This window comes from Erithacus rubecula (assembly GCF_903797595.1).
Source record: "Erithacus rubecula genome assembly, chromosome: 29".
Classification (NCBI taxonomy): Eukaryota; Metazoa; Chordata; class Aves; order Passeriformes; family Muscicapidae; genus Erithacus; species Erithacus rubecula.
In genome coordinates this window covers 665,029-873,940 of record NC_136681.1, presented here as the reverse complement: position 1 = coordinate 873,940, position 208,912 = coordinate 665,029, and the positions used below count along the sequence as shown (strand labels likewise).

General features: G+C 50.8%; 6 protein-coding genes across 20 annotated transcripts; 4 read left to right on the top strand and 2 right to left on the bottom strand.

Moving 5' to 3' along the window:
- Positions 1 to 11,130: 11,130 nt before the first annotated feature.
- On the top strand, positions 11,131 to 35,152 carry LOC306813542 (hexokinase-2). The gene is made up of 18 exons (XM_079329014.1): positions 11,131 to 11,336; positions 18,967 to 19,129; positions 24,513 to 24,661; positions 24,801 to 24,920; positions 26,846 to 26,941; positions 27,058 to 27,157; positions 27,427 to 27,610; positions 28,950 to 29,105; positions 29,242 to 29,475; positions 29,663 to 29,967; positions 30,539 to 30,687; positions 31,403 to 31,522; positions 31,610 to 31,705; positions 32,496 to 32,595; positions 32,700 to 32,883; positions 33,139 to 33,294; positions 33,730 to 33,963; positions 34,799 to 35,152. The coding sequence occupies exons 1-18, from the start codon at positions 11,274 to 11,276 to the stop codon at positions 34,941 to 34,943; spliced, it is 2,754 nt and encodes a 917-aa protein (XP_079185140.1). The 5' UTR covers positions 11,131 to 11,273; the 3' UTR covers positions 34,944 to 35,152.
- Positions 35,153 to 39,568: 4,416 nt separating this feature from the next.
- GMCL1 (germ cell-less 1, spermatogenesis associated) lies at positions 39,569 to 149,999 on the bottom strand. Of its 5 annotated transcripts, XM_079329033.1 has the most exons (15): positions 149,990 to 149,999; positions 56,515 to 56,722; positions 55,658 to 55,781; positions 52,912 to 53,008; positions 52,479 to 52,576; positions 51,881 to 51,993; positions 51,369 to 51,434; positions 51,126 to 51,210; positions 50,876 to 50,966; positions 50,527 to 50,667; positions 46,118 to 46,187; positions 43,016 to 43,091; positions 42,177 to 42,322; positions 41,938 to 42,025; positions 39,569 to 40,849 (listed from the first exon to the last, which is right to left on the bottom strand). In XM_079329033.1, the coding sequence occupies exons 2-15, from the start codon at positions 56,688 to 56,690 to the stop codon at positions 40,721 to 40,723; spliced, it is 1,500 nt and encodes a 499-aa protein (XP_079185159.1). In that variant the 5' UTR covers positions 56,691 to 56,722; positions 149,990 to 149,999; the 3' UTR covers positions 39,569 to 40,720. The 5 variants fall into 5 exon arrangements, with proteins under 5 accessions (XP_079185159.1, XP_079185160.1, XP_079185158.1 ...); XM_079329034.1 differs by lacking the exon at positions 149,990 to 149,999 and having other exon boundaries at positions 42,177 to 42,341; positions 56,515 to 56,803; XM_079329032.1 differs by lacking the exon at positions 149,990 to 149,999 and having other exon boundaries at positions 56,515 to 56,800.
- Positions 58,041 to 68,661, bottom strand: ANXA4 (annexin A4). Its single transcript, XM_079329040.1, has 13 exons — positions 68,351 to 68,661; positions 64,977 to 65,032; positions 63,859 to 63,934; positions 63,403 to 63,497; positions 63,014 to 63,127; positions 62,755 to 62,845; positions 62,034 to 62,113; positions 61,591 to 61,647; positions 61,076 to 61,169; positions 60,506 to 60,601; positions 60,011 to 60,069; positions 59,617 to 59,739; positions 58,041 to 59,376 (listed from the first exon to the last, which is right to left on the bottom strand). The coding sequence occupies exons 2-13, from the start codon at positions 64,977 to 64,979 to the stop codon at positions 59,317 to 59,319; spliced, it is 948 nt and encodes a 315-aa protein (XP_079185166.1). The 5' UTR covers positions 64,980 to 65,032; positions 68,351 to 68,661; the 3' UTR covers positions 58,041 to 59,316.
- AAK1 (AP2 associated kinase 1) lies at positions 76,290 to 143,461 on the top strand. 3 transcript variants are annotated; one of them, XM_079329011.1, is made up of 22 exons: positions 76,290 to 76,683; positions 76,771 to 77,079; positions 97,570 to 97,688; positions 99,703 to 99,811; positions 101,966 to 102,108; positions 105,932 to 106,053; positions 107,440 to 107,521; positions 109,225 to 109,357; positions 110,432 to 110,535; positions 111,472 to 111,551; positions 112,284 to 112,438; positions 112,520 to 112,809; positions 112,999 to 113,211; positions 116,446 to 116,672; positions 117,541 to 117,698; positions 118,059 to 118,175; positions 119,838 to 119,933; positions 127,319 to 127,420; positions 128,414 to 128,515; positions 129,304 to 129,414; positions 132,612 to 132,716; positions 142,000 to 143,461. In XM_079329011.1, exons 2-22 carry the CDS (start codon positions 76,917 to 76,919, stop codon positions 143,097 to 143,099), a joined length of 3,831 nt encoding a protein of 1,276 aa, XP_079185137.1. In that variant the 5' UTR covers positions 76,290 to 76,683; positions 76,771 to 76,916; the 3' UTR covers positions 143,100 to 143,461. The 3 variants fall into 3 exon arrangements, with proteins under 3 accessions (XP_079185137.1, XP_079185139.1, XP_079185138.1); XM_079329013.1 differs by lacking the exons at positions 127,319 to 127,420; positions 128,414 to 128,515; positions 129,304 to 129,414; positions 132,612 to 132,716 and having other exon boundaries at positions 76,307 to 76,683; XM_079329012.1 differs by lacking the exons at positions 127,319 to 127,420; positions 128,414 to 128,515; positions 129,304 to 129,414; positions 132,612 to 132,716 and having other exon boundaries at positions 76,308 to 76,683; positions 116,440 to 116,672.
- On the top strand, positions 149,791 to 158,273 carry NFU1 (NFU1 iron-sulfur cluster scaffold). Of its 6 annotated transcripts, none has more exons than XM_079329044.1 (8): positions 149,791 to 149,879; positions 151,450 to 151,556; positions 151,888 to 152,023; positions 153,775 to 153,841; positions 154,329 to 154,443; positions 154,635 to 154,698; positions 156,738 to 156,912; positions 157,543 to 158,273. In XM_079329044.1, exons 1-8 carry the CDS (start codon positions 149,833 to 149,835, stop codon positions 157,588 to 157,590), a joined length of 759 nt encoding a protein of 252 aa, XP_079185170.1. In that variant the 5' UTR covers positions 149,791 to 149,832; the 3' UTR covers positions 157,591 to 158,273. The 6 variants fall into 6 exon arrangements, with proteins under 6 accessions (XP_079185170.1, XP_079185174.1, XP_079185173.1 ...); XM_079329047.1 differs by lacking the exon at positions 149,791 to 149,879 and adding an exon at positions 150,140 to 150,208; XM_079329045.1 differs by lacking the exon at positions 149,791 to 149,879 and adding an exon at positions 150,208 to 150,248.
- Positions 158,274 to 160,182: 1,909 nt separating this feature from the next.
- GFPT1 (glutamine--fructose-6-phosphate transaminase 1) lies at positions 160,183 to 198,031 on the top strand. 4 transcript variants are annotated; one of them, XM_079329018.1, is made up of 21 exons: positions 160,183 to 160,327; positions 166,370 to 166,477; positions 168,108 to 168,215; positions 169,530 to 169,655; positions 171,138 to 171,196; positions 172,125 to 172,259; positions 173,053 to 173,114; positions 173,766 to 173,845; positions 175,318 to 175,371; positions 177,391 to 177,496; positions 178,398 to 178,561; positions 180,444 to 180,539; positions 180,800 to 180,897; positions 181,926 to 182,046; positions 184,265 to 184,422; positions 186,961 to 187,075; positions 187,657 to 187,784; positions 188,585 to 188,752; positions 189,078 to 189,239; positions 189,756 to 190,635; positions 190,708 to 193,392. In XM_079329018.1, the coding sequence occupies exons 1-20, from the start codon at positions 160,321 to 160,323 to the stop codon at positions 189,798 to 189,800; spliced, it is 2,100 nt and encodes a 699-aa protein (XP_079185144.1). In that variant the 5' UTR covers positions 160,183 to 160,320; the 3' UTR covers positions 189,801 to 190,635; positions 190,708 to 193,392. The 4 variants fall into 4 exon arrangements, with proteins under 4 accessions (XP_079185144.1, XP_079185147.1, XP_079185146.1 ...); XM_079329021.1 differs by lacking the exons at positions 175,318 to 175,371; positions 189,756 to 190,635; positions 190,708 to 193,392 and adding exons at positions 197,175 to 197,416; positions 197,800 to 198,031; XM_079329020.1 differs by lacking the exons at positions 175,318 to 175,371; positions 189,756 to 190,635; positions 190,708 to 193,392 and adding exons at positions 197,175 to 197,450; positions 197,800 to 198,015.
- Positions 198,032 to 208,912: the final 10,881 nt, after the last annotated feature.

The following is a 208,912-nucleotide window of genomic DNA, read 5'->3' as shown; positions in this document are numbered from 1 at the left end:
AAGAGCCCAAAAGGCCCCCCCCACCTCAAACCACCCTGAGGGATATTTTGGGGGCATGGCACCGATGGACACCTGGATTCACTTCAGAGCAGGGCTGGTTTAAGAGACCTCGTGTGTTCCTAAAAACGTGGGAAGCGCTTTTGGGTGGAGAAAACAGAAATGTGAGGTTTAATGACGAGGCCTGGCTCGGTAGGTGGCAGTGTTAGTCCCTGACATGCTGCAAAACTCACGGAGGCTGGGGAAAAAATTGGTCAAACCTCCCTTTTTCCTCCAAAAAAAGTCAGGTCACCTCGAGTTATCCATCATGGGGGGAACCTCATCCCAGTCCCACCACCGGGATGGATTCCCCCTCCTCTCTGGTGTTTTCATGGGGAAAAGCCCTTCAAGGGGCTCATCCTGGTTTTCCCTGGGGATTTGGGGGCTCCAGTGGGGTCTCTGAGGTGTGTGTGGGGCATGGACATGCTCCCTGTGCAGGGTTGGGGCTGCTCTGCCTCAGTTTCCCCTAAACCTGGAAGCACCTGCAGGGGCTGGATGCCATCCCCAGCTGCCCCAAGATCCTGGAAGTTCCTTCTGTAAGAAGAGTGAGGGTGCAGAGCAAATTCTAAAGAAACCCTAAAATGAGAGGCACCTCGAAGTTAACTGAGGTTTTTCTAAGAACTTGGAAAAACCCAATTTTCTTCTCTTTAATGCTCTTTAATGAGCTTCTCTATCCCACAGCAGGCTCTGGATAATCTCATTATTCCTGCCCCGATCTGAGCATAATTCTGGTATCTGACAAATTAATCTGAGGGCAGGGAGGTGTAAAATCACCCCAAAAGTGGGTCCGTGCCCAGCTGCTCACCTGAGTTCACCACTGGGAATATCTGGGGGGGCTGAACCCCTCAGCTGGGGTTTGTTCCTTCTCTGTGTTGCGGAAAAAACAGGAAATGCTCCAAGTTCTACAGAGGGAGATTAAATATAGAAGGGAAAAATGAGGAGTGGGGTTATTTGTTGTCACATTCATTGGAGGTCAGGGTGTTTTGGGGTCACAGTTACGAGTGACCTCATTTTAGGGATCATGGTTATTAGGGTTTTGGGTTATTAGAGGACACACTTATTTGGGGTTATGGTTAATAGGGTTTGGGGTTATTAGGGACACATTTTTGGGGGTTACAATAATTAGCATTTGGGGTTACTAGGGATCATGGTTTTAAGGGGTCGCAGTTGTGAGGGCCCACATTTTTTAGGGGTCACTGTTATTAAGGACCTCATTTTTCAGTTTTGGTGGTTTTTTTGAGTGTGTTTTTAGGGTGACAGTCATGAGGGGACAAGGTGATGAGGGGTCCCAGTTAGGGATGGGAGCTTGGAAAAGGCTGAACTCCTGTGAAACCCCATCCCAGCAACCCAGGGGTGCTGTTTTGGGAACACCCATTTGGAACGCTGTTTTCCAACCCTCCAGGCTCAATTTTCCCTCTCACTTTCCCTCTCTGAGCACGGACAGAGCTGGAGGCAGATCCCAACCCTCAATCAGCATTTAGGATGCTCCCTAAATCCAGGTGTCTCCACCCCCCATCCCACCCACCCTAACGCCAATGATCCATCGAGGATTTGACATTTGATATGGAGGCTGGAAACACGACCCCAGGGTTTCCAGTTACCAGTCTGGGGAAGCCTGGGAAGGTCGGGGAAGGTCAGGGAAGGGGAATGGTGTCAGGGCTAATCTGGGCCCGGGGCAGCTGCTGGCAGACCCAGTGTTTCCTGGCACGGTCCCAGGTGTCTCGAGTGTCGGGTCCCTGCCGGAGCTGCCAGCCTCGTGCCAGCCTCGTGGTGCCCATAGGTGGGCAGAGTGGAAACAGAGTATTCCAAGGCCTGTGGCCACTTCCACCTCCCCATCCTCCTCGTACTGCCAAACACACCCCAAGACACCTGCTCTGCTGGCATGTGTCCTGGAATCTCTGGCATCATTCATGAGCTGTTCCCTGAGCTCTCCAAGGGGCGAGCCTGGCTCGGCACCAGGATGCCCATCCCGTTTCCAGCAGGTTCTGGGTGCCCAGGGATGGGCTTGCAGCTGCCAGGGCAGGGAAATGCAGGGGAGCAGGAATCCGTGTGGACAGGGAGGCTCCTGGAAAACTTTTGTTCTCTCATTAAAGTAGCAAAATCCTCTCTCCTGCTGCTGTCGGTGCTGCTGGACTGCATCTCCCAAGTGCCTTATCTTTGCCCAATATCCCGGGGTTCTGATGTGACACAGAGAGATCTTTCCTGCCTCAGTTTCCCCAGCTCACACAGAAGCCTGAAGGGATATTTGGGAGGGAATTCCAGAGGCTGCGTTTGCCCCTAAATCCAGCCCTGCGATTGATGCTGTAGGACTTGCAGCTGGGTTGGTTCCGTCCGGGGGTCCGAGGACATCCTGGGGGGCATCCCAGGGGGCATCGCCATCCTCAGCATCCCAGGCACTCGCTCCTCCACACCCTCCTTATCAAAGGGTTATTTGTCCCCCTTTTGTGATGAAGAGCAGGGGGTGGGGCGCTGGGGTGGGAATTGTCCCGGCCACCCAGCGAGGGTCCCGTGCTGGGAAGGGGCAGGTCTCACCCCCGCCGTGCCTGAATTATCCATGAGGCAGGAGACACAATGAAGGGATTTATTGGCACGGCCAGGATTCGGGCAGGGCCAGCCGGGCCGTGGGGCTCGGCATCGCTTGGATCCCCTCAACCCACCCATCATTCCAGCGGGAGGTGAAACAATCCTGACTTGCTTAAATCCAAATAATGACTAAAATTCTACCGGGATTGGTGGGAGGAAGTAAAGCGGGGACAAGTAGCGATGCCCCCAGCGCTCATGTCCCACCACCTGGTTTTCTCTGGTTTTCTCATGCCCGGAGATTCCCGGGCAGTGGATCCGGAGCCGCAGCGCTCGGGGCGGGATGGATGAACAAAGGTGGCTCTGTCCGTGCCGGGTGAAGGAGCCTTTGTGCGAGATGTGGGCGGCGGAGCGAGGATCCCAGCCTGGAGCAGCCGGAGTTTTCCCCGTCCGAGAGCAGAGGAATTTTTGGAGAGAAAATAAGTTTCCATCGGATGAAGGCGCTGCCAAAACCCCGTCATGAGGCAAGTGGATGCGGGGACAGCTCGGGGTGGGGGTCGGGCTGTCCCAGGGTCCGGATGAGTCCTGGGCTGTCACCGATGGCCAGGTGCCCGTGGGATGGGATGGGATGGGATGGGATGGGATGGGATGGGATGGGATGGGATGGGATGGGATGGGATGGGATGGGATGGGATGGGATGGCACGGCACGGCACGGGCTGGGGCAGGAAAGTGATGAGATGGGACAGGAACCAGTATGGTGTAAGGGATGGGGATAGGGGTGGGACAGGGGTGAGGCAGGGACAGGGATCAGGACAGAGATGGCAACAGGGATGGAGGTGAGAATGAGAATGGGGTTAGGGATGAGGACAGGGATGAGGGTGATGATGGAGATGGCACAGGACTGGGATGGGGACAGGGATGGTGTGAGGGATAGGGATGATAATGGGGACAGAATGGAGATGGAATGGGAGCAAGAACCAAGATGGGGTGGGGTTAGGAATGAGTAAGGGAATAAGACAGGGACTAGGACTGAGATGGGAAATAGTCACAGGGATGGAGAAAGGTTTGGGAATGAGATGGGGACCAGGATGTGGACAAGGATGGTGTTAGGGATGGGATGGGATGGGATGGGATGGGATGGGATGGGATGGGATGGGATGGGATGGGATGGGATGGGATGGGATGGGATGGGATGGGGATGGCATGGGATGGGATGGGGATGGCATGGGATGGGATGGGGACAGGAATCAGGATGGGGTTGAAGTGGGAGCAGGAACAGACAGAGATGGTGGCAGAGATGAGAACTGGGAGCATGTTTGAAATGGGGATGGGGATGAAGATGGAGATGGGGACAAGGCAAGGATGACGTTGGGCATGGGGTTGGGATAGGGACTGGGGGAGGAATGGGAGAAGGACAGGGATCAGGATGGGAACAGGGGCAGAGATGAGGACTGGGATGGGACCAAGGCTTGAGCTCAGCTCTGCCTTGCCCTGCCAGCTCACACAGCATCTGACCAAGGGCTGGGGCTGAGCTTAGCACCTGGATGAAGATTTAGGTCTGGTCTTAATGTACAGCCCATCCAGGTGGTGCCTAAATCCAGCCTGGAGCCTGCTGTTCCCAGATCTGTGCTTTGCCCATTCTGTCAAGCCTGTCACTCTCTGTCATGGGAAAACCTGGGGCTGCAGCTCCATCTTCCTCCTCCCAAAGAGCAATTCCTACCTTTCCCATCCCAGACAACCCTCCAGCACTGGCTGCTGCTGCTGCTGGGCCCTCAGAGCTGAATAATCTCCGTTAGAATTAATAAATGAATCAACCTTAACCCTCTTTGCCTGGCAGCTCCTCTCCAGCAGCAGGGAGAGGGGCTCTGCGTGCCCACTGTCACGTAGGGATGGACCCACGGAGCCACGGGCTGGGGGAGGAGCCAGGCAGCTCTTTCCCCCCTCTTTTATCCACCATCCGGGGTTTTGGAATTCTCCAGGACTCTCAAAGCTCCTTCTAAGCACAGGAGCCGCCGCTGCTGCCATGGCAGATGCTGCAGATCCCAATTAAGCCCTTTGCCGGGTCAGATCCATGTGGGAGGCCACGTGTCCCTGTCCCACGTGTGCCCTCACACGCAGCACACATTTGCACACGCATGATGTGTCTCCAGCAGGCTCGGGGCCGCCCGGCCTCATTCCGCCTCAGGGCTCCCAGCCCCTCCAAGCACATCCATTCCACCTCAGCGGGGGCTTTTCCATTTTATTTCCTCTCTCTGGAAGAAAGGAGAGAAGATTTCTCAGTAAAACTCTAGTCACTGGAATTTGGGCTGGGGGCAAGCAAGCAAGGTCATCAGGGACAGAGCAATGTGGGGCTGATCCATGATCTGGCTGCTCCTTATTGCTGTGCCAAGGGGTCTGGAGAGGAGGGGTCCGGAGCAGAGGGGTGCTCTGTGGAGCTGCCAGTGTTGGATAGGAGGAGCCCAAACCCTCCAGAGAGCATCTCTTCCCAGACAGCTCCATCACTGTCATCCCAAGGCTCCGGGATTACAGCGCTGCTGCTCAAATCCTGTCTTCATCCGCGCGGTGCCCAGCCAATGACCTCGGCGCTGGCACGCAGGGCCTTCCTCCGCGGGGATCAGAGATGATAAAGCCCTCCCAGACCCAGCTCAGCTCGCCCAGCTCTCACTCTCTGCCTCAGCAAACCATCGTGGATGCTCCAAGGATGGCGTCCACGGAGAACGGGATGGACAATGAAAGCTTCACCCAGGTAAGGGGATTGTCGCCCTGGATTCAGGATAGCGAGGAGTTTGTGCTGCTTGTGCCTGGATGGGGATCTGCAATGGATGCAGCACAAAGGGGTGGAAGGGGAGCAGCTGTGGGTGCCGAGGGATCACGGGATGAGTGCTGGGAGTAACTGATGGCAGGGTGGAGGGGAGTTGTTTCTCAACTCTCTGGACTCGATCGGGTGAGGTGATGTTGGAGCAAGGTGGGATGTAATACTTGGGGTGGTTTTCTGCCTGTCAGAGTGAATTGGTGGAAATACCTGTGGCTGGAGTCTTAGAGCTGTGATCATTCCATCAGGGAGTGAGGGAGATGCTGCCTGTGATGAGCAAGGATCGCAGGAGATCCCAGCTCCACTCCTGTATCCCAGAGAGAGCTCTGAGCTGGGCTTAGCAATCGTTCTGGACTTGGGGAACCTGGGGTTTCAATCCTTCTCTGGCCCCAGCAGTGCCTTGGCTTTCAGCTGAGATTTTGGAGGGGCAGGAGGCGGCTCCCAGCCCCTCGCCAGCTCTTCCCTGTGCCTCACCCAGACCCCGAGGATGGGCTGGCAGTCACATCCATCTGCACGTGGCTTTGCCATGCTGGTGTGGACATTGGTCCCTGCCAGGACACCACAGCACTGCAGAGTGGGATTCTGTCACAGCTGTGCACCCGTGCCTTCCTCAAATCTGAATTTTGGGTGATTTCCTTTCCAATTGGAAAGGATTTCATGGGGTTGGGGCAAGCTGGATGTAGCTGTGGTACAGGACCATTGGGGTGGTTACTCCACTGCCACAAAACCCCGGGATCCAGTTTGCCCACACCCACAGCCCTGGGAGAAAGGATGAGGGTCCTCTGGGCAGAGGTGAGGGAAAAGCCCCTGGCACTGAGTGTTCCCTGCCCAGTCCTGTGCTCCAGTTTGGTGGCATCAGGGACGTGGCATGTCCCACGCAGTGCCCACGGAAAGTGCCCCAGGGTTGCAGGAGAAACCTCCCCTTTCCGCTGGGATTGGGAAAGTGCCGCACGCAGGAGTTGCTCATGCCAGGGCAGAGTGACTCAGGGTCCTGTGTCCTGACCGGGACTTTTGACCTCGGAGCTGTGCCAGATCTTGTGGCACCTGGCACAGCCCATCTGGAACACGGGATGGTCCTTGGCTCTCTCTGCATTTGGCTGTGCTGGCTTTTGGGGACACCTTCCTTCCTGACACAGCTCCTACCAGCTCCAGCATCCAGGCTTTAGGTACTGGACTGGGACTTTTGGGACCTTCCTGGGATGTTGGGGACAGTGTGACTCCTGGGAATGGAAGAGGTCAGACATTTCCTTTCCCTGTGGCGTAATGGGGACGATTCTGTGAAGCATCCAATGCATCAGGAGATGTTTGATGGAGCTGGCGAGCTCCTGTACAGCTGGATGAGCTGGCACTGCCCTGAGGGAGGTCTGCTCAGGCCAATGTCATCTTCACGGTGTGATGATTCGGGAGGCAGCAACAGGACATGCAGGGCAGGAGCTGGGAGTGGAGGGGGGAAACGGGATGTGCCAGAATGGAGAGTCCCAATACAAAACCCCCTGGGCAGAGGGGGCTCCTTAGGGGTGGAGATGATCCAAGGTTGAGGGTCACCATCACCAGTGGAGAGTGGCCACCACACGGGGATGGTGGCCACAAATGAGGAATGGTGACCATCACTGGAGGTGGATGGTTGCCACTGATAGAGAGTGACTGTCACTAATGGAGGGTGGCCAGCACCACTCCAGGATGGCCATCACCAGTCAAGGATGGTCATGGCCAGTGGAAAGTGGCCATCACCCCCAGCTCTCTCCTGGCACAGGTTTAGTGACCCCCATGCCCACCCATCTCTGGGTGCCACTACCCAGCCAAACCCCCTTTGGGTCCTCCTGTCCTGGCTGGTGGCCTTGGTGGCTTTGAGGGTCATGCGGGGTTGGGGGAGCAATGGAAGAGCTGGAGCAGTGTGTCAGTGACATGTGAGGATGCTAAAATTAGGCGGCTCCAGCTAATCTAATTTAATCTCCCCTTTTCCGTCCGTTCTGTGGGGATTAGCCTGGTGAGTGGGGTGGGAAGCCAGGCTGTGGGGCAGCCCAGCCCAGGGACACCCACCCGACCCCTGGGGAATCCCTCTGGCTGTTTGGGGAGCGATGTCTGTCGGTGTGACCTTGGGGTGCAGCTGGGGTTTGGGATGGGCTGGAGATTGCCCATGAGATGTGTGGAGGAGCAGCAGCAGGATGGGTGGAAGGAAGGAAGGATGGATTCCCACCATCCCCAAGGGCAGGGCACAGTCCTCCCCTCCCTCGCCCCTCACGGAGCAGTTTGGGGTGGGTGAGCTGTTTCACCCAGCTCAGCCCAAGGTCACGCGCTCATCCTGTGGCTGCTGAAGAAAGAAAAGTTCTCCAACCGGTTTTCTATTCCCGGCCCTGTGCGAGGGCTGGGTCCAGCCAGGTTCCAGGTTTCCGGTGCTTTGGGTGACAGGGCAAAGTCAATAACTGGTCACTGGTGTCACGCTGATGCCGATGGGTTTGTGGGGATGTGTGTGCCTGTGTCCAATGAAACCTCCTTGGAAGCTATGTGGAGCAGTGCTGGAGCAATGAATCACGGGGCAAGTGATCCCAGATGAGTTCACGCCTCTCCTGGAGCAGCTCCAGCTCCAGGGTCATCCCAGCTGCTCCGTGCTTGGATGGTCTGGTTCTCAATTCCTCTATACCCAGCCGTGCCTCAGTTTCCCCAGTAGAAAAGTGGGTTATGACCCTCACCGGGTTCCCAGTGTTCTGCTGGGGGTCCCCAGGAGCAGCATTGCTCCATGGGGGGCTTTGCTCTGTGCTGTGGGTCAGAGTTCCAGGATGCACCGTCCCTGCTCTGGCCGCTGGGCACAGGTCTTCCTCCCGCTCTGACACTGTTATTACTGCATCACTCGTCCCCAAGGAATCACATTAGAGAAATTAGAGCTGGTTGTAGCTCCAATCCCTGCAATCAGCCGCTTCCTTTTCCTAAGGAACGCAGCATTAAATGCCAATAGATTATTACAAGCTCATGTGGAGTTTGGGAAGCCGCTGGGATGCCTTGAAAAGGTTTCCATTGGGAGCTTTATTCCAGGGAAGGAATTCCAAAACCAACTGAAAAACCTCAAATTAAAAAAATTACTTTATTTAGATGGACTGGTTGAGCAGAGCTCAGCTCCTCCTGTCTTTTCTTGACTAGGGCATTATCTGGCAAATCAATGGAATCTTGGGGAACATTTTCCCTGAATAAATGGATTTTATGGGACAGAAGGATGAGACAGGTCCCTCATTTTGCGCAGACAGTTGCTTCCTTCATGCAGCCAGGCCGTCAGCAGATGGGGAAGGTGGACAGATGTGTCCAGCTATTTTTAGGCTCAAATACTGCTTTAATTTCAACTTGACCACAGAGAATTTGGCTTTTTAGGATAAAAAAAAACCCTCCTCAAACCTGGATCAAATGGTGAATTGAAATGTAGGGGCAATGATTAATGGAATATCCTGAGTTGGAAGAGATCCACAAGGATCATTGAGTCCAAATCCTAAAATGCATCATGTCACGATCTGGGGATTTACCAGGAATGCCTGACAGATTCATGGTGGGTCTGGCAGGACTGGATCCTCCTGGAAAAGGTGTCTGGTAGCAGGATTGTCTTGCCTCTGGCTTTGGTTGTTTCTCCCTCTCTTTCCTTTGAAACTGAAAGAGGGGGACCTTTGATGAAAAACACCAAAATGATGTAAATGGCTGCGTAGAAAGAACTCTTGAGAGGGTGAAGGCAAGAAGAGCCAGAGCTGCTCCGGACTGGTTGGGAAAGCGGCGGGAGCGGGCAGACGGGTTGGGTAACTCTGCCCCAGGGCTGCTGGGACCGGCTCTGCTGGCAGCGGGGAGCGGAGCCGCTCCGGAGGGCCAGGACGTGCCGCGGCCCTCGTAGGGCTCTGGGCCACCAACGCCCGGCCGCGGCCCGCGGAGCCGGGATGGAGCCGGGATGGAGCCGGGATGGAGCCGGGATGGAGGCGAGGAGGAAAGCGGGGTGGTGGAGACAGACCCCAGCCCCAGCGATGCTCCCAAACGATGCCTCCCAAGATTTGCGGGGCGCAGCGGGCACCCCCGCCTTCCGTGGCTGCGCACGGGGAGCGGGACACGCGGGCGAAGGAGCGAGCGCCACGGGCCGCGGGGTGATGGATGCGACCTGACGGGTGCACAGGGCTGCGCACGTTCACACGCATGTGACAGCACCGGGCACACCGGGGCGGAGCGGCGGCTGCGTGCGGGGACGCGCACACGGGCTGCGGGCACGGCCATGGACTGCGGGCACGGCCACGGACTGCGGGCACGGCCACGGACTGCGGGCACGGACACGGACAAACACACGGGCTGCGGGCACGGACAAACACACGGGCTGCGGGCACAGCCACGGCCACGGCCAAACACATGGTCTGCGGGCACGGACACGCACACGAGCTGAGGCCACGGACACACACACCGGCTGCGGGCACCTCCACGGCCACGGTCACGGGCTGCGGGCACAGCCACGGACACACAGACGGACTGCGGGCACTGACATAGATACACACATGCGCTGCGTCACACGTGTGATGCAGCCCCAGAGCATCCCAAATACAGCCTCCCAGTAGACCCCACTGGACACCCTCACTGCACCCCTAATGCACTCCCCCAGTGCTCCCCCAACCCTCCTAATGCCCCCCTGGTGCACCCCCCAGTACACCCTCAACCTCCAGTACCTTCCAGTGCTACCCTCAGGGCACCCGCAGCTCCCGTAATGCACCCGCTGTGCACTTTCCCAGTACAAACCAATGCATGACCCCCAGTACACCCTAATTCACCTCCCGATGCAACCCCAGTACACCCCAATGCACTCCCCCAGCACACACCGCCGGCCTGCAGGCCCAATGCACCCCCCCCCCCCCGTACACTCCCAAGCACCCCCAGCCGCTTCAGTGCACCCCAATTCACCCCTCCAGTGCACCCCCAGCCCACCCGTGCGTTCCTCCGGTGCACCCCTGATACACCCAGTAACCCCCGCTGCATGCCCTGGATCCCTCGTGTAACCCAACCCCCCCCCCCGCCCCGTGTCCTCGCACTGCTCCCCCAATGCACCCCCCATGTCCCCGCAGTGTTTCCCCCAATGTCCCCCCACTGCCCCCGTCAGTGTCTCCCGGTGTCCCCCCAGTGCACGCCCCCAAATGTCCCCCCCGTGTTCCCCCGGTGCCCTACCAATGCACCAGTGTCCCCCAATGCTCCTTCGGTGTCTCCCCGGTGCCCACCCAATGCACCCTCAGTGTCTCCCCAGTGCACCCCCAAAATGTCCCCCCCGTTTCCCCCCCCAGTGCCCCCCCGTGTTCCCCCGGTGCCCTACCAATGAACCCCCAGTGTTTTCCCAGAATCACCCCAATGCACGCCCCCAGTGTGCCCCCCAGTGTCCCCCCCCGTGTTCCCCCGGTGCTCTACCAATGTCCTCCCCGTGTCCCCCTCCAATGCCCCCCGGTGTCCCCCCGATGCCCGCCCAATGCACCTCCAGTGTCCCCCCTGAATTACCCCAGTGTTCCCCCAATGTCCCCCTCAGTGTCCCCACAAAGTCCCTTCGGTGTCCCCCCGATGCCCACCCAATGCACCCCCAAATGTCCCCCTCGTGTCCTCCCGGTGCCCACCCAGTGCACCCCCAGTGCCCCCCAGAATCACTCCAGTGTCTCACCAATGTACCCCCCGTGTCCCCCCCGTGTCCCCCCGGTGCCCCCGGCCCCGCCCCCCCCTCGCGCCGGGCACACACCCTCGCGGCTCGGCCAATGGGGAGCGGCGGCGTGGCCACGTCACGGGCGCGGGGGAAGCTCCTCAATGAGCGCGGTTGGCGCGGGGAGCGCGCGGCGCTGCCGGGGCCGCTCCGCTCCCACCGAACTCAACCGAGCCGAACCGAGCCGAGCCGAGCCGCTCCGACCCGCTCCGCTCCCGCCATGATCGCTTCGCACCTCCTCGCTTACTTCTTCACCGAGCTCAACCATGACCAGACGCAGAAGGTGAGGGGGGCCGCGCGAGTGAAAGTGGGGAGCGGGAGGGAAACATGGAGAGGGAAGGAGAAAGGTGAGAAGGGAAAAGTGAAGAGGGAAAGGGGGAAAAAAAGAGGGCCAAGAAGAGAAAATGGGACAAGAGAAAATGGGAAGAAAAAGAAAAGGATGGGTAAAAATAAAAACAAAAAAAAAGGAGGGAAAAGGAGAAGGGGAGAGTGAAGAGGGAGAAAGAAGAGAAAAAGAAAAGGGAACTAAAAGGGAGAGAAAGAAGAATGAGGGGGGAAAAGTTGAAAAAAGAAAAGATATAAAAGAAAGGAGGAAAAAATAAAAAAAGACAGAAAAAGGGAAAAGGGAAAAAGGAGAGGAACGGAGTAAAGAAAGCAAAAGTGAGAGTGTGTAATGAAAAACAAAACAAAACAAAAAACGTAGATGGAAAAAAAAACGGAAAAAGAAGGCGGGGGGGGGAAAGCAAAAACTTTTTAAGAGGAAGCAGGAGGCAAAAGAAGCGGGGAGCGGAGGGGAGCCGGGCGGGCCGGGCGGCGGGCGGAGGCCCCAGCGCTGCCCGGCCGGGGCCGCGTGCGGTACGTGCCGCGGGACCCGCGTGGCCGGCGGGCGGCGGGGGAGGAGAGGAGGAGGAGGAGGAGGAAGAGCGGGATCTCCGTGGCTCTCCCCGCCGGGGCCGGGCCGGGGCCGGGGCCGGGACCCCCGCGCCGCCCCGCGCAGCACAGCACGTGTCGCCGCTTCCCGCCGGCGCGGAGCATCGTCCCCGCCAGCGGCTCCTCCGCTCCCCCTCCCGGGGCAGCGATCCCCGCGGGCAGCGGGCTCAGCCCGGGCCGCCTGTCCGGAGGTGGCACTTGCCCCTCGGGTCCCCTTCCTCACGCGGTGTCCCCCACCCCGAGCCCCGCGTGTCCCCCATCCCCGCGCTGACAGTGATGGAAAGCACACTCCTGTCTCCCGTTCCCTTAAATTTGCGGTTCTGAATCCTTGATTTCGGGGTCCTGAACTGCTCGAGCCTGTTCCCAGAGTGCAATCCCAAGCGACAGCGTCCCGTTGGGATGCGCCGAGTGGGTCACTCCTTATTCCTGAGCTCAGACACTGTAAAAGCTCGAGTGCTCCTGCTCTCCCATGGCTGCGGGAGCAGCCGGCCTTTGTCTGGCCAGGACAGCTTTGGCTGGGCTTAATAAATTATTCCTGGAATAAAAATGCTGGATGGGAGAGAGTGCGGAGGCTCAGGCTCCTCCTGTTGTGCTCGCTGGCATCTGGGAACAGGGCAGAGAGGATTTAATCTGTGATTCCTGGCTCTGGGAAGTGGTCAGGATTTGCTGATCTGGGTGTGAGGTGGTCGGGATTTGCAAATATCACCATTAAAAAAAAAAAAAAAAAAAAAAAAAAAAAAAAAAAAAAAAAAAAAAAAAAAAAAAAAAGGAAAATGCTTGGAGAGACCTGAGATAACCTTGGAGATAGCACCGGGGAAGTGAAACTTGCCACGTTGGCCCTACACCGGTGTTAAATAGGAAGGAAATCGAGGCAGAACATTAAAAAAAAAAAAAAAAGAGAGAGAGAAAAATCCCACCCCAACCAAACAAAGTGCAAAAACTTCCCAAGGCAGAGCGATCCGTAAGGAAATACGGGCTCGGCTTCTCCCTCCGCTCGCCGGTGGCCCCGGGGTTGTGCAACAGCCCGATCGGCGGGCAGGGTTGTGTAACCCTGGCAGAAATAGGCCAGCGGCACAGCCCGGCCCGGGCTCCGGGCTGCTCACGCCTTCCTTATCGGGAGCGGGAATACTGCACAGGGAAAGCTTGCATGGAGGAATTCGCCTTCCTTACCCACTGGCAGAAGGGTGTGCGAAGCCTCAGGAACCGGCTGTGTTTCCCTCCCGGCTCCAAAACCCAAATAAAAAAGTTTGTTCAGAAGTGAGAGCTAAAAAAAAAAAAAAAAATAAAATCCAGGCGCCGCCGGCCAGAGCTGGGGATACTGTGGGAGATGGCACTGCCCTCCTGGCCGCCTCCACAACTGGATTTCTCTGGGATATTTTTAAACAAATTCCTGTGAATCCTCCCAGTGAGGCAAAGCTGGGAGAGAGCGCGGAGCTCAGCTCGGCTCAGGGAGAGGGGGGAGAAGCCAGCTGTCTGACCTGGCTGCTTCCACCATGGGTGTAAAAATTGTTCCTGCTTTATAAATCTCCTCAGGCAAAGGGAAAAGCCAGGAGTCTCCAGCACACGGAGGTGTAGGGAGTGAAATTCTTGGAAAGCTGTGATTTGTTTGCTTGGGTCTTCCTATTAAACCCTGTATTTGGGGGAAAAAAATTGCAGGTGGTAGCCTGGGATATGTTTTCCCTTTGGGTCAGAAAAGGTGCTCAGCAGGGGTGAAAAAGTACCTTTTCCAATAGCTGAGGTTTGTGTCCACCTCAAGGCCTTGAAAAAACCTCAAAAGTGGGATTTTTCTTCCCATTCTTACCATGGAGCAGCTTTACCTGCTCTGCCACTCATCTGGGGGCATATTACCTTCCTCCCCAAGTCCTGCCCTTTTCCTGCCTGCAAAGTGGGTTGTCCAGACTTATCTAACCCCCAAGGGATTGTGCAAACTTTAATTAACCTCGGCAGCGTCCTTTGAGATCCCAGCTTGAAAGTTTGCCGCCGCTGCCCCGCGTTCCCTTGGGATGTGCCGGCTCACCCGGGGCTTCCTGCTCCCTCCGCCTCGTCATGCCATGGCAGTGGGGCTGAGCCTCTCTTCTTCCCCATCCCTCCTTCAAAAGGGAAAAACTGCGCATGGAATTGATTTTCCTGCATTTGTGGCTGTCCCCAGGCAGGGGCAGGTTTTCTTCGTTTTGTTTTGGGTTTTTATTTATTTATTTATTTTAATTTTTCCTTTGCCAAGGGATTAGTTTTACCCAGCTGATTCCTCTCTGGCTGCCTCTGTGGATATGGGAGGGGCACTTATGGCAAATGCCTGGAAAACCAACTTAACAGCATCCCTTGAGGCTGCTGAGGTCAATGGCAGGACAGCTTTTCCCACCTTTGGGAAGTCATCCTGTGTCCCCTTGCCCCTCTCCACCTCATCAGAGCTACCCAGCCTTAGTTTCCCCTCCACAGGGGGATGCTCCCACCATCTGAGGGAGTATTCTTGGGACCAGTGAGGTTTTGCCACCCAGCATCCCAGTGGGATCTCAGCCCCGAGACCTCCTGTGTTTAATGTAGGGAGAAGGATGCTGAGTGGCAGGGATGGGGCAGCTGGATGTCCCCAGTTCCAGAACTGGGAGGCAGAGCGATTTTCCTGGCTGGACTGGGTTTTAGTGGGGCCATGGGGCAGCGGGGTCACCTGAGGATGGGTCGGTGGATGCTCCGTGGTGTCACTTCCTCACCATCAATGCTCCTCCTCCAGCGTGGATCCAGCTGCTGTCCCGGGGCTGAGGATGGGGAGGAACCGGCCGAGCAGGAAACATCTGACTCACCCGGCTTTGGGATGATCCTGCCGTGTGTCATCCGAGCCAGGAGGGCACGTGGGCTTGGAGTCGGCGTGCAGGAGCTGGAGGACGTGGGTGCCACCAGGGCCAGGGCTGGGGAGGGTGGGTGCAGCCCAGCATCACCCCTGTGTCACCCACAGGAGGCTAGGGAAGGGGACGAGCCGGTTCCCTGCTCTGAGTCACCTGGGGTGGGAAACAGGGACAGGGGCTGAGGGTGAGGACCAGGCTCTGCTCAGACAGGGAATAAAACCTTCCCAGCGCTGGAGGCCTTCACCCTGGAGCCTCTGCTGCTCCCTCTGCCTCGCTTTCCCCAAATTCCTCACGTCCCACCACAGTGGGGTGGCAGTGTGGCTGGTGCTTGCACAGCATCCCTCTCCCAGAGGAGCAGGGAGAGAGCCAGCATTCCCTAAATCTTCAGGGATTCTTACAAAACAACATTCTTGAAGTTAAAAACTGGGATAGGGAGGGAAGTAATTTAAAGAAAATATAATTCCCAGCAAAAATTTCCCTGGAGAGAGGGGTGACAGCACATGCTGTGGGTTTTGGGGTGTTCCAGCCTTCCCCAAATGTGAGCACTGCTCCATCATCCTACAGTCAACAAATGTTTGACTTTGTTGCCAAAAAAGTGAGGAATCTATCCCAGAAAGCAGCCTCCCTCTCCCAGTGTCCTGCTTTTGCTCAAAAAGCTGCTGGAATTAGTCACATCCAGCTGAAAAATGCAGCAGGGCGATGCAGAGGGGCAGGGAACACGTGCTGCCGCTCCAGTTCCTGGCAGCCACGTGGCTCTGGAAAAGGATTCAGAGCAAAACAAAAACAAAAGGCAAACAGCTTCCCCCTCTTGGAAGCAGGGTCCTTAATGGGAAAGATGTACCTCAGGCCCTATTGCACAGAACGGAGCTACCCTTCCCCTTCCCCTTGGGCAGGAAGCGGCGCGGGGGTGGATGCGCTGTCACCCTCAGCAGCCCTGCCCGTGCCCCGAGATGGGGACAGCCCAGCATCCCTGCAGGGGCAGCCTGTGGGCCAGGGAATTTACAGCAGCCTGCAATGGGCTGTGTGGGAAGGGACTTCAATGCCCATCAGTGCCACCCCTGCCATGGCAGGGACACCTCCCCCTGTCCCAGCTGCTCCCAGCCCCAGTGTCCAGCCTGGCCTTGGGCACTGCCAGGGATCCAGGGGCAGCCACAGCTGCTCTGGGCACCCTGTGCCAGCCCTGCCCACCCTCCCAGGGAACAATTCCTGCCCAATATCCCATCCAGCCCTGCCCTCTGGCACTGGGAAGCCATTCTGTGTGTCCTGTCCCTCCAGGCCCTTGTCCAAATTCCCCCTCCAGCTCTCCTGGAGCTCCTTAAGGCTTCTCTTCTCCAGGTTGAACAGCCCCAACTCTTTCCTATTGTGAATGGCATTGACTTGGAATTGAGTTACTTGAAGATTAGTTAATTAATATTTCCACAGCACTGATCCCTTGGGTGCCTTAAGAGGAGTCTTGCTGCAGTGCTGTACAAGAGCCATGAGTTTGGAAATCCAAAGCTGTTTTTGGGTTGCTTTAAGCTCAGCTGAGGTCTCACAGCAGCAGCAATTGGGCAAGCTGAGGTTTCCCAGCGGTGGCCGTGCAGCCGGGACAGGCGACCCTGGGCACGTCTCCAGCATCCGGCATGGAAATGAGCTGAGCCTTGGAGACAGCCTTGAGCCAAGGGATGGGGATTTGCTGGGGTTTGGATCAAAAACGTGGCATTGAGCTCATTACACCCACAGCTACTGTGAGATCCGGAGCTTTGACACGGTGTCCTGGGCTGGGGCATGCCCAGCACTTCCAGCTTCCATCTCTTCCTTCTCCCTTCAGCTTGTTCACATTTCCTCGAGGAAACACCATTATTTAGGCTGGAAACTTTCCAGAAATTCAATTGCCCCTTTCAGGATTCTAACCTAGTGGCTTTATTTGTTTGGAATTGTAATCTGATCTAAACTATTGCACGCTCTTCAAAAATGTTAAAGCAACTGAGAAGGTGTTTTGTCTTGAAAGATGCTCAGACTGGCACTGCAGGCTGATTTCCCTGTTTTATCCCATCTTTGTAGCAATTTGAGGGGTGCCTAACCAGCCAGGCCACAGGGCTTGCAAGTTTTGGGAAGGACAGTGGCCATGGCTCTTCCTTGGTGGGGCCAGGCACAGCCAGGGTGGTTTCAGTGGGGAAGGAGCTGTCCTGCTGTATGCCCTGACCTGCTTTAGCTGCCAAGTGGGGTGAGATCCACGTTGGGAGAAGATGATCCAGGTTTTAAGGGCTTTGGAGATTAGAGGGAGGTCACCCTGTTCCTCAGCCTGAGGTTATTCTTGGTGTGCTGCAGCCTGGAGGACATGGGGGACGTGCTGAGTGGGGCCTGGCCTGGGGGAAGGGGGTGAAGCCTCAGGGGGCTTCCCTGGGATTTTAGGGTGGGAGGTCTTCATTGCTGAGGAGCTCCCAATGCTCCCAGCTTCTCTGGGATGAGGACTGTCTGCTCTGGGTTGATGGATCGACTTCTAACCCCCAGGACACCCCTTGGGATAACCCTTGGCACAGCTCAAGGGGAGGTTTCCTACTGGAATGGAGGTGAGCTCTAGCCCCAGAGCCACCTCTCAGCCAGTTAACTGGAGCTTACTGGTGCCAGTAACCAGAGCCTCAGCACAGGGAAGGGAATTTTCAACAGATGAAAGCAAACAGGAGAGGAGGGAGGAGAGTGTTTGACTTCCTGCTGCTGGGCTGGATAAGGATAGGCTGGTAAACAACTGATGCCAGGAAATCTCCAAGTTTCCTTCTTCTTGGCTTTTCCCTCATGTCTACCTGGTCTTCCAGCTCCTGATTTTGGGAAGGAGCTGAAAGCACCAGGAGAAAGGGGGAGGCATTTTTAACTCAGGGGTTGCTGCTCTGCAGGGGATGCAGCATCACTCCTGGAATGTGCTGGGCTGGTCTTTCCTCCATCCTCTGACCTCACCAAAGGGATTTCAGCTCCCAAATTTTCAACAGGACTCAGGGTGGGGAAAAAAGGATGTGCTGGAGTACCCTGAGCCTGAAACACAGGCAGCCAAAACCGCAGCAGGGCTGTTGTGTCCAGCCCAGGGTTGGATGGCACATCTGTGAGCGAGGTCACACTGGCCTGCTGCAATTACTCGCCCACAAAATGCCCATTTCCTCCAGCACAGCCCATAAAGCACAGCCTGGGCCCGGGTTCCAGTGACCCCGTGTTACGTGCCTGCAGACAGGTGAGTGCACGGGGTGGAGTTTTCCTCTTGACTTCTCAGGGCTTGCAGCTGCCCTTTAATTAATCCTAAGTGAAGCTAATTGAAACAGGGCATCGTTTGGGAGTGGGCAGTGCCCGCCTCTCCCGCTCCCTGCTCTGGGCATGCTGCACAGGCAGGCACAGTGCTCTTGGATGGCTGGGGAGGAGCTTTTCCATTCCCTTCTCAGGCAAGATGTTTTGATTTATAGAAGGGCTTCTCCATGTCGTCAGCTCAAGGGTATAACAATTTCCAGGAATAGGGGGGTGGGGTGGATTTCTTCCCTCTCTGGCCGTGGCACACGCTTTTGTCACTCCAGCACTCACCTGTGTCACTCCAGCTCCCACTTCTGTCACCTCAGCGTGGTTTGCTCGAGGGTGTTGAGTAGGCTCTCAGGGTGATCTCAGCAGTGGAGAAATGACAGGGCAGTGGATTCCTGCTGAGCACTCTTGGTGTAGGAAGAGGCCCTGGGGGTCAAGGTCAAGGTGCGTTGGTGCCGTGGAATGGGAAGAGTTTGCACCTGGAAAACCTCCGCTGCCGACCTCCTGACTCACTCCTGAGTTTGAATTCCTGCTTCTGTAGCAACCTGTTTGGGTGTCTGCAGGTGACTGAGCGGGAAGATGCTTTGGAGCATCAGGAGCAACTTGTGGTTCAGCATTCCCAGGTTGGCAGAGTCTGGGGAGGGGATGCAGGCTTTGGTGAGCACCTTGGAGAGAGGGGCAGGAGCAGTGGTGGCTGATGCCTGGGATGAGCAATTCCAGCAATGCTGCCATATCCTGCACTTTGGGATGGGTCAGAAGCTGCTCCTGCTCCTTGTGTCAACACCAGCAGCCTTGGCAGGGGCTGGACACTGTCCTGAGCGTGTTGTGGGGCCCATGCCCTGTCCCCAGCCCTCTGCCTGACCTTTGGGCTTTATGTCCCTCTTTCAGATCGACAAGTACCTGTACCACATGCGGCTCTCCGATGAGACCCTCCTGGAGGTGTCCCAGAGGTTTGAGAAGGAGATGGAGAAGGGACTGGGAGCTGATACCAACCCCACTGCCTCGGTGAAGATGCTGCCCACCTTTGTCAGGTCCACCCCAGATGGGACAGGTGAGACCAGAGGTGCTCCTGGGACAGCAGGGGGAGGATACCTGCCTTCCTGGCACTGCCAGAACAAGGATGGCACCACGGCCACCTTCACTGCTGGCCCCTGGGCTGAGGCTCAGGCTGAGAGTGGGGACAGGGCTCTGTGCTGGGGCTGGAGGGGCTCCCAGTTCCTGCTGGCAGCAGGGAGGGAGGGAGGGAGGGAGGGAGGGAGGGAAGCCGCCCTCGCGTGCCCTTGCTGGCAGGACAGAGACAGTCACGGGTCCGGCTCATCAGATTGCATTAGCAGTGAGGCGGCAGCGGTGCCAGCGCTGTCTGAGTGCCACAGGCAGGAGCTCTGCAGCCTCACAATGTGCCTTTTCTGCCTCTCCCTGGGCTGCCCAGGGCATGCTCCAGCCAGCCACATCCTCCTTCAGCCCAGAGAGCTGCTCCCTCAGACATCCACATGGGAAAGTTCCTTCTTCCCTCTGGTGTTTTGGGAGAAGCTTTTCTCCATCCCTGCAGCATCACCCTTTGCACTCAGGTGTGCCCAGGACCCACCAAGTGTTTGGAGCAGTCTTGGCTGCTGAAGGGAAGGAGGGATGGAGCTCTGAGCAGCTGAAGCTGCTCCAGTTCCACACCTGGGCTGGCAGCAGCCTTGGAAAGGGCCCCAGGGGTGGTTGGTTGTGTTGGATGCAGTTACTCAGAGCTGGGGTTGTCCTGGTGCTGGCACCTGCACAGGGATCTGTGCAAAACTTCAGTGGCAGAGGCTGCTGGTCACCAGCAGGAGAGGTGGACAAAGAGGGACAGAGCCCAAATCCCTCATGGCTGCTGGCTGTCTGCTGCCTGGGGGCAAGGACAGAAGTGGACAGAACCATGGAATCACAGAATCATGGAATTGTTTGGGCTGGAAAGGCCTCTACATTGGTCAAGTCCAACCACTCCCCAGCCCTGCCAAGGCCACCACTGCCCCATATCCCCAAGTGCCACATCCACACAGCTGCTAAATTCCCCCAGGGATGGGGACTCCAGCACTTCCTGGGCAGCCCTTTCCATGAAGGAATTTCCCCAGTGTCCAACCTAAACCTCTCCTGGCACAACTTGAGGCCATTTCCTCTTGTTCTGCCTCTGTTCCCTGGGAGCAGAGTCCAGCCCCACCTGGCTGCACCCTCCTGTCAGGGATCTGTAGGTGGTGACAGAAGGTCTTTGCACCACTGGACACTGTTGGGTGTTTGCTGGTGATGTCTCAGTGAGTCTTGGGATGGTGGTGGCATCTTCTGCATCCCTGGGGGGAAACAGACATCATGGAATGGTTTGGGAGGAAAGGGACCTTAAAGCCCATCCAGTACCACCCCCTGCCATGGGACACCTCCCACTATCCCAGGGTGCTAATAATATCCAAATTCAATCTCTGCTTTTTCAGTTTAAAACCTTTTCCCTGTCCTCTCACTACACCCTTTGCTAAAAGTCTGTCTGTCTCCACCTTCCCTAGGAGCCCCTTTAATCCTTGAAGCATTTCCTGATCTTGGCCCCCCAGCTGCACCTACACCTGAAAGCTGGACCTGGCTGCCTGGCCTGGGATCAAGATTTCAATCTATTTAAATGTTGGAGAATATTTTTAATTCCAGGGATAGCCAGGAGCTGCCCCTGGGCACGGGAACTGGTGCAGCCAAAGGTGCTGGGTGCAGGTGGAGCGTGTGTCAGCATTCCAGCACCCTGGCCTGCTGCTGGGAGAAGGAGCAATCTCTCCCCATGCCCTTACAAGAGAGATCCTTGGCTCCCTTCCCTGTATCCAGCTTCTCCAGTGTCCCAGCTGGCATTTCTCACCCGGGGGAGGGAGGAAAGAGGAACAGCAGCATGGAAAATGTCACATGAGAGGGATGCTGGGCCAGTCACGGTGCTGCAGCTGCCCGGGGGGGGGGACTAGAAAATGTGAGAGTTTTGAGCAAATCCCAGGGAACTAAGAGCTGGGATTCTCTGTCCAACTTGAACTGGATCCAGCCTCTGAGTGGCATCAGTGTCCCTTGAGTTTTGGGGAGGGGGCTGGAAGGTGGCATGTCAGGATTGGGGTCTTGGTGCCAGATCCTTGGCACAGATGGTGTGGCAGCAGTTTGGGAGGAGCTCACTGGCCAAGGCTGCATCCTCCCTTCTTCCCTCTTTTTAAAGCTTCTGGGCAAAGTCTGACCTGGGCTGGGTACCTGGGCCAGGTGCCAGCAGCTGCTCCCAGCCCAAGGACAGGATATTCCTCTGCTCCAGCCTTGCTCTGACCTGATGCTGGTGCCATAGGGCTCCCAACCAGCTACCTGTAGAATGTCTCTGTCCTTCCTCCCCTCCTCCTGCAGTTCCTGTGTCCATCCCTGTCCTCCCTCCCTCCCCCTGCAGCTACTGGGATGTCTCTGCTCTGGGATTAGACCTTGTTTAATGCCCAGCTCCCAGGATCCAGGGGGATGAGAGGTGCTTATGGAAATACAAGGTCACACCTGCAGGTTAAGCCAAAATACAGCCCTGGCTCCTGGCTCTTGGTGGCTTTGCTGTGCCAATGTGGTGTGATAAGAGGGGGCAATTCTGCTTTGAAAGCAGAAACTCTTCTAAAACCAACTCTGGCATCCACTGCAACACTGTCATGCCGTGCTGGCAGCGAGGTGATGAGGAAACAGATCCCAAATAAGCTTCTCCTTGGAGCCCAGTAGCTCTCCCAAGGGCTTTCCCTGCTCAGTGCAACCAACACCCTCCTCCTAGTGTATTTCTGGTTTTTCCAGGCTTTTCCAGGGTCCCCAGGTTTCCTTCTCCACAGTGGTGTTGACACAAGGATCTTGTGGTGCATCCTCTGTTAAGCCCCAGCAGCTGATAACCCCAGCCTGGTGCTTTCAGGAGGATGCTGCAGGACTTGGGGATCAAATCCCTGGAAATCCTAAGAGTGGCTCTTGGCAACACCTTTCCCTTGGCTGGTGGGGTCAGCTCCTGCCTATAACTGGCTGCCTCTGTAGGAAAACCAGTTCATATGGCACAAAGGCTTGAAAAGTTTGGAAAAAAGGCTGTTTCCATGCCCAGAGTCCTGTGGTTGGGGTTCTACCACATTCCCAGCAAGGTTTCCTAAGCCCCATGCCTGGAGATGTTCAAGGCCAGGTTGGATGGGCCACAGGGCCTGGTTCACTGAAAGGGCAGGGGAGTGGAACTGGGTGGTCCTTAGGGTCCCTTCCAGCCCCAACCATTCCATGGCACCATGAATTAGCTGGAAGGAGAGAGGGGCTGCCAGGGGGTGACAGTGGGAAATGCCAGGTTCTGCAATTCCACCTTTTCTCCTGGAGTCTGGGCATCCCAGCTTTTCTTCTTCCTCTTCCCTTTTATTAATCCAGTTTGCCAGAGGATTGCTAGGCAATGGAATTGCAGTTGGAAGTCTTGAGGTGGATCTCTGGGGTGACAACCACGATCCCACAAATGTTGCTGTTCCCAGGAGCACAGCAGGTTTTCCAGGCACTCAACTCTCACCCTTTGCCACGAGCAAACAGCCCCTGGAAGCAGGGCTGTGTTTGCCCTCGCTGTTTGGCTTGTGAGCTCAGCACCAGCACTGATATCTTATCACAGGCCTGGGAGCCCGGATCGGGGGGCAGAGCCAGACCCGGAGCCCATCACGCGCTCCCAACATGGCTGGGGATTTTCCAAGGAGAGTTGTTGCCTTTTTCATCCTGCAAAGCTGATCCAGCCAGGAATTGCCCCCCAGCTGCCTGTGCTGCTCCCGAGGTGCTGAGCAGGGTGAGGGGCTCTGGGCTGTGTTTGGGTGCTGCTGGGGCTCCATGGCCAGGGCACAGCTGGTCCCGCACGGCTCTGGGGCCATGAGCCCCCCCAGGCGTGTGAGGGCTGAACCCTCCGGGCTCCTCAGCCCTTTCTGGGGGATTCTCCTGGGTTGCAGTGCTTCCCTGCTTCCCCCAAGAGCACTGCTCTTGGCTGCAGTGCCCTTATCTCTGGCACATTTATCAGTCCCTGGGCGTTCTCCATGCTCTGCTGCGGAGCCCATGAGCCGAGCACAGCGTGACCCGAGGGGCAGGACACGGTGCCAGCGCTGCCAGGGCGCCACATCCAGCTCTGCCCTGCTGGGGCTGAGGCTGCTGCCCGTGCCAGCCTCACCAGGGCCACTCAGCAGCTCCCCTGAGCTTTTCCTGGCGTGTTTTCCACGTGAAGAGCTGCCGTGGCTGTGGCGTGCCCCGTGGCTGGCAGGCTGTGGGATGAGCTGCCAAACTGGTTTAAAGTTCATTGCTGCGAAGGGTCAAGGGGAAGAGGAGGAAGGAATATCCAGGGCCTGGCAGCTCAGTGCCCTGTAATGCCCTGGCTCTGTAATGCTCTGGCCCCTCTTTCGGTGATGTTCTGGCCCCCAGGTGCTGCCCTGACCCTGGGGTGCACTGCCCATTCTCCGTGCCCAGTCTGATCCCGCTCTTGGAGCGCTCTCATTCATCCCTCATCCCCTTGGAGCACAGCAGCCGCTTTCCACGGCGCTTTTCCCCCGCACAGAGCAGCCCCAGCCGGGGCCGAGCCCGTTCCCTCGGAGGGTGACCCAGGAACCCGCGGGGCGATGGATCCCGGAGCTGCCTTTTCAGCCGGAGTCACTGGAGATGTGCATACTAATGACCCGCGGGTTTTGTTCCCTTTGTGCCGCACAAAGCACGGCCGGGGGAGCCAGCACAGCACATTCGGTGCATTCAGGGCCCGCAGAGTGCTGATGGAGGGCTTTCCCCAGCTCTCCCCACCGAAACAGCCAGCTGGGCGCTTTTCCCGTGCCCGGCGCTGGGCTGCAAAACAAGCGGGAGGGACACTCGGGGCTCCCCTCGGAGAAGAGTCCCAGCTCTCCCTGGAGAAGGCAGCCAAGAGGCCCCGAAGCTCTTTGGAGCTTCTCCCTCCCTGTTTTCCTGCTGCCACCTCCCCGTGTAGCCGGCAGCCACATGCCAGGAGTTTGTGGGATTCCTGAGCGCTTGGCCTGGGCTGCGAAGGCTGAGCCTGAGCAGAAGGGGTTTGAGTTTAGCAAAAGCTTAGCCAAGTTCCGGTGTTCCCACAGCTGCCATCAGGGTTTAACCCCTTGGGATGGAGGTTTAGGAGCTTCCACAAGCATCAGTTAGGTCAGGAATGGCTCCACTGCCTTCTTCCAGAGGGAGCCTGAGGCTAGAGCTCATCTCCCCTGGGATCCCTGCTGGTTTGGGTTTGGGATTTTCTGGGTGGGGCTGGTGGGATTTATCCTCCTACCACACCCTCCCCAAGGCATCTGCATCTGGCTCAATGATGCTCAAATTATTGGTCCCGCATTGGCTGTGGGGGTGCCAGGGGGAAGAGGAGGGAATACAGCAACTGCTCCAATAAAATACCAAAAAATATAATAGTATATAATAATATATAACGGGCTGTCCTTGTCCTGGTGCCACAGAGGACGGGGATTTCCTGGCGCTGGACCTCGGCGGCACCAACTTCCGCGTGCTGCGGGTGAAGGTGTCGGACAACGGGCTGCGCAAGGTGGAGATGGAGAACCAGATCTACGCCATCCCCGAGGAGCTGATGCGTGGCAGTGGGGTGCAGGTGTGTCCTGGACAGCCCCTGGCCCAGGGCACGCTGCTGCCTCTCCTGCTGGGGGCTGTGAATTCCTGGCAGGGATGCAGGCACAGCGTCCCTCGGAGTGGCAGCCTGGGGAGGTTCTCACTCTTTACCTTCCTTCCAGCTTTTCGACCACATTGCTGAGTGTTTGGCCAACTTCCTGGACAAGCTGCAAATCAAAGACAAGAAACTCCCTCTTGGCTTCACCTTCTCCTTCCCGTGTCACCAGACCAAGCTGGATGAGGTGGGTGAGGGGCTGTGCTGGGACGGGCTGAACTCCTGCTGTGGGGTTCACACCTGTTTAAGATTAGGTTTTGAATTAGGCTCATTGATTTTGGGTCATGTGACCTTTCCTCATCAAGGGCCACATTTCTTGTTCCTGTAAAGCCATTTCACAAGCTCTGGGTGACAGGAGCTTAGGAACAGCACTATCCTTTTATTTTTATGAGTATTTTCTGTCGATGCAATGACTCAGTGGCTGCAGGGTCAGGGACAGAGAGGATGGAACATTCCTTCAGGGATTGCAGAGTTGGCATCACTTCCCAATAAACCTGTTGCTTGTCATCTCCAAACACACTCTCAACCCCCGTTTAAACAAGAATTAATGTTTGCTAAGGATATGTGCCAGACTGCCTTTTTTAAAGCTGTTTGATGACAATAAGTGGTGTTGGATCTCCTATTTTGCACACATCTGGCCAGGAGCCTGGAGTGCTTTAGATTGAAAGGGACCTTAAAAACCACTCAGAATTCCACTCCCCTGCCATGGGCAGGGTCACCTTCCACTACCCCAGGTTGCTCCAAGCTGTGTTCCATCTGGCATTGGACATTTCCAGGGATCCAGGGGCAGCTACTGCCACAGTGCCAAGGTCCCTCCCCACTCTGGATATCTGGATTTGCCCTAATTTATCTTGAGGGTTTTTCAGATACCACCCATGTGTGAACTTTGACAGGATCCTCATGGCCCAGGTCCCTGTGTGTGCCAGCAGAGCGTGGTGCTGCCCGAGCCAGGGATGTGTCCCAGGAGCTGCAGGGGTTTGGGGAGCCATGTTCCCTGTGATGTCTCCATGGAAAGCAGCTTTTCCCTGGCTGCACCAGAGCTGCAGCCCCAGACGTGCTGAGCATCACATCCCACTGCAGCTGGTGCAGGGAGGGCTCCCCTGTCCCTGGGCACCGATGGCTGTCACTGCTACTGTCACTGTCACTGCCACTGCTACTGTCACTGTCACTGTCACTGTCAGCTGTGACCTCGCTGGGAGACCAACATCTCTGAGTACAGCAAGGTGCCCCTGCTGCTCTCCCGGCACTGGATGGCTCTGCCCAAGGGGTGATGCTGCTGCTCACCCTCCTTGCCCTGATCTCACCAGCCCAAGGGGTGATGCTGCTGCTCACCCTCCTTGCCCTGCTCTCTCTGGTCTGAGGGGTGATGATGCTGCTCACCCTCCTTGCCCCGTCTCCCGCAGCCCGCTCTCCCTGCGGCTCCATGGGGCGCGGCAGCCCCTCCTCCCGCCCGGGGAGCGGCCCTGCCAGTGATTATCGCTTTCCTCCTGCAGGCACGGGGCTGTAAAGAACCGGAAAATACTGAGGCTGCAGGAGGGAGCAGCTGTGCCCCGTGAGCTCGCCCGGTGCCTCAGTTTCCCCAGCTCTAAGGCAGGGCGGGTGTCTGCCTCCCTAAGGGGGCTGTGGCCATAGGGTTGAAGATTTCAAATGTAATTGAGTCCTTTTCCTCCCCCCAGGACTCAGCTCAGCCCCCAGCCAGGTGCCTCTGGCCACAGGGGACTGTGAGCCCCCTCCCCACAGGGATGGCTCAGGGATCAGTCCATAGGTACAGTGAGCCCCCCACCCCACAGGGATAGGTCAAGGAGCATTCCATGGGCACAATGAGCCTCTCAGCCCCCAGGGCTGGGTCAAGGAGCACTCCTTAGGGTTGTGAACAGGTTTTGCTGCAGGGCTCAATCAAGCCCGGTCACGGGAACCAAGTTCCTCCTGCCAGGGGAGCAGTGAGCTGCTCACATGTTATTTTGTGGCCATAAATGTTATCTGACACGGAAGCTGTGGCTGATAGCTCAGCTGGGGAGCTGATAACGGGGGGCTCCCGCTGCAGGGCCACACGTCCCCTGTGCCAGCAGCCGGGTGTCACCTCTAAGCTTCCCTCTTGCTGTTCCCCTGCAGAGCATCCTGGTGACGTGGACCAAGGGGTTCAAGTGCAGCAGCGTAGAGGGGAGGGACGTGGTGTCACTGCTGCGCAAGTCCATCAAGAAAAGAGGGGTAAGAGGCTGGGATGGGGGAGCACAGCTCCCTGGCACAGGAGACCTTGGCTCCTTGGAGATATTTGGCCTGTTTTACCTCCACTTACTCACCCTCTCTCATTTCCACCATCTCAGGACTTTGACATTGACATTGTGGCCGTGGTGAATGACACTGTGGGAACCATGATGACCTGTGGCTACGATGACCACAACTGTGAAGTTGGCCTCATTGTTGGTGAGCTGCAGCAAGGAGCAAGAGCTGGGCTCCATCCCTCTAGGAAAGCCAGAGGGAGATCCTGCATCTTGCAGGCCCTGGGGTCTTTGGGGAAAAAAGAGAGTGGGATATCACTGTTAGAAAACCAGCATTGTCCAGTGTTTGTTTGCTTAGTTATTCACTTTCTTTGGTGCGCTGGGCTGTGGAAATTGGGAATCATGGCAATGTAAAATAATGGCAATGAGGGAAAGGCAGTGTCCTTGCTCACCCTGTCCCTGTGCTTGGCCCAGGTACTGGTACCAACGCCTGCTACATGGAGGAGATGAGGCACATTGACCTGGTGGAAGGGGATGAAGGTCGGATGTGCATCAACATGGAGTGGGGGGCCTTTGGTGACGATGGGGTGCTCAACGACATCCGCACCGAGTTCGACCGTGAGATCGACATGGGCTCGCTCAACCCTGGCAAACAATTGTGAGCAGATTCTTGGCTCAGGATCAAGCTTGGGCTTTGCTCAGCATTGTCTGTCCTCCCATAGCGCTGGCGTTACTGGGGCTGGGGAGGTCAGCCCAGCTAACTGGGTCACCACGTCCTCTGCCACCGGTGCAGAGAGGGGCTGTGTCCCAAATCAGGGCTGTGTCCCAGCCCAGGGCTGTGTCCCAGCACAGAGCTGTGTCCCAGCACAGAGCTGTGTCCCAAACTGGAGCTGTGTCCCAAATCAGGGCTGTGTCCCAGCCCAGAGCTGTGTCCCAACTCTCAGAGCTGTGTCCCAACCCAGAGCTGTGTCCCAGCCCAGGGCTGTGATCCAACTGGGGGCTATGTCCCTAACCAGAGCTGTGTCCCAAATCAGGGCTGTGTCCTAAACTGGAGCTGTGTTCCAAATGGGGGCTGTGTCCCAGCCTAGGGCTGTGTCCCAACCCAGAGCTGTGTCCCAGCCTAGGGCTGTGATCCAACTGGGGGCTATGTTCCTAACCAGAGCTGTGTCCCAAACTGGAGCTGTGTTCCAAATGGGGGCTGTGTCTCAACCCAGGGCAGTGTCCCAACCCAGGGCTGTGTCCCAACCCAGGGCTGTATCCCAACTCTCAGAGCTGTGTCCCAACCCAGAGCTGTGTCCCAAACCACAGGGCTGTTCACCCCACTTGCTGTCCTTGTGAGCCTGTCATGTGAATGTGCTGGTTCCTGTTCCCTTCCTGGATAGCAAAGTCACCCATCAGCCTGGACAGACACCCTCACCTAATGTCCACATCCCAATCCTACAGATTTCCCATTCCCTACAGGGCTGCTGTGGCGTGGGGATGATCTGGGGGTCCCTGCAAACTGACTGAGCTCCTTCAGGTGGCCACGAGTTCTCTTTGCAGAATGATGTCCATATACACATGGCTTCATATTCCCAGTGATGGGATAAACTGCTCTGGGAAGAGATTACCTAGATTTTATTTGGGATGGGAGGCTGCCAAGGGGTTTTCAGGTCAGCCTGTGGCCATCTTGTGGCACACACAGCCATACACACATGTTGTTTAGCCTGGAGAAAAGGAGGCTCAGGGGGAGCTTATGGAGAGATGGGAGAGGTTTAGGTTGGGTAAAAGGGAAGATTTCTGCTCTGAAAAGTTGGTCAGGTGTGGCATAGGCTGCCCAGGGCAGTGGTGGTATTACCAACTCTGGAGGGATTTAACAGCTCTGTGCATGTGGCACTTGGGGATGTGGGTTAGTGGTGGCCTTGGCAGTGCTGGGGAATGGCTGGACATGATAACCTTAGAGGGCTTTTCCAGCCCAAACCGTTCCCTGATTCTGTCTCATCCCTCCCCATGGGCAGGTTTGAGAAGATGATCAGCGGGATGTACATGGGGGAGCTGGTCAGGCTCATCCTGGTGAAGATGACCAAGGAAGGGCTGTTGTTTGGGGGAAGGCTCACGCCGGATCTGCTCACCACTGGCCACTTTGAGACCAGATTTGTCTCTGCCATTGAGAAGTAAGTAGGATCCAGGAGGTTTCCTGTCTCCCAGCCCATCTCCCAGCGTCCGTGGATGAACCATCACTGAGCAAACCTGGCCCACCACGCAGCAGGAATTGTGTTCCCAGGCACGAACCCCTTTTTGTCCTTCCAGGGAGAAGGAAGGGCTGCAGAAAGCCCATGAGATCCTGAGCAAGCTGGGGCTGGAGCCATCACACGAGGACTGCCTGGCCACGCTGCGCATCTGCCAGATCGTGTCGACGCGCTCGGCCAGCCTGTGCGGCGCCACGCTGGCCGCGGTGCTGCGCCGCATCAAGGACAACAAGGGCGTGGAGAGGCTGCGCTCCACCGTGGGCGTGGACGGCTCCGTCTACAAGAAACACCCGCAGTGAGTGCGGGACACTGACGGGGCGGGGGGTGCTGGGGACAGGGACACCCCCGGGGATCTGCTGCTGCCAGCGGCGTGTACAGCTCGGCACAGGAGGAGCACCCCAGATATCCCCTTGGGTGCCTCGTTCGGATGCCGGCGGTCCCCAGAGGGTCACACTCAGGTCCCCTTGTCTCCTCCTGCACAGCTTCGCCCGTCGCCTCCACAAGACCGTGCGGAAGCTGCTGCCGGACTGTGAGATCCGGTTCATCCGCTCCGAGGACGGCAGCGGCAAAGGGGCGGCCATGGTGACTGCAGTGGCCTACAGGCTGGCTGCACAGCACAAGGCCCGGCAGAAGATCCTGGAGCCCCTCAAGCTGAGCCACGAGCAGCTGCTGGAGGTGAAGGAAAGGATGAGGATAGAGATGGAGAAAGGGCTGGGCAAGGAGACGCATGCAGAGGCGACGGTGAAAATGCTGCCCACCTACGTGTGCTCCACTCCCGATGGAACAGGTGATGTGTCCTGTGTAAAACCTCTGTGTGTGAGCCCAGGGATGTCCTGCACCCTTGCAAGTAGCTGAATCCTTTGCTGTGGCCGATTCTTCTTTGTGGTGGGAGTGGCACAAACCTCCAGTTTGATCCTGGGCAGAGCACTGAGCCTCTGGTATGTTCTGCACCTGACTTAACACAAAGCCTGGCTCTGCATGGCCACAAATCCTGCCACAGGATTCTCTCCACCCTCATCCTGGCTTGTGCCTTTGGTTCTTCCTGTGGCTTGGGCAAGTGCCTGACCTCGGCTTGTGCAGGTTCTATGCAGGGCCAGGAGCTGGACTTCAGTGATCCTTGTGGGTCCCATCCAGCTCAGGTTTATGATTCAAAGCCTCATCATCACTCCAAATCTGGAGTAAACCTCTGCATCCTCTTCCTACCTGCACCCCCTGTTCTTACCTCCATCCCCAGCCTCCATCCCCAGCCATGTCTCCGTTTCCATCCCTCTCCCTGGAAGAGGTTCATGTTATCTCTGTGCCACATCCTGGATGCCCTGTGCTGGGATATCTCCTGATGATCCTCTCTTGGGTTGCAGAGAAGGGAGATTTCCTTGCCCTGGACCTGGGAGGAACCAACTTCCGCGTGCTGCTGGTGCGCGTCAGGAACGGGATGCGGCGCGGGGTGGAGATGCACAACAAGATCTACTCCATCCCTGTGGAGATCATGCAGGGGACAGGAGAGGAGGTCAGCATGGGACAATGGAGAGGAGAAAGGGGCATCTTCCCTGGGTGGCTGGAGCAGGGCTGACCCTGGAGCTGGTTTTGCCTTTCCAGGGAGCAAAGCAGGAGTGGGGAGGGCTGTGCTCTCCTGCCCTTAGAGCAGCGAGGGCTGCCCAAGGCTCTGGAGTTTGGGAAGCTGAGACTGGTTTTAGGCTAGAAACAATGTTATTCCCACACATGACTGAACCTCCCCGAATCCCACACACTCCACAAGGGCAGATAAGCATCATCCCCATTTCCCAGATAAGGAAACCACAACACAAGCAGTGAGACATGTCTCTGGAGACACATTTGGAAGTTTTGCAAACCACTCCAGGCAGTGCTTGGGGACTGGGAGTATACCCAGCAGGCTGGGCTGGAGGGCTGTGGGGATCCCTTGCAAAGGGACCAGATTCCTGTGTCACCTCCCTGCTGTCCCCTGCCCCTCCTGGGATCTGCAAGGTGGAGGCAATGCAGGATTTGGCCACGCTGTGGGTGGGGAAGAGGGTGAAATTGAGCTTTTTGGGGTTGCTCACCTCCCACAGTGCAGCTGAGCCTTGTCCTGCTCCATCAGAGTCTTGGGAATGATTTGAACATTCCAACAGGCCTGGAGTGGGTCGGAATCCCCAGCAGTGTGGGCAGGCTGGCTTCCAGCTGGGCTCTGGCTGTGGTAACTTTTCCCTTTGGCTTTGCTTGTCCAGCTCTTTGACCACATTGTCCACTGCATCTCTGACTTCTTGGAGTACATGGGGATGAAGGGCGTGTCGCTCCCCCTCGGATTCACCTTCTCCTTCCCTTGCCAGCAGAACAACCTGGATGAGGTAACCCCACCCCTCCTGGCAGCTTCCCTGGCTGTGCCTCCCAGCTGCTATTGAGGGGGACTCACTGGGGGCTTTTTCCCACAACAGGGAATTCTCCTCAAGTGGACAAAAGGTTTCAAGGCGACGGGCTGCGAGGGAGAGGACGTGGTGGGCCTGCTGAAGGAGGCCATTCACAGGAGAGAGGTGAGCAGCTACAGGGCTGGGAGAAGCCAGTGGCTGCTCCCACATCCTGGCTCTCTTTAGCATCATTAATTGGCCTGTAAAACAAATTACTGGGCTGAGCTCAGGGTAATGAGTGTCGGAATTTTCACAGCCGCCCTTACTCATCACTTGAGGTTGGATTTTCAGACCCTGGAGCTATGGGCTGGCTCCTGGCCAGGGCTGGAGCAGACTTGTTTGGCCCTGAGCTCAGGAGACACCAGCTCATTTCCTCGGCACAGACCACCCCGAGCTCCTGCCCAGGGGCTGCTCCTGGCAGGTCTGACCCACCCCTTGGCACCTGGAGGTGTCTGAGGTCTGAGCTCTACCTGCAGACAGGAGGGGCTCTGGGAATACCATGGGTGCCTCCATGTCTGTGGAGATGGATGGTCATAGAGAACAAGGGAGAAAAGTTTTAGACTAGAAGATGAGAGATTTACTTTGGATGTTAAGAATAAATTCCTCCCTGTGTGGGTGGTGAGATCCTGGCACAGGGTGCCCAGAGAAGCTGTGGCTGCCCCTGAATCCCTGGAAGTGCCTAAGGCCAGGCTGGACAGATCTTGGAGCAGCCTGGGACATTTGCAAGTGTCTCTGCCCATGGCAGGGGGTAGAATGGATGGGCTTTAAGGACCTTTCCAACCCAGACCATTCCATGATTCTGTGACTCTGACTGCCACACTCACCAGACAGACAGGTCCTTTCCCAGCCATGGGAGCAGACTTAGCAGGAATTCCAAGTCCTCCAGGAATAACTTGTGCAATCCACCCCTCTGCAGGAATTTGACCTGGACGTGGTGGCAGTGGTCAATGACACAGTTGGCACCATGATGACCTGTGGGTACGAGGATCCCTACTGTGAAGTTGGGCTGATTGTTGGTAAGAACTGAAAGTTCCTCTTGGAGCTCCTGCTCTGTGATCCCACACCTGCCCTGTGGGGCGTGGGAGATGTCCCTGGACTCTGATCCCACTGCTCTCCACAGGCACAGGCAGCAATGCCTGCTACATGGAGGAGATGAGGAACGTGGAGCTGGTGGAAGGGGACGAGGGCAGGATGTGTGTCAACATGGAGTGGGGGGCATTCGGGGACAGCGGGTGCCTGGATGACATTCGGACGGAGTTCGACGTGGCGGTGGATGAGCTGTCCCTCAACCCTGGGAAGCAGAGGTGGGTGGTGGCTTTGAGGGGCTGGAAGGGACACCAGTGAAGGTCCAGGAGCAGTTCTGCCCCACCAGCCCCTTGGTGGATGCAGGGGATGATGAGCAGGACACAGATGTGTCCCTCATCCCCTGCCCGTGGGTGGGGGCCGTGCTGCTGGGCTGCTGAAGGGATTGTGCTGAGGACACCTGGCAGAGCTGGAATCCTCACCAGTCCCAGCGTCCCTTCCTGTCCTGATGTCCAGCCTCATCCTCTCCTTCCCAGGTATGAGAAGATGATCAGTGGGATGTACCTGGGGGAAATCGTCCGCAACATCCTGATGGACTTCACCAAGAAAGGGCTGCTCTTCCGGGGACGGATCTCAGAGAGGCTGAAGACCAGAGGGATCTTTGAGACCAAGTTCCTGTCCCAGATAGAGAGGTGAGGTCCAACAGGGAGTGAGCACCAGCTGCCAATCAAAGCAAAGATGAAATTTGGGGGAAGTGCCCCCAGGGTTGGTTGGAGAAGTTCCACGTGCTTAGTCTGGAGCCAGGGTGATGCAGGATGGTGCCACACCGATAAATCAGCAGAGCCCACATGGTTCTGGCAGCACAGGTGGCTCTTTATCCTGCAGCCTGGGCAGAGAGGGGCTGTGGGTTACAGGGGTGTCACATTCCACTGGCTTTGTCCTGAAACAGCCTCCCTGATGAGGATGTGACACCAGGCCAGGTCCAGCTCTGAAAGCAGAGCTTGAAGGGTGGCTGTAAGGTGTCCCCAGGCTGTGAGTCCCTGGGCTCTGTAGGATGCAGCTCAGGCAGGAGAAGCCACAGCTCCAGCTGCTCCATCTCTAACCTGCCCGTGCCGTGTGCTCCCCAGCGACTGCCTGGCCCTGCTGCAGGTGCGCTCCATCCTGCAGCACCTGGGGCTGGAGTCCACGTGCGACGACAGCATCATTGTCAAGGAGGTGTGCACGGTGGTGGCGCGGCGCGCGGCCCAGCTCTGCGGCGCCGGCATGGCCGCCGTGGTGGACAAGATCCGCGAGAACCGCGGCCTGGACTTCCTCAAAATCACCGTCGGCGTGGACGGGACGCTCTACAAGCTGCACCCTCAGTGAGTGCTGCCCGTGCTCCAGGGGAGCTGCCCGGGGGCACCGGCCCACCTTGGGCAGGGGGTGCTCTGGGGGAAGGCTCAGGGGATAGTGGGGGAGGGTTTGAGGTGTTTCAGGGGCTCGAGGGCTGCCAGGAACTCACTGACACAAACCTGAAGCCCAGCAGAAGTCAGCTGCTCCCTTAAGGACAGGGGCACCACGACAGGTAACACAGCAGGGGCTCCTCCAGTTCCACTGGACCTCACCCAGACGTGGTGACCAGGCTGAGCCAGGGCTCCAAGTCATGGGGATGAGGCAGCTCTAACCAGCGATGAGCTGGGCCATGAAGGTTCATGGCTGCACAAAAACTTGCCCATGCCAGAGCTGGCCAGCTGGTTCTGCTGGACAGTGGAGATCAGACACAGACTGAGGCACTGGGATGAGCTTAAAAAGGGCTCAGGAACCCACACACAAAGGGAATCACTGAAGACTCTCCCCACATGGGGCTGGCCAGGGCTGTTGAGGCTCCTTAGTGCTTCCAGGACTTGTTGGGATTTGAGAAGGGGCTGGGTTTCGTCCTGATTCCTGAGCATGGTTGTGTCGAAGCCAAGGACTTGGGCTAAGTGTGCAGACTTGGGCTTTCTAAGCTTCATCCCTGGCAGCTCTGTCTCCATCCATCCATCCATCCATCCATCCATCCATCCATCCATCCATCCATCCATCCATCCATCATCCATCCTTCCCCTCGGGGTCTGATCTGCCCTTTGAAGCTCTGTACAAGGCAGATCAGGGGTTGGGACTGACACCTTCACCCCACAGCTGGCTAATTCAGAACTTTTCCCTGTCCTTGCCCTGCAGCTTCTCCAACATCTTACATGAGACAGTGAAGCAGCTGTCCCCCAAGTGTGAAGTGACCTTCCTGCAGTCGGAGGACGGCAGCGGCAAAGGCGCCGCGCTCATCACGGCCGTGGCCTGCCGCATCCGCGAGGCCGGGCAGCGGTAGAGGGAAGCAGGTTTGCCCAAGAGCTTGGTTTCAGCAAAACAGGACGTTTCCTCACCCAATCCCTCCCTCTCTGCACACACTCACACACCCATGCACCCCCTCCTCTCCAAGCAGACTCGTAGCTTTACTTGTTCTCTGAGGCACCACGGTGGGACTGGAGACGCCGTGGGCTCTGTACAAAGTCTTGTCGTAGGAGTTTCCCCGCATGCCATAAAACCAACCACCTGTCGAGTAAAGCTCACAGTGTCTTTTGGCTTCTCCCTGCATTTCCAGGTGGAGCTGGAGCTGTCCCACGTGCAGCCTCAGTCACACCCAGCTCTCCTCCCACCACTCCGAACCACTGGCCCTCCCCTAACAGCAGTAGGGATAACACTCGGATAATTAAGACACTGCATTGTCACTTTAACAGTACCTATTTATGTATGTCGGAGTCGTAGCTGTCTGTGCTGTAGAAGCAAACCTCTAAGATTGGGCTAAAGACCTCCACTAGTCTTTTACCCTGATCAAGGCTGTATTATTTCCATGAAAGTCATGGTAACTCTTAAAGCACAGGGTGCAGAATTCCACCGGCGTGGCCGCGGCTGCACTGGAGGTACCACGTATCTCCCTTGGTGAGCAATACTAGAGAAGCTGCTGGGGCTGCCCCTGGGCTGCTCCAGCAGAGCACGTGCCTGGAAATAATTGGGGACTCAGGGTCTAATCCCATTTCCTGACCTCTCACCCCACCCTGAGTAGCCTGTAGGAACGTGGCGTGTACGTAGGGTTGTGTTTCACCCCTGGACACACTCCCCCTCCCTGGTGCATGTGTGGGCACGAGGAGCTGCTGCCACGGGTCGCTGTCTCCCCTGCCAAACCCCAAACTCGTGGCCGTGTGTCTGCCCTTGGCGTGGAGAGTCTGGTTTGCTTTGTGTCTGTGAAATAGTTCTGCGGCTGCAGCCTTTAGGTGGCACCTGGATTTATACACTGTATATTTATGTTTTAAGAGATCTGATGTGTTTTTATGTACATAGTCTCGGGGGGTTGTATCACTTAGTTTTAACATCACCTTTTCATGAAGAACAGTACAGAGTAATTATTTTCTTTTTTTTGTTTTTTTTCTTCTGTCGTGTAATTTTTTTTTAATTTAAATTTTGCTTGGGGTAGACTGGAGAAAGAGACCCAAATACCTGAGGACTGTTGTACAAGAGGTTTGGGCATTCTGACTTTATCACCAGGACAAAAGGGAAAGCAGAAAGCCAGGGACACGGCGTGCAGGAGCAGCAGAGCCCTGTGTGATGCTGTTGGGTTCAGGCTGGGTTTAACCTTAGGAGAGGTTTTATTTTGTCCCCTGCCCTCCCCAGCTGTGCTCTGGAAGGTCACATCCATGGGTGGGTGACATAACCCAGGGCCCTGCAGGGCTCTCGACCTCACGTCACCGTCCTGGTCGAGCGCTGGCACCGGCTCCTCTCTCGGTGAGGTGGCAGCACTGGTGTCACTCCATCCCCATCTGTCACTCCATCCCCATCTGTCACTCCACCCCCATGTGGCATCCTCAGGGCTGCCTGGGAGTGTCCCCAGGGACCCCCGTGCCTGCAGCAGCACTTGTGTGCCATGGTCCAAACACAGGGATCCATTTTTGCCAACAGGAAACTCTGGGTGAACTAAAAGCTGCAGGTCTCTGCCTTAGTGAGCAAAGGCAGACGGGGGGAGGAGGGTTTCTGTAAATATTTAGAAGAAGTTTATGAAATTCCAGTGATGTACAAAAGAAAATAAGAACTAATAATCCCCACAAACAGCCCTTCAGATTGGAGGATAGAGTTTTTGTCTATTTTTATGTATATTTTTATACTGCTTGGGGTAACCTCATTACCAAAAGTCTCTCTTCTGTGTTGGGGGTCAAGTTCAGTAGCACAATTTTAAAGCAAAAATTACTCTTTTGGGCATTTTAAATGCTTATTTTTTTATAAGCCTCAAGACAATTATAACAAATAAAATCTATGTATAGAAATGATGTAAGAAACCAAGTTTAGTGGAAGTATTAGAAACTGTCAAATAAATCTTTGAAGGATGATACAGAAAACCTCTAATCTGGTACCAAGCAGTTTTGTGTGATTATTTTCCTCAGAAAACCAGCATTTTGCCTACTGAAAAATCAAAACAGGAATCTTTATAGCTGCTGCACTGTGCAGAGTTGCTTTAGTGGCTGTTTTTACTCTTAGCCAGCTGCACCCCTTCTGAAATCCATAGTGTTTCCATCAGTTAGTGAGTGAAATTTTCTACAACGGTAGTTTTGGGGGCAGAATGGGAAGGATTGGGGACCTGAACAGCCCTGCTTTTGATTCAGGCTCTGCTGGAGCAGGGGACTGACAGGGTGAGAGGGAAATTGGGGAGCTGAGGTACCTGGCTTGGAGCAGGGTCACCACAGTCCCCTCACCTGTCTGGGATGACAGAGGGGCTGAAACTCCACAGGGGTGAGGAAGGATCACCCTGAGCTTGCAGGGTGGTGGTGGATTTTTGGCTGGGATACCCACCTGGGTATCCAAGGCTCCTGTAATGCTGGAAAGCTTTTGCTTAGGCTCAGAATCAAGCAGGGTCTGGAATGCTCCCAGTTCAAAGCAGTACTTGAAGTGTTACAAGACACCTGTGTTACCTGTGGGTGCAGATCCACCCTCCTGGGGCTGCAGGGAGGCTTTGGGAGCACCTGGGGCAGGTTGTGCTCCCTGGGGTCCCCAGGGGGATGAGCACTGGAGGTGCTGGATGTACAGTCTGACTGATGCTGGGACTGGAACCTCACGCCAAAACGTCGCCATAGGATGTTCTGTGAATGTGTTTCAAATGAAGAAGGGAAGATTAAATCCTAATTATTGATATGAAGGGAAGATCAAATGAATATCTGTAGGGACAGAGAGACAGACTGCTCAGCTTGATTTGCCCAGTCTGTCTTCCCTGCAGCAAGAAGCGCTGCTCTGTGGATTTAGGATGGTTTTGTTTTGCTTGGTTGTTCCCATCTGGATGCATTTTCTTTGCACTCCCGGGGTGCTGGAATGTTCTCTGGCCACGCAGGCAGCAGGGAACAGAGTCTCTGCCCTTCCCTCCCTGGAAAATCTCGTTGGTACTTTGGACAGGATTTTATTGGGTTTTTAACATATATATAGGTATATATAAACACAATCAGCAAATTACTGAGCCTTGCAAGTCGAATTTTCCTTTCCTGGAGTCCAAGGCTGGGAGAGAGAAGCTCCTGCTCAGTGGCCCGAGGGGTATCAGTGGGGCACAGATCTCTGGCCTGGCAGCAGCTCGGGTGCAGTTTGACCCCAGAGATAACTCGAGATAACTCGGTGCCTGCTCTCCCTTATCAGGCAATCCAAACCCATCTGGCTGTCGGAGAGATAAGAGGGTGAAAGGTCCAAGTGCATGGGAGGGGAGAGGTGTAAAAAGGGGGCAAAATGCACTCTGCAGGGGTTGTGAGGTCCAAGGTAACAACAAAATAACCTGGAGGGGCCCTAGTGCCTGCTCGCCAGATAAGGAGAATGCCTGCTTTGGGCAGATCATTTGCATGATCTGGTAGAAAAATGGGCACTGAAGGCTAAAGGTAATTTGGAGAGAGGAAAATTCTTCCCCTTGTGACATCCCTGACCAGCCTGAAATCTTTCTGGCCTGAAGCAAAGAAAATGCATCTTGATGTGGGCGCTGGCTCCGTGCGGGCAGGGGAGTCACAAAGCCAAAGACTGTGCGGCTGCTGCAGAAACGAGCGCTGTAGATTCACCTGATGTTGTTCTTTCGTGTTTACAATATTTATTTTTAGCAATTGACTGCAATGATATTATATATAGGCTTCCTTATTTTTGTACTTTTCATACCGTTTTCCTGAGTGTGGTGTTGTACTGCCCAGCTCCCCTTGGCCACCACTGCTGCTCCTAGTCAGTGACAATAAATGAGAGAAAACAACCACCACCCATTTCTGGGGTCAGTGTCGTGTGTTCCAGCCTCTGTGCTCCCCTCTCTGCCTCAGCAATCCCTGAGGAAGGGCACCTGTGCCCACCCCATCCCAAATCCCTGATCCTGACCCCTGGGAAGAGGGGTGTTCCCTTGCACTGACAGTGTCCCCACAGCCAGGAGGGCACAGGGACACCCAGGACACCCAGGGATCAAGGGAAGGGGTTATTGCCTGGGAAAAAAAATACCAAGATGAGTTTCCTGCTCCACATCCCACATCCTGGTGACACTGGGGGGGTCCCAGCAGGGGGGGAGCCCTGGGATCCAGAGGGCAGAGCAGGATCAGACCCTTGCAGGGGAACAAAGCCCTGCACAGCTCAATCCACCCCCAGCTCAGACTTTGATGTGCTGCAAAAAACCACCTGGGTGTGAGGTACCTGTTCCCTCTGCCATTAGCCAGCAGCCCCTGCTGCTTTCCTAGGAATCAATTTTAAGGAGTGGGTACTTCTAATTAAAACCAGAGTAAAGTATCTAAATACAATTAATTCAATAAATAAATTCATTGCCAGAGCAGCTGAACTCCTGAAAATGCTTCTGCTCTCTGCTGCCAAAACTGACACAACACAAGATCACACTGAGGTGCTCAATCCACAGGGTGAATCCAACACAAAAAGCTATTCCCAGCAGGAAAGGAAAGACATGGCCAAGTATTCCACTTGAAATCATTTATTGACACATTGCCCAACACACTTTTATCCTTATTATAAAGTACAAATGTTTTTATATTTTTCTGACATTAAAAAAATAGGCTGACGAGGCAAAATTTCCAGTTTGAATCAAAAATCCTGCTGTTAAGAATTCAAAATTGTAGGAGACAAACATAAAACCCAACAAAGACTGAACAGAGTGTACCATGACACAACTCATCCATCAAACCAAGGGGAGAGGAATCTCTTGTTCCCAGCTCTGCCTTTGGATCCTGTGACCTTGCTGAACTGATGTGAAGTTGGTGTTACATTTACAACTTGAAAGGCACTCAAAAGTCACAAGTTCCTGAGCTAACATGGGATGTATTCCCAAGGTAACAGCTAAAACAGGCGACAGAAAATGTTTAAAAACTGGTATTTGGTTTGTGTGAGTAGAGCCAGCACTCAGCAGAGCTCCAGCTGAGAGTTGCTGCTGACACAACTCAAGTGATGGTGAGGACATTGGAGTATTTGCTGTACATGGAAAAATAATTAATTTATGAACATTCTTATTAGTAAATTAACCTGCTAAAAGACAGAGAATTATTGTCTGCAGTATTAGAACAAGACCAAGAATGAAATGTGTGTGTGTGAGCTGCAAAAAAGGCTTAAACCCAGCAGGTGGGAAAGACTGTGCAGTTAAATAACCAAAGTTGAGAGGCCACCTTTACACAGATTACTTGTCCCTAATGGAAAAGGACCACAAAGAAAAAGCAAAATATGGATCTGGTATTTACAGATCAGTTATTTAAAAACCCAACAAATAATACAACCAAAACCTACACTAACAAAGCCCACACAACCTACAATGTGTGCTCAGAGTCCAACAGGTAATTTCCTAAGTTGTGATCCACACAAATGCCCTATTTCCAATTTGGCTCAGTTTTCACCCAGAAAAGCCCAAGTGTAACACTTCTCAAACACAGAATGGCAACTGCCTGACGACACAGAACAGAAATAAAATTTTAAAAAAATTTAAAAGGCCTAACTGATTTTGGCCTACCTAATGTCTGATCTTTTCAGAGCTGCATAGGAGAGCACTAAGGCCAGGGCTAGGGGTGGTGCTACAGGGTAAGGGCTGCCTGTCCAAGCTTTGGAGCAGCATCCAGGAAGGTCTCAGGCTTCCAAATGATCCAGCTGGACCTCACTGTCTACCCTCTTCTCTGGGGATGTGTACAGGAAGTTGCAGCAGATGTAGAGGGGGAATGTCAGGAGTCTGCTGTCCAAATTCATCACAATCTGCTCCTGGAGCAAACACAGGACATTTGCATGGTGAGAAGGACCAGGAAGCACAGCACTGACACAACACTCACTCTGCACATCTTAATGACTACACATTCAAATCAGAATGTGAAAAATAAGACAGTTCACCTTCAGCTAAAGTTTGTAACACTGACACACTCTCAGCACGCCCACCACTCCAGCAGAGCTCCCAGCCCCCTGCAGCACAGGGAACAGCCACAGGAAATGCTGGAGCAAATTTCCCCTCCAACATGCTGGGGAGAAAGGGGCAGTTTTTAGTCTCAGGAGATGTCACCAACCAGGCATTCCACAGCAGTCTATACTTGAAAGCAAATTTCAAGTTTGTGGGTAGGAATTTCTTGGTTCCACTCTAGGAACTGGTTTTGGGGTAGCAAAATTTAAACTTCAACTTCGCGAGGATGCAAAACAACTGAAACTTATGTCACCTTCCAGTGAGGATGGCACTGACAAGGAAAGGTTTTCTGTGTTCTCCAGCTTTGTATCACTGCTGGCTGGGATTTGAGAAACTTGATTAACAAGTCCCACACATGCCTCACTAAATCCTGCTGTCAGCAATGGGTGGAAAAGGGCACTTGCTCTAAGAAAACTCCACTCCTCTCTGGGGCTTTCATCAATTTAACAGAGTAATAAATCCAACTCTTAAACAACAAGTAGACATTCTTTTAATTCCTGAGCTTATGAGAGTCTTCAAATTCTTTATTTGCCTCTAAATGAGGAGTCTGAAGGACAGATTATGCAGAGGGGTGATGTCAGCAGTGCTGGAAGGCTGGGAGAGCAGCTGAACATGACACTGGCAGCAGACAGCAGCACCACAGGCACTAATTTCACTAACATGGGAACTACTTTCACATCATCAACACTGATGAAACCCACACTACCCTACTCTAGATCCACTTCACAAATTAGCTTAATTACCCTCTACCTCTTAAGAGGAACGCCTGAGATTCCACATAAGCAATGACACCAAGAACAGCAACACCCCTTCAAAAGCACTCGCGACTTCTCGCATTTTTTTCATGCCTTGCACTCCACCTTTCAAGTCCAACAGCTCAGAAGTCCCACAGACACACCTGGTCCTTCTCCAGGGTCAGGATCTGATAGCCCGTTGTCCTGCTGCAAATCATCTTCCCGCTGCAATCGAACGAGGCCAGGCGCAACCTGGGGGCACAACAGCGAAAGCATGTAAGTCTCCCCTATTCTCTCAGCACAAGGAGCTTCTCCCCAGGACACAGGGTGACATTTTTCATGTCACTGGCTCGGTGACATCTGCCAGCAGGGCTGGCAGCAGCGAGGAGCCCCGGGCTGGCACCTGAAGGCGATGCTGCGGCGCGGCTGCAGGCTGACGGCGCCGCTGCACGGCTGGTTCAGCGTGTTGCGCTTGAAGATGATGTAGCGGTTGGTGTAGGTCACCAGCAGGTCCAGGCCAAAGTTGAAGCCAGTCCAGCGCCAGCAGTACTGCAGGACACAGGGGACACTGAGGGGACACTGAGGGGACACTGAGGGGACACAGCCTAAGGATGGGCAGCTCCGAGGGCTCCGTCCTGGCTCTGGGCTACATTGGGGGTTCAGGGATCCCTGCCAGCACTGTCTGGAATGCAGAAACTCGTGGGGACAACCTGGACACTGCAGAGGACTGTGTGAGAGCATCTGAGTGCCAGCTGCCTCCCAGACAGACAGGCACACACCACACCAGCACTGGTAACGGGGGTCATCTGTGAGCCCAGCCATGCCCAAAGCACTCCTCGGGGTCAACAGCCTTGGGTTATGAGACTTCAACGGGAAAAATTAATCTTCTCTGTTTATTTCACAAGACTTAAACACAGAGAGGAACTCTGGCTTTGAATGTTACACACTTTATCTAGAGAACTTCCTTTTCCAGCTAAAAAGAAAAAGACACAAGTGATCAGAGCTCTGTTTAACTGCCTGGACTAACAGTTTTCCCAGTCTCACAGCACAAGAGCACAATGAAGCAGCAGTTCCTTGCTCCTTGCAGAGATAACTGCTTCCAAACCTCTGGGGAGAAAAAAAAAGTAATTTTCTCCATGACATCTTTTGGATGCAGTTTGACAATGAGCATCTACATGGTTTGGAAATGCCTGACTTGTCTCAGCCATGCTAGCTCTGCAGTCAGCCACATGCCACACTTACATCACCATCCTTGGCCAGTTTGCGACCACACCTCATGCTGTTTCCTTCCAGTTCCTCTTTATTGATTTCTTGAGGCCTGAAAACAAAAATCAAACAAACCTGCATCTTTAAGGACACTTCAACAGCTTTGTATGATACCTAAATGTGGAGAAGATGAAAGGACTGGAGTAAACTTGTCTGACCACACAATCATGGAATACCCTCAGCTGGAAGGAAACCACAACTGACCCTTCTTTGAGAAGAGGCTGGATGAGTTCCCTGGGCCTCTTCCATCCCAAACTGTCCATAAACACCCACCTACACTACAAAACTGCAATACAAACTAGGTTGTGACACCTCAGTTAGGCAGGACTTCTACAAAAGAACTTTTCCAGGTAACAAAATAATAGCTGTTGGAGTGAAATACATTCTCCCAGCCTTGTAAAAACCAAAGTGTTTTTTTTAAACTCAGCAGGCTGACTTCTTAGGCACAGCCAGAAACAAGTGCTGGGGCACAGCTGCAGGGCTCTGCACTACAGCAGTGCTATGAAGCAGCAGCCACGAGACACTGGGAGAGGTTTCTCAAGGGGCTGGTTATGCAACTCAGCTAAAAAAAAACACTTCCCCTCAGTGCTCATGAAGTGCCAGAGCCTCTGAGAGCTGCTGAGATGCAAGAGCCCTTGGCTGTGTCATCCCACACCACCATCAGCTCCCTTAACCCAGCAGCTGCCCTGTGTCCAACACACAGACCAGCCTTGCAGAGCCAGCACCAGTGAGATCAGCCTGCATTTTCCAGAAGTGTGTTCCTCCCTTTGCTTCACACACCACGACATCATTAACCCAACACCCACTGTCACAAAGTGCTCAAGTTACACCAGGCTGAGGGCTGGTAGTGAACTTTATTAATCCCAGTGACATCAACAGGTTATGCATACAAGCTCATCACACTTGAACAAATTCACCCAGGTACTTCTCGTGTGCTTTTCCACATCTTCCAGTTGAACTGGTTTTGTGGCTGACCTAAATGCAGTAATGGTGATAAAGGATTTATTTCTGTTTAATTAGTGACAAATTTCACAAACATTAGTCCATAATGCTCAGACTCCATCCCTTGAGCAGCCTCAGACAATGCAGAACTTCAGCTTTAACCACTTCCACCAGCTGTCACACAGTGAACAGTGGAGTTATTCTGCTTCTTCCTTACACACTGCCAAAGAGACTGCTAAGAGCAGAAGTGATTCCAGTTCCAGACTTCAAAGACCTGTCTGGCTTCTGCCACAAAGCACATGTTTAATTTTAAAAAAAGTGATCCACTTTAACACATCATGCAAACTCTAAACACCTACAGTTCAAAGCCACAAACTCCACTGCTAACACTAAAAAATTCTCCAATTTTGAACAGTGATTAAGATGTTTAATCCTTTTAAATGCAAACTCAAAGTAGAAGGGAAACATTTTCTTCTCCTCCCCTCTATAAAGTTACCACGACCAACCACATCACACGTTTCCAAGCAGTGCCATTTCCATGCTGGCAGTGCTAGGATAATCAGGTGCAATTATGCCTGCACCAGGTGGGATATGGAAATAGAGCCTTACTTCAGCTCAGAGGAGTCAGATTCATGTCTTGCTCTGATTCCTAAGTCTGCTTCCTTACCCCTGAGGGAAAATATGTGTTTGATACTGACACTGGCAGTAGGTGTGAGAGGAAGAGCAGCAGAGCTGGATAACCATGGGCTTATAAAACCTGAATTCTTTTCCTGCAGCTACATGTTGGTCAAATGGCCAAAACATTTGCACTAACACAAAGGAACAGCTGCATGTGTGCCCTTCTAAGGCTAAGACTTTTGGTTTTCACTGTCTTAAAAGAAATAAACAACCCATATTGCAAAAGAGAAAACTAGACAAGAAAAATAGGGAAAAATACTCTGCCCATTTCAAGAGCCACTGAAATCCTCAGCTGTAGCTGAATATGAAAGCTGCTCTTTTCCAAGCTGGATGACCCTCATCATCCTCACTGCACCTCTGTGGGAACTCACTTTTCCAGAAGCATGTGTATCCAGCGGCTGACAATGCAAATACTCCCCTGCACTGAACTACCAAAACACATCAAAATTAGCAAATACAGTGTCTTATCTCGTATCAGAATTCTGATGATTCACTTCCCTATGAACTCTGCTTGCCCATGAGCCAGGAGGTGACATCTGTTTGCTCAGATACAGCCACAGCAGCATTGCAAAAGCCTTCCCAAGAGAGAAACCAACAGAAACATCAGAAACAAGCCATGGTCACCCAAAGTTCATCTGCAGGATGAAGTTCATCTGCTTTCCCTCCACCACTTCCTAAAGGACTGCTATCTAAGAGAATACCTTAAAGATCTTGGCTATTCTTCAGACCAGAGTTTGGGGCTTTTTTGAAGCTCCTGTTACAACCCAACATGTCCCTGCCCACAACGACACCCGCTGGGTGACATGGTTACAGGACAAAGGAGTAAGTCAGTCTGCTGGGTTTGGGGAGTAACAGGCATCCTGCAGCTGCCTGACTTGGCAGTTTTTATCCACAAAGTACTCTAGGAGCCAGGAGAGAATGCAAAGGCAGGACCAACTCCCCCACCTACATTTTGCCATAGTTTTGGTGTTAAATCAGGGACCTGGCTCACTGCAGCACGGCCAAGGCTGAGCAGAAGGAAGAGAAAGTTTGATGGCCAAAGTATCCTTAACATAGAAAGCTCAGAAATTACCCTTTCACAGCCTCAACACAGATTTCCAGGTGAAGTACTAGTGAGAAGCACTAACTGACATAAAGGAAAAGACAGAACTTGTTTCCCCCATCCAACATTTCCCTCTGATACCATTAGACCAGTTTTTCAGAGTTCTACTGGTTGAGGGATGGGAGAGCAGCCAGCCTAAGGAACAGAGCTCCACAGATATCAGCAGCATTTCAAAATACTGACTTACTTCAAAATACATACTTGAAAAGCACTGCAATATGCTTCTCTCCCCACAAAAAAAAGAAGTATGCTTCCCTCCCTCCTTTTAATGTAAACTCCAGAATTATTCATGTCAGAATTTCTATGAGAGGAAGGTTTCTAATATAAGAAAGAAATAAAGCCTGTAATATACCTACCCAATATCATTGTCTTGTTCTGCTCTGAGCATGGCAAACCACTGCTGTTTGTAAACAGAGGACAGCCATTCTAAAATGAAAAAAAAAAAAAAAAAAAAAAAAAAAAGAGCTTGGTGTTGTCTTTGGAACTGGGAATGGTCATACATATTTGAAAAAGAGAAATAAAATTACACTGAAATAATGAAGTTACACTTATGGACTGGACAGTATACACAACCCATCCCCTGATAACTCCCTGAGGTCTCCAGCTCCCAGCCTCAACCACAGGGGAAGGAATAAACATCCACAACTAACAGGCAGTCACTCCAGACTATGCTCATCTCCTCAAACACCCACTGCTGCCACAAGTGATGCAACTCCACACATTTTCTCAGCACACAAAGCTCTGTTCATCCAAGGAGCTTGTTAACAAGCTCTTGGGAGAAGGTGCTGCTCTCTCAATCCCCAGAGAAATTCTACCTAAGTCAAAGAAGAAGAAAACACAATCAAAGGATAAAAGAAAACAGTGACTTAACACAAATATGGTAAAACAAATGTGGTATCCTGCTAAGAATAAACATAAATCATGTCTTTCTTGGAGAACACACAAAGATTTTATTGGCTATGTTAATTTAATGTTGCAAGCAAGAGATAAAACAGAACAAAACTCAGTGGTTTGTCAGGCAGTTACACAAAAGGGATCCTGAAAGCACAGGGTGTAAGAAGTTCTTAGTCAAAATAACAAATGGGGCAAGAGTGCAAGGTCACATATGAGAACCAGCTCTGGGAAATGGGCTGGGTCAGAGAACAGGGAGAGCCAACATGACCAAAAACAAGGAAGCTGATGAATGTGACAGACAGAAGGGAGGAGAGGCAAGATCATGGATGGAAAACTTGAAACCAGCCTTTGTCCCAGTGACTAGAGTAAAAGAACAGCCTGTGACAGGAGCAAACTGGGAATCAACCAAAGTACAACAGAAAATAAAGAATGAATTAAGGAAATATATATACAGGTAAGAAACAGAGAATGGATGTGCTAGAAGGCAAGGAAAAAGTATCAGTGGGGAGAGCATCTTCTCTATTTGTGTATTGCATGTATCTATTTCCTACCTCACATTTCAGCTGTAGTTCATCTGCTGATTTATGAAGAGGGAAAGCACAGCTGAGGAAATGCTCATAAGCCACCAAGTAAAACAGAACAACAAGCACTGCTCACACAGACACATTATGTATTCCTCTTTCTTGCACCTTTTCTGCACAAAGATCAGACTGCTGCAAACTTCTAACACAGAATTTCAGTTTTCCCCTTCAGGACCTATACACACAGAGTATAAAAATAAATAAATAATCACAGTGCTACTTTCAACTACTCAGTGTGATTTGCTTCTCTACCTCCTTGAGAACAATTTCATCTGGAATGATCTAAAAGGCTTCCAGCAGAACACAACTACCCAGCAATGGCTATGTCTGCAGCCTCTCAGGTACAAAGTATCCCCTCAAATACTCAATGCTGGCAGCCAACAGCCTGCTCCAAAGTGCAGCCCAGGATTTATCTCAACCTCCTTGTGAATGAAGAGCAGAAGCTCTGATTTTAACACAGCTTGTGGCCACACCCTGGCATGAACTGATTACAAGGGCAGGTGAGAACCAAACTCTTCCTAACACACAGATCCTCCTCCTGCATGTGGCACATGGCACTGTCCCTGTTCCTGCACCACAGTGTCTTGTGTCCCCTGTCCCTGCACCACAGTGTCCTCTGTCCCTGTCCCTGCACCACAGTGCCCTGTGTCCCCTGTCCCTGCACCACAGTGTCCTCTGTCCCTGTACCAATGTCTTGTGTCCTGTGTCCCTGCACCAGAGAGCCCCGTGTCTCCTTCACATGCACCACAGTGCCCTGTGTCCCTGTACCAATGTCTTGTGTCCCCTGTCCCTGCACCACAGTGTCCTGTGTCCCTGTACCAGTGTCCTCTGTCCCTGTCCCTGCACCACAGTGCCCTGTGTCCCTGTCCCTGCACCACAGTGCCCTGTGTCTCCTTCACGTGCACCAGATTGCCCTGTGTCCCTGTACCAGTGTCCTGTGTCCCTGTCCCTGCACCACAGTGCCCTGTGTCCCTGTCCCTGCATCACAGTGCCATGTTCTTTTCACATGCACCAGAGTGCCCTGTGTCACCTTCACGTGCACCAGTGTCCTGTGTCCCTGTACCAGTGTCCTGTGTCCCTGCACCAGTGTCCCTGTCCCTGCACCACAGTGCCCCCTTTCTCTGCAGCAGCATCCTGTGTTCCCTTTCCCTGCACCACAGTGCCACCCAGCTGTCCTGTGTCTCCTTTCCCTGTGTTCCCTTTCCCTGCACCACAGTGCCACCCAGCTGCCCTGTGTCCCAATCTCTGCACCACAATGCCCTGTGTCCCCTTTCCCTGCACCACAGTGTCCTGTGCCCCCCTTTCACAGCACCACAGTGTCCTGTGTCCCCCTTTCACAGCACCACAGTGTCCTGTGTCCCCCTTTCACAGCACCACAATGCCCTGTGTCCCCTTTCCCTGCACCACAGTGTCCTGTGTCCCCTTTCCCTGCACCACAGTGTCCTGTGTCCCCCTTTCACAGCACCACAGTGTCCTGTGTCCCCCTTTCCCTGCACCACAGTGCCACCCAGCCACCACAGTGCTCATGGTGGCTCAGGGACTGCCTCCCTGCAGAGCCAGCACTTCTGAGCTATGCACAAATGTCACATTCTTTTTCAATGAGCACAAGGAAATCAGCCTCGAAGATGCAACAATTTCAGAACAATTCTTCCTTTGACAGCCACAGGTAAAGGCTTGGGGGTTTCAGAAGACACATTTACCCACCAAAGAGCACTATGAAAAGCCTGCCCATCACACTGTAAGTGGTAACAGCAGACATTAGTAGGAGAAAATCAAGAGCAGCTTCAGAAAATTTCTGGTTTGCAACATCTTATTGACATACTGACAAAGCAACTTCACAGGGATACAAATCCACTGTTCTCCTGTGTCACCATTAAAGATCTAAACAGTCATTCACCCCAAGTTATTTTTATAATAGCCTTTGCACTTTGCCTAGTCTGTACCAGTATCACCCTGAAGTGAGATGGATTATATTTACTTTATACATCACTTAAGCATGCAATATATCACATATCAAAGCTGAAACCTGTTCTTTTGGGATTTTTCTGCATAACAAAATGTTATCAGACAATAGCAGCAGGATGAGAAGGGGCTTTTCATTTTCCAGTGATACTGGGATGTAGCATCAGTATCTCTAATAATATGAAATGGCATTTCCCTCTCTGGGCTTCAAAAAGCACCAGGCCCTAGGAGGAAGATGTGTTTTATACAAGTCAAAATGCAGACAAATGAACAAGAGTGGATTACCTGAATATCTGCTCTGCTCCAAATCATGCTAAATCTCTATTAGTAAATAACATTTGTTTTGGAAGAGGGAAGAAGAGTTGATGGCATCTTGTGCTTTTTATTTTAATTTTAGGATTTTATTGCAAATACTATCAAAACCTATTCAGCTCTTTTTTAGGAATTAATGGCTAGAAAACAGTTGAGTCTCACCAAGTTTTACTCTCCCAAAAGATAAAGGGTTTTCTGTTTATCTGGGCCCCTGGGACCATTTAGACATTGATAAAGTACTGTGTATCTACTGTAGAGCATTTTGACAACTTGACTGATGAGCAGAATGCTTATCACATGGTGATGACACCTATATGAGTGCCTTTGCAGACTTTTGTGCCTGTAATTTTCATACTCAGCTTCTGCTGAATATTCAACCACAAACCCAGTGCTGGAGATAAACATGTGAGCAGCAAGAGAAGTAAACACACTGAGATCTTCCCAATTACTCTAGGGCAGGACAGGCTGGGGAAGGCACACAGAATGTGATCAGTCAACAAGAACCACAGAATGATTAGACCTGGGAAAGTCCTCTAAGGTCACTGAGCCCAACTGCTCCCCCTGCACTGCCAAGGTCACCACTGACCAACCCATGTCTCCACGTGCCACATCTACATCCTGCTGAAGCCCCTGAGGGATGAGGACTCCACCCCTGCCCTGGGTAGCTGTGCCAGAGCTGGACAACTCTTTCCATGACAGAATGAATTTTCCCAATATCCTGAATCTCCCTTGAGACTGTTCCTCCTTGTCCTGTTCCTGTTCCCTGAGAACAGAACCTGATCCCCTGGCTGCCCCCTCCTGTCAGGAGCTGTAGAGAGGGACAAGGTTTCCCCTGAGCCTCCTGTTCTGCAGCTCCCTCAGCTGCTCCTCATCAGACTTGTGCTCCAGACCCTTCCCCAGCTCTGTCCCTCTTGGGACATGCTCCAGCAGCTCCCAGTCTCTCCTGGAGTGAAGAAACTGAAGGCAGGAACCAAGGTGAGGCCTCAGCTGTGCCCAGCACTCACTCACTCACTCACCTGAGGGCAGCAGGGCATCTCTCTCCACGATTCTGGCTGAGGCCAGGTCACTGATGATGTACTGCAGCCTCAGGTGTGCAAACACAGGCAGGAAGGCGCTCCCCTGCGCCGACTCCAGGAAGGCAATGTCACCCCCAAACTCTGCAACACACAGCACCCACGTTATTCTGCCTCCCTAAGTATTTTCCAGACCTATTTATACTGGAGTTTTTCCTTACTGATTAGAGAAAGTTGTTACAGGCATTTAATGGCTTTTATTTTATTATGGTTATTTAATGACTTTTGCTGTTAAAATTAAGAAATGACTTGTGTTCAAACCCCAAACCAAGGCCTGGCCAATTCTTCCTACCTCTCCTGCGCTCAGCAAACCAGGCATCAGCTTCTGTTAACACCTGCTTGAAAGACCCATTCCAAGAAGGCACGAGCTGAAGGAACATCCACTGGGCAAAACAAATAAATTCTAGTGAGTCAGTTGAAGAAGATTTCAGGTAAGTTATCTGCATGTTAATAAGAGACATTACCACAGTGCATTCATTTCTATAAAAGTTCTTTCAGTCAATCCCACAAAGGTTCCACTGCATTGAACCCCAGGCAAGTACCTTTTTGAGAGCAGTGTACACATCCATTTCCACCTGCAGCACAAACAGGTTGGAGGAGCTGATCAGCTGCTTCATGAGGTTTATGCTGGAAAAAACCAATTGCAACAGGTCAGCGAGACAGAAAAGAAAAAAAGAATAAGGGGAGGTAGGGAACAAGCAACCAGCAAGAGCTCAGGAAGTGATCTGCAGTGAGCTCCAGAGTTGGGAAGGGACTGTCCTGCAAGGGAAGTGCTGCCCCAGTACCTGAGTTCCTTGAAGAGTCCAACACTCTGGTGAGTCATCAGATTGTTCAAGAGCCACTCAAGGCACCTGCATGGAAAGCAAGGAATTAGGACCTCTGTTTGTTTCTTCTCTACATCAATAGTAAGATTTGCAGACACCACTCAACTGGGTAGACTGTGAATCTGATGGAGGGCAGAAAGGTTCTGGACAGACTCAATCAATTCAGATTAGGTACTTTTTTTTTTTTTCTCATTTGAGTGGTCAGGCATTGGAACAGATTGCCCAGGAATGTGGTAGAATCACCTCCCCTGGAGGTGTCTGGATCTGGCTCTGGATTATGTGGTTTAGTGGTTTTAGTGGTAGTGCTGGGTGGATGCTTGGAATGAATGATCTTACAGGTCTCTTCCAGCCTTGATGATCTATGATTTTATTCTAAAAAAATACTAAAACAATTAACCTGCCATTATGGTACTGTGTGTAAATTCACTGTTAATTGGCAATGTCCAAAGCAGCTTGGAGACAGTAATTCTTACTTTTTCTTCACGGAGTCCAGCCCATACGTCCCTGCAGAATTGTAATAACCACACACAGTTTGGGCAGTGATGGTTTCCTTCATTGTTTCACCACATTGCTGGATTAAGCCATCCTGCAGGAAGGAAAAAACACACAAATGTTCTCAGTGTTCATTTCCCAACAGGAAGTGTCAAACACTGTGAACTGTGCTGTTCATCCAGATTTGCATGCCTGAGCCATCCCCAAAGGCCCACAGACTGCAGCGACTAATGCTACACTGTTCAAAACATTTAAATCATCATTCCTCAGAAACAAACACTTCTTAAGAATATTTCCCATGAAAGAAAAGGGTACTGAATGCCTTCAGGGTAGAGCAAGTGAGCTCCAAAATCTATTTAATCTACTTTTAGATATCATGCTCAAATCACTTAATCTCACACCTCAATCTTAGTCATAGCATTTTTCAATAAACCCACTGCACTGTGCTTGGCTTTTTCCCCAGTCAGCCTGAAAAGCTGATTCATTTCTCTGGATGTAAAAAGCCACATGGGTGAGGATGCTTTGAACTGCTGTGTTTCTTTTCAGGCAAAGACAGGAACAGTGGCATTTCTGACTTACAAGCTGCAGCATGCAGGCTGCTGCCAGCAGGGCGACCACACGGCTGGGGTTGATCAGCACATCATCTCTGTAGAGTGAGCCAAAAGCCACCTGCAGGGCTGCAAAGGGAACAGGAGTCAAACACAGACACAACCCTGGCCATGGGGCAGCAAAGAGTCCTTAAACACAACCAAACCCTTCACTGCACAGCTTCTCTGTGGGCTCAGTGCTGCCTCTTTATCTAGAGCACCTGAACTGATAGAAAACATGGTTCAGGAATCAATCCTTTACTAAGTTCCCACCATTTAAACAAACTCTTCAGCATCCCTGAGAGCTGAAAAACTGCACAAAAAAAAAAAAAAAAGCTGAACCTCATGAGCCTTCTCTGAGTATAATGAGGTTTAACTTAACCTGTCTCTTCAGGGTTTTGTTAAAATAAAAGGCTCCCACTTACCTTCTACATCAATATTTTGATCAGGAATCTCCAGCTCTATGACATTCATGCTGGATTCTTTCCAAGAGCCACTGAACATACTGGAAAAGTAGCCTGACTGTATGAGGGAAGAGAGAAAAAGAACTCAACTAAGACATTTCATCCCCCTTAAAATTGCTAAAACCAGCACATGGAATCAAACATGGTTAATAATTACCTTTATGCAGAACAAAATATATTAAGGGAACTTTCACAAGATAAAACATTCTGACAGACTTGAGGGGCTGATTGTAGTTGCTCTTTCTGACAATCAAAATGCCCACAGGAAAACTTGGGCTACATGTGTGTAATCAGAGTAAGGGAAGAATTAAAAAAGGCCAGAAAAGCTACACAACCTCTTTTCCCACAAACCACGTCACCAGTGGGGACAGAATTAGTCCAAGAACTAAGTCCTTAAGGTTAATGGCAAACAATAAATCCTGCAGGCACTAGGGAATGCCAGTTTGGAGAATGAGGGTGAAAAAAAAAAAAAAAAAAGCATGCAAGACATACAAATTATTGTACAAGGCTGTAGCCTCATACTAAGGACACAGACACACACACCATTTATGGCAATATACCTTTTATTATTAAGTGAAAAGCACATAAAACTAGAATTTGAGGTTTCCATCCAAAGGAAGGGAAAGATAATGCTCTACTAGGGATCCTGATTTTCCTTCCCAGCAGCAGATGTGCCCATTATGAGATGCTATCAATGAAGTTTACCTGAGAGATCAAAAAAATAAAGTCTATTTGTACAGCACCACATTCCCTGACCTCTTCCCTCAGCATTTCAGCTCAGGGCAACAAATAACACAAAACCAATTTTGATTTCATTTGATCAGGTCAGTATTTCTGTACCCTCAGCATATCCCTACCTCTGAAACATACAACATGTTCCTATCAAACCCAGGACCTCACTTATCTTTGTCCTCCACACAAGGCTGCCCCAGCTTTGCCATAGAGATCAGCTCCCCAGTTTCATAATGATTTATCACTTTTGTAGCAGCATCATGAAAAAGAAATCCCCCATTTTTCAGAGCTGCAGAGTCAGGCAGACCTGACTGTCCTTCACAAAACTTGAGGCAGTGTGTGGAGAGAGCAGGGGGGCAGAAACAGCCAGGCTGAGTCTGCCTGGGGGCACAGAGGAGTCAGAATGGCATTAAGAGTCATTCCTAACTCCAACACTACTTTACCTACAATACCATAACTGCAATGCAGAGTGTGCCCAGACACAGAACCTGCCTGAGGAGAAGGGTGAATTCATCCCCAAAGCTCCTGTTCCAAGAACACCACTCCTACAAGGCCTCTACAGACAATGTCACAACTTTCAAACCCCTCTGAACAGCTGCATCCACAGAAGGGATTCCACACCCAATTTCAGTCACCAACCCCATGCTAAACTCTCAGGAGCAGCTCCAGCAACTTGAGATACAGCAACCACAGAGACACATTGACAGGAAACAGCAGCAGCCTGAGGCCACAGCAGTGCTGTGCCTGCCCTGCACAACCCAGCCCTGGGGTGCAGAGTGGCAGTGGGAGCTGTGCCTGCCAGCTCTGCTCCTGCCACACACCCCATTGCCCTCAGTGCCACTGCTCCTGCTCTGCCTCACACAAAGGACCCTCCTGCCTTCAGATGAAAAGGCTTTTTCCTACAAGAAAGCAATGAAACACTTCCCTTGCTGGGACCATGCAAGTAACTGCTGAAGGTGCTCTGGAATTTGGGCACTGACATAGCAACAGCCACAAAAACCCCAGAATTTGCTCTTCCTGTCACTTGTTGCACCAGAGCAACTGCAGCCATGTGCAGAGCACCTCCCAGTGCCACCATGTCACACCCCTGCTCTGGCTCTCACTGCAGCTGACACACAGACACCCTCCTGTCCAGGTACAGCACCTGCAGGCTTCACACCAATCCCTGCCACAGCCAGAACCCCTGAAAGACAAGGGCACAAGTGAATTTGGTGTTTCAGGGCACAGTCACAGCCCCTCCCCACTTCTGCCACAGCAGCAGTGACACAGAACAGACAGTGAGGCCAACAGCACCTCTGCACTGCCAAAACACAGACACAAAGGACTCCACCTGAACACAAGCCCAACAGAAAATGTTTGTGGAAACAGTATTGTTTTTGGACATATGAACTAAGGTTTACTCCTTTTTAGAGTTCCTGAGAAAACGTTCCTCCTGCAGTAGCAGGGGAGCTGCAAGGAATCCTTCTGTGAAGGCTCCTAACAACCAGTAGCACCTACAGAGACCCAGCACCAGCCTGGTGGGTCCCTGGGCAGTAAAACTGAGCTGGGGCACCACAGACTTTACAAATCCCATCTGGAAGTGCCTCCTTTGCCCTGCAAGAATATTCACATCACAGGAGTTTCTCAGCCACTAGTTCAGCAAACAAGAACATCTTCTGAGGACATCAAAGACAACTGTCAGAACTGTTTCATAGAGGATGCTCCAAGATTTAAGAATAAAATAAATTAAACAAAATAAAAAAAAATTAAGCAGTAAGAGAGAGAAGCAAAGAAATTTTTCAAACATAAATACACAGCTCTGCTTCCCAATGTTGCTAACAGGAGTTGGTAAACTGTTTGCATCTACAAAAAGAGTGAAAGTCCTAAATAGGAAGAAAGAAAAAAAAGGAAAGATCTCCAGTCACACTTCACAGTTCTTGGACATCCTTTTATTGAAAACACAACTCCTGCTGGGAGTTAGAAAGGAGCCACCTACCTGACACAAATAAATCTTGTGCAAGTTCCATTCCTCTCCCAGAGCGCAAATTTTGATGTCACTGTTCTCCCCCTTCAAAAATAGCGTCTGATAAATATATTTCGACGTGCTTTTCAATTTTTTCCTAGTAAAAACAAAACAATAAACCAACAAACAGTGAGAAACACTCCATGAAATTCTGCCGTTACAGCGACAACAGTTGGTCTCAAGGTCTCGGGGGGGGGTTCGTCCTGCTCTGCCCAGCCCAGCGCGACTGCGGCGCCCCCCGTGCCGGGACCGCTCCCCCCCGTGCCGGGACCGCTCCCCCCCGTGCCGGCACCGCTCCCCCCCGTGCCGGCACCGCTCCCCCCCGTGCCGGCACCGCTCCCCCCGTGCCGGCACCGCTCCCCCCCGTGCCGGCACCGCTCCCCCCCCGTGCCGGCACCGCTCCCCCCCGTGCCGGCTCCGCTCCCCCCCGTGCCGGCTCCGCTCCCCCCCGTGCCGGGACCGCTCCCCCCCGTGCCGGGACCGCTTCCCCCCGTGCCGGGACCGCTTCCCCCCGTGCCGGGACCGCTTCCCCCCGTGCCGGCACCGCTCCCCCCCGTGCCGGCACCGCTTCCCCCCGTGCCGGCTCCGCTCCCCCCGTGCCGGCTCCGCTTCCCCCCGTGCCGGCTCCGCTTCCCCCCGTGCCGGCACCGCTTCCCCCAGTGCCAACCGCTGATGCCGGAGCCTTTCCCAAGCCACCTCCCGGCTCGGCGCCTCAGCCCAGCCCTGAATCCTCCCCCGGCCCGGCTCTGCATCCTCCCGGCCCCTCTGCCCGCCCCAGCGCTTCCCTGGCACCGGCGGCCCCACCGCCCGTCCCTCAGTGGCCCTCAGACCTGCGGCCCCGAAGGTGCAGCAGCCGCTCCTCCCGCTCGGCCTCGCCGTCGCTGTCGCTGTCGCCCGTTCCCTCGGCCCCGCTGCGCTTCCTCTTGCCGCCCTTGCCCGCGGCCGCCGCCTCGCCCCGCGGCAGCCCGGCCTTCCGCCGCAACACGCGGCTGCCCAGCGAGCCCATGGCCGCTCGGCCGCCTCATGGGGCCGGAGCGGGGCCGGAGCGGCGGCGGCGCCTCAGCCCGGCCGGCGGCGGCCGCGGCCCCGCAGCTCCGCGCCTGCGCGGGCGGGCCCGGCCCGGCCTGACGCGGGCGGGCGCCTTTCCTGCGCTGCCAGCGAGACAACCGCGTAACGATTTTAACGGTTTGAATTGACTTCTGCTGTGCTTTTCTTAATCATAACCAATATATATATACATAGTAAATAGTGCTTTGTTCTTAAGTTACTCTTCTGGTAATTGATAAAAGATTCGTTTTAATCGTAGAAGTATTGGGGTCTGAAGTGAAGCATGACATTAGAGAAAGGAAAATATATTACTAAATCATTGTTTTAAATCCCCCTGTTATGAATACTGTGTTTTCTAAATAAGTTATATCTTCTACCAGCTTGCAAAACCAGACTTTCCCATAGCCCGATAGATTTTGCAAGCTCAGGCTGCCTTTGTTCAATCAATTCTGTCTGTCCACAAAGACCAGACTTCCCAATTTTCACCGGTTTTATCTACCAAGAACAGATGTTTATCTCTGAGACCTGACAAATCACCCAGAGACTTCACAGATGTTTTTGGACCACCACTGCTTACCTGGCAGAAATGAGACAGCAAAACCCCAACAATTATTGATGATGAGGAGAAAACCAGACTGTGAAGAGAAGCTGCAAAGCGAAGTTTGAGGGAGCGTGGAGTGGGCGGTGACCTCTCACCTTCCCCAGAGCTGCTTCCTCCGTCTATATAAAATAAAGCAATCTAAATTCTGCTGAATAGCCAGACTTTTTGTTTCTCATTTATGACACTCTTAGCCAGCATTTAGCAAAGTTGCCATAAACTGCTTTTGTAGAAAGACAGCTTGGGAAAATTACTGAAACTGTGAGTTTTGACAAACAAACTCCGATGTGTGTCAGTGAACAAAGCCTGGGAGAAAAACTTATTGTTGAGGTTGGACATCTGGACTGTAGAATTCATGGACGACAAGGACAATTTCCAGAAACCAGAAGATAAAGAAGAGCCAAAGATTGAGTTTATGCGTTGAAAAGTCCTTACTGGGGGAAAAGGATTCTAAAAGGACTAAACCCGTGCACTAATTAGCATAAGAAGCAGCCCTGCAGCCGCTCCCCGTCGGAGTTCGGGACAGAACAAACTCTTCCTCTGTGTCTCCTCCCAGAACACACCATCGGGACAGGAAGTACAGAAACAAATTCTTTATTCATTTTTCAACACTGAGCAACCTGAGCCAAAGCAGTGAAACCCAACGTTAAACCCGTGCCCGAGCACCTGCACAGCTCCTGGGCAGAGCCCTCAGAAGAATGAAGCTCTGCCTCCTCTGCTGGCTAAAGTCAGGAATATGTCTCCAACGGCAGCCCACGAAACGAGAAAGAAAATTATTTTATTGGAGGCCACAGAGGCATCTCCTATTCCAGCCAGCAGCTGCCTGTTTTACAGGAAAATGAGTGATGGAATTGGGGTGTATCCACTGCAGTGTTTGAGCTTTGACAATGCAGCCTCAGTGTGGTCCTTCAGAACAGGATTATACACCAGCACTAAAAAATGAACTGCTGAGCCAAAGCAGAGTCCCATTTTTGGAGTGAGAACAGTGAGCAGGCAGGTGTATAGGGTCTGGGGGAGAAGTCTGTCCCAGGGGTTGATGCAGACATCCATGTGAGGCCCAGGCACAAACACAGGATCCCTCAGTGGTCCTGTGACACAGGACAGCTGTCAGTGAGCGTGGAGAGATGTGGGCAGCTGTGCCAGGCAGCTCTGGGAATTAGCTCAGGGGGATGTGGGGAGGTGCCTCAGCACTGTGCTGGTGAGGTGGAATTTTGGGGACAGGTCATTGATTAAAAGGCATCACTTAATGACATCACTTTATCCAGAGCAGGGTTTATAATATAACCCCAATTATTTATACTCCCATGATCCAGCAGAAAGATGAAAACCACAGGGCTGCTCTAACCAGGGCAGAAAAAGGTTTTTTTTCATGTCACCAGTGACAACTGCCCCATTTACAGACCTACAGGCAACATATACACACAGTGTTGCAAGGCTGTTAATGCTCCACACTAACAGAGGCAAATTAATATGTAAACGTGCTTATATTTCAGATATTTGGTTTCTTTGTGTCTTAATTCTACTGAAGAACGAAAGCAAAGCTGTATTCTGCAGTCTCCACGTACCAATGAGTTTGGCTTTTCCCTGTGCAGCCTCTCACACTGTGAATCCAGGTTTGCTTTAGCTGATGTGTTTTACTGGTGAACACAACAGCAAAGGAACAGCTGGTCAGGAAACAACTTTTATACCTTTGGTTACAGCATTCTGTGTAAGATGGGCTTCACCAGCCCAGTTAGTAGGCAAATGGGTGTTCCCAGCAATAAAAGTGTATCAAAAGGGTCAACCAGAATGGCCACTATCTAACCAGAGTATGAACTAACCTAAATCAATAATCAGAGTAATTAATAAGGCATTTGGGAAAAGAAAAAACAAAAAAGGAAATAAATCTTCATCGTGATTAGTCTTGGTGATCTTAAAGATCTTTTCCAGCCTACACAATTCTATAATCAGCTTCTTCCCATCACTCAGCATGTCCCCCAGGCCTCCTTTAATCCTCTCCACCACACAGCCTGAGCAGAACTTTCCTGTAGTCCCCTGAACAGTCTCCCTAGAGAGAGCAGAAAAAAAGGAACACCATTAATTTTGCAGCTCCATGGAAAGCAGGATTCCTTTCAGCATAAGTGAGTTACTGTAGTGTTTGTATCCTCTTTGACAATTTAATAACCGAGAACATTCAGGAAGGTTTTCAGTATATCAATGTAAAGCCTCCTTAATTCCACCTCCTCTAAAATACCCCCAGAGTTGCTGAGAGGGTGTCCTTGCAGCTGCTGAGTGGTGCAGGTGTTACCTTAATGAAGGAGTGGAGCGATTTGCCGTAGGTGGCCAGGAACTCCCTGCGGATGTAGAGCATGTCTACCTCGGAGCGGGACACCATCACCCGGATCAGCGTGCTGTCATCAGTGCCCAGGCCCTGAGGGGACACAGGCACAGCTGAGCCCACACCAGGGACAGGCACAGGCCTTTGCCTTTCTGGGCAATCTCTTCCTGATTAGACCATTTTTGCATTAAGGCAAGGATCCATTACCAGCTCTGAGCTTCCTGAAGGAAAAGAGGTCCACAGAAAACCTCAGACTTCTTTTTTTTCCTTCAATTAACACAGTTTCTTTTTCTCTAATTGCTGTCAGGCTGTTGATTTAAGCATGGAGAGACTGGAGGGGGGGGAAATAGCAAAATCTATTTACCTTCATGGATTTGTACAATCTTTCAGCAAAATAAGCAGGTTTATTCCTCATGCACTTCACTGTAAGGGAGACAAGAAAAAGACAAGTAAAACGAATAAACACTGAAGGAGAAGGTCTTCCAATCCCTTCCAGCACTTTCTCAGTGCAGACATTTATTCTGTAAAAATGCAACTCAACAAGCACAGTGCAGACATCCAGAGTCAGTGACCTGCTGTCAATTGATGTCTCCATGCCCAGTGCACAGCAATAAAATATTTTTAGGGCTTTAAAACTCCCACACAGCAAATGTCATCTGAAAAAGCATCCCTTGGCAGAGAAATATAAAGCACAGGGCCTTCTTAACAGGTCTTTGCATCTGCAAAGATTAAAAACTGTGGCTTGTAAAACAGTGAAAAAGAATCTGTCCCCTGAAGCTGTGCAAACACTCAGGGCAAGAGACAGTATCTTTAATTATTTAATTAGTTTGTAGACAAAGTTTAAAAGCAGGGAACTCACCCACAGCTAACAAAGCATCCTCAAGGTCTCCTGACATCTCGGATTTAATGCTGTCTGTGATGTCCTTATTAGCAATCACTCTGTACACATCAAACACTAGGAAGAAGAGTCAGATCAAAGAGCCAAGTGAACTGCCTCAGTGTGTAGATCACTTTGCAAGATCAAGCTCCTTATACCCTGTACAAACACTGCACCATTACCATGACATTGTAAGCTAAAACAGGGCTGCCCCTTAGAAATAATTAATTTTAATTATCAGCTGTTTTGCTAATGAGCCAACCACTGCTCCTAGGATTTTCCAGAACTGCTATTTAATGCAGACAGTTTCCATGCTTAGCTCTGTCCCATGGGAATCACAATCATTATCTCCAATTCACAGGCAAGAGGAAGTTGTATGGGTGTTTTTCTCAACTCCCATTTTGTCTCATGAGGGAATAAAATGGTCTAAAAGAATTGAATCAACTGGTCCTGAGAATATCTGTAGTCTCAGGAAGGGATCACAGTCAGTTGATGAATAAAGTTCCGACAGAAGTACTGTCCTCAAACAAGGGGACAGCAGAGAGGTCCTACCTCTGAGCAGGTGGCACCTGTTCCGTGTGCAGAGGATGGACATGAACTGCACCTCATCTGTTCCCCATTTCTTCTCCCCAGCTTCATACAGGCACTTGAAGACATGAACAGAGTGAGGATAAATGAGAACATCAGGTGTATTTAATGAGATTTTTACTTCATAGAACCATTTGGGTTGGAAAAGCCCTCTAAGGTCACTGAGTTCAACCCTTCCCCTGCACTGCCAAGGCCACCACTAACTCATGTCCCCAAGTGCCACATTCACATGGCTGTTGAACCCCTCAGGGATGGGGACTCCACCCTGCCCTGGACAGCCTGGGCCAGAGCTGGACAACTCTTTTGGGGGAAAATATCCTAATATCCAACCTAGTCTCCACCTGGGGCACTGCTGACAAGCACAGCTTCAGGCTTACTCATCTACCTTGAGAAAAACAGGTCTAGAAACAGCAGGGATTCACCACTCATCACACATGCAAAACCAGACAGTTTTTGCAAGGGAGCAAATTGCTACACACCTGAGCATCTTGTTGAGCAAGGGCCTCATCCACAAATGTTCCCTCATCCCTGTTACCCTGCAGAAATACAAGGATGAAAAACTCATTTCAACAGAGCAACTAATGGAATTAAGTCCTGCATATTCCCCATTCAAAATCTACTCAAGTTACTGGAGATGTATAATGTGATTATTAATATTGAGTAATGGATTACAAATACAGCAAAACATGATTCAGATGTGATTTGTTCTTTCTTTTGACACAAGTAGCCATCAACTTTAATTTAAAAAGAGTATTAAGGCATGGCAGAGTGAGGCTGCTCTCCCTGCAGAAGCTGGTGTGAAATGCTGGCAAGGTGAAATGTAAGAGAAGTGAACTAGCAGCCAGCCTGAAGCACCTCATGACTGTGTGAGAGGTGTCCAGCAGCACATTCAGCCCCATGATTTGCCCTGCCCTGGACTCACCGTGGCGAGGGACACGAGGACTCTGCGGAACATGGAGGATGTGTCAGAGACAATGTCATCCTCGAGAGTGGAGCCATACTCTGCCAGAGCACACACAGAGCATCTGTTACTGACAGCTCACAGAACCACAGCGCTTGCTGAGTGGGAAGGGACCCACAGGCATCACCAAGTCCAACTCCTGGGCCTGCACAAAACCATCCCCAAGAGTCCCACCATGTGCCCAAGAATATTGTCCAAACTCTCCTTGAGCTCCATCAGGATTGGTGCTGTGACCACTTTAGGGAGCCTGTTCCAGTAGCCAGCGACCCACTGGGTGAAGAACCTTTTCCTAACATCTATCCTAAGCTGTCCCCAAGATTCGAGTTGTCTCAGCAGTGCAGCACAGGGGGACAGGTGTGTCCTGCTGGCCACACTGTGACTGGGACAAGCCAGAATGCCCTTGTCCTTCTTGGCTTTCATCACAGCAATCAGGCCATCATATTGAGTGGTACAGGACAAAATTAAGAAGCACAGCCAGTATAAAATTGGCAAAGGATCCTCATGGATAGACCTCCAGCTGACAAACATAACCACCCCACCCCATTATATTTATACTGACTCAATTTCTGGGTGTAATTCTAGTCCTGGATGCTGAGACCCCCTTCTCCTGCCTCTCCACACACCCCTGCACACACACAAGTGGCTTCTGAGCCAGTATGAGATTGCATGAAGTGCTACACACGGAGCTTGTAGTTCTCATTGATGCGCTGAATCTCCGCGTTGGTGCGAGAAGCCAGGATTTCAATCAGGCAGCCTTCATCTGTCCCTGCTCCCTGGAGAGTGACAGAGGCAAGAGACAACATTGTGACAATTGCTTTGAAGGGCAACTTGACTTTTGTTTATTAGATATAGCTTAATAACAATTAATAATTAATATACAATTATGCCATTGCGTACTGAATTGACCATAAATCATGCAACACAGAAAAGGATTTCCAAACCTTTAGAGCCCTCCTCAGCTCATGCACGTCATACATGGTGGTAGGAGTCATCATAGCAATGATCACCCTTTCAAAATTCCCACTCAGCTCAGACTTCAAGTCATCAATCAAATCCTAGAATACAGATAGAGAAGAAAGGAGAAAAAGGCCTTTGAGAAGAGGAAGAACTTGTTCACCACATTTCTTCATGCTTCAGCCCTCCTTGGATGAACAGTTACTCTGAAGTGAAAAAGACCAAAAAAACTTGGCCAAGGAAAGCTTGTGCTCAATGCCAATCTTACTCTTGTGGAGACTGGCATATTCTTCACATTTCACCTGAGTGGTCCAACCCAGATAAGTCCACATCTCCCAGTCAGAGCCATGGGCACTGATTTGTGAAGAGCACCTACCCTGCCAATTGTGCTTTTATAGGTGATCAGAACTTGCTGACGCTGGGAAATGTTCAGTTTGGTCAAGCTCTCAATGATGGCATCTTCATCTGTGCCTGGAAGGAACCAATGAAAACCAGTCAAGCTGCTTGTACCAGGACCAGGGGCCTGCCCTGGCCTTGCCCAGGGTGTGCCTTTGGCATCCTTGCACAACCTGGGTGTCATCTATGCACGAGTGCTTCAGCCCAGCAGCACCACATCACAGGACAGAGAAAACAAGAGCCTGACTAAAGATGTTTTCATGGTCAAGACTTGGATTTCCAGTGGGGTTCAAGTCACCCAATTCCCTCCAGTGCCCTCTCATGGCAGTGAGGTGCTGCAAATGGCTGAACTTCTCCTCCAAAAAACCACCAGTAAAAACCTTCCCAACCCCAGAGCTAAAAAAAGAAGGTTTAACAGTGGAGGGAGATAACTTACCAAGTCCCTTCATGGCCTTCCTTAGTGCCTGTGCTTCTTGCTCAGCACTGAAAGATGAGACGCCCTTAACTGTTGCCTAAATCCATAGGACAGGAGTTATGAAAAGTAGTCATAAAGTGAGACATTCACAGAGTAGAGTTGAATTGAAAAAAAAAAAAAAAGGCAATTTAAAAGATGCTAACATCCTTTTTGGAAAGTGACAGCAAATGAAGTCCACCCTCCAGGTTCCATCCTGTCCTAAAAAGAAATTGCTTGTTCCAGAGGGACTTCCCAACCACATAAGAAATGAGCCACAGGGACTCAACTGAAAGGAGAAAATATCTTAATGTGGCCACCCATGGAGTATCTGCTTTCCAGTTAAATAGGGCACACAGCTTGACATCTCTGTTCAGTCCAGCTTCTTCCCAGCATTTTCCATCTAAATCATTGAAGAAGCTGTTCCCATCAAAGCCCTGTTCCTGACTTCTCTAAGATCAGTCAAAGACCATCACTCTGTTGAGCAATACACCAGGAAGTGTGTTACCCGAAATGGTGATTCACAAACAGGTTTCTCCTGCCTCTGGTCTAGTGCAATTTCTGGGGAAATACACTTTTCTTGAAAAGCTCTTCATGTTCCCGAGAAAATCACCAGCAAAATACCACTTAACATTCAATGGGCAGAAAAAAGTCCCTGGAAGTATTCTAGGCCTGGCTGGACAAGGCTTGGAGCAATCTGGTCTAGTGGAGGGTGTCCCTGCCCATGGCTGGAGGTGGAACTGGATGATGTTTAAGGTTTCTTTCAACCTAAACCATTCCAAGATTCTGTAATAACAACCATGCCTTTCAGGCTCAACCTCAAAAGAATAATATGACTAGGAAGTTTATCTGGAGAAATTAATGTTCTTTGAATTAATATCTGATCTGGTTTTCCATTAACTCCCCAAATGCAAAAGCCGGAATGTGTGGGTCATTCTCCCCTACAATGAGGAAGCAGAAAGAGGCAATAAATTGACTCCCTTGAAGGGACAGACAGTGACAGTGTTTTTCCTGCTGTGTTGTTATCTGAGCTCCACTCCCCACATTTATCAGATCAGAGCAAAGGCTTGGCACAGCCTGGCACAGCAAACACACTCACTCACCATCGTGCTTGGATCTGCTCAATCTGTTATTGTCTGCGTCCAGGGCACTCAGACAGCTGGAATAAAATAAAAACAGGGAGTGTTAGTTTTCTAGCAAATAATTAATAGAATGCACCTTCCCTTGAAGGTTAATGAGGCTGATTAAGTAACCATATAATTCTTTGAGGACTAAAAGCAAGATTGAGCAGCCCAAGTGAACGCCCAGGGCAGCTTCCTGAGTGTTCAGCCCCACTTTGCACTGAGCAAAGGCTGGATCACAGCAGCACAGGGCTGGCTGGAAGGGATGTGGTGAGCAGCAGGTAATTAGCAGTGGTAATTTAATTATTCTTCTCTATTGCCTCTGTGACAGCCTTGCTGAGGCTACAAGGAGAAGCAGACAGTGCTGCCCTAGAAGCAAAGAAAATAGACTTGATTCCCATGTCCTCCAAAATCCCCAAATCCTGCAAGCTTTGAGCTTGGCAGGTAAGAACCTGAGGGTGAGCAGGGTGAGGATGAAGCAGGGTGAGGATGAAGTAGGATGAGATTGCCCACACTGCCCTAACCCTTTGTGGATCCTGCCTGGGAGGCAGAGACATCTGTGCTGTAGGTGAGGCACAAAGGATAATCTCACTTGAGCACTGGGCAGGAAAATTGCTTTCCCTCTTAATACGTTAATAGAACATTTTTTAGTCAACATCCCCTCAGATTGGTGCACTTTGTCCTTCCTTGTAGTTTTAACTGACGAAACCCTTGAAAAACCCCAAAGCTTACTTGCCATCTTCTCAGGGTTATTACTTCTGTTCATAATTTTGTTTGCAATCAGAGAACCTTTACACGAACACACCCAAATTTTCCTGTGTCCCTGATCACTTGACAGGATGTCATGTACCAGGACAACATTCATTTCCCCATGTTCATCCCAGCATCCCATGTTTCCATGTTCATCCCAGCATCACAGGAGAGGAGTTAGGAAAGTCACACTCAAAGAGATACCTATATACAGTAGGGTTGAATTAAATAAAAGATAAATTCAAAAGATGCAAACACAGTGACAGCAAGTCAAGTCCCCCATCAAATGTGTGGTTTTATTCCAGGGCTGAGCAAGTTCTCTTATTAAAGCCCTGAAGCAGAAGCAGAGGTGCCAGCAGTGAATGACATCTCTCCCTAATTCTCCTCATGGTGTTTAATAGCTGCTACCCATAGCCCAGACAGGTGTGCAAGAGCAGGTGCTTGCTCCTGCTCCACATGACTCCTACAGACCTGGAATGCACAGGGCAAGCTGTTCAGTCCAGTTAACTCTGTGTGGCACTTGCCATGGATGTGTTATGCACAGGCACTCCTGGGTGCACCTCTACCTTGCTACACCCTGTGCAATCAGGCAACATGTGGCAATTATGAGTGTGGAGTTTGCTTTCTTTCATCTGATCATGAATTCCAACAATCACAGACCTCAGAAAAGTAATCTTTGCTCTTCTTGAATCTTTAACAGAAGTAAAAAGCCAATTTTATTTGCTTTAGTCAGACACTAAATGAAGGCTCCAAATTTCACTGCTGTTTTTATGATGCAGCTGTTTTGTACACAGAAGCAGGAATATCAGACAGGCTGGTTCAGCAAGTCAATTAGAGGGCAAAATAAAGGTCAGTGGCAAGGGAAAGGCAAGCAGAGAAATTCTGAGTTCAAATGAGCTGGCAGAAGGAAACCAAACCGTAAGGAGAGGCTGCATGTACTGCACTCAGGGCAAACACTCTCCCAACATCCATTAACAGCAGAAATACCACACTGAGTATTGAGTGCACAACTCTGATTTCTTCATCCTGGAAACACCACTAGGCATTGAAAGAGCAGAGCACTGAAAAGGCAACAGTGCAAACCCACTGCTCAATCTGCAAGTGCTGCTTTGTTCCTGGTGCATTTCTGTGTGAGAATGAGCCACTGAGGTTACAGGTGGAAGCGCTCAGCAGTTGTCCAGCAGTGGCCCCTGTAACCCTTTCACAGCTGAAGGGGTCTGCAGGAACTGCTCATGCTGGGGCTTTAGATGAATGAAACTCTCCTAAGCCACCCCTTGGCAAGCAGACAGAGAAGGGAATTGCTCAGCAGATTTGTCAGCATTCAACAGCTTAAAACAATTCCTGGCCTGCAGCTCAATCAATGGGGTAAAACAGCTTCAGGACAGGAACAATACTTCACTCTGTGTTTTGAAGAATTAAACTATTTATGAAAGAGTCAATAAACTTGACAGAACAAGTTCAGAACACTGTGCCCAGGTGACAGAGTGCAAATGTAGGAGGCATCCCTCCCTTTACTCGATTTTTTTTCCCATGGATGATCTTTTTCTGGCAGGCTAATCAGTCTGTTTTAAGTCCATATCAACATCCTCTAAAAGCTGAATCCAGAATAAACCTAATTTACCAGGAAAGTGCTGAGGCTATCAGGTGTGCTGGCCAGTTCAAGTTTAGGCTTGCACACAATCAGGTTTTCCTGACTGCTCAGACACACACACACAGAAACCACCAAGGAAAGCTTCCAACAGTTTAAAGAGGATATAAACACAGGGCTTTCCCCGCCCCAGATTGAGCCTGCAGCGTTGCCAGTCCCAAACCTCGGATCTGGCTGGAAACCCACCGCTCTGAGACCCTTTTCCTTGCGAGGCAAACACTGGACTTGTCCGACGAGTTCCTTCATTCGGTACTCGTTTACCCAAACACAACCCACACCCAGAGCTGGATCAGCTTTTCCACAGCTCCGTCGCTGCCAGCTGCTGCCGGTGTGCGGGACGCGGCCCTGGCTGCGCTCCCGGGGTGCCCGGGCTGGGGCTGGGGCTGGGGCTGGGGCTGGGGCTGGGGCTGGGGCTGGGGCTGGGGCTGGGCTGGGGCTCGCCTCAGGGCCACTGACTCAGTATTGCAGCTCAGGAAAGGATCTCCCGACTGCCACGAGCCAGCTGAAGTATCACAGCGCCTCCCACACAACGACCTTTAACTGGCCACTGCCCTCAGAAGAAATAAAAATATGATTCTTATAGCCTTGTGCGCCTCATTCAGCCTGTGCGCCCACCCCGAGCCGTGTCACGCCCCTGCCATGCCCTCGGCGCCCCAGCGGCCAGCGGGGAAGACGTGCCAGCCTGGCCACGGCACAAATAGGAACCAAAACGGGCACTCCCTGTACCCGGGAAAGGTCAGCCCTTCCTCCATCCCACAGCTGCCCCCCGTCCTTGCCCAGCCCGGCCGGAGCCCCTGGCTGCTCCAGTGCCGTGGCATCGCTGGCATCGCCCAGCCCGGGGCTGCCACTCCCGCAGTGCCGTCAGTGCGCGCTGCAAAGCGCGGGTGGCGCTTGGCACCTTCCCAGGCAGCTCCAGCCATGCCCCCGTCCCCACTGCCCCCGTTCGCTTGGCACTCACCTGCTGTCCCGCGCAGATGCAGGGTCCCTGGCACAGGTGGGGACAGCTTCGGTGGCTCTCCTGGGTGGCAAAGTCCCCGCCCTGGAGACACGCGGCAGTGACGTGAAGGAGCTCCAGCCCTGCCCTGCCCTGCCCATCCCTGAACAGTTGGTTGGGATCCAGAGCAGGGAGAAGTTCGCCGGGAAGCCTCCTGCACACCGCAAATTTGGGGTATAACCCCACACTGCACTTTTGGGATTACACGGAGGGCTGGCAGGTTAGGGCGCCTTCCACGCTCCCCGGCATTCCCTGTAGAAGTCCTTGGGAACACAGGGGCTCTGTCTGCAGGCTCTGGTCTCTCACTCCAGCCTGCAGCAGGGCACACCCGAGGGGGGAGCGAGGGGGACGACGGCGTGGAGCACCACAGGCAGCAACAACGCCGAGCAAGAAGTCCTGTTCCTCCCCCGGTTCTGCGTGTAGGGATTTCTTATCTGTGTCATGCCTTCTGTGCTCCCACAGCACCTCTCTGGGTCTTCATCATCCTTACCCCTTGTCTAAGAACTCTGCCCTGCAAACAGCCATGATTTCAGTCAGGATGATTTTTTGGGTAACGATTATTCCTTTTGCCCCAATAGACGGCAGTGCGCTCAAGCCAAAACCCTTCAGGCAAAGGGACTTCAGTTTTACCCCGATGTGACCCTGCCGAAGTGAGCCATGGACATAATCACGAGGCTGACAGAGGGAAATCAGCATTGCAATAGACGTATCTTGTCTTGAGTTGTTCATCCTCAGGATCTTTGGTCTCCTCTGATGCCAAAAGTTCTCTTATTATCATGAGTAAACCAACCCTCTCAGTTTTTGCCGGCTCATACGACAGCTCTGTCTCATCCCTGTGCTCTTTGCACATGCTCGTTTGCTGGAAGGAACCTAAATTTAGCAGCCTGGATGCAGGCAGGCTGTGCCTCAGTGAGCATGTCTGTGTGGGTTATTTATTACAGCTCCTGCTGCACCTCAGCCTCCCAAAACAGCCTCCCGAAACAGCTCCAGCACCTACTGCTGGTGCGAGGGGACATGGACCAGGGGAACAGAAAATCCAGGTGCAAGCCTTCTCCTTTTGCACTGCCTCTTTCTTTGCAAAATCTGGCACTTGACCCTGACCAGGAGTCAGTGTGGACCAGCACATATTATAAACTGTTGCTAAGGAGAAACTCTTTTCTTTCCTACATCTGTGAAAGTTTCCATTCTCATCTCTTCTTCTCAAGTCACCAGTCCTGGCTCTGGGCCCATTTTAATCCACCAGCAGAACTGCTATGTTTCTCCAATCTTATGTTGCCAGTGATTTTTTTAGCCCGTGTATTTTCATCCTTCTGTTTGCTTCCCAGTCTCTTCAGCCCCCAGGATTTGAAGGCTCTGTCACTGCAGTCACTGGTACACGCAATAGTAATTATTTAATACTGTGAGTTATTAATTTTCTTTACAAATTACTTAAATATTGCACCAATCCTGCCATTTATTATTTTCATAATTTAACCTTTTCTTTCCCCCTGGGAGAGGCACCAGGTAGGAGGAATACTTGAAGACACAAAGTATTTGTGTGGATGTTTTTTTGCCACCTGAATTAGTCATGTAAGTGTAGTCCATTCAGCAGCCAGATCCTGATGCATCACACAGCCAAGTTCCCTGTAATCTTGGCTGGTTATGGGTGATGGCTCCAGAGCCATCTGATTCAGTCATGGTTATTTGGACCAGAGAGAAAAGAAAGGCACAAAAGCTTCTGAGCATGCTGAGAGTTGGCTGGGCTTCTCTGGAAGGTGGATAGGATGATGGGGGTTTAAGGAACACTGTTGTACCTTGCTACAGGAGCTGCTCCCTTCAGGAAGGCAAAGGGCTGTTGCTGTATTTTCCAAGACAAGGTTCAGGTGACAAAGCTTTGTCTCTCCAGGAGTCCTTTGTGCAGGGTCTGCTCAGCTTTCAGCCTTGTCTTTATCTCTGAAAAGATGGAAAGGCTATGGTTATCCTTCAGTATCTCCAGCTGAAGGATATCAGTGGCTGGCATAGCTTTGCTGTTCCTTGCATCAAAAGAGAGACAGCAAAGGACAAGCCCACAGTCCCTCTCAGTGCAGTGACAGAACACGTCTGTTCACAGATTCTTCATTTGTCCTGTCAATTATTTTAACCACCCTTGTTATAAAGCTCTCATCCTCCCATACTTTACTCAGTTACACACCTGCTTTCTATTCTCATTCCATCCTGCTGTCCTCTCATCTACAAAAGACGTAATAAAAATTAAAGGTCACAGAAAAACAGGGAGGGCAGTGTGCAATAAGTAAATAACTTGGGCTCAAGCAGCAGCCCATTAGGAAGGGTGTATATATTCAAAGTCTCACGATGAGAACAGAGCTGAACCTCTAGAAAATGGCAGCATTTGTTTTTACCTGAAGGACCTGACCTTTTAAATTTGCACCTCAGAGCAAAGGAGCCTTGTGCTAGGAGGAGAGATTTTCAGTGTGTCCTTTCATTAGCAGGTGCCTGCTGTTAGCTCTAGAGGGACAGCCTCACTTCATTCACTGAGCTCCAAATTCTGACACTAGTGAAATCATTCACCAAGTGAGGGTCAGAATTTGGGCCTTTGGGTATTAAGCTGGTGTTTTTGGGAGGTTCACAAGGGAAGTGCTCATTTTCATACCTGAGCACTGGCAGTTTGCAAGCAGCAGTCCCTGAAAAAGGGGTTATTTAAGGGTTGCACAAGTGCTGTGGGAGTGTGTTGGATGCTGTAGCTCAGTCAGTGTTGTCTCCATAGCAGCAGTACCCGAAGGTAGGGTGGAGGCTGAAAACCAGCCCTTGCTTTTCTAAAGCACTGAGTTCTGTGTGCTTGTAATAGGGTAAGGAATTCTCTCATTGTGTGTATTAGTATCACAACAGTCCCAGAGTGAACTGCAGTTGTTAGGGCTCGCTCCAAACATCCAGGGCACTTCTGACCCTTAGAGCAAGGGTGTGTCCTTACCTGCTGTTCAGCACCGTATAAGGTGAAACAGCCACTTCCACAGGTCAGAGCTGTTTTGGGAAGAGGTGTTTTGGGGAAGACCTTAGGAAGAGGCAGCCTGGAGCTGTTGATCTTTGATTGGAGTAGAGCCCTTTTAATACAAAGAGAGGAAGGAAGATGGAACGCTCCCAGACCTCAGTGCTTATTTGAGGTGGGAAAATGGAAGTATTCCAATTTACATAAGAAATTGGAACGTTCTTAACTCTTCATAAACATTAGAAACACTGCTTCTGCACTCAGTATTATCAGGAGAATGTGCAGCACTCCCCCTTTTAGCAATCCAGGCAGGATTTAGAGCCCTGAGCACAGCATACCAGCACTGCTATGCAAGTCAAAGGCTCTCTGGGTAGATTACATAAACATAAATGTCACACAAGGCAAAGAAGGAACTGGGGAGCAGAACTGATTTAAGAAAATTCCTGTCACCCAAGATGCCTTTAAAACAAAAGACCACTTGGACACAGGAGCCCACATGCCTCAGACAATAAGCTGTAAGGGGAGATAGCAATGAGCACTGCAAGGAGAGACAGCCAGGAGTCGAATTCACAGTTTCAATCAGCAGGTTCTCAAGGTGGGGATGCTGGGGTGTTTTGCAGGCAGGCACACAGCAGGGGATCCCGGATGCTCTCAGTTCCTCATGATGACAGCTCTTGCAGCATCTTGGGTGTGGGGGGCTCTCCACACTGCTGTCCCCCAGCATATGCTGTGCTGACACTGCCTCAGAGATGCCCACCCACTCTGCCTTTCTCCCACAGAGAAACTGAAGGCTGCATTTGGCCACGGGCCCAGTCTGCTGTTTTCTTTTATTCCCTAAAGCTATAAACAGCAGGGAATGCAAACAGTCCAGGGCCATCAGTGGTCTGATGGCTTTGCTGGCTGCCTGTGTCCATGAATCTATCCAAAGGGGAACAGGAGTCACCAAATACCTCCAGAGTGGGAGGGGGCTTAATGACTTTTTACTTTAATTAGAATACATATCATTTTGAAGAGGAAATGAGTAGCTTTCACTTTTTTTCCTTAATTAATATCTGTCTCCATGTAGTTTAATCTTACTTAGCTGCTCTGTAATTTGGCCTTAACCCAGCTCTAGGGGTTGGAAACAGAGCTATGACTGCCCAGCTCAGGTTGACTTTTCTGACCATATATTTAAACAGAAGTGAGCAAAGGGTGTGGGCAGACCCGGGTGAGGTGGCTTGGGGCAGGAGGAGCCTCAACAGGATCCTGACACTTGAAACACAGCTGATAAATCCCCTCTCAGGGAGAACCCAACCCACAATTCTCCCTTAGTGTAACAGCAGCTGCTGTAAAGGACAGTGTGGAGCTGTGGTGCAAAGTCATGCTCCTTGAGAAACACAGCTCTTTGCCAGCCAGTGCTCCATCCCCTGGCTGTACACAGAGTCAATGCAGGCCATTGCATCCCATATGCATGAGCCTGAGAGCTCAATCAGTTCCATTATTTCTGGGTGTGCCTACCAGAGTGCCCTACTGTGGATGGAAGATTGGCTTCCAGCCACAGGAAGCAGGGCCATTGCTGGAGCCAGGGGGGATGTCCTGCAAGGGCAAACGAGCACTAAGCAGGTAGAAACTTCCAGTTTTTAAACACGTAAAATACAGACTTGAGTTCTGGAGTCTTTTTGTTCCTCTGCACAACTCTGAACCCAGTAAAGCCCAGCTCCATGATAGAGTACTTGAGAACAGACCTTTTTTGGGGGTGATGAAGATCAGTGATGGCTTCTGTGGTCATACAGTGTTTGGGGGCCACTACTATGCACTTGGAAAGAAATCCTTGAAATCCAGAAAAGCACAGGCAGAGAGATGGACAGAACAGCAGCTCTATTCTTTAGCTGGTAAGAAGCTTAACAGAATTTTTTGCAGTAAATGTATGTTTAAAAAGACATAGAATTGTGGAATGCATTGGGTTGAGAGGGACCTTAAATCTCATCTTGTTCCAGCCTCCATGGTCAGAGACACCTTCCACTGTCCCAGGCTGCTCCAGCCTGGCCTTGGACACTTCCAGGGACCCAGGGACAGCCACAGCTTTCCTGGGCACCCTATGCCAGGGCCTCATCCCCTTAACAGGGGAGAATTCCTTTCTTACATCTAATCTGAATATCTCCTCCCTTACTTTGAAACAGTTGCCCCTACCACTGTCTTCCTTCCTAAAAGTAGCTCTCCCAACATCCTTATCAAGATAAACGTAACTGTGTGATTAAGACTTAATTGTTACACAGTGAATTCAGGAAAATGGGCTCTGTTTCCTCTGGCCAGTTAAGTGACAGCAGGCACAGGAAGCTGTGCCAGCTCTGTTCTCTGCCGTTGCCACTCCTCGAGCTCTCCAGAAGGGGCCAGTGTGCCCTCGCCTTTAGGGGGCCGCAGGAAATCTGTCCAAGCCTGTGCTTTTATTTAGAAAATGCTGAGCTGACTGGAAAGTTTGATGGAGAGGGATGCAGCTGCGTTAATGTGCTTCTTCCTGGGTATTTGAATACATTTTCTGAGTAGTGCAGGAGGACCAGGGATCAGGGAGACAATGTGCAGGGGATTAGCTCTGCTGGCCACACTCAGATACTTTAAACCTTGCATCATGGGATTTTAGAAGCTTAAAATTTGGTGTTTAGGATTGAGTGTATCAGTCAGACTGAGGTTCCTCTCTGCAGCAGAGAGCCTGGGAGCATTTTGTAGTCACTCTGACATGGGAGAAGCAGCAGGCCACGTCTGTGCTGTGGCCACTGATCAGCTTTTCCCTTGCAGCTTTCAGGCTCAGTTCCCTCTGATCCCTGTGAAGGTCACTGGGATTGCAGCACAGCCAAGCCTTGTGCCTTCTGAAATAAAGAATATCCTCAGCATCTGCAGCCGGGGATGGCTCCTGCTGAGCTTCTGCTCCCCAAAATGGTCATGGGTGGGGTTTGTGTGCCCGTGGGCTGAGCATCAGATCTCCCAGCCCTGCGTGGGTCTGACACTCCCTGCATTGCACTGCAGGTACAGTTAAAAAAAGCCCTCTCAGAGCCAGGGAGGAGGCTCAGCAGTGCATCTGCAGCTCTCTGCATGCAGTGGCTTTTATCTTCTTCAGCTGGAAATGAGTCATTTCCCTGTACTCTACAGAGATGCCCAATTTCTTTGGAAATTGTTCAATTCTGCAGGGTCCCCAGAAATCCCCAGTGATGGGACCCAGTTTTTGCACTGGGTGTTTCACGTGTCTTCAGAGATTCTTGGGGATTTTCACAGGTTAGGGAAATTTAAAAAATAATTTAAAATAATGTAGAGAAGCAATTGAGACTTTAGTTACTTCATACTTACTCCAAAGGGCACGTGAACCTTCTGTATTGACCTCTGGCAGTTAATTCATCACAGAGCCCCAAAGCACAGCCAAGCATGCAAATGAAAAAAGACTGTTTCCACTCGTGTGTTGGCTGAAATGATTGCAGTTCCAGCTGGGCAGAGCTGGGCTGTACTTGGAAATGAGGTGACATCAGGAATCACCCTACAAATGATGGATGACTGAAGATGCTCAAAGGAGGAGTTTGGGGTCTGCAGGATGGGGCTGTGGGCTCACACCTTTCAGACCTGCTGGGTACAAGGATCATGGAAGAGGTGTAGCATTACCCACAGTGAGGAGGCACAGTGGCTCAGCAGAAAAACAACTGTAGTGACGTGCTGTCACATCTGTGTATCTGTGCTCAGTGTTACCACCAGCAATTTCACCTGCCTGTTCTGAGAGCTGTATGCATCTTAAAAGTCTTCAAACACTGTGAGGAAAAACCCAATTAGACCCATTCACAACTTGCTGATCCAATCTCACTGGCATTGCTGGAAGCCTGTGACCAAAGCAAGGCTGGATGAAGAAAGGGGCTGTGTGAAGGGTAAATATTTCTGTCATTCCCAAAGAAACCAGGCCTGGCCTGTCTGCTGGGGACAGGGGCTGCAGCAGGATGGCTGTAGTTATTACCATAATACAGGAAATAATAGTCATTGGGAAAATGGGACCATGCTTTGGTTTCTTCTTCCATCCCAGTCAGAGGGGAGGAAGGAGAGTGGTGTTGTCATGGAGGAATTCATTTGGCAGCCACGTGCTGCTTGGGTTTTGTATTCTGGGGCTTCATTCTGGAAAAAATATTTTTTTTTCCATTTTAACATTTTCCTCTGCTTTTTAAATCCCAGCTCTGGCCTTCAGTAGCGCATGAGGAGAGGAGTCAGTTGCTCTGGATGCCATAGGCTGGGAAAATCTCCTGATTTCTGAGGAGACAATGCTGAAAAGTGCATTTAAAGTAAGTTTCCCAAGATCAGAGCTAAACGAAACCTTTCCAATGCCCAACCAAATGGCTTTGGGCTCTGTAGGAGCTGCAGTGCCCCTGAGGAGCATCTTGCCAGTACTCGGGCAGGAAGGAGGAGGAAACTGTAATTTAGCAGCAAATCCAAGGCACAGGTTCTACAAAACCAGCTACCAGGTGTAAAGCACTAAAGACATTTGAAGGGCTTGGGATATCTCTGCTTTTAGGTTGTTTCTTAGGCTCTCAAAGCAGGCGCTAGCAGAGCCTGTGTGAAGATAAACCTTGTGCTTCAGGTTAATCCCAAGATGTCACAGCAGTGAGCTTTAATTATTATATCACAAAACCATGGAGTTTAGCGCATTATTTCAAAGACAAACGCAAATACCCGTGACCGTGCAAAACCCCAGTGCGGCCGTGGCTCCTCACGGGCCGGGTTTCTGCACTCGGCCGCTCCGAGGGGCGAGCCCGGCCACAAGCGCCTCACGGCCCCGCCGGCACAGCGCCCCCTGCCGGCCTCAGCCGCGCGGCATGCCGGGACTTGTAGTCCCCACCGCCCCAGGGCACTCCTCCGCTGACGACGGGGAACTACCGCCCCCAGCGTGCCGCGCGCGACGCCGCCACCCCGCCGAGCCCCCGCTCCCCCTCCCGCCGCACCGTGGGGCGCGGGGCGCTCCGAGGGCCGCGGGACGGGACATTCTGGGACGCGACATCCCGGGACAGGGTGGAGCGGAACGGGACAGCCCATCCCGCGACACCCCGGGCGGCGGGGCCGGGCCCTGCAGCTGGCGGAGGCGCGGGGGCGGTGCTCCCGACGGCAGCCGGGACTTCCTGTGACGGCCCATTTCCTGGTCGGATGGGGCCGGCGGGGGGCGGCGGCGGGGTCGGTCCGTGTCCCTGTCCCTGACGGGCTCGGTGGCCGCCGGTGACGCCGCCAGGCAGCGATGCGGGCCCCGGGCCCTGCCGGCAGCCGGCCCCCGCCGTGACCCGGTGGGGCTGCCCACGCCGGCCCCGCGGGGCGCATGGAGGCACCCGCTGCCCTCTGCGAGGTACCGGGCAGGGTCCCCGCGGCCGGCGCTCACGGAGGGGCCCGCAGGGGTAGCGCCGCAACCCCGTTATCCCCTGTGGTTTTGCAGGTGTGAGTCCCCGGGGGACAGCGCGGCTCGGCCCCGCCAGGCGAGCGGCCCCGGGCCCCCCTCAGCGGCCGCGGCAGGAGCCAGGAGGGGCTCGGGACCTGACACCGGCATCGCCCGCATCGCCGGCAGCTGCCGCCTCCTGAGACATGAAGAAGTTCTTCGACTCGCGCCGGGAGCAGGGCGGCTCCGGGCCCGGGTCGGGCACCAGCGGCGGCGGCGGCGGCAGCAGCGGCCCGGGCAGCGGCTACATCGGCCGGGTCTTCAGCATCGGCCGGCACCAGGTCACTGTGGACGAGGTGCTGGCGGAAGGTGAGATCCCGGTGCCTCTCGGAGCGCTGCTTGTCCGTCCCCTCCTCTCCCCAAGCTGAAAGGGAGGCCTTGAGTTGTCCCGGGCTCAAACCTCCTCCTTGACCCCCAGATTCCTGAATATTTTATTGTCCTTGACAGAATTGCAGTCCAGTGGCGTCTGTAAGCTGATGTATCTAGTCTTCCTATCTGTAAATGTATTGTGGGTTTGCTGGATTTGACTTTTTTTTTTTTTCTTTTTCCCCCTAATGCTTTAGAAAATGGGTGTTTTTCAGAAGTTAATTATTTCCCACTTCTCCTAGACTGGCAGTTAAAAAAAAAACCTGAAAGAAACACCCAAACCGAAATTGTCAAATATTTTAGTGCAGAAAGAGGTGCTGTAAATATAGAAAGCAGTGTCCTTTACTCTTAAACTTTCTTCAGCTGTTACCTCCTTAGGCAGAGAGGATTAAAACACTGGAGTAAATTCCTTGTAGCTATGTTATGCACATAGGTAGGCTGAGCAGGCCTGGATGTGACGTGGGATGAAGGATTTCTCCGTGTGTGGGTATTTCTGCAAGGGGGAGTGGTGATCCCAATTGCTTTTTTTTTTTTTTTTTTTTTTTTTTTTCTCTAAATAAAACAGGTAGAGATCTAAAAATGAATCCTAAGGGTTATAGAACCCTTAGGTGTGTGCAGGCCTTGCAGTGCAGCAAGCTGCTGGTGGCATTTGTTTAATTGTAACCAGCTCTGCTGCTTGAACTATCGTTTTACATTTCATTTGTTGGGGCTGTAAGGAACCTCCTGAATGGCTCTGGTTTGTAACCTTAGCCTTGACCTTCAGAGAGATGTTGGCCTCCTTAGACCTGCTCCTGGTCCCTCCTGCTCAGCATCCTGGGCAAATTTAGTCAAAACAATGTTTTGTTGTGCTGGCGAAGGAGAGGGGAGCTGCTGGGAGAGAGCTGAGTGGGAGGACCTGTGTTGGCTTTTACAGAAAGAGCCCTAAAATGGAAAAGGGACTCTGTGTACGCTGCCTGTGTTCAGATTTGTAAGAATTCACCACGGTGTACAAGAAAATAGGTCTGTGACTGTTTCTTAGCCTTGTTTTCTGATGTGTTCTGCTGAGAGAAGCACCGAAATCAGGCTCTTAACTAGCAACTATAGTGACTTTTTTTTTTTCCTTGAAATTTGCAAGATCGGTTTGCCTGGACTGATAATTCCGAGGCTCTTTTGGCCCTGGAAGCTTAGGATCTATATGAGCTAAACTTGAGAAGCTGTCAGAGTCTTTAATGCAGGATGGCCTCATCCTGGTAACATGGGAAGGCAGAGGCTTTTTTTGCTGATGAGTAATCTGCTGGCAGGTTCTGCCCCGTGCTGACAGCCCCGGGAAGCGACGCCGTGTGTCACCGAGCCGTGTGTCACCGGGCTCTCCTGCTCAGCAGGGCTGAGCTGCAGCAGAGGTGGAGGTGGGAGCACAGATTGCCTGGCAGGGAAGAGCCTCCCTTCCCTGCCTCTCTGTCCTGGGGGAGCTGCTGCTTCTGGGGGCTTTTCCCTGCAGCTCCTGGTTTCTTGGCTGGCCTGTGGGATGGAGCATGGCCTGCAGCTCTGGGCTCCTCACAGGCAGGCTGAGCACCCCTGTGAAACAGGTGCTGTGCTCTGTTCCTGTCAGGCAGAGGGAGTTCTTCTGGTGAAAGGTGCTGCCCAGGTATCTCCCTCACAGCAAGACTCTGCTGTGGGCAGTCTGGAATCCCTCTGCCTGCAGAGTGAAGCCTCCAAGGGGACAAGGTGACATGTTGGTTTGCAAGTTGTCACCTTTTGTTGGGAGCAGTGAAAGTGCTGTTTCCTCTGTAGGAGAGTTGGGCCAGCTGGGGAGCAGTGTGGGTCAGAAGTGCTGCAGCTCTGCATGCCTGTGGCTGAGTGTGCTGGTAAACAGCCTTTTCTCCCTGACTCAGCTGGAGACCTGGGGAGCTCGTGGGCAGCGCGGTCCCTGCGCTCCTGACGTCTGAAACCTCGGCTGGAAAACCTCTCTGTATCTGCAGTGGTGTTTCAGCAGTGCTGGAAAGGCATCTCGTGGCTATTTCTGCTAAAAGGAAAAGTCCCCTGGGACTTGGGAGGAGTACTGTGTCTGGGAAGGAAGGACCTCTTATCCCTATTTCTTTAGGAGGGAGTGGGAAGCCTTGTGTTTAGGTGCAGCATGTGAAACATGGAAAAAAAAAAAAGTAAAAGTGGCTTAAAAGAGAGAATTGATGAAGTGATGAAACAGAGGAGACTTGAGTTGAACCAGAACTTTTGGAATTGAAGTGTTGGGATTTGCCTCTGTCTGCCAGAGCTGTGCCTGGTCACCCTGAATTCTGCTGAGCAACCCTGCTGATAAGGAGTGTGCCCTGGCTGCAGTACTGCCTGTGCCAGGTGGCACATGGCTCCACGTGCCTCTTGTGCAGATCCCCCAAAATACCTGCTGTGGTTAGGTGTAACCCCCACCCCTGAAAAATAGTTCTGTCTGGATACTTGCCTTCCTGGGCAGGGAGGAACATCCTTTTGGAAGGAAGTCGATGGGGATAATATAGAAGGAATTTGAGGGTTGGTTGTGGTGTTAGAATACTGGTGAATCAGTGGTTTGTTTTTTTTACTAACAGGATGTTGCAATAGGTGATTCCTAGCTGGGTCTTTGTAGCTGTCCTGTTCTAATCCATATAGTAGCACAAATAATCTCTTGAAAAATTCCCCTCAAAGTTTGCACAAGGATTATTTTTGATGGGAGGGTTGTGCTGCTGGCCCTGGGGGTCTGCAGGGCCAGGTTTAAAGTCACAGTACCCCAGTATGGGCTGAGGGATGTTGTGGCTGGTTTTGGGGTGAGTGATATTTCACAGAGCTGAAGTGAATGCTCAGGAGCTCTTGCAGTATGGGACTGAGTCAAGCTACTGTCTTGCTGCTTTCTTTCTGAAAAGAAGCTGAAACAGTGCTAGTCCAAATCAGATACTGCTCTTTGTTTCTGCCTGTGTGTAGGGGAAAAACCAAAGAAAAAAACCCCCACCCCAGAGCTCGAGGGAGCTTGGTGTCCCTGTGATGGAGATCAAAGCAGCACAAACATTGAGAATGCTGTTGCCATAAGTGAGGAATTTGCTAGGGAGTTTGAGAGATGAGTGTGTGTGGCAAAGTACCACAATCATGGATACTCCTTCGAGCTAAAACAGGTTGGGGATTGCCCCAGTATCCCATTTTTGGAGGCCTCTGTGTTTTGTGTGACTCTGTACTCAGGATGTTGTGAGAGTGCTGAGCTGACCTGAGGTGTGTAAACATTGATGGGGCACGTGTTTGAGCAGGGCTTTATTTGTCTTGCTCTGCTTCTAGTAAAAGGCACAGGCTGCATTTCTGCAGGTCGACAAAAAGTTACTTTTAAAATTAGTTGTAGTTTTTTTAAGGTCTTTTCTTCTTAAAGTATGTAAGTAAGGGATTCAGGTTTAATAATTGTTGGATATCTCACTGAAGTTTTTCAGGTACGTGCTGTGTGTTGATTTGAAAGCATTTAATGGTTGGTATTACAAACCAGTGCAAAATCATCTGATGTTTGCCAGCCGTATTTTTTCCTCTGTTTTGAAAAGAGGGACATTATGGGATTCATCCTGACTTCCCTTAGCAGACCTGCAGGCCAGTGCATGTAGGAAGCAGCTGGGAGAGGCTGTAAATGCCCAGCCCATGCCTGGTGGGGTGGGGGCTCCCTGAGCTGCCCAGTGGTGAGGCTGGCCTGAGTGTGGGGGGTTTCTGCTGACCCGTGCCCTGCTCACCCTTGGCACCTCCTTTCCCTGCAGCACCATAACCTGAAGTCACTGAAAATACACATAAGCTTCTTCTGAAATAATTTCACTTGAAAGCAAATCCCATCTGAGGTACATTTTACAGATTTATATGAGTCTCAACCTGATTCCAGTGTGGTTGGGTTCAAGGCATTGCTTTGAAGTGCATTTTGTGAGTTACTGCTTTCCACTTCAGCCCAGGGCCAGCTACTAATCAGCTGACCAGTGACATTTGGATTAGGAATTAAACTGTTTCTCCTCTTGGAATGGGACATGTGATTTTTATTTTTTCTTTTTATTTTTTTTTCCCTGTTGCTTTTTCTGTGTTTCTTGTGAGGCAGAACATGTACTCTGCACTCTGTTCTGCCAGGTAGGATGTTTGATTCTGTGTGCTAGCAGTCTGTTTTTCTGAGAGTAGAAGCCAGGGGAACTTATGAAAAATCCCAAGGGAATTACCTGATAAATTTGAGGTATCCCAAGTGTTTTGGTGCTTTTAGCAGCACAGCTGTTGCTGGGACAGTGTGTGCTGTGTCCTGAGATGCAGTCAGGGAGGAAAAGCAGGTGTTAGCAGTGGATTTAAGTGTGTGAGGAGTTGTGTAGGCCAGAGACTGGCCTGGCTTGTAGGCTTTGTGCAGCTTGTCACAGAAGGGGTCTGGGTTGTGCCCAGGGGGGGCTGGTTCTTTATGGAACAGCTGTGTTTAAAGCACTTCAAAATGTAAGACCTGGTTTAAAGGCAGTGTTAGCCCAGTGCAGTCATCATCCCAGGAAGGAACCTTCTGTTAAACCAAAATAGTTTCTGTTTCAAGAAGTCCTGCTATGAAGTTGTCAGTTAGTATAAGAAAGCTTAGTTTTGGGATTCTGGCTGGGGTTTGTACATGATTTAACTCTCCAGCTGGGGTCTTGCAGAAGCATTCTAGTAGTTATAAAGGAACAGGTTGCTAACCTCTGGTTGCACATGCACTGCCATGTTTTTTTTGTGGTGTGGGCCTTCTCCCCTTTGTACAGAAGCTTGTCAGCAGCTTGAGGAGAGGAGGTGGGAAGTTATAAATGTGCTGAAGACAAGCTGGAATTCACTCTGGATTTAGCACTTCTTGCCTTCCAAGAAGGAACACCTGCATTAATCATGGCTAATGAGGGGTCAGGACTGGCTAGGTGCTGCACACTTGTGTTGGGACTGGCAGCTGCTCCCCTTGAAGGTGACTTTTTTAGGTGTAAATGTTCTGGGCAGGCTGAGGCTGTGCCTGTTGGGAAGGCAGTGTGCCAGCTGCAGGTCTGGTGCTGCTTCTCTGGAAAGTCACAACCAATTTGCCTTCACTTGTGCTAAGTGTTTACTTGTGTTCCACATGTGGAAGGAGACAGGAAGTCTCTGAGAACTTACATAAGCAAAGTTGGTTTATGGAGGAGTTATCTTCTGATAACAAGAGGTAACTAAGTTTCCCAAGAAGGGGTGCTGGCTGCCTTGGATGGGGAAGCACAGGATGTCCTTGTGGTGGTATCATGCTGGAAGCAAACCTCCTTGGATCAGATACTGGCTGCTCTGCTTCTTGAGAGTAGGAACAATACTGACAGTGATTTACAAGCACAAGGAAAAGATTTGGATAGGCTTAAGTGAGGCACTGCAAGGTAATTCTCATTTGGGCTTTTTGTCATTATGGAAACTCTCTCCTTTTGTAGAAGGTCCAGGAATTGCCACTAAATGAAATGAAGGTTATTCAGCAGAGTGAAACAGAGGGGAGCTGCTGCAGCTCCTCCAATGTGAGGAGCTCTCACCCCCCTGAGTATCTGAGCCCTGGCACAGTCTGTGAATGTGTCCTTTTAGGAGCTCAGATAGGGAGGTGAAGCAATGCAGAGCATTGTGGCCAAGTCAGGAATTGATCTCTGGCCTTCCAGATTGGGTGCTTTAATTGCAGTCTGTGTTTCCTGTCAAGTGCTGCCTCTCTGTGATTTCAGCAAACGTGCTCTTGGCACTCGTGTGGTTTGGGTGGAAATTCACACTTGCTCTGTGGCAGAAGCACTGCTGACACCAGCACCCTGGGCAGTGTGGTGCAGGATTGGATTAAAGACATTTTTGGAACAAGATGCTCAGAGCATCTGGTTTGCTTCATGATTCTGCAGAAACAAATTGCGTACCAGTGCCGGGTGATCTCATAGATTAAAAATAAAAAAAGCCATCAGCAGCTGAGTTCCCTGAGCAGGGATTTGCCTGTGCATCCCCTCACAGCTGAGCTGGAAGCTGGCTGGTGCTGTGATGAGGGCAGGTAGAGCTGATCTTCAGTCACTGTTAGTCACACATCAGTTTTCCTTCCTATTAGGTGATCATAGGCCTGTGTTAGGGGTCCCAAAATGTGCCTGTGTGAACTTAAGAAGCAATCTGACAAGCTGTTCTGAAGAGTGTGACAGCAAAATGCAAGATCTTCTGAGGCTCTCTAATTGCACAGCTGTTGTTCAGATATCATCTTAGCTTGTCTCTCCCTCTGCAAGCAAAGTGATGCTTGCAGGGCTGATGTGTACTTTTGCTGCACAAATGGCAGCAGTAAAATAAACCCAGGCTTGTCTCAAAGATGTGCAGAATGCTCCATGAGGACATGATGTGCCTGGTTCTTGTGGCTGTCACTGAACATCAGTCTCTCTTCAAGGCAGCAGAGCAAGCAGGAGGATCCCTTGGTTTGGTGTGTTATGCATGTTTTTGTGACTTCACTGCTATCCCAGGTTGTATAGGGGTGCTATTCAGATGTTTATGAGAGTGGTGCAAAATTTGTGTTTTCAAAGTGGTTTGAAATACTTAAAAGGAACACAAGAAATCAGTGCTGATGTGAGAAGTGCAGAAATTGAGACCTTTCCCTTCATGTGCCTTCTCTGCATGACCTGCCTGCTAATTCACTGTTACTTCAGTTACCTGTTGTGACCCTCTGAAGGATTAATGGCTTCTGACTTGGGAAGTGCTTCAGCCATAAAGACCTCTCTGGCACTGAGCTGCTGCTTGGGAGGAGGGAGCTGGATTGATGGGAAATCCTCACTTATGGCTGCTGTGTGGTCACATGAAGGTTATTTGTGGCTGCTGCTGGCCCAGGGCTTTGCTCTAATGACTCTTCATGACCTTTGGCAAGAGGTGTTTAATACCAGGGGTATGCAGATGGCTGGTGGCATGAACAATACCCTGAGATTGTTAAAGAAAACATTCTCTGGAGTTGGAAGGATCTGTGAAAGCACCTGTGTGTTTGCAGGGATTCAAATGCTGCCACACTTGCCTTTTCACCTCACTGATGAGATCCTGCTGGTTCTTATGTTTGTGGCTTTTATTGGCTGGGTTTGTAAGGAAATAAATACATCACAGAGCCCTGATGTGTGGGTTATGGGGTGGCAAAGGGTGGTGGAGGCACAGTGTGGCAGATAAAGGGGAGGGGGCAGTACAGGCAGGTCACAATGTCCTGTGATCCTTGGGCACATATTTCTGGGAAGAACAAATCTACTGAATGTCAGAGCCTTTCTTTCAGCCTTTACCTGTTGCTTTTGAGTCAGCAGATGTACTTGGATATTTGAATATGAGTTTCCCCTTCTGTTTCTGTGCTCCATTACCAGTTTTAGTGTGAACTGCTGAGCTGTCTCTGCTCTCTGGAGAGCACAAAGCTCTGTGTGTGAGGTGTCACACAACCTGTGGTTATGTGCCCATCCCTCTCTGCAGAGCAGACAAACAGATGCTGGCAGGGAGGCTTATCAAATTATTTTACAAATGAAGAGCTGAATCCCATGAAGATGAAGCCATTTGATAAGGGCTGTGTAGGAGAGTAGGGACAGTCATGTATTAAATGCAAATATAACTCCTTGCCTGGTGTTTTAATCACAGGGTCGTTAATATTCATGTCACCATAGTACCCAGGAACTTTCAGCATGGACCAGGGCCCTGTGTCACATAATGCAAATACAGAACAAAGGCTGTCCCTGCCCTTCCCTGTGCCTGCTGATTCCCAGCACCATGCTTGGTACCAGAGTACACTGGTGTGCTGCTGTTCAGAGAGAGGGTGTGAGGTACAAGCAGCTGTGATGGTACAGCTGATCATGGGCTGAGAGTTGACACCCAGGATCTTCTGGAGATCTGATACTATTCAGAGACCATGGGAAGCACACAAACTCAGCCTTGCTTGCCCAGCTTTCAGCAAAATGTGACAAGATTAAATGTATTGGATTTTTAAAAAAATTAAAATGATGCTGTTTTTGAAGGGGGACAGATAGTTTTCTCCCTTTTGCTTTTGTTTTAAACTTAACATAGAAGCCCTTACACTGTATCTTTGCAAGTTTTTCTGCAACTGATGCATTCAGCATGTATTTATTATTTCAGTTGGGATATAAATAAATAAAGCAATCATTTAAGTGCATTTGAGCTGATGAATTCAATCCCCAATGGTTACAGGCTTGGTGAGTAATAGTCACAAGACTGCAGGTTCTGGACCCCTGCAACTGTTTCCTGTTCCTAGGCATCTGACAAATGAACAGGCAAATAGTCCATACCTCTCCCTCTTCACCTGTGCATGTGTGGAAAACTCAAAGCCCTGTTTCATGCAGAGCTGATAGTTTTCCCCATTAAGTGCTGAATGAAGGATTCTTTGTGCTCCTGGCTGTACCTGGGGGTTTAAATTCCTTGAGACCTGCCTGATGGCATAGTGGATACCTCTCTCCATGCTTGGCATGTACTCAGCAGTTGAAAAGTTCATTGCTGTCTTCATGGGTGGATTAGCATCTGCCCTCCAGAGGAATGGGACTAAAATGTCTTTAAGTTTTCCTGTTACTCAGGGAGGTGGCACTTCAGTGGCCCAAGGGTTCCTGTAACCTGTAGTTATCTGGCATTCCTGGAAAGGTTGAGCTTTGGACTCCTGGGTTTAAGGAGAGGAAGTTGGTTGGAGAGAAGCCTCCATCCACTGCTGTGAGCTCAGGCTCTTCCTGGAATGTGTGTACTGGAGTTCTGCTTGTGGTTCTCCTGCTGCTGTGCTCAGGAGGCATGTCTGGGTGCTGCCCCAGGAATCAAAATTCCTAAATGCCTGACTTGTGTGTTGTCATGAGCTGTCCTGGATCCTTGCATAATTGCTTTCCAAATGGAGTGTGCTGTTACCATGACACCTCTCCATGGCCTCTCTGCCTGGCCCTTGCAAGCCAGGCCAGTTCAGGACCAGTTCCAGCCCTGGCCTTCATCTCTCCTTCTCCCTCCTCTACACCTCCAGCTACAACCTACTCTCTCCTCCACTAGTTTTGCTTTTTTTCTCTCCTCTCCTGATTTGTAGCTTCCTTGCCTTTCCAGGGAAGCTTTTCAGCTGCCTGCAGTTGCTGCAGCTTCTTGCTGGCTTTGCAGTTCCAGTCGTGTTCACTCAGAGCCCGTCATGCTCTGCAGCATGTTGATGCCAGTGCTAATTTCACTTGGAGATGAACAAGGGCTCAGATGCTATTAGCAGCTGCTGGGAATAATAGCAGCTGAAATGTGCTTTTTAAAGGGCTGACTGATAACTAAACAGATGATTCTTTTACATTTTTTTTAAGCTGTGAGTTATTCATGACCCATTAATTTTTATTTTTTTTCAGGCTTACAGTGGAAGTTCAAGGACTAAAATTGTTACAATAGAGAAGGACTGAGTCTGCCTTGCCAAGTAGTCTATTTGGAGGCAACGTGTCTTGCTGCATAGTAATAAAACACTGTTCTATCAGCTTTGATTTTCCAAGTCAGCCTGTCAAGGAGTAATGGAGTGGATGCACAGGGCTGTGCAGCAGAGCACATGCCCAGCAGATCTACCCACGTGAACACCTAAACTGCTTCCTGCTGTGACAGCCAGTGCACTCCATTGCCTCCAGTGAGCTGCTGTTTGTTATGAAATTGTGTCACAGATACTGCAAATATTGGGATACTTTAATACCCCTGAACTGGGGTGTCTGGGCTGTGCTCTGCCACTGTCTTGGAGTGCCAGCCTGCTGTTGCCCTTGGCCTGGAGCTTCTGACAAGAGTGTGGATTTAATGCACAGCCTGGATTTTACCCACTGATTATTTTAGGCTTCTAAAATGCTGTTGCATAGCAGAGATTAATTTCCTTCCTCTCCTTTTTCTGCTGTGTTGTGATTTACTGCTTCCTCTTTTGTCCTTCTCCATGGACCTGGCCTGGGAGTTGCAGGAGGATTGTGTGGGGAGTGAGGTGTCTCCTAGAGGTCTGTGATGAGATGGAGTCCTGAAACATACCAAGAAATAAAGCTGAATGGTTTTAAATCAGCTTTATTAAAATAAACCCCCAGAGATGTGACAAGGGGCAGTTATGCTTTTCCCATGTTGTCCATGTGGTAAAGATGCATACATAATTATTTTGTGTCTGTTTGCCATTGTCAGCATCATAGCTGATAGACTGAATGTTCACTCCCAAAACTGCCACAATCCCTAGACAACCAGCCTTACTCACCTAAAAACAGGGGAGGTCCAGGCTGTGCTGGTGTTGGGTGAGGTTTCTGACTGTTCAGGCACCCCTGGCTGGGGCTGCCACACCAACATTAATGATGGTGATGTCCTGCCTATTTAAAAGGAGGGGGTGGAGCTTGTAAATCTAAATCTGTCTTCTCGTGGCCTAGATAGTGCAGCAGTGGCACTAAGTAAGGGCCCTATAATTATGTTGGTAATATTGGATAATCACATTAGGATTCTCAGCTATGGTAAATCTGTGTAGGGCTGACTGTGGCCCTGCTTTCCCCTGGCTGAGAGCCTGACCCATGAACTCTGTGTAAGCTTAAGCCTTTGTTTTACCTGGGGAGAAGTCCTTTGCTTAGATGTGCTGGATGTTCTGTTAAAGTTTTCCTGGTGGTATTTAAAGCCTGAAGCTTGAGCAGTGCTGCAGCTGGAGCTGCTGCTCTCTGGAGCTGGGAGTGAGAAGGGTTTGTGATAAGCAGGGCTTTGCCTGTGCTGTTCTCTCTTGGAAGCAGACCTTTGCCCTGGTGATGGGTGTTGTCTGATGGACTCTGGAGACATCCTTGAAGCTGGTTGTTTGTTTTTTTCCCTTTTTCTTCCTGCCTCCCACTGGATCCAGCTGCATGTTGTGTGGGCACGGGCTGAGGCAGACGCCGGGCTTTCCGTGCCTGGGAGCTCTCCCAGCCTGGGGCTGCCTGAGCCTGGAGCCTGCTGGCCTTGCTGCTGCCATGTGCAAGCTGCTGCTTGCATGCAGATTGATTTTGTGCAGGTCAGATTCTTCCCAGCTCCAGTGTGAGCTGTGTGGAGAATTTCTAGCTACTTAAAATGGTGATTTTAGGAAGGACAGTGCCTGGCTTTGGGAGCTATGGAGGTGTAGGGATGTATCTCTGCTATGGACTGTGTGCAGCACTGAGTTGTTACCTGCCCTGCTGCTGGTGTAAGTATGAACTGGGTGAGCACAGAATCCACCTCATTCACCAATGCTGCTTTCCTCTGGCAGTAGGATGAAGCCTGGGATGCCCCAGTATTTGCTAGGAGGAAACAAGCTGTGTGCAGGCTCTGCAGGAAGGGAAGGGCATCTGGTGATTTGCCCAGCAAAGCCTGAATATCCTTCAAGAGTTTGTCCTATGCCAGGAGGATTCTGTCCTTGGCTGGCTTGACACACCACCTGTATGTGTGTCCCTTGTGTAGTTTCTTCAACTAAAGTGTCACTAGAAACACTCAGAAAATAGCTGCATTTCCTGTATGTTCACTTTTGCTCTGAGCTCTCCTGACTTTTTACAATTGTAGCTGTTACAGTGTTCACCATCAAATTCCTAATCTTGTTGAAAAAATACCTTTTTAGCTAATTTTCCACCTGGGAAGATGCAGGATTCAGCTGATTCTGCTGATACTGTGCATGTTTCAGGTTTCCTGTCATGAAATACTGGACATCTTCTATGCTTTACCTAGGTGCTGTCTATTTTTCCTGCAGTTCTGGAGCTCTGATTGCCTCCTACAGCCATTTAAAATAGTCAGAACAGGACTGAAATTTGTGTTACTGTGACCATGGCTCCTTATACAGGCTCTTTCAGCTGCATTTAGTGGTGTGCCCTTTCTTTTTTGCCTTCAAGGTAAAACTTAAATGTTCAGACTATTTAATTGATGGTTGATGTTTCAAGATCTGATTTGATACGTTTCCCAGAGCAGTTCTATTTCCACTCCAGGATAAAACCTTTTAAAATGTTGTTTAGGGGCAGTGGAAACAGCCCAAAGGAACAAATGAAGCCACAGCTGAAAGCTCAGTGAACTGCCCAGAATGTGCACTGATTTCTGTTTGATTTTAGTGAGTTAAACTCCCTGTACAGGTGAGTATAGCAAGGCCAGGCCTTGAGAGCTGGATCTCTCCTCTTGGAAATGAGCATGGGGAGCTTCCCAGGGCCTGTGATGTTCCTGGTATGCAGAGCTCCTTGGAATAGCTTGTTCCAAATCCTGCTTCTGGGAGATGCTGGGACAGGCCTTTAGATTGAAGCAGTCTCTTCAATTTGGCACTGTTATGCATTAGGTAAGTCAAGGGACTTAAAAAAAAGTACAGCAAAAACCAAGTAAAGCTTGTTATTTCCTTTGAGGTAGAAGATCTCAGCTGAGAGAGGCCCTGTTTAATTTAATGTTATCTGCTCTTCTCAGCTGGGAAGGCTGTTGGCTGGAGATGAGGGTTTGTTTTGTTCTTGTTCACAACTGGACTCTGGTTTATAACACACATGTACACAAACACATGCACTGTTTACAGACATTTGGGTGTAGTCAGACCAGGAGATCCACATTCAGCCCTCCTGGAGCAGAGCCTGCTGTTGTTGTGTGTGCAGTTTGTCCTGAATGTCACCTCTGTCCCCACTGCCCCCTTGAGACAGTTGTGCAGGTACCACTTTCATCTGTGGGTCTGTGTGTGAACCTGTGGCCAAGCACACCCTCTCAGTGCTTTTTGCTTCAGTGTGCTGACTCTTGACACAGTTTAGCCCAGGTACAGAAAATCCTGTTTTTTTAGCCTGAGTTATGGAGAGCAAACACCAGTTTGGTCCATGTGCTCCTGACAGGTGATGCCTTGAGACAGACTGTGTGTTTTCTGTGCCTGCAGCTTGAGGGTGAATAATCTTCACTTATATGGATATAAAATGGCATGTAAATAGCCTACTGTAACCAGAGGATTATGAAATTGGGGGGGAGAGTGAGTCACAGGTGCTAATTAAATCCCAAACCCCAAGTGTCGTGTCTCTCCAACATGTAGTACTAAAACAACAAAATGCAAACACAAAGGAGAACATTAGTACAACCACCACTACTTTGAATCCTTCTAGTCTTCTTGTGCTGCATCATCTGGAAAAGTCTGGATAGCATCCTCCAGTTACCCAGGAGGCTGTGGAGAAAAGATGGGTTGTAGCTACACTGGTGTGTAAGGGAAGAACTTGGGGTAGAAATCCAGTGTAGATTTTGATGAGATTTCTGGTGGTGACAGGGTGATATCACCCAGGAATAAATTGCTGCAGAGCATGTAGGGAGTAGAGTGGTGAAAGAACAGGTTAGAAGATGTGCTGGGATGGACTGTGGGCAGTGTGAGTCCTGCCAGAGAGAGGCTGAGTCAGGTGAAATCCTGTGTGGTACCTGGCAGTGCTGGGAAGCCTATAAAAGTGTTTCTTCAGTTGGTGACATGTTCTGCCATAGCCAAAGTGTCAGGAGAGGGTGAACCTTCAGTCCCCTCCTGTTGGATGACTTGTTGCTGTCTCTTAGTAGGAAATGCTGTGGTTTGAGGGCCCTGCTCTGGGCTGGGACCTCCTATCCTTTTTAACACCATGTCTGGAAGAACAGAGAAATTACTTGCAAATTGCTTGTGCTTCTGGCTGTCTCTGTGCAAAGGAAGGGTGAGCAGAGATGATGTTCCAGGTTGAACTCAGTTAATCATGGATTGTACCAGTGTTGTCTTTACTTCCTTTGGTATTTTCATGATCTTGGCTATTACAGCCCTAATGCAAAATCTGCCTTGTTACTGTGCCTTGTGAGTTCTGCCTCAAATGATTTTAAAAACAAAATGAGGGACTTGTGTTTTTCTGTGAAAATGTTAATGCTGACACACTCTGACTTTATTAATGCTGACACACTGTGACTTTAAAGGTGTTGCAGATGCTTCATAAAGCAGAAAAAGCAATGTGCAGTGATCCTGTTCATTCCAGCCCCTTGTTGTATATCACAGTAGAACACTTCACAATGCTGCCTCTGGTTTGTGGGCACTTTTGGTAATAACAAGGAATAATACTGGAACAGAAAGCTTAATTTGGAGTGAAATATCCTGTCCTGGAAACAAAGAGTCTGAAGTGATGCAGAAGTGGCATAAAAATGGGGAAAATGGGATTTGAAATGGTGTATTTCCAGCAGGTATGTGCAGCAATACCCTCCTGCTGGGCAGTGGAAGAGTAGAATAAAGGCAGCAGAAAGAATACATTGGTGCAGATTAATAGGCACAAAAATAGCACTGTAATCCTAATGCAAATCATGGGGAGCTATTATTGAAGTAAAAAGCCTGTATTAAAATATGCCAACAAATATTTACTTGTGTGGAGGGTCACAGCAGGTCGTGACACGAGGCAGGATCAGTAGGACTGTTTTCCTTGGCTCTCCTCCCTGTCACTGCTGGGTTTGTGGGACAGTGTGGTGCTTTTTACAGGAGCTGCTGGGGAGTCCCCTCGAGGCTCATGCTGGGGTCCCAGTGGCACTTCCAGCAGTCACAGGAGGCTGTTTTGGAGGTTTCTGCAGCCCCAGAGTGCTCAGAGGACAGGATCCCTCCTGTGCTACAGATGAGTAACTTGCCCATCTTCATCCTGGCTGTGCAGGGTGGGGAGCCAGGTTTAGGGCATCCCTTCAGCTTTGCTGGAAGCTGACATGGAGAGCTGTAGGGGAGCAGCACTGGCACATGGTGAGCTTCTCCCTGGTATGCTTGCAGAACTCTGCTAAGCTTGGCTGTTGTCTGAAATAATTACAGAGTGTTGTATTGTTTAACTTGGGCCAAACTGTTTTCCTTGGCCTTTTTTTTTGTGGTGACTCCACTTTATAAGTGACTGCAGAGTTGAGGTTTGCTATAGTCATCTCTGTCTCTGGAAAAATGCCCAAAAACATTGGTACTTTGAATAGTATAGAATAGTTTGGGTTGAAAGGAGTGGCTATTGTAAATACACAGGGGAAAACTTCTCTTTTTCTCTCTCTCTCTCTTTTTTTTTTTTTTTTTTCTGTTTTTTTTTTGGTTTTTTTGTATTGGAAAGACTGTATGTTGCTCCAGTTAGAGGAGCCAAAGGTGCAGGATGGCTTCCTCAGGACAAGAGCAGAGAGAAAATGGTTCTGGTGTTGCCAGGTGATGATGTCCAGTGATGGGTGATGTGCAATGTCTGTGTGACAGCTGCCTATGGCTGTGACTGGGGGAAAAACATATTCCTGTGTTTCAGAAAAGCTTTGGGAATGGTGAGCTGGAAACATTGTGGTCATTGTGGTTTTCCTGTAGCTGGATCACAGCATTCTCACTGTGGGGGGAGAAAAACCAAGGAAGTTCTTCTGGCTGGTGAGATAAGGCAAAATATGACATAACTCTTGATGGATAAGGATCAGTAAGTGTTGGAATTGTGCAAATGGAGTGGCTTTGTGCCTGGTTCAGCAGAGCACTTAATTTTAAGTGCCTGCTGGTGCAGCTGGAGCTGAAAATGCCTTACTGGCTGTCCCTGAAGGCTGAATGTTCCCAGGGCAGTTCTGGGGATATCTGAGCAGCACTTGGCCTCCCCTCAGCTGCAGTGCTGAAGCACAGTGGACTGTCTGCACATAGAGCATTGAAGGGGATGAGATGGAGCTCAAATCCAGCAAGGTGATAACAATTCAGTGGAAAACCATGTCTTGTTAGTCTGTCTGGGAAAAGAATTTCACCACTGAGGAATAAAAGTTTTTAGTGGCATCCACAGTGTTTATCAGGAGCTATGGTAATTCCAGGTATTGTTAATTTGTTTGTGGAAGGATGATGGAGAAAATCCAAAACGACACAGTGATTTTTTAATTTATTTTTGAGAGTGGAAATTGGTGAATTGGCAGTTTCAAGCCCAGTGATTTGAGTGCCTTAACTGAAAAGAGGAGCAATTCCTCCTCAAATCCAGCATAGCCTTAGAAAAAAATGAGGGATGTGATTGGAGGAAAACCTTGATAGTGTTTACAGCTGGGGGAGATCCATCCATTGAGGTGTTTTTGTAGCTGCTGTTGCAGAGCTCAGGTGTGCAGCTGGTAGGTTCTGGGGCTGTGTGTCTGCTCCTGGACAAGCAGAACTCGTGTCCCTGGGAGGGGCACTGGGCAGGATTTTAGGAGGAGGTTCTGTCTAATTGTGTTTGGATGAGACAGTTCCTGTTTTGTCAGTGTAGCTGCTGTCTCTGGCAGAGGCTGTTGGATCAGCCTGGCTGGGCAGCACAGAAATGCAGTGTTTTGGTTTTGGGAGCACTGGGGGCTCATGGATGTGGCTTTGGTCCTGCAGAGTCCATAAAATCCAACCTGCTGCTTTTCTGTGTGTGCACAGGGCAGAGTCCATCCCTGTTCCTGGACTATAATTAGCTCAGGTGAACTGGTCTGTTGAGCTGGGCCCTTAAACACTGTTTGGCTACAGCTGAACTTGCTTTATTTTGTCCTGGCATGGACAAAGTGTGGTGGGATTCTTGGACTGTCCTGTGCAGGGCTGGACTTGGGTGATCCTTGGGAGTGTCTCCACTTCAGGATATGCTGTGATCTGTGGAAACAGGCTTTTCCTGGGTGTTGTCTGGCAGGCACAGCACCTGCCTGTGGCTCTGCCTTGTTTCCCTCTCTGCTGTTCAGGTTACCTGTGAGGGAAAGGCCTGGAGCAGGGATGAGGAGGTGGTGCTGTGTGATGGTGCTGGTAGGAAGGAGGTTCTCAGGACAAGACATTTGGGGTGGTTTCCCTGCCACCCCCCTGCCCAGTGGTGCCATCCCAGAAGGAACAGGTGGGTCTGTGGGAGGTGAGGGGTGGTGTCCAGAGCTCACCTGGTTTGTGTCACCCAGTGAAAAGCAGCTCTGGAACTGCTCATCACCAGGGGGTGAGGGAAGGAGCCCATGTCACTGTGGTTCTTCCCCACCATGACATCTGTTGGTGCAAGTTGTGTGCAGCAGCAATGCTGTGCTTGTTGCAGGTTGGCATTGCTGCCTGCAAGAGGATTCCAGGCTTGCAATCCACATGAATCCCTTAAACTCAGCACAGTGCTCTCTCCTTACCTTGCAGGAGTTGAGAGTGATCACATGCAGCTCTGGGCAGCTGCTCTTACCTAGTTTAGAAGTGCTTTCCTGGCTGTGAGGAGTTCTGCATCCTGCTGAAATTACAGGAGGGCTGAAAACATAACTACCAGAGCTGGCAGCTGGCCAGTGCCCTGACACAAACCTGCATGGAAAATTGCTTTGGCATCTGTATTGAGGGGAGATAATTGGAGCTTCCCAGTATTTTTTCAGCTTATCCTAGAACCTTTTAGCAAGAACAACAGTCAGGCAGCAGTGTGCAGTATGATAACCATGTTTCCATGCTGTTGAGGCAGGCCTGAAGTGTCAAAGAAACACAGAAAAAGAAACCCCTGTAGCTGGTGGTGGCTGTAAGCTGATGCTGATCCCAGTGCTGGCTGTGTGCTGTGTGCCCAACAATATTAATATGTCTTCAGGATGAACACAGAAATAACTTCTCATGATTTAGAATGGGAGTAATATTTTAGCTTTTGCTGGCTAGTATGGGAAGAGAGTTGAATTTCCTTCAGAACCTTAAATTACAGGCACATGAGCAGGGGAGAATTGTCCTTTGAGATTACTCTCAGGCTTAGCTCTTTATTTTGTCCCTTCTAGCACTTACAAGTCTTTGGATTTCTTTATTCTGTTGCACTGGTCTCCTGCCTTTTGCTTTCCACACGTGCACTGGAAAAGAGGCTTTACCAGCAGAGCCATGGGGATGTTCCTGCTCCCTGGAATACTTTGCCTCTAAGCTGTGCCTGTGTGACCCACCCTCCCTGGCCACATTGTAGCACAGGCTCCTGAACTGACCTTGGCTGCTGGGAGCTGCTCAGATCGTGGGATGATCATCTTTATGGATGGAGCTGGCAGTGCCTGGCTGTTGTCTTGCTATTCTCTGAGAATAATAGTAAATGGTCTTGTAATGTGCATCTGGCTGGGCTTCATCATAATTGCTTATAAATTTGTCTTTGATCTGTTTCCTTTCAACCTTACCCAGATCTAGCCAAGTTGGGGGTTGGACTGGAATAATGAGGGAGAAATTGGTTGTAGTCTGGAGCTCTGGAAGCTGAAAGCCCTTGAAACTGAGGAGGTACTGGTGGTGGTGTAGATGTACAGTGGGCAAGGAGGAAGGGTTAACAGCTGTCAGCAGTTCAGAGATCAGGTAAGTGTATGATTTGCAGCATGGTGCTGCCTGTGAAGAGCAGAGTTCAGATGGGAGATGTGTGGGCAAAGCCTGGCTGGGGGAGGGCAGTGACCAGGCAGGGCTGCACCCACAGGAGACACCAACAGCCTCTGGGAATGGCCCCTCCTCTGCTGGAAGGGCTGGGTGAAGGGCAGCTCTGGAGTCCATCACAAGGTCTGGATGAGCAGTGCTGGCTGCAGCCCAGGTGCTGCAGAGCTCAGTCCCTGCTGGGCTGTTGTGGGCTGGCTGATGCTGCCAAGGGACACTCTTGGCCATCTGGTGGGTCCTGCTGTCCCTCTGCTCTCACACCTGAGCTGTGTTTGCTCTACAAACAGTGCTGCTTCTCAGGGGCCTGAATAGCACAGCTCCTTCTGAGCTGCTTTTTGGTGTGAATTTGATGGCCACAATTGCCAGGAAGAAGGGTTATAAGAGGGGGAAGAAGAATCAGTGCAGTGCTGTGTTACTCTTTTCCACAGCCACCCTTTGGGCTAAAGATTCACAGCAGGATGTGTGGATTTGTTCTCCAAAAACGAGACAAATGTGGCTGGGGAGAACAATAAGGCCACTGCTGTGGGTTCAGAAGCTCTTCAAAATGACTTGTAATTTGAGATCCTCAACTTGAAGCAGCTTCAGGGAGAGTCAGGGTTATTTTTGGGTCTGAATCGAGCACTGTGCACGGAGGCCCCTCCAGAGCTGTGAGGGGGTTCGAGCAGCTGTGATGTGCTGCATCTCAGGGCATGTCCCAGTTTTCTGAATTGGAGTGTCCATTTTGCAGCCTAAGTGTAGTTTTCAAGACCTTTAGTTGAAGTCTTAATGCTTATTTTTTGGTGGGGTTTTTTTGTAGGGAAGGAAGGGAGGAGGAGTGTTTTTTTTTTTTTTTGTTATGTGCCTTTCTCTTGTGTGTTCCTGCTGCATCTCTGAGGCTGCTTCTAAAAGTCAGTGGGGCTTCCTTGGAAACCCTGCTCTAGTTCCTGTGTAAAACTGGGGGATTTGCCTGCCAAGAGAGATTCCTGCTGAGCAGTTCATGTGCTGGCAGGTGTGATACCTGCATGTGTAATTCCTGTGTTGAGGTGGAAGAGGAGCTGTAGTGTCATAAAAGCCATTGAGAACAAATGGAGAGTTGTACATGAAACACAGCAGTGTTGTCTGGTTATTTGCTCTTTTTCATTCTCTTCTGATCAGTAAATTTTACCCAAGTGTGGCTTTGTTTGTCACCTGCCACATGACAGGGGCAACTCGTGCAAGTGCTGAGTGACTGTGAGGCACAGACATGTTCTGGAACTGTGTGTGGTGGGGGTCTCGTGGTTAATGGGATTCACCAAAGGGGTCAGACTTGGAAAAGGGGAATTTTGGGATGTCACTTGAGTTCTGTGGTGTGTAACTGCTGCTTCTCTTGTAGTGGGACTTCTGAAGACATGTCACTCACTTGTGAGCTGGGCTTTATGAGTCCTTGAACATAAAAGCAATAAGTGTGCAGTGTAAGGAGAGCAGATGAGGTGCTGTTGGGTCATGGCATCAGCAGTGTCATTGTGCCTCCCTTTTCACAGTGTGCAGCACTTCTGGCTGCATGGATCTGTGCCACTCTGCCCAAATTCATTCCCATCTCTGGAGCCAGGTGTGAAACTTTTGATGCCTCTACCTCTCCATCCTCCACCAGCTTCCTATTTCTGCCAGGACTGTGAATGTAAACCTGTGTATTTAGATGGAGAGCTGGCAAAGATGAAAGGCTTTCATTTGAAAAAATTCAATTTATCCTGGGAGTCCTGACTTTACTAATAGCAATGACCACAGAATGAATTGTGGGTTTTTCCCTTGTTCTTCTGTTCTGATTTAAAAGCATTAGCATCAAACCACATGTGGTAGATGTTTCTTCTGCTTCTTGCACAAATCAGCTTTGTCATGTAACTTAGATGCTTCAAAGTTGCAGAGCCTTTTAAGTTTAGGCCTTTGGTGGTTCAGTGGGTTATCTGTAGCTCTGATTTCTGTCCAAGGCAGCATTGCTGTCCTTTGGCTTTTCTCTGCATAATGGGAATTAATGGAACAATGAGGGGCTGTCTGGCAGGACTGGGAACTGGTGTAATTGCTTGTTTTTATGGAGATGTTAGGTGTTAACTTCATTGCCATTAATTGAAGATTACCCCCTTGGATCCCTTTTAGTTCCTAGAGATAAATGTCCAGGCAGAGCTGGAAGCTGTGGAGATAGGCACAGGAAGGATCATTCCCACTGTGGGGTGGTGCCCTCCCTCCTCCTGCTGTACTCCCCTGCAGGGACAGGGTTGGGAGCAAAGGCCAAGAGGTTTCTTGTTAATGAGCAGGTGATTTTGTGTCTTGCATAGGTGGCTTTGCAATCGTGTTCCTGGTGAGGACGAGCAATGGGGTGAAGTGTGCCCTGAAGAGGATGTATGTCAATAATGAGTATGACCTGCAGGTCTGCAAGAGAGAGATCCAGATCATGGTGAGTCCCTGGCTGTGCTGAGCCCCCAGGCTGCAGTGCAGGGGGGTGGGAGCCTGGTCACCTTCTGATTGTGAACTCTGTGGTATCAGTCACAAACTGCATTTTCCTTGCAAAAATGTGGAGAGACCTGAGCTCTGGAATTGTGTGAAAATCTAGTATGGAATTATTTCAAAAGTTCCTGTGTAGTGGACAAGGAAAACCTGGTACCTGAAAAAAACCAGGGAATTCCAGGGAAATGAGGGGTAACTACATGGCTTGATGGGAAAAGGAGGGCAGCCTGAAGATGTGAGCATGGCTGGGGGTGTTGGAATTCAGAGTCTCACAAACTTTGATTGAGATCTCAAGTCCTCAACCTTTTAAAGGAAGGGCTGATAATTCTGATATATCTCTGAACTGAAATCAGTGCATGAATGGCAGACCTCCATGCTGAGATAAATCTGTATCACATAATCTTCTAATCCTTTTGGTCAGGATCAAGGTTATCTCTGCATCAGGGAGGTTGGTAGCTTAAAACAGTATTTGTGGGGTAGCTGCTGCCAGGGCTTTTGAAATGTAAAGTATTTGTAATAAGCTCTGGGATGTTTCTGTAGATTATTGGACTCAAGGATTTAAATGATGGGATAGCTATTTTTAATAGCTGTTTTAAACTTAGCTTCTCTAAACAAAGACAAAATGGAGATGATCCAAGTAGATTTGCCTAATCTTGTTTGCAGCATGATAGACATGGGAAGTGCCACTTTTGAAGTTGTATACAAAGATACTGATGAGCATTTAGAGCAGCTGCCAGGTGGGGGAAGAAATATGAAATCCTCATTTTGTGAATTTACCACACGAGGTACAGGTTTGGGGTGGATGACTGTCATATCAGAAACTCCTACCTGTAGCAATTCTGTGTGTAATTTCTGAAGTGGCTTTTAATTAGGTTAATACCTTTTCAGTGAACTGCTGTAGTTTGTGATAGTGCAGGGCAGCTTTGGGCTTGGTTTCCCCGTGGCTACATGGGAAAAGGTGAGATTAGATCTCACATCAAAGGTTCAGTTGTGCTCACAAAGCTTGTTTACTTGGGTTTCACTTGCTGCTGCTTTCTCTTGTCTCCATGTCTTTGGTGCCTTTGGAATGGTGGCTCGTGCAAAGTGAGGGTGAGGAGGGTCCTTCTCACCTGGCAGGGCTGCTTGCTCCTGGGCTGGATCTTATCCCAGGCATTTGTATCCTGAAGAACCACTGCATCCCTAAAAGGAAATCTTTACTTATTTTCCAGCTTTTCTGCAATAAGGAGTTATTTTACACTTAACTGCAGTTTTTGCAGCCCTACAGTGTTACAGCAGAATGTGCCCAGCAGAATCTTGGTTTCCTTTACTGGTGAAGCTGAGCATCAAACTGGGCTGGCTGTCCTGCTGGGAGTTTGTGTGAAGCTTGCAATTCCAAAGAAAACATTTTCCCCTGCAGTTTAGCATGTGTCTCCATAACAAGGGCTTGGAACTTGATGATCTTTAAGGTCTCTTCCAACCCAAACCAGCCTGTGATTCTGTGATGAATTGGTGATATGAGAACTTTTGCTTTAATCTGTTAATTAAAATAAAGCACTTTTAAAAGCAAGGTTAAAATTTATTTTGTTATTTTGGGGGTTTTTTGAGCATGTGAAGGTTTGAGAAGTTTTGTCAGCAGAAGAGTTGGAAGGAGATGAGACGAGTAAGGCCAAAAGTCCTGCATGGCTGCTGCCACCCCCTGTAGAGGAGGAGCAGCTCCCAGGGCCTGGCCTGGGCTACTCAGGGAATATGCTTAAACCTGGACCAGGCCTGAACAAGTTAATTCATCAGGTTGGCTGTTTCTCTGCTGTTTGTCTCAGATCCTTCTGCAAGGGAAACCAGGTAGAGACAGACCTCTGGTTTGCTCCAGCCCTGAGTGAGGATTAATCCCTAGTGACAGAAGCTTGTGCAGTGTGGGGGGATCAGATGAAATGCTGCTTGCTGTATGTAGCTGGGCCTTGGTGTGAATTTGGCTGTCTGTCTTGCAGAGGGATCTGTCTGGCCACAAGAACATCGTGGGCTACATTGACTCCAGCATCGCCTCGGTCAGCAGCGGGGACGTGTGGGAGGTGCTGATCCTCATGGACTTCTGCCGGGGTGAGTGGCCCTGCCTTGTCCTTCTGTGCCACAGGCAGCTTGCACAGCATCTTCCTCTGCAAAAGGGCTGTCCCTAAGCTGCCAGCAAGCTGTGCTGAGCTGAGCAAAGGGCTGGAGAAGTGGCTGTCCCATGAGGCTGGGCTGACTCTGCTAATGGGATTGGTACCATCTTTGCTGCTGCCCAGGGTGGTCCTGAGTCCCCTCTGTTGTCAAGGAGAACCCTTAAATGCATCTTGCTGTTGTTTTTAGAATAGTCCACACAAAAAGTGGCTCCTCTTAAAGCTGCCAGGAAGGTAATTTTTCTTCACTTTAGTCTCATTGCAAGCTTTGTTCCATTCCACATCAGCCTGGCTTAGGATTGTTCTGGAAGAAGCATGAAATGGATAATGGGAAGCCAAAAATCATTCCTCTTACCTCTGACCTTTTTGCTTGGCTGTCTGTACCAGACAGGCTCTTCCAGCTGTCCCAAAGCTTTGATCTTTGTGGCTGGGATGTGGTGTTTGGAACATGATGCATGTACTGGACTCAAATGCTTCTCACAGGAAGAGTGTTTAGCAAAAATAATGTTTTGGCCAGGTGACTACAGGAGCCTGTGGCTGCTTTGGATGGTGGCAGCCAATGGAAATGGTGTTTTTGGGCCTGTCTGGCTTTGAACTCAGAAGCATTGTAGCAAGGACCTGTAGATTGTGTAAACATGCCCAGTGCAGGCTTCTGTTCTGCCACATCCTCTTTGCTGCTTTGTTTTGCTGCATGAGTCTTGACTGCCTTTCACTGGTTGTTTGGTGGTGAGATAAAGAACTTTGTGTGCAGTTTTTTCTGGAGGAATCTCTCTGTTATCTCTCTTAGAGCTTCAGCCTGAACATGCCAAGAGCTGCTGTAAACATGAGACCTGGCAGTGCTGGCAGCCCCATGGGCAGAGCTCACTGTGGAGGGAGGGACAAACCTGAGCTCTTCAGATGCACCCCCACATCCAACACCCACATTTTTGGCTGCTGAAGTGAAATCCATCTTTCTAAGGAGTTTCCTCCTGTCTGAAAGGAGAGTGCAGGGTGGCATTTTTTGAGTGTAAAATGTTCAAGCTGTAGTATTCATGAAACTGAGCTTTTCTTTCCTACCACGCAAGTTTTCCAGCACTTGTGATATGGAATGATACAGTATTCCTTTGCCAGAGCTTCAGGAAATAGTTTTACTCTGTCTGTCTAGGGTGTTTAGAGGAGGGAAAAAAACCTCTGGATTGTTTTGGAAAGGCCTTGACAGCAACCAAACCCCAAAGCTGAGATGAATTCAGGATTTGTTCATGAAAACTTGCTTGTTTGTCCAGAACTTCCCTTGTTACAGATGGATTTTTAATTTCTTTGCCAGTCAACAACTTCAGCCAAGCCACTAAATGTGTGGGTTTTCTGAGTGTCTCCCTTCTTCCCTCCTCTTGCTTACATGTGGCAGACTAATCTGTGTACTGTGGGTGCCCCAAATTCAGCCTTTTATTCCTCTAATCACACAAAAAAAATCCTACTTGGAAGAAAGAAAGGAAAATTATTATTACTGAATGCTGACACAGCCAGGGCAAGGTGGGTTGTAGGAGGTTGTGTGAAGGTTTGCTCAGAGCTCAGGTGATCAGTAACACCTGCCCACAGGTTGTGCAAACCCCTGGGATGGAGGGGAATGAAACAAGCTGAGTAAGGACATTGTAAAAAGCCTCCAAGGAACGTTTGTTGTGAATTTAGTTTGAACTTTCATGTGCTGACTGTGGAGCCCCAGTTTGAGGAGCAGCCCAGGACTAGGGATGCTGGGGGGACTGGGTTTGGGGTGGCCAGAGCTCATGGTGTGCCCCATGCTGTGACATGGGGAGGAGAGGTCACACTGTGTGCCTGCTGTGATTTAGGGTCCCACAGCTCCCAGTCCCTGCTGGTTTGGGGTTCCAGAGCTCCCTGTCCCTGTCCCAGCTGGTTTGGGGTCCCTGAGGTCACTGTCCCAGCTGGTTTGGGGTCCCAGAGCTCCCTGTCCCAGCTGGTTTGGGGTCCCTGAGGTCACTGTCCCAGCTGGTTTGGGGTCCCAGAGCTCCCTGTCCCTGCTGGTTTGGGGTCCCAGAGGTGACTGTCCCTGCTGGTTTGGGGTCCCTGAGGTGACTGTCCCTGCTGTGTTCTGTCCTGCCAGGGGGACAGGTGGTGAACCTGATGAACCAGCGCCTGCAGACCGGTTTCACTGAGAGTGAGGTGCTGCAGATCTTCTGTGACACCTGTGAGGCTGTGGCCAGGCTGCACCAGTGCAAGACTCCCATCATCCACAGGGATCTGAAGGTGAGCTGTGCTCCTGCTGGGCCCCTGTGTCTGCCAGCTGCCCACACTGTGCTTCTCTTGCTGGGAATGAGGGAAATTGGGCATAAACACACCTCTCTAGATAAAAAAAAGAAATGAGCCTCTCAGTGCTACTTCCCATATGTTTACCATCTATATATCTACTTAAACACAAGTGTTTTTGAATAATTCTGGTTTGTACACGTGCCAGAATGTACCTAATGAATTACTTACAGTGACCTGAAACACTGTTTATTTAAGGTAGCTCACAAAAAGTTTGCTGTGACTTTGTTTCCTGGACCCAGATTAAAAGGAGCACTCCAGAAGTGTTGGCCATGGGGCAGGAATCTTTAGGAGCTTTTGAAAGTGGCCTCTGGAGCTCTGACCATGAAAGTGGGTTGTAAAACTCTGTTCTTGGTTAGGAACAGAGCTGGACAAGCAGGGCCATCTTGGTCAAAATCCCAGGCCTGTAATCCTGCAAACAAAAAGATGTTCCCTTTGCTCTCAACGAGCTCCTAAAGTGCTGGATTGAAATACCCAGCCAAGAAGGAGACTGCTGTGGCATTTGAAATTCAGATGTGCTTTGTGGAGCAGGTGCTGTTTTCAGAGCCCTCCCAGATGTTTGTTTGTGCCACTGGCCTTGGTTTTACATGAGCCAGAGCCATGTGTACCAAGGAGAGCCAGGTGGAGCAGGGGAAAAGTTCCTCAGGGTTTGTTGTGCTCTGGCATGTTTGAAGTGACAGTAGGCTTGGATGTAGAAACAACTCCTGTGTCTCTTCCCAGAGGGAAACAAGTGAGTCCAATCTGAGTCCAGGCTTTAAAGCTGTAAAGTCTGTGGGCAGCTTGCAGGGGTTGGTATAGGGTCAGGAAAACAGGGTGAGAGGATGAGGAGCAGGAACCTCCCCAGCTGACATTAACCCCTGCCCATATCTTTTTAGTGAATCCCTGGGGGGTTTAATAAAGAACAAAACTCAGTGTGTTGCAGCAGAATAAATCTGGGACATCTGTGCTGGATTAGTAGTTGATCTGGAGTGTTACTTTCTGCCCTGAGTTGCAGTTGAAATGGGCTCTTGGGGCTGGAGTCCTGGCCACTGGTGCCTGTCTAGGTCAGGGGAGGTTTTGCAAGGCCTGACTCTTGGTAAGCTGTGCCCTGGGTCAGAGTTGGCTCCTCTCTGCTTGGAGACATGTTTTCTGCTTGAGTAGTGCATTGTTTCTGACATGGTGACCTCTGGAGATCTAAGTACTAACACAGAATTAATATTTATATATATTTTGACTTTATTTGTGTTAAAATGTAATACTATCAAATGGGAGTTATAAAGCCAAGAGAGATAAAGGGCCAGAGAAGTTTTGTACAGTTTCTGGGTGTAAGGAGGGACATCCATTGTGTAGATGCTTTCTTGGGGTGAATGTAACTCTGCTAAAGAGGGGGCAGATGTTGTCTTTGCAGGCAGCTGTCTGGGGGCTGGAGGCCTTTTTTGCCTTCCAGCTCTTTGATGCTGCCTGGTGTTGGAGGTTCCTGCCTGGAGAGCTCTGCCAGCAGAAGGGATGCTGTGAATGAGCTTTCAGCCCTTTCTGACAAGTGCAGCTGGAGAAGTTTCAGTGGTCCCTGGCTCTGATTTTGAATTAACCCAAAGGCTTTGCCTGAAGCAGAACAGGCTCCTGTTGGCACAGTCCTCAGCTGGTGGGAAGTGACCAACAGCTGGGGACAGCAGCACCCTTACCCAGCGTGTCCAGAGGCAAAAGGGGACATGGCACTGTGAGTCAGGACCTCAAAAAGATCCTGTGTCACCCCTGGGTGTGATCAGGGGTCTGTCCCCTCCTGGGCTGGTGGTTGATTCAGGTGCTGTGGCACTGCCTGCTCTGCAATACAGGCTGTGGTGCTTATTTCATGTGCTTTGGTGTGTTGATGCTGCTTTGTCCTAAGAATGAGGAAGTGCCATGTGTGCTGCAGAGCAGCCAGGAGGTGTGTCCTGGCCATGCATCCCTCTCAGATCACTACCTGAGCTCAGCAATAGTGGCCTTGAAGCTGTTGCTCTCAGAAGAAGGTCATGGGTGTTGAATCAATCAGCTAAAGAAAACCTGTCCTCATCCCTTCCCAGCATATCTGTGCAGTGGTTTTTATGACTCTGGTTCTGTTCTAGCAAAGAAGCATTTATTTTGGAAAGACTGAAGCTGACTACACTCCATAACCAGCAAAACTTAAGACAACTCATCTCCTTTAAAGGCTTTTGTTTAGGGTCTGAATCTGACTGTACTGGGTGTGTCAGAGGCTGTAGCCTGAGTCAGCAGTGCTGGAAGCTGGAGTGCAGCTTTCTGAGTGTTTGACCAGAAGAAGACACTTTCATACTTCTTTTAAAGACAATTTTCTCTGGCCTGGCAGTGGGTAGCAGCAATTTCTTTTGCTGTGTTTGTTTTTTCCTTCTCCTGGCATTTGCTGATCAAACCTGGTTGCTGGATAATCTCATGCTGATGTTTAACAAACCTTACAGGGTGTTGGAATGAAAAATCACCTCAGACTTCTGAGCCAGCTGAAGTAGGAGGACTCTTGGGGCAGTGTTGGAGGAGTATTTGCAGGGAGCAGGACTGAGGCTGCCAGGGTTGATCTGCTGAGAACATCTGTGTGCAGTGCTTTATTCAAAGCAGATGGATGGCAGAGGGGGAAGGGACGTGTTTAACCCTTGGTTTCAAGCCAATGTTCTCCCCCTCAGCTGCTCTAATTTGCCTGCATTTTCTGATGCTGAAAATGCTGACTCCTTTTTCTTTCCTTCTTGTAAAGATCATCCTTGATGGGGAGCTCTACTTCCAAAGGGTTTTGTTAGCAAATGCTTATGTGGTGATTTTTTAAATTTTGAACTGTATGAGCAGTTTGTTTTATCTCGTTGTTATATCTGAGCATTTGACACTGATTGAAGATAAAGACATGAAAAATTGTGTGTTCCCTTGAGAGAACATGCTGTTAGTGCTGCTGCACAGATGAGGACTTGGAACACAGGGGTGCTCTGCCAAAGCAAAGATCTGAATGCAGGGTTTCACACGTTTTAAGTCAGTGTTGAAACAGGCAATTTTCTTAGGTGGTTACAAGGTAGAGTTTTGTTAATGCACAGTTGTGAGTATTGAGGAGGTTTCTGCTCATTTTATTTGTTCCACATTTGTTTCTGTTGCCTGATTCAAGGTACAAAATAATATTTGGAAGAAAGGGAACTTCTCAGCAGTCTGGGGGAACCTCTGTTGCTATAGTCCCCTGTTTGGGGACTGTGGGGCACCCAGCAGACTCTGAGAACAAGCAAATAAATGCAAGCATGAGCTGAGGTTTGTTGTGAGCAAGACCCTCAGTAACAGGTAAAATGCAAGCAAAGACCTGGAGATGTGTTTTATTTTTTTAGAAGTTTGTGTGTTATTTGTTTGCCTCCCCTCTGCCCCATAGACAGTGAGGAGTTACAGTACAACCCTTTGTAAAACTGGGGCAGTTTGGATTTTCTGTCCCCAGTTCAGAGCAGGGACACAGGAGCTCAGGAACATTGAGCTCCACAGGCACTGGGACACTCAAGTCTTACAAGAGGCAAAGAAATGTACTTGCAGGAGGAGAAGGGAGAGGTGGAAGGCAGTGTTACAACTGTGCTTCCATGATTTGACTTCTATTTTAGGAGATGTGACAGAGTTTTGATGCCTGTTTCCTTTGCTGTCACATTAGGCTTTAGTGTTAGATATGTCTGATATGTCTTCAGGCACTTAAAACCTTGACTCATCTGAAAAAAAAAAAAAAAAAAAACAACTGAATATTTTTTTGTCTGAGTGTTTCTGTGTCTGTCTGTGATGCTTCCAGGTTGAAAACATCCTGCTGCATGACCGTGGCCACTATGTCCTGTGTGACTTTGGAAGTGCTACCAACAAATTCCAGAACCCTCAAACAGAAGGGGTGAATGCAGTCGAGGAGGAGATCAAGAAGTAAGTGTGCTTTGCCTTTTCAGCTTTAGTTTGTGTTTGAAGGGTCATTTTTTCTTGTGCTGGGATTAATTTTGCCCAGCCTGTTGTAGCAGATTTGCTGTGCTGCATGGCAGTGTCTGCTGCAGGTGAGTGAGTGCCCGGGGGAAGGTGAAACAATAAATTGAGCTTGATGTAATTACTTTGGACCTGGTAGACTGAGATTAATGCAGAGAAGCAGCTGCACCTCAGTGAGGCAGTCCTGTTCTGTGCTGTGCAGGGTCAGGCTGTCTCTGTCCTTCATCTGTTTTGGCTTCTCTGAGCTTCACATAGGGGTGGCACAATCCCACCTTTGCTGAGCTTCCCTCCCCAAGGACCTGGGCACTGACTGTGGCTGATCCTGCCCTGCATGGCAATGTCAGGTGCTGGAGGGGTTCAGTCCAGCTCCTCTTCCTGCCTCACACACTGCCAGCTGCCCTGGCAGCACCTCTGGTGCCCCTTGGTGCTTTTAAAAAGGGGGTTCACCTGCAGTTCAGGGGGTTGAGCCCTGGATCAGGGCTGGAGCACATTCCAGGTCCTTGGCCTTGCTTCAGTTCTGACAGTGTCACTGCTGCAGACTTGCCACTCCTGTTAGCATAGCTTTCTGGAATGGGTACAGATGTCTCTATTTTGTTGGGATTCAGCTGCCTGAATTCCTTAGATTTGTTTGACTGGAGTGTTCAGAGTGCTCCTAATCTCATGTTGCAGTCCCCTTGCAATGCCCTATTTGTACACTTAAGCCTACAAAACCTTTGCCTTTGGCAAAGCTTTCCTGTGATCAGGGTAAGCAGCAGGCAGAAATTACAGACCTGCTGGTAGGAAGTCTTATCAGAAGAGCCTCATAATCTGTGGAACAGTTTCCAGCTTTTCTGTTTGTTGTGATCTGTTATGATGAGGCAGATTCTTACTGTGGTTTGAGGTACACAGTGACCCATCCCTTGCTGCAGTGGCTCTGAGCAGAGCTCCTGGTGTGGAAATCTACTTTTTAGGAGCCACATATCCAGTTACAATCTCTGTAATACAGTTGGCCACAGCCTTGCAGTGAGGGCATTGCAGAGGACATTTGATTAGTGACCTTGTTAATGCTTTGAATCCTTGAATGTTTCTGTTCCTAAAATGACTGCATGGTTTTGTGGTGAATTCTGTGCTTTAGAGAGGACTGTGGTCACTATTTTGGCTTCCCTGGGCAGTTTGAGGGGTGTTTTATTGTTTGAGGTGTGTGTAGGTGATGCTGTTAGAAGATTTTTCCAATAGATATCTTTAGCATTCCTTTCCTTAAAATGAGATGGGAAAGAGTGAGTTTTGAATTACTTGTGAATGTGACCTACCTGATTTACCCCCTGTGACTCCCTGATCCACCTTCCCCTGCAGGTACACAACATTATCCTACAGAGCCCCAGAGATGGTGAACCTGTACAGTGGCAAGCTCATCACTACCAAAGCTGACATTTGGGTATGTATGGGAACCACTGGGCATTCTCCAGCCAGGCTGCTTTCATTTCAGGGAAACCAGGCTGGCCTGGACACTTTGTGAATGAAGAATTGCTCTGATGATGTGTCTGATGAGTTCCTGCTGAGCAGGGAGGCAGGTGGAGTGTGTACTCCTCCTGTGTGCTTTGAATTTAGAGATGGATGAAACTCCAGGGTTGAACAGGCAAATGGGATCATAGCTTAAGAGTTAAAGCAAAAAATTCAGGTATTGTGGCTCATTGTGCCCGAGCTGGGTTGTTAGTATGTGGAGTCAGAGCTCTGGTGAGAATTGAGCAGAAACCTGAGAAAGTGGCCCTGCCCCCAGCAGCAGCAATGTGCTGATCCTGTGTAACACAGGGCTGAGTAGTCAAACTGGCCAAAGGCCAAACTTCTGCACTGTTTCTGATGATCAGGGCAATCCTGCCATGTTCTTTTTTCATGGTGAGAACAAAATCCAGCTGTGGTGCAGTCCTTTCCTGGCTAACCTGGTCAGGGGGGAAGGCTCTTTTGGGTGAGACAGAGGTGAGAAGGAGTAGTTTGGAGTGGCAGTTCAGCACATATGTTTAAAGGTGTTTAAAATGCTAACTGGGAGCATGTTTTGTGTTATTTGGAGCCCTGAGCTAGGAAGTAACATGGTAGAAGCAGAAAAAGAGAGTTTTGATGTATGCTCAATAGTTCTGCATCTACAAGAGGGAGAATTGCTGGTGTGACATCTGCTGACAGTGCCCTCAGTGAGCTTGGGGATGCAGCAGCTCTTGAGGGAGCAGTTTAACCAGGGGTCTGTGGGGTCAGCCCTGCACTGGGCAGGGTCACTGGCCTGGAGTGAGTGGAGAGGAGAGGTCACAGCTGTGACAGCAGGAAAGGACAGGGCCTCAAAGGCAGCCAGAGGAGAGCCAGGATTTGCACTCCTTCCTGTGATAGTGTGGGAAGGGGGAGATCCAAAGGCTCTCCCTTTGGTGAGCACAGTGGGGCCTCAGCTTCCAGGCCTGTTCCAGTGCTTGTCCTGCTGGAAACCTCCCTTTCCCTTAAATCTTATCAAGGTTATTTTAAGCCAGAGTGCAATTTCATTGTGAAATCCTGACAAAAGAGATGAGCTGATGATGAGTTTCTTAGGATTAGGAAATGTTTCCTGCTCCCTCCTCTGAGATGGTGGGAGAGTTTCATAATTAGCCCTTTGTGCAAAAACTGTTTTCTTTTGCAATAGGTGGTGGCTGTTGCTGCCAAAAGCAGCGTGGCAGTAGAGGGAAGGGTGGTAGCCTGCAGAATGAGCTGTACTTCCCTGGCATTTATTTATAGCAGTTGGAAGGTTGTTTGAACTTAATCTTGGAAACAGTTTGGGTTTCTCTTTGTCAAAATGGGTGTATTAATAATGATGGTTGCCATTTATTTGTGCTGGTACTTTGCTCTTTCCTCCTGGTGTGTGGCAGAAAGGCTTTGCCTGTTCAATGACATGAAGGGTCATGCTCTGCAGAGCTGTGGGGAGCATGATGATGAACAGTCCCCCAGATCAGTGTCTAACAAGGGAGAACTCTGCTTGTGCTCATCTTCCCTGCAGCTCTGCCTGTCTCAGGTCCCTCACAGGGTGCTGGTGCAGCCCTGACATCAGTAGGACTCCCCTGCCTGCTGTCAGAGCTGTGCCCTGCTGGGCTCAGTTTGTTGAATCCTTGCCCTGTTTTCTCTCTGCAGGCCCTGGGCTGTTTGCTGTACAAGCTGTGCTACTTCACCTTGCCCTTTGGGGAGAGCCAGGTGGCCATTTGTGATGGCAACTTCACCATTCCAGACAACTCTCGGCACTCGCAGGACATGCACTGCCTCATCCGTGAGTGTCTGCCAGGGCTGCAGCCAGCACAGGCCTTTGCTCTCACAGCCCTGCCAGGTGGTTAAAGTCATCTTTTACTAGTTTAGGAGATCACTCTTGGAGAGACAGTCATGACAAAGAGGTTTCTGTTTGGCCAGGCTGGAGTGAGCTCTGTGGAAAGGCAGGAACACAGACACCGTTTGGTTTGAGTCCTGCAGAAACTGGCACAATGAGCCTATTGATGCAGAAACGTATTTCTGCAGTAATAAATCTGTTTGGATAAGGAACTGAAAAGACCACAGTGACTTAGGCTAGTGATAAGAATTCATCTTCTGTGAACTGGGAAACAGAACTGAAATGATTTATAAATATCCCACTGACTAGAGTGAATGTGTAATTATGTGTACAATGCACTACTCTTGGCAAAGCTGGGGCAGCTCTCTTGTTTCCAGCACAGCTTTTGATTTTTTTTCCTTTTCCTAGCCACAGTCTTGACTCACACAGAGTTGGATGTGTTTGCAGAGCAGGCTGGTCTTTTCTTTGCTGATGTGGGGTATCTGCAGTGGTGCCTGTGGCTGCCCTGTCTCCCTGCCCTGCTGGCACAGTGGGGCTGGATCAAGCCCTTTTCCTGTGGGTTCACTTGAAAGTGCCCAGTCCCACCCAGTGCTGTTCCTGGCCAGACAGCATTTCCCCTCCTTGCCCCAGAGGTTTTGGTAGCAGCTGCAGGTCCAAGCTCTGTTGGAAGATCTGTCCTGGTCCATCCTGACTGTCCTGCCTGTTCCCAGCTGAGCCCAAGGGCATCTCAGCCCTGCTGAGTCTGAGGGAGCTTTGAGGGAGGCAGGACATTCTGTTAGCACCTGGGTGTACCAAATGTGGAGTCATGGAATTGCTTGGGTTGGAGGGACCTTAAAGCCCATCCAGTGCCACCCCTGCCATGGCAGGGATACCTTCCACTGTCCCAGGCTGCCCCAAAACCCATCCAGCCTGGCCTGGGACACTGCCATCCTTTGTGTCAAGTCTGATGTGCTGCCACAGCTGGCTGCCCTGCATCTGCGTGTGCTGTTGCTCTGATCTCAGCATCTCTGTCTCTTCAAGGGTACATGCTTGAGCCAGACCCTGATAAGAGACCTGACATTTATCAGGTCTCCTACTTTGCATTCAAACTGGCCAAGAAGGACTGCCCAGTGCAGAATGTGCAGGTGAGCAGAGGGGTGGCCTGAGGGGGCTCTGGGGGTGGCTGGGGAGGCAGTTGCTGAATACTGAGCATTTGGCTCTGCCCAATTCTGTAATTAGCAGGGCCTTGTTCATTTGTAACAGCACAGTTTTGTTTGGATTTTTTGGGTCAGAAATCAGGGTTTTTCATGTTCCTTATTTCTGTTTGTCCCTGATTTGCCTCCTCACCCAGTCACCAGTGTGAGGCCAACCAAGAGATCTTGTGCATGTGAACATGGAAAATTAGGCCATGCTTGGGAAACCAATTTGATTTCCAGGCACAGTCACCACAGTGTGTGTAATTTGGGCTGCACTTGGGTTTGAACACAACACTGCTGGGTCTGTTGGCTGTTTGAACTGCATCAGACCTTACCCAACCATCTGCCCCTTCTTAGTATGTCTTTAGAGACTTCAGCTGAAACATGGAGTTTGCAATTATTTCCTTATGTTGTTATGAATACCTGTGACAGACATTTTATTTTGTTGTTTCTACATAAATAGAAACTTAGGGTTTTTTCCCCCCCTTGTTCCCCCTGCTTATTTATGGTCTTTATTAATAAGAGATAGTTTGGGTTCTATTATACCTGTGTCTTTGTAGCATCATTAATACATTTTGTCACTACTGTCCCATGGTTGTCTTTTAAAAGTTCCCAGGTTGTGCTGTGGAGCTTTGTTCTCATATTCCATGTTCATTGGTCAAAAAGCTGAGCCCTCTTTTCTTCCTTTGTGATGACTCTCCCAAACTCCTTCTCCCCATGACATGGAGCTTGTGGTGTTTGTTACATGTCCAGCATGAGAAATAAAGAAATAATTGCTTTGGGAATCCCCAGATCTCCCTGTTTTATTGTGATGTTTTTGCACATTATTTCTGACTCTGTTTTCTGCCCTCAAAATACCAAATTGGATGTTTTTGGCATCTGCAGAACTCTCCAATCCCTGCTAAACTACCAGACCCAGTTAAAGCAAGTGAAGCTGCTGCAAAGAAGAGTCAACCAAAGGCCAGGTAACCCCACCTGCTTTTTACTCCCTCTCTTGTTGCCTGTTGACTCTGCTGTTTATTAGCAAAGGTGTATTTAGCTGCTTCCTTGGGGACTTCAGTTGCCAGATGGTGACTGAGCACAGTTATTCTCCCATTAGTCAGCTCTCAGAAACAATCTCATATCAGGCTTGTTAGTTATTAAGAACAATTTGGTATCTACAAACCACAGAAGGCTGGAGGGATGGCTGCTCTTGTCTCTTGCTGTGCATTTTTGGAGCTCAGTAAACACTGAGCAGAGATCAGAGGAGTTCAATGACCTGATTCTGGGGTGGATGTACCAAAGTTAAAGTACATCTAAAGATGGCAATTTAGACAGCTCTGCCCAAAGGTACCAGCTGCTCATGAGCTGGTTTGTGTCCTTCATGTGCTCATTCGGAAGTCTGAGTGATTTCAAGCAATATGTTGTAGGAAATAGTTGGATATAAGTTGAGTGGTTTTGACAAGTCCCAGCTGTCCACCAGGAGAAGATGCCATGATTGGCAGAGAAGTCAGAACAACAGTGTTGCATTAATTGTTGTGAGTGCATCTGGGAGGTTTTACTGTGCTTGGCATGTCTGGGTGCCCATGAGTGTTTCACCTTTGTCACTCACACCCAGCTGAAGTGTGGGTGAGTGTTTAACCCTGCTGTGTGTTCTGTGCACCAGCTGCCCAGCTCACAGGCTGTGCTCACTGCTCTTCCTTCTCCTTCCTTGGCAGGCTCACAGACCCCATCCCTACAACAGAAACGTCCATAGCACCCCGCCAGAGACCTAAAGCAGGACAGACCCAGCCCAATCCTGGGATTCTGCCCATCCAGCCAGCCCTGACACCCAGGAAGAGAGCCACAGCCCAGGCAGCCATTCAGCCACAGGGTGAGTGAGGTGTCTGTGTGGTCCCTGCATCCCCGTGTGCCTCGGGCAGTGCCTAATGCTGGGTTTGGGTTCTTGTCCCAGTTGCAGGCCCGGCTGCCCTGGGCAATGCCCAGCCCTCGCTCCCTGCCAGCACCCCCCAGCCTAAAGCAGCCCCCCAGCAGCCTCCAGCCCAGCCCCAGGCCAAGCCAGCAGCAGCACCCCAGGCACAGCCCCAGGCCCCCTCGACACAGCCCCAGGCCACCCCTCAGCATCAGCAGCAGCTTTTCCTGAAGCAGCAGCTCCTGCAGCAGCAGCAGCAACAGCAGCAGCAACAGGCTGCCTACTTCCAGCAGCAGCAGCAGCAGCAGCAGCAGATGATGCAGGCACAGCAGGTGGGTGTGTGCACTGGGTTCATCACATCTGTCTGCAGGGCTGGAGCTTTGTGTTTATGACAAGTTTCCTGTTCTTTTGGGGGAAATGGGTGCAGCTTTTGGGCATGTTCTAGTGCATCCCCAGCCCTCTAGCAAGATTTGCTGTGGGTCCAGCACACCTCCAACCTCTGAACCAGCGTTGTTTCCCAGTTCCCAGCGATGCAGCAAGGAGCACCCGCGCAGCAGCAGCAGCTGATGCAGAACTACTACCAGCAGCAGCAGCTGCTGGCCCAGCAGGCAGCCATGCAGCAGAAGAGCACAGCAGCAGCAGCAGCAGCTCAGCAGAAGCAGCAGCCCCTGGCGCCGGCCCAGGCCGAGGCGCAGCCCAGCGCGGCAGCGCCGGCACCGCCGCAGGAGCAGGGGGTGAGACCTCGGGCAGCCACGGGCACTGCATGGGCTGCAGGTGCTGCTCTGCCAGCTCCTGGGTGCTGGGCACAGCTCAGCTGCCTTTTTACACCCACAGGGCCCACATCACAGGGCAGGGGAGGTGTGGGGTGGGTGTTAGGAAAGTTTCTTCGCCCAAAGGCTTGTCCTGCCCTGGCACAGCTCTCCAGGGCGGCAGTGGAGTCTCCATTCCTGGGGGATTTAACAGATACCTGTGTGGGGCTCTTGGGGATGTAGGATAGTGGTGGCCTTGGGAGATCTAGATAAACACTGGGACTTGATGACCTTAGAGGCCTTTTCTAACTCAAACACTTCCATGGTTCTGGGGCCTGATTAGTAATAACCCAGTTATTACTGGGTCACAGATGTCAGCGCTGACCTCGCTGCCTCAGGGATGTGCAGCTGTTTGGGTTTCTCATTCCAGGAGGATGCTGAACTCTGGAATTGTGCTCTGGGTCCTCAGAAAGGAGATGAGTAATTGATGAGTAGATAGCAAGGAGATGTAAGTAGCTGCTTAATGCAGCTTCTCTCCATCCCCTGTCACATTGCCACAGAAGATGTGAGAAACTGTCTGAAACATTATTTGTACTTAAGACACCAGGATGGGCACCAGGCACAAGAGCTACTTTGTTAATTCTTTTTTGGAAAACGTTTGCCTGATGCACAAACAGCTTCCTGGTTGTTCCCAGCATTGGGTTAACTTTTTAATAAATGTAGTGGGAGGGAGACTTTTCAAAGGAGACTTTTGAAAGCACCATATCTAAAAATAAATAAATCAATCACCCACTTTACTAATCATATGAGAGTGCACCTAAAATAAATGCTCTTTGCTCGATGGAAAATATGTCCAAGTGCAGAGGCACAGCTAGCTGCCCACAGGGAGGGGCAGGGAGCTGTGCCAGGGAGCCAAAGTGCTCCTCAGGGCTGTGGGAGGAAGCTGTGCCTCTTACTTCCATTGCTGGGCAGTCCATCTGCTCTTCCCTGGCTTTGGGAGCTCAGAGGGGTGTCCCTAACTCTGCTTGTGTGCCTGGGGTAATCCTGGGCACCAGACAGGAGCAGGCTGCCAGTGTTTGTGCTGTCCTTGCTGCAAGTGTGCACAGTGTCTGATGACAGCCCTGGAAGTGTTCAGGGCTGGGCTGTGTGGGGTGATGGGCATCCTTGCCTGTGGCACAGGGTAGAACTAGGTGCCCTTTAAGATCCCTTCCACCCCAGGCCATTCCATGATTCCATTGTTTCAGAGGTACAGCACTGTTTGAGTCCAGGCTAAGGGTCACTTTGTGCTGGCTTGTTGTGAGCTGCCAGTTAATTCCCCTCTCCTTGTTTCTTTGGAAGTGCCATCAGGAGTTCATTTGGCTAATAAACTTCATGAACTGAGCAGTGCTGGGACAGCTGTTTGCCCTGCTCTCTGAGGTGGCTCAGGGCTCTGCCATATCCCCTTTCCTGTTGTATTTCCAGCCCTGGTTTGGCTGGGAGCTGTTGTGTTCCTGATCTTGTTCCTGTTCTGGTGGATGACCTGGGGCAGGTCAGTTTGTTGAAGTTGGTGGGAGATTTTTCAGTATGTGCAGATAGGTTTTGAGTGATGCCCATTATTACCCTGTTCATTTTAGGGCAGAAATGCCTCAAATGGAGCATTGAATCAAGAGCTTTGCTGTGATTTGCTAGTACAAGAACAGTCTTAATTTTATGGAATTGGCTAGCTTGAAAATTAGCCTTATTTCCTCTGGTGGGCTGATCAGAATGGACACATCTGGACTCTTCCCTGCTCCTGCAGCAGTCAGGAGGGAAAACCAGTGGTTGGCTCATTTAAAAAATGGTGGTGTAGCCCAGTCTCTGCAGAGCAGAGTCTCTGGACAGAAGACACCTAGCCTGGGCCTGTCAGAACCTTTTCACTTTGGGAGATTCCTGCTTAATAAGCTCTGCCTTCATTCCTGTGGTGATTTCAGCATTGCCCTTTTGTCTCTCAGCACCAAATGTCCTGTTCTGCAGTGACCTACATTGCAGGTGGGTGCATGGGGAGCAGGCAGGGCACTCTGCCTCTCTGCAGTGAGTGGGTGTGCTGGGGTGCCATAGGAAAAGCAGGACAGCTCCCCATTGTTTGCTTTCTGCCACTGGGGTCCAGCACCACCCTGGGCACCTCTCTCCTATTGCTCTCTTAGGTCTTTCCAAGCCCTTCATCTTGGTTGGAAAAGGCCTGGGAACAGGGAGGCAGTGCCCAGGCAGGGGAGGTGACATGCACAGCTTGCTGTTCCTTGTATTCCAGTTTTCCTGTTTTAAATCCAGCAGTGATATCTGTCTGGCAGACAGATTGTGAAAAATCACACAATGACAAGTGGTGCTGTTGTTTATCACTACAAAACTGTATTTCAAGTATTTATAAGTTTGTGAGTGTAACACAAGACTAAGGCAATGGAAAAAGAAAATCAGTGTGAGGAAACCCTTTGCAGCTTCCAGAGGGTTTGTAACTGGGCTGTCTTGGCTCACACCTAAACCAAATGTGCCTGGTTTTCTCCTCCACATTTTAATGACAAATGTTGCTTCTGTGATCTTTGTTTTCTTCTTTTTTTTCCTTCCCCTAAGAGAAAGTTTTTTGCACAAGACCTCCACCCCTTTAGGCATTTGACCCAGTCACACGTGATGTGCTGAAGGCAGTGCTGCCTTTCAGCATATCCTTGACAAGACTCCTCTGCACTGTGGTCTGAGTTCTTTCCACCTCTGCTCTGAGTCTTGGCCTCTCTACCTTCAGCAGGTTTGAGCCCAGCCAGCCTTTGCCAAATCCTAATGGAGGTTTTACCTCCAGAGCTGCACCACAGAAAGGAGAGAGACTCTGCCTGTGCTGTAATCCTGAAATACTGCAGAGCAGCAAATTCCCCCCTGCCATGCTTCCTTTGTCTGGGTTTCCTCTCTAGACTGTTCTCAGTCCATGACTGGAGTGCTGGGTGCCCCAGCAGGAGCTGGTTTCTCCCCAGTCCATGTCTGCAGCAGTGGGTGCCCCAGCAGGAGCTGGTTTCTCCCCAGTCCATGTCTGCAGCAGTGGGTGCCCCAGCAGGAGCTGGTTTCTCCCCAGCCCATGACTGCAGCAGTGGGTGCCCCAGCAGGAGCTGGTTTCTCCCCAGCCCATGACTGCAGCAGTGGGTGCCCCAGCAGGAGCTGGTTTCTCTCTGTGGCCGCTGTTCTGAGCGAGTGCCCTGTGCTTTTGTGCCCTGGCAGGCTCAGGCTCAGGCTCAGGGGAGGCAGCAGCAGCAGCAGCAGCAGGGTCCAGCCCCAGCCCCGGCCCAGAAGCCGGGCTCGCTGACGCCGCCGTCCTCGCCCAAGGCGCAGCGCGCGGGGCACCGCCGCATCCTCAGCGACGTCACCCACAGCGCCGTGTTCGGCGTCCCCGCCAGCAAATCCACACAGCTGCTGCAGGCCGCCGCCGCCGAGGCCAGCCTCAACAAGTCCAAGTGAGTGCCAGGCCTGGGGGGAGGCCCAGCCTCAACAAGTCCAAGTGGTGCCCAAGACTTGGGGGATTCGGCTTCAATAAGTCCAAGAAGTGCCCAGGGCATGGGGGGCTCAATCTCAACAAATTGAAGTAGTGCCCAGAGCATGGGGTGAGGGGTCAACTTCAGCATGTCCAATTAGTGCCCAGAGCATGGGGGTGAGGGGTCAGCTTCAACTGTCCAACTACTGCCCAAGACTTGGGGGATTCAGCTTCCAAAAGTCCAAGAAGTGCCCAGGGTCCCTGTGTGGGGCATGGCGTGAGGGTTGGGTCACGCTCTGGGAGGTGTCCAATGCAAAGCTCTGAATGAGTCTTTGCCTTCAAACCTGTGTTTAGGGCTTGGCAGGAAGTGCTGGAAGATTTGCCCCAAAGTCCTCATGGGTTGTCTGAGCTCCCAAAAAGCTTTGAGGTGTTCACAAAAGGCAATGTCACACCAGCCACAGCTCTGGTGTGCACTTCGTTCTCACTGCTTGACACCAACACTTCCTGAAGATTTGGCTTGATGGTCTTGGAGATCTTAATGGAGCTCTGATTCCCTGGGAGTGAGCTAGGTCATTTTACAGTGTCTGCAGGCAAGAAGCCTTCCCGGTGTCACTGCTGTTCCTGATGGAATGCTTGGGATGCTGGTTTTAACCCTGAGGTGTGGGTGCTCAGCCTCAGGGGTGCCATGCTTCTGAGCATGGCACTGCAGTAACTTACACTGGATGTTTTAATTGGGAAGTCATTAGAGTGTAGTAGCTTGGACCAGCTGATAGTGCTGGCCAGAGGATTTCGCATGGAAAATTAACTCAGATGGGAGGTTAATGGCTCTTGTTTGGGATGATCACATCCAGATCTGCTTCCACCACACCCTCGGGCTCGCCACGGACCTCGCAGCAGAATGTCTACAACCCTCCTGACGTGTCCACGTGGAACCCCTTTGATGATGACAACTTCTCCAAGCTCACAGCTGAGGAGCTGCTGAACAAGGACTTTGCAAAGCTGGGGGAAGGTAGGTCTGTGGGGTGCTTTAACACCTGCCTGCTCTGGCAAGGGAGGTTGCCATGGACTGGGGATGCTTTTGGGCAGAGACTGCTTGGGTGCCCCATATAATTACAGTCCTCTGGCTAAATCCTTCCAGTTTGTTTCTGTCTGCAGTTCAGTGGTGCCTCAAAGGCAGAGGTACCAGCTGCCTTGACAGTGCCCCTGCTCAGGTGCCTGTGGACGCTGCAGTTTAAACTCTGCTTCATCTGCAAGTTGGGATTTGCAGGAAGAGACTTAAGTCACTTAGTGGAACAGTGTCCTAAAAGTACAGATAAGCAGCCTACTTTCAGAATAGAAGTTTTCCCCTAACTCTGGGTCTGCATTGCAGGGAAGGCTCCAGAGAAGGCAGGCAGTTCCACAGAGAACCTGATCCCAGGTTTCCAGCCGGCGGCGCCCGCAGCCCCGGCCGACGCCTTCGGTGGCTCTTCCTTCACTGCTGGGCCAGGTGGGTGTGAACATGGACAGCATGGCATGGCAGCTCTTGTCAGAACCTCTGAAAGGGAAGGGAAACTGAAACAGACTGGGCACTGAGAGCTGCAGGCAGTAGGGCTGGCCCTTCAGGAGAGGAGAGAAAGAACGGAGAATGCATTCCCTTGTCACAGTCAGGTGGCAGAGACAGGATACTGTGTGGAGGCAGAGTTGGGGCTTGTGTGGTGAGCCCCTTAGGTCCCCAAGGAAGCTTCTTAGTGTGTGCAAGTTCCATGGAGCTCATAACAAAGAGTAAAACCTGTCATGTGCTGTGAGGGGAGGTTGGAGGTGTTGGGCAGAGCTGCTGATCTGTTTGGAGGAGCAGGGATAACAATGTCTGTGCTGCAGAGTGAGGAGGACAGCAGGGATGAGTGAGCAGGGAAAGTCCTCAGAAGAGAGCACAGTCTCATAACTGACATGTTAAGTGATGAAAGCAGTAATTTCTGCACTGGCTGGGCTGTGTGGCTCCACAGCCCTTGGCTGGTCTGAGGAGTTTCTCTGCAGAAGCCTCTGCCTGTGGGACCTTGTCTGGTGTCTTGGTCCTTGTCTCCTTTGGTCCTTGTGTCCCAAGGTTTTGCTGTAAGCAGCTCCTTCTATGCCAAAACCCCTTGGTGAGTGCTGCTGCTCATTTCTAATCCTGCAGCATCAGTTCTCAGTGAGGACAGCTCAGACCTGCCAAGCACAGAGGTGGAGAGCTTCTTCCAGGAGCTCCAAATGCCAGGGATCTCCCCCGAGGTGAAATATGCACCTGGTTGATGCCTTCCCACAGGAGTGAAACAACTCTCAGAGGAGTCTGGAAAGGGGCTAAAGCATCCTTTGTGGGGCAAGGACTGACAAATCCATTTATGCTTATTTCTATTTATAAAAGAAGATTTAGGAGAGCTTATAACTGAGCTTGGTGTGTTGGTTCTTACTGGAGAATTAAGGAGTTGAAGTCTCAGACGCAGGAGTGCACCTGGGGAGCTGCTTTCTGAGTTTGTCAAACAGCTGTGAGCAGTTTATGATGTTCCATCAGCCTTTGTGGATAATGCTGAGCAGCAGCAGCTCCACATTGAGCTGTGAAGCACCCTCTGCAAAGCCTGAGGAGCATCTGTGTGCCTTGGGCTCTGTGGTTGCTGCACCATGGTCAGTCCTGGCAGTGTTTGTCTTTAAAAAGTGGCCCTTGACTTTCCAGTCCTGGGGTTTGGCATAGGAAGGTATCTTGGAATTCTTGGTGTTGAGCTGGGCACTTCCAGCCCTTCTCTTTCTTTCCTCAGAAACAGGAGCCTGTCCCAGCCTGGCTGGTGCAAGGTGGTGCAGCTTTTATTGCAGACAGAGGCCCCACACGGGCTGTGTGTCCTTTTGTCCTTTTGTTGTCCTTTTTTACCTTTCATGCTGCTGTGAAGGCAGGTAACAGTTCTTCCCTGCCAGGGAATGTTCTGAGATCTGTGGGTTAAGTTGTGTTGGAGAAGCACATGTAACAGTAGTTTTGTTTGGGTTTTTATTCTTTTGAGTAGTACACTTGGTCAGAGTGTGCCTGTGTGTGGTTGTGTCAGGCCAGAGCTGGGGCTGTACCTGTGTTGGGGTTTTGCTCTGTGCTTTCTCCTTTTCTTTTCTCTGTTCACTCTGCCTTTTCTTTTCCTTTCCTGTTCTCTGCCAGCTGAAAAAACGAAAGACATTCTGAGTTTGGACTCTAGCCCTCCTCTTCTGACTGTGCCTGATCCTTTCATTCCTCTCCCGTTATCTGACACCCCAGGTAACCAGAGCTGAGGGGATGGAGGGGGGGCAGAGTCTTGGGCTTTGTTTTGTCTCTTAATCTTCTGGTTAATCCTGGTCACTGCCAGGCTCTGCTGCTCTCACTGACAGTGGGGATGGTTTTCATGGCAGAGCCTGGGGTTATCTCATTGTTTCTAATGCCAGAAATGGTATCTTTAGAGGCTCAGCATTCAAAGCCAAAAGTGATTGGAGGGCTGGAGCACCTCTCCTAGGAGGGAGAGCTGAGAGAGTTGGAATTGTTCAATCTGGAGCAGAGGAGGGTCCAGGGAGACCTCAGAGCCCTTCCTGGGCCTAAAGGGGCTCCAGGAGATCTGGGGACAAGGGCCTGGAGGGACAGGACACAGGGAATGGCTTCCAATGCCAGAGGGCAGGGCTGGATGGGATATTGGGCAGGAATTGTTCCCTAGGAGGGTGGGCAGGGCTGGCACAGGGTGCCCAGAGCAGCTGTGGCTGCCCCTGGATCCCTGGCAGTGCCCAAGGCCAGGCTGGACACTGGGGCTGGGAGCAGCTGGGACAGGGGGAGGTGTCCCTGCCATGGCAGGGGGTGGAATGAGATAGGCTTTAAGGTCCCTTCCAACATAAACCATTCCAAGATTCTATGAGAAATAATCCCCAAGTAATTAATTACCTGTTCAGACTTAAGCTGTTTTCAAATTGTCTCCAACGTTAAAATTGTAGGTTTTATTATTGTTAATCTTTCTTTCCTGTAAGAGTCAGTGTTTCTTTGGCTTCCAAAGTCTATTGCAAATCTGAGCATCTTGTGAAGCACAAGTTACATGTGACCTTTTCTGATTTGGCAAGATTTTCCAGTGCAGTTGGTGCTATTTCATTTACTTTGCAGTGCTGCTTCTGAGCTTTCTCTGTGCACATTTCTGACTGCAGCAGCCAACACTTTTTAGCACAAGATTATGTAAGTGCTTAGGAGCTTATTTGCAAATCAGTGGGATTTGGAATATGGGAATGTTTTTATCTTGGAGCCTCTCTCAGCCTCTGGTGAATGTGTGTGGCAGGTCCATGTCAGTGAGTCCCAGAGCACAACTGCAGCTTGTCCTTGTCCTTTGCCCAGGCTCTGGGGCACTGCTGGTTTGGAGGACCCAAGCTTCAAAATGTACTGTGAAGGTGGCATCTCTCCATGGAGAGTTGAGCAGTTCAGGAAGAAAAGAAACCTTTTATCCATGACTCTGTGGAACTTGCTTCCTTCTGGTGTCTGTTCAAAGAGCTGAAGAAATGTGGTTTGGTCCAAAAGTGATTTTATCCATAAAAGCAGTTTGAGAGTAGAAGCAAAACTTGGAGTTTGTTCCCTGTGTGAGCACTGCCAGGAGCTCACCTGCCCAGCTCTACCTTGAAAACAACCCACAGAAGGCAGCTGACAGCATATTTTCCTTCTTCCTTACCCCTACTGCTACTGGAAATGTTAGTTGTCCTGACTGAAGTCACCCAGACCATTTATTTCCCCTCCAGCATCCTCAGCTCACAGCTGGACACCACCAGGGTGTTTTCCCTGCTGCATCTCCACAGCAGGACCCCCTGGAGCAGCAGTTGCAGCCTCAGCTGTGGGAGCTCTGGAATTCCTACCAGCAGAGACCCCCGTGGAGGCATTGCCAGCCCTGCCCTTGGGCAGTGTCTGCAGGCTCTGTGCTGCCAGCTTGCTGCTCCTGCAGATCTGAGCCTGCCTGCTTGTGGATCTCTGCAGGCAGGTGCTCACCCTGCTCTTGCTGCTCTCCTGCTGCCTGTGCCTCTGTTCAGTGCAGTGGATCCCCTGCTGGGGCTGGGGCTGGGTTCTGCCAGATAAAAGTTCTGAATAGAACAGAACTCCTGGCTGCTTCAAGGCAGAGGCAGCTCCAGAGTGCTCCAGTGCAAGGCAGGCCTAGGCTCAGGCTGTCAGCTTGACAGCAATGCTGCATTTCTCTTACAAACAAACTGTAGATCTGCTGGTAGACAAAGCTAGCACTAAGAGATAAAACAAACAATGGGATGGATTTCATTGATTGGTGAATGGAAGAAGAGATTTGCCTTTGCAAACAAACTGTAGGTTTGCTGGTAAATGAAATTGGATATTGGAAGATGAAAGAAGCAATGGGGGGAAAACTATGAATTGTGTAAGAATTAAAAATTAAAAGGGAGGGTTATACATTGGAGGGGAATGTCAGGTGTCAGGTGTTTGGGAAGTCTGTGCCTCTCGAGTACCTCAACCCAAGGGGAAAGAGAGAGGGAAATGCAGATGGGAAATTGGGATAAAAGGAAGCTGCATCCTCCAAAAATTGGAGAGACCCAGGGGAATGCCCCATGGCCTCTCCCTTTATTCCAATAAAGCAAAAAGGACTCCTCTGTCTCCTTTTTGGACACACACCTCTGGTGTTTATGGGTTCATTTTCCTAACAAGCTCTTCTGTGATTTCATTCTGCTTGCAGCTCTCCCTCAGCCATTGAGAGAAGCAGAGATCTGGGAGAGCTGCAAGAGATTCCACAGGCAGCTTCATTTCTACAAAGGGGCCTGACAGCAAATCCGAGTACATAAAATATCAAAGGGGATTTATAGGGTTCAGGGGGATAGAAAAGTGACCAATAAAGTTACAAGTTGAAAGCTATGCAATTGCTTTAAGGTTTTAGGTAAAGAAATTACCAATTATTTAGGAGAAAAAGGACCAATTAGGACACAAAGATAACAAGGGGTCTACAGGGAGGTGAACAGTTCTCTAGCATGTGTCATCCTAAGGAAGGATTTCTTATCTAAGGCATGAGTTTCCAAGGGTGCCCTAAAGGCACACCACGCCCTTCCATGTGGCCAGGACATGCAGGAGATCTGGCTTTGTTGGCCTTGAGGGTTCTCAAAAGACATTTCCATTTGTTTGCTCTTTTTAAAGTAAAACCTGAACCCAGGAGCTCAATCTTTTCAAGGACTAGGACTACAGACTAGCCCTTAGCCTTGAAACTAAGAGGGGTTGTCTGCTTGTAAATTCAGCAGAAAAGATGAAAGTTCAGGATTTGATCTCAGGTTTTCAGGCTGTGTGTGCCATCCAGCAGTGTGGTGTGTGCTCTTCTGTGTCAGTGTTAGCTGTGAGGAGCATCCCCAGCACCCAGGGCTGTGCTGCCTGGCAGCTCAGGTGTGTGCAGTGCTCAGAGCTGGGGCTGACTCCAGCCTCCAGCACAGCACCTTGCAGCTGCTTCAGTTCTGTGCAGAAGCAGCTGAATATTTGCTTTCTGTTTGGAATATTTTTGTGCCCAAGAAAGCTTTGATAGTGAATCTCCTTGTTTTGGAAACATTTTACCTCTGACTTTATCAGCTGTGAGGAGGCATGGCCCTCTCAGGAGTGGAAGTGTGAGCAGTGTTCAAGGAGGGTTTCAGTACAGGGTGAGGTTTTATTGGGTGTTTGTCCTGCAGGGCCAGTCCTGGGGGCTCTGCCCTCTCACCCTGCAGCAGCTGAGGGCCTGGCTAAAGCTCAGCTGCTTTTTCTGCTTAGCCACAAACCTCCCCTGGGCACCTGGAGGTGCAGGTGGCATCCCCTGGCTGCTGCTCAGACCTGGCCTGTCCCCCCTGCAGGACAGATGCAGTCAGTGTCTGTGGGATGTTCAGGGTGTCCCTCCTCCTCCCCTGTGGAATGGCTGCAGTTCTCAGTGGAATTGTAACTAGCAAGAGGAGCTGGCAAGAGGGAAGTAAAAATATGGCAAAACATCTGTTAAAGTAAGGGAGAATTAAATATTCATGCTGAAAACATATTTCCTTGTGTATGTGCAGGAAAATGAGCCAAGTTGTTCTTAATGAGCTTATTTCAGGCTTCACCAGTGACTAATCCTGGGGGTGTTGGTCAGGGGAACTCTGTCTCTGGGGTCACTCTGACTGATGCAGGAGGGTATTTTATTTTTTTGGGAACAAAATACTTGATGAGATGTTTTTAATTACCATAACTCTACTCCAGGCCATAAATTCTGAAAAGATAACTGGGTGCCCAGCTATGCATGGGTGTTTATAATAACTGTAATAAACAACTGTATTTCTGCTGAGAATTTATTTGTACCAAGATGACACATTGAGATAAAGTAATTGCACATGCACAATTAGGCATGCACAGCAACTGTGGGTGTGCACTAATGATCTGAGTTTACATCTTGAGTTGGGAAAATGCAAAAGGGCAACTGCCCCTGTAGGAGCTTGATGGATTTATTGCTGTATTTACTGAGAGGACAAGGTGGTGGTGTGATGATTTAAAGCAGCAAAGCCAGCAGACCATGAGAATCCCAACTAGATTAGTGTAAAGAGCATCCAGTGTTCTTCTATCTGGGCTTTGAGTTTGATCTCAGGGAGGAGAATTTATTATTTTACAAATACTTGAGATCTTGAATAGGAAACTAAAATTGCTTGATTTTGATCTCTTAAGGAGCCACTGTTAAATGTTGTGCTGTTACCCTCCATGGTGTTTGCAAAGCCCTGTGCATTTGAAGCATTCCATTCACCTTGATTCCCTTTCTTTTTCTGCTGTGCTGTGTAAGAACCAATCCCATGTCCCATCAAGAGGATGGGAGTGCAGTGCCTTCCCTGGGCTGTCCAAGGCCTCTGGATTGCTGGATACCATGCAGGGCCTCCTTTGAGCTGCCAGCACTTGATGAGTCAGGAGGCAGGAGCCCTCCCCAGTGACAAAGCTGTGCCCACACTGATCTCCCTCCTCTCTCTGCTGGCCTGGCAGGACTTTCACAGCTGTGTCTCTCTTTCCCAGCTGCCCCCCGAAGGAAAGGACTCTGCTGTGTGCTCTCTTGAGCTGTGTGCTGTCCCAGGGCAGCCCTGCAGTGAGTACCAGCCCTGTGTGCAGTGCTGCTGCCCCTCCTGCCTTGGCCATGTGCCTCAGTGTCCTCACCTTGGCACACAGCTCTGCCCTCTGCTCCCTTTTAACTTGCAAGTTTTCAGGAGTTCTTGTTGTTTCTAATAGCCTGCTCTAACCCAAAGCCCCTTTGCCTCCCTCATCTCTTGATTGATATTTTTTCCTAACTCTCTATTTGTGGCTGGAGGGGTGTGTGGCCAGCAATGAAAACAGTGTGGCAACAGTCTCTGGCTGCAGATGCAAAGTCTGAGCAAACTGACTGACTGTAAACTCCATCAGGTTAGTGCATGTGTTAGAAAAGGGATCTGAAGAGAAGGTCAGCACTTTCTCACTGGGTTGTCCAAAGCTGTGCTCCTCAGCCAGTGCATGGGGTTTGGCCTGTTTGCTTGTCCCAAGAGACAAATCCAGAGTTAATTCAATAGCTTAATCTCTTCCTTGTGTTGGTGCACATCAGAGGAGAGGCTCTTGCTTTTGTTCCTGGAGGAAGTGATTTGGTTTTCCATGCTCTGAAGCCACCAGCATCAGCCTCATGGGGATGCTCACAGACCCATCAGCTGCAGACTCTTGCTCTGCTTTTCCTGCAGCTGTTTTTCTTACTCTGATAGGAAACCCTCAGTAATTTCTTACTGTGAGGAATATTGACAGATGTTTCACATTCTTTCTTAAAGCCTGGAGTGTGTGGCTGGGCTCTACCTCAGGAGGGGACTGAGAGGGCACTTTTTAATCCCCCTCTGTGTGTTTTAAGCTTAGACACCTTCTAAAAGCTTGCCATGGTCTCCCTGGCTGCTGCACAGCCCCAGCAAACCTGCCCTGGCAGGGCTGAAATGGGGCAAAGCAGAAAACCCAGCAGAAAGTGGTTGGCAGTTGACCCAGTTCAGGATGAGTTACTTCCCTGGGGCTGGGAAGCATCTGGCAGGTTTTCCACAGGCTGGCTGATGAAGAGGAGGTCCCCAAGAGGCAGCAGCTCCAAGTGGGAGCACAGTGACTGGGTAAAACACACATTTCCCAGCTAGAATTGATGAAAGCCCACCCCAAGAGCCCTTCAGGAGCTCTAGGAGGTTAAATACCTCTGTAATGGGTTACCTTTTCTTCACCTTGTTTATCCTGGGGCTTGTTCATGTGTCTGCACAGGAATGATCTGGGTTTGTCTGCTGGATTTGGAGCACTTTATCTCCTTCCCCATTCATCCTGACACCTTCTTGTTTTTGTTGAACTCCTCAGCCTCACTGCAAGGGGATAAAAGTTCCTTTAAATCATGCACTGAGGGGTGCAGTTGGTGCCTGAAACAGCACTGGCAGATCAGCACCAGCACTGAAGGAGGCAGGAAAGGAGATCTTGTGAGACAAAAAACAAAATCAGGCAAAGAACCACTGACAGCCTAAAGCTTTGTATAAAACCTGCTGTGCCCTGGGGCAGGAGGAGAAATGAACACGTGGGGAGAATACCATGGTTGTTCTCAGAATCTGTGTGGTTAAAAACGTGGCTGAGCTCATGCCACTCTGGGGGCTGTCTGGGGTACTTCCACTGTGTCACAGGGAAAATCTGCACTGTTGGAACAGAAGAAAACTGTTGTGAAGGTAAGGGAAGAGGAGCAGGATGCCTGGAAGTGGGATGTGGCAGGAATGGTTGTTGGGTGTGTGGGTGTGAAGCTGCAGGGGGGTGCTGGGCACTGACAGGCCCTTGGGAAGAGTCTGCCTGGAATGGAGCATGTTCCCTGTCTCCTTGTCCCCACAGCTCTCCTGTGCTGTTTTCCCAGCACCCCATAACCAATTCTACCTCCTTAGCCCCTCTGACACCTCTTGGTGCTCCTGCTCCCAGTCTGTCCCCTCTGCCCCTCTCTGTGCCACACAAGCCAGGGATGGCACTGGATGCAAATCTAAAATGGATATTCTTACTTACTGGGAAGAGTTCCTGTATAATAGGGCTGCTGTTTCCATCACATTTTTCCTTTCAGTTGACCTTTTTCAGGCCTGTAGTGATATAACAGCTGCCTCTTGGGCTGATTTTTAGGTTTCCTTCCCCTCCTGGTTGCTTCAGTTGTTGGCTTTGTCATGGGGAGTAGAATTTGTCCTGCTTTGAATAAGCAGTTCCAAAGCCATCAGACTATTTTATTATTTATATTGGGCAATAGAAAAGGATGGATATCATTCCCACATATGTAGCAGTGTAACTTAAACTTTTCTTTGGTGTTCTCAGCATGGGAAGCCTTATACAGCAGGATTCCTGTGCTTTTGTGCAGCTGTGAGAGGGTTTCTTTGAACAGTAAATAATGACACCAGTCTGTAACTCCAAGTGTCCAAGGCCAGGTTGGATGGGGCTTGGAGCAAGCTGGGCTGGTGGGAGGTGTCCTGCCCCTGGAAGGAGTTGGATGAGCTTTGGAAGGTCCTTTGCAGCCCAGCCCCTGGGGGTTCTGTGCTGGGGCCATTTGCACAGCCCCTGCTGCAGATGCTCCTCTATAGCTCACACAATGAGCACCTCATTAATGTTGTCTTTTTCTTTCTTTTGCTTTTTCTCTCTGTTGCCTCCCTTCCTCCTCTTCCTGCTTGCCCCAGAAAAACTGATTGAGGGACTCAAATCTCCTGAGCCTGCTCTCCTGCTGCCCGAGCTGCTGCCTCTGGCTGATCCCTTCGGCAGCACGTCAGACACTGGCAATGGTAAAGCCCCAGCCCTGTCCCCTGCTGTCCCCTGCTGTCCCCTGCTGCCCTGCATGCCACCCTGTGCACCCTGGCTCCCAGAACAGCCCCTGCTGCTGGGCAGACAGCAGGGGGGAAGGAATGATCATGTTGAGACAGATCTGCCTTTTCTCTGTGAGGTGGGCACTGAGCAGTGAGGATTTGGTGTCTGCACTGTGTGTGACATGGCACAGTTGTGCCTTGGATGTTCTCTTGGTACAAGAAAAGTTAATTGCTGATTGAAGAAGATGGAAAAAATACCTTTATTTCTGTGAGATTTTGTGTTTAACCATGGCCCAGGCACTGAGCTGGTCTGTCTGTATGGACCCTCAGCAGGATGAGGAGGAAGGACAGCATTCCCTGGGCTTGGGGAGTGCTGGGAATGAACATGCTAGGCTGCTGTGAGCCTGGGTGCAGCAGGCTCCAGGCAGGATCAGGATGTTGGAGTGCTGCAGAATTGTGGTTCTGACAGTGATTGCAGGCTGCTCCCATCAGCTGCTGCTGTGGGTTGGGGTCTCAGCTGGGCTCCTGTGACCAGCTGGGGTGTGACCTCTGGCTCTGATAGAAAGCAAGGACATGACTCCCTGTAATACTGAAACTTCTTCTTCTTTGGCAGTTTCTGGCAGTTGTCTGAATTTTGATGATCAGATACTCTGAATGCAAGGGGACTCCAATGGTCACTGTTTCCCTTTTGCTGGACAAAGCTCTTGTGGATGTTTTCTTCCTGTTCAGCTGCAGGGCAGGTGTTAGTAACCTGCTGTTCCTCTCTCTGGGTGTTCAAATTGGGCTTGTACAAATTCAAATAAATAAAACCAAATAAAAGCTGAAGCCAGGGTTCAAAACCAAACAAACCCTTGAGCTGACGCATACTAAAGGGTCAGTAAAGGATTCAGACAACTCCTGCCTCAATTCCTCCTTCTTGCTTTCCTTGCAAACTAACCTCTGGCTTCTCCTGTGCTGTGGCCCTGTGGAAAGGAAAAGCTGCTGTGGCTGTGGAGAGCCTGATCCCGGGGCTGGAGCCCCCCGTGCCCCAGCGCCTCCTGTCCCAGAGCGAGTCCGTGGCCTCCAACAGGACAGGTTGGTGAGGCACGAGGGGCTGGGGGGCTCTGGGCACCAGAGAGCTCTGGCTGCTTCCACAGGGGGCTCTGCCACTGCTGGCACCTGGGCCAGCCTGGGGGGCTTGCTCAGGGAGTGCTCTGTGGCTCCTCATCTCCTTGGGAGGAGTGGAGAGGGTTCTCACCCCAGTGGTGCTGGCACTGCCCATGCTCTCCAGGCAGTGGGGGCTGCCACAGCTCCAGGAGCCTTTGGACACCAGGGATGCACAGGGTGGGATTTTGGGGGGTGTGCTGGGCTCTGGTCCCCATGGGTCCCTTCCCACTCAGGAGATTCTGTGGTACAGTGTTCCTTGAGCCCACCATCACAGGTGGTGCTTGTGCATTGCTCCCATGGAATGGTTTAGAGCTCAGGAGCAGTCACTGATTTGTCCCAGGGGGGCAAGAAGCAACTTCTGGCCCTTTCTCATTGTGCAGCCTTGATTGGGCTTGAGCTCTTCTCAGAGGTACCTGGTGGGAGTGCCCTGGGTTTGGAGCTCCTCTCTCTGCAGAGCTCCCACTTTAACCTGGCTCTGTGGGATTTCTGTGTCTGCTCAGCTTCAGAGAGACAGAACCCCCAGCTGGAGGTGCTGGGGCTCTGCCCTCACTGAGAGCAGTGCAGTCCCTCCCATCAGGAGAAATGGCAGTGTTGGTGCTGGCTTTGCACCAAGCCGTGCTCTGCCCTGCCTGTGGGGGAAGGGGAGTGTGGGAACCTGAGCTTATCACTCTTTGTGTCCTGTTCAATGCCACCCTGGGATGCCCACCTGGATCCAGACTCTCTCACTGGGGAAGACTCTCTGCTTGACTGTTCTCTGCTCTCTAACCCTGCTGCTGATCTCCTGGATGAGTTTGCTCCTGTAGCTTTCTCAGCTCAGCCTCACAAAGGTAACCTGGCCCTGCAGCTGATGTGAAGCTGCTCCTGCTTTACAGAAACACATGCTCTGACCTCTTCTGGTGTTTTATTGTCCCCAAGCCACTGCTTTTTTTTTCTTTTCTTCCCAAGCTGCTCAAACTTGGAATGTGCACTGATGTACTAAGGGAGGGGGGAAAAATAATCAAGTATTCAGCTTGACTGTAAAGACAGAGTTTATCAAAAATCGTGTTGTTTTTCATGGAGTGGGGATCCAGCAGGCAGGAAGGATGTGCAGCCCTTCCTCAGTGAATGCATTCTGGGTTTGCTTTTTCCATGTGGGATTTGAGACTTGTGTTTTTTCTGCACTATTAATTCCTGAAGGGAGACTGATAATCATCTGTCACAGGTTTTTGGAACAAAAGGAATTTTTTTTTTGTTTACTGAAGTGAGGATCCCAGGTAGATGAGCTCTTCCAGCCCTAGAGAATGTTGTCCTTACCAGGAGAAGCTCTTAAGGCCAGCTCTAGTGTCACAGCAAACAGGAATGAGAACCTGAGAGGAAAGGGCAGGATTTTTGGGCTATTTATTGCCTTGAAAAAGAGGCTCAGAGCAGCTGTGCTGATTGCTGGGTGCCTCCCAGAGCTGGGGTGTGCTTTGCTCACTTGGTGAGTATCCCTGTAGCAACAGAAATGCTCTGGCCTCAGAGGAATTGCTGCAAAACCAGTCTGTAATCAAATTTTATACATGATGGCACTTCAGAATGAGTTTGTGTTTTCCATAGAGCTTTTGGGTTAAACAAGCAGTTATTCTAATTGCTCAGTGCTGTAATACACTCCTGTGCCACTTTACTGTGCATTGAAATGTGTGTGGAGCAGTTTCTGCTCCATCCTGGGACACAGCAAAGCCCAGATGTGCTGGCATGGCTTGATGAGAAAAAAAATTTCCTGCATGGCTCTCCCAGGGCTGTCTTGCTGGTCCCTCTGGGGTGGGAAAGGCTCAGGTGTGATGAGGAAAGTGAGACTTAGTGGGGAGTGGGGGCAAGGTATTGAAATCTTTCAGAACTCATTGATGGCTTGTTCTAAAACCCTAATTTGTAGCTCTGGGTGTGTTTATCAACTGAATATCAGTCTCACTCTTTTTTTTTTTTTTTTTTCTGAGTTTATCCAGTCCTGGTGCTGGTGATGATGTAAAACACTCCTGGAGCAGGTGCTGCTGTTCCTAAGTGTCATCAGCCTGTGGAGCTGCAGTGCTCCTGGCACCAGTGGGGCTGGGAGGGCTAGGAAAGCAGCCAAGTTCTGATCCTTTATCAGTGGATCATGGAAAAGCAGCCATGCTCTAATCCTTTATCAGTGGGATCATGGAAAAGCAGCCATGCTCTGATCCTTTAGCAGTGGATCATGGAAAAGCAGCCATTCTCTGATCCTTTAGCAGTGGATCATGGAAAAGCAGCCATTCTCTGATCCTTTAGCAGTGGGATGATGGAAAAGCAGCCATTCTCTGATCCTTTAGCAGTGGATCATGGAAAAGCAGCCATTCTCTGATCCTTTAGCAGTGGATCATGGAAAAGCAGCCATTCTCTGATCCTTTAGCAGTGGGATGATGGAAAAGCAGCCATTCTCTGATCCTTTAGCAGTGGGATGATGGAAAAGCAGCCATTCTCTGATCCTTTAGCAGTGGGATCATGGAAAAGCAGCCCTGCTCTGATCTTTAGCAGTGGATCATGGAAAAGCAGCCATGCTCTGATCTTTAGCAGTGGGATGTGGGCTCTGAGCAGGCTGACCCTTCAGCCTTGCCACTGCAGCCTTTCCCTGTCTGTCACTGGGCCCTTTGCTGGCCCTGGAGCTGGTGTGAGCCCTCAGGGTCCCTGAATCTGCACATGCTGAATTCAGCACCAGGCTCTGTGTGTGAGAGGGGGCAGGAGGTTTCTGTTTGGGGTGGCACAAGTCACTGAGCTGAGCTGCAGGGCTCTGGAGGGGCTGTGCCCAGGTGGGGACATTGGCCAGCCTGTCCCTCTCCTCAGGGGTGTCCACAGCTGGGCAGGGCTTCTGGAGCTGTGTGCCATGGAAGTGGAATCCTTGCAGGAGCTCCCAGGCTGCTGGGAAGAGGCACAGATATACATATATATATATATATATATGTATATATAAAATAACTGAGGACAGAGGGGTCACAGTGACCATTCCTGTTCAGATGAACCTTGTGTGTTTTGTGTTGTGTACACTTTGCACTGCTCTCCTAAAACATTTGGGTGTTGTTTTCCCTGGATCTGATCCTCCAGAGCACAGAGTAGTTCCATGAGTGTTTTCTTGCCTCATCTCTCCCCAAACCTGGTAAATCTTGGTCAGCTTTAGGTAGAAATCTCTCATTCCCAGCAGGAGTCAGACAGGAATGTTCCTGTTCATGAAAACTCTCAGGTTGATGTGTCCTTGCTGGGCTTTCAGAAATACTTAATCCAGGAGTTGAGGAGCAGATTTGGGAGGGTATTTGAGGTGTCTAAAGGAACAAGTAATGATACCCAGGGAGTGTGAGAGGCTCTCAAGATTCATAATTGCCTGATGAGATGGTTCAGTCACCTCATCTCTGGAGATGGTTGAAAGTGCCTCCCACCAAGGGTTGAACTGCAGCTGATGCTGTTGGAAATCAATGGAATTATCTCCCAGAACTGCCCTAGGGGCCTCTAGAAAATCTCTCACAGCATCTGGGCACTCTCCAGGCACATAAACTCCTTGGAAATCTGACTTCATGTTGCCCTTCTTGTTTTATTGCTGTGGGTGAAAGCTCAGGGTTTTGTCTCTTATAGATGACTGGAATTTCTTCTGCGGTTTTTGTTTTTTCCCCAGCCCTTTTCCTCTCCCTGTGCATGAGAGCTGGGAGCCAGAGAGCCAGACTGAGCTCTCACACCAAGCTCATCACCTTCAGTCCTTGGGAGCTTACCCCAGGCCTCTGCCATGGCTTCCAGCTGTCCAGCTGAGCCTTCAGACTGGTCAGGTTTTCTTCTGGGTCTTGTGACTTGGCTTGCTTGGTTTGGTTTGATCCCTTCCACTTCTGTATTTCATTGCCTCTCTTCTTTCCTACCCAGACTTACCAGCTTTATTTCACCTTTTAAATAAAACTCCTGATTCTAAATGTTGTCTCTGAAAACATTAAGATGTTCTAACACTTCCTGGCAATTCTAACCAGCCTCTCTGCTGTCTTTGCTTCTTTACCCTTATTTCTCTTCTATGCTGCAGAAGATACTAACCTGATATCAGGCTTTGATGCTCCTGAGGGCTCTGAAAAAGTGACAGAAGATGAGTTTGACCCAATTCCAGTGTTGATATCCAAAAATTCACAAGGTAAGCCAGGATGTGGGACTGAAAAAGGGAAGGAAAAAAGACAAACAGTAAATTAGTTTTGGGGCAGTGTTGCTGCAGCACATGTGACTAGTTAAAATCCTGAGCTGTGAACATCAGTGTGGTGTTTAGTGAGATACCTTGGCCTTGAAATTTCTCTAGATTCTCTGCTTGGGAGATTTCCATGTCAAATGCAGACATGCAGTGTTTGAGTTGCCATGGGGTAATTTCTCCCTGGCAGTCAGTGGCTGAATGCAGTGAGAGCTGTGTCCTCCCACCTTCTTACTGCCCAAGCCTTTGAACTTCTAAGTGAGCTTGGCATGAGGCACAAGAGAGAATGGGAATTAGGATAATCCTTTAGAGCCCAAAACTCCTGCTGGAACTGAGGGTTTTTCACTTCTGGTTGGTGTCTTCCAAGGTGGGAGCTGAGTGTGAGAAGTCAGGTCCAGGTCCCCACGTCCTGTGAGGAGCTCTGGGCAGGCAGAGTCTGCAGGGCAGTGACTGGGCAGCTGCTCACTTTCACCACTGGCACTAGAGGCCCTTAAGGAGATCTTTGCCAGCAGTTTCAGCTCTTTGGGGGCAGCAGCAGGCAGTGATTCACTCCTGGCCAGTGAAGGATCAGTGAACTAAGAGGATTTTTTGATGACAGCCTTTGATATAGTTGTGGAGGTTTAAAGACAAATCCAGGACTTTTTTTGTGTGGTTTTTTTAAAGGCTTTTTTGCCTTTTTTTTTTTTTTTTTCCTGTTTGGTCACGGGACCTTTTGGCTTCCCTGCTCCCATTTTTGGTTGCAGCAGGAATGTGCTGAACCCCTGCTCTGCACTGGTCTTGGCTTTCAGAGGATGACACTTGTTAGAAACAGTTCAGACATCACAAACTCTGCTCCTGCTGGAAGTCAGAGACTTGTCCCAAGGCTGGGCCAAGACAGGCTAGCTTGAGTGCAGGGGAGGTCCTGGAGGTTGGAACCAGATGGTCTTTAAGGTCCTTTCCAACCCAAATCATTCTGTGGTTCTCTCCTGTAGTCCCAGTTGCAGAAGGTCCCACAGTAGCCCAGTTCTCCTGGAAGCGGCTCAAAGCACCCAAAGATGCTCCTAAAATTGCAACTAGATTTCAAGATTTAAAACTTTGACCTGTCCTTTCTGTGGGCTACGGGAGTCCTTGAATTGTTTTGGAGATCCCTTAGTAAGGACAGGGTTCTGGATAAACTTTGTGGAAAGAATGGGTTTGTAGGGATTTGTTGGCTGCTGTGCTGGTTTGGTCTGGGGGCAGAGGGTGGAAGAGTGAGCAGGGGATTCTTTACTATCATGATACAAATAATGAGAAGAGCTTGAGCAAGTTTTCTGTTTTGCTTTGACTTTTTTCCTTCTTTCTTGATCTTGAACTTCTGAAACTGTCGTGTGTGTGTGTGTCCTGTCCAATACTGAATTCCTATCTCTCACACTTTCAGGTGGGCATTCTAGAAACAACAGTGGAAGCTCTGAGTCCAGTCTTCCCAACATAGCCAGGTCTTTGCTGCTGGTGGATCAGCTCATAGACCTGTAGCAGTGACACAGTAGCAGACGCAGTTTCTGTAACGTACCCAAACCTCCGGTTTCCTTGCCAGAAGAGTTTCCTTCCCTTGTGCTTCTTTGGGGCTTTGCTTTTTCTTTTTTTTTTTTTTTTTTTTTTTTTTTTAAATTTTGTTTTATTTTTTTTTTCTCCTTTAATTAAGAGAAAAATCTGCCAACAGGGGACAGACACCCACCTCTCTGCCTGTCTTCCTGTGCCCTGGGGAAGATTCTGGCTGAGTTCTCCAGGTAGCTGTTCCCTCTAAAGCTGGTAAAGCCCTGTGGGGTTCCCTCTGCACTGTCCCTGGCTGTGCACAGGGGAGCACCCTGAGGAGCCCTCCTGGCCCTGCTCAGGGAGCTGTGGCTGCTCTGTCACCTGCCCTGGCTGTAGCTTTGGTTCTGTTCCCATTTCCCCACGGCTGGGCAGGAGCAGGGGCCAGGTGACAGTGGCAGGGACATCCCTCAGCTGAGGGACACAGGGTAGGAGAGCTGCTGGCTCTGAATTGCTTCAGAGGAGGAGGAAGCCCTGAGCTCCTCTGGAGCAATCCAGCCATACTCTGGTGATGGTGCATGTGAAGAGTTTCCCAGGTGCCCCCAGCTCATGGTTTGCTGTTTAACAATCCTGCTGGGAACAAACTGCGCTTCCTGGGGGAGGGAAAACCAGAGAAAAGGAAACAACCAGATTGTTAAAGCTGCAGAAATAACTGTAAGTGAAGCATAACAAGGTTTTGAACCAAATCCATGTGAGTATGGCTGTGACTAGTGTTTCACTGACCTTTCTTTGGGTGACAAGGGTGCTGTGGCAGCAGCAGATGTATTTTCTGTGAGTTCTTTTCTGTGTTTGACTGGAAAAAAAAGAAAATCCCCTCAACCTACTGTAAATTGTGTATGAAACAAATTGTCCTACGGCTGTTTGTCTATTTTTAATCCTGGTTTTAGTCAAGCATCTGGTATCTGTTCTGGGTTCTCCATTTTCTCTTGTAACTGCTATAGTGCACCCCAGTTCAGTATGGAGCCATTGTTTCAGTAGCAAAGATTCCTGTGGGCCTCTCTGCACCCCAGTCTCTGTGAACACGCATGCACTTGGTTCAGGTGGTTTGAAATCAGTGCTGCTACACTCGGTGGGTTCTCCTGTTCCTCCCCCTCCAACGCTTGGTTTGTCAATAGCTGGATACGCTCACCTCGTTTCCCTTGGCTTACCATGGAGTCTGGAATTTCTATCTCGTGTTTGAAAGCCCTCTCTGAGCAGAAGGACTCTTCCTGTGTAGTGGAATCTCCCCAGCTTCCTGCTCCCTGTGTTGTGTTTGTAGCTGTATTAGTAACAGTGCAGTTCCCCCGTGCGAAAGAGCGACTGAATGTGTCTGTGCTGACCTGCTGAGAAGGGAAGAACCCCAAGTTTGTGACTCCTCCTTTCCTCTCTCCATCTTCTCCCCACCCCAACACTTAGTTTAACAAATTCTGTACATAGAACTCCCATCGGTTGTGTCTCTACATTACTCTTCTTTTAAAACCTACACTTATTAATAAAAGTATTGCTTAAGTGTGTTGTATCATTACATGTGTATACTGCACTTTCCAAGAGAAGCTTTACATGAGAACTATGGAAATGACCTTAGTAAAATTGTGGATAGAACTTTATTATTTTTTTGTTTTATATTCCTAAAGCACAGGCAAGCTGGACTGGAAAACATGAAGATGCTATAGATAGAAAGTTATTGTATAGTCAGATACTGAGATTATATGAAAAGAGAATGGATTTTAAAAAGTAACCATCTACTGTATATTAGAAACAAAGATTTCTGTGAATTAAAGTACTTTTAAAGAATGTTTAAGATTTTAAATCTAATGGCATTGTTCAAGGGTTCTGGAAAAAATGACAAATGCACTGGGTTGTTAATAATGCTATTAAATAAGCAGATGTGAATGTTTATTTTATTGCTTTTTCAAGTAGCTGTTCATGGGTGTGGGTGGAAATATGATATTTTAGAGACCTCCTTTATCAGAAAATATTCACTATGTGTTTGCAGAGTGAATGGAAGTGAGAGATGAGTGGAGATTGGGGATTCATTTTAAACTCTCCAGAAACTGTGAGGGTCCCATGGGCTCTGGGTTAGTGCTGGTGCTGCTCAGAACTGAGGACTTTGTGTGAAAGCTGCTGCTCTTAGAGCACAAACTGAACTTCACCCCGGGTCCCATGGGACACACTTAATGCCTGGCATTCCCCTGAGGGGCTGAGAATCTGTGTTGGAGTTTGGTTGGACCAGGGGAGCTGTTCCTGTCCCTCTGAAGGGCTGTGGGGTCAGGAGGTGTTCAGTGACAGCAGCAGTCCCTGGAGTCCCAGCAGGGCTGTTCTGCTCTGCTGTGAGCAGTGCCCCTGTGTGTGCTGGCAGTGCCCCTGTGTGTGCTGGCAGTGCCATCATGGTGTGCTGGCAGTGCCCCTGTGTGTGCTGGCAGTGCCCCCATGGTGTGCTGGCAGTGCCCCTGTGTGTGCTGGCAATGCCATCATGGTGTGCTGGCAGTGCCCCCATGGTGTGCTGGCAGTGCCCCCATGGTGTGCTGGCAGTGCCCTGTGCTGGCAGTGCCCCTGTGTGTGCTGGCAGTGCCCCTGTGTGTGCTGGCAGTGCCCTGTGACTGCAGTGCCCCTGTATGTGCTGGCAGTGCCCCTGTGTGTGCTGGCAGTGCCCTGTGTGTGCTGGCAGTGCCCCCATGGTGTGCTGGCAGTGCCCCTGTGTGTGCTGGCAGTGCCCCCCTGTATGTGCTGGCAATGCCCTGTATGTGCTGGCAATGCCCTGTGTGTGCTGGCAGTGCCCCCATGGTGTGCTGGCAGTGCCCCTGTGTGTGCTGGCAGTGCCATCATGGTGTGCTGGCAGTGCCCCCATGGTGTGCTGGCAGTGCCCCTGTATGTGCTGGCAGTGCCCTGTGTGTGCTGGCAGTGCCCCTGTATGTGCTGGCAGTGCCCTGTGTGTGCTGGCAGTGCCCTGTATGTGCTGGCAGTGCCCCCCTGTATGTGCTGGCAGTGCCCCTGTGTGTGATGGCAGTGCCCTGTGACAGCAGTGCCCCTGTGTGTGCTGGCAGTGCCCCCATGGTGTGCTGGCAGTGCCCCTGTGTGTGCTGGCAGTGCCCCCATGGTGTGCTGGCAGTGCCCCCATGCTGTGGTGGCAGCAGGGGCTGGAGCTGGCAGTGGTGCCATTGCTTGTTCTGGTGGATCTGTCAGGGAACTGCAGACACAACCACAGCTTCGTGTCAGGATTGTGCTTTGAGTACAGGAACAAACTGAGTCTGGGTGGAAAGGTTCAAAGGAACAGTTGGAATTTTGGTGTTGGTTCTTGCTTACTCTGAGTGGCTCAGGTTGGGAGGAGCCCCTGCCTCTGGGAAGCTCCTTGTTCATCTTTAACCAGATGAGCACAGCCACCTTGTTTCTGACAATGTCCACTGTTTCAAAAGAGAAGGTGCAGCTTCCTGGGTTTGGACTGTTCAAGTCTGCTCAGGATCCCTTGGGAGTTCCTTGGCCAGGGCCTCAGGTGCTCTGCAACCTGCTGGGACAGTGGGTGGGAGAATCTTGGCTTTGTGGCAGATCTGCATCCTCTTCCACCCTACTCAAGCCAATCCCTGTGGAGCAAAATTATTTTTAGAGGGGACTTCTCCTGAAGGAGTGCTAATGGTTTCTTTGGCCTAAAAGCTTGCAGGGTATTGCCCCCAGTGGTTGTGCAAAACCACAAAACCATCTTATTTAAAAATTCACTCATTTTGCTGTCCCTGGGGAGTGGGGAGGGGCTGCTGGCTGGGCTGGTTCTGGGGACATTCCTGCTGTGGGACTGAGCTTATTCTGGGGACATGTCTGCTGTGGGACTGAGCTTATTCTGGGGACATGTCTGCTGTGGGGCTGGGCTCTTTCTGGGGACATCCCTGCTGTGGGACTGGGCACAGGAGTGGGGCCACCCCGTGGAGCTGCCCTTGTGTTTTTCTGAGGGTCCCTGCCTGTGCCTTGAACAGGACTCTGTAGCCTCTGCCTGGAGCACAGCTCAGCTGAGGGGGAGCCAGAGGATGCTCTTGGTGTGCAGAGGTCAGGCTGCTCTGTTCATGAGCTGCTGGAATGTGGGATGTGAGTTGGTGTGCTTAACTCCTGCCTCCTGCAGATGGCTGTTCAAATGTGCCAGAACAACAGCATTAAATTCCTTATCTTCTGGCTCTGGATCTGCCTCCAGCTCTCCCACTGTGACTGGCAGAAACACTTAATTCTGCAAATTGTCCAGTGCCACAGGTGTCACTGACCTTTGGTGCTGTGCTGTGGTCCCTCCTTGCTGGAAGTGCTGTGTGGGGGTAGTTCTGTATTGCTGTTTAATGAGATTGCTTCTAGGAATTGAAATAGTTCATTTCTAGGAATTGGAGTACAAGGAAAATCTTCACAGTGGAAGAAGAAAGTGACCCCTTTAAAATTCCAAGCCAGTAATTCTGCAGACTGGTAACTGTGCTGATCTTAGCAGCCTGTTTCTGGATGTTGAGCCCAGCCTGACTTTGGCTTGATGAAATCAGGAGAGTTTCCTAGTGAAAGAGATGCTTCAGACTCCAGGAATTTCTCTGTCTTCTCTTACCTTTTTTAGGCTGTGCTCCAGAAGTGAGATCCTCATCATTGTGGTGATTGCTTTGCCTCTTGGAATAGATAGCAAATCTTTCCTAGTTTTCCTCTTGGTTATTTCAGTATTCTGCCACTTTAGGGCACTGTTTTCCTTGGAAGCTGGGGAAGCCTCAGGTGCCAGGGCTGTCACTGGGGTAAAGCTCTTTCAGGTTGCTGTCTTAATACCTGCAGAGTGTATTCCTGGGGTACTGAGTGATGAGAGGGGGTTTTTTTGAGGTTCTTCTCTTGAAAAAGAGCCTGAATATAGTTTGGAATATTTTTTAGTATGTGTATCTGACCCTGGAATCAAATACTACACACTGGTGTTGTGCAGGGCTAGGGAGAATCCTGATCTCCAAGCTCCAGCTTCTTTAAAGGTGTCTGCTGTAAAACTCATGGCTGTTTGCAGTGGGCATTTCTTAAAGCTGAGCACTCACAGGAAACCTGAGGGATGCTTCCCCAGGGAGTGACACCCAGATCTGGGAGTCTGGAGGAGGAGGGGACAGACAGGAGCTGCCTGGTCTCAGGAGAGGCAGATGTTGGGAAATGTTCCCTCTGCAAAGGGCTTGTGGGGCTTTGTTGTGTCAATCCAAGCAAATCACCTGCCTGGTTCTGTCAGGCCCCCATGAATGGGTCTGAGACCCCACAGTGATGGAACAGGGCTCCAGACCCAAAGGCACTGCCTCAGTTCAGTTCAGTGAGATTTGTCCTTCACCTCCTGCTCTCACCAGCTTGTGGAGTGACCCCTTTTCTGTCATTGCATCCAGGCCTTTTCCCAGGTCTAGTCTCTGATCTCAGACCTGCCAAAGCATCCAGCAGCACTGGCAAACTGAAATTCCCTGTGGTCCTGTAAGTCAAGGACACTTCTGCAGTGCTGGTTTGCAAGGCCTGTAGTAACAGCTGCTAATGGCACACTGGCCTTGTCTCATTTTCTCTTCCCTGATATTCACACAGGGTTTTGGTTTGATGGTATTTCAGTGTCACTATAGCCCAAACCCTTTTTTAATGTGACACTCACAGCTGGAGAGATGTCTGAGTCACACAACCAGGTTACCAGGTTACCAGGTTAACTAAGGTAAAATGCTGGTATGATGTTTTCTTCTTTGTTGTAATGATGCTCCTGTAGCTCCTTCTGGGACCAAGGAACATGGTAAAGAAAAGCTACTGGGGCCAGTTACAGTGGGAAGGGTCTGGAAGTGCCAGGTCTCCCTGGTTCAGCATTAGAGAAACATTCAGGGGTGCTCCTGCCCTGTCAGTGAGTCCCCAGACTCCCAGGGACCATCCCTGTGTCTGGCTCTGTTGTGTTCAGGTCTCTGTGGCCCTTCCCTGGTGGTGTCACTCAGCAGCTCTGGCTGAAAGCAGCCCCTGCTGAAGCATCACTTAGATTCTGTCTCCCAGAGTAACTCATTACTCCTGTCCTGGCCTTGGCAAGGGAGGAAGCTGCTGCTGAGCATTTGATGCCCTTCCCATGTGAATGGGCAGAGAGAACATCAGAAGAAGTAATTTTTCCCAGAACAAGGCATTCTGATTCTGCAGTGTCCCCACATTCAGAGCTGCTAAGCAGAAGAGTTTAGATCCTGTCCTCCCTCTTTACTCTGTCCCAAATGTCGTTGCTTGTGTGGGCAGAGGCACTTGCAATACATGTCAAAGTTAGAAAGAAAATTGCACCCAAATGTGCTGTTCTTGTGCAGAGTGGGCCCTTGGTCTGCATGACCATGCTGAATGCCTTTTCCATGGGTCAGTGTGGACTGGGGCACCTGGAGGTGTTTGCATGATGTGGGAGCTGGTCTTGCTCTGGCTCAGCCTGTGTCCCAGAATGTCACAGTGAGCCCTGGCCAGTGTGGGAGCAGCCTCCTGGGAGAGAGCTCCACCAGAGCCCTGCTGCTCCTGGAGTCCCAGAGTGGCACCAGAGGGAAAACACAGGCTGCAGGAGGCACAGAGGGGATTTTTGTGGAGTAACTGGTCAAATGTTTGCATATCTACGCTGTCTTTATTTAGCAGTGTGATGTACCCAGGTGAAGAGCTTCCCAATAAATACTGGTTTTGATGCCTAATGAATGGCTGCTGTGTCTTTACTGGTGAGCAGTGATGGAGAAAGGGGTAATTTGTGTATCTGTAGCTGTGATGGAGAAGCAGCACCCGAGGGCTGTGATGGGTGTGTAAACATGAACAGTTACCCTGGGCAGAATTTTCCCTGGGTGAGGTTCTGTCACTGCAGGGTGTGTTGGTGCCTTGCTGACCCTGGGTACCAGCCATCCTCCTCCTTCTTGCTGCAATTCCTACTGTTTTAGTTTTCATGTGATTTTCTCCTATCCTCTTGCTAACGAATCCAATGACACACTTCTAACCTGCCAGTAGTTCTGTGAAGGTAAGAGATCTTCTGTTTTGTCTGTGTGAGTCCTAAGGCAAACCCAGCCTCCTGGTGGGTCTTGGAGCTGGAGAAGGGCAGGACAGCCTCTCCCCACACTGGTTGTTATGCTAATGCAGAAACAAGCCAGGTCACTGGGGCTTTGATTCTTGATTTGAAGTCATGGTATGGAGTGCTTAAAAACCATTTTTCTGGCAGTGGTTAAAAAGAATGGCTGCTACTTAGGATTCACCAAAAGCTATAGGCTGACCTTCAGTCTTTGAAATGGGCCTGTTGTTTTAGCAGGTTTTGGGGCATCCCCACACCTATCTGTGGGCTGGCCCACAGGAAGAGAGAATGCACCAAGCAATAGGTGTGCTTGGAGAGCAGCAGTGCAGGATGGAATGACAGAGCTCGTCTGTCTCCTGGAGCTTCCCTCGGGCAGCTCTGGGAAGGGAAAGCCCCTGCACTGGTGGCTGTTGTTGTCATGGGTGGGTGGGACAGAAACCTGCTGGGATGGTGCCGAGGGTGCTGTGTGTGCCCGTGTGTGTGTCAGACATCTCCCATCCTCTGAGCAGTGTATCCCTGGGCTGTGTTGCAAACACCTTCCCTGGCATTATTTTTTCATTGGTTGCCCTCCCTGTCCTGCCCATTTTCCATGCATGGTGGTGGTTTCCATCTGAGCAGCGTGACATTCTCGTGTGACGTACCTGTCATTGTGGCTGCTGACTGAGCAGGTGGAGCTGCAGCACTGACACTCTTCTCTTGTGTTTGTAGGTCTGCAGAGGGATCCGGGCCGGCTCCCAGCTGCAGCTATTGAGCTCTGCAAAGGAGATTCTGGCACTGATGGACTCGCTTTGTACAAGGGTCAGCCCGAGATGCTGGAGGTGAAAGTGCAGCACAACTCAGAGTCAGAGTACTTGGCCAGAGATGGTCCTTCGAGCAACAGCTCCTTCTACAGCAGCGAAGGAGAGGGCACAGACCATGAGGGAGATATTCTGGATTGCAGCGGCTCCAGGCCTTTACTGATGGATTCAGAAGAGGAGGAGGAGACGTGCAAGTTGTGCCCAGGGTTCCTGCAGCCTGTGCCCAGGCACCAGGCCTCCAAAGAAGATGCCCAGTGCCAGGCCAGAGCAGGGGAGACGCTGTTCCCGGCCTTCCAGTCGCACACGGGGGAGGTTTTTAACGAGCCCGACGTGTTTGCCACGGCCCCTTTCCGAAGCTCCAGGAAGGTGCCCGATGAAGCGGATGTCTTTACCAAAGCTCCTTTTATCTGTAAGGGCAACGCAGCTCTGAGACACACGGAGGAAGCAGATGTGTTTCTGAGAGCCCCATTCACCAAGAAGAAGAGCATGGAGGAGCTGCCTTCCCACAAGGAGCCGTTCACGCCGCCCGTTTTCCTGAGCCCAGGAGGCGACGGCCGAGCACAGCCGATGTTCCCGTGCCCGGATTCGGCAGCTCACGGCTCTGTGGCCTCGGGCCGAGCTCCACATCCTTCTGCTGCCTTTGCTCAGCCCGGCAGCCTCCACCCCTGCTCCGGCAGAGCCGCCGAGGCCCCGGAGGGCGTCCCTGCTAGAGCGGAGCAGGGTGACGTGGCGGGCGAGAGGGGCCACGAGGCCGCGCCGGGCGCCGTGACCAGCCAGCCCTTCCGCCCGCAGGCCCTGGCCAAGTACTCGCGGCACTACGCTCCCGAGGACGGGCCGGGCCTCCAGGCCAAGCCCATAGCTGCCTACAAAGTGGTGTCTCAGAGCAGCAGACAGGCCATAGCTGGCTCTGTCTCCGTGCTCCCGCTGTCTGCCAGGACTATGGAGCTGCCCGCCTCGGATCCCTTCGCCTCGGCGCCCTTCCCCTTCAAAGCAGCAAAGCAGAAGCCTTAACCTGCCCGGAGCTGGGGGCTGTGCTGCCTGCAGCACCTCGTGCAGGACCTCAAACCTCTTAGCTGAACTGAATGACATAGCAATATATACATATATATATATATATATAAAGTAATTATTATTTTTGGTCAGAACTATTTGCAGTGATATATAGTTGAACCATTTAAGTTATGTTCGTCCAAAAGCCTGGCTCTCAGGATCCTCATATCCTTTGCAGTTGCTTCTCACCTTCTTCCTCTCACTGTCTTCCCTCCATGTATTTCTTTTTTTAGATGCTTTTCTCAAACCAGCAGTATTCCGTATTTTCTGGTCCTGGGTGGAGAAATGCACTACAAGCTGAATTAAAAGGTTTATTAATTACAGAGCGAGTCAAGCGGGACTTGCTAATGCTCTGGAAAGGACATGATTTCCCAGGTTACAGGGTTATTGTGACTCTTGCAGTCAGTGGTGGCAGTCACAGCTCCAGGTGTGCTCACAGAGCCAGAGCTGTGCTGTGATGGGTGCAGCAGTCTGGGCAGTGCTGCAGAGAGCTCTGCTCCCCCAGGACTGGAACACGTGGCGGTGCTGCTGCCCTGGCTGGGGCTGGAGGCAGGGAAGGGTCACTGTGCCTTTGTGCTGTAAACCCAACAAAGCAATCAGGCTCTCACTGTTGCTGGAAGGTCGTGCAAACAATCAGGCAGAGCTTTCTCTTTTACACATGCATTTCCTGTGTGGTCTATGCCAAAGTGTAGGACCTGGAAATCTGCTCATGGTGAAGGAGAGACATGTATTTGCAGTATTAAAAGTAGACTTGATAGGGAAATTTCTGACGTGAACAGCTCCATACCTGTCCTGATGTACCTCATGTGGTGTGACTCAGCAGAGGCCACAGCCCCATTAGACTGGTTTATATTGGCAGAGAGTTCGACTCAAATGAATTCTGCCTCTTGCCTTCCTGTTGGCTAAGGATGAACCTAAACAAAATCCATTTGCTCTCCTTCTGAAATGTTATTATGTTTCCTATCCTGTTCCCAAAAAGCAGGGCTGTTATCATGAGGCATGGGCTCAGCCGGGCAGAGAAACAGAGATGTTTGTTACAAAAGGCAAACTCTTTCTGTATCCTTCTACAAGACACAGTATTTCCCTAGATGGTCGCTCTCATCACTAAGCGACACACATTGCCACTTCTAAATCAGCGACTCAAGGGACTTGATGACAATTTTACAGCAGAAATACTTGGGTCTGATGGCAAACTTCCTGACCAGCCGGGGCCAGAGCTTGGCCAGAGTTTAGGCTTTGGCTGGGAGGGTTTCCCTAAAATATCTTAAAAATAAACTTTCCTTAATAATTAATGGTAACATGAACAGCCTACAACCAACCAAGGGCTATAAATAACATCCTATAATTGTCTTACAGCTCAATCTCTTTATAAAAACTTCATGTATTAGTATTATGATATAAACAGCATATTCAGAATCACCGTTTCTTGTGTAAAAATCTTTAAAGTTAGGCCCTTAACCCCACAAACCAGTCAGGGAGCAAGCTCCATTCATGTTGTCCTTTCAGTTTCCCAAGCTGATGATGAAGTTGGAATAACCAAGGCTGGTTGGATCACCCTTCCATGTACCCATTGTGGGCCAGAATCTGTGAAACACAAGCACATCCTTTTCCCCAGCTTATTAATGGAAAGGGTCCTTCTCATCTTTCACTTTCAAGATTCTTAACAAATACTTGAGCTTTCTCTAGGTGAGTTTGCAATCCCCTAAAGTGACATTGGTCTGGGATTGAGTCATTCTGAAGGAGATTCAAAAACTTGAGATGCCTATAAGGCTTTTTGCAGTCTACATCCCTACACTCCCCCTTTTTTGTATTAACATCGGCTTGAGAGTACTGTTGGCCTGTTCAATTGGAAGGAGTTTCTCTCCTCTGCTTATCCCCAATTCCTTCTTCATCCGTGAACTGTCAGACTCTTCCTCCTTCTCCTCAAACTCCTCCTCATCCTTCGCATTGCTCTCAGAACAGAAGAGGCACCAGCGCGTCCCGGGGATGGCACCTGGAGCGCTCGCTGTCCTTCACCTCCGCGCCCCGGAGCACGGCCCGGACTGCTCGGAGCTTGGCTTCTGCTGGTTCACGGCAGCTTTTCCTTTGGCTTTGCTCTCGCACTGCCGCAGCTCCGGCTTCTGGTGGCCGCTGCCCTCAGTGCCCTGCCGCTGCTGTGTCTCCCCTCGCAGTAGAACTCCCTCTGCTGCTGCTGCCGCAGCTTCTGCGTGTCCGCTGGTGGCCGCGACCGCCCGGCCTGTCACTGGGGTTCTTCTCCCGTGTGAGTGGTCCCTGCTCCTGTCCCGATCCCCTCTCCTGTCCCGATCCCCGCTCCTGTCCCGATCCCCGCTCCTGTCCCGATCCCCGCTGTTGTCCTGATCCCCGCTCCTGTCCCGATCCCCTCTCCTGTCCCGATCCCCGCTCCTGTCCCGATTCCCGCTGCTGTCCCGGTCCCCGCTCCTGTCCCGATCCCCTCTCTTGTCCCGATCCCCGCTGCTGTCCCGGTCCCCGCTGCTGTCCCGGTCCCCGCTCCTATCCCGGTCCCCGCTGCTGTCCCGCCGGTGCTCCTGTCCCGGTCCCCTCTCCTGTCCCGATCCCCGCTGCTGTCCCAGTCTCCGGTCCTGTCCCGATCCCCTCTCCTGTCCCGATCCCTCTCTTGTCCCGATCCCCGCTCCTATCCCGGTCCCCGCTGCTGTCCCGCCGGTGCTCCTGTCCCGGTCCCCGCTCCTGTCCCGATCCCCTCTCCTGTCCCGATCCCCGCTGCTGTCCCGGTCCCCGCTGCTGTCCCAGTCTCCGGTCCTGTCCCGATCCCCGCTGCTGTCCCGATCCCCGCTGCTGTCCCAGTCTCCGGTCCTGTCCCGATCCCCGCTGCTGTCCCGGTCCCCGCTGCTGTCCCGCCGGTGCTCCTGCTCTGATGGGTGTCTTTCCTCGTTCCCCTGTCACAGCTGTGCCCGCGGCTCCATCCCCCGCTCCCCGTGTCACCGGAACTGCGGGAATGACAAAACCCTTCCAACAACATTTTTAGTGTTAAAGAATCAAGGCATTGCTTTGTTTCTAGCTAGGATGTGTAGCACAAATCATTTCGTCCACACACAGGCCGGGTGTGCAGAGGAAATAATTCTTTGACACAAGTTTTATTAGGTTTTTGACATATTTTATATAGTGAAAACCCCATAGAAGTTCATTGGTGTAACATTCCTTGGTTCCAGGTTATGTAGCTGTTAGTGTTTGGTTTCCCGTTGGTTACAGATCTCTTTGCCTCCGATGTTAATTGAGTTCTCATTCTTATCTCTCCTTCCCGGGCCGGTGTTTCTGGCCATGCCGGGGGTGTTTGGAGCTGACGTGCCCTTAATGGCCCTTGCTGGCTGTTACCTTTTGTATCTTCTGTGCTGCTCCCAGTCTCTTGAGATGTTAAACTCATCAGGCCTCACCTGGTGGAGCAATGTCTTGGAGAGAAATCCCAGTTGCTCTGTTTTACTTTCCCCTTCCCTTAATTCAGTTCCCCTCCAAAATATCTCAAGTTGCAAGAGATGAGCCAAGTGTTCTGCTGGGTGTGGGGATTGCCTGGAAGGGAGAGGGAAAAGCTTGGGCTGAGGTGTTGGAGCCTTGGGTGAGGAGGGAGAACACTGGGATGCAGGGAGGTCACCTTGGCTCCCATGAGTTGCTGGTGAATAGTGACCAGGTCGGGGGGGGGTCGTGGAGCTGGAATCCCCCTGCCCTGCACAGCTGCACTCAGAGTTAATAAAATATTGGTGCATAGTGGTGGTTATGGGGCTTTCTGTCCTCCATCACCACCTTGTGAAAACAGAAGTACTGTAAAGAAGTTTCTGGGTTTCCCTTGAGATGTTTCTTCAGCAAAGCTGACACTATGTTTTGTTGTTTCGTTTTCTGTTTAAATATACACCCAAAAAGGGTTTTTTTGTTTTAAATATATGTTCCCCCAAGTCAGTTATTGCTGGATGGAATCAGTGAGAGACACAGAGAATGACTGTGACAGCAAACTGTGAATTCAAGCAGAGTCATTGTCAGGGCCCAGTCACTAGCCTGTGTCACAGCCACACTGAGCCAGGAGCTGCACTTGAGTTTGTGAATTTGCTCAGAAGCTGCTGGAAGGGGAGGTCAGGCCTTGGTGCTGTGGGATGAACCTGTGGAACAGGGAGATGCTTTGCTGGAGTGAGCAGGTACCCTGTGTGAACCATGTGGGTTCCAGGTGTTACCTCTGCTCACTGGATTCAGGTTCTCCTTCCTTCTCTTCATTTTTACTTGAAAAATTGCTTCTAAATAATCCAGTGAAGCTTCTGTCAGTGCCACATGCAGGTCCCACAGAACTGATGCTGGAAGAGCATCAACCTGTCCCTTTGTGCTTGGAGAAAGGGAAGGTGCACTGAGGTGCAGGCTTGACTTTAGCCCTGCTCAGCCTAGGTCAGGCTGAATTTCCAGCTGGCATTTTGGCAGCTTTTCTATCCTTCAGGCACTTTACATGAAGAGCAGGGTAACTGTGCCCCAGAGCTCATGATCCTGCCAGACACATCCAGTGCTTAAATGGTTTTGAATCTCTTCTCGGGGTGGAGACAGCTCATTTGTATCTCTGCATGTGACTCATAAAGTAATGGGACTTCTGGTTATGGTCAGAAAATTCAATTTCAATGCCTGTTACTCTAATACCCTTCTCATTTCCAGCTTGTGTTCCTCCTAATCCTGCCACTACCACTGCTGCAGCCTCAGTGTGATGAGCTGTAAGTGGAAATTTCATTTCCATAGCCTCTGCAGCTTACTGTTTTAATGATTGGTGTAGAATCATGCTAATTATTTGCCACACAATCAGTGATCTTAATGAAGTAAGACATACAGACTCAATGGGGTGTTTGAAATCAGTTTTCTGAAAAGAACCATTGGTTTCATGTTTTTTTTTAATGCTGTAGTAAAAGGTGTTCACTGCCCTGGGTCCTCTGCCCGGAGCATTAGCACGTTCCTGTGACAATCCCGGATTCCTGCTGGGAGAGGGACTGGCTCTTGGTTCTCACCCACTGAATGCACTAAAGTCTCTGTTCAAAGTGATTAATCAGAGTTTCTGCGTGAGTAAAACAAGCAGTTGGCTCTGTGCTCACTGCCCTGTTGGATCAGTGCTGGGGGCACTGTCCTCCCCAGCTGCTGCAGGACTTTGGGGGCTGTCCCCATGTCCCCATGTCCCCTGTCCTGCCGTGACCCCACCCCGTGTGAGCATGGACAGCACAGCCTGATCGTGTCTCAGTGCCACAGCAGCAGAACCTGGGCGAGATCTGTTGCTGAACTCAATCACTCCAAAGTGGTAATTGGTTACTTTAACTCAGCTTCCACCAAAGACTCTTGTGTTGGAGAGTTGAAATTTTGTGGGGTTTTGTTTCGTTTCTCAATGTTTTAAATCAATGTCTTCGACCACACTGACAGACCCCAAAGCATTTTTACAGTAGTGTCATGATATTGCTCCAGTTCTGAAACACATTCCTGAAACCTGATCAGCTGCATTAGCGTTTCTAGTAATAACCCACAGCGGGTAGCTTCTGTTGCAGGTGGGTAAACACCCTCACATACACCTGGAAATGCTCCCTGTGAAGTTAAAAGCATGATGTTGATCAGTGTTGCTGATCCCGTGCCTCCAGAGGGATGGGGCTCGCTCTGCTGTGCGATGCAGCAGGTGGAGCATCCCACACTCCCAGTCTGGTGGTGGGAGAAAATCCTTGGTGTCCACGAGGAGCCGGAGCTGGGGGTGTCCGTGGTCCCCGCAGTGACACACAGTGACTTGTGTCCCCAGTCCCCTCTGTCCCCCCTGCCTGCCAGATCCCTGGGCTCAAGTTTTGCACTCCCGTTGGGATCGTCTGTTCCTGGTAATCATGAAGAAATGTTCCACTTGTAAACTTATGTACATTTTATTAAAACTGTATCTGATGACAACCACTGTTTCCATTGTGCCTTTCTTCTCCCCTCCCCACGGAAAATATTTTTGCTGGACACAGGGAATCTGGGTTTTAATGAGTTCTTCTACCAAAGTGCTGAACTGGGTTTGGCCCTGCAGCTGTAAAGTCAAACTGCTCTTGCTGCTTTAAGCACAAGGTATTTCAGTTTATATCCAGTTTATATCCCAGAGAACTCTTCACATCCAGGACAGGACAGAGCCCTGAGCCTGCCCTGCAGAGCTGCTGCTGCTCCTTGGTTTTAATGCAGGGCTGGTGACCGGGAGATGTGGAGGCTCAGTGTGCTGATCAAACGCGGTTTTTGGTATCGTTCAGCTGCCAAGACTCTCTAAGTGCAAAATATTATTTGGGCTTTGCTACACTTGTTAATTTCATTTCTGTCTTGGTGTAAATGTCCATTGAGGGAGACTTTGTGCTGCTTTCTGGCCCTGCACAAGTCCCTGACAGGAGGGGGAACAGGGACAGGAGGAGAGGGAATGGCCTCAGCTGGGCCAAGGGAGGCTCAGGCTGGAAACTGGGAAAATGCCTTCGCGGAAAGGGCTGCCCAGCCCTGGCGCAAGCGGCCCAGCGCAGTGTGGAGCCGCCATCCCGCATCTGGGGGGATTTACCAGCCGTGTGGGGGTGGCACTCGGCACAGGGGCAGTGGCGGCCCGGTAGCCCCGGTGGCCCCGGTTCCCGCCCCGCCCGCCCGTCATGGCCGCTGTCCCCCTCAGGCGCTGCCGCCAGGGGGCGCCGCCGTGCGCGGGCGGGTCCCGGGAGCCAAGATGGCGGCGGCGCGGCGGCTGTGCGCGGCGGCGGGGCTGGGCGGGCGGTAGGTGACCGCGGGCCCGCGGCCCCCGCTGCCCCGCACGGCTTTTTCCCGCAGGGAGCTCGGCATGTTCCTGGAGGGGGCCCCTCCCGCCCCTTCCCCGCGCGACTGAAAGCGGGGCCGCGTCGCATTTAGCGGCACCGCGATCTCCAGGGCCGCCCCGGGTGCGCCTTGCTCTTCCCCTTCCTTTCTCCACCGCCGACAGGGGTGACGCTTCTTCCTGGCTGTGTCTCCTTGTCAGCCCTTTTCCAGCCGCGAGCTCCTGAGTGCTCACCCGGGAGAGCCGTGAGGGGAAAGTCTCCCCACACACGGCTCAGGGTCTGCACCGAGGGGTAATTCCCTTCACATGAGCTCAGGACTCTGCAGTGAGGGGTAATTCCCTTCACATACACTCAGGACTCTGCAGTGAGGGGTAATTCCCTTCACATGAACTCAGGACTCTGCAGTGAGGGGTAATTCCCTTCACATGAACTCAGGCTCTGCAGTGAGGGGTAATTCCCTTCGCATGTGCTCAGGACTCTGCAGTGAGGGGTAATTCCCTTCACATGAACTCAGGACTCTGCAGTGAGGGGTAATTCCCTTCACATGTGCTCAGGACCTGCAGTGAGGGGTAATTCCCTTCACATGTGCTCAGGACCTGCAGTGAGGGGTAATTCCCCACACACACCCAGTTCAGGACACTGCAGCTGGGATTGTTTCCCCTCACACCTGCTCAGGACTCTGCAGTGAGGGGTAATTCTGCCCCCCAACCTGTGCACAGGATCAAGCAGTGAGGAGCTGTTACACCACCCAATTCCTGTATCTTCAGGGCCATGAAATAATGGGAAATTCCTCCCCCACAGTTTGCTCAAGATTAAGTAGTAAGGGGCAATTTAGAGGATCCTATAGGGCTGGGCACTGTAAAATAGGATATAATCATTATTAGCTAAAGGGAGCTTCTGAGGGGCCTTCCTTATTGTGGTTGCTACCTGTTCCTGAGCCCAGAAAAGTAAGCAAGTAACAGGATTTAGACCTTTTCTGTGGATGTTCATTTCCTGAGACAGAGCTGCTGTCCTGTTCCATGTTCGAGGCTTCTGGGCCTGTGTGCAGTGCTTGTGTTCTGGTTTGTGACCCCCAGAGAGAGCCAGCCTCTTACTGAACAGCTCCTGCAGATGTATTTACTGAGTTTATCAGTTTTTCTGCCATATAGTTGATAAGGAAGAGAGGAACTAGATAATAGTTGATCCTTAGTATGTAATAATTCATCTGTGATGTGAGGTGGGTTTTGTTTTCATTTTCTGATATTCACTTTGCTTTGAAATACCCTGATGCTGTTGTCTGTGCACATAGTTACAGAAATCAGGTATTCACAGCTGTGAAACTGAAGCCTGTTACTCCATCACTCTGTCTTGCTTTTCCCTTTTAATGTTTTTTTCTTTTCTTCCCTGCTGCTCTCCCCGCTTTACCTTTGTCTGAGCCAATGACACCACCCCAGGTGTGTCTTGCTGAGTCCACCTAAAATCATCAATACTATTTCTTTGGGACAGTGCGAATGTGGAATTTGGAAATTGTCAGTAAAGTTGTTTTTCTCTAGGTTCTGTCATGTGCTGTTAAAACATCACAATCTGACAACTCGACAGCCTTTCCACCAGCTTCTGCCAAAAAAACCATGTCTTCCATCTGCAGCATGGCATCTTCCAGGTAAATCCCAGTCAAAAATTAACAGATGAGCACATTGTGGGTTTTTATGTCCAATGGTAGTGCTGAAAGTTTGCTGTTCCTTCTGAGGATGATGCCTTTTAGTAAATAAGAGTTAGCAGAAGAAGCTAAGCCAAGGTTCCTTTTATCCTGCAGTCTCCTGGGACACAATGTGCCCTATGGCTCTGGGGTTCTTGGGTTGTCTTTTTAAAGTCTTGTGGCTGCCTGGCCTGCAGTTCTCTGGAGCAGAGGGATCACCCTGGGCTTGTTGATTTTCATTTAAGCTCCTTAGGTTTGGTTATATCACTTTTCTTCTTTGCTCTTGTCTTTGCAGTAAGAGGCATGTTTATTCAAACTCAAGACACACCAAATCCAAATAGCTTGAAGTTTATTCCAGGAAGGGAAGTGCTGGAGTCGAGGACTATGGAGTTTTCCACACCAGCTGCAGCCTATTGCTCACCTTTAGCAAGGTACTATTAAACACATGATGGTTGGTTAGGGGCTTGGTCTGGGCTCTGTGTCTACAGCTGATGTTTTTAAGCACAGCTGCTGATCATTCTGCTCCTCCTTTGGAGCATCTTGCTTGCATTTGAGATTTAGTGCTGCCTAAGATGAAATCTGGGAAGGTTGTTGCTGCAGCTGTTTATGTGTACTCCCCACAGCTCTGGCGTGGCAGGAGGCACCATGGTCTGGTTTGTGCAGTTGGATTGAGAGGGGTTGCAAATCAGTGTTTGCATCATCTGTGAGACCTCTGGCCCTGATTTCTCAAATTAATCCCCTCAGAACACTCCTTGTTAAAGTAGTTACTTGGAAATCATGTAACTATTTAGAATTGGGAAGCAGTCAGTGAATAGCCCCCAAATACTCAGAAATAAATGCAGCAGCTCGCTTTGGCAGGTGTTGGGACTACCCTGAACTTCAGAACCAGGGGATTTTTCCTTCACTGAAGATTCATGCTTCACTCAAAGAAAGGTCACTGTTCTGGGCTGGATCTATAATGCAGCTTTCAATAATCAAAAGGGAGGCTCTGGAGTATCAGTTCTTGGCATAGAAGGAGCTTGGAGCACCAGCGGGAGTCTCTGGGAATATTTGGAGGATCCATTTAGTGTCACTGCTTTCACATCAGTCTGAAAATAAACTCTGTGTGTTCTGTGGGTGGAAGGGCTTTGGGCAGGGTGAGACCAAGAGATGTGGCTGCCCCTGGAGATCCAGGCAGCTTTGGGTGCCTTGGCAGAAGTCTGTAAAAGCAGAAGCTGTGTGCTGTGGCATTCCCTCCAGGGGCTGGGGGATTATCAAACACTCAGCTCTGATGTTTCCAGAGGTCTCTTGCAGGGCTGTTTGAGAGCAAGCAGCATCTTTGCAGGCAAAGCTCTGTGACTTGCAGTAATAAATCCAATGTGAAAAGTTTCTGAGGACATCACAACGTGTTAGCAGAGTGCTGAAGCTGTAGGATCTCATTGTGCCAAGGTGCATCAGGTTGCAGAGTGGAATTGACTGTCAGAAAGTGGCTTTTTGTTGTCATCTGCCTGCAGATAGACATTTTCATCCAAGGTGGTGTGTGTGCTGCAATGTGTGCAGTGCAGACCAGCTTGGTTGTGTGCATTGTGCAGGATCATGGGAAAAACTGTCTGCTCTGTCTGCCACTGAACCCAGATTATGTTTTTTCTAAGTGGGATGACTTTGTTTTAAAAGGGAATAGAATTCCCTTATAAATATAATTTGCAATAAAAATTTCCAGATAATTAATGAAAGCTCCCTAGGGGAGAGGGAGGGAAGAGAATTATTTAATTATTTCAGATGGTTTGCTGCACTTGCATGATTCCATGGTTTAAGTCTTTTCAAAATCCAGTTGATTTATTGATGTAAATGCTCAGTGCACATACTTCTGTTTCATGTGTAGAAGTTCTTTCAAGTGGGTATTGTGAAATCACTTTTATCATTTTCCATTGCACATACTTTTGTGGTAAGATTTCTGATTCTTTCATTCATTGCATTTTTGATGTTTTCCAGTCTTTCAAGAGAATACATTTTCTCCCCATAATTACAAAAAACACTCTTACAGCCTTACATTGTATTTACCTCCAAGTTCACCACAGTTTTAATTTTTTTTTCTGTGGATGAAATTGTTAGGTTAACCATATTGTTAATTGTTAAAAATAAAACTCAGTTTGACAGATTGGGTGCATTTTTGCTAATTTTCCCCCCCTTGTTTCCTTAACAGACAGTTATTCCGGATTGAAGGAGTTAAAAGTGTTTTCTTTGGGCCAGACTTCATCACAATCACCAAGGTAAGCAGAGCTGTGCTCAGAGATGAGCTGGAAATGGCCAGGGAGCAGATCCAGCCAGGCACTCAGACAGGCTCAGTGGAAGTTCCAGAGAAGTGCACACAAGCACCCAAAGGGAGCTCCTTTAATTTAAAAGAAAATAAGTTCAGGGAATGGTAAATTGGTAAATTGGCAATCTTGAGTCCCTGAAACAGTTGATAAAAATATCTGTTGTATAATAACCTATTTTGGAGACTTTCACACCTTTTTAGCTAATATTTTAAAAGCACTTGCTCGGCTTGCAAACAAAGAGACCCTTCTTTACATGTCACAGTTTGAGTCTGACTGAACTTCTTTGGCAAAGCTGGACTTGACAGAGCATGGAGTCCAGTCTGTGCATTTAATGTGAGAGTCCATAATGGCATTTTTAATACAAGAATCTCTGTGTAATGTAGCATAAGCAGGCAGGTACTCTTCTTCATTCTTTTTTCCCCTGTTCTGATTCTCACAGGAGAGTGAAGACCTGGATTGGAACTTGCTGAAACCAGATATTTATGCAGCCATAATGGATTTCTTTGCCTCTGGCTTACCTGTAGTTACTGATGAGGCACCTAGGACAGATACAGGTAAATCAGATCTTTGGAGAGAGGCCAAGGTGTGCCTTTGGGTTTAACTTTTGTGACATCCAGAAAAGCTTCCACTCTTCCCTCAGCAAATCATGCAGGAGAATTTAAAACCTATTAAGATGAAAGCAGGCTGGAATTTGCAGCCTGGAATTCTCTCAGTGTTCTGACTTGCACATTTTTCTTCTCCCAAGCTGCTTCAGAAGAAGATGATGAAGTTGTACTGATGATTAAGGAACTGCTGGATACAAGAATCAGGTGAACAGGGAGCATTGCTGCTGGATGAGTGAGTTAGTCTTGGGATTTGGGTTTATTTAGGGAACAGTGCATTTTTCTGTGGGAATGTGATTCTATGGTTCAGCATCTGATATGGAGGGGTTCAAGTGCAGAACTGGCCAGAGCTGGGAATGCTGTTCAGTTGAAAACTCTCTGGTTTTGCTGTTGAAGCTCCTGTCCTGAGTTCTTTGCTGAGTGGCTTCAGAGCAGGGCTCATGCTCCACAGTGCCTTGGACAGGTCCATGGCTTTAACCTGGCTGCTTTAAGGGGTGGAAACAGCAGAGGCTTTGCTTTTACAGACCTTTTTCTCTCTGTATTGATGTCAGTCACAATTGTTCTTGTCTTTCCTTTCCAAGTATTGCAGAATAGTTTATACTCCAAAGGAAGATTTCCTAGTGGAAAATCCTTGCCCTCAACAATTTTTGGCTTTGCACTCTTGTGATTTTATTGGTGCTTTAACATAGCTTGAATTTAGAAACTTGTGGTAACTAATGAAGTCTCAAGAGTGGCTGTGGATCATGTTGTTTACCTGAAGAGTATTTTTGTGCTCATTAATTGCCTTCCAAAGTGAACTGAAAGCAATAAGCAACTTGACGTGTGAGGTGCAGGGGAGATGTCTGATATGTTTATGATATCTGATGGTGACATCTTCCCCAGCTCACAAACTGCAGGAACCAGAAACTGCTTTATCTCAGAGCACACACATGCTGGTTAATTTTCCTGAAAAAGCAAGAAAAGTAGAAATAAGCTGAAACATCTTTGCCAAACATTTGTACTAAGTGTTGAAACCAGAAGCCAAGTACAATGTTGGATAGAGCTGTGACAGAAATGTTCATGCTCCTGCTGGGTACCTGGTTGTTTAAGCTCCCTGGGGTGTGTCAGTCCTTGATTTCCCAGGGGTCTTTTGTAACATACACAGAATTTCTGCCCAAAATTCTGTTTTTCCCACATTTTCATTTCTCTAATCTCCTCCCCCTGTACCCATCAGTGCACCAAGAAGCTGTTGATGAGAATAGCAGCAATTCTGTATCTCCCTTCATTTTATAGCAGGATATTCTCAGAAGATATCCATAAATCAGGTTACACACAGAGCATTTATTGTCCAGCAAATCAAAATTAAATGCAGAGCAGTTGTCAGAGGGTGCAGGATGCAGGGAGTGTACATCTGGAAGGTCCTGTAGTGTGTCAGAAAGTTAATTCATGTAAGAAAAATGGTATTTATATCATGATCTTTGGCTTTCTGGAATGGAGATAATTTGCTGTGGTGAGTTTATAAATGCATCAGGTTCACAGACTTTTCTGTTAGGACTGTAGTTCTCAGAGAGTTATTTTGGAAATCAGTATAAAGAGCTTCTGTTAGAGTAACTTGATGGTTTTAGCTTGGTCTGGAAAAATGTTGCTATGGGGACAGAGCTACAATTCTGGGCATTTGTGGCTGGCAGAGGGAGAGCAGGCTGCAGAAATGCTCGTGGCACTGGGGTGAGCTGATCAGGAGCTGCTTCCTTCACCCCTGAGCAGGATTAAGCTTTTATAGTTGGAGCTGTTTTCTGTCCTGTGTAAATTGTAGAGAACTGTGTATTTATTTATGGAAGTAGGGCTTCTTATCACAGGTGGCAGCTGCACTGCAGCCGTGGGGGGACACGCCCTGAGGTATTGGCAGTAACTGAGGCAATGATTGCCTGTGGGGAGAGCCTCCAGGCAGGCCAGGGTGTCTGTGCAGGCTGAGCTCTGCTCCAGGCTGTTCACTCTCTACCCTCCAATTTCAGTGATTCCTTCATACACTGCTGCATTCATTGCAAAAATGGTTTGCCTGCTGTCCCCCAAAAAAAGTTTCTATGTTAGATAGACCCACACAGCAGGAGTTGTTGGAAATGTGAACCAGGTGGTTGTAGAGAAATAGTGACTAAATCCCTCTATCTTGACAATTTTTTGTGAGTATTAAATATTGCTTTACTGAGGGTTTCTGGAAAGATCCATATTTCAGCTCCACAAGCTTTAAGTTGAATATTGTGTTCCATCAGGCCCACAGTGCAAGAAGATGGTGGTGATGTTATTTACAAAGGCTTTGAGGATGGGATTGTGCAGCTGAAGCTGCAGGGCTCATGCACCAGCTGCCCCAGCTCCATCATCACCCTCAAGAACGGGATACAGAACATGCTCCAGTTCTACATCCCTGAGGTGGAAGGCGTTGAGCAGGTGGGTCAGGGAGAGATCACAGAGGGTTTCTTCCAGTGGGAAAGGAGCTCTTTGTCCCTTTCCAGCAGGAGGGAAAGCCAGGCATGCTTAGATGCAGGTTGTCCAAGTCAGCAGCTGTATCTTGGCACAGATCAGGAGCTCAGCAGGGAGCAGCCCTGGCTGCTGTGGGTGCCAGGCTGCCTGAGCAGCTGCAGTGCCCTGGGGCAGGGCTGGCTGATGCTGTGGGCAGCAGGGGAGGCAGGTGACCCAGTGTGCCACACCCCTCCTCTGCCCAGGAGCCCAGAGCTGGACACACTTGGCTGCTGATGCCTTTGTTGCTTTGGTGATAAAAAGCAACCAGCTTTGTCCCCTGACACGCAGATTCTTTGGCTTTCTCATGAAATACCTGTTCTCTGGAGCAATTGTTTTTGTGGCCCTTGTGGCAACTTGGCCAGCTCCTATAATTAAAGCTCATTTCCTCCTGGCATTTTGGATTGCCACTTTTTCTTGCCTTCCTCCCGAGCCCGTTGTCGTTCAGTGGTGTGGAATAACTGCTGTTCTCCTTGGGCCCAGCAGGGATTTAATGTAATAAATCCTGCAGGACTGAGAGCTTAAACTGTTTATCTAAACTACTTCTGGATTTGATTTCAGGTTGTTGACGATGATGATGACGTGGAGAAAGAAGCAAATTCTACTTGAGCTTCGTCATCTGTGGCAAATAAACATTTACCTGCTGGTGTACGTAAACCATCTTTGTGCTGAGGAACAACCCAATCCACCTTGTCAGAAAAATAGCTGTACTTACTGTACCATCAGTTCAAGCAGTTCATCCACTAATTTATTAAATGCCCTGTATTACAAAAAAAAAAAAAAATTCTCTACTTTGTGCTGTGTCTTTAGAAAGAAATGGTGGGCTCAGAAAACAGTGATGCATTTCTTTATTGTTTTTTCTTACAAAAACTTCAATACTGAAAAAAAGAGAAGGCAGAAGTTCCTTGGCTTTTTTCTGCTATAGCAATATTAGATGTTTATTCCTCCAACCTGTGGGAGTGACAGGACTCTCTGCCCTTACTCTGTAAATGGGAGCTTCAGGAATGTTAATTTTATCAAGTCTTGTTAAAAAGCTGCTGATTCCTATCAAACTTGTATGAAAGATAACCTATAACATGAGCTGTTCATTTTGGGGGATGTAACACTGCCACGGCTTGTGGAAAGTTACCTCCTTGCTCATTACTACCGTGCAAACCATAGCAACAGAAACAAAATAAGTTTGTTATAAAAATCGTACTTTCTAAAGTAAATGTTGGAAAAGAATGATCCTTATCAGCTTCAGTAAGTAGAGAGACTCATTAGCTCATGTAGCAGTAAAATCCTTCAGCCACCATTAGTGTTGTGTTTACACGTGCATGATTTCTCAGCGTCGGGAGGAAGGTGCAGTGCTGGCAGGCACGGATTGCCTGTGCAGGGTGGCAGAGGGAAGGAGGGGCTGTGTTTGTGTTTGCTCCTGCCATATCCTGTTTGCTCTCTGGCTGCCTCTTTGGGGGATGTGGCAGAGCAGGGCTCCTTCCAGTCCTGCACACCAGGGCAGAGCAGTGTTTGCTGTTCTGACATACAGAACATGCATAGTGTTTGCTGTTGGAATATATAAATGGGTCTTTGCAAGGAGCTGTGTTTACTTCTGTGTGGAGGAATTATTTCTTCCTGATGCCTGGCTTTAGCAGAGGGCTTTGTGACCAGGAATTCTGTTCCTTCTTTGTGCTAAACCATGGACCTGAGTTGTCCTCATTGGGCCTGTGATTGGCTTGACAGCCTCTGGTGTGTTCCCCTCTTTCATTCCTTGCCAGTGTAATTATTCCACCGAGTCCCTAAACAGAATCAGTTCAGTTGCTGGAGAATCTCCTCTATAGCACCACATCAGCATATGGTAACCATAAACTACCTCTTACTTGGTAGAAATTTGAAAACAAATATTTTAGCTAAATATTTCTTCAGCTTTCAATAATAACCTACAGTTGTTTGAATTGCCCTCTCAGGATCTGCAAAGTGGTGTGAAATTGCCTTTACTCTCAGGTGAAGTACACGGTACCAGGCAATTGATGACAAAATTCCCTGCTGCGGGGCAGGGTGAGCTCCGAGGGGAGCAGCGCTGCTGTGGCTGCCCGCAGGGTGCGTGTTCCTGCCCCTCACCTTCCCAGGGAAAGGTGGGAAATCGGCACTCTCCTGCCTGCTGGAAATTCGGGCGGGAGCTGGGCTTTGGTCCAGCTTCAGCAGTGAGGGGAGATAAAGCCCCGAGAGCGGCAGGGGAGAGCTCTGCCAGGCCCGGGTGCCTGCCCTTCTCCCTGCTCTGTGTCCGTGCTGTGTGCTGGCTGCAGTTTCCCGTGTCTGACATCCCGTGTCTGATATCCCGTGTCTGACATCCCGTGTCCTTCTCCCTGCTCTGTGTCCGTGCTGTGTGCTGGCTGCAGCTTCCCGTGTCTGACATCCCGTGTCTGACATCCCGTGTCCTTCTCCCTGCTCTGTGTCCGGCCAGGTCCTGGCAGCAACTGCAAAATACGCCCCGTCCCGGTTGTTTTGTGTGTCCTGACGTTGTGGGTTGTTTTCTGTGTTTTTTTAAGGAAATATTTCTCTATTGACTTTTTAGTGTAATATTAAGTTGAATGAACGGTATTTTTCTTGAGGCATTGCTGTGTTTTGTAGCCTTAGGCTTTTAATAATTTTCCAAGCAGGGTTTGGTGGGGGTGGCTGCAGACAGCCAGCATCGCTGAGCTCTCCAGCTGCACGGATGTCACGCCTTGGTCAGTTATGCCTGTCCCAGTTTGCTTTGCAGATTCATCTTAATGGTTTCTTTCTCTTGCTTCTGAATGGGTGCTGTTATATGACGGCCAGAGTGAGGAACCAGAGGCCAGGCCGCGTGGATGGGCAAGGATGCAGCCGGTGTCACGGGGCTGCGGGAGCCTCACGGGGCCGCTCTCCTCTGCCCCAGCCCGGAGCAGCCCCGGGCGCTCACCCCGTGATCTCCAGGCGCTGAGTGCTGGGAACACGCCTGGGGATGATCCCGCGGGAGCTGCTCCTACCTGGCGTCAGTGGGAATGACCGGGGGGAGCATCTCCCCTCCGCTGTCTGGGGCTGGGAATTACCGGGAAGGGTCTGGGAAGAGGGCTCCCCCCCCGGCCGGGAATCAACGGGGGCTCGGGGAACGGGCCCATGCCCCGGGCGTGCTCCCGGTGCCCGGCCCCCTCCGGCAGTGCCCGGCCCCGCGGCGGACGCGGCCCCGGCAGCGGCTGCCACGTCCCGGCCGCGCGGGCGGGGCGGCGCTGCGGCCAATGGCGGGCGCGGCCCGGGGCGGGGCGGGCCGGGCCTGCGCCGGGCCTGGCGCGAGGGGCGCGGCCCCGGCGCCACAGACAGCGCGGCTGCCGAGCGGGACGCACCATGTGCGGTGAGCAGCGGGCCGGGGGTGCGGCGGGCCCGGCCCGGCCCGGCCCAGCCCGAGCCGCCGCAGGAGCCGCCCGGCCCGGCGCTGGGAGGCCGCGGCGTGGCCCGGCCGGGCGGGGACGGGAGGCGAGGGGCGGCCCGGCCCCGTTATCCCGAGTAACGCGCGGAGGCGGCTCGCAGCGCGTTAGCGGCTGAGAGGGCCGATTGTCGCCGGCCTGCCGGGGATGCGGCAGCGGACAAAGGGCCGGTGCCCCGGGCCGTGGCGGCGGGGACAGGCACCGTGCCGGGCCCGGGGCAGTCCCGCGGGGGGACGGGGCGCTGCGGCCGCGGCTCCGCTCCCATCGCAGTCACCGTGCCCGCTCGGGAGGTGATTTTGGCGTTACACTCCCGGGGATTTGTTTGCCGCAGGTCGGTCCGGGCTGGCTCCGCTGGGCTGGGCACGGAGGGGCCGCGGGTCCGGCCTGGCCCGGCCGTGCCGGACCGTGCCCCGAGCTCGGGCTGGTTCTGGTTCTGGTTCTCCTCTCGCTTCTCTGGTTCTGCACTCCTCTTCCCACCCTGCCTCATCCTTTCACGCAGGAATGTCATTTATCCTTTCTCTTCCTATCCCGTCGTCTTCATGTTTTTCCATGTAAATTTATGCAGCAGCGATCTGTTGGGTTTTCCTATCTTCTTTCCACACTACCTTATTTTTTTTTTCCACTTCCTGTGTTTTTGTGTGCAAAATTATGCTCTCAGCAAGACTGTGGGTTTTACACTTAATGTGCAAGTTGCCATTTCTTTCATTGTTTCTCTGGGATGGAACCGGCATTGCCTTCAAGCTGTCAAGTTGTGGAGTGCTGTGGAGAATCAGAGACTCATACCTCAGCTCACATTTAACACCGTGTTAATTCGTGTTGAAAGTACAAAGCGGAGCAAAGCTAAGAATAGAAAGGATAATTATTATTATAAATAGCTTGCTGCAAGAATAGGGATGGTTTTGGTGCCTCGGGCTTGCCTTATTTGAGGTCCGGCTTTTGAAATGTGCAATATTAACATTGTGCTCTTTGTCTTTTCTGTCCTGGTACACCCTGAAAACACTGGGCGGCTCCTCAGTTGTGTTCAGGATTTAAGGTGTTTCTCCCCTTTTTGATACAAGTGAAGTTCTTCTGGATACTGAAACATTTTATGGGAAGAGTGAGAAAAGCCCTGGAGATTAATGTCCCTGAGTGTTGCTCTGGGAGTCAGGGGTTATCCTGGAGGAGAGTGGCTTGTCTCTCCTCGCCGAAGGAAACCAGGAGTGTTTCTGGTTTGTCTGGAGCAGAGATCCCTGATTTCCCAGGCTGTGGCAGCTGCAGGGCCTGGTGTGGTGTTTGTGCCCTCAGTCACAGCATTTGTCATGGAATTGTGGGTGGGGATGGATAAACATGGCTTTAACCTGGTGGGTGCCCATCTGTGTTCAGAGTTGTATCCAATTCACACAGAACTGTGGTTGTTGAAATGAGTTTTAAAAGAAAGAAATGTGACAGTGCTGCTGTTGTTACCTGAATTCTCAGATATCTTTCTGTGACACTGAAGGGAGAGTTTCAGCAGCTTCCAGACTGGAATTGTCAACACAGTGTTTCCAGCCTGATGTTCAGGTTTGTGACCTTAGGAAATCCTGTGTGGTGCTGGGCAGGTAAAGGAGCCTCAGAGTGCAGTGCCCTGGTGCCTGCTGTGGATACTGCTTGGCTGTGCTGGGGGCTTGTTTCTAATAATGTCAGTGAAAATAGGGTTTGTACTTGGTTGTGTGTTTGAAACTTGCATTTGAACAGCTGGCCAGGTATGAGGTGGGTGTGCTTTGGTCCAAATGCACCAAACCAGCTCAATGAAGTAGCTCAGGGAACAGGTTTGTCAAGGTAGCCAGGCTCCACTGACTGTTCTGTGAATCAGTAAACCTGTCCCATGGCATGGCTGGGTTTAATGACAAAAAGGGATTGTAGAATTCAGGTCTTGCACTGTAGAATTCAGATCTTGGCTTACTAGTGGTTACTGAGGATAAAAATGGGCTTAGGAGAGGACTGGAGTTTCTGGTTCTGGGGTTACATGTACGTCAGTGGGGACATGCAGCCCTTGCACATCTGTTCCACCTGGCTGTACCTGGTGTCTGCCTTGGAGTGAGTGTGGAGCAGTGCCTGTGGCCCTGAGCACTCCCTGGAGTTGCTGCTCTGGTTGTTTATTTTTAGCTGGACAGGGATCTGTGTGCAGGGGCAATGAGAGAAATGTCCAGTGGATCCCCACAGAGGGGATATTGTTCTGTTTTGCTTTTTTCCCAGCCTGGAGGTGATGAATTGAGTTTCAGCTGTCCCCTGGGCAGCTCCCAGACATGAGTGACAGTGAGCTTGGGCCTGACCTTGTGCTCCTCAGACTGGGCAGGAAAAGGGATGTTTTGGGATGCAGGGACTGGCATCTGCCTGAACTGCAGGGCAGCAGCAACAGGAGCTCCTCCAGTGGGGCTGAGCAGCAATTCTGGGATAAAGGATTGCTTGGAATTGCCAGGTGGATGTACTGATAACAAGGTCTATGGAAATGAGTTAACAGTAATAGGAAAAGGAATTTAGAAGTAAACCCAGCCTGAAGGCTTTTCTACTTTTGTAGGAAGGGGATTACAAAAAGCAATTCCTTCATGTATCTTGAGACATTTATCATTTACCTGGGAGGGATGATTCATTTCATTTGCCTGTGAACGTGCCATGAAATTAAGGAACCTGAGCTCCAAGAAAGTTCACGGGGAAAATAAAGTTTTTCTGAAAAAGTATTGTGACTGTCAGCTTTAGAAATCAATAATGTCCATTCCTTGAAGATGTTATTCTGTTAAAATTACCAGCTCTTTATAGGGAATTCTTTATGTAGCTGATGTTAAGGAGGCCTGGGATTTGTGCTTGACTATTAAAAATCAGCTCTGTGAGAGAGTTAAGTGTCAGAAGCAGCTGAATGATTATTCTGGTGGTTCCCTAGGTAAGATGTTTAAGGCAAACCTTCAAGAAAGGAAATGTTTCATATTTTAGATTATATTGTTCAAGGTATTTCACCTGAGAAAAATGCACAGAGAACTTATTACTATGGATCTTAGTGTGATTCAAGAGTTGTCTGATAAGCTGACATGCTTTGAGTTGGTCTTTCCAGTCCATACATGCCAAGTCCTGTGTCAGGTCAGTAGCTGAAACATTTTATTCTGCTGTGAAGTGTCACTGCTGTTCTAATTGTGAATTGCATTGGTGGTGAGTGCTGAGGTGTGTCAGTGTGTTCCAGGCAGGGGTGTTGTGTTTTCTGAGGCTGCCAGGTAAGAATTCCTGCAGTGTCCTGGCTGCTCTGCTCTTGCAGCTGGGAATTCACAATTAGCAGTGCTGGATGAGAAGGAAGTTCCCAGGGTTGGATTATTGTGCCAGTGTATTTCACCTGGAGCAATGCCAGCTCAGGGCTCCTCAAGCACAGTGATTAATGTCATTATAGATCCTGGTTTTCTGGAGTGCTTCCTGGTGCAGGCTGTTCTGCAGTTACACTTTTATCTGTGTATATATGACATTGTTACTGGCAGCATTGTGTGGAAGGGCATCTAAAAGTGCACTGAAACCAAAACTCCTTTTCTGGAGGGCCTGAAACCCCTGGTGGGCTGGTTTGGGGAATGTTCTGCTCAAGGTTTTTATATTTTCAGCACCTGGCATCCAGGCTGGTGGGGCACCATGTGGGACCCTGATGGAGCTTCTTGGATTTCCCTTGGGGAAATGGGGGATGGAATTCCATCCCAACCAACATTTCCATTAACTGATTCCAAAGATGGAGAAATTGTCTCTTCTGAGAGGGCTCCTGACAAAGCTCTGTGCTCTGCATATCTTCTTGTGTCTCAAGCTGTGTTGATTGGTTTGAGTGTCAGCTCAGGGAGGGAGGGAGGCTTGAACAGGGCACTGTGGAGGAAACATGTCCCTGGTGTGTGACAAAGGCTGAGCTGGGACGTGGAGTTGGGAACTGTACTTAAAATTGGCAATTCTTACAGGGGGTGATTGCTCAGGTATTCCTGGATGGTCTGTTTTCCACATGGGGACTCAAACTATCCCCAGCTGTAAAGTATTACATCACTACAGGATGTTTGTAAAGGGGAAAATAAAACACATTTGTAAATATTTCCAATAAATGAAGTTTGCTTACACGTAGTTCATCATGATAAGTACCACAAATGGGTGATAAGCCTTCAAATATTGAATTTTAGCCTGCACAGTAGTAAGTCATGCATTTAGGAAGACCTGTGTTCTTTTACAGGAGCCTTATTGTCTCAGTTTTTACTTTAATGATATGTCATTTATGCATATTCTATTTTTATTTAATTTTTCCTGTTTTCTCCAAGGTGAGTTTTAAAGGTGCCTGTCTTGCTTGCCTTCTCATTTGTAAAATGTGTTGCTCACAGATGAATTCTTAGAATTTGATTTTCCCAGTGGCATCCCCATTATCATTGTAGCTATTTTCCTCTCAGGATCTAAAAGCTGAACTGAATCAAAACTGAATCTCCCAGGGTCTGTTTTTTGGAAGAGCATGTCCATATTTCACAGCATTATTTGTTTGCATTTGCAGTTTTTTTCTGGTTTCCTTAATTTTCATAGTTTTCTGTGAAACACTGAAATCCTTTGATTGTTTTTTTTTTTGGGAGGTTTGGGGTTTTTTTTTGGTGGCATTCTCTTAGTCTTGGATTCAGGCTTTTTTTACACAGGCCTCATGAATAATCTTAATATACTTGTGCTGTAATTAATAGCTGTTTCCAGTGCCTGAGAGAAATGCCAAGTTGGCTCCTTTCTGGATGGGTGTTTGGTGTTTGTTTGCAGTACAGGCAGGGATAAACACTCTGATTTTCCCTCTCCTCCCTGTGGGGAGCCCAGTGCCACTCTGTGCCCACTTTGTTGTGCACTGCCAGCATTTGGGATCTGGGAGGAGCACTCAGGGCTTGGGGTTGTTTTAGTTCAGGTGTGACTGAACTTGCTGAAATCTGTGGAGAAAACAATGTCTCAAGTCTCTGTGTGTTTTGGGTTCAGATTTAACAGAGCTGTCCAAAGTCAGCCCTTCTGGAGGGAGACAGTTCTTGGGTCAGAATAAGCTGCAGTCCTTGTTCCAGAAGCCATCCTGTGGTCATGGAGCATTCCCTGATACCCTTTATCCATTTATCCCTGTAATTCCATGGTCCTGGAACATGCCCTGACACCCTTTATCCATTTATCTCTGGAATTCCATGGTCCTGGAACATTCCCTGACACCCTTTATCCACTTATCTCTGGAATTCCATGGTCCTGGAACATTCCCTGACACCCTTTATCCATTTATCTCTGGAATTCCATGGTCCTGGAACATTCCCTGACACCCTTTATCCACTTATCTCTGGAATTCCATGGTCCTGGAACATTCCCTGACACCCTTTATCCATTTATCTCTGGAATTCCATGGTCCTGGAACATTCCCTGACACCCTTTATCCATTTATCCCTGGAATTCCATGGTCCTGGAACATTCCCTGACACCCCTCATCCCTGCCATCCCTCATTCCCAGTCCATTCCCTGACACCCCCCATCCCTGCCATCCCACAGGAACAACAATTCCTCTTCCTTTGCAACCTACAGGAAAAAGAGCTCCTTTAGTTTGGGAGTCTTAGATTCCATGAGATTTTTTATTTAGTCTGTGGGAGGAACTTGGAAGAAGTTGGAGGAAGAGCTCCTTTCTCTGGTGGTCCATCAGCCCCACCTTAGGGAGCCTCGACTTGTTCACCTGCAGGGATGAGTTTCCTGTGCCCTGTTTGTCTCCTGGCAGCTGATCCTGTTGTGTGGGTTCACCTTGCAGAGGAATCCCTTCTCCTGTCCTGCTGGGTTGCTCTCAGTGTTTGGGAGCAGTTCTGGTCTCTTGAGTGTGGGTGATGTCTCTGGTTGGGGCAGGCAGAGCTGGGAGTGCAGTGGGAGCTTCCCACAGGTGCTGAGGCTGCTGAGTGGGAGCCTGGTGCTCACACAGAGCTTTTCCAGCTGGGATTTTGGTGTGAGAATTCTCCTTTCCCCACCAGGCATCTTTGCTTACCTGAACTACCATGTGCCGCGGACGAGGCGGGAGATCCTGGAGACGCTCATCAAGGGGCTGCAGCGCCTGGAGTACCGGGGCTATGACTCTGCAGGTGCTGTCTCTGAGCCCCTGGGGCTGGCTGCCCTCAGGGCTGTCCATGCTGCCATGCCTCCTGCCAGCTCCTGCTTTGGAGCACAGGCTGCATGTGCCTGTGCTCAGAGGCTTGGCTTAACTTCACTATGCACATTTCTATAAGCGTTCTTTCCTTCCCCTTCTTCCTTTCCTTCCCCTTCTTCCTTTCCTTCCCCTTCTTCCTTTCCTTCCCCTTCTTCCTTTCCTTCCCCTTTTTCCTTTCCTTGCCTTCCCCTTTTCCTTTCCTTGCCTTCCCCTTTTCCTTTCCTTGCCTTCCCCTTTTTCCTTTCCTTGCCTTCCCCTTTTTCCTTGCCTTGCCTTCCCCTTTTTCCTTTCCTTGCCTTCCCCTTTTTCCTTTCCTTGCCTTCCCCTTTTTCCTTTCCTTGCCTTCCCCTTTTTCCTTTCCTTGCCTTCCCCTTTTTCCTTTCCTTGCCTTCCCCTTTTTCCTTTCCTTGCCTTCCCCTTCTTCCTTGCGTTGCCTTGCCTTGCCTTGCCCTTTTGCCTTGCCTTGCCCTTTTTCCTTTCCTTGCCTTGCCCTTTTTCCTTTCCTTGCCTTGCCCTTTTTCCTTTCCTTTCCTTGCCCTTTTTCCTTTCCTTGCCTTGCCCCTTTTCCTTTCCTTGCCTTGCCCTTTTTCCTTTCCTTGCCTTGCCCTTTTTCCTTGCCTTGCCCTTTTTCCTTTCCTTGCCTTGCCCTTTTTCCTTTCCTTGCCTTGCCCTTTTTCCTTTCCTTGCCTTGCCCTTTTTCCTTTCCTTTCCTTTCCTTTCCTTTCCTTTCCTTTTTCCTTTCCTTTCCTTTCCTTTCCTTTCCTTTCCTTTGCCTTTCCTTTCCTTTCCTTTCCTTTCCTTTCCTTTTCTTTCCTTTCCTTTCCTTTCCTTTCCTTTCCTTTCCTTTCCTTTCCTTTCCTTTCCTTTCCTTTCCTTTCCTTTCCTTTCCTTTCCTTATCCTTTCCTTTTCCTTTCCTTTCCTTTCCTTTCCTTTCCTTTCCTTTCTTTCCTTTCCTTTCCTTTCTTCCTTTCCTTTCCTTTCTCCTTTCCTTTCCTTTCCCTTTCCCCTTTCCCTTCCCCTTTCCCTTCCCTTCCCCTTTCCCCTTCCCCTTCACCTTCCCCTTTCCCCTTCCCCTTTCCCTTCCCCTTTCCCATTCCCCTTCCCCTTCCCCTTCCCCCTCCCTTCCCCTTCCCCTTCTCCCTTCCCCCTTCCCCTTTCCCCTCTCCCCTTCCCTTCCCTTTCCCTCTCCCCTTCCCCTCTCCCCTTCCCCTTCCCCTTCCTCCCCTTCCCCTTCCCATTCCCCTTCCCCTTCCCCTCCCCCTCCCTTCCCCTTCCCCCTTCCCCCTCCCCCTTTTCCCCCTTCCCCCTTCCCCCTTCCCCCTTCCCCCTTCCCCCTTCCCCCTTCCCCCTTCCCCTTCCCCCTTTCCCTTCCTTTTTGAAAATACTGACAGGATGGTAGAAGGAAAACTTAGTTCTAATCTAAGGGGTTTCTTGCCTTTCTGTGGCAGGCCAGCTTTTGGAGAAGGGACTCAGGAAGAATCAAAAAGGGCAGAATTTGTTTACATAAAACACTGTAATGATTTCTGCACTTGACCCTCTTTCTCCATGTTCCATGTGGGTTTAGGTGTGGGACTGGATGGTGGAAATGACAAAGACTGGGAAGCCAATGCCTGCAAAATCCACATTATCAAACAGACTGGGAAAGTGAAGGCTCTGGATGAAGAGGTTCACAGTAGGTATCTCCCTTTCCTCCTCTCTAGTTTGTGTTGTGAATATCACCTGTTTTACCCACCAACACGAATTTCCAAGTAACTTGTGTGTAAAGAGCCAGAGGTGTAAATGCTGAGGGATGAGCTGTGCAGATCATCCCTGTGATCCTGGTGATCCTGTGGTTGCTGGTGTGAAGTTACAGAGAAATCCTGATTTTTTCCAAGACAAATGAATTATGTCCTACTAAAGTAAAATAGACCTGAAATACATAGTGGAAATCAGATTCCAAAAAGAAAACTCCAAAACAAACAGCCAAAAAATTCCTTGAAATAGGGATATAGGAATTAGCAGGAGATAATTATCAAGACCTAAAGCTTGGACGGAAGGAGAGATGCTCTAGGACCCTTCCCAGCTGGGTTTGAATTGTTTCTATGCAAGGCTTGTCCCAGCTGGAGGTGTCTCTATCCCTCCCATGGAGCTGGGCTCCAGGAGGGCACTGGTGTGTGTCACTGTCACTCTGATGGAGCTGCAGGCACTGAGCTTCTGCATCTCTTTCTGTCTCTTTCTGTTCCTTTTATTGAAATCTTAATTCATTAAATCTGAGCTCAATGCAAAGATGCACAAAGTTGTTGGGAGTTTAATCCAGGCTGTCTGAGGGCAGGAGATGCCTTTCAGAGCAGTCAGGATCTCAGCTTCACATTCAGAAGCTGCTGTGTTGGTGTAATTCAAATATTTTTAGCCCATTCTTGTGTTTACCTGAGGTGCAGAGTGTCCCAGAGGGAGGTGGGTCAGTCTAATCTTAGTGAAAACCAGGAGCCAGAGAGCCCAGACTAGCTGGGGTGTGTGGTACAGAAATAGGTGATGGACAGAGGGTTCCCGAAGGGAGGTTTGCCTGCTCTAGAAACAGGATGCACAGTTTAAAGAGATTGTGGAAGCACTTGTGGAGTAAGAGAAGTATTTTTTTTCCAAAGAAATATTCATGCTTGTGGTAGACTCTGGAGAAACAGTGGTTAGAGATGCATGAATGACCATGGTGGTGTGCAGGCTCAGCCACGGGTGACAGGATGACAAGGAGCACTGCTGAGGGACAGCTCAGGGTTGGATTCTTCCTTAGAATCTGCTTTTAGTTTTGGCAGACTGAGGAGTGCAGGGCTGTTTTCTGTGTGCATCTGCCCTGCCCTGAAACCCCTTGAGAACCTTTGATGATCCTAAAGGTCATTCCCAGCCTTGACAACTCTGTCATTCTGTGTCCTGTGGGATTTGCTGGCCCTGCCAGCATTGCTGTCCTGAGCTGGGGTATGGAACAACCCCTCAGGACTAAAACTTTGTGCTGCAGAGCAACAGGACATGGACCTGGACATCGAGTTTGACGTTCACCTGGGCATCGCGCACACGCGCTGGGCCACGCACGGGGAGCCCAAACCCGTCAACAGCCACCCCCAGCGCTCGGACAAGAACAATGGTCAGTGCCCTCCTGGGCAGCTCCTGCCTGCTGGGCAGCACTGCTGTCCCTCTGGGTCCTGGGGAGCACTGCTGTCCCTCTGGGTCCTGGGCAGCACTGCTGTCCCTCTGTGTCCTGGGGCTGTCCCTCTGCCTCCTGGGCAGCACTGCTGTCCCTCTGCCTGCTGGGGAGCACTGCTGTCCCTCTGTGTCCTGGGGCTGTCCCTCTGCCTGCTGGGGAGCACTGCTGTCCCTCTGGGTCCTGGGGAGCACTGCTGTCCCTCTGCCTGCTGGGGAGCACTGCTGTCCCTCTGTGTCCTGGGGCTGTCCCTCTGCCTCCTGGGCAGCACTGCTGTCCCTCTGCCTCCTGGGCAGCACTGCTGTCCCTCTGTGTTCTGGGGCTGTCCCTCTGCCTGCTGGGGAGCACTGCTGTCCCTCTGTGTCCTGGGGCTGTCCCTCTGCCTCCTGGGCAGCACTGCTGTCCCTCTGTGTTCTGGGGCTGTCCCTCTGCCTGCTGGGGAGCACTGCTGTCCCTCTGTGTCCTGGTGCTGTCCCTCTGCCTCCTGGGCAGCACTGCTGTCCCTCTGTGTCCTGGGGCTGTCCCTCTGCCTGCTGGGGAGCACTGCTGTCCCTCTGTGTCCTGGTGCTGTCCCTCTGCCTCCTGGGCAGCACTGCTGTCCCTCTGTGTCCTGGGGCTGTCCCTCTGCCTGCTGGGGAGCACTGCTGTCCCTCTGTGTCCTGGGGCTGTCCCTCTGCCTCCTGGGCAGCACTGCTGTCCCTCTGCCTCCTGGGGAGCACTGCTGTCCCTCTGTGTCCTGGGGCTGTCCCTCTGCCTCCTGGGCAGCACTGCTGTCCCTCTGCCTGCTGGGGGCACTGCTGTCCCCTCTGTGTCCTGGGGGGGGGGACTGTCCCCTCTGTGTCCTGGGAGGGGGGCTGCACACAGGCACTGGGCTGGTTCAGGCTCTGCTGCTGAGCCCATCTGTGGTGATGCTGCAGGGGTTCAACTTGCAGCCATGGGGAAGTGAGGGATCCCAGGAGGGCTGGGCTGGGTGTGTGGGCAAGAAGACAGAAGGAAATGGGACAGTGAGAATTTCCGTGGCTGTTCTTTGGAATGGAATTTCATAAAGTTTTTTTTCCCCTGAATCCCAGCTGTAGGGGAGGGGGTTGGTGTGCCTGGGGCTGTCACAGTGTGGGCTGTGCTGGCTGTGGCTGCCCAGGGGACAGCAGTGCTCAGCTGGCAGCAGCAGCACAGAGCTCATTGCTCCCAGCAGGGTGGAAGCTGCCAAGTGCTCAGGTGCCTCCAGAGGCTTAGCAGGGTCAGGGTAGCCCTGGTGCCACCCAGGTCACTGTTATCCCCCCCACTTCCCAGCCATGCCAGGGGGGACAGAGCAGGGAGTGGCAGCAGGAGGTGAAATGTGCTTTATTCTGCTGAGGGCCTGTCCCTCAGTGACATGAGTGAGTTCTGCCAGGCTGGGGCTGAGCAGGGCCTTCCCTCTGTCCCCAGAGTTCATCGTCATCCACAATGGCATCATCACCAACTACAAGGACCTGCAGAAATTCCTGGTGAGTGACCTCTGGGGGGTGAGACCCTCCCTGCTTTCCCACTCCCCTTTGCTCTCACACCCTTCCCAGCTCACTCCCCCTGTTGTATTCTCACTCTCATTTCCTGTTTACATTCCCCCCTCACCCTGTTCTTTCACTCATGTTCTCCACTCACTCCTCACTCATCTCTGACAGTGATTTCCCACTCGTGTTACCTCTCGCCTCCATTCATGTTCCCCCACTCATATTTTGGCACTCCCACTCCTTCTCTTGCATTCACAGACTCTCCCATTGTGTGAGTACATTCTTACATTTTCATCCCTCACTCCCACTCCCCACGTTCCTCCACCCACATTCTGACATTCACACTCACCACCCTGCTCATACCTCCCAACTTCCACCCCCTCCTCATTCCCCCACTGAGTCTTTCCCACTCAAACCCCTTCCCTGTGTCCTTCCCACCCCAACTCCCCCTCACATTCTCACACTCACTCCTTTGCTCTCACACTCCTCCACTCCCCTCACACTCCCACTCACTGCCCTCTCCTCCTCTCCTCATATTCTTGCAATTTAAAAGGCAGGAGAAGTGGAAGGAAAGTGTGAGAAGAGGAGAAAAGAAGGAAAAAGGAAAAGCAGGGAGGTAAAAGGAAGAGGAAAAGCAGAGTGAATGATGGGGAAAAAGAGTAAGAACAGCTGCAGTACAGAACAGTGAAAAGAAAGGAAAGGCAGGAAAGAAAAGGAAGAGCAGGAAAAAGGGAAGGAAAAGGAAAGATGAGGGAGGAAGGCAGGAGCAAGGAGAAGGAAAAGCATGAGAAAAAGAGGGAAGAAAAAGTGAAAGGCAATGTGAAGGAAAGGCAGCAGTAAAACCCAAGAGAGGAAGGGTGGGAAGGAGGGCCAGGCAGGGTGGAGGGGGAGGCAGGGGCTGTCACCCACAGGGCTGTCCCTGCAGGAGAGCAAGGGCTACGACTTCGAGTCGGAGACGGACACGGAGAGCATCGTCAAGCTGGTCAAGTACATGTACGACAATCGCGACAGCGACGACATCAGCTTCTCCACGCTGGTGGAGAGGGTCATCCAGCAGCTGGTAATGCTGGGGCTGGGGGGTCAGAGCCCACCCACAACAACCCTGCAGCCTGCTCAGTGCCAAGGGGGGCTTTGTCACCCTGCCCCTTGTTCAGCTCAGGGGTTCCCTCAACACCTGTCACTATTCACCTGGGGAGGGTCTCAGCCCTTGGGCAGCACCTGCAGGTACCAGCCCCTGCCTGGGTGGTGGGAGCAGGGAGGGACACGGCCTGGGGAGTCTGTGCTGCTTCCAGCCCTTCCCAAAGCTCCATCAGGAGTGCTGCTGACCCCTGGTGGGAGCTGCTCTGCCTCCACTGCCTGGTTGTGTGCAGGAACAGCATCCACTGCAGGCCACCTCTCACCCCACAGCTGCAGCTGAGTTTCCACTGCTTTACCTGCCAGGAGCTCTTGTAGCAGGCCAAGAACTCATGTTGCTGTCAGGTTGTGGCACCTCACCTGAGTGAACACCCTCAAGTTCTGGTGCTTCCTTTAGCAGGTCTTTGTAGGCCCCTCACTGTGCCCTGAGCTAAAGCAGAAGCCATGTGGATAACCAAGGGAGTCTGAGTGTCTCTCCAGGGGTTCAGGAAGCTCATTCAGTGGTTGAGGATGTGCTGCCAGGCTCAGGGGAGGGATCTCCTTCCAGGGTGGGAGGCTGGAACTACTGGAACTACAGTGGGTTCTGGAAACATCTGGGAGACCTCTTTGGTGTCTGTTCTGTGTCCACAGAAACACAGGAGCAGTTTCTGTGCTGGGAACACTGAAACAGTGCCCAGGCCTCAGCTGGAGGGATAAACAGTTTGTTTCTCTTGTTGCAGGAAGGTGCTTTTGCCCTTGTGTTCAAGAGTGTTCATTATCCTGGGCAGGCAGTTGGTACCAGGTGAGTGTTGTCATGGAAAGGAACATTCTTGCACCCTGTCACTTGTTTTTGTGCCCCCAAGTTAGAAGAGTTGAGATCATTCTCATCACACTGTATGAGAGGGTGGTTGTTGTTTTTAATTTTCTTTCTGTTGTTTTCCATCTATCGTAACAGAAAGTTCCCAGAAATATTTTTGAAATTTCTTATTGACCATCTGTACTACACCTGGTCTGGAGCAGCTTTGTTTTGGTATCCTCTGGTTATGATTTGAAGGGAGATTTTATCTTTTCCTTTGTGCTTGCCCTTGTGGCAGCACTTGGCCTGGAATTGGGGCCAGCCCCATGTTCGGGTTTCCTATCCCACTTTTAAACACCAGCATCAGCTGGGGTGGTCTCACCAGGGCTGAACTTCAGTGCCAGACCTGTTTGTAGGGATGTGCAGTGAGGTGCAGCCCCTGGTTCAGTGTGCAGTGGCTCTGCAGGAGTTTGTCTCATCCTGGTGCAGGCTCCTCACATGTTCTTTATCCCGTGATTGTTTCCGTGTTTGCAGCAGCTGCTCTGGGGGGCTCTGGCTGTGCCCTGGTGCAGCTGAGCTGCTGCAGGGGGGCAGGAGCCTGGCTGGGGTGTCCCCAGGAGCTGAGGCTGTGTCCCTGTCCCTGTCCTGTCCCTGCAGGCGAGGCAGCCCCCTGCTGATCGGGGTGCGCAGCGAGCACAAGCTCTCCACCGACCACATCCCCATCCTGTACCGCACAGGTGAGTGGGGAGTGCAGCCCTTGGGACACAGGGCTTTATAAAAGCAGGGTTTAACCATGTGCTTTATCCACCATCTACCTCATGTTGGCCTCTAGTGTTGTAATCAAAGCTTTAATTGTCCAGTTATTGCAAGGAAAGTACGTCATGGAATGGTTGGGAATGGAAGGGGCTTTAAAGCCCATCTTGTTCCAACACCCTGCTGTGGGCAGGGACACCTTCCACTGCCCCAGGGTGCTCCAAGCCCTGTCCAGCCTGGCCTTGGACACTTCCAGGGGTGTTGGAATAGTGCAGTATAATAAATTAAACAGTACAGTTGAGCTGCAGTCTCTGTTCTGTGTGTGACATGTTGGCATTTGTGAGCCTGGTGGTTTTCAAGAACAAAGATGAGAGGGCTTGGCACTACCACAGGCCTTTCCTGTCCCCTGGCACTGTCACAGGCCTTTCCTGTCCCCTGGCACTGTCACAGGCCTTTCCTGTCCCCTGGCACTGTCACAGCCCTTGCCCCTGTCCCTTGCACTGTCACAGCCCTTGCCTGTCCCTTGCACTGTCACAGGCCTTTCCTGTCCCCTGTCCCTTGCACTGTCACAGCCCTTGCCTGTCCCTGGGCTCTGTCACAGCCCTTGCCTGTCCCTGGGCTCTGTCACAGCCCTTGCCTGTCCCTGGGCTCTGTCACAGCCCTTTCCTGTCCCCTGGCACTGTCACAGCCCTTGCCTGTCCCTGGGCACTGTCACAGCCCTTTCCTGTCCCTGGGCACTGTCACAGCCCTTTCCTGTCCCCTGGCACTGTCACAGCCCTTTCCTGTCCCTTGCACTGTCACAGCCCTTTCCTGTCCCCTGGCACTGTCACAGCCCTTTCCTGTCCCCTTGCACTGTCACAGCCCTTTCCTGTCCCCTGGCACTGTCACAGCCCTTTCCTGTCCCCTGGCACTGTCACAGCCCTTTCCTGTCCCTTGCACTGTCACAGCCCTTGCCTGTCCCTGGGCTCTGTCACAGCCCTTGCCTGTCCCTGGGCTCTGTCACAGCCCTTTCCTGTCCCTTGCACTGTCACAGCCCTTTCCTGTCCCTTGCACTGTCACAGCCCTTGCCCCTGCCCCCCCACATCATCTGTCCCTTCATGGGACAACGTTCCTGTCTGTCCATCCTGCTGTCACATGTGTTCTACCACCACAGAGACCCTTGAAGATGAGAAGTGGCTCAGGATTTCTCTGTAATTGCCTGTGTCAGAGGGCTCTGAGCCTGTTCAGTCCCTGGGATGTGGAGCTGTGCTCTGAGCAGTGCAGGGATCCAAGGAATTGCTGCCCTGTCCTGCTGCTTCCTAACAGTAGCTGCTGATCCCTGCTGCAAGAAGCAGTCCCAGAAGCTTTGCCTTTTGACTGGATGATTAACAGTAATGTTAATGTAGTCATGTAACACTGTATTTTGTTACTGATTATCTCAAGTTTGGTTTGTTTTTTTTTCCAATTGCACTTCCAGCTGTACCATCTATGGATCATTCTTTTGATGGAATATCCATAAAAATGGAGGAAGGTGCCTACCAGAGAAAAGCTAACACTTGAAATTTCAGACAAATCCTCCATTTCCTTAGGAAAGGAATCATAAATGGGGCCAAGATGCATTGTGTTTTTAATATGTGGTTATTGCTTTCCGTGTAGTGAAGTGAAACTCATGGGAGAATCAGAATTCCTTCTTGATCAGAAACATCAGGAGCAGCACACAGGAAAATCCACCCATCCCATTTCAAACATTGGGATGTAATGCTCAGTGTATGTGCAAAAACTGATGACAGTGCAGGTTGTAGTGAGTGTTCCTGCAGTTCTGGCTGCAAAAGGAAACAGTGCTTTCTTAAAAATAACAATTACCTTAAAAATAAACCCTGAAGCAGGAGGCTGCTGCTAATCCCAATGCAAGCACTGCCCAGAATTCCTTCTGGAGCTGTCAGAGCTGTGTCCTGCCCGTGGCCAGGGAGTGAGGCTGAGCTGCAGCCTCTGGTGGCAGCTCTGAGGTTGGCCTGGGGCTGGGGCTTCCTTCCCCTGATCATTTATCAGGGGAACATCTGTTACTCACTTGAAGTGCTTCAGAGGCCAAGCCATCACATGGTGGGATGAGCCAAGCTCTCATCTGAAGGAGAGCCCTTTTCTGTGAGGGGGAGGATCTGGTTGAATCTGTAGAATCTGTAGTGCAGGAAAGCAATGCAACATAATAAAGGCAATGCAGGGAAATGCTCTATTTTGAGAAACCAAATTTGCATGTTCTGATCAGGTCTGGGTGCTTCTGTGGGGAGTGGCCACTAACAGCTCTGCTCTGTCCCTTCTCAACACCAAATCAACCTGTCCTGTCTCAGCTCCACCACAAAGGCATTGTTTCCCTCATTGACTGACTTGGTAACTGAACTGGAGGGCTCTAACTCACTGGCTGAGTGATTTTTCACTGAGTATCAACATGAAAGCAGTATTTTTCCTTTGGATTTTCTTCTGCAGAAGTGGAAGTCAGAACACCACGAGCTCTACTTGCATCACTGAATCAGATCAGTGTCTAGTAGGTGAAACAACATCAGGCTTATGGAATAAATATAGAATGGAGTAACTTCAGTGTTGCTGTTCTTCAGCAATAGTCCCATTTTGGGAGATAAGCTGATTAATCCACCCCCACCCTCCTCATACCCTGCACAATGACGGGCAAATAATTTTGCTGGAGGCTGGTGCTGAGCAGTGGGTGTTGGGTGCCTCATCTGCATCCCTGATGAGCTTCACCACTAAGAAGCAGTTTGGAGGAGGAGGAGGAGGATGAGACAGTATTGGGGATTGCCAGAGTACTCCAGACAGGACCTTTGACACTGAACTTCTAGGACAGATCTTCCCAAAGCTGACTCTCAGTCCTGTGTCCTCCAGCACCTCCCTGGCAGCAGCACAGTCTGGTTTTCTGGTCAGGATGAGGTGGTTGTGTTTGCTAGTGCAGGAACAAGGCCGAGCTCTTAATCCTGGATTTCCTGAGCTGTGTCTGACCAGTGAGCTCAGCCAGACAGAAATAGGTTTGGGTTCCACCTGCTGGGGGAGCAGGGTGGCCACACAGGTGGCAGCTCTGGAAGAATTTCCCTGGTGCTGAGAGTAACAGACAAAGAAAGAGGAGTGCTGCTCCATTTCTGAGCTCTCAGGAGAGTCTCACCAGAGAAAACAGAGAGGAAGGTGGGAGAAACTTAAAATGATCAGCAGGGCAGGTTTAATAGGGAAACGTGGCTGCTCATAAAGCACCTTGAATTCTCTGGCAGTGGAGCCACACAAAACTTTAATTTGGATTTTTTTTTCTGATGTTTTCCTCTAAATTTTCAACTGCACTGGTAATATACCTACAGACTTCTTAAAAAGCATTAAAACTCTTGCAAGCCAACTGAGGATAGGCACAGCAGCACAAGTACTGCTGCTCTGTTTGCTGTGCCCACCTGCAGAGAGAAATAGTGCTTCATGTTGGTACTGTGCCTTGGGGGCTCTGCTGGGTGTCACCTGTGCCCAGCTGTGTCACCTGGGCACCCCTGACCCTCCTGTCTCCTAGGGAAAGACAAGAAAGGGAGCTGCAACCTGTCTCGAGTGGACAGCACCACCTGCCTCTTCCCTGTGGAGGAGAAAGCTGTGGAGTATTACTTTGCTTCTGATGCCAGGTAGGGTTTTCCAGCACCTCTGGTGTGTGTAGAAATACCCTGTTTAAACTCTCTTGAGCAAGAGGTGGGGAGGCTTTGATTTCTTTGTGAATAAAGGAAATTGTGTGTACGTGGCCATTACTTCACAAATACCAAAACAGAGTTGCTGTTAAAATAATGAGCACTGGCCTTGGAGTAGAGTGTTAATATTCTTCAGGCTCCTCTGTTGGTAAGATTCCCCAGTGTTAGGGAGCCTGAGAGACTACTGACCTAAATTAGCAGGACAGATGCTAATTAGGAGAAGAATTGTGTTGATTCTCTGCACACAATTCCTTCATCATCAAAGGTGGTGTATTGTAATCCCAGAGGAGTGGGGAGAGACCAACAGCCTTAGCAGAGTTTTTGGGATTCTGTGGCTCAAGAGAAATGAGTGCTTGCTCCAGGAATGTAAAAATACAGCTGTGGTTGACTTCTGCAGCTCTTTGCATCAGAGAATTGCGGAGACTCTCAGGACACCCTGATGTGTTCTGGTTTTAGAGCTTTTCAGTGACACTCCAGGGAGTGCTGCTGAGCAGATCTCTGGCACAAAGCTGTCCCTGGTTTTACAGATGGGCAGAGGGAGGGACAGGGAGGGACAGTGGCTTATCCCTGGGAAAAGCAGGGAAGGACCTGTTCCTGTGTTTGAGCAGGGCACAGCTCCAGACAGATCCCACTGCTGCTTCATCTGAGCAGTTCAGAGCTTCTCTTGAAATCAGTGCTGAGCTGGTGGAAAAATCCCAGTTCCACTGGCAGATGCACTTGACAGGAGTGGCTGCACAAGGGGAAGAAATTCTCAGCTCCAGAGCTGCTGGAGGGGACAGGGGCTGCAGGGGGAGGGGCTGTGCTGCCCAGGGCAGGCTGTGATGTCCCCTGTGCCCCACAGTGCTGTCATCGAGCACACCAACCGCGTGATCTTCCTGGAGGACGACGACGTGGCGGCCGTGGTGGACGGGCGCCTGTCCATCCACCGCGTCAAGCGCACGGCCGGAGACCACCCGGGCCGGGCCGTGCAGACCCTGCAGATGGAGCTGCAGCAGATCATGAAGGGTGGGTGAGATGTGCAAAGGGCTCTGGAGATGTGGGAAATGAGAGTTATAAAGTAGGTGTGTGTTTATTCAGTGCTGAGGGGCACGGGGATAGTTCCTGCCAAAGCGTGAGATCCAAAACTTCAAACTGCTGCTCTGTTTGTTCACTGTGTCAGGAAAATGAATCCACAAACACCAGAGCTGTGTGTCCAAAAGAGAGACAGAGGAGTTCTTTTTGCTTTATTGGAATAAAGGGAAAGGCCATGGGGCATTCCCCTGGGTCTCTCCAATTTTTGGAGGATGCAGCCTCCTTTTATCCCAATTTCCCATCTGCATTTCCCTCTCTCTTTCCCCATGGGCTGAGGTACTTGAGAGGCACAGACTTCCCAAACACCTGACACCTGACATTCCCCTCCAATGTATAACCCTCCCTTTTAATTCTTAATTCTTATACAATTTATAGTTTTTCCCCCATTGCTTCTTTCATCTTCCAATATCCAATTTCATTTACCAGCAAACCTACAGTTTGTTTGTAAAGGCAAATCTCTTCTTCCATTCATCAATTAATGGAATCCATCCTACTGTTTCTTTTGTCTCTTAGTGCTAGCTTTGTCTACCAGCAGACCCACAGCTTGTTTGTAAAGACAAATCTGACATTCCTCTCACCTATAAGCCTGGGATTACATAATGCCTGATACATATTCATGTCCTAGCCCTGCCTACTCTTGCTTTGTATTAAAATGAACCAAAAGTCCTCCCCAATTCAGGGCTCATCAAGGGTCTCTGATGAAGCTCCCAAACTCTTCATAACACTTGAACTTTTTAACTTTGTCTCTGGAGCATGTCTTAGCCCTGTGGGCACATTCCAGACACCAGGAGATGAGTTCTTGCTGGCTCAGGTTTTGCATTTTTCTCTCATCACTGGTATCCTGCAGCCCTTGTCCTTCTGGCAGTTCAGGCTCTGTCTGCCTCTCCTGTGTTTCTGCCCAGGGCATTCCTCATGTCCTGTTTCCTGATGAGCTGCTCTCACTCATCAGCCCCTGTCTCAGGAGCTGCTGGGGGGCACCTGCTGCCATCCCTGCCCTGCTGCTGACAGGCTCTGCTCAGCTGCAGCATCTCCAAGGACAGAGGTGCCACAGCTCAAGGGGAAACAAGTCCTTACATGCCATGTGTTGTAATAAATCAGCTGGGCCTGCATTTTCTTTGTGCAGAAAAGCTAATTCTTTATTCACATAACCCATTTTGGTGTGTAACACCAATTGGCTGGTAGTTCCCTTACTGCCTTGTTCATTGGTCAGAGGGTGATTTTGTGTATATGAGCTAAGGTTCAGGTGTTTATATTTTTCCTTTGTGGGTTCTCATGGGACAGCTCTAATATTTATGCAGGTGCTACTTATTTTTCTCCCTCAGAATAGGTTGATGTGTTAAAGAACTCTCATTCCCAAGACTGTTTTGCCTGGGAACTTGCAGGCTGCACTTAGAAGTGACAGGCTAGCTTTGGCAATCTGGCAGAGCAAGGACTGATTTCATAAGGCCTTTCTTTTATAACATCTTTTACCTGTCTGCAGCATAATGGAGCTTTCTCTCTAGTCATTGACACCTTACTGGGGAGAATTGTGGGGCTGAGGGTTTTGCCTCCTACTTGGAGCCATCTGGTTTTTCCAAGACTCATCCCTCACAAACTTGCCAGTCTGGATCTGCCCTTCACTGACATCTTCCAGAAACTTGAATCAAGCTCCCATCATGAGCTGATGTTTTGGCAGAAAAAGTAGTATCAGTTTAATAATCTTTGTCTGGTCCAAACTTTTCCCTACATACACAGGAAAAATGGCAATTGCCAGGAGGTAATTTAAAAATAAACAGGAAGTTTAGTGTTCTAATTTGTTTCCTTTCTTTCTTCATAGGTAACTTCAGCTCATTCATGCAGAAGGAAATATTTGAACAGCCAGAATCTGTTGTTAATACAATGAGAGGAAGGGTCAACTTTGATGACTATACTGGTAATTGAGCTTGGGCCCCCTCACTCCTGACAGCTCAGTGTCCAGCAGGGTGGGCTGGAGGAGAGGAAGTGGGAGATGGAAACCTTGCTGGTGTGAGATGAAGTGTGGGTCAGAGCTTCCAGAATTGCACGTGCTGCTGGCAAGGTCCCAAGTTGTGATGGTTTTTGGCACAGTGTGTGGTGGGGATGGTAACATGCTGTTAGCACCAGTGATCTTGAGAACTTCTCCTTGCTGATGTTGCTCTCTGGTCTTGCTCACAGTGAACCTGGGTGGGCTGAAGGATCACATCAAGGAGATCCAGAGGTGTCGGCGTTTGATCCTCATCGCCTGTGGCACGAGTTACCACGCAGGAGTGGCAGTGAGTGCTGGGCTGGGCTGGGCTGGGCTGGGCTGCAGGCACCTCTCAGCCCACCAGTGCCACCCCTGCCATGGCAGGGACACTTCCCACTGTGTGTCCAGCCTGGCCTTGGGCACTGCCAGGGATCCAGGGGCAGCCACCGCTGCTCTGGGCACCCTGTGCCAGCCCTGCCCACCCTCCCAGGGAAAAGTTTTGTCCTAAAAATCTCATTCAAGTCTACTCTTTGTCAATTTAAAGCCATTCTCCTTTGTCCTGCCACTTCATCCCTGACCCTAATCCCTCTTCACCTCTCTTGGAGCCCCTTCAGGCACTGGCAGAGGCTCTGAGGTTCTTCCTGCAGAGTGCATGGAGTGTGCCAAGCAGATTAAGGATTGATTTCAGGTTAGGGATTGATTCTTAATCAGGTTAAGAGTAAGCAAGTGCACACAGGTGAATGAAGGAGGAGCCTTGTGGAAGGTGCAAACACCAGACTCAGTTCACAGCAGCAGCAGGAGGAAACAAAAGCTGATGAAGCTGAACTTGGGGAAGTGGTTCCTGTGACTTCCATGGCTGTGGAAGGCTTTGGAAAACAAAAGCTGCTCTGTTAAGAAAGGCAGCTGGCAGGGGAGGGGTGATGCAGGAGCAGAATGCAAACAGGAGCCAGGTGGGGACCAGGCTTGGCCTGGGTGTAGGTGGGGTTTGAGTTTTTCAGGCTGCAGTGTGATGCACACACAGGACACTCAGCATTGCATAATTTATATGGAGGGTTATATAATAAGTGAGCTTGCTGAAGAGAAATCTCCATTTGAGGGAGGAGTTGTCCTCACAGGCTGCTGGTAGTGCCAAGGAAGGCAAGGTTGCTTCTCACAGGGCTTGGTGGTGACTTGAGTGTGGGCAATACTGAGTAATTAAAGTATAATCCTGTGCTTTTCACACAGGGTTTTAACAGTAATATTTTCCAGTGTGGCAGCTAGAAAGCTTTTTTTGTGCAAACCCCTGTTTTTCTAACCATGATGTCAGAGCTGACTTGCTGCCCCTCCTTGTGCCAGACCCGCCAGGTGCTGGAGGAGCTGACTGAGTTACCTGTCATGGTGGAGCTGGCCAGTGACTTCCTGGACAGGAACACCCCTGTGTTCAGGGATGATGTCTGCTTCTTCCTCAGCCAGTCAGGTAGGAGCTCCCCTCCCAGCCCCCACTCCCTGCTGCCCAAAACTGAGGCAGGACAGCAGGGCCCAGGCTGGTGCTGCCTGTGGGACTGTGTGTGATGTGATTGAGGGTCACACTCAGCTTCCAGGACCAGGGGGGTTCTGCTCCCTCCCTCTGCAGCTGCTGCAGGGCTCCTGGGGCTGACAGGTGTAACAGGAGTTTTGCTTCCTTTCTCTGCATCAGTCAACAGACTGCAGAGTGCTGCTGGGCTGGGGAGGAAGCAGCTCCACTGTTCTCTGGAACATTTGGAGCTCTCTAGTTAAAGCACCACCATATGATGGATTGGAGCCACAGAAGAAATGAAACTCTCTGACATGAATAACAGAAAATCCAACTAACTTGGAATGGAGTGGGAGATAAAAGGCACACTGAGGCATATAATAATTTATATTAGGTATTTCATATTTTCAAGGACAGCTGCAATACAAAACTACTTCATTTCCCCCTTAGTTGCATTTCAAGTTTTCATGATCTTCAGCTGGGACACTGAAACCAGTCAGTACTTTGTCTCCACAGGTTAAAACACCCTTTTGGGAGCAATTTTTTCTTCTCTGTAACACCTTTTTTCGTCTCAGAATATCCTCTCTGTGAGGGGCTAAGGGTCAGGTTCTCCCTGAGGTTTTTGTGTCCCTTAGAGCCAGTCCTGTCCCAGTCTAACAGGGAACACTCCTGAGGGCACACAAGGGGCTCCACCTTTCCCTAAAGTGTTGGATGTGGCAAACTAACAAAGATTTTGCAGCAACCTGAGCTTGCTCATCAACCCAGAGTAAACACTGAGCTCAAATAACTTACTCCCCCCACCCATAAATCTGTTTTTAGAGTAGATTCCCACCCTGCACATCTGTCTTTGAGTGGAGCACTGTGCAGTACAGGTTTGGGCACTAAGGAGAAAGGCACTGGCCTCTTCTGGGGTTTTTGCCCTTTCCTGTCACCTTGCACATGCAGGAGTGCTCAGAGTTGTGTCCTTTCAGGACTAAAGCAAGCTGGTGACACGAGCTGCAAGCCACAGCAGCTTCCATTCACAGCCCATCTCTGGAGCTCAGCCCATGAGCAGCTCAAGATGTCCCTGAAATGTGTTTCCCCCCCTACCTCCCTGCCCAGATGAATTTTTGTTAACCAGGAAAACAAATGAAGTTGATTTTTGTTAAAGGGACAATCCTTGAACTGCCTTTATTCCAATCTGTAGCAGAACACTGGCTTTTCCTTACACCAAAGGCTGCAGATAGGTTTTGTGTTTTCTGGGTGTCACTGCCCTGTGGTTAGGGTTCACACTCAGTGTGCTGGGGCTGGAGTGGCTGCTGCCACCTCTGTGGTGTGCAGGGAGCACAAACCCTGGGGCTGTGACTGGGGAGTTTGTGCATTCCCCACCTGCAGTGGCAGCAGCACTGAGCACCCATCCCTGTGTTCCCCTGTGTGTGTTCCCTGTGTTCCCTGTGTGTGTTCCCTGTGTTCCCTGTGTGTGTTCCCTGTGTTTCTCTGTGCTCCCCTGTGTTCCCTGTGTGTATTCTCCTGTGTTTCTCTGTGCTTCCCTGTGTTCCCTGTGTGTGTTTCCCTATTCCCGTGCTCCCTGTGTGTTCCCTGTGTTCCTTGTGTGTGCTCCCTGTGTTCCGTGTTCTTCCTGTGTGTGTTCCCTGTGTATGTTCTGTGTGTACTCCCTGTGTTCCCCTGTGTTACCTGTGCTCCCCGTGTGTCCCGTGTTCCCTGTTGTCCCTGTGTTCTCTGTGTTCCCCTGTGTGTGTTCCCTGTGTGTGTTCTGTGTTCCCTGTGTTTCTCTGTGCTCCTGTTCCCTGTGTGTGTTTCCCTGTGCTCCCTGTGTTTCCCTGTGCTCCCTGTGTGCTCCCTGTGTTCCCTGTTCTTCTTGTGTGTGTTCCCTGTGTATGTTCTGTGTGTTGTCCCTGTGTCCCCTGTGTTCCCTGTACTCCCTGTGTATGTTCTCTGTGTGTGTTCTCTGTGTTCCCTGTGTGTGTTCTCTGTGCTCCCATGTTCCCTGTGCTCCCTGTGTGTTCTCTGTGCTCCCTGTTGTCCCTGTGCTCCCTGTGTGTGTTCTGTGTGTCTTGTGTTCCCTGTATCTGTTCCCTGTGTTCCCTGTGTGTCCCCTGTGCTCCCTGCGTGTTCTCTGTGCTCCCCTGTGTCCCCTGTGCTCCCTGTGTGTGTCCCCTGTGCCCTGTGCCCCGTGCTGCAGGTGAGACAGCAGACACTCTGATGTGCCTGCGTTACTGCAAGGAGCGTGGGGCGCTGACCGTGGGCATCACCAACACAGTGGGCAGCTCCATCTCGCGCGAGACCGACTGCGGTGTGCACATCAACGCGGGCCCCGAGATCGGCGTGGCCAGCACCAAGGTGGGCACGGGCTGCACTGGGCTGTATGGGCTGCACTGGGCTGTATGGGCTGCACTGGGCTGCACTGGGCTGCACTGGGCTGCACTGGGCTGCACTAGCTGCACTGGGCTGCACTGGGCTGCACTGGGCTGCACTAGCTGCACTGGGCTGCACTGAGCTGCACTGGGCTGCATTGAGCTGCACTACCTGCACTGGGCTGCACTGAGCTGCACTGGGCTGCACTGAGCTGCACTGGGCTGCACTGAGCTGCACTACCTGCACTGGGCTGCACTAGCTGCACTGGGCTGCACTGAGCTGCACTGGGCTGCACTAGCTGCACTGGGCTGCACTGAGCTGCACTGGGCTGCACTGAGCTGCACTACCTGCACTGGGCTGCACTAGCTGCACTGGGCTGCACTGAGCTGCACTGGGCTGCACTGGGCTGCACTGAGCTGCACTGAGCTGCACTACCTGCACTAGCTGCACTGGGCTGCACTGAGCTGCACTGGGCTGCACTGAGCTGCACTACCTGCACTAGCTGCACTGAGCTGCACTGAGCTGCACTGGGCTGCATTGGGCTGCACTGGGCTGCACTGAGCTGCACTGGGCTGCACTGGGCTGCACTGAGCTGCACTACCTGCACTAGCTGCACTGGGCTGCACTGAGCTGCACTGGGCTGCACTGAGCTGCACTGGGCTGCACTAGCTGCACTGGGCTGCATTGAGCTGCACTACCTGCACTAGCTGCACTGAGCTGCACTGGGCTGCACTGAGCTGCACTACCTGCACTAGCTGCACTGAGCTGCACTGGGCTGCATTGGGCTGCACTGGGCTGCACTGGGCTGCACTGAGCTGCACTGAGCTGCATTGGGCTGCACTGAGCTGCACTGGGCTGCACTAGCTGCACTGAGCTGCACTACCTGCACTGGGCTGCACTGAGCTGCACTGAGCTGCACTGAGCTGCACTGGGCTGCACTGAGCTGCACTGGGCTGCACTTGCTGCACTGAGCTGCACTGAGCTGCACTAGCTGCACTGGGCTGCACTGAGCTGCAGGGACACACCTGCCCCTTCCTGTCCTGCAGCTCGCTCTGGGTCCCTTAGAGATAACCCAGGAAACTGCCTGAAACATCACACACAAACGGCTCTCGGAGGGAATGGTTCTTTGCCATGTTTGTCTGGAGGTGCAGGCTCAGTTTAAGGTCAGAGATGCAAAAGGAAATTAATAGACAAGATAGTGGAAACTTTGTCTGCATGTAGCTCCCTCACTGGCTCTGCTTCACCATAATGGGATATTAAAATTATACTTTTAGCAAATGGGGGAATGGTCTTTTACAGAAACCTCCTATTTGTGTCCAGGTAATAGGATTATTCTGGCAGTGTGTAGAAAATAACTTTGCTGCCTTTCATTTTGGTGAAGTGCTTCTGCATGGTGAAATCTGCTTTGGTTTAGTTATATTTAGAGGCGAGATGATGTCAATCTGTTACATAAATTCAGCCAAAAACCACATTTGAGTTTAATAGTTCATTGGGGAATTTGATCATGGAAAATTCATGAGTCTCTTACAAGAAACTCTTGAACGAGCTGTTTGTCCCTGTTGTTTTCACATGGCCAACAGTTACAGTTTGGAGATAAAATGGCTTTTTTTCTCTGATGGTATGGGGTGTTACCAAAGCTGTGCATATATGAAATAAAAACTTGAAAAGTTTGGGCCCTGAGGTTGCCCAGAACTTCCTTTTGAGAATATTCTAAACAGCCCAGGCATGTTAATGTGGCTGCTGGGTGCTGTGGACTTCTGCAGCCTCCAGCTGCATGAAGCAGAGCAGCTCCCATTTCACAGCAGACTCCTCCAGGCAGCATCACTGCAGCTTTTCTGAGTTCCTTCAGAGCCATTTCACTCTCCTCCAGTGCAGCCACACAGAAGTTTGTCTGATCCTTGCTTAGGAAGGGACAAAAATACTCCACACCTTGATCTTACCTCTGCATGGCTTCAGTGCCAGGCTGGCCCCAAGGTGTCCCTGTGACCAGACCTGCCCTGGTTGAGCCCTCCTGTCACCTGCCTGTGCAGGGATTGCCCTCAAAGGCAGGGACAGCTCTTGCAGGCAGGGGAGGAGTTCAGGAGAGTTTGTTCCTGAAGAAGGCAGGTGGGAAATCACAGCTGCCTTTGTGTTCCCTAAATGTGGTCCTAAAAAAAAATCCCAGCTGGTTGAGATTGGGTGTTATGGGCTTCTACCAAACACAGTGCCCTGCTCCTCCCCAGTCCTCTCAGGAGTCACTTGCAGTGAGGACTTGGGGATGGTCACAAAATAGGGTTTAGCAGTCACCAGGGAAGCTTAGAATAGGAAATCTTGGTTGTTGTGTCTGAATCTCCTGGAGCATGAGATCATCACCTGCCCCTGTTGAGATGTGCCCAGGTGATTTTCCTCGTGAGCCCACGCTCATTTTCAGTGCTCACTTGGAATCCAAGCTGCTCCTGGGTGTCACACTGAGAGCAGGGGCACAGCTGGGCTGAGGATCTCACTTGTCTGTGCTGCAGTGACGTTTCTCTGGTGCCCCTCCAGGCCTACACCAGCCAGTTTGTGTCCCTGGTGATGTTTGCCCTGATGATGTGTGACGACAGGATCTCCATGCAGGAGCGGCGCAAGGAGATCATGCGGGGGCTGAAGGGGCTGCCAGGTGGGACCCTGGGCTGGGGGGGGCAGCAGGGCTGGACCCTGAGCTGAGGAGGGGCAGCAGGGCTTGGGGGGGCAGCAGGGCTGGATCCTGGGCTGGGGGGGCCCAGCAGGGCTGGGGGGGGCAGCAGGGCTGGGGGGAGCAGCAGGGCTGGATATTGGGCTGGGGAGGGGCAGCAGGGCTGGATCCTGGGCTGGGGGGGCTCAGCAGGGCTGGGGGGGGGCAGCAGGACTGGATCTGGGCTGGGGGGGCCAGCAGAGCTGGGGGGTTGCAGCAGGGTTGGGGGAGCTCAGCAAGGCAGGGAGAGCTCAGCAGGGCTGGTCCCTGGGCTGGTGGGGGGCTCAGCAGGGCTGGTGGGGGGCTCAGCATGTCTGGACTTGCAGAGAGAGGCTGGGGGGGGGATCAGGAGGGCAGTGGGGCTGTCCCCATTCCTTGTAGCCATGTTCTGTCAGTGTCTCCAGGCCACCAAACTGGAGCAGGCAAGCAGCCCAGGGGATTTACAGGTCACTGCTGTCTGTGGGTGGGAGGTGCAGTGTGAGGCACACAAGTGAGCACACTCAGTGTCTTCTTCCCCTTCCCCCTAGACTTGATTAAAGAAGTGCTGAGCATGGATGATGAGATCCAGAAGCTGGCCACAGAGCTGTACCATCAGAAGTCTGTCCTCATCATGGGACGTGGCTACCACTATGCCACGTGTCTGGAGGGAGCCTTGGTAAGATTTCTTTATTTAAAGCTGGCTCAGGGACAGCCACAGCCTTCAGACCTGAGCAGCATCTGACTCCAGGTGCAGCTGTATGTGCAGCCATGGCTCTGCATGGGCAGCACTGGGTTAAATGGAAGGTCCTGGTACAGGTGCCCAGAGCAGCTCTGGCTGCCCCTGGATCCCTGGAAGTGCCCAAGGCCAGGCTGGGCAGGGCTGGGAGCAGCTGGGATGGTGGAAGGTGTCCCTGCCCACTGGGACTGGATGGGTTTCAAGGTCCCTTTGCACCCAAACTCTGCCATGATTACAAACAGCTGAAAGTCACTGTGCCAGTGCTGAGGCTGCTGCTGGGGGATGCCCATGGCACAGTCTGCAGTGGGATGGAAGGCTGTGTTTTCCAGGTTCACACTGGGAATGCTTTACTGGACAAACTGAGACCCCTAATAAATGGAAAACTGAGCATGCACTTTCCAAAGCCACATATTGCAGATTGCTGCTGTTCTCAGTGCTGTGTCCCCCCTGCCATACTAACCTGTCCTCTGTGCCTCTGCCTGCCCAGTCAGGCTGGGAGGGTGGCTGTGGTGGCTGATGGTGAGTTCTAAGGGCTCTGCTGGTTTGGTGGCACAGTGGAAGTGTTGGTGCCTGCAAAGAACCCAGCCAAGGGCACTGCTTGCATCTGGGTTTTTGGCCTGACTCATCTGCACTTGAAAAGAGCCAGAACTGTGTTTTTCCAGGTGCAAGAATTCTCAGAGATGGTTACAAAAACATTACAAGGTTGCTCAAAGTTTCATTAATTCCTTTCCCTCCTCCAGAAAATCAAAGAGATCACCTACATGCACTCAGAAGGGATCCTGGCTGGGGAGCTGAAGCACGGCCCCCTGGCCCTGGTGGACAAGCTGATGCCTGTGATCATGATCATCATGAGAGACCACACCTATGCCAAGTGCCAGAACGCCCTGCAGCAGGTCATTGCACGGCAGGTGAGGGTTTGGCAAACTCTGCAGTGTTCCAGAGGTGATGATTGTAATGGAAGAGTAGTTCACAGACACCCAGACTGTCCACTTTGGTGTCCCTGCCCCCGTGTGAGCTCAGTAAATACTGTGGGCATTTCAGCAGCAGTTTTTGCAGCAATTGCAGAAGCCTGGCATGGTCTGTTTAATCCTTAAATACTCTGCAGGGCTGCCCAGGGGATGTGAAGCTGTTAATTTGGTTCCAAATTAACTATTAAATTTTGCCACTGGCACTCTGCACAGAAGGGAGGAAAGAACCTTCCAGATCTTCCCTTCACACTCCCCTCTGTTGCAGGGCCGGCCTGTGGTGATTTGTGACAAGGAGGACATTGAGACCATTAAGAACAACAAGAGAACAATCAAAGTTCCCCACTCAGTGGACTGTCTGCAGGGGATCCTGAGTGTGATCCCCCTCCAGCTGCTGGCCTTCCACCTGGCTGTGCTCAGGGGCTATGATGTGAGTACACACCTTCCCTGCTGTGTGCTGCTTGTGCTGCTGCTGTGCCAGCCTCTCTGTGCCACTGCTTCAGCTGCTGCACTGCCCAGGGCCAGCAGTGGCCAGGGCACAGCTGGGGTGGCCAGCACACTGGCTGGCTCTGTGCAGCTGGGCTGGGATGTCTGCCTGTGCTCTGGAGGGCTGTAGGCAGCTAAAGGGAAGGTGGCAATCCCCAGGAGGGGGTTTGGCAAGCAGTTTGATCTTAATACAGACACTGGCCTCCAGCTGTTACCAGTGACCTCTTGCCACTGGAACCACGTGGACTAAGGGACTCCCTCCTTAGTTCTGACAGAGCAGTTGTAGCAATTAAGGTTGTGGACTGTTTTCTGCACTGATTGGCCTAAATTAATGTGAGAATATGTTGGGTTGTTTTCAGTTGAAACCCAGGGTAGACATTCCACACGTTGCAAAGTTATACACAAACAAACAAAGTGTGTAAATACTCACAAGCCTGTTCTTTCTCCTCCCTCTCTGCAGGTTGATTTTCCAAGAAATCTGGCCAAGTCCGTAACTGTAGAGTGAAAGATCATCTGAATCATAGGGGCAAAGGGGAATTAAATGAAAGACTTTTTTTGGTACCAAAATAACTCGATTTTAAAGCCCCCTAGGTAAATCTTATTTTGGTAAATCGTTGTTTGTGTATAAGATCATCATAATTCCATTACATTAGTGATTGTCCAATTGATTCCACATGCTATGTCAATAGCTCTGGGTTTTTTTGATCAGTAGACTTCCATGAAAGATGTTAAATGGTTTTCCTTAAAGATTGCTGAGTCTTCTAGGTAAGGGGCCCTCCACTTTACTCTGAGCTGATGTCATTGTCTCTTACCAATGTGGCTCATTCCAGTCACTGATGAGAAACCTCTGAAGGAATTACTCCATGCCCTGTCATGCTCTCAGGCAGTGAAGCAGGACACCAGGACACACAACTGGAACGAGAGCTGGTCATGCTTGTGCAGATATTTTACCAGTGAATAAAACTGCAGGCAAGCCTTTGGGGTAAATTCCTGCCTCAGGTGCAAAAGGGAATTCAGCTGAGCTGGCACAGCCTCCTCCCCTGGGCACCTGCTGAGTGTGCCAAGAGCTGCTGCAGGAGGGTTTTATCTATGCCAAAAACAGAGCAAGACAATCTCCTAGCCACAGTGGCCATGGTGCTGTGTGCTCAGCACAGCCAGAGGGGGTGAGGGCAAGAGGGGAGTCCAGGGCTGGCTCACAGCTGCTGCCTGCTGCTGCTTGGGCTTTTTCAAACAAGAGGAAGTTTTCCTGTGCTGAGGATTTAAAACAAGTGGAAGATTTCCTGTGCTGAGGATTTTCCTCTCGAACTGAGGGGCACTGTGAGCACACCTGAGTGACCCAGGTGTGACAGACCTGAGTGACCCAGGTGTGACACACCTGAGTGACCCAGGTGTGACAGACCAGAATGACACAGCTGTGACAGACCTGAGTGACCCAGCTGTGACACACCTGAAGAGGATAAGAATGTTCCATAAACACAACAGAAATAAATACCTGGGTAATAGTTATATAAAAAGCTTGAAGAGAATAAAAAATGACCCAAAATGTATCTTCAGGGCTCAAAACCTGACTTTTTCAGAGTCATCAAAGGGCAGATATTTTGTATTTCCTGATGTGAAAAGGTGAATTTCCTGCCATCTTGCTGGGTTTTGAATTAGCTTTACACAGGCACTGTAAAACCACAAGGTATAAAATGGTGCTGGTGAATATTCCAGCTCATTTACTGCCCCTGGAAAGTGGCTTTAGCCAATGCAGTGCTTGGGGACAACCCCAGCTCCCCTGGCACAGGGTGGCACAGTCACCCAGGCTGCTCCCTGAGCAAGGAATTCCCAAAGACTGTCAATTCTGCTTTGTGTGATCCCACAGGGACTCTTCCACTTCAGTGCAGTGTCAGCTCAAGGCTCAGTTCATGATGAGAATGTGCCTGGAAACAGCTTCTGCAAGCCAGTCTGTGTGTTTATTAATCTGCCATATTCAGACTATTAATTTATGAGCACATTGTGCTGCCAGTGTCTGTTTAAGAGCAAAGTGGGAAATGCTGCATTTTAGTTCAGCAAATGCTGTGTGTGAGGCACTGCCTTGTGCCAGCCTAACCATGGCCTGTACTGGAGGGTGATAATTGTCCTTAGGGAAGAAGAAGGCTGTGCAGTGCTCAGAGCTGGGGACAGCTGCTCCTCCTCCCCCCAGGCTGGCTCCCCTGGCATAGGATGTGCACTGTCCCATCCTTGTTCCCACAGTGGGATCTCATGGGAAGCAGCCCCACAGGGGAATGATTTGAGGCCCTTTTTGTGTGCCTGCAGCCAGCATTGCTCTTGCCCTGCCTTGCTCAGGGTGAACACCAGCTGGTGGCAGCAGTTTGGTGGTGCAGGCTGTGACATGTTGGTGAAAGTTGTACCAAGAGGACCAAAGAGCAGGAGTCTGAGTTGAAGTGTCCAGGCTGACAGTGGAGCTGTAGGGGTCGTGCTGAGCTCTCTGGCTTTGTGCTGGGCCAGGCAAATCCTTGTTCCCTGCAGCTGGAGGCACTGGTGGCTCAGGGGAGCAGGTAGTGCCACCCCTGCTCTGCCTGGGTGTCCCACTGCCTGCCCAAGCTGAGGGCTCAGAGCTGGGCCAGTGAGGCTGGTGCTGCTGTAGGCTCAGTCCCAAAGGATGCTCTGGAGCACACCTGGATGAAGAATTCCTCTGCTGAGGAACCTGTTAAGCATCTCCTTGTTGTTGTTGTTGTTGTTGCCATGCAGTGTGAAGTGAGAATGTACAAAGGACTCTTTTTAGCTTTCCTTACCTCATTTTGTCCACCTGTTGCATTTCGATGAACAGATGATGTTTCTCTTTTCCTTAGAAAACTTTTAGGATGTCTTGTGGTATTTATTAACAGCCAGTCAGTCTTCTGCTCTCCCAAATGAATGTTTTGCTTACTGAGCCAGTGAAATTCTTTCCTTCCTCACGGAGGTGTTGAAAAATTCAGTAGCCCTGTCTCTAAAATTGAGCCACAGGTAAATAAAAATGCAAATCAAGGCCTTTGCCATCTGGAATAGCAGCTCCTATTCCTGCCCACTTTGATCACAGTTTATTTTGTTGTAACTCTCTTCCTCACCTGCAGAGACTCAGAGGGAAGCCCTGAGGATTTTGGGGGGGTTTAATGACCAAAGACCAGAGAGCTCCCAGCTCAGCACATGTTTCTGCCTGGCAGTTCTCAGAGAGATTCCACACATGGAAATTAGGCTGCACATGGAACATGCTGCAGCCAGAAAGGTTTTTTTCCCCTGGCTCTGCTGCAGAGGGGCTGTGGGCAGTTTTCTCCCAGATTTGTCATAGGCAGCACTCTGCAGTTCTCCCCAAGAGCCCATCAGTCCCTGGGCAGGGCCATCTGTGTGAGCTGGGGGGACCCTTCTGTCCAAAAAGCTGCCTGGACACCCTGTGCTGGGTCAGGCTCCCCCCAGCCACCAGCCAGAGCCTTTCCCAGTGGGCTGGAGCTCGTGGGCCCCACCAGAGCTGGGTGTGGAGCCTCCAGCCTAGCCCTGAGCTCTGCCTGAGCTGCAGAGTGAAGCCTCTGAGGCACAAAGCAAACCCACCCCAGTGCACAACTGGCCCTTCCCCTCCCTGGCTGTCCTGGGAGTCCTTGATGCCATCAGCAGGTGCCTGGTGGCTGTGTTGGATGGAGGGAGGGACTGAAATTAAGTAGCTTAAGTAGCAGGTGAGTGTTTAGCTGTGGCTAATTTTAGATCCTACCTGAATGTACCAAACTTGCCTCAAAGCATGGAGTCCCTCCTCCTCACCAGAAACAGGAAGAAGAAGAAACAGAAGTATTTGGGTTGGGAAAAGAAAGAAAGAAAGAAAACTCTTTGCCTTCAATTCAATTTCTGTAAATAGACATTTGAGTGGCAAACCCACATTTCCTCCCTTGTAGATTCTCTGTCTCTGCTGTACATATCCAGCTGCCTTGGGTTGTGGGGACCAGACTGTACCGTGTTTCTGTTGTGTGCTGTATGCAGAACATGTCTTACTTTTGTCTGTAGTGTTCTATAATTTGGGTTTTGTCTCTTTGCTTACTTTTTTTGTATCTCACCCTTTGAATAAAATCAAGTGCCCTACATTAAACAAATGGAATTACTGGTCTTTAGTTAAATCCATTGAGAACAGAGAACCCCTGTGGAAGTTAAGGGCTGGATGTACAAAGCAGAAAACCTCAGGGCTTAACTCGCCCTCTCCTGACCAGTGAGGCTGTTTTCAGGTCAGAGATTCAGCCTGTATTTCATTTCTCATGTTTCACCTGCCCTTTCCTAACTGTGATTTTTTCCTCTCTACAAGGAAGCCTGTGAAATCCCCCTAAGGCAGAGCTGTTTCTGTACCTTAATTCTTATTGAATAACCTTATTTAATCACCACAGAGACAGCTGCAGTCAGCACAGCCCATACATGACCCTGCTCAGTGAGTGTAACCCACATTCCACAGCCTCTGAAATTCAGCTGCTTTTCCAAGGAGGAGCCAGTGTGGGTGAGGCTGAGCTGAGACCAGGGTCAGGTCAGAGCAGTTCTGGGGGCTCAGGGTGAAACACCTGGCTGGCTGTGTGAGGGAATCCCATGGTGATAAAACACTGGCTGGAATCCCACCCTCTTCCTCTTGGATTCGTTTCCTCAGGGCTCTTCACCTCTCCAGGGCAGCAGCATCAAACTCCAGCCTTTATTTGCTTACACAAAGGCAGCAGCACAGGCTTTCCTCTCAAAACCTTCCCTGGACAAGAACCAGCACTGGAAGGTCCCCAGGCTCCTCTCTAGGGCCTGGAACTTGCAGTGTGGCCATGGCACAAGGCAAGGTGGGAGCAGGACTGCACAGAAACCTTTCAACCCTGCACAGTCTGTCGTACAAGCTGATTAATAAACCCCAGAAACCAGGAGGGCACAGGCATTTGGTTTGAATAAATGGCATTGCACTGACTGCTCCAGAATGATGCAAAGCAGCACCTGTTCTGTTACTTGTCCCAGACAGGTAAAAGCTATTGCTAATTGCAATAATATTGCTGATTGCCCTCCTCAGAAAGGCATAGCCAGAGCCAGGGGTGGGGTGAGGACAGAGCAGGCGACAGAGCCACCCCCCTGTGCACAGGAGGAGCAGGAGACACTGGGAGGCCCTTGGGAGCAGCACCCCTGACCTGGAGAGCTGCAGCTCCTGAGCCCTGGGTGCTCTCAGCAGCCCCCAGGAACCATCCCTGGGGCCAGAACAGCATCCCCAGGGCCAGAGCAGCATCCCCAGGGTCAGAGCAGCATCTCTGGGGCCAGAGCAGCATCCCTAGAGCCAGAACAGCATCCCTGGAGCCAGAGCAGCATCCCCAGGGCCAGAACAGCATCTCCAGGGCCAGAGCAGCATCCCCAGGGTCAGAACAGCATCCCTGGGGCCAGAACAGCATCCTTGGGGCCAGAGCAGCATCCCCAGAGCCAGAGCAGCATCCCTGGGGCCAGAACAGCATCCTTGGGGCCAGAGCAGCATCCCCAGAGCCAGAACAGCATCACTGGGGCCAGAACAGCATCCCCAGAGCCAGAACAGCATCCTTGGGGCCAGAGCAGCATCCCCAGGGCTAGAACAGCATCCCTGGGGCCAGAACAGCATCCCCGGGGCCAGAGCAGCATCCCCGGGGCCAGAGCAGCATCCCCAGGGCCAGAACAGCATCCCCAGGGCCAGAACAGCATCCCCAGGGCCAGAGCAGCCCCTCAGCACTGGCAGCATCATCTCCCTGAGGCTTTAAGGGTCTCAGCTTTAGTTGCAGCTGTCAGGATGTCCTGGGAAACATGGAAAAATGCAAATATGTTAAAATGCTGCCCAGGGATGGGAGCTCACCTCAGTGGGACACCCTGGCCAGTTGCAGCCGAGCTCTGCACAGCCCAGTGCACTGCAGGAGCCAGGGGACAGTGCTGTCCTTGCCCTCTGCTCCTGCTCTGCTGGCGCAGCCAGACGTGGATGGAGCTGCACAGCTCCAGCCCAGCAGGAGAGCTGCTTCTGCCAGCCTGGCTCCAAAACCACTGTGTGCTTCCAAAGAGGCCATTCCTGACCTGCTCCTCTGCATTTGTCCAATGATTGGGATACAGCACTTAAAGGAAGAAAAGCCTCACCAGGATGGTGCATTCAGAGCTGAGGAGGTTTGCCAGGTTGGCCCAGCCCCCCAGGAAAATCAGACCCACAAATCAGACAGGACATGACTCCTTCCCCCTCCTCAGGCTCATTCTTCCTTGTTTAGGTCATAAACTCTGTTCCCATGGTCCTCACAAATTCCCATGGAAAGGAGCTGAAGCAAACAGGCTGTGCAGGGAGCCAGGATGCTGCAAGGCAGCGAGCCTGGGCAGACTGGGGCACTGAGAGTGCCCTGAGCCAGCCCAGTGAGGCTCCCCAGGGCACTGGGGCCATGTGCAGGACAGGGCCAGACTGGGGGCAGGGCACCCAACCTCCTTATTCAGGGCAAAATTACCAAATTATCGAATTACCTGCACAGGCAAACCCAGCTGCACCAAAGAGCAGCAACCAGCAAACCTGCAGGGGAGCAGCTGGGCCCTCCCAGCACCTCTGCATCCCCTCCCAGCATCCCTGCATCCCCTACCAGCTCCTTTCCATCCTCTCCCAGCTCCTCCATCCCCTCCCAGCTCCTCCATTCCCTCTCTCCATCATTCCTTGCCCCAGGGAGGGGCCCCCAGAGGGGCCAGTCCAGCTCTGCCTGCACAGCTCAGTGTCCCCAGCAGGGCAGGGCAGGGGACAGGCAGGGGCTGCAGGGCTGGCACAGCCTCTCCTGTCCCCAGCAGGGATCCCTGGGAGGAAGGACCGGCTGCCTCTCCTGTCCCTGCTGTGCCCAGGACCTGTTCTCCCCCTCCCTGTGGCTGCTCTGGCCCCTGGGCTGGGCAGGACTCACAAGGAACATTGGCATCCCCAGGGATGTGCCTGGAGTGGCTCTGTGACCAGAGCCACCCTCCCTCCACTGCTGGGAAAAGCCAGCTGGAGCCACAAAAGCTCCTCTGCAGCTCGAGGCCAGCACAAACAGAGCAGCCCCTGTGGTCACAGCCACTCTGAGCACCCAGGGACTCAGATTCCTGCTGCATTTCCTGCAGCAGCTCCTTTCCCCAGCTGCAGCTGCTGAGCATGAGAATTCTGCTGTGCCCAGACAGCCCCAGCTGCCCTGCCCTGCCTGGAGCCCCACACCAGGACAGGCTGTCCCTGCTCAGGCTGCCCCAACCCCCCTGGAGACACAAAACCCTCCAGCCATCAGCCCTGCCATCCAGGGGGATTCCAGAGTGCACAAAGCTGGGCAGGATCCATGCAGGGAAAATTCCCACTGGGCCAAAGCATGAGGAGGGACAGGTCCCTGTGAGCCAGGGGAGGTGGGACAGCCCTTTGCTGACACAGGAGAGCCATTCTCCTCCTCCTGCTCTCCACCTGAGCCTGGCACAGCCACTTCCCCTCCCTCAGCAATGCTCAGACAGAGCCCGAAGTCCTGAATGCCCCGAGTGCCTCTGGGGATGGATGCAGTGGCTCCAGGATGTCCCCACAGGAGCCCAGCCAGGCCAGGCAGGGGCTGCTGTTTATTCTTTATTGTCTCTGTTCAGTGGATCACTCCCTGTCCCGGGGCTGTTGTTTTTCTGTCCCTGTTCAGTGGATCACTCCCTGTCCCGGGGCTGTTGTTTTTCTGTCCCTGTTCAGTGGATCACTCCCTGTCCCGGGGCTGTTGTTTTCTTTATTGTCTCTGTTCAGTGGATCACTCCCTGTCCCGGGGCTGTTGTTTTCTTTATTGTCTCTGTTCAGTGGATCATTCCCTGTCCCGGGGCTGTTGTTTTTTATATTTACTCTGTTCAGTGGATCACTCCCTGTCTGGGGCTGTTGTTCCATTGCTCCCTGTCCCTTTTGCAGGTCGACCGAATCGCTGCCTCCAGAGACTGAGCACCAGCACTGCCCAGAGCTGCTGCAGCACCCGAGGAGCAGGAGCCAGGGGGAGCAGGGACAGCCAGAGCTGCCAGGGTGACACTGCCCAGGGTGACACCATCTCCATGTGACACCATCTCCAGGGGTGACACCGTGCCCAGGGTGACCCCAACCCAAAGGTGACATTGGCATGGAGGTGATGCCACCCCAAGGGTGACACCATGCCCAGGGTACCACCACCCCAAGGGTGACACTATCTCCAGGGTGACACCATGCCCAGGGTTACACTGACCCTGGGGTGACACTGTCCCTGAGGTGACTCCATCTCCAGGGTGACACCAGCCCTGGGGTGACACCAACCCAAAGGTGACATTGGCACTGATGATGCCACCCCAAGGATGACACCATGCCCAGGGTAACACCAACCCTGGGGTGACACCATCTCCAGGGTGACACCATCTCTAGGGTGACACCAACCCAAAGATGACATTGGCACTCAGGTGATGCCACCCCAAGGGTGACACCATCTCCAGGGTGACACCAGCCCTGGGGTGACACCAACCCAAAGGTGACATTGGCACTGACACTGGCACTGAGGAGATGCCACCCCAAGGTCACAGCACCCCTGGCTCAGCCCAGGCCCCCAGGCCCCCCAGGCCCCCTCTGCCCCACAGCCCAGCCCAGCAGCCACGTGTGAGAACATTTAGCACTGAGCAAACCTGGAGCCACCCTGGGGAGTGACACTCAGAGCCCACTCTGCTCACTGGCTGTGCTTAGCACTGCAGGTCTTGTCTTGTTTGTAGGTTTTAAACAATAAAAGCCTCCAAAGGTGATATTGGTTTTTAGAGCAATTGCTGAGTGTGAGTGCTTTGCTTTAGAAAACCAGGTTGTCTCTTCTCAGAGGGTTCCTTCCCTCCTTGGCTCCTGCAGCCCCAGGAGCAAAGCCAGGCTCACCCTCCCTGCTCCCCTTTCCTGACACCTCTGAGGGCCAAATTTCCCCCTTGTGGCTCCTTCAGATAGAGCTGAGGGCTGGGCCCTCAGTCCTGGGGTGCCTATGTCACAAGGCTGGATCATCCTGCACTTTGTTCAGCAGCCCAGTTAGACACAAACACCCCAACCCAGCCCCAAAGCCACTGAGACTTCCACAGCAGCTCCTGGGAACAGGGAAACCTTGCACAGGGTCAGATCAGGATTCCAAGGCTGTGTGGAGCAGAGGAGCAGAGCCTTGGTACCCACCAGAGCTGGGGAGCCCAGCATGAGTCAGCTGCTCTGATGGAAATGATGTTAAAAATTAATGCAGAGCACCAGCCCAGACTGGGCTGACAGAGCAATGCTGGGAAAAGCTTTGATGCTCTGGCACAGAGCAAAGCAGGGCAGTGTCCCAGGCTGGCCCAGCCCCTCCTGCTGCTGCTGCAGATGGAGCAGCTCTGGGAGAAATGCAGACAGAGACCCATCCCCATTCCTGCTGGGCACAGACCCCATCCCATTCCTGCCTGGGCACAGACCCCATCCCCATTCCTGTCTGACCCAGAGACCCCATCCCCATTCCTGCCTGGGCACAGACCCCATTCTCATTCCTGCCTGGGCACAGACCCCATCCCATTCCTGCTGGGCACAGACCCCATCCCCATTCCTGCTGGGCACAGACCCCATCCCATTCCTGCCTGGGCACAGACCCCATCCCATTCCTGCTGGGCACAGACCCCATCCCCATTCCTGTCTGACCCAGAGACCCCATCCCCATCCCATTCCTGGGCACAGACCCCATTCTCATTCCTGCTGGGCACAGACCCCATCCCCATTCCTGCTGGGCACAGACCCCATCCCATTCCTGCTGGCCCCCCCAGCTCCTCCCTGTCCCTGGGCAGCAGCTCTGGAATCCCACAGCTCATCCCTCCCTTCCCTGCTGCATGAAGGGGGGAGGAGGGAGCAAACCCAAACCAAACCCACATCCTGGGGCTGCAGTGCAGAGATTTATCACTGAGCTGGCTGCAGACAGACAGACAGACAGAAGGATAGACAGACAGACAGACAGACAGACATCCCCAGCTGATGATGCTGCCTCGCTGTCTCCCCGTGGAATTCACTATGATTAAATCACATTCCACCAGCAGCAGAGAGGCAGGGAAGAGCAGTCAGGAATTTCTGGCCAGGAAATGGATGGGAAGAGGAGGGGAAATGGCTGGGTGAAGGATGTGAGCAGTCTGTGCTCTGCCCTCTCCACAGCCACAGGGGGGTCCCTGCAGGGTCTCCATTCCCTGTCCCCTCTCTCCCAGCTGAGCCCAGGAGCAGCTGCCACCACTGCAACCCAAAGGCATTTTCTCCAAACACAGAGGGGAGCACAGGGAAAGTGTCATAAATGAGAAACAAAAAGTCTGGCTATTCAGCAGAATTTAGATTGCTTTATTTTATATAGATGGAGGAAGCAGCTCTGGGGAAGGTGAGGGGTCACCGCCCACTCCACGCTCCCTCAAACTTCGCTTTGCAGCTTCTCTTCACAGTCTGGTTTTCTCCTCATCATCAATAATTGTTGGGGTTTTGCTGTCTCATTTCTGCCAGGTAAGCAGTGGTGGTCCAAAAACATCTGTGAAGTCTCTGGGTGATTTGTCAGGTCTCAGAGATAAACATCTGTTCTTGGTAGATAAAACCGGTGAAAATTGGGCTATAGGAAAGTCTGGTTTTCAAGCAGGTAGTAGATACAACTTATTTAGAAAACTCAGTATTCATAACAGGGGGATTTAAAACAATGAATGGCAGAAATCAGAAAGTCTGGTCTCAGGGATAGGCTGCAATTGATTACACAAAGGCAGGAAATCTGATTTTGCAGAATCTGCTGGGCTGTGTGAAAACCTTGTTTTGCAAGCTGTCAGTATATACAACTTATTTAGAAACATAATATTGACAACAGGGGGATTTAAAACAATGATTTAATCATATATTTTCCTTTCTCTAGTGTCATGCTTCACTTCAGACCTAAGTATTCTGGTTTATACAAACCCCAATACTTCTATGATTAACACGAATCTTTTGTCAATTACCACGAAAGGAACATCTCAGAGAGTTCCCTGACACTGCTGAAACCTCCCCAAATGAGCTCAGAGCCCTTCCCAGTCACTTTGGCTCAGAATTATCCCAGAGGGCTGCCTTGAGCTCCTGTTGGGGCTTAGCTGCTGTTGGGGTTTGTGTGCAGCAGAGCTCCCATCACTGCAGGGATGTCCCCAGCTGGCACTGGGAGAACTGGGGAGGAAAGTCTCCAAAACCACCCTGAGCCTCCAGCCGTGAGCACCCAAAGCCTTTAGAGAAGGGGTCAGTCTGGAAATGTGACCCTGCCAAGATGCTTTAGATGTCTGCAGCAGAGCATAAAGTAACAGTTGTCAGCTTGAAAAACATATTAGACCTTAAAAAGGCCTCTGGTAAAAAGGAAGAGAAAAAAAAGTGGGGAGAGAGGAGGGAGAAAAAATTGTTTATTTTTCAGTTTTGGCCAGACCACAGTTGTCATTATTGTTGCAAATATTCTTTTCAGATAAATAATTTGCTGTTGTTGTTTTGTTTTCAAACAAATATAACCAACAAAGCTCCCTTGTTTAAAGCCTAGGTCTGAAATACTTTGTAGGGAAACAAAAATATTTCCTCTGGGGACTCAGCACTCTCCTTCCTTAAACACCCCAGCAGTCCTGGAGAGGTGACAAGAGGTGACAAGAAGTGACTTGGCTCTCCCAGCAGGAGCTCAGGAGCTCTGCCCTGCACACCCCAGCAGTGCCACCCGTGCCACATCTCCCTGTGTCCCTGTGTCCCTCAGTCCCCGTGTCCCTGTGTCCCTGTGTCCCTGTGTCCCTGTGTCCCTCAGTCCCTGTGTCACTCAGTCCCTGTGTCCCTGTGTCCCTCAGTCCCTGTGCCTCTGTGTCCCTGTGATCCTCAGTCCCTGTGTCCCTGTGTCCTTGTGTCCCTGATGTCCCTGTGTCCTTGTGTCCCTGTGTCCCTGTGTCTCTGTGTCCCTGTGTCTCTGTGTCCCTGTGTCCTCAGTCCCTGTGTCCCTGTGCCTCTGTGTCCCTGTGTCCTTGTTTCCCTGTGTCCCTGTGTCCCTGTGTCTCTGTGTCCTTGTGTCCCTGATGTCCCTGTGTCCTTGTGTCCCTGTGCCTCTGTGTCCCTGTGTCCCTGTGTCCCTGTGCCTCTGTGTCCCTGTGTCCTTGTGTCCCTGTGTCCCTGTGTCCCTGTGTCCCTGATGTCCCCATGTCCCCATGTCCCCTGTGTCCCACCCCAGGGTCAGCAGGAACTTTCTCCCTCCCTGGCAGCCCCAGCAGTGATTCCTGTGATTCCCCCTCCCTGCCTCTGGAGCTGTTGTGCTGTGGCAGCTCAGAGGTGTCACAATTCCTTCTCCAAGCCTGGCTTTGGCTCCCTGGGGATGGTTTATGGTGCTGCACCCCCCCCGGCCTGCCAACACTGATCAAAGATCCTCAAACCAGCAAGGTCCCTGCAGCTCCCCGAGGATCTGTGTTCATCCTGCCCAGCCAAGGCTCTGCTTTCCCCAGCAGCCTCTGCCTTCTTTTTTCTCCCTCACATTCAGGTCTGTTTCTTATTTATTTAATTTGGTGTTGTGGGAATGTAAAAATGTGTCCCAGTGGATGAGGCTGGTGGCCTGGGTGGTCCCACACTTGGCTCAGCCCGTGCCTGAGCCAGCCAAGCTGCTGCAGCCAGAAATCCCTTGGAAGGGTGGGAAGGGTTCCAAAAACCTCCCTGCAGGGCACAGAGGGCAGGATGCCCTGGCAGCTGTGCCCAGACAGGCAGGGAGGGACAGACCCCTCTGGAGATGGCAAAAAATGAAAAAACAGGGAAATCTGGGCTGGCAAATGGCAGAAGAGGGGAGCAGGAGCCTCTGGTGCTGCAGCATGGCCAGGAGGGAGACTGGCCCCAGATCCTGCCTGCTCCAGAGAGCATCTGGATGTTTACAGGACCAGGAATCTGCTAACAGGAATTGATCCTGGGTTTCTTCACCACTCAGTTGTGCCAGCCCACAGGGAGCAGCAGCAGAGCCACGTGTAAAGACAGAGGGACCCAGGACAAATTTGCTGAACATTTTTCTTGGGGTTTTTTTTGCCTCTGATGGCTGAGGGTGTCACATGTAACCTCAGTTCACCCACTGCCACAGCCAGGAATTCAAGCTGCGTTTCTCTGTGTTATCTGGGTCAATGCAAATTTTCTCAGTCTTCAAAAAAGCATCTTACAAGATTCTCCTGCAGCTGCAGAGGAGCAGCAAGGGTTTGCTGTTGTGTCTGGGGAGGAGCTGCTGGCACGGGAGGGTCTCAGAGCACCCAGACCCAAATCACAGCTCTGCCAGCAACTCCTCCTTTCACCCTTACTGGACAGGTTATTTTCCTCCACATGGTTCTTTAATGAAAAAGCAGACTGATTTCATTTTGCAAGTGGATTATTTTTGCTGGATTATCTCAGGCTGGGGGAGCAGCCTGGAGCAAGACACCCCAACCCCTCCCCAGACAGGGACAGGCAGAGGCAGACAAGTGAGGATGACTTCAGGATTTGACCTTCTGGGCTGGACTGCTTAAAAAAACAAACAAGAACGTGTCAGATGCTACTGCAATGATTTCAGTGGTTTTCAGCAGATGGAAAACTCTCCAATTTCCATGACAGGCTGTGGCACAGTGTCCTGGTTTGGAGGAAAGGTGTCTGCCAATAAAGGCAGAAGCTTTTCTTTTGAAATGGAGAATGTAAACCCCCTCCCTCCAAATTATTATTATATTTTGAAATTAAGGGGCTCTCAGGCAATGATATGGGAATTAGGAATAACAGTTCTTTACTGGGAAAATTAAAATAGAAATGCAGTATTACAAAGAACAATCCCAGCCCTGCCAGAGTCAGAATCCAAGCTGACACCCGTCAGTCAGTCAGGGTGGTGGCAGCAGTCCCATTCCATAGTGGCTGCATCCTCCTGCAGTGGCAGATGTGGCTCAGCTGGAGCAGTGCTCCTGGAGAAGGTGCAGTTTCCTCTGAAGCTCCAGGGATGATGTGGAAAGGTCTGGCTTTCCTCTGGAATCCAGTGGAAAGAAGGTGCCTTGCTGTCCAAAATCTCAGTTTTTATCTGGGTAGGAAATGTTTGTCTCCTCCCCTGGGTGGAGCATCTCCCAGTGGGATGATATAATTTTATCAGTCATGCCCTGGGACTCACTGGCCATGAACAGGAGATATCTCCTGGAAGGAGGATGGGCTGTGGAAAGATAAAGATGATTGCCCAGCTGGTTTAGAGATGGCCCATTAGCAGATAATATGTGCCAGGAGATCAGGGTCACTGCCACACCCAGTTTTTAACAATGGCCCATTAACAGGAGATATCTCCCACAGGGATAAGAATTGCTGCCACACCCAGTTTTTAACAATGGCCCGTTAACAGGTGATACCTCCTGGATGAAGGGAGGGTCATGGGAAGGATAAAGATGATTGCCCAGCTGGTTTAAAGATGGCCCATTAGCAGATAATATGTGCCAGGAGATCAGGGGCACTGCCCCACCTGGTTCAACAGATGAGGACAGAATTCACATTTCTGGCCACACCCTGTACTGCAACCCAAGACACACAGGAGGCTGTGATCACTTCCAGCATCTCACACCCCCAGAAATTCATCCTGCCCCCAGAAAAGTTACAGCTGCCAAATTCACACCAGAACAGGAGCTCCCAGGCTGTGTCCCATGGGATCAGCTCTGGCAGCCCATGGAATGCTGCCCCAGCAGCCCAGGCTGGCCCCTTGCCCTGGGCACAGCTAAAATCCCCCCATTCATTGGGGGTGTTGTTGTTTCTCCACATCAGCTGCTGCTGTGGTTACAGGAGCCCTTTGGAGCAGGGAGGGGGAGGCCCCTGCATGTGGGGAGGGTATTTCCAGCTGTTTCATCCTTGCATCCTTTTATTTAAGGGATTTAGGGGCTCACAGGTGCCCATGCCTTCAATAAAACCTGGGAATCAATCCCAACCTCCTCCTCAGGCCCCTCAGTCTGAAGAATCTGTGCAGCACAGAAATTTTCATTCTGTCTGGCCCCAGGCACTGCAGAGTCTAAAATTCTCAGTTTCCCAGAGGAAACAGCCCCAGCTTTGTCCCCACAGGTCCCAGCCATGGATATTCCGTGGGATGTTCTGTGGGAATGCTGACAGGCAGGCAGAGCTTGCCAAGGCCAGAGGTGCTCCCAGCTCCCATGGCAGCAGGAGCAGACTGAAGGAATGCAGACACCTCCTGCTCCTGGCTTTTCCCTTCCCAGAGACCTTCAGTGGAGTAAAATACACCAGAACTCCAGGAACAGCTTGAGGGGGGATCCCCACACTGGCCACAGGGGAGAGGGAGAAGCACAAAGCATCTTCTGCAGGCAGCTGAAGCCTCTCACACCCACAGGAGATGCCAGGGAGGATTTGAAGTGGGGATGGAAAGTGGAGTTCAGAAATCCCCAGCTTTTCTTGCAAGTAGGAGTTATCTCATTGCTAAGTTCAGTTTTCCACTCCCTGTGGTATTTTTACATGCTATGGTTTCTCCATCCCTGTTAATTCCTCCAGCTCTGGAAAAGGTCCCATGATTTAATTCCTCCAGAATTCCCTGCTCAGGCTGCAGCTCTGGGCAGAGCCAGGATGTCCCCTGGGTGGAGGGGACAAGTCCTGCACCATCAGGGACATCTTATTTTGGGGGATAACTGCACTGACCTTGTGGATGAGAAAACATTTCCCCTCCTGCTCTGCACCTTTCCAATATATTTTTCCTTCCCACATTACCAGGAAGGACCCTGCAAAACATTTAACTGTTAAAAAATACTTAAATAATCTACAAGTTCTGGCAATGTGCTACAGACTTTCAGCCACTGTCTGCATCCAGGATGATATATTTTACAGCTCATATTATTTTTACAAGTTATTTTATAGCTGTTTCTGAAATAAAAAAGATGCATTAGACTGTTCAGCAGCAGAGAGGATGCTCTGGCTGAGTCCCCCTGGCATTTCCATCAGCCCCACACAAACCCTTATCTATGACCCATAGATTTGGGCTTTCTCTGCCAAATTTAGGAAGAAAAAAGCAATTTCTCTGCCTGCCCAGAGAGGAGCTCCTCAGGTTTCCCAGGGCAGAGGGGAACAAGCAGGATCCACTGCAGGGAGAGCCCTGGGAGCAGCCCCCAGCCCCAGCCCCTGCTGCTCCCCTGCCCACCTGGGCTCCCTGGGCTGGAGCTGTGTGTCCAGAGGGACAAAGCCAGGACAGAGCAGCCTGAAACGAAGAGAAATCCCTGCAGCACTCCCCATTTGGGCTCCTTGCAGCTGCCCCAGCCCCATGCTGGTGTTCCCCAGCTCCCTGCTCCACAGAGGAGCTGGTGCCATGGCTGTGCCACCCCCAACCCATCGCTGAGCCCCTCGTGAGCCCCCCTGAGCCCAGCCCTGCTCCCTGCTGCAGTGACCTGCCTCGAGGGGACACCTGGCTCCAGAGCAGCCCTTCTGCTGGGAATTCTGTCCTGCTCTCCCTGTGGGGCTCCCAGGGGTTCCTGCCAGTGGGGCTGGAGCTGCTGGAAATTCAATCCAGCCTGCCCAGTGCTCTGCTGGGCTTTTCTGCCCAGGACACTGATGGTTTTTGCAGCACAGCTGTGCAGCCACTTCTGCTGCCCTGACTGACCCAGAGCAGGTTTGCATCCTTTCTTCTGTCAGGCTAAGTCAGGTTTAACTTGGGTTTTTTTCACTGAATCTCTTCTGAGCTAAGCACTGTGATTTCCTTTGAGTTTCCATTTAAAAATCACCTTTTGGAGTGACAGCAGGAGCTGCTGGGCACTGTGACTTCCTCCCTGCATTTACCACGTCCAAGCTTGGTTTGAACAGAGCACAGCAAGACAAAAGCAAGTTGAGCCCAGGCTTGCAGCTAGGCTGAACTGCCAGCTCACCTTTCCAGAGCAGGTAAAGCCTGGGTCTGTGTGCTTGGCACCCAGAGGCTGAATTTCTTCATGCTCTTCTTTGTGGAATATCAAAACAACCACACCAAAATCCAGATGATCTGGGGGAGTTAAGTTTGGTTATTCCTGGCAGTGGCTGTACCCTGTTAAAGGTGCCTCTGGTAAAGATTCCTGAGGCAGTTTGTGTGAAGTGGCAGATTTGGGGAGCAATGGATAGTTTGGGCTCTGTCACATCCCAAAGAGAACAGCTTTTGTGTCAGGAGTGCTCTGGGCTGTTGGGAGGAAAACCACCAAGTCTGAGTTCCCCAGCATAATGAAAAAACAGTTTGTGAGAATCTTTTGCCCAGGATTTCTTCGACAAGGAATTGCTCAGAGCCCACCAGAGATTTGTGTAGTTCTTTAATAATAACATCAAGGTCAGCAAGAGTAATGACTGGATTTAACAAATGACACATGCAACAAACAGAGGGAGTAAAACATCACTGCACAGCACTGGCTGAGCTCACAACTCAGAATTCAACATCAAAACAGGGACTGCTCTGCTCCTCCCCTGCACCAGCACCACAAACAGGGCCCAGTTTGTCACCCCAAAACCTGCCAGAGCCCTCAGAGCCAGACATGCCCCCCCCCCCCCCCCAAAATAAACAGGGACAGGAGGTGCCTTCACACACCAGGGAGCAGAGAGAGAATTCAGGTGACCCCAGAACTGATGCCAGCAGCACTTGGTAACACTGGGCAAGTAAGAGAAAATAAAATAGAACCAAACAGAACCTGAGCCTTTGTCAAAGGCTCAGCCCTTGGAGGCTGCCAGGCACTGGCAGAGAGTTTTGAATGAATGAATGAAGGAGAGACAAGGGGAGGAATCAAAGGGCAGCAGAAAAGCTGCTGGTTGGGTTAATGCCATCAGACACTGAGCTGCTGCTGACACCAGCCCAGCTGTGGCACCTCAGCCCTTGGGATGAGCCCTGCACTAAAGGCTGGCTGCTGTGGACTAGGAGAGGTTCAGAGACAAAGGGCACCACAGCCCTGGTGCTCTCCAGCTAATTCCACCTCATTTCCATGGCATTAATTGTCAGTGGGAGCTGGTTTGAATTCAGGACCAAGTTTTCACTCTCAGTGCCCTTCCATTAGGTTCCTAAATTAATCTTTAGGGTCCAGCAAAAAGGGAATGTGGCTTTTGAAGGCACATCAGTACACCTGGGAGCCATTTCTGCAGGTCCTAAATCACAGAACCCCAGAATGGTTTGGGGTGGGAAGGGACCCTAAACCCTCCCACTGTCCCAGGGCTGCCAGCCCATCCAGCCACAGCCCCTCTGGGCATCCCATCCCAGCCCCTCCCAGGGGAATTCCTTCCTAAATACAAACCAGGTACAAAACTCACCACCAGACTCTAATTTTTGTGGAAGTATTAGGAAGGGTCACCAAAAAAAAGTGGTTTTTTTGGTGGGTTTTATTTTTTTTTTTCAGCAGCTCCACCCAGATCCACGTGCAAAAATCCCTTTGCCAATGGGTGGGTGGGTGCAGTGTCCCAATTAATGCCATGTCAAACAGGTGCTCGTCACTACAGGAAACATTTGTACATTTATATATATATAAAAAAAAGAAAGCAATACAACCATAAAGAAAAAAATACAACAAGCACAGCTTGATACGGTAACATGCCATGAAATGTCATTGGCTTTATAATAATTTACTACAACTTGAAAAATGTTCTTTTATCCACAAGGGATAGGAAATGCTTCCATCTAACATATGGTAAGCATGCAGCAACAATATGTACAACAAAAAATTTGGAGCTTGCTTTTTATTCTTAAACTGGATGATTACAAAGGGAGCATTTGGAAATCCTGGTTTTCTAGCCTGATCAAGGCTTTATTTTGTCTCTTTAGATCTGCAGGGTTTGAGGGGTTTTTCCTTAGTTTGGGAAAATGAGAATTTCTATGTACATCTGCAAAAATGTCATGGACAATACACTGATTTTATTTCCCCCCCAGCAATGGATTTATTGGTTAATTAACCAATTAACCAATGTAATGGCTAATGACACTGAAAAAAAATAAAATTCTCAATGTAGTGTTGTGGAAAATCAATTTCCTTCCCAAATATTTCTGAAATGCTGAGGATCTGTTGGGGGCGTGGGTCCTGTGTTAGAACAATCCCATTGCACACCTCCCATTGGGAAACCAGACTGAACCAGACTGAACCAGACTGAACCAGACCGAACCAGACTGAACCAGAGCAAACCAAACCAGAGCAAAGCAGACCAGAGCAAACCAGACTGAACCAGACTGAACCAGATTGAACCAGAGCAAACCAAACCAGAGCAAAGCAGACCAGAGCAAACCAGACTGAACCAGACTGAACCAGACTGCACCAGACTGAACCAGACCGAACCAGACTGAACCAGAGCAAACCAGACTGAACCAGAGCAAACCAAACCAGAGCAAAGCAGACCAGAGCAAACCAGACTGAACCAGACTGAACCAGACTGAACCAGACCAAATCAGACCGAACCAGACCAGACTGCACCAGACTGAACCAGACTGAACCAGACTGAACCAGACCAAACCAGACTGAACCAGACCAGACTGAACCAGACCAAACCAGATTGAACCAGACCAGACTGAACCAGACCAAACCAGACCAAAGCAGACTGAACCAGACCAGACTGAACCAGACCAGACTGAAACAGACCAGACCAGACTGAACCAGACCAAACCAGACCAAACCAGACCAAACCAGACTGAACCAGACCAAACCAGACCAGACCAGACCAAACCAGACCAGACCAGACCAGACCAGACCAGACCA

Bases quoted from the DNA above. Each gene is read 5' to 3' on its own strand.
- NFU1 (XM_079329044.1), top strand. From the start codon at position 149,833: ATGGCGGCGGCGCGGCGGCTGTGCGCGGCGGCGGGGCTGGGCGGGCG. The intron at 153,842-154,328 runs GTAAGCAGAGCT...TGATTCTCACAG, and splicing joins ACTTCATCACAATCACCAAG to GAGAGTGAAGACCTGGATTG. The intron at 156,913-157,542 runs GTGGGTCAGGGA...ATTTGATTTCAG, and splicing joins AGGTGGAAGGCGTTGAGCAG to GTTGTTGACGATGATGATGA.
- ANXA4 (XM_079329040.1), bottom strand. The intron at 63,128-63,402 runs GTAGGTGCTCTT...TCTGTATTCTAG, and splicing joins ATAAAAGCACAATTGGCAGG to GATTTGATTGATGACTTGAA. The intron at 60,602-61,075 runs GTAGGACCTCTC...TCTTCTTCCTAG, and splicing joins CAGGTGCCACCTGCTCAGAG to TGTTTGATGTGTACAGAGTG.
- AAK1 (XM_079329011.1), top strand. From the start codon at position 76,917: ATGAAGAAGTTCTTCGACTCGCGCCGGGAGCAGGGCGGCTCCGGGCCC. The intron at 109,358-110,431 runs GTGAGTGTCTGC...TGTCTCTTCAAG, and splicing joins GGACATGCACTGCCTCATCC to GGTACATGCTTGAGCCAGAC. The intron at 112,810-112,998 runs GTGGGTGTGTGC...GTTGTTTCCCAG, and splicing joins AGATGATGCAGGCACAGCAG to TTCCCAGCGATGCAGCAAGG.
- LOC306813542 (XM_079329014.1), top strand. From the start codon at position 11,274: ATGATCGCTTCGCACCTCCTCGCTTACTTCTTCACCGAGCTCAACCAT. The intron at 29,106-29,241 runs GTAAGTAGGATC...TTGTCCTTCCAG, and splicing joins TTTGTCTCTGCCATTGAGAA to GGAGAAGGAAGGGCTGCAGA. The intron at 32,884-33,138 runs GTGGGTGGTGGC...TCTCCTTCCCAG, and splicing joins CTCAACCCTGGGAAGCAGAG to GTATGAGAAGATGATCAGTG.
- GMCL1 (XM_079329033.1), bottom strand. From the start codon at position 56,690: ATGGGCTCGCTGGGCAGCCGCGTGTTGCGGCGGAAGGCCGGGCTGCCG. The intron at 50,668-50,875 runs GTAGGAAGAATT...TGTGTGTTGCAG, and splicing joins GTTTGCTGAGCGCAGGAGAG to AGTTTGGGGGTGACATTGCC. The intron at 42,026-42,176 runs GTGCCAGCCCGG...TTGTGCCCCCAG, and splicing joins CGCCGCAGCATCGCCTTCAG to GTTGCGCCTGGCCTCGTTCG.
- GFPT1 (XM_079329018.1), top strand. The intron at 175,372-177,390 runs GTGCCTACCAGA...CCTGTCTCCTAG, and splicing joins ATCCATAAAAATGGAGGAAG to GGAAAGACAAGAAAGGGAGC. The intron at 187,076-187,656 runs GTGGGACCCTGG...CCTTCCCCCTAG, and splicing joins GGGGCTGAAGGGGCTGCCAG to ACTTGATTAAAGAAGTGCTG.